The following is a 288,358-nucleotide window of genomic DNA, read 5'->3' as shown; positions in this document are numbered from 1 at the left end:
GTCCTTAACCTGAAGCACCACTTTAGCTAATGGGGCCTCCTGCTGCCGCCGCGCCGCCAGAGCCTGATTTCTGTTCTCATACTGAAGCAAAGTTCTTAACCCAAGGTTCTATTTCTGCATTAGCGGAGTCTGTAACCTGAAGTGTATGTAACCTGAAGTGTATGTAACCCGAGGTACCACTGTATAACACTTGATTGTAAATAAATAAATCTCTTAAGTTGTTTACAAAAATAAAAGCAATGGGCTGTAGAGTTTAGTGCTGTGCGGGCACACTGGCAGAGCCAATCTGGCACTCTTGCCAATGTGACCACACAGCACCAACTTCCCTGCCCCCTTGCTCCTCCTCCTCTGGGATGGCTAGGTGCACACTGGGATGCTGGATATACAGTGCCAACTCTCCTCACCAGTTATTTCTAGGTAGGATCAATGATGCTGGACCTGGACGTGATGCAAACACTCTGCCAAGGTTTATTTTCTAATCTAGGACTACTTTGCAAAGGGGTGTGTGTGTGTGTGTGTGTGTGTGTGTGTGTGTGTGAGAGAGAGAGAGAGAGAGAGAGAGAGAGAGAGAGAGAGAGAGAGAACTTAAACCAACAGCAAAAGGTAATGGGACCCTGTAGATCACAAAAAGCAACCTCACTAAGTTCAGGTACAACATCATCATCATCAATTTATTATTTATACCCTGCTCATCTGGCTGGGTTTCCTCAGCCACTCTGGGCAGCTCCCAACAGAATATTAAAAACACAATAAAACATCATGCACTAAAAACTTCCCTAAACGGGGTTGCCTTCAGCTGTCTTCTAAAAGTCAGATAGGGGTTTATTTCCTTGACAACTGATGGGAGGGTGTTCCACAGGGCTGGTGCTACTACCTAGAAGGCCCTCTGCCTGGTTTCCTGTAACCTCGCTTCTCGCAGTGAGGGAACCAGCAGAAGGCCCTCAGCGCTGGATCTCAGTGTCTGGGCTGAATGGTGCAGGTGGAGACGCTCCTTCAGGTATACTGGGAGTAATTTACCAATGAGGTACATATGGCAGAATCTCAGAAAATGAAGTGACAGAGGTAGACCGGGGGGGGGGGGGAATGCCCTCCTGAGGCTGGTGGGTTTACCGTATTTTTTGCACCATAACACTCACTTTTTTCCTCCTAGAAAGTAAGGGGAAATGTCTGTGTGTGTTATGGAGCGAATGCCTGCGGGTGGCGGGGGGGATCTGCTGCAGTCGTGAGCAGAGGATCCATGGTTCCCCTTCCTTCCCTCCTCTGTGGTTACAAAGCATGGATCCACATGGATCCTCAGGATTTTTGCACTGGGCTACTTCAAACTCACTGTCAGATCACGTCTGTGGCCACAGCATGGACCACAAAAATCATATATCCACTATTTCGTTTAGAATATTTTTTTTCTTGTTCTCCTCCTCTAAAAACTATGTGCGTGTTATGGTCTGGTGCGTGTTATAGAGCAAAAAATACGGTATCCCCCCCCCCAACATTGCAGATTTTACATGGCTCTTCTCACCTCCTCACAGGAGTCAAATTCAGGTCAGAATGACACAGGCTCCCAGTGTGGATTAAGCAACTGCAGCAGTCTGGAAAACCAGTAGGCCTGAGGGCAAATATAGCTAGGTGTCTCTCTCAGGGTAATTTCATACTTTGGAATGTCTGGATAATATAAACACTGCCCCTAACCAATTGTTGGGTCGAATGGTTGGGCAAGGTATACAGAAAACACCTTTCGCCCCATCGAATACAGATTGTGTTTGTGGTGTCTTGGCACGGGACATCCTATGAGGAGCTGTTAAGGTTGCCAACTTTTTTGCTGGCTTGACACTGTGCTTTTAGTAGCAGCCTGTCACGCATCACTATAGCAATTAAACTTTTTCCCTGACATTGTGATAAATAGTGGACAGGCTTTGCCTGCTACATTCCTACCTGAGAGCTGGTTGAGGGTCTTCAGAGAACTGGCATGCAGAGAAGTGGAAATAAGAATATTCTGAATTATGGATATTTCAGTTACAAGCAGCCTTTATTCCTCAGGATTTTACAACTCTGGGTGATTAACAGTGCAGTCCTCTGTATGTTTTCTGCCTTCAATGGGGCTAACGATCTAGGAAGTCTGTTTAGAACTGTAGCCTAAAGTATATTTTTAACTTGTATCACTGAGAAAATACAAAGAAACTTAAAAATTTGGATCCACATCATCGTGTCCAAATGGAATTACTAGACCAGAGAAAGAAAATGCAGTGGCGTAGCGTGGGTTATCAGCACCCAGGGCAAGGCAAGTAATTTGCGCCCCCTAACCCATGGATTTGCGCCCCCTAACCCGTGGATTTCCCTAACCCCCAGATGTTGTGCCCGGCCCCCCCGCACCCCCCACGCTACGCCACTGAGAAAATGGGAATTGTAAATTATCCCAAGGCACTCCAGAAGAAGCATTTATATCATCTACTGGTTATATCATCTACTGGTACCTCTGGTTGCGAACGGGATCCGTTCTGGAGGCCTGTTTGCAACATGAAAAGCCCGCAACCTGAAGCGCTATATCTGTGCAGGCGCACGATACGTTCTGGAGCTTGTGCACATGCATGAAGTGCGATCGATGAAACCCGAAAGTAACCCTTTCTGGTACTTCTGGGTTGCCGTGGGACACAACCTGAAAAAACATAACATGAAGCAAGCATAACATGAGGTATGACTGTATACATGATGGAATAATAATGACAGAATGAATGGTTCCCAAACTGTGGTCCACAAACTTCATTCAGGTGTGTATTTGGATTTGTCACATTAAATAGGCAGATTGATTTTAAATTGTACTTTTATTGCTACTTTTATTGCCTTTATTGTATTACAATTTGAATTCCATATAATACAATTAACTACCATCCAGCATCCAGCACAGCACAATGCAATTGCTACAACAGGCATAAAAATCATGACATGGTCTGCCAAGACCCTCAGCAATTTTCAAGTGTAACATGGGAGTGGGTGGAGTTTGGGAACCACTTATTTGGGGCAGGAGGAAGTTTTGTGCATGTTGAATCGACATTTTAGCAAAGCAAAAGACATGTGGTGCTTATTTGTACACATGCAAAACGCTTCATGTTCATTGTGACCATTTTTGCAGAAAAAATGTATAGTCATCAATCAGTCTTCTCTGTCATTACAACATATCTGATCATAGGCTTGTGTCAACAAGGACACATGCCGTTCAACAGGTTGACATTGCAATGATAACTGAGACAACACCATCAAGGAATGCTAACTTTTCTCAGTTCCTTTTAAAAGAAAAGGGGATTAGATAAATTCAGTGAGAATATGTCTGTGACTGTAACAATAGACACAACTATTGACTATTATAACTAAATGGAAGCTCTGAGGCTCTATTGTGTTAACAAACAGGGATCTTGATTGTCCAACCGCTGAAACAGCCCCATCGATGGATGGGAGGTTACCTGCTCTTGATGGGGTTACACTTCCTCTCAGTTCCTCCTGGAACTTGGGGTCTCAAATTTTAGTGGCACCAAAATCCAGCACCCCTGCCTCTTGCCCTGCATTTTAAATAATAGTTGTAGAATCCTGTGTGGCACCCCTGAGGTGCTCAATGCGACCAAACCTGTCACGCTCCCCTAAATCTTCCTCTGCCATTCTGAAAAAGTGGGTGCATAGCTTGGGAGTACTTTGAGATCTATTGCTGTTGCTTGACACTCTGGTGGCCTTTAGTGATGCAGAGTGCCTCCGATTAGCTTTGGCTGATGGCCTACCTACGCCCCTATCAGGACAGGGACAGCCTAACTTCTGCCGTCTATGCTCTAGTAATCTCTAGGTTAGATGAGTGCAATGTGTCATATGTGAGGTTGCCTCTGAAGATGGTTTGGAAACTTCAGGTGGAGCAAAATTTAGCAGTCAGGTTGTTCACTGAGGCAAGACGGTTTAAACATGTAACACCAATCCTGGCCTGACTGCACTGGCTGCAAATCAGTTTCCAGGCCCAATTCAAAGTGCTAGTTTTGACCACTAAAGCCTTAAAACAGCTCAGGACGCAATACCTCAAGAACCACCTCTCCTCATGTAAACCGACCTAGACCTTGTGATAATCATTTGAGGCCCTTCTTCATGTGTCTCCTCCATAAGAGGTCCTGAGGGTGGCAACACCAAAATGGGCCTTTTTTGCAGTGACTCCCAATTTGTGGAGTGCTCTCCCTAGAGAGGCTTGCTTTTATTACATATCTTAAGGCACCAGGTGGAAATGGTCCTCTTCAACCAGGCCTTAGGCTGATTCAAAAATCTAGGGCCTTTTACAAGTGCTTGTGGGAAGGGGCTTATTGCTTGGTTTGTGTATTTTGTGTTCTCATTTCTATTTTTATGTTTTGAACAGCCCTGTGATTTTGGGATGAAGGGCAGTGTACAAATTTAGTAAAACAAACAAACATTAGCATTCTCATGTAATTATTCTGAGGTAACCTCTATACTCACAAAAGAATGGGGTTGAGGGAAGGTTTATTTTAACATGAAAATAATATTAGCTGAATTAAATAACATACATATTTTATTTGTTGATACAATTATGAATGTACCTCAGTCTTATTTTGAAAATTAGGGGCAGGGGGAAATCTCTGATTTCTTACCACCTTTCTGAGGTGAAGTTTCAGTACTCTTCTACAGCTCCATACTGTTTTGGTTGTAAAATACTGAAATGCCTATTTTATTTTGTTTCTTAAATTACCTCAGAAGTTTCCAGACAACTTCAGCGATATTTAGTTATTTGGAAGGAGCGCAAAAGAGTTCCCTTTAGCCAGGGCTTTTTGTTTAGGGGGAACTCACTGGAACTCAGTTCCGGCACCTCTCAGGCCATTGCCATTTTAAGAGAAAGAGGAGGTGTTCATGATAAGTTTCGGCACCTATTTTTCTAGAAAAATAGCACTGCCTTTTACTTTTTCTAAGTTACCATCTCTCTCTCTCTCTCTCTCTCTCTCTCTCTCTCTCTCTCTCTCTCTCTCGTTCCTAAGAGGGAAATTACAGTACATCAGATTTTTTTTCCTTTCCTGGCAAGCAAGCCATTCATTGTTCACCTGAAGGGTACTGATAGAACACCAATTGCCTAAGGTACATTTTTTGCTTAGTAGGTTATTTAATCTGTACATTTTGTTCTTGTCGCTCTCCAAATGCAAACTGTCTGTCTGTCTTCCTTTAAAATGTAACCGACCCTGTGTCTTGACCTGGTGGGTGCCTGACATACTTTGTTTATTAGTTTTACAAGCTCAGGCTCGAAGAGGGCTATTTTTGGACAGGGTGGCTAAGAAGGCCTGTTTGTGCTGTAAGCCACTATAAAAAGGCAAGAAACCCACTGCAGCATTGCCCGGATTAATTTTGCCAGCTTCCAGGCAAACGGGCTTGTTTTGCTTTCTGTGTAAGGTGGGAGTTACTACCACTTGTGCTCCTGAAATTAATTAGGCCACATCTGCACTATTTGTTTAAAGCGGTATCATACCACTTTAAGAGTCATGGTTTTCACCAAAGAATGCTGGGAATTGCGGTTTGTTCAGAGTTCTGGGAGTTGGTCCTTATTTGCACCACAAAACTATAGCATTCCCAGGCACATATTGCACCCCTTAATTAAAAAAACCATCAAAACCCTAAATTTTTTTAAAAAGCAGTTAAAAACAATTTGAAAAAATTGGAACAATTAGGACAATATTAACAGCAGCAGAAGCCTGCAACACACACACACACACAAATGAGCCTGGTCAAGGGCCTCAGCTTTTGCAGCTGGAGTCAATCAGGGCCCCGCCCTTCCAGGCCAGAAGGAAAAAGCTCTGCAAGACAGGGAACAGGTCCTCCAAAACTCACAGACAAGACAGCATAAGGTAAGCAAAGCTCCAAATAAGTTAGGAATGAAATGACCCAGTTTCAGAGTTAGTCTATGGCAAATCATGATTCGTTCGGGTAGGTCTATTCATTGAAACCACTTCATCTTGCTTTATTACAAGGTGGTCATATGCTCAGTCATATGAAATTCAATTTCTTCAGCCATCAGAGCAGAGCTGGGAGTGGGGAGGAGAAGAAAAGCTGAAGCCGTGCTAGTTTGTGTTTGTGCACCAGCTATGCTGGTGCTTTTTCACTGCGCTGCACGTGAAAGAAGTACCCTAGCGTTTACAATTTATGGTTGTGTTCTTACGGCGCTAAATTGTCCAGTAAGGATCTCTCTCTTACAAGAAATACAGTAGTAAAATACTCGTTAAAGCATAGTCCAAATAATTAGTTTCATAAATGAGCTTGCAGAACAATTTAAAGTTACTAGCTTAGATCATTAGAACTGTGAGAAGGAGGAAGAGGAGGGGCAGTGCCACCATGCCCACCTTCGTGCTTCCACCTGGGCTCCTCCCAAGTCTTGGGTTTGGGAAGGGTCTGCGCTGCTGCTGCTAAAGAAAGGGAGAATCACACCAAATCAGGCAGAGTCATCTAGCACAAAGGGAACCCACCCATAGAAAGTGCCTCCTCCCTATTTCTGGTGATCGCCCCCCACCTCCAATTACCCCTTACCTATGCTGTTCAGAAGATTCTGTGCCATACTGTATTGTCATATTCTGTGATTTATTGCATAAAAAATGTGTGAGGAAGACAAAACCCGAAAGAAGCACAAAAGCTGGATTGCAACTCCCATCAGCCCAGGCAAGTATGGCCAACGGTTAGGGATGATGAGACTTTTAAGTCAAACAATATCTGGAGGGCACCCCATTGCCCACCCCTGCAGTGTATAGCCTGCACTGGTCCCACTGTCCCACAGGGCCTGTTTGTGGGACTGTGGGCAGGCGAGTGACAATCATGTATTGAATTGGCGCAAGTGTACAGATTCTGGGGGCCATACATACATTGTGTGCACAATATTTGTTACTGCTACTCAGGTGTAGACAATATTGAGCTATATGGACCAATGGCCTGACACAGTATAAGGTAGCTTCCCATGATCCTATGTAGCTTGGACCCTATCCTGCAACATGGCTGGCTGGGGCTCCTGGGCATAGCCAGGATTTATGGGGGGAGGGGACAGGACTGAACTACCTGCGATAACGATTGGTCAGTTGGCAGAAGCCACACCTATCACTTAGTTGGGTTGTCAGATGCGCTGCTAGAATGCACCACAACATCATCCAAGTGACCTCAGTGAGCAATTTCAATTTCAAATATTCTGATTATTTCAAATTTTAGTTAAGTATTTTTATTTATTTACCTGATGGGGGAGGGCAGCTGTCCCCCCTTACCCCCTGGTTGGATGATTTGTTAAATGAGGTAGAGTATCATCTGAAGTCCTCAAAAGTGATACTTCATAATTTTAGAATCATTCCCTGATCTGGGTGACTAATCAGTCCTGTTTTAGAAACTTTTAATTTGTGGGCATGACCTAAAGTCAGATGTTGGACCAGAGGAAGGCCTGAAACTGTTGTACAAACTGTTGACTGACTGTAGACTAAAGTGCTCTTGTATACCAACTGTCACTCTGCGATTTATACCCATGGGCTGAAAATTATTACATGAGGGAAGTTCTTGTTAAATCTTAGGACTTTTATAAAACTTATGACTTCTATCAATTGTATAACAAGTTTCATAGTTTCACAAAGTGCTGTGTGAAGAAGTGCTTTATTTTTTTCCAGTTTAAATTCAGTTTAATTGGCTGCCCACAAGTTATAGAGTTATGAGAGAGGGAGCAAAGCCCTTTTCTATCCACTTTCTCCATGTCATCCATAATTATATATATATTCTTTTTCCTTAGTCCTAGCCTTTCACGGCTTTTTGGAATCATGCATATTATCCAGGGGTGCTGACTTGCACCCAAGGTTGAGGGAACCTAGTGCGTGTCACATGTGTATGCTGTCGTATGCCCGTTACATGTGACATCGTGCACACAATGTGCAAAGTCACATCTTTGGTGAGGAGGCTGAGTGTGGAGCAGCTTCAATGGCTGGTGGCTCCTCTCTCACGCTCAGGATGAGCCAGCCATTGAAGCCATGCTGCATTTGGCTCTACTCTTGCCTCCTCTGCCCTGTCAACATTGAGGGAGCCCAGCCCCCTCTCTACATATATTGGGTGGGTGGGGGGAGCAAAGACACCTCAGCCCCATAGCGTTGGCACCCCTGCATATTTAGATATTCAAAATTATATAAATAGTGTGATCAATCCACTGCTGGTCCTCTTTAACACATTCTTCTGCTCTTATGTCGACTATTGGATGTATGGTGGCACCTTAGAAGGGGCAGTACAAAATGTGAATATTGTCAGTTACATGGAAATAGACGTACAAATGAGATACAGTCTTCTAGGTCATTGCTCATAACTGTTCTTCTCAGTGGAGAACAATATGTCAAGATATCATGAGTAATCAAGCATAATTCGGTGGGGAAGGTACCTCAAGGATTCTGGCCAGTGGAGGCTGGTCCACTAGAGTGAAAGGGGGCACTGTCATGTCAACCTTAGCCAGCTCCCTCCTGCCTGTCTTGCCTTCTTACTTAAATTCAGTCCAGAGAGTATCCCAGACTGTGAGCTTCATCCTCCTTAGTCTCACTGCTGCCCTTGAAGAACTCAGTTTGGCCCCATCCTCCTCCTGCTAATATGTTGGTTGGGCCTGCCGTTGGCTCTGGCCTCCCCTACGCTTGGGCCCTGTGCTTTCCACCCCAACAGGTCCCACGTTCCCCTTCCCTGCTCAACTAGCAGCTATTGTGGCTCACAGAGTGATAAGGCTGGTTGGTATTCTTTATACTTTCCATTCCCACACCTTGGAGCATTCCTTGTTTTCCCCAAACTGCCATTGAAAGCACTTGGGACTGTCAGAGGACAATGGCACAATTAAGCTGGGAAAGTGTTTCTAGTCTCTAGTGTAATTGCCAGTGTGACAGAGGACACAATTTTATTAACAAAATGTACCTGAGAACAGTTCTGCGCCTGAGAAATGATTTCAGTGTACTTCCAGATCAACAGGTTCATATTCAGATATACAATATCGGTACTTAGCATTTATTTTGTCCTTCTGGCTCCCCACTGTATCATAACATATTAGTGTAAAGATGGTATCTATTTTCCATAACTCTGGGTGCTCCCAGACAAGCTGTTTAGTGAGCATTAATTCTGATTTGTCTGAGGAGAAGCTAGATGATGTCAAGTATTATCCCACACTTTCCAGTGCGTTTTCCTCTCTGGTCATGGACAGAAATAGATTTCAGTCTCACAAGTCTCACATTCCCATGCCTTTCATTCTGGTAATTTACAAAACATGTCCATCTCTCAGCGAAGTGGACATTCCACCAACCGCCTTCTCTCCTTTGAATCAATTCAGTTCATTTATCCTTTACCACAAGTTCTAAACATTTTTAACAGCCACTCCTGGTCAGATGGAACATTGGCTTTGCCACTTTCTTGCCTGCACTGTCTTTGCTGCTTTTTAAGCAATTATTTCAAATCTATGGGCACATCCTCCTCAGTCACATTTAAAAGGATCAGCATGGGTTTATTTAAATAACCTTTTAGTTAAAAGGCAGATGGTTATCCAGCTTCACATTCTTTAATAGATTGGCAGTCCAAGTTGTTATTGGTTTTTTTATGCATAATATACTGGTCCTGGTATCCTAGGCACTTTACAGAGCAACATAATGCAAGAAAGCAAAAAAGGGAGGAAGGAGCAGCCTCGTTTCTTGTGTGATCCTCTAGTTGTTGCTGGACTACAACTCCCAACAGCCACAAGTCAGCATGGTCAGTGGTCAGGAATGATAGCAGTAAAAGTCCAACACCATCCGAAGGACTACAGGTTGGCAGTTTCTAGACTAGGGATTCTGTCAGCAAACCAGTTTCCTGGTGCATGCATGATAAAAATGTTTGTATTACATGTAAAATAGATTTAAATCCCAGACCCTGTCAGGAAAGCTAGTGGGTGAAAAGATTTGTGTCTCTCCACTACAGCTGAGAGTATTTGTTATGAAATGTTTGTCTAGATGCCAGAGGCTGTGTGGGTTCTCCTGAATAAAGTTTGGCAACTTGCAGCTTGGGTTTATCAGATGTTGAAGAGTGGCCAAGAACAAGCATATATACCCTCAAGAAGGTGCCAGCTTCTAGTGCCAGAGTAATCATTTGTTCCCATAGTTCTATCAAGATAAATGACAATAGTTTTTTAATAAGAACCTTTGTCTGGGAAAGACAATGTGTAGAAAATTGCATCATGTGGAAATCTAACTTAATATGTAATCTTTCCTTACATTGCTTTGAAACGGCCTTTCAGGACACTTTAAGGAGGAAAGCAGTTTATCTGGATTTTGATGACTTCACAGGCTGACTCCCAGTAATTTGGGAGAAGTGGAATCAAAATTGTCTAACTGCATATGCAATTCCTAGTGCAACTTTTATTTTCATTTAGTGTCTTTCCTAAGCTTAGAGTCTTGTCATACCTAGGTGGCTACTACCAGGGATGGAAAGGCTGTTTTGATGACCTGATCAGGGACCCCAAAACTTCATTGCAGTTTCTCTACAGACATACATAACTGACCCTTGTTTACTTACTAGTTATTATCTCAAATGCAGAATTTCAAAACAAGCTGGAAAATTGGCATTATTGGATTAAAATGGAAAGGGTTATCTCTAGGCCCTCTGGATATGAACTGAAAAGGTTTTTATGGTATGAATTAATGAACTGGGACAGTATGTGCTTTCTTAGCACGAAGAGTGTTATACAACAGTGAAGTCTGTTGCTTGGTGACAGCTCTTGTTGTTTGGCTAACAGCTCAGATTTAGTAGGTTTAGGATTGGATGCTTCAGCCTGGTACTATGAAACACATTCAATGTGGAAATACAGCAAGCTATTATCTTTATGACAGACTTAGTACTAGGATATCATGGCAGACCTCTCACATCTAAGGGGTCACAAAATCTGCTACTTGATATTTTCCTCCCTACACTCTAAAGTTCTGGTCACATGTAGATATCTATAACCAAGTCTTTCTTGGTTGCCCCAATCCAGTTCACAATGACTTTGCTAAGCTTCATGTTCACTTCCCATTATTAGGATCAAAAACTTCATCTCAAATTTGGACATTCTGGCTTGGTGGGGGTCAGGGGGGAGATTCTGCAGATCCTGAGTGATACTCATCCTTACAGCAGTTATGTGTCACAGCCTATGCCAACACCAAGCTTCTAGACCTTATTGTGAAAAGTTTACACTTCTTTGTCCCAAACTGAATCTCTTCCTTTATGTCTCTCCCTCTTTCACATCCTGTCTCTTCTTCTCCTGCCATGTTATTTCCAATCCTTGGAGCAAGTTTCTTTTCCTTGAGACGCTTCCTTTTCCTCTTTCAAGACTCACTTTCTTTTCTTTTCTTAGCAAACCCTCCTGGTCATTTGTTTCCTCTGCTTCGACTTGCTGCTCATTGACCTCTTCTCCCATTTGTGCCTTGTAAAGGTTAATTGAAGGTTTTCTGGGCAAGGATCAGGTCACTTCCGTGATCTGCACAATGCCCAGCAAACTTGGTCTGTTTGCTTTTCGGGTCCACTTTCCAGATGACTTTCCCAGGGAATTGTACCTCTGCCTTGTTAATGCTAACTCATGTTATGGGGTTATTTTTCAAATTCAAAAACGCACTGATAGAAATCTATGAGAGAATTTGGAGTGGGCTGTGGGGGAGAGATCAGAGAGATCTTCTCACATGAAATCCTATCTTTACTTTTAATAGCCTGTAATGAATGTAAATTAATCTTATAAACCATTATACTTTAACACTTCATCACGTGTTAAGAACATGTCTACTTTAGCATTTTAAGATAGGTGATGTCCACACATAGCAACTCTAACCCGCCCCTCTGTCCCCCGCCCAAGTAAAGCATTTTACTTTGGGGAGCAAGGTCATCCAGAAGCAACTTCTAATCATTGTCACTCTTTGCAGAGCTGGAAACCACTACAATATTTTTCACAGCCATCCAGAATGACATTTTCAAGGATCATTTCCCTTCAACCCCACCTGCAAAAGGCTGATAGCTCTGATTGAAAAGTTGTATTTTAACCAGCTTTGGCTGGATGGGACCAGTTTCCTTACAAACATAATTACTAATTTGAAAGCATGGTATGCTCTTGGGAGAAAGGGAGGAGGGACAGAGGGGTGGGCACAGCAGGGGGAAAGGATAGGGAAAAACTGAATTCTGTCCCAGAAGATCTAGGTCTGCATTTATGATTGGGTGTAAGCTGAAACAAACTAGCAGAAGCCTGGTGTGACGTTTTTGTTGGGTTGGTACCTTTTCAGGCTCCAGGCTGGGGATTAAATGTCTGCACATATGCAAAATTAGCATGTCACGTGTTATTCCAATCCTACTAACAATTTTAACTGTTTAACACAGAATGGGGGAAATTTATAATTTAAGTTTAGGCCACCAACAGATACACCATGTGGGACTTCTGTTCTTTTGCACACATGCTCCTGAGCATCATGCTCCTCTGCATGCTATGCTATACAGAGAATGCAAGGTTATGTCAAGGGCATAAAAAAAGGGCAGCACAGAACACTGCAACATCCCCATGGGAGGCAGATGGGAATGGGAGAACTGGCCTGAATATGTGGACAGGGTGCTTCAGTTCAGGAAATTAGCGTTCAAACCCATTCTCAGAAGCAATGAAGTTAGTAGCTCCCAGGCTCAGTTTCTTATTTGCAAAATGGGGATGTTAGTGTCCTATTTCAGAAGGTTATTGCAAAGATGAATGAGATAATGTTTGGGTGACCATGTGGCAGGCGCCCCACCTTGCCCCTGCGACAGTGGGTTCCCACAGCATGCTGACATCCCTCGCACATAGATGCTGCAGTGATACATGCTGAATAGATTTTTCCTGTTTATTTAATCTATAAGCATCTACAGCTTCAATGTTCATTTTTGGTTGGTGGGGTTTGGAACAAATAGGTGTAGGAGTTACTTTGGTCAAAAAAGATATTACCGTATTTTTTGCTCTATAAGACTCACTTTTTCCCTCCTAAAAAAGTAAGGGGAAATGTGTGTGCGTCTTATGGAGCGAATGCAGGCTGCGCAGCTATCCCAGAAGCCAGAACAACAAGAGGGATTGCTGCTTTCACTGTGCAGTGATCCCTCTTGCTGTTCTGGCTTCTGAGATTCAGAATATTTTTTTTCTTGTTTTCCTCCTCCAAAAACTTCTTGTGGTCTGGTGCGTCTTATGGAGCGAAAAATATGGGTAATTTATTAATTGCTCTTTACTTCCTGCAGTATCACATTGTGTAAACCTTTATTTTGTGAGTTCAAAGCTGCATATTAATCCTTCAGACATCTTAGCTGACTGAGGGATGTTGTAAAAAAAAAATGTACAGCCCAATTTAGAACCACACTAAAAGAGCTAGTTTACAATTGGCCATATTGGGTGGAGTGTGTGGAAAGAGGAAACCCCAACAAATCTACACAAAGGTTACTGCTGTCACATTCAATCTAAAACTATGCACCTCAGGGTATTGCAAAATCATGTGTGAGCAAAACCCTATTCAAGCATTCTTAAATTCTTCCATACAGGGGTTGGGGATTGGGGGAGAGATCTTAAGGGGGGTTGTGAGTGTATTTGACTAAATGCAACTACAATCTTTCTTGTGATCAGGAACCCAGTTAGAGTACAACTTTCTGGCTTCATATGCACTATACCTTTAAAGCACATGACTTCCCATCCCCCAAAGGATTCTGGGAATGGAAGTTTGCTGAGGATGCTGGGAATTGAAGCTCTGTGAGATGTAAGCTATAGTTCCCAGGATTCTTTGTGGGAAGTCATGTGCTTTAAATGTGCTCCAGGTGTATGATGTGTACACACAGCCACTTACTGGCCACTTTATACTAGTCCGATTCACTAGTGTGTACATGTAAGCAGGAATGGTGATTCGAAATTCAGGAACGGGTAGATAATTTTGCCCAATTGTTTCTTTTGGTTTATTAGAAGCCTCCCTTACCCTAAGGTAGAACCAACACATTGAAAAGTCTTGCTGCGGCATTTAGGCACCATTTCCTGCCTTCCATCTGTTGCCTCTTGATGATGCCACTAAAATGACAGTTCCCGCCCCCCCATACCCAAGTCTGAACATACAATTATTATTCCTAAAGAATATTTCTGTGGTATTCCAACGTTTGCATTCTTTCCCTCAAGTGAGTGAGTGTTGATTTTGCAAAGAGAGCCACACACCTAATTTACATGTACAAAATGATTAGCAGATAAAAACCACTCTTACGATTTCTAAGATCATCTGTTGTGTTTGGAAAAGTGCGTCACACAGGAAATACAGTGCATGCAGCTTGTAAATGTGGTCTCATAAAATTGTTTGATGAACTCCTAGAGAACAAGGAAGCATTAAGTCAACAATGCAAAAGCTGCCAAAATGATACGTATAAAATGGAATTACAGTCATACCTCGGGTTGAAGTAGCTTCGGGATAAGTATTTTCGGGTTGCATGCTGCAGTGAGTAATGGAGCGTGTTACTTCCGGGTTTCGCCGCTTGTGCATGCGCAGATGGTCAAAATGATGTGGACGTGGGTTGCGTTCGCTTCTGGATGCGAACGGGGCTCCAGAACGGATCCCGTTTGCATCCAGAGGTACCACTGTATGGCCATGGGAATTTTCACAGAATTTTGAAAACAGCTAGCACTTGGTTTGAAATCATTTCATCTTCTTCAAAACTTTATTGGTGATAGGTTGCCAGTGGATTTTTAGTTTAAAAAATGATTCATATAAAAATATCAGATGACATCTTTGTGCTGACTCAACTGTATTCTTTTTGTTGAATGTCAGACTCAAAACCTTGAACCATGTAATGAATATAAGTGAATTGCTGTCTTTTGAAGATTTTGAAGACAAATATTTATCTTCTCTGGAAAATCACTGACAATATTTATTTGTTGCAATACTTACTTGCTGCCTTTCAGAGTCACACCCTCCCAAGGCAGCTTACATAAAACACTTAAAACATAGGACAAGTCCTAAAAATATACATAGCAACAATCCAATATTAATAATAATAAATCAAGTAAAAACAATTTATAGCCCAGCTCGCATGATCTGCTATAGATTTTGGAGAGCTGTTTGTTCACTGTGCATTTGGGCACCTCTTAAGATGTTGTAACCAAAGGTTGAATGGTCGTTCCTGAGATAAAAGAGCAGGAACCATTTATGGTTTCAACTGGATGTCATATTGAATCAAGAACCTTTCAAAACTGCTCTGATTTTAACCAATGATTGCAAAACTGCACAGATTTTTGTTTGTTTGTTTCTTAGAATTCCTCAGCAATGCTGGGTATGAGGCTGGGAATACCTAATAAAAGACACCAGAAATTTAAATGTTTTAAAGTCTATTTGAAAACTAACTAACTAACTAACTAACTAACTAACTAACTAACTACAATTTAGTTGTACCCCACCCATCTAACTGGGTTGCCCCAGCCACTCTGGGCATCCCTTGTACATCCCCTTGGAAGGAGAGCCACAGGCATGGGGTCCATCACTGAGAAGGCCCTGCCCCTAGTGACCACCAGTTTAATGGCTCTTGACTGTGGAAAAGGACCTCTGAGTCTTAAGACCCAGGCAGGTTTGTATGGCTAGAGGTGGTTCTTCAAATAACCTGATCACAAACTTTTAGGGCTTTTAAGGTCAACACTAGCACCTTAATTTGGGTCCAAAATGAAAAGGCAGTACAGTATAGGTGTTATGTGCGCCAAATGTCCAAATGAACTGCTGTTTGGCACAATGGCCTACCACTTCTTGCCTTTCCCTTCTCTAATGATTAACTGTTTCCTCTTGTTTTGAATCTGGCTTCATATGAAATACCGTAAGGGAAATCTTCTGCTCACCAATGACCTTGTGACTTATTTCAGGAGAATCTTAAAAAGTGCAAGGCTGCCACCTGGCTGCTTGCTTATCCCACTTGGTTGCGGTAAACTGACTAGTACCGTAGTTATCCCCTCTTTTCTTCTGCTAAATGTTGCTTGAGCAAGATGGTGATCTGGTAACCCTGATGTTCTTGGTGGGGGAAATCAGTGTTTGCCAGTTTGGCATAAATGTTTCTGAAAGGAGTGACATACTGATGATTATATCTCAGTTTCACAATTCCAGAAGAAATGTGATGCTATTTTATTTGTTTTAAATTTACAAATGAGAAGGGAGGACAGCGGAGATTTACAGTGAAGAGAGAGAGAGAAGGATTTATAAGGAGGCATTGCAATTCAGCTTGCTTGGGAAGTGGATGTAGTCTGCCCAACTCCCTGTAATAAAGTCTCTCCTGTCCAAAATCAAGCTTCCTTCTCAGGTGCAGGCTACCACAGCAAAAACTGAGTTTAGGGATGCTTCCTAACATTCCCAGGGAAACATGCTAAGGTTACCAGATGTCCCCGTTTCCTGGGGACATTCCCCGGATTTACAAATCAGTCCCCTGACAAAATCCATTGAAGTTGAAAAGTGGCCCCGGATTCATTGAAAAAAATCTAGTAACCTTACATTATGCCCCACCAAGTAGAGAAAGTAGCTAATTTTTCAACCCCCAGCCTTATAATAAATGCTGCAAAGCCCCAGCACTTCCTACTAGGTTCAAATTAGAATTCAGGACAACATAGCACCCATGACATCTGCCTCTGGAGTTGTCTTCCGTAACCCTGAGTTACATATAACTGCAACACTCATTGTTCCTGGCCATGCTGGTTGGGAATTATGAAGTTCTAAGGTTGGAAAAAGAGTATTTAGAAGAACTGAGCACGTGCATAAGCAAAGTGATGAACAGAATGAATTCCAGGAAGCAAATGTTTCCAGGAATCTTTATACATTAGTGTGTTTCAGTCAAAGAACAAATACCATGAAAATTGTCCTCTGGAGGTGTTTTAAACTTTTATTTGCATTGGATATTGATTGCCAAGGCTCCTGCAGTGCTATTGCCTTGTGAAAAAAGGTTCCTGAACATTGTCTTCCAAGCTGAAGGCCATAAAAAATAAATAACCCATCAATCATGCTTAACCAAACTGCTTAGAGAACATGCAAAAGTTTACTTGAAAAGCACCTCCTTTTATGAGAATTTAATGCACCTTTAAACCTTTATATATACAGAAGTACATTGAAGCAGGTGATTTATATTTGCACCTGGCTGATCTACAGCTACCGTTAAACCAGTTCTCCTATAAAAAGTTGGTTATGCCCTATCATATCATCCATCACAGTGCTCAACTGGCCATGGTCCCACCATGGAAAGGAATAATCATTATTTTGGTTTTCATGCACAACTTTATCTTGGTGATATATCACACAGGGCCCATGCCTCGTGAGCGGAAATATGAGCCATGGCTTGCTGCCGGTGCCGGGGTGGGGTGGGGAAGATAAAGTGGCAGAGGAGAGAAGCAAATGGCAAATGGAGGACAGTTGAATTCCTTAGAGGGAAGAGAGATGCTTGACCAGACACTTCTTGGAGTGGGCATTGGGCAAGGCCTGTTGCATTCTATCTGTACCGTTCCTTCAAGGTGTATTCCTCCTTTGACTGGAGGTCAGCAGTGACATATATAGAGAAATGGATCATATATACTCTTATTACCTCTGGTTGCTGCTGAAAAGTTTTCAAGCTCAGGGGGACTCTTGGGCAAAGCACCTGCTGCTGGTGCCTTTCCATTAGTGGCCCTCACTGGCAGATTTACCTAGCAGCAGGCACACATGCGGTTTTAGCCGGCCAGTATCACCTGCCCCATGAACATACGTCAGTAACATGTGGGCAATATGTTTCACCTTCTAACCAGCCCTCATGATTGCAAGCAAAGCATGTGGGAGATATTTTGTTTCTTTCCTTTTCTACCTTTAGCAATTAATAAACAGCTTATCCTTATAAGCTGATAGTTATTTGCTTTTCATCCATGAAGAGATGAAATAAGGACAAGGAATCAACAGCTATGGCTGTGTCTCTAGGATGGAGAAGCACATCCCAAACAGCAGCAGTGGAGGAAGCTGCTTGGGCGCCTGGGGCAGCATACCTATAGGGGCGGGGCAATCCTCCCATAGGGGTGAGGGCGGGGCAAGCTGCTCATAGGGGCAGGGCACACCACGGGGCCACCGGAGTCTGCCTGCCTCCTCCCACTCAGCCGCCCTACAGCTGGGGGGGGGGGAGGCAGCGGGTGGGCCGTTTGGACAGTGTAGAGCAGAGCCTGCGCACACCCAAGCCATCGCATCTCTCCCAGGAGAAACGCATGGCTCGAGCGCGCTGCAGGCCCCGCGATGAGTGCCGTCCAGCATTTTGTCACCCCCCTCAGTGGTGACACCCGGGGAGGACCGCTCCCGCCGCACCCCTTCCTCTGCCCCTGCTAAACAGTCATGTCCATTTATGTGTTCCAAAACAAGTATGTGTGTGTTTTTTAAAGATGCCTCCTAAATCATGGGAATCTTTTTTGTTAACTACCCTGTTTGCACCCATAGCCCTGTTCAAAGATATCTATCCAGTGAATGGCATTCCTTTTCATGTGCCATTTCTTGGTTCAAGGAACCAAAATGTCCCCCAGGTGCCTCCTTGTAACTGGTTCTTTTGCATTCCAGGCCTAAATGAACTCTAGCATGTGCACACTGATTGGAAATCTTGGCAGGGTTGCAACCTCTTCCACATCAATCAGATAGTTATGTAGAAATGGGGGACCTTCCTGTGTGAGTTCTTCCCCATTCTAGTTGATAACCTTGCACATGGGGGGAAAATGCAGTCCTTTCTGAGACATAGATGTGTTTGATTGGAACCACACATTAATGAATACCAACACATTAGATGAGCTTGCTGTCTCCTATGCACCAATGACACAGTGAAAAGTTGTAATCCAAAACATCTAGAGGGCACCAGGTTGTCGAAGGCAGTTGAATTGGGATCTTAGATGAAATGAACTGTTTTAAAATGGTTTAAAACACAGGAAGAGGTTGTTGCATGGTGATTGCTGAGAAGGTGACCTTAGCGTGTATGGTGTGATCCTCCTATGGTATTTGAACTCAGGGGCAAACACTATCAAAAGTATCTTGATGACCTATAAAACTCAAGAGAGATCTATCGTCATATTAGTCGTGGTATGTACTAATTATATCTACTTTCCTTTCCCTTGCCTACAGCGGCCGAAAAGTTTGAGATCTGAAAAGAGAATGGTAGGATAGGCAATCTGACCGCAGGGTTTCTTTTCTTAAAATAGATCAGCACTTCAGGAAGCCATGCCCTCTCTTTGTCCCCCTCAGCAGGCCTTAGACTATATCTGCTCTCATCTAACATTACTCTTCAGAAAAGAAAAAAATATTGAGGAGGACGGGGGGGGGGGGTTGATCTCATGTATTCACCCCCAGTATTTTCCTCTGGCATTCATAACAAATAACTTCATGTTGCATCAGAAACACAGAGTTCTTAGCACAGTGAATTTCATAGCTCTTGGAAAAATGATGCACTTGGATCTAAATAATGGAGACCCAGCGTGGTGTAATGGTGAAAGGGTCAGACTAGGACTTGGGAGAACAGGGTTCAAGTCTCACTTGACCATGAAGCTCACTGGGTGACCTTGGACCACTCATAGTCTCTTAGGCTAACTCACATACCCGCAGGGTGCTTGCAAGGATAAAATGGATGGGAGAAGCTCTGTATGCCACCCTGAACTCTTTGGAGGAAAGGTGTGATGTAAACATAATAAATAAAATAAATTGGTCTATAGCTAGTGGTTCAGAATCCACTATGAGGCTACAGCCTCTAACCTACTCTAGTGCATTTCAAATTATTCTTCACTCAATTCTGTTATTATTTTGATACTCTAAAACTTAATCTGGTTCAGAGAAATATCTGGTGATGTGCTAAAATTACAAGATCAAAGTGGTATAAACAGAAAAAAATGATTAACTTCTCAATTATATAAGATAGTTCAGGACTAATGAAGGAATATGAGTATGAAGCTATACCGCTTGAATAAATAAATGCTAAACTTACATAAACAATACATTGGATTCTTCCTGACTTGAGTCATACACACTGAAATAATAGACATGACTAATTTAAATTTATTAATTTATGCGAGCCTTCTTTGTGTATAACAACTGGATCCGGCTTATTGTAAGCTTTTTAAAAATTGTAAAATGGTATTCTCTTTTGGGAGCCCGACTTGCTGAAAAGCAGGGTGTAAATATAATAACAACAGTAGTATAAATATTATTTGTGATTACTAAAATTGAGAAGAAATGATCAAACATTCATATAATTCACACAAAAGGTCATTTACTACTTCTTTGCAGTCTTTTTGCAGTCTTGTGTGGGGAAGAGTAGTTTTCCCTCCCACTTAGAGGTGCAATAGCTGCTTGTTATCACTCAACAAGCCAGGAAAAGGCTGCAGCGTGCTAAAGGTTGCAATGGGTGTTTGGTCCAGTCCTGACCCTGGCTTCTACCATCAGCATAACATCCCTAATCCCCTAGCAGTCATTATTTCACCTTCGTAGTTGACAACCCCATGGGGCTGATACGGCATTAGGAAAACAAAAATAATTGGAAACTTGGTGCAGCTAGATTCTTTCTGAAGTTAAGGTGGAATAAATTGACATGCAGCCTGAGCCTATTAAAGTGTTTGCAAAAGTCAGTCCCACTTTGCTCAGCGGGACTTGCTTCCAAGGGATCATTCACAGAATTGCAACCTGGTTATATCGGCTGACTTTAAACTACCTTAAATCATATGGCAACTGATTTGAGGATCCTGGCAGTCCTTGACTCAGGTTGACAGATCAGCTACTCTTTAGTGCTGCTGCTTCGCCAGAGCAGTGTCTGAAAACAAAACAAAATACAAGGATCTCTCCATGTGGAGTTAAGAGACCACATTTTGTACTATCATGCCCATGGGATGTCATTTACCACTTGCCATTTGTGTGTGTGTGTGAGGTCATAAGCTTTCATTCAGAGAAGAATGGTGGTTTATGTAGCATGGCAGCTAATGGCATTCCATCTACGGGGACTGCTGCTCCCCAGCCTGCACGCTTCACCTGTTGGCCCCTACTTTCAGGTGGGAGTTAAACTGTAACTCAAATAGTGTGCAGAGTTTAGTACAAGTGGGGCCTGCGGCTGTCTTTAGATTTCCCTGAGTTTTAAAAAAAGAAGCTCAAGCATTAAAAAAGAAAGAATAAACCCAGTTCTGGGAAAGTGCTGTATTGCCAGCATAAAAGCAACAATGAAGTGGGTCGTTGAATGACTTTGTAGCTAGAGCATCTGCTTTCCCCCCTAAAGGTGGGCTGCTTCCTCCCTCAAACCTCACATCATGATGTACTGTGTTCTTATTTATGCATTACTCAAGCCTCAAATAATTATGGTTGCCTCACACACCCTAATGGAAAACACACGTTCTGAAAACTTTTGGATCAGCGTAAACAACACTATGATTCTTAATAAGAGTCTTGTTTCCAAAACCTTTGCATCCAAAATGTTTCCGTTTAAAATATTTTGTGTACAAGGCTGGCACAACTTGAAAAGAATGAATGCCACCCCCATTCCATGGAGGATGGAGAAGTCACGTGAGTTCCTACTTGCTGTCTGAAGTGACCAACACAGCATGAACAGCAGCAGCTGAATTGGCCTTGTGGGCAGGTGAGAGAATCTCCAGAGTCTCTGGGGATGGAAGAAGACCTAGGAGATCATTCAGTTGGCTGACCTCCCTTCCCTTCAGTTGGCATTACCTATATGAGGTGTATAGCTCAAAACCAATGCTCAAGCCCAGAAGAGCGACCACAAAACATGTGTCTGTGGAACTAGAATGAACATGCTGCTCATGTATAAGGGGTCTCCTTATGAGTAAGCAATCCCTCTAACTGTTTTACTAACAGAAGCTGGGGGTTTAGGGTGTGGTCTAGGAAACCATGGTATATAAGGTCTCACAATTGAGCCTTCCAGGTGCTGGACATGGCATAGGCCTCTGGCCCCTTGTGGTCTTGTTCCCAGGCTTTGCTGTGGTGTTTCTTGTGGAACTTCCTGTGATACTGACCTTGGACCATTTCCTGACCTTGCTTCTGGATCATGTTTGAACCTAAATTGATTTGCTGTACTTCACCTTGGTTTGTTTGGTCTGCATTGCTTCAGAAGTCCTGCTTAAGTTGGTGAGTACTCTGGTGAGAGGCTTGTGGCTGGAACTTTAGCCCCTGAGTGCACCCACTGGAGTGTGGCAGCTGTGGAGAGTCCCAAGAGCCAGGAAATGAGGCCACATTTAGCCCCCGGCCACCCCAGGTTTATAGGAACATGGCTGTAGAGAAAGAAGAGAGATCCTCAAAATATGGCAGAGATGTGGAGTAAAGAAAACTTTGCCTTGCAACTTGTTCAAAAGAGGTTCCTAAGATCAGATTTTCAGAGCAAGGTGGCTCTTCTGAACTTGCAAGCTCCTGATGGAGGATTTCACTCTGAAGCGCGTAGAGCTAAAATAAAAGTCTTATACAAGTAAGCACCAGATCCCATTCTCCTTTCTGTTTTGATTCTCCATGGTGCTTCTTCCTACATGCTATCATCCCTCAGAATAGGCCATTGCAACAGGCTTCCATTACCAAATCAACAGAAAGATCAGCAGCAAGATGATGTGCAGTTGGGATGACCTTGCCATATATGGGTGTAAAGATGATGGTAGGGGTAGAGGAGACATGTGACTGGAAGAGAAAGAGAACTGAGCTGTTGTGTATTGCTTTGTAAGCAGCCATCACAGGCTCACCAAAAGTCAGTGTTGCAGTGAAAAGTATTTTGATGACTAAGGCCTGGGTTGTGTGGGTTAATCTGTGTGGTGTTAATTGTCCTTTACAACCCTGTCTTTATGTGATCTCTCCCCTTAGTGACATATATATGTATAATGCTTTTTAACTATATTTGGCTATGGCAGACAATTCTTACTCAGTCCATTTTAACTTTACTCTTTGAAAACAGATGTGGTTTAACAACATCTTGCCTTCCAGGGTCTCATCCTTACAATCCTTAGTCTGCAGCACCACCTACTGTTCCTGTCTTGATGTGTCTCAGAATCCTATTTAACACATTACTAATTTTACATTATTCTTCCTCGTCTCCATCCAACAACAGCACTACAGGGCAGCTGTTGGAAATGCAGACTTAAAAGAGGGAAAGAAAGCAGGGGAAGGAAGGGAGTCAATATTCATATCCTTCAACAAATTATGTGAGTTGGAGCCTCATTTGTATCTTTGGCAAGTGTGTATAACTTGCCAAAATAATTATTAAAATAATCCACAAGTGGTACTCACATTCCCTACAATTTGTGTAGGAAATCTACACGACTTGTTTTTCTTGACTGACATTTGGCATATTCTCCCTCTTCCCGTCTTATTTGTGTGTCTTATTACTGAGGAAGGGACATGTCTCCGTTAGCATTTGGATGGTGTCCAGTATAGTGTTAAGCATAGTACAACTAACTGATGATAATAGGACTCACATTTGCCCTCTACAAAGAGTAAAATGACTAAATAAGGAATGTTTGCAGAGATGTTACTTGCAACTGAGCTGATAGATCAGTCTAGGATCAATGCTCTTTTTGATTATTTTAATTTTGTCCCACTCAATGTTGTTGTGTCTTCAAGCCAGAATGTATTGTTTGTAAACAAATCAGTTCCATGCTATTGTTCAAAATCTGCATGGGAAGGATTCAAAAGTTTGCAAATTAAATCTTTGATTTATTTTAGTGATATTTCCACAGCATTTACAAGATGTTCCTTTATGGGGGAGGCATTCTGTTCAATGGTGTCCACCAGTTAAATGCTAACCCATGTCAATGTTATGCTGGAAGGAGAGACAAACACTTTCTACTGACTTTGAGAAGACTGGATCTTAATTTGCTGTCCTGTCTCATTTGTTGTGTGGCTGACAACTAGATGCTTTCAATCTTCTTGCCACCAGAGGGCCCTAAGGCAGAGCAGATTGCTCCTCTTTAAGCTGCCTATGTATTGCTCAGGTTAGCTCAGGGGTCTGCAACCTTTAAGACAAAAAGAGCCACTTGGACCCGTTTCCGAAGAAAAAACAACAACTGGGAGCCGCAAAACCATTGCGACATTTAAAACAAATATAACACTGTGAACGGCTTCCCGTGCTTGACTATTTCCTGAGCGGCTACAAAACTAGCATATGTTGTGGAATTTGCAGACTTCACCCAATTCTTGAAATTATTTTTGCTCCTATCAACCTTCCTCATAAGTTCTGCAATGGCTTTTCGTCTCTCATCTCCATCTGGATATTTTTCAGCAAAGGCTGCGTGTTTATTCTGGAAATGTCTTGCAATATTTGACTTTTTGTTGTTTGCAAATTTCTCACCACATATTAAGCATACTGGTAAACCAGTCTTGTCAGTAGAGAAGGCAAATGATTCTGTCCATTTCTGTTTTCTTCAGAAATTTTTCTTTTCTTGCCTTTATCCATGGCTGGCCTACCGGGGGTCCAAAAGAGGGACGTAATTAGAAATCAGAGGGCCCCATAGCAAAATTTGCTATGCCCAATAATCAATGCCCCAAAATGCCATAGAAAATTAATCAGGGCCCCAGTGTACCATAAATCATAATCAGTGCCTGATGTAAATAATAATTAATAATGAGGGCCCAATGTCATCCTCGTCATTTTAAAATAACTTTTTTGACACTTTTTTATTATTTTTTTGTTTGACCCCTCAGAATTACTCCTCCTCATAGAAATAAACGTTAAATTAACAAGTTACCTTTTTTTGAGTGTGTGTTCTTCACTCCCCTTCAAAACAGTGACCAGCTTACATGCCCCCTTTCAATGCAGCCTGCTTACAGCCCTCAACCAAAATGGCCGCTCCCGCGACTCCCACGTGCGCCCACAAAGATGGCGCCGATGATTTTCCCTTATCAGTGCCCTTTAAAGAAATGGACGCCGCAGCTTCAACCCACGCCTAGAGGAGGCTAGAGAGGGAGAAAAGCGGGGGGGGGGGGGAGGAAAGCAGCGAGGACGGCAGAGAAGGACTGCCGGGAGTGGAATCCCACACACCGCGAGGGGAAGGAAGGGAGAGGGTGCGAGCTGGAACGGGGCAAAGAGGGCGGTCCCCAGTCGTGCCTGGCCTTAAATGGGCTAGGCCACGCCTCCCCGGCCCCGCCGATTGGCGGGCAGGGTTGCAGGCACGCCCGGGGATTCCCCTGTTCTCGCGGGGGCAAAAGGCCAGCCCCCGCGAGTGGAGTGTGGGAGGGGTTAGCTCGCAACCCCCTCTCCTCTCTAGCTTGGAAATGGCTTTGCAGAAAATGCGCCTCCTCCCCTCGCCTCCGCCCCGGAGCCGCGGCAAAGGCGTTAAAGAGCCGCATGCGGCTCCGGAGCCGCAGGTTGCCGACCCCTGGGTTAGCTGTTGCCCACTCTCAGATCTTAACACCAACTCAGTTCCTAAAGCACCCTTGACCTCTGCAAAAGTCTCCTCCCAAAAGTCATGTTAAGTGTAAGTCATTGTCACCCTGAACAATATAAACCACTCTACAGAGTCCCTTTAGGAACTGAATTACTAGAAATACTAGCTTTATTATAGGGTAAAAATAATAATGTAGGTTTAATGCAGTAGTGGACAAACTGAAGTTCCAGATGCTGGGCCCCCACTCTTGCGCCCATTAGAGGCTGTCCTATTCGGTTGAGTGGGGCACTGCCCCACCAAACTCAGTCTGCCCTCAGCAAACCTGCCTGCCTTCCTCCTTATCAGTCTAGGGACAGAGTCCAAATGGAATCTAAATCCTCTGTAATGGTTCTAGGGGTTGCTCGTGCATAAGCCGGTGCCAACACCTACCTGGGTTGCCTGAGTGAACCTTTTCTGTCTGGACAGCCACTCACCCGTGGCTGTCTCAATCGCTGGAATCCGTCAGTGGGCATTTCTTAAACTTCTTCCAGCAAAGAAGCTCTTTGACGCCTAGTCTCCTCCTACTCTCCCTGCGCGGAAGCCTTCTGCGCAAGGAGGGCGTAGGCAGCGGAGGACCCTTACTCTCCCCGCTGGTCCCCAGCAAGGAGTCATAGGACCGCCTCGCCGATTCCCCCATCTGCCCCCCTTCTCCACTGGTGCTACGCTGATTCTCTTCCCCAGAAGATGGGCTGCCTCTCCCAATCCCGGGACGCTCTCTGGAATCCCTCTGGAGCCCACTCTCTCCCTCCGGCACTGATGGCAGTTCCCTGACATCCTCCAAATGTTTTCTATGGTTTTCTTAAAAACGGCACATGCTTGATGCAGTTATTTGTCTAAACTGTGGCCTTTATTGAGCTACATTTCCAAGCAATGCTCTCAGCTGTTCTGGACAGGTGGTATAGTAAGATCCCATCCGCAGATAGACTCTGTATTTGTGGGCAACCACAAGTAAAAGATATTCATCATGATTTGCTACATTGCCCACTATACACAGAGCCTAGGAGGTGCTTTCTAAATCCTTGTTTGTTCAGGAAAGCAGTCTCTCCTCGACGGAGAGTGTTCTATGGCTGCTGAGTGATTCTAACACCTCAGTAAAACTTTTTTTAAAATATAATTTTTATTATTTTCTTTAATCAAAAACAAAACCAAACCAAAAACATATAATATAGCAATATTACAAGAACAAATCAATTGCATTTGCTCCGCCGAGCTCGTGACTTCCTTCCCTCTCTTCAGCTTGTTTCTCATTTCCTAATAAATTACGTATATGTGCACTTCAGCTGCCAGTTTCTGTCCTTCATATATTTCAAGTCCTTTTATTAACCATGGTCACATACTATTTTACATTAAGTTGCAGGATTCATATCAATCCTGCTAGTGTCTTCACATTCTTACAATGATCTTTCAAATACTCAATAAATTTACTCCAAACTTTTTGGAATTTCTGGTCAGCTTGGTTCCGGATCCTCCCAGTCAGTTTGGCCAATTCTGCGTAGTCCACCATCTTCATCTGCCACTCCTCAATCATTGGTAAATCCTAGTATTTCCACCTTTGGGCTAACAAAGTTCTTGCTGCAGTTGTAGCATACATAAATAGTCTTTGATCTACTTTTGCTATCTCTTCTCCCTTCAATGCAAGCAAAAATGCTTCTGGTTTTTGGGGGGGAAAGTTTATCTTAACATCTTTTTTAGTTCATTGTAGATCAATTCCCAAAATGATTTTACCTTATCACAAGTCCACCACATATGGTAAAAATCTCCATCTTTTTCATTACACTTCCAACATAATTTATTTTTCATCCTGTACATTTTGGCCAGTTTCACCGGGGTCAAATACCACCTATACATCCTTTTCATTACATTTTCTTTTAAGGCCATACATGCTGTAAATTTTAAATTCCGGATCCATAATTTTAACCAAGAATTGTACTGAATATTATGCCCAAAATCCATAGCTCATAACACCTCAGTAATTCAATTGATTTATCTGCTGTCTTTCACCTTCCAGGGCGGTTAACAAAATCACCCCCTATAGGGGGGCAGAGCTAACCACACTACAGGGCTTGCCAGCCTACATATGTCTACAGTTGATTTTAGCTCCCTGCTAAGACAACAGCTTCCTACAGCTCACATTGGGAGAAAGCGTCAGGCAGGGCTACCTGGAACTATCCAAGGTTCTGATCTGTTCTCTCAGTTAGTAAGTTTCTGGCTTGTTTAGAATCGTAGAGTTGTAGAATTGGAAGGGACCACAAGGACCATGTAACCCAACATCCTGCAATGCAGGAATCTTTTGTCCATCTTTTAAACCCACAACCCTGAGATTAAGTCTCATGCTCTACCAACTGAGCTATTCCAGACCTTGCTTATTGTGACTTGAGCTTGTGTTTCTTGATTGGCCCTGACCTGCTTTAACTTGACTTCCTTGGATGCTACCTGTTTCCTCTGTGAGCCTAGCAGAGTTTTACAGCTATAGTGCAACAACAACAACAACAACAACAACAACAACAACAAGCCATCTCCCTGTTTACCATGGCCACCTGTCTTCCTACCAATGGTTTGGGCACTTGAAAGTCTTCCTCAACCAATGACTGGAAATACATGGGCAGATTAATATGGGAGAAGGCATTCTTTCAAAGGCATAAAAAGTGCCACATAGGTGGGGACCCAGGTAAGTGCCATCACTTTGAAAAGAGCTCAGAAATAGATTACAAACCAGTGCAGTAAATTGTATTTTGCAATTTGCCAGTTGTGCATGACCACTGTGTTTACCTGACTACTTTGAAAGCCACTTGTTTGTGCTATTATACCAAATGAACCTTACTGGTCTGTGTCTCCAGATTTCTAACCAGGTGAGGCACCGTGTGGCAAAATCCTCCTCAGCACTTGGTAGGATGATACAGCTGACCTAACAATTGCATGTTATACCATGGTAGGTTGGGTGCTGAGTAAATGGTTGTTTATGTTCCACCCATTGTAGCTGCCGGGGCCAAAAGCTGAGGAAGACAGAGGTTAACAGAAACAGTGGAGCACGGTCACGGTTCTCTGTTCTAGCCCTTCCATTTGCGATATAGAGGTTTAATAGTAAGTATAGAAGCCTAGCTCTCTCACAGAAGTTGTGCCTCTGTGTCACTTTTGACGCATCCCATGGAACTATTCAGCGAATCCCAAGCTTGTTGGCCTCACACCTCCACCAAGTCCTGAATGGTTTCATGTCAGGGAATGATTTGATTAATGAAGTCAAGCCATAGCAGAAATCTGTTCAGACGCAGCTTCTCTGTTGGCAAATGGCTCGAAAGGCCGCAGGAAAGAGTGGAGTTACAGCAGCTGGGAGGGAAAAGGAGCATATGCCCTGACATCTGTGGAAGCCACGATCAGGGGTTTGAGTGCCCTCTTTCCAATACAGGTTAACCCCCTGCTTTCTCGCAGGCTTCAGCAGAATGATGACTGTGTTATCCCCCTTTCATGCAGGGAAAGAGGGAGAAATAGTCCCAATCGTTTAGGAAAGCCACCTAGACCAGAATTTTTGTCTTGGACACTTTCCGTTCCAATCAAATAAACAAATCCTGCAACCTGAAAGAAGGTGAAGACCAAAAATAAAATTAAAAATGCTGTTCTTGGTTGCCCACCAGGTTTTGATTTGGGCATGGTTTAGTAATTAAGTGTCCCTACATGTAGTTGTTGAAGACAGATGTGGAAGGAAAATAGGTTGAAGGCACCTGCAAAGACTTACACAAAATGTTGCTGCTTTCCAGGGAGCTTGATATATTGTATGGGTGGGAGATCATGTAAGCTTTATGCCCAGCTAAGTTGACCGACAGCTCCTATGTTATTCAGTCATTGGGTACATCAGGGCTAAGTTGCTAAGTACAGTGCATGCACTATAAGCATTCAGACTGTTTATTCAGGGGTTGTTTTCTATTCGTTGCCATTTCTTATAAAAGGCTCCCTCAGGACTACTGTGCTTGCCGATACCACATATGGAGCCTGCCAAAGGTCTCAGTAAATATCTCCTCAAAAGTTAACAATACATTTGCTCTTCCTGCTCAGTTCCTTTATGCACTGACGTGACCTCTCGTACATTGAACATGTTGCCTTAAAACATTTCACTGTATGCCAGGATTGGATGCCCATTGTTTTTGTCTGGGAATGATTGTGGTGGTGGTTCATGTAGGTGCCCCCTTTTCATTCATGGTGTGTGTGTGTGGTGTTATGGTGCAGGCATGCCTGCATTACTTTGTCATCATGGCCCTCTTTCTGCTCTTTAGGATGTGGCAGCCATTTTGTGTTATGCCTTGCCTCCATGGCAGCCATTTTGTGACCGTTGTTTATGGCATTTTCTTTAAATTCCAAATGTGTCTGCTGCCTCAAAAAGGAGTGTATTTAATTATTTCTTAATTCTATCTTTTTTTTGGGGGGGGGTGATTTCTTTGTCATAAGAGGAACTGTTAAAGCAGCAAAGGGCAAAAATTTGGCACAATGAGGTAGTATATTGATGAAGTGACAGAGGATATACATTTTGCAAAAAATACAATGCAAATAAAAAATTAAAATCAGGAAATGTATCATACTGTGATTCAGACACACCAGAAGTACTCATTCCAGGCCTTCTTCAAGGGACCAAAAACCAATGGTAGGTTTTGCCTTTTGCTTTCCATGTAGAACATCAGAGCAAGGGGAAGGTGAGCCTGATCCCACCCATTGGCCTGGGAAGCAGCAGCTACAGGGACGCTGTCTCCCCTGCCCCAGCCTATCAGAAGTAATTATTGGCTCCAGTTGCCAGTTACCTGCAGACTGACTATCATATCACTTTCATTAAGTGTGTGGCATTATGAAGAATGGTTTTACTTTGTGGCATTGACTTGGACTACAGGCTTGCAAATTAATTTAACAAGCCATGAGCCCATAGCAAAGGAATCAAATACAATCAAATACAGATATAGTTAGATGGTTGGCTATACAAAATGCGTTCTGAAAGTTTACAACTATACAAATAAGAGAGTTAATAACTGTCCTTGACCACAGGTAAAACATATGAACGAGTGGGCTTTCTTTACTAGGCATTAAACGGGTTAGTCAGATGGTAGATCTAATTCTAATTGCCCCAGCTAATTTTTTTGCCATGTTTGCTGTCAACTGGTAATCTTGGTCTGCAAGAAGGGAGGACACTGTGGCAGTGAATGAACGACCTGGTATGGATGATAGAAGAGGGGTAATAACCTTGTTACGCAGATCTTTATAAGGAGAGCAAGCTAGGAGTACATGCGCTGCAGATTTGATACTGCCGTCTCCACGTGGACATAATTGTTTTTCAAGTGGAATTTGTCAGAAGTGACCCTTGAGTACTGATGATGGCAGAATGAGTTATTTATGGAACATTTATTGTACATCCGTAGAAATGGTGTTATGCTTTCTAGAATTTGTAGGAACAGTTTTAATGGCTTTTAGAACTTGCAGCTTTTTGTATCTCATTTCTGTCTTGTACATTGCTTCTGGGCTTTCAGGCAGTAAAGTAGTTTTATAAATTTATAAAATAAAATAAATAAAATATATTCTGCCTGCAAGCATAAGAATGTAAGAAGAGCCTGCTGGATCAAGCCAGTGGAAGCTTTGGATTGGTGTCTGAATGCAGTGATGGACTGGATGAGGGCCAATGAACTATGCTTGAATCCTGGGGACATTGAGCACTTCTAAGCCCCACTGATTTCAGTGTGAGAGATTTAAGCACACGATTCCCTCTCTCTTATTGAAATAATTGAGGCTCCCCAGGTACTTGACTTTGGGCTGGATCATGTCCCCCCCCCTTTTTTTAATGACATGGAAAAGCTAACCATTTTACATTTACAGAAATATGGGTTGCTGCTTCTTCAGTTTAAGAGTGCTCATTATGATGCAACCTGAGAACTCTGATACTGGGCCAGTGGCGTAGCGTGGGGGGTGCAGGGGGGGCCGGCCGCACCGGGCGCAACATCTGGGGCTTAGGGGGCGCAATTCCACGGGTTAGGGGGTGCAAATCCACGGGTTAGGGGGCGCAAATTACTTGCCTTGCCCCGGGTGCTGACAACCCACGCTACGCCACTGTACTGGGCTTTGTGTGTGTCTTCTCTGAGATGTTTGATCTGGTCCCCTGTGGTTTCGTCAAAGGAGACAAACGACAAAGCAGTGTTAGACCAGTCAGGTCTATGCGAATATGGTCAGCCTCCATAGCAATATTAGAAAAATGTGGTACCCTTTCAGAAACATTTTGTGAGTTTAGATGAAGTGACAAATTTTGGAACTACTGACTTTGGGCAATTGTCAACCTTTCAAGAGTCCGCTGAGAGGCTGTATTATTATTATCCCCTCCCCCCCAAAAGTGTTTGGAAACTTTCTTGATTAACTAAGATCTTAATGCCTTAATCATGAAAAACATAGGCTCATGTTGTATTGCTATGCTGTGTAAGCACCTTCCATAATTACCTGAGCCCTGACTTATTTTTAATTATATTAGAATTAGCATGCAAAGAATGCTATCTAAGATAGGTCTAAACAGTTATTTGAGCTCGTACTACTTTGATGTGTTGGGAAAGAGATTAGGGCTTGTTTGATAATTACTCAGTCACATGTGGCTAAAAAATTCATTATGAACACAGTTAATTAAGCTGTCAACAAAGCTTTGGTCTCCAACAAGCAGGGAATATTCTGTGGGGTTCCCCCCCCTCCTGTGGCTGATGTGGAGTCTGCCACTGAGAAATGGACATGTGGACACAGGCACACCTTACAAAAGACCAGTCCAATAGCCCTTCAGTGGTTATCAACTCTGAAGAAAAAGACAAGGCAATCACACTGAAATGCATTGGAAGATCAGATGAACTCCCTATCTGTAGACCCAGGCAACAAAACAGGGAGATTATGTATCAAATCCTTGATATGCATTTGTTTATTTATTAAATTTATATCCCACCCTTCCTTTCAAAGAAGCCCAGGCTGACAAACAAGTAATGAAACAATAAAAAATATATTTAAAACAAAATCCTAAAAACATTGTAAAAACAATTCTAATGTGGACGGGGGAAAGTATTTTCATTTAGGACATGCTTCCGGAAAGATCTTGCAAGAGTTCATGAGATCTCACTGGAAGCCACTGCTGTAAGATCCCAATAAATGAGGTATTTGGTTTGAGCAGGTGGCAGCAGGGGCCTGGCACCTTCCCATTTCACCTCAGGCAGAGAAACGGGCCGGCCCAGCCCTGCTTAAACCAATATGGCTGCTCCATCATTATTGCTGTTAAAGATGTGAGTAACAAAAGGAAATTTTGCATTTCAACTCATCCACCAATGCTATTGCTCTGCAGTCATTTTTTGTTTTTTAAAGAGGCAAAATTCCCTTTTCCTTGCAGTTTAATTTTAGAAAGCAACTTTATGGAGCCATATAGGTAAAGGTAAAGTTACCCCTGCCCATACGGGCCAGTCTTGACAGACTCTAGGATTGTGCGCTCATCTCACTCTAGAGGCCAGGAGCCAGCGCTGTCCACAGACACTTCCGGGTCACGTGGCCAGCGTGACAAGCTGCATCTGGTGAGCCAGTGCAGCACACGGAAACGCCGTTTACCTTCCCGCTAGTAAGTGGTCCCTATTTATCTACTTGCACCGGGGGTGCTTTCGAACTGCTAGGTTGGCAGGCGGTGGGACCGAGCAACGGGAGCGCACCCCGCCGCGGGGATTCGAACCGCTGACCATGCGATCGGCAAGTCCTAGGCGCTGAGGTTTTACCCACAGCGCCACTCGCATCCCTATGGAGCCATATACTTGGCAGTTAAAATAGGCCTGACTCCTGCAGAACATTTGGTAGGCATTTCCACCCCCACTGTTCAGCCCAGACGCTGAGGTCCAGCTCCAAAGGCCTCCTGATGGTTCCCTCACTGCCAGAAGTGAAGTTACAGAGAACCAGGCACAGGGCCTTCTCGGTAGTTGTGTCCTGTGGGATACTCTTCCATCAGATGCCAAACAGATACACAACTATATGATTTTAAGAAGACATTTGGAGGCAGCCCTGTACAGGGAAGTTTTTAATGTTTGAGATTTTATTGTGTTTTTAATATTTTGTTGGAAGCTGCCCAGAGTCTTTGGGACAACCCAGCCAGATGGGTAGGGTATAAATAAAATTATTATTATTTATTTATTATTAATACAGCCCCAATGGTACTTTTTTTTTTAGCAGGAAGAGTTTCTTTGGCAACTCCCAGGTGGACAGTGGGGAGAGAAGTGTAATAACTCTGGATCTTCCATTTAATACACAGCATCACGTACTTCACTTTGATTATCCACAACAACCTCAAAGCCTTTTTTCAATCAACTCCAGCTTTATCCCATACGTAACCACCCTCGTTGGTCTTTGCCCCCACTTTTTTGGAATACCTCCCAATAGTCTCAAACTCCATATGCATGTTTGTATTTGACTGCCTCCCACCGTTTGTCACTGTTTTTAAAACATATATTTTGCAGAGAGTCCCAGAGTGAGCATGGATTTAGACCATCAAAAAAGCAATACCTCCAGTGACTCGTTTACATTTCAAAGAGTCCTTTTTTTTGGTACCTGACAATTAGCATACACCCTCTGTAGAAAGCAAGTCCATTAAGGGAAGTGTGTGGGGGGAGAGGACTGGGCTCCAAGCCAATCTCCCTTTCTAAATATTTTTAAGTGCATGATTAATACACTTCCCTAGCTCCTGTCTGGGACTGCAGAGGGAGGTCAGGGAGCAGGTAAATGAAAGAAAATGGCTTCATTCGGCATTGACTAAGCTATTAATCATTGCCCATTTTCAATAAATCACAGCAGATGGCAGAAACAGGCAGGCACTCATGGGAAATGACACACCATGTGCATGATGGGAAGCATGGATTTTAGCAGACACCAGCAAAGGGAAGAGGTCACTTTTGCACACATGCCATGTCCTGCGGAGCAGTGGCTGTGTTTCGCACCTGTGCTATGCCTCAGCATGACAGCTATCTTCCACAAGGCAAATCTTCAGATGTTTATGGGAGCCCATGAAAATTCCCTGCATCGCGTCCCCCACTGTGCTGCTTCTCAGCACTGTTTCTCATCGCATCACAAATCCTGGCAGCCTGCCCCTGTAAAATGGAGCAGGCATCAGATGGAAAGGGTTGCAAATTGGTTTGGTATCTCCATTGCCTGCAGTAGACAGAACTAGACCTGTAAACGTGTGTAGGGCAGTATAAACATAAAGAAAATAGTTCTGTTCTGAGAGAAACACGCTGTACTCATTTCCCACTCAGTTGATACTATTGACCACTTCTCCCTGCTCCAGAGGTAGTGTCTTTACACTGAGGGGAATATCCCAACAACAAGGAAAGTATGCATTAACATCCATGACCAGATCCAGTTTTGGAGGTTTGAGGTGGGATAATTTTGAACTTTGCATTATTATTTTATGAGAATTGCCATCAGAGATCCTTTCCTCTTGTGCAGGTTGCAGATGAGGAGGCAATGCACTTTAGTAATTACAGTGGTACCTTAATCTGTTCTGGAAGTCCGTTCTGAAACCAAGGCGTACTTTCCCATAGCAGCAGGGGACTCAATTTACACTCAACAGGAAGCGGAACATGTTCTGCTTCCAAGGCAAAGTTCACAAACCAAAACACCTACTTCCGGGTTTGCAACGTTCTTAATCCAAATTGTTCATAAACTAAGCTGTTCTTAAACCAAGATACCATTGTACATGCACACACCTTTCTTTGCTCATGGAACCCAAGCTGGTGCGCATGAGGTTCACAGGCAGTCGCCCATGCAAACATTGACCAGACCTGGATTTGCTTAGCTGTAGCAAGCTGGTGCCCTCCTGTACCTCCAGACTATACCATGGTATGAGAAAGATTTGCATTATGTAAAATATTATTTGTTCATGTTATCCTTCTGTTTCTTGATTCATTTGGGAGAAGCTTGGTCTGTGTTTGTACATTTTCCATTGGTGGTGCTGAAACTATTGAGCTGTTTCCTAAAAAGAAGCCTACATCATCTCTGTTTTTTGATACCAGTTAGAGTGTTCAATGAAAAATTATGCTGAATGATGATGATGATGATTACGTGTGTTGGCCTGCTATGCTTATGTGTGATGATTAATCAGTTTACATTATATTTGCATCACAAGTTAAACAATTTCAGGTTTGTTAAGTATTTTTTTATCATGTTTTTAGATTCCACTTATTTTTGTTTACTATTTTGAGCTTTCTAGAAAAGTGATTGATGCATTTTAATATAAACAGAAGTGTGCACTGCTTTAAAAATTACTGGCTGCTTTTTAACTATTATCTAAATTTAGCATTTTTGATCATGTGGGGGGAAATGCTGGAGAATGTGTTTCTTCCAGGCTTCCTGTCATTTTCCATGTCCATGTTCTGGAGCATGTGTGTACCCCATTGGAAGTTGAAACCTATTCCTTAGTTACTCTGAGGACTCCTGTTTCTGCCACTAGACTTCAGAAACTACTTGCTTTCAGATTTGATGCTAGCTCTCTGTCCTACAACATGCTTCTTGTTCTCTAATCAAGACCTTTTTCATACACTTGGCGCATTGCCATTGCAGCCTTCTCTGTCTGATGTTTAATTGCCAGTTTCTGACTTGTGCTATACCTAGAGCAAGGGTCACTAACCTTTCCGGGCTGTGGGCATATTTAGAATTTTGAGCGAGCATCATAGCTGCCACCTAGGAATATAGGAGGACTCTGTCTCATCTGACAGCCACAAGAAACTGAACCTGTCATCAGCCCAGTCTTGTGAGATGCTCTGCCAATAGAGATTCAGCACATTCCTTCTTTTTTAACCTTTAAACGCCTGCTGGTGCCAAGTGTATATAGGTAATGAAGACATAAGCAATTCTTTTTCTCTAGCAAGTCCTTCTTATTTTTTTTTTAAAGTAAGTTATACAGGTTATACATATTATCCTATGTACATTTCTAAATAAAAGGCCATGTATATATTCCTGACCAGTTCTTTTCTCCCCTTTCCCCCTCCTTCTTGTCATCAGATACAGTCCATTGTCCTAGAATTTCAACTTTTTTGCTGTATCTTTTGTGAGCTTTGCAGGGCATCTTCTGCTTTTGGCAGGGTGCTGGGGACTGAATTTGGGACCTTCCACAAGGCAGATGCTCTACTGCTGAGCTACAGCCTTTCTCTAAAGTATCTTACATTTGTTTCGATACCCAGCCCTTCATTATTAATTTTTGATATGCAGCCATGATTTAAAATTTCAAATATAATTCCATGATTGCCTGTGTATGACATGGATACACACAACGTGCTCTCTCTCTCTCTCTCTCTCTCTCTCTCTCTCTCTCTCTCTCTCTCACACACACACACACACACACACACACACCTCTTGGCTTTTCATTTTTACTGGAGCATATGGTATTCATTACTCTCAACCTTCTTTTACTTCTATAATTATGCCATGATGGGAGTTCCTGTCAAAGCCATAAAGAAAATCCTATTTCCACCCCCTATAAAACTAACAACCACCAGTTTACAGGCATGCCAAGACTGCAAAGAGAATGCCTTGCAGTCCTATCATTAACCCTTTGGGTAAATGACCTCCAGCCGCTGCCTCTAGGTTTACAGTCTGGGGACGTTCAGTTATTGCTAGTGATAGGACATGACTGCTTGTAGAAGAGCTGCGCTGGCAGGTTACCAGGAACCCCTAAACAACTGTACAAAGTGAAGCAGACAGAATAATCCATACTGCATGCTTAGTGTATTTACTCATAAGTGCTATACAGAGTGAACGCAGACCTCACATTGACCTGCCTGAGCAATGGAGCTCTCTCTCTCTCAGGGGTGGCCGGCGGTAGTTGTTTAGCGGGGGGAAATGGCTGGCAATTCTGTGCCAGAGTTCAGGTCAGAAAATTAAGTTTGCTGTATCTTTCAGGAGGTGTCCCCACCCCCCTTAATGCAGGATTTTATGGCCTGGATGGGATTTGGGCCAGAACCCCAGAGGTCATGTAGGCACACCTCACAAAATAATTTTTGGAGAATTTTCTGCACCACAGTTTGCCCCCCCCCCCCGGCACATAGAGATTGGACTTTGACTCTGATCTGCAGTATTCCTCAGCAGTGCTTGAAGACCCCTCTGGGATCATGACCTAGCCTGCAGAAGGCTTAAGCCTGACAATTTTGGAATTGCGACATCTTCCTGTTGCCCAGGATTTCCAGACCCACCCAAAAACATTTTGCTGAACGAGTCCACATCCATGGCATACATTGAAAGCACATGGCACCCCCCAAAGAATCCTGTTAACTGCAGTTCACCCCTCCCAAGAGCTATGTTCCTCAGGATTCTTTGAAGGAAATCCTGCACTTTAAATGTATGGCATGACGTGATGTGGCTGAGTCAGAGCAGCAAATGGTGCCCCCACTCACAAAGTCATGGTGTCTAGTACATGAGCAGACTTGACTTGAAAGGAAAATTTTATTTCAGAGTATTAGGGGAAGCAAACATCACCATCATCTCCATTAAGCACTTACAAGGCACACTTTATACTAATATGCACCTTCCCTTCCTTCCTAAAATGTCCCTCCTTAAACCCAAACACTGAAATATAAAATACAGTATAATCCTCTATTTTATCCCGCATTCTTTTGCTGCATTTACACATGAGGAATTCGTTTTGGAGCCTGACCCTATACATGTTTGGAGGGAGGACAGATGGGGGGGCGGGGGGCCTCAATTCTTCCAGACCCTCAGCATCTGCCATGTAAGATAATTGCCTGACTGTTTGTAGAACCAGACCAGAGTGTTTTCTCTGAAGTATTTAGTCACTGGCTGAAAGCTCAGGGGATCTCCCTAAAGCGGCATGCTATACATGTATGTGAATTCGTTTGAAAATATGCACATTTAAAATGGTGCATTTTGTGCCACTGAAGCAGAGCTATTTTAAAAGTGGCAAGGTAGGAGACAGGAGGCGCTCCCACTGCGGGCCCCCTCAGCGCATTCAAAAACTTCAGTGGATTCAAAATGTCAAATACTTGAAGGCAGTGTCAGCAATTCCCTGGGTGCTAGGCACATTTTGCTACTGGCATGGGTCCAATTGCGGCTACGTGGAGAATTCTGGGCACCAGGCTGGTGATTGACATCTCCATCAAGCCAGTTTAAAAACCTCTGCCTTACTCCATTGTTAATACCATGTGTGTGTTTCTCCTTGCATGCTGGGGCAAGTGAATAGTAAAAGCAAGCTCCAGTCAAGCAATGTAGTTGAGATCACAGAATTGTAGTGTTGGAAAGGACTCTGAGGGTCATCTAGCCCAAGTCCCTGGCAAATAGACATTCTGCTGTGGTTACCGTAACCCAGGTTTGAGGTGCCATCTGGCTCCTAGTTTACGTATCTGAGTTTCTAACTTCTTGAAGGACTCAAACACCAGATGGAGGAGCTGTTTTCACTCCAGCCTGCCCATGCTTTAATAACTTCTGCTAAGGTACTTCTCCAATTGACTCTTTTTCCAGAGGTGTATAAGGCCAGCCCAAGTCATTCTGCTGCCTGAGTTGAAGAACAAAATGGCGCCCCATGCCCATTCCATGTACAAAAGCCAACCTGAGTGGCAGTTGAATCTTTCTTCAAAACTGGAGATAGCATCCTCCGCTGCACCTGAGGCAGTAGGGACCCAGGTTAGACCATGTGGCAGTTCTATTCTCCAAGAGAGGGGAACAGGTAGGGGGTTGCCACTGCCATGTCCTCATCCTTGCCGTCTGAGGTGGTCATCTCACCCTGTCTAATAGCAGGGCTGAATGAAATATAAGCATTCTGGCACCTTGAATTTATTAGCTGTGAAGATGAGATGGTTTTTTAAAAAAGTTTTCAGATGTTTTTAAATGTATGTTTTATTATTGTATAAACTGCATTGTTTGGCTGTTTCCTACCCTGGGTTCCTTTCGGAGTAGGATAGAAGGCTAATCAATTAATGGACTTAATATTATTAATAAAAAGTACTGCAGTCTTCTGAATATTTTAAATACTGGTTTTTAATATAATTTTAAAGTTTTGTTTTATATTTTTTGTAAGCCCTTAGAGGGTTTTTAAAAAAAGAATCCAGTGGTATATACATTTTGTTTACTAAATAATAATACCCGGTAATTTTTTGTGCCCCATCACTGGCTGAGATGAGGCCAGTGGCAACAAAGGTAAGGGCCTTTTCTATGGAAACACCCAAATTAAGGAGCTCAGTGCCCTGAGGGGTTTATATTACCCCTTCACTGATAATTTTTATCATCAGCTGAACACTTTTTCTTTGTAAGGCAAGCATTTGTTTCATCATCTTCTTTAGTATCCTTTTGTGTTTTCATGGGCATATAAATCCCTTTGTATCCTGTGCTTATAAATTCTTTTCTGTTTTGATAAGTTACCGAATAAATAAAATGCAGCTGCAAGGATTTTGACCAGGTCCTCTGCTCTTGTACCGACTTCACTAGGTCACAAGATTTTGATGAGCTCTGCTGTTGTGTGTTTCTGCTGGACCGTTGTGATTTTAGCTGTATTTGTTTTTGGTTGCATTGTTCTTCGATGTGGTAGCCTCAATGGAATGATAAGGCAGAGCCAGTGGAGACGTGTTATAAATGATGGCACAGCCAACTGCACAAACACTGTTTCACAGTGACCACGGTACGAATAGCAGTCAACTTACCGTACATTCCCAGAACTTTATGGGGCACTACTCTTAGGTACCTCTTTACGTGAGGAAAATCTCATCAGGACCAGCCGTACCATTAGGTAGACTGAAACGGCCTGTTTCAGTTAAGATGCCAGATTAGAGGGCTAAACACAAAAGGCAGCAAACTGTCAGATATTATTTTGTTCATTATGTGTAAAGGTAAAGGTAAAGGGATGCCTGACCATTAGGTCCAGTTGCAGACAACTCTGGGGTTATGGTGCTCATCTTGCTTCACTGGCTGAGGGAGCCAGTGTTTGTCCACAGACAGCTTCCGGCTCATGTAGCCAGCATGACTAAGCCGCTTCTGGCCAACCAGAGCAGCGCTCGGAAACACCGTTTACCTTCCTGCCAGAGTGGTACCTATTTAGCTACTTGTACTTTGACGTGCTTTCAAACTGCTAGGTTGGCAGGAGTTGGGACCGAACAACAGGAGCTCACCCCGTCGCAGGGATTCAAACCACCGACCTTCTAATCGGCAAGCCTAGGCTTTGTGGTTTAACCCACAGTGCCACCCGTGTCCCATTCTCATTATGTGTACCAGGCACTAAAGTGTCTGCTTCAGGCCCAGTTCAGATGGAGCAAAATCCTCCACACCAACCAAACTCTTGCAAATAACAATAGTGTAATATTAGAATAGACATCTTCACTCTTTCTAAGCCCAGAGAGGTGGACCTACTGCCATCTCAAGCAATTCACCTTCCTCAGTTCACCCATGCAGTCTGAACACTTCCACAATCAATGATTATTTGTGAGAGTTGAGCTGTCTCAGGATTGAACTGATATTCAGATATTACATGGCCAGGGGGAAACTTGGGCATGGTGGATGCAGCTCTTGGAGCTGTTTTGTAATATGAGTGCTATGTGACCTGTTCATTGCAAACTTTGGAAAGTAATGGAAGTTTTCTGTAGTTTTGGAATAAGGTTAAAAATGGCATGTCCCCACAAGGTGGCACTAAGAAGCTTATTTGAAGATAATTTTTCTCCTGCTGTTTTAGACACAAGTAAGGGAATAAAGGCAACACTACCCCATTCATTCTGGTCACTGTCCCTTCAGTCATACATAGGATGCCAGAGGCAGTTATGTCATGTTAAGCAAGCAAGCAGCTCAGGTTTGGGCAGCAAGGAAGTGAAAGGAGATGGTTGCTGTCCTGGAATATTTAATAGAACTCAATATTTAACTAGTGAAGCTGAGTATTGGAAGCTTCAGGACAGACAAAAGAAAGTACTTCACACAGCACACATTTAAACTATAGAATTTGTGTGCATGAGATGTAGTGATGGTCACCAACCTGGATGGCTTTAAAAGAGGATAAGACAAATTTGTGCAAGATACTACTACTACTACTACTTCTTTGGAGATCACTCGTAGCTGAGTAAGATTGTCATCCATAAACACGGTTTTAACAATGAGACCGTAGGTGACTGTGAAGGCCAATTCTGGATCCACACATCCTTCCAAAGTGGGGACATTGGTTTCCGGGCGGGAGTTGATCACAGTGTGGATTTGCCAAGCGTGCCTTCCTCTTAGCACATTTCTCTCTTGCATTCTGAGTTCGAGTGTCTTCAAAGCCCTTGGCACCTTTGGTAAAGGTTGTTCTCCAACTGGTGGCTGGGGGAACTCAGCCAGATGGGCGGGGTATAAATAATAAATTATTATTATTATTATTATTATTATTATTATTATTATTATTATTATTATTATGGTGCACTTGTAGTCCAGTGTTTCCTAGTTGTCAGTGTTTATACTATATTTTTTAAGATTTGCCTTGACACAGTCTTTAAACCTCTTTTGTTGACCACCAGCATTATGCTTCCCATTTTTAAGTTCGGAATAGAGTAGTTGCTTTGGAAGACGATCATCAGGCATCCACACAACACGATCAGTCCAACGAAATTGATGTTGAAGTATCACTCCTTCAACACTGGTGATATTTGCTTCTTCCAGTACACTGATATTAGTTTGCCTGTCTTCCCAAGTGATGTGTAGAATTTTTCGGAGATTACTACCCACGATGGCCATGTTCTGCTTCCACTGTTGGAGGAAGTATGCCTCTGAATACCAGTTGATGGGAAGCATAAGTGGGGTGGGGGGGGAGCGCTGCTATATGTAAGTCCTGCTTGTAGGTATCAGGTTGTCCACTGTAAGAAAAGGATGCTGGACTAGCTGGGCGATTGGCCTCACCCAGCAGGTCTTGTTGTGTTCTTAACATTTTCAGTACACACATTTGCCTGGAGATGAAAAAGGAGTGGTTAACCTGTGATCTTTCAGATATAGTTGGACTCCAGTTCCCATTAGCTACAGCCAGCATGACAAATATTCAGGGCTGATGGGAGTTGTAGTCCAATTGCATCTGGAGTCGATTACAGTGGTACCTCAGGTTAAGTACTTAATTTGTTTTGGAGCTCCGTTCTTAACCTGAAACTGTTCTTAACCTGAAGCACCACTTTAGCTAATGGGGCCTCCTGCTGCCGCTGCGCTGCCGCAGCACGATTTCTGTTCTTGTCCTGAAGCAAAGTTCTTAACCTGAAGCACTATTTCTAGGTTAGTGGAGTCTGTAACCTGAAGCGTATGTAACCTGAAGCGTATGTAACCTGAGGTACCACTGTATTCAATATTTAGATGGAATGTTCTTAGCGTAACATGTGTTTCGTAACATGTGTTTCCATAGGAAAGTGCCTTATACTGAATCAGGCCATCCAGCTCAATATTTTCTATACTGACTGGCAGTGGACCTCCAGGTTTTCAGAAGGAAGTCTTTAGCTGCCTTACCTGGAGATGCCAAGGATTGAAACTGGGACATGCAAAGTAGGAGCTCTCTGCCACTGAGTTACGGTTCCTCTTTGGTTGTTCAGAGTGTATGAACTTGAGACACCCACATGCAAAAATATATTGCTCCTGATCCTTTGACTGGAGGGCAAACCGCCCAGCACTGCACTCATTTTGACGTGCACAACATATGGCGGGGGAACCTTGTGCATATGGAAATGGAACGGCAGGTTCTGTTTGCCAGCCCAAATGGGTTGCCTTGAGTGGAATGCTTTGCGGATTTCATCAGCCTGCAGAAGGCAGAGCAATGCATCTACTCTTGTTTTCCACACGGGGAGCATTCTGGAGGAGATTCCATGGGGAACGGCTGTTTGTCATATGCATCATCCCTACTGCGGGGGGGGGGGTGCGATTGCAGGAATGTGGGCATCAGCATCTCGCTATCATGCAATTCTAATCTTCTTACTTGGCTAAACTGTCATGCCAGCAGCAGTTTCTGTCTGCAATATCAACTCTTTATGCAGCCATTAAAAGAGGCAGGTTGCTCATTTGTCTTGTCACCTGTGAGTTTTTTATGGCCTTTTCAGAGTCTTCTCAGTAAATGCTGTGGAACTAGGCTTTGCCTCTTAATTGCACATGCATTATAAATACTTTGCGCGTGCGCACACACACGCACACACACACACACTTTGCAAAGAGTGACTGCAAACTCAAACGGTTTCCAGATTCCTGAAGACGTAACACCTATGGCTTCACTCATGGTGCATAATGGCATTACATCCAACTTGCTCATTTCGCATGCTTCATTGCATTTATAATTTCCCCCTGAAATTAACTTCTTTCCCTCGACTGCCTCACTTCCATTTTCACTTTATAAAGCAATTTGCAGTTTCAAAATGGTTTTGATTGTTTTGCTTACAGAACGGTCATTGGGGGGCAGGCTGGGGTGATGATCAAAAGATGTATCAGACTTGCTGCATCTCTCCCAAACACTGCTCATTTATCCAGTCCTTTATTTCCTCACTGGCAAAACTGGCCCTTGTATAGCTGCCTGTACAATTTTCAAAAGGGTGGTACAATCAAATTGGCATTGGCATTCAGAGCTGTGAGCCCTATGATCCAGAATGGCACAGGGTTGGGGTGCCAGTTGCTTTCAGATGAGGACGTAGGGTGTGGAAGACCCCAGTGGTGGGAAACAACCTGAGAGGGAGGAAGAGACCTTGCTTCTTTGCCTTTAGATGCTGAGGAAGAGGGAGAAGTTCCACCAGCTCTTGGTCCTGCCTCTTCCATGGAGTGGGGAGATTCCCTAGCAACATGGGAGAGTGTCAACCATCCAGGAAGGGTGGTTGGACAGCTGGAGAGGGAGGAGCTGGGGGCTGACTTCTATCCTGTCACCAAGAACTCAGCACCTCTACCATTGGCAACAGACCCACATCTTCAAGTGCACCAGTCTTGTAGGGAGAGGTTCATGAGTGAATGTGCTATGTCTCACCTTTTAAAGCTGGGAAGAAGGGCATGGCCATTTGTTGGGACATATTTGCAGCTTTTGTCTGGTCTGTAATCCCCGATTCTGTTCTCAAATTCTCTCTAGCCATGCCATGGGCTAACCCATTTGGTTCTAAGCCTTGAATAAAGCTTTCTCTCTTGCTTGTAGATAAGAGCCTGTGTCATAGCATTTGGGACGGCAGCCCTGACATTCAGGGACATTGAGTGGATTTATATCAAAGCTGATGGCCTCACGGAAATGTGGTCATGTGATTTTGTCTGTGAGTCCAGATCATAACTCGGCCCTCATGCACTATAAATTTCTCAAAAGTAGGGTGTTGATGGAATGAAAAATACAGTTTGAACTACAGTCAATCATAAAAAACACAAGTCAAGGTTAGCTCAGAGAGGCTTATACTGTTTTACCATATGGCAAAACCCTCTTTGTTTAGGAGGCTTTTGGTTTCTCAGATATATATTTTTAAATCTGATGCCTTTGTTTTGTATGTTAACTCTGTTTATATTACAGGGTATCTTTGTATACATGCGTTACATCATATAGTTGGCTTTCATTGTTGTCTGTTGCCCTGAACGGGCTATAAACTTGAGAAAGGCAGGATAGAAATCTTCATATAAAACAGAGATGGGGAACTTGTGGCCCTTCAGCTCCCATCAGCCCCAACCAACATGTTCAATAATCAAGGATGATGGAAGTCATAGTCCAGCAACAGCAGGAGGGCTACAGGCTCTCCATCTCTGGTAATAAATAAATAAATAAATAAATAAATAAATAAATGACATACCAATCTGGTTGCATGGTTGGTCTTTAGTCAGCTGTTAGCAGATTTAGTCTGTATTAGCAGATTTCCTTATAACTCAGGGATCACCAACCTTTGGGGGTCAGTGGGCACATCTGGAATTGTGATAGAGCACGTGGGCACCAGTCACAAAATGGCTGCTGTGTTCAATATTAATAATCTGGATTGCTGTTACTCTAGGGTTTGACAAATCAGCTTCCTTGAAAAAAAACTATCATAAATTGAATGTTTCTGAAGGGCAGAGCTCAGCTAACCCCCCCTTTTTTTGCTTTATGGGATGATTTTATTTCTTACATGAATATTGAGGCACACGATTGCTCAGTGTCACCAAAATATGCAAACATCTGGCTCATCTAAGACCTTATAGAACCTTTATTTTCAATAATGATGGAACTCACCGTTGGTGAATACTTTTATATACCTTTATCATTTGTAAAGGAAATCTTTGCATGAGTCAATAATTTAGTATCCCTTTGGAGCTGCTCTGTATCTTTGTACTTTTGTCCTTTCAGACTGTGACGCTCTATGGGTTTACATTTTTATTCTTTTCTTTCTTTTTGTCATGTTCGCAAAATTGGTTAAAAAAACAAACAAAAGAGACTGCTATGGGGTGTGGCATAATGCAAAATGGCTGCCACCTCTGAAAAGCAGAAATAAGCAGAGATAAAATGCTCTCCCATGCTTTCCCATCAGCTACTCCATCAATGGGGGAAAAGGCACCACTTTTCACAGAGAAAAGCTCTTTACAGCTTTTCTCTCTTCAAAACGGATCGAAGGGTGGGTATCCAGTTCTGGCATCCAATGAAAAATAGGCATGTTTAAGGGTGTGAATTTCATGCAGGAAAGGCTTGAGGTAGTGCAAACAGGAACTAAACAGAAAGGTCAAACAGTCTCTTGAGTATTGTGGAATTTTGAGGGGATATTTACCAAGACTTTCACAGGCACCATAGGAGCCAGAAATGTACATGTGTTCTCTCATCAACAACTTAGCTTCTCATCTTGAACTTCATGATGAAACTTGGGTCATTTATGCAGAGCATTCTGACTAGAGTGGAGCCATGTGTTCAATAAGAAATGGCCATGTCTGGCCTTGGAAATGTCCAGCAGCTGCAGCATGGCTTTAGGCAAGCTTGCAAACATTTGGATTCATCTCTGACCCCTCCAGCTCTCTTGAGCCTGCTTCTGGAAAATAAACTTGGAAGGAAATTTGTGCTATGCTTCCCTCCTAGCCAGAAAGACCACAAGGACAGCTTCTTCAGGGGATGATCCCAGCTGCAAACAGGGGATGATCCCAGCAGTGCTAGAGCAGTGCTAGAATGAACAAGTATATTCCTATGAACATTCTGTCCACCCAGTGAAGTTCAATACCACAGTGTTGTGTGTGGAACGTCTAGAAACCAAAAGGTTTCCAAGTATCTTTCAACTGTAAATTCCCCATGTAAATTCCTTGCCCCACACAACTGGGAAATAACCATACTACAAAACCCATTTCCATCCATTTGTATCAGCACTGAATGTAACGACCCAGCGTAAAATATTTTCAGGATAGGAAAGTGTGTCAGAGTCTTTGAACTGGAACCCTGTTCTGAAACAATAGCAATAGCATACCCGGAAGTGTATTTTGCAATTCAAAAGCCACACACATTTGCATAAGCTTATTCCAAATGTCCCAATTTATTTCAGTTTACATTCTTTCATTTATTTTTCTTGTTGCAGTTTAAAAAAAAATGGTGCTGCTGAGGATTTTCCATGTAAAACCCCACCCCTCCTCTTTGGCCTGCTCATCTGACTGCAATCAGTTTAACCATATGCATTGATCGGATGTGGCATTCAGCCTGCCCTAGCTTACGCTAATTTAATCTATGCATTCTTTTGGTGTGTAAAAATCACATCTCACAGTCAAAATCTATCACTTTACTCTAAGCAGACGGTGAGCTTAAGTTATAGCCTTGAGCTACAAGTTAAAAGCAGAGACTCCCCCAGCTCCCCCATGGTACATCTCTCTTATATTTTACAGGCAACTGTGATAATTAAAACAGGAAAGTGAAAAGGTTGTTTGTTTGTTTGTTTGTTTGATCTTTGCTTTTGTATAGCATCATTTTGATTCTCTCTTTCTCTTTCTCTCCCTAGTCCATAATATGAGCCAAGCCTTCAGGGCCTTTTCTGAAGGAGGCAGATACAAGTCCAAAATGCTGCATGGACAAGCTTTAAAAGGTAAGTGTCCAGCTATCCAAGTTGCCGTCCAATATAGCATATGGTGGGAAAGAATGCTCTCTGGGTGGAGCAAAATACTGATTCCTACATTGCCATGCTGATTTGGGTTGGTCGAGGTCAGCCAAATGTCAGTTTGGTTGGGATTGCATTTTTCTTCTTGTTGACCTCAGATCCACCCATGTCAGGAATATGAGGAAATAACTAGGGATGGGGAAACATGTCAGTTTCAGTTTCTCTGTTTCTCATTTCCCCCATTTATCCAATCTTAAATTCAGTTCTGCAAATTTCCACATCAGTTTGCTATCTAAAAAAATAAAAGTCTTCATGAAAAATTGTAAGATTTCAGCGTGAATTTCTTCTAATACATGCACATTTATGTGTGCAGTTTTGCCTAAGTACACATTTGTGTGTTATATTATGAAATTTGGTGTGTTATTTCCACTAATATATATATTTATTATGCACATTTTACACTCATATGTGCAATTTTGCACATATAACTTCACTGGAGAATTTGCATTGCAAAACCTGGAGAGGTGCAAGTTTTGAAGGATGACTGTGGTTCAGTTCACATCTTGCTTAGGCAAATGTTAATTAGGGATGCTAGTCTCCTTAGCAATCTCCACAACAACCCTGTGAGGTAGAATAGGCTGAGAGGCAGTGACTTGCACAAGGCTTCATGGTTGAGTGGAGATTTGAACCCTGGTCTCCCAGGTCCTAGTCCAACACTAACCATGATAATGCAATGGCTCTTAGAATAGAGGTGATCTGCCTAAGGGCTATGTACTTCCTTGTAAAGTGGGTGGGGGGAATGTTTTACATCCATCAGCTTATTTTGAACTTCATTAAGGATGAATCTACCCAGTTCTCTTAAACCTATATGTGTAAAAAAGGGGAAGCTACTAGTTGCAATCTCCTCAGACATAACCATCTGCTTTTCACCTCTTTCCAAACTCCTGCCACATACATTAGGCAAAGCGGCCTTCAAAAAGTTCTTATTGTTGTTCTAATTAGGGGGTAAATAAGTAATGTTTCTGGGACGCGGGTGGCGCTGTGGGTAAAAACCTCGGCGCCTAGGACTTGCCGATCGCATGGTTGGCGGTTCGAAACCCCACGGTGGGGTGAGCTCCCGTCGTTCGGTCCCAGCTCCTGCCCACCTAGCAGTTTGAAAGCACCCTTAAGTGCAAGTAGATAAATAAGTACCGCTTTATAGCGGGAAGGTAAATGGCGTTTCCGTGTGCTGCTCTGGTGCCGGTTCGCCGGAGCAGCGTCGTCATGCTGGCCACGTGACCCGGAAGTGTCTGCGGACAGCGCTGGCTCCCGGCCTCTAGAGTGAGATGAGCGCACAACCCTAGAGTCTGTCAAGATTGGCCCGTACGGGCAGGGGTACCTTTACCTTTTTTAAGTAATGTTTCTTCCCCACTCAAGGCTGCCATGTGTAAAAGTGAATCTTACGATTGGGCTGGTAATGTTTTTAAATAAGGCATAGCCTTTGAGTCAACAGGGCAAATTGACAACAAATTTAGAGTGGGATCGGAAACTCTTTACCTTTACAAAATCCCCCCTTTTAACCTGAAATCATTGTTCTCACGCAAGTATTTCCCTTTCATATGTTCAGGGCAGCTGGGAGGTTAATGCATGTAAATTTCCATATGTTTTAGGCAGTTTACTTTTCAGATTTATAATAATAACAATTACAATTACAAAACCAAAGCTGTTCAGCCTAACCCCTTTCCCACCCAGCCCTTCGGTAATATGTAGCCAACTGGCTGTGAACCAGAATTGCTGTTTCCCTGTAGAGACTTTCAAACATTTATTCATAACATGGATCACTAGCAAACGCCTCCAATCCTCCAGTTGCCTGTGCGTTAATGAACATCTGCTAACGTTTCTTGCTAGTTCAAGGACTTTGTGGGTAGGCTGGAAACTGAGGACCTAATTTCCCTTTATGCTACCAGAGGGAGGAAGGGGGAAAGAGAAGGAGGTTTAAGAGGGGGCAGCCACAACATCATTCACCTTGGTTTGGGTCAGGGTCTGTAACATTTTCTTCCGTGTGAGTGTTTTTGATAATACTCACATTAACATAAATTTAAGAACATAAGAAGAGCTCTGCTGGATCAGGTTGGTCACCCCTTTGGTCCAGCATCCTGTTCTCACAGTGGCCAACCAGATGCCTATGCAAATCTCTCAAGCAGGATCTGAGCGCAACAGCACTCTGCCCACTTGTGGTTTCCAGCAACTGGTATTGCAAAGCATAGAAAATTGCCGTCTGGGTTAGTAGTCAATGATGGCCTTATCCTCCATTGGAAAATACACATTTGCAGAGCCAGTTGGATCTGGACTAAGAGTATAATCCTACACCCACATACCTGGGTGTGGGAAAATGATTGCTTGTACATGAGAGCATGAGCAAAGTTCTTATTGTTACAGGGTGATTTCATAGCTAGAAGCATCCTTGGAGCATGAACAGCTCGTGCTGTCCTATATGATTGGCTAACGTGGCATGGCCTGATGCTCGCATGGTCTAAGTGCGAAGGTTCTTATCTGCTTGCTAGAACAAATTGCTTGGCTTGTACTTTGTATCTTTCTGATTTCACACAATAAAAGCTGTGCTGCATGAGCCCTAGGGGCAGCCATATTTCGGAACCTACTATGGTGTGAGACTGATTTTTCCTTGAATGCCGAGCTGCAACTCGACACCTGGGAGTATGTCCCATGGAACTTGATAGTGTCTGGATGACACCACATTGGTTCCACTTGATATAGTGCTTCATAAGCGTTAATATCAGTAATCCTTACAACAGCTACTTCTTCTTAGCTATTTAATAATAATAATAATTCCACAGTAATATTTTTGAAATTGCATTGACTATTGTCAGAGAACTTTCTTACCTCCAGCTTATGCTCTCAAGGAATCTGTCTTTTAGATTCAAGAAGCCAGGTATCGCCAAACATTTACTTTTATTTTTTAAAAAGAATGTTTTGGGCAGCTGATATTTTTGCGATTCGTTTTCTGTGCTGACAATGCTTGTTTTAAGAAACGGGCGAAAAACGAGGCCTTTGAATGAAATAAAATTATATTGAGTCCTTTTCACTGTAATAACACGAAACGCGGGCTCCATATTTAGAAAGGGTGGACCCCTATCCACCCAGATGTTGGGAATAAATGGGAATTGCGACTGCTATTTTGCCTTGCTGGTGAACTTTCCTAGCCCAGGACATCAGATCAGTCATCCTCAGACTCCAAGACATGGGGATGCTTATGTGCTCTCACCTTTTGTGTAACAGTACAGCATCTATACTGATAAATCTGTACTGATAAATAGGTACCGCTCTGGCGGGAAGGTAAACAGCATTTTCGTGCACTGCTCTGGTTTCGCCAGAAGCGGCTTAGGCATGCTGGACACGTGACCTGGAAAAACTGTCTGCAGACAAACATAGGCTCCCTCGATCAGTAATGCGAGATGAGCGCTGCAACCCCAGAGTCGTTCACGACTGGACTTAACTGTCAGGGGTCCTTTACCCTTACCTTTTTACAGCATCTGTAATAGACCAAAACAAATTAGCCATGTTTCCCCACTAGTACAAAGTGCATGGGATCAGTGAAACAAGAGTTTGTATTAGAAACAGCCAGTGCCTGCCAGTAATATAATTACTGTATTTTTTGCTCTATAAGACTCACTTTTTCCCTTCTAAAAAGAAAGGGGAAATGTGTGTGCGTCTTATGGAGCGAATACAGGCTGTGCAGCTATCCCAGAAGCCAGAACAGCAAGAGGGATTGCTGCTTTCACTGCGCAGCGATCCCTCTTGCTGTTCTGGCTTCTGAGATTCAGAATATTTTTTTTCTTGTTTTCCTCCTCCAAAAACTAGGTGCGTCTTGTGGTCTGGTGCGTCTTATAGAGAGAAAAATACGGTATTTTATTATTTGTACCCCACCCATATGACTGGGTTTGCCCCAGCCACTCGGGACAACTGGAGTATAAGAACCTGTTTAGTATGCACTGGCCCACTTCAGCAATCCAGTTCAAGCAGCCAGCCTAGTTACATGTGCTTATGACCCAATGGCATAAATGGAGTTTAAGTATCCCTTACTTTGTGCTGGTCTGTGTGCTTACAACCGAACATGTCCCCACCCCCCAATTAGCCATTCTGCATCCTCATTATGACTGTGGTATAGCATTGCTTTCTTTTATGTGTTGTAAATTTAATATTGGTTAGGTTTTGTATCATATTAACAGAGTCATTCTTGGGACCCAGATAATTGATTCTAGTGGTGATGGGGAAAACTTTAATCTGTTTAATGTTGTACACAATCATGAACGCAACTCTAAGGGCTAGCAGAACATACAATAGTTTGGATTTTCAGCAAGAGCCCATTGTGGGTCTCCTTCAGAACCACAGGAATATGCTCTAGTCCATAAAAGTTATAGCACTGGCTCTTCAACAAGCCACAGGCACACAGTCCATGCATCATGGGGCTTTACTTGATATTATAAATGCATGAAACTTCTTTTGTTCATGTCTTCTCCCCATCCATCCTCTGTGCAATGTCTAGACAAGCACAACACAGGCCATGTCATTGCCTCACTCTGACTGCTGTCAGTCAGTAATCTGAGGTGGGCAGTGTTAGGAACTGAGATATGAAAGCTAGGAGCTTATCGGCACAACAACATAATGTCTAGGCACACGTTTTAATAACAAGAATTCAAAGCTGAAAATGAATGAACTGCAGCTAAAATATTAAGTTCATTTTTCACATGGTCTAGTCCTTCCCCTGCCCACCCCCTAATATTCTTAAGAGGGTCTCTTCTCCTGTCTTCAGAGAGTAGCTGGAAGTGGGGAGGCAGAAAAAGCTCCTCCTTTCCTTCCAGTTTTAATCTGAAATCTTAGGTGGAGTACTGTGCCCAGAGCACAGAAACTGCTTGCGCTAATGTAATTCCCTGTTGCAAAATGTGCCTAGAACAGTGGGAGTTTTGAACACTGGAGGTGGGACAATGCATAGCTGGCTTGACACCATGTCCTGCAACATATTTGCAAGTAAGAGCAGGGTGAGACACATGGAGCAGTGGCAGTTCTGCAGCTCATAAAGCAAGCCTTCAGTGCCAAGTTACAAACATGGAACATCATATGGTACAACCATATAGGTCAGAAAACCACATGTTTCTCTTACTCTTCTCTGTATGTCTTTGTCCTCTCTGCACCTAGAAAGCTGGCATATCAAAGAGAAGTCATGGCTAAAGCCCTCATTAATGGGCTTCTTACAAGCAGGGCACTTTCCAAACAAAGGAGAATTCAGCTTGCAATCCCTCACCTGTATACTTAAGGAGCTGGAAAGAAATGAAAGGCCACTGAGTCAAAGGTGGAACCAGTCTCTCATTAGTCCCACAGATCAGTCCATGTAATCCAGGCTCTATATCCCACAAACAGAAAGCCACTGGTACTCCAGGGAGGAATCTACCAAGGAGTTCCCTCCACAGGATTCGACTAAATAAGCTAAGCAAGGCCTCCTGGTCTAGCTGTTACCTACTCTGTACTCAGACTTTTTCTTTGTGGTGAGTTTCCATTCATGTGCTGCAATAGCAACAAATCTCGCCATGTGAAGCAAAAGTAATCACATTGTTTCCTTCCACTCACTGGCACCCACCATTAATCTTGAATGGGCATTGTGTAACTTGGAAAGTGAGTGTTTCTAAAAGTTGAAAATATGGGTGAAAACTCACCATGTGGTTAGGGTTATTATTTTATTTTACCACTGATTTATCATCAATTTCTAAACCACTATCAAGGCAATTTACACAGAAGATAATAAAAAACAAAAAATACATTTAAAACAAGACCAAAAGCCCAACATGCAGAGACACACATGGCAAAGGCCCATGGGAAAGCCAGCTGGGAAAGCCAGTCAGCTCTTGGTAGTTTGGATCTAGAACACTGGAAGGCTGGGCCTAAGGCATGGGTTACAGGGTAAGGTAATATCAAAGTGAATTGGTGAATCTTGGGCCTGGACATCAAATGTGACCCTCCAGACATTTCTGTCTGGCCCTTAGGACTTTCCCAAGTTTTCACCCTTTCCTCTCAGACCACACAGCCCATTGAGCTTGCTCTGCAACCCCTCAAGTATTTTTGCCAGGCTGAAATGTGTCCTTGAACAGTACAGTACTGTAAAAAGAACTCCCCCTCCCACGATATGGAGGACTGAGAGATATGTGTTTGTCTCTCTGTGTATGGAAGCTTTCAGCTTTTGCCTGGATGGAATGTGGCCTATCATACAACGGTAGGAGTCACATCTCTTGATCTACCCATTTTTGCCTCTGTCCCCACCCACCACTGTCATGTGGTCCCGGGGAGGCTGCCCATTGGTATGAAAATGTTACTCCACTCCTCCGTACACACTTTGTGTCAATCAGCCAATCAACATTCATTCAAGAAATGGGCTAGAGGTTGAATCTGAGAGCCATTCACACCATCTTAGCAACCCACTTGCGGTGCTTCCTCTGGAAGACCTACCTCCACCCCTTTGACAACAATACAGAAGGTGTGTTTAACTCAAAGAAGCAAGCTAACAGGAATGCCCTGACTTATAAGAGGAAAATGTGTTGGCCTCCGAACTGTCTTCGCAGGTTTCAGAATGCCAAAAGTTAAAAAAAATATATATTAGCCAGCAAATGGGAAAGAAAACAACCCTGCCCCAATTTCCTGGAGTGGGACAGGGAAACTTTCTGTCTGTGTCAACACCCAATGAAAACAAGCTGGGCATTTTATTTTATTTTTTAAAAAAATCAATGAATACCACACATTTTTCCTGACACTTTAAGATATGTTTTCTTTCTTATGTTGTTAAGACCCATGAAAACACACTTGCCATCAAAGTGGTGAGAGAATAGAATGGAGCTTTTCATAGGCCTCCTCTAATTGGAGTAGTAGTGAAGTTGATATATACTTTAGCTCTAAGAGACCAGTGAACTGGTTTCAGACTGAAGTGTGAGGAACACAAGATGGAAAATCTGATTTATCTTCTAGGGCAGGTGCAAACCTCTCACCATGCAAGGTAAACAAAACTTATTCCACTGAAGTTTCCTGATAGTGTTCCTATTCCTCCTCACTCTCCTGGTTCATAGGAACCCCTTTTGCTGACACCAGACCTCACACAACCTTTCCCTGGACCCAGACTAAACCAACTGCACATTCTCAAACATTTGAAAGGTCCTTAGTCCCAAGTTCTTTCCCCAGTACTGTCTACATGCGGCTTCCTACAACCTACGCACTTAATTTTCATAACATTCAGCTTCCAGAAAAAATAATACATGCCTTTTTTTATCCACAGGGGTGCGGAATGCAAACAGGATTGCTTGGAGGTTTCTCATGCCAGCCTCTTATGCATGGGTCTACAGGGACTTTGGAAGACACAAGTCTGCCAAGGTTCTTCATGAAGAACTCAAGGAAGGTATGATAACATAGTTCTGAAAAATCTCAGGTAGAGTCCACTGCACTTTCAGATCTAATGCAAGTTTAATGAAAGTGGTGACAACAAACAGAGAAACAAAAAGCACCCCAGTGCTTGGGGAAGACATCAAAATGTCTCACAGATGCCTGAATCTCTAAGTGCTCCAAGCCTCTCATCGCACTTCAAGGCACTTGGAAGTTTTTGTGTGTTCAAAGGCGAGGCTGTATCGGGTTTAAACAGGACTGGCTGGGAAGCAAATGACACTAGAGAAATCCAGGCTAGCATATGCAGGCCAGCTGAAGAGCTCAGGCTTCCTCTGCCTTTATTATAACCCCAATTACTTCTGCAATATTTATGAAATGTTTGGAGGAATGCCTTAGAAATGTTATGTGAGGAGGGGGGAAAACATTCAAGGATATATGAGGCAAAAGGCTTAGAGACTTTTTCGATGGTTTTTTTGTTATGTAAAAATTATGTAATTTCTCCCTTTAAACATGTTAATGCCAACCCCTTCCAATAGTGGGTCATTTCATCTCTTAAGTAATAGTTGTAACTTTGGTATGAATGATCACCACTTTTAAAAACAGTAGTACTATGAGCAACACTGCAAATGCAACCCTCACATTAATATTGGGTAAGATAACACATCTGCCTATCTATTGATTGATCGATCGATTGATCGATCAATCAATCAATCAATCAATCGATTGATTGATTGCTCTACCCTATACTGTTGTGGGTGGTGGGGTGGTGCAGCAGGTGTCACCTGATTTCTGGTTGCCTGTGTCACTGCTGCATCCAGGGACAGATGGGGTGGGTGGGAGCAAGATTGTGTTGACGTCCACATAGAACAGATGCACAGATGGGTTACATAAAATGCTAAATGAAACAGTACCTCAAAAAAACATTAAAAATGCTATAAAATCTATAAAGGCATGTTGCTTCTGACATATATGAGCTGAATCTGATTAAGGTCTTGTTCAGATTATGATACCACTTTAAACAGTCATGACAGAAGAATCCTGGGAACTGTAGTTTGCCGAGAGTATTCAGGAGACCTCCTATTTCCCTCCCAGAGCAACAGTTACTGCAGTGGTTTAGCAAGCAGCCCTTCTTCCCACGAAATATGTTTCTCCCAGCACAACTGTTGTATTGTGTTCTTCTGTTGTGCAGCAGTAGAACTGTCCCATCTGCTACCATAATAGCCCTTGGGCTGGCAGATTGAGAGTGCCCCTCCTCTCCTCTCCCCTTCCTTCCCTTCCTCTCTCTCCATTCCTGTGTGTGTGTGTGTGTGTGATCTGGGCACTGTACAAGACAGAGTTAAAAATATGGGTATTTGCTTTTAGGAGGTGTTTAAAGGTCTTTCCTGTCTCTGTCTTGCTTATTATTCATGGGAGGGCATTCTGGGAGGTGGGTGCTATCACTAAGAAACATACCATTCCACATTGTCGTCAAGTTGGCCATGGAACGGCCAGCAGGGTCTCAATGGAAGATCTTAAAGATTGATCTGTACTAAGGAAGGTGGTCTGCTAGTCCCGAGTTGATTCAGACTTTAAATGCCAGCAGTATAACCTTGCACTTGGCTTGATAGCTAGCAGGCAGAGATGACTATGATAAACCCCCTTTTTCCCATTCAACACAGTGCATGGTGTTCTATTAGAGTTCAAATAATGTATGGAATTTGGGCACCTTATTAATCACCTCCGGACTCTCTGGTCTAACCCCTGCAAATCTGAGTATAGTGCTCTTCTCTTACTTTCTGCCAGGGACTGGGAAACATTGTTTCATGCTCTAAATGAATACAAATCGCCATGGCCAGAAATGGCATCCAAACACGGCTGCCCTCTGATTAGTGCAGGTCAAGGGCAGGATGTCTCGCTGAAGGTGGATGCTTCCCAGTGTACCGTAACTTGGAACAAACCTAAAGCAGGTTTATGACACAGCTGAGAGAAGGCATTAATGCAATAGACTTGGTAATTCAATCATTTTATAGAAGTTGATCTGTCCTTTTTATTACAATTATTGTCAGCCGGGGTGTTTCATTCCATCACTGAAAATAAACATCATCTATCATACTTGCAAAGATTAGCCTGTGACAGATCTGTCTCTGCTTTGCATAAATGTGTATTAATGCCGGCTCTGTCTGAAGGGGAGAGAGAAGTCTATATTTCACAAGAATGATTAGACAGTGTCACTGCTGCTTTAAGTAATGTCTTTTCATGACTGATAATCAAACTGTGAAACATCACCACACATGCGCACACATGCAGACACGCACACAAAAGAAAAAGGAGCAATTTACTGCCTGCGACTTGACTTTGCTTAGTTTAAGTAGAGTTGGGCACAGCGGTGCAACTGGGATTGCTGTGGCTTGTCTACAATGCTTGGAGGACTGTGCGCTGTTAGTACTGTTTTTTCACATGTGTCCATGAGGAGTGTGCTATAAATAATATGAAATCTAGATTAATAAACCTTTAAAAACTCAGATTCCACCAATGCTCTTCTTTTCTGCATCTGTCTGTCTGGAATCTTGTGGATGCAGCATTATTCTGCCTCCCACTAAACCAAGCGCTCCTGGCTCTGCGCAGAACACACAGGTAGCAATAATGTTTCTGACCCAAGGCTTTACGGGTTTACAGTTGAGTCTATGCCTATGTGGACTTCCATCACTTGGTTAGAGCTCTGCTTTCACATGGAACACTGTACTTGAAAAGGAAATGCTTTACATCTCCAGATGGGCATGAGAACACACTTTAATAGCTGCATCACATTTAATCTGTGCTGATCTCAGACGGCTTTATACTCTGCTAGTGGTCTTCAGACTTTGATCTGACACTTTTTTCAGAAGGTGTCCTTCAGAGCTGCCAAACTTCTCTTTTAACGTACCTGAACATAAAATAAGCAGTTTGGAGACTTTAAAAGGAAACCTGGTGCAGGTGTTTGCATAGCTCTCTTTGCTCTTCTAAACATTTGTTTTTAAAAAATATTGTGATAATATATAATAAATTATATACAACTTGCTGTTGCAGCTAAAATCTCTCCTTGCTCTTGCTCCTGAACTTCAGACTGTATTTTGAGCTTTCGGGAACCTCAAGAGAGGTTTTGTGATTTAGGGGCCACGTTTTTTTGAAATAGGAATTTCCTTCCTTCCTTCCTTCCTTCCTTCCTTCCTTCCTTCCTTCCTTCCTTCCTTCCTTCCTTTCTTTCTTTCTTTCTTTCTTTCTGAACCCCTGACAGCTCTGACACTTTCTTTCTTTCTTTCTTGGTACAAAAAAAGGTGGACTGTGGCCATTGCTTGCAAACACACACAATCAAAATAAGCAACACTTACCCGTTGGCAGTCCCTTTGTGATTACTTGTGTTGTTTATAATCCAGTTTTATTTTCCACCCTACTTGTAAAACAACAAAAACATATTACACATGTCCCTTGCTTACTGGGGAACTAATAATAATAATAATAATAATAATAATAATAATAATAATAATAATTTATTATTTATATCCCACCCATCTGGATGGGCTTCCCTAGCCACTCTGGGCAGCTTCCAACAAAATATTAAAATACCGTAATGCATCAAGAGAGCCACGCATCACAAAAATCGCAGAGATGAGAGGTTGGTACAAGAGACCACTCCTAAGGGAAAATCAAATTATGTCTGGCCACTAGAGGGAGCAACAACTATATTGTTTAACCCTATGACGTGGTACATAAATGTGCCTTGTGCGATATTAGGGTCCCAGGCTTCTGAAACAGATGCTGTACTTCAGGAAGATGTTCAAAGATCACAGTTGAGCCTGAGCTAAATACAGTAAGGCTAAGAATCTAAAGCAGTCCTACACAACTGGTGGCACATCAAACCCAAACCAAATCAAACCTACTAGCCAGGTGTTTTGAGCTGCTGAGCACTTGAGAAATCCATTGTTTTGTGGGCTTTTACAATCATATTGGGGAGCAATGACCATCAAGGTGGGTTGCCATGCATGGCTGGTGGGCTGATTTTCAACGTGGCAAGTCTCAAGATGTGGAGGTCTGCCTCAAGCCTCCTACTTTGGAATTCATTCCATTGAAATACACAGGGCCCCTTCCAAGTGAATATTGTCAGAATGGGAATGCAGATCTGATTAGTAGCTGAATATAAGGTGTGCCTATGTTCTTGCCATCTCAAGATAACTGAAAAGCTGCCAAAGACCATTCTAACCAGTAATCCGCCGTGGTGGTGGTGGTGGTGGTGGTGGTGGGGAGAAGAGCTTTGATAATGGTTGAGCTTAAGTTTGCCTGAGCCTGTTTCATGCTCCCCTGCTGTGGCCTGCAGTCCATGTTATTCATGTCTCTTAATGGGCATCTTTCATTATCATTATCCCTAATAGAGCTTTATTGTATTAGTTACACTTAATTTAAATGTTACTGAAGCATTGAAAACAGATTGCAGATGTTTTCAAACAGATGTTATCTTAATGTTAAAACAAAATCATGAATATTTATAGGGTATTATTGTCTGGGCTGCATTAGTCTGCTTCAACAGGAATGTACGTGTTTCACTTCTTTTGAAGGAAATGCTCCAGAAAGGTGAATTAAAAACAACTTCTTGGCAACTTAGATGTGCTTCACGTGGCCTTCCTGAGGGAAGGGAGGCCCCATCATCCCCATTCTGCTTTTGCTGCCATTCATTGTCCCAAACCTGAGAAGTTCCAAGAGAGACATGAGCCAAGGGTAATGTGCTTTGGGTTGGTTTTTGTCTTACACATTAAGGAAAGGTATTTCAGGGTTTACTTCTGGCTTTCTTGGCATACTCCCATGAGTTATGAGGTGTTAGACCTCTTCTGTGCAAAGCTAAAATATCCTTTGGCGTTCCCAATAGATTGTTCCTTCCCTCCACTTTCCCGTCTTTTCAGTGACTCCCAACTACAAAACCGAGAGACATCACACACGCGCGTGCACGCGCGCACACACACTTATATAGGCAATGGTATTCTAAACACTTGAAGCAGGTAACAGTTACCACACCCCCCACACAAAAAAATTCTGAGGGATTAAAACCCTCAAGTAAAAATCTTTCCTTAAGCTTCGTAACATGGCCCAGGCTAATATTAGTAATTTGGACAATTACTCGAAGGAAGGGAATCCGCAGAGTCAGAATGTCCAGGGGCACAGATTACTGAAATGCTGACAGATTATTGAAAGAATCAGAGACCTTGGCCCATTACCATGAATGAGCTGAAACCCAGTGAGGGGCTAGGCCACCAAGGCCTCATGTGCCACCAGGGCTGCTCATCTCAGCTGGCAGTGTGCCCAGTGCGAGACTATGGTGTGCCAGGCTCCAAGTTCCAGGCCAGAGGACTACCACTTTAAAGATCTCCACTTTCCAGTAAGGAGGTGGGTTTGAGACCTGGCTAGGCTGAGGTCTCATAAGCAGGTTTGGGGAACCTGTGGCTCTCCAGATGTTGCTGGAATCCAGCCACCATCAGTCCCAGGCTTACAGTCAGAGATGATGGAGGGTTATAGTCCAGCAAACATTTGGAGGGCCAAAGTTTCCCCAGACCTTAAACATTTCTCTGGAACAAGTTGTCTCTTCCCTGGGTCCTGTCCAGGGTTCTGAAGAATCTGTCTCTGACCGCCTTTGCTTACAGATTCTACTTTTTGTTGTCATGCACAGTCCTTGCCAATTAGTCCTGTGCTCTTTATTCCTGTTCCAGATCACTGCCAGATCCCCAGATCCCATATCTGCTGTGACAGTACCCAATATTATTTTCACTGACTGTGCTAATAGAGATTCCCTCTCCCTCACTACCCCGCTGTTTCCTGTTTCTGTGCTTTCCACCAGACCTGGCTCCTCCTTCCCTCCCAACAGTTCTCTGCTCTGAGTAAGAGGGCGCTTCTCTCAAGTCTCCCTCCCTCCTCCTTCCCTATTTATATATGTGCAGTGCATGATAAGCTGGAACTGTGTCCCAGTGTGTTGAACTGGGTATCACTCCCTAATCAAATATGTGTAGGTTTGCAATCTTAGTTCATTTAAATTCCAACTTTCCTCCATCAAATTCAAGGTAATTCCCCAGATGTATTCCCATCTAGGACCAGATCAGATTCGGGCTTCCTTAGTTTCAGTCACGTGGCTGCTTCTTGTGACCTTAGACCAAGCTTCTTGGTTCCTTGAAAAGCTATTCCTTCACACCTTACCCTTTAACAGAGAATGTTAACCCTGTTATGTGCTTGCCATTCTGAAACCCCTTACAAACATCTTCAGAGCAACCAAAGCAATATGCCTTCTGCAGCAGCAGCCCCCAGATCCTGGGCTTCTCTGTCCCTCCCCCACTCTTCAGCAATGTGGATATTTTGAACACATTTACATTAAAGAAATTAGATTCAGGTAGGTAGCCATGTTGGTCTGATGCAGTCAATATATATATAAAAAATAAAAAATTGTCCAGTAGCACCTTAGAGACCAACTCTAAGGTCTCTAACTTAGTTGGTCTCTAAGGTGCTACTGGACAATTTTTTATTTTATATATATATATTAAAGAAATTAATCACTATTAATGATTTCTTTGTCCTCTATCATTTTGTGGAAATGCAGAAAAACTAATATTCCCCCACCCCCGTTTTTGTTTTTTTAGTGCCCAGCCTCTTCCACAGCAGATGCAAATCTTAATAACATCTGGGAAGCATTTTGCAAATCCATAATTCTGCAACATGTTGAATGAAAGCAAAATCGCCCCAGCCACCCTGTCATATCCTATTGATCTCTCCATATCCTTCAGCAGCCGGCATTCACTAATAAAGTGCAATTCGTAGCTCTGCAGTTTAGAGTTACATACCCGTAACTAAATAACTTTGTAATCAATGACAGGCCATTTTCAGTTGATGCCTTAAAGACTTTGCTTCATCTGCAAAGGAGATAAAATGGCACTTATTGAGACAGGCTGAGACTGGAATGAACAAGCCTCCTTGGTATTATTGCCAGCAAGAGAGAGTTGCTGGGTGAGTCTAAAACACCTTTTCCATATTAAAAGCTCTGGTATGGTTGTTCCCCTGCTGAGTTGCTCTCACACTCGTCTGGTAACATCTTCTGCCCACATGGTTTCAGTCTGGCCTTTTACCAAGGTAGCAACCCTGAGAATTGCTGTTATTATTGCTAGGGTAGTTCATAACTATGGAGGGGGATAATGGGGTTGCACCTGCCATTATCATGCATGTTGTCATGACATGCTCTACTTCCACCATTGGAAGCAGTATGTCTCTGAATTCCAGTTGCTGGGAATTATGAGTGGGGAGAGTGCTCTTGCACTCAGATTCTGCTTGTGGACTTTCTATGGGCATCTGGTTGGCTGCTGTGAGAATAGGATGCTAGAGTAGATGGGCCTTTGCTCTAGTCCAGCAGAGCTCTTCTTATGTTCTTATGCCCCCTGCTGACTGCGCATTTGATGAGCAGGAGAAAGGGCTCTATGCCAATGTATTCCCCACATGCAATGAGGGATTCTGGGCCAACAGCATCTGCATCACCCACATTTGCTCTTTGTGCATATCCTGGGATGTGGATAGGGTCTCTTCTTAAGCTTTCTGAACATGCAGCTGTTGTAGGATAACCAGCCTCATATAACCAACATGCTTAAGTCTAATTAGAACACGAAGGGGTTAATAGAGTAAGCTGTCCTACCAGGCTTGGCTATGTCACTTCCTTTTCTTTGGGAGGAAATAGGTCAATCAAACCTATGGTTTCCCCCCCAGTCCACCTGAAAAGCTCAGTATGTGAAGAGGTTTGAGCTGGTTTACCAGCTCAACTGCATGGTTCTCACAAGCCACACTTAAATTCTTGTACCAATAATCTAGAAACTTTTACCACATTCCACTTACAAAGCTATGCTCTACTGCCTATGCAACTTTTCTGAAGCACATGAATCTGACCTTTGGAGAATTTGTAAGTAAATCATTTTTAAACTTGCCAAACGTGTGGAAATGAACTTTTTAATGGAACATTTTGGAACTCACTTGGAGAAACATATTTTAAAGGTCTAACAATCTATATTTCCATGCTTTACTTTGTTGCATACTTTGTGATTATTATTATTTTTTTGCACCAACAGCTGTTACATTTGACTGGGGTGTACATGTGGGAAAACAGGACAAGGCTACACAGAATTGCTACCGTTCCACACATTGTTTTAGCCCATGAGGGTGTCCCCCCCAATCCTCTTTATATCATCTGCTTTCCCTCTATGGTAGGGAGCTCCAGAATCAAAGTGCCGTCCGAGAAAAGACTTTTTTCAAGTAGTTCAATCAGAAAACGCGAACACAAAAGTTGTTGTGTTCTTTTGGCAAAGTTATTGAGCTTCCCCCACAAAAAAATCTCTAAAAAAATCTCCAAAAAGTAAAATGAATTTTTGAGCTACTTTTAATGAAATTCGCCAAAATCTACATTTCTGACATATGTATGGGTTGCCATACGTCTGGATTTTCCAGGACACTTATGTGATTTCCACCCGGGCACTGTTTATATGGGCTGAATACCAGCTATGTATTTTTCTTCTCTGGCGATCATTCGTAGCTGAGTAAGATTGTCTTCCATAAACACTGTTTTAACAGTGAGTCTGTAAGTAACTGTGGAGGCCAATTCTGGATCCACAGGTCCTTCCACAGTGGGGACATAGGTTTCCGGGTGGGAGTTGATCATGGTGAGGGTTTGCCAAGTGTGCCTTCCTCTTAGCACATTTCACTCTTTCATCCTGAGTTTGAGCATCTTCAAAGCCCATGGCACCTTTGGTAAAGGCTGTTCTACAATTGGAGCGTTCACAGGCCAGTGTTTCCCAGTTGTTGGTGTATACCAGATGTATGGTAACCCTAAGTAAGCTTTTGTTTCTGTGTAGGTTATCACTGGCAATCTGCTGCATGTGTAATTAGCAATCTTTTGTTTGGGAACAAGGGATATGAGCATTAAACTATTTTCTTGCTTCTGGTGATTTTACTTTAGGTGCGTCATGTTTGTTGAATATTATAGGTAAATTTTGTTTGTTTATTAAATTTATACTTCCCTTCATCTGAGAATCACTGGGCAGTTATGTGGGAGAGAGTCGCAAGAATACATAAATTTGCATCCAAGAATTCTAATGTATATGATCTTAATTTCAGTTTTGTGCAATATTTGCAATATGGTTACCATTTGGATTTTTTACATTATAGTAATTCAATTTATTAATGACAACTTCATTAAGATCCAAATACTGAAATTTTGCTCAAATTCAAAATTGTACAAAAATTCACTGTAGCTTAGTGTCACCTCCTATGCAACTACATTGAAGGCTTTCCACTGTCATCTTCTGGGGCTAAATACGATGTTTTGAAACAGTAGTAAACATTGGGCAAAATGAAACTTTTGAAAACATCTCCATGCATTTACCAGCATGCTGAAAATCTGTTTGTTGGTGATGTTGTATGACATTGGTTTGCTTCCAGAATGTTACCTGCGATTGATCACTCAGTATATTGTTTTGAATGAAATGGGCAGAATAGACTATAACAGATGGACATATAGTTTAAGCTGACCAAAGGGACAGCATGTTACACATTGGAAAGCTACAGTTCTTGCCAGGAAAATCAGAATAGTTATTTATGCTTCTGCCTTTTGAATATAAAGAATGAAGCAGCATAATGAAATGAATGAAACTTTCAACAAACCTTTTAAGTGGAGATTCTTAATAATAATTGGTATCTGTGTTGAATCCAAAATGGTAGAATTTTGAGGAGACAATACATAGCATAAAGTGTGAGTGAGATTGTACGAAAGCATGGCGTGTCTCTTTGGCTACTATTCTACTTATGCATAGAATGTCACTAAATGTGCAAGTGGGAATCACATCTGGATTTACTTCCTTTCCTAGATTGTTCAAGAATGGAAGCCACATTGCTTGACTCTTTTGCAAAGTTAAATAAAGCACAGTAATTCAAACACTTTTTTTTAATTATAAAAAACCCACACATACTTCTCCTTTAAAAAAGCAAAATTCAGTACGTTCGAGCACATTTTGAAGGATGAAAGTTCTGCATCCGGTGAATGTCTTAAAGATCAGCCAAGAAAGAAAAAATGTTCACTGCTTTATAGAGAGTCACACCCTTGTTCAAGGACGGAATAGTCCTGTGACCTTTTCTCTAGCCTTTTTTATTGTTAATAGCTAAGGATATTTCTTCAATGCTTCCTCAGTGATTAGAAGATGCATGTTTGAGTGCAACGTTTTGACTAGTAGCTGCTGATCAAACCTCATCTGCTTGGATGGGGGTCTTAGAAAATGTTTGGCAGCCAGATGCTGTGAGTGAAGGGGACCCAAATCTGGCTTTTGCTGCTGATGGCCAAGGAACCTTGCGGGGCTTAATGGGTATACTATTGGGTAAAATGTAAGGGACGCAGATGGCACTGTGGGTTAAACCACAGAGCCTAAGACTTGTTGATCAGAAGGTCGGCGGTTCGAATCCCCACGACGGGGTGAGTTCCCGTTGCTCAGTCCCTGCTCCTGCCCACCTAGCAGTTCGAAAGCACATCAAAGTGCAAATAGATAAATAGGTACCGCTCCAGTGGGAAGGTAAACGGCATTTCCGTGCACTGCTCTGGTTTGCCAGAAGCGGCTTAGTCATGCTGGCCACATGACCCAGAAGCTGTACGCCGGCTCCCTCGGTCAATAAAGCGAGATGAGCGCCGCAACCCCAGAGTCAGTCACGACTGGATATAATGGTCAGGGGTCCCTTTACCTTTACCTTATTGGGTAAATTAGCACTGTTTGTCAAGTTGCCTTCCTCTTCCCCTGTGCTTAGGTCCATATTTATATGTGAATAAATGTTAGTGGAGGTGTGGGGAACTTTGGCCCTCCAGATGTTGCTGAACTATAACTCTCATCATCCCTGACCACTCATCATCTCATCATCCCTGACCACTGGCCATGTGATGTCTGGGGCTAATGTAGTTCTCTGCCTCTGTACTGCTGCTACTGCTCCACCACTGTCTCCATACAAGGACAACTGACCATGTAAATAGCTGCCCCTAGAACTGCCCCTGAGATGCACAAAACTATTAGGATTCTGTAGAAGATTGCCATATAAGATCATGCTGGGTTGCGTGTGTCCTTTGAAAAAGCTAGGGGATTCTTTTCAGTAACTCCCCTGTCACCAAAGAGCTTGTGCCAATTCACAATGGTTGCCAAAGAGCGATGATCAGTCTTGCACGCAGCTGCAGTTGTCAACGTCATGACTCTTCAAGACTTTCGCTCTATACCATCTTTCTGCCTTGACCTCCTTTTGCATTTCACATCTGTGAGCCTCTCGATTTCATCTTTCTCTTTGGAACATCATCATTATTGGACAGTTCCCATCTCTTTTGGGCTCAAAAAAAGAAAGTGCTTTCGTCCAGCGTTGATTTGCTCTTCATGCTGTGTGGTCTAATCCTTTTTCAAGTTTGTATGAGGCTAGGAAAAAGGCAACACTCCTCTGCTAATGCAAATGAAAAGTAATATTTGTGCTAATTTAAAAGGTAAAACACCTGACTTCACACACTGAAGCCTTTGTCCCTTCTGAGAACTTCTCTCTTTTCACAGGATGAAAAGATCTTCATTTAAATCAGGGGTGGCTCACTTGTGTCCTCCCAGACGCAACTCCCATCATCCCTGACCATTGGCTAGGATGGCTGGGACTGATAGGAACCGGAGACCAACAACGTTTGGAGGAGGGGCTCAGGTTAGCCACCCTGATTTAAATGCCTCTGTGCTACAAACACATGCTGCAAAATCCTTTGCACACCATATTGTACTCAAGTAGCTACCAGTTTGCTTAGTTTGGTGGCAGATTCATACTGATTTGCAAATTAATTTTGTCTCTTTGTATACCGAGGGTGTGCACAACTTATTTAATTTGTAATAAATGCAATTAGAGAAATGAATGAGCTATCAAGATTTTTAGAGTATGATCCATCAATGTTGGCATAACTTGTAATCCTGGTCATTATAAATAACAAGGGTCTTTTGCAATATGGAGTGCAATTTCCCCTGCAGTTTGTCTCATTACTTTATGACATATGGGTTAATATTAAATTACAATGCCTTAATTTTCAAATCAGAGCTTAATTTATAAGTAAAAGGTTAATAAATTGCCTCTGCAGAAGTAGGATTTGGTGTGCGTTTGTTTGGAACAGCCCCCTCCCTTTTGACATATTTTCTCTAGATTGATCTCCATCCTTACCAGTGTCGTTTTCTGCCTAGCAAACTGGAAGCAGAATGAGGTGTTCCAATTTTGGCTCTGTATGACTTTGCAGGGGAAATAGCGCAGTGACAGAGCAGCTGCTTGGCATGCAGAAGGTCTGAGGTTCAATACCATGGCATCTTCATGTGGGGCTGGGAGAAACTGCAGTCTGAAAACTTGGAAAGCCACTGTCAGTCAATACAGACCATACTGATCTATGTGAACCGGTGGTCAAGCTTCTATGTTTCTGAAAGACTTCTAATTCTGACAATGGTCTGAAAGCATTGGTTGTAATTACATTGTTGAGTTGAGACAGGTTTCAGCCTGGTTAATGCTTTGATAGGAGTCCGCTTAGGAACTTGTCTAACAGAGCAATCTTATGCATGTCTACTCAGAAGTAAGCCCTACTGAGTTGTATGAGTTTCTTTGAAAATTTTGTGGGGTATTGCATACACACACACACGCACACACACACACGTCTGACTCTTTGTGACCCAATGGACCAGAGCAGGCCAGGCACTCCTGTCTTCCACTGCCTCATGCAGTTTGGTCAAGCTCAAGTTAGTAGAATCGAGAACACTGTCCAACCATCTTGTCCTCTGTTGTCCCCTTCTCCTTGTGTCCTCAATCTTTCCCAACATCAGAATCTTTTCCAGGGAGTCTTCTCTTCTCATGAGGTGGCCAAAGTACTGGAGCCTCAGCTTCAGGATCTGTCCTTCCAGTGAGCACTCAGGGTTGATTTCCTTAAGAATGGATAGGTTTGATCTTCTTGCAGTCCATGAGACTCTCAAGAGTCTCCTCCAGCACCATAATTCAAAAGCATAAATTCTTCAGCGATCAGCCTTCTTTATGAGCCAGCTCTCACTTCCATACATCACTACTGGGAAAACCATAGCTTTTACTATACGGACCTTTGTCAGCAAGGTGATGTCTCTGCTTTTTAAGGTGCTGTCTAGGTTTGTCTTCGCTTTTCTCCCAAGAAGCAGGCGTCTTTTAATTTCGTGACTGCTGTCACCATCTGCAGTGATCATGGAGCCCAAGAAAGTAAAAACTCTCACTGCCTCCATTTCTTCACCTTCTACTTGCCAGGAGGTGATGGGACCAGTGGCCATGATCTTATTTTTTTTGATGTTGAGCTTCAGACCATATTTTGCGCTCTCCTCTTTCATTTATTAAATAATAAATAATAGGATTTCACCTCCGGCAAATGTGTAAAGCAGGGGTGGAGAACCTTTGGAGCTCCAGATTTTGGTGTTTTCAGTGTTAGTTGTAGCTCAATCATACAGACATATATTTATGGTGTGAAAGAAAACGATGTGACTGTTGTAAACTTTGATTTTTGTTTTTTGAGGGGTGTGAACTTTTTTTTTTTGAGTGGGGGAAATATTCAACATGGGTTGCACCCTGTAGATGTTAATATAGTCAGGCACTAGATAGCGGCCAATACACTGGGATTCACGTTGTACAGTGTGACAGTGGGCAGTAGAGAGAGATGGTTTGAATGAGTTTTGGAATTTCCCAGAAAAGGTTGTGAGGACACAGGGCCAGCTTAAGGCCTGGGGAAGCCCTTGGCAGAGTTGAGCCCTCCTACACCAGTGAAACCCCCCCAAGCTTAACCAATGGCTAGGGCCCTCTTCCAATCAGTGCCAGGAAACCACTGATTTAATTTCCTACAGTGCCTTCACAGTAGCACCAGTCTAGAAGCCACTTTTTCCATTTCTTGGTGGACCTAATTTTCTACTACTTTTACCATACCATCCAATATTTCATGGGTGAAAATCGGAACACTCTTGAGTAGAAAGAATTCTCTTGGGAGAGAATTTCATGTAGTCTACATTTTTTATGCAAACCTAATTTTAACCTCCCACACTAATACACAACTCAGATCTTTTGGACTGCTCACTTCTGTGAATTTTGCAATAACATCCTTGTTTCAAAAAAGCAAGCAAACAGACAAACCAAAAAACATACAAGAATGGTGATTAGAAGTGCAGACACTGAGATAAAGTATGTATTTTAAAACACTGGGCTGAATCTAGTGAAGTTGTCCCACTGGTACAACAACCTGTGCAATGGGACTTCCTCTCCATCTCCTTGTGTTCCCCCATGTCCCCCATCTGTTCTGGGTTTCCCCCCAATCCCCTGGAGTAGATGGGGGGAGCATGACAGCATGTGGGGAGAGGCAAGGGAGAGGTAGTCCAGTTGCACAGGTGCAAGTCCATGTGCTAATGGGATGACTTCCTTGGATAGTATTAAAATTTTGTAATAAAACCATGCATTTGAGTACAAAGTTTCATACTGATTTTTTTTAAAAAAAAAGAAAGCTCAATTAATGTGGATTCATGGATAGACTAGATTTATGAATACATGCAAAGTGACACACAATGGAAATAAACTGATACTCTATTCTCACACTAAGAATCACTATCTTCATCAGTTCCCCCCACTACACATTGCTGGAGGCACTTTGGTGCATCATGTGCACAGTATTCATTTACTCTACAATGCTTAGCTTGTCTTGGAGGAGTTCTAAAGGATGGACTGTTAGTAATTTACCATAATAGTAGTTCCCTTCAGAACACTTAAAGAAGTTTAATAGAATGCTTAATTGGTTAATCTCATAACTTATTAGATAGATAGATAGTTAGACAGATAGATGATAGATGATAGATAGATAGATAGATAGATAGATAGATAGATAGATAGATAGATGATAGATAGATATGCATGCTGTAATTGAAATATCACCCTTCTTATTTGCATTGGTTTTCTGGGTGCTAGTGGGGGAAGGTAAGCAGTGCACTTTGCAGAAGAGTGTTGCTGCTCCTTAGTAGGGCACATGCTCTTCTTGCAGAATGCCCCAGGCTCAGTCCCTGGCATCTCCAGATGCAGCTGCAAAAGTCCTTTATCTGCAAGCCACTGCAACTTTCAAAATGCTTCCACAGCATCTACCCAGAAGGCAAAACAAGGGACTGGAAGAGAGGGTATGTAAACAGGGGGAGTTGATGTGCCTTGCAGATGCAGCCCAAGGAGTCAAGATCAACCCCAAGTTTAAGAGCTTAACTTTGGTCTTGTTTGTTTTATCTTACATTTACAGCCATGTATTTAAAGTGGCAGTTTGCAGGTTTACATGAAACATAAATCTTGGAGGGAGAAATTACCATTACAGGGACAGGTTTGTTTTGTTAGGCCATTTTACTCAAACGTTAAATAGCTGTCAGCAAGAGGCCTTGGTTGGTCATAAATTGCCATCCCAATAATACAGACTGCTCTGTTGATTTATAATACAGCTTGTCTTCCAAATGGATCCAACAGTCCCTAAAGAACAAAAGCACTCCTGGTAGAAGATTGAGACCATTCAGGGGGGCACTGGAAAGGCTGCTCTTGGATAGAGCGTGACAAGGTCCCACTTTTAGGACAGCGGCTAGTGTTTTTGGCTAATGTGTTGTCCTGATTTTGAGTTTCAAATGAGAACCAGTAAACGAATGAGAAAGTATAACTTTAATAAAAAGAAGAGATTATTGTGTGGATGTTGGCTTATCAGCTTTCAATTTCCGGTAATGGTACATCCTGCAAGCCTTAACATCCTGGCAACATGCTTTGCAAGGATGTCTCTAAACTCTTCTATCATTGCAACGTGGGCTACATGTCAAATCTAAAATCTGAGATGGCAGTTGCTCTTTGGGGAGGAGCCTTAGCTCAGTGGTAGAGCATCTTCTTTGCATGAAGAAGGTATCGAGTGAAATCCTTGATACTTCCAATTAAACTTATCAATTAACCTCTGCTAGAAATTATGGAGAGCTGCTGCCAATCAGGAGAGGCAAAGGACACAGGACAAGATTGTGGACTAATGATTTTACTCAGTAGTAGGCAGCTTTGTATGCTCCTCAACTACCTCCTCCTCCATGCCTTGTGGTTGCTTTGGTTGCTAACTTGTTGAACTAGCTTAGTATCAGCAGTGCTCCCACCAATGGAGAGACAAGCAAGACTAGAGGCTTGGGCATTCAAGTCCAGTGTCCTCCTGCTGCTTCTGTCCAGATGAGTAAAATGCCTGCTGCCTAGGTCATTTGTTTCTGCTGACATCAAAAGGAACAAAGAAGAGCTGTGCATACACCATAATTCCACATTCATATTATGCAGATACAGAATTTGCTACTCTCAGGATGACAAGAGGCACAGGAGAAAAGGACTCCTGAACCTTTTAATAGTTTTGTAGAAGACCTTTTTTTTGCAACTGCAGCTTGTCATGCAGCAGTAAGATATTCTGCACCTGCTGAAATCCCCAGTGCAGCTGATCTTTCTTTCCCTTTCTTTGCATCTCGTCACTCCAGAAACAGGATGAATAATTCACCCTTCCCGAGGACTGAAAAATGGCTACAAACTTTCTGAGATCAAGGAGCAGGTTTTCATCTACGTTTGAACTGTGTGCCATCTGAATCCAAGGTAGTGGACAGAACCTTTACAATTATACGAATTTTAACCAAATGTGTATAGTGAAAGTATAATGTATGAGAGGGATCACTACTGGTGGTATAGCCGCTCTGAGAAACTGGTTTTTGCAGGTTTAAAAAACCAGGAGTCTGTTCCAGCAAGGAGCAACAATAGTCAGACAAAAGAAATATGCATGGAAAGTATGGTATGCAAAGCTATTTGTTTGCTATTCATTTGGACATCTCTTAAGAGAGTGTAATCAAATTTTGCATTGTGGTTCCTGAGATTAGGAGCAGGTTTTCATCTATGTTTGGATATAGTTGGATGCCATTTTGAATCAAGATGGAGGACTGAACCTTCCTAAACTGCACTGGCCCCCCCCCCCTTAGAATTCCCAAGCAACACTGAGGATGCTAGTGCTAAACCATTTGCACCATTCATAGAGGTTGCAAGCATATATTAGCCCATTTAAGGGTGCTGTGGCACCCTTTCTTCACTGAGCAACCATTCATTCATCAGAGAACAGGGAGTACAGTCTTCCTTGCATTGGCTGTAGCTTCTGACGGTCAGGATTTGACCCAGAAGAATCAAGGCCATGATCTCACACCTCATGCCAATTTCTCCAAGAGTCCACTCATTAGTAAGTTGCAGCTAATCACAGCCCCCTGCTCTGCAAAGATGTTTGTCATATTCACACTTTACATTTTTAACCTTTAACATCTTGCCTATGCACTTAACTCTATAGTGTGTGAAGTGGCCCATCAATGAATCTGCACTGTTTTAAGCAAGGCTTCTGCTGTGACTGCAGCCTGTATAGGAAAAAGTAATAACAAATGAAAATTATGAAAAAAATTACTTTTTTAATGTACAAAAACATTTATATACAGTTACAGCATGTGACTGCAATCCTTATGATGTAGAAAACAGCTAAAAAGGTCCTGAAGGTATAAAGACAGAACAATTCAGCTACAGTACTCTTATTAATATACAGAATATATATACAAAGCCAGTATTGTTGTTATAATACTATTACAGTAAAGGCAGGAAGACCACTTTGTAAAGCTGAAGAAAGCAATGAGTAAGTGGGTGACTCCCCCACCCCCATGTATCCATGGAAGATGGCAGCTTGCCACCAGGCAAAGTTCTGACCCATTAATTCAAGGGGCATCCAAAACGGACTTGGCCCACTAACACTCTTGATTATTGTAATTCCACGAAAAGTTCAGTGATCATGATTCACACAACCAAGCCTTTCTGCAAGCCTTTTATAGTTATCCCTTGAAGGTCATGCCCTGTGAGGAGGCTCACCAGTCTTGTCTAGGCCAACAGGTTACACTGCAGTTTGAAATAAAGGATGAACATCAAATTCACTTGATCAAAGTTCATTCACAATTTTTGATTACATTCTGGTTAGATAGGCAATGACAGAACACATGATACTGCAAAACCCAGAAAACCCAGTGGATTTTATTCTCTGCCTTCCCCCCAAGGTCTTGTATTTAGCCTTTGTGAATGAGAAAATAATAAAGAATGCAATTTTGAAATCTTTCACTAATTTCAGTGGGACTTCATGCCTAATTCTCATCTTAATTTTTTTGATGTGATTAATGTCACGACCAAAGTGATCTTTTCCTGACATTTTGGCATGCTGATTCTGCTCCTGTACGATTAGATTTAGCATTTAGGATGTATGGGAGTTCCACTATAATAAGGGGGAAGGGTAACCAATGCAAAACTGATGTGAAAATCTACCCCTTGAAAACTCTGCCACGCCAAAAACTTGTAAGGAGAACTGTGCTCCTTTCCAGTGGCACCATATACCAGACATGGAGAGACTAGTGAATGGAGGGCAAACACCTTCTGCCTATAACATAATCAAAAAGTACCCCAAAGTGATAAATGTGGCTCTGATGCGGCCATCCCCTTTGTGCTTTCAATTTCAATGTTTAGAAAGTGATTCGCAGTCTTTAATAACCATTTTGTGTTATGCATGGCAGGGAACTTTATCCTACTAGTGTAGAAATGATTTTAAATTAGTGGCATTTTCAAACCTCCACTAAATTCTCTGTGATATAAACCAACTTGTAAAAATTACCCTCTGATTAAAAAACAAACAATTCCACACAAGGCATCCATCTTTCACATCTCCTCCCCATCAATGTGTCCCTCTCAAATGTCTTATTATATAGACTGTAGTGCCTTACGTTAATGCATCTTTATTTTATATATGCTTTAAGATACACTTTAGTTGACGTTAATGGACAAGAGATGCCTTGACGACTCAGCAGCTAACGCACAGTAAGGCACTTTGCTGCAAAACTGTTCAGGAGCTGATGCTTCTTGGCTAAGCTGCAAGCTGCAAAGAGCTATATTGGCTGCATAAACAATGCTGTGTATGTGTGCATAAACACACACATGTGTGTGCACGCCTGCACCATCTGGTCACAAAGCAAAGCGTTAAGCATACACAGTATGGCTTTTGGGTTTGGGTCAAAACTGCACCCATCCATTTGTGACTGAAGTGGGCAAGAAACCGCATTTTTGCAGTGATAATTAAGGGGAAACCAAAAGGAGACGGCAAAACAGGTGCAGTTTCAAAGCAGAGCTTCATATGAAACAATGCTTTTCAGTATTTTTGCTCATACCTCTCTAGTGTTCCACATCCAGACAAGTCCCATCTTTTTTAGCTGAAGGGTTGAGAAACTACTGAAGCAAGCCTAATAGATACCTGCTCAGAAGTAAGCTGAGCTGAGTGTGGCTTGCTACATTGGATTGCAACCTATGAGACTTTCAGCCTATGACAAGGGAAAATAGTGGAAGTGATGGTCGGATTTTTAAAAAATGATGCCAAATGTGCCATTGTTTTACAAAGATGGACACTTTAGATAAATGTTTTTGAAAAACAAGCACAAAAATAATGCAAGAGGTGCACCTTTTCAGTACTTCTTTTATGAGGTTTATACATGTTTGTACAAAGACATTTTTTCCTGTGTTTGGAATCCCTTTAATGTATTTAATACTTGTAAAAAAAAAAAGGTCTACTCTATGGAAACTTGTTTTTTATTTTTTTAAAAAAGAATCATAAAATTGCTTAGCATGTAATCTCTTGGATACTTCTAGACAGTTATGCTTTAAGCGTTAAGACATCATGTTCAGAAATTTACTTTCTTCTGCTAGGGTTGTCAACATGGAGCTCATGTCCCCTATTGCCATATTACTAATTCCAGCTGGTATGGATGGCAGTGTCAGAGAGTTTCGGGGAGTTGTAAGGCGGGAAGAGTTCTGGGAGAGATTCTGTAGGATGCTAGGGCTCAGGGTCCCTGACATCAGACTTGAATGGTCCCCATCATCCATGATGGCATCAAAATCTATCTGAGGAGGCTCCAGAACCTGTGAGTCCACAGTGCTTGATACTTGATTAGCCCCAGGAGATGGCATTGTGCCTGGCTTGATGTTCAGTGCACACTGCTGTTGTCTTACACTACAGTCTGCATGGGTATTAAAATTCCCATTTTGTTCATACATGTGTATTTGGCCATAATAGTGCATCAAATGGTTTCCTCCCATGCTGTTATTGTATTGCTGTGGCTGCGATGATGCTACACCAGTTGTTCTCTTGGGGGTGAACTCTACCCTTTCCTGCCCTGGGCTCACATCATTGGCTGGGTGAGATATTCTCATGTAGCCCAAGTGTTGCATAGCACACATCCCTCGGTGCCTGTTTGCTGGACTGGGATTAGGTGGAGGATGAGGCTGAACTAGACCAGAAGGGAAGCTCTGTGCAACAGTACCTATCATATCCTGTTGTGGCTCAAAGTCTTGCTGACTGGAGGTCATTAATGCAGAAGGTTGATGGAAGACCTCCTGTGTCATGGGAAAGTTCATGTGGTTTGGCTGAGACGAAAAGCCCTGCTGATGTCCTGGTTCCTGTGTGACCTGACTGTGCATTATGCATTCTCTGCTACTGTCAACCATTGATGTGGGATCAGCCATAATATCTATCTGCTGAGGATGAGCATGGGATGCAGGCTTCAATATCATGTTGTTACAGGGAGGAGAAAGCTGGTTGAGGTCACCCCCCATTGTGTTTGGGCTCAGCATTTGATTAACCTGATGGTACGCTTCATGCGAGTTCAAATCTGGATTGTTACTGGGTCCCGGATTCACCTGTTGCTGCCTTAAGTGCATGCAGTTTAATCTTTGTCCATCTATGCTTGTGTTTTTCTGCACAAACTGTTGCAGGTTTCCATTCATATTGTTTTGACCCACCTGCATCTGCTGATGGCTAAAGTTCTGATACTGGCCAAAGTTGTGCTTTTGATGAACCACAGCTAAGTTACGTGGAGGGAACTGTTGCTTTGCTTGAGCAGAGGATGCGTCCACCGTACCTGAGCTGACTTCATTCCACTGGACAGGCATGTTGTTCTTGCTCAAGTCAGAATCTGCTCCAAAGTTCATGTGACACTCACTCATCACTGGAGCTGCATGATTCATACCCACATCTGGAGCAGGCACCCTGCTGAGTTGGCTTCCCAGGTTGCTGTGTTGCACTTTTGCATTCACTTGGAAGTTCTGCATTTCATTGCCATAGCCTGCGGAAGAGTTGTCTGCGGCCATGACACCGTTTTGCGATTTGATGTATTGCACTACGTCATCAGGTAGCACAATGTCATCATCTCCGACGGAGCCCTCGGCCTCGCCAGACATCGCTTCCATGGCAATGTTCTCGGTGATACTCGGAGGCCGTGGGGAATAGATGTGCCTGGCGAGGCTTCCGTCGGAACGTGCAAAGTTTGGAAGGCCAAAGTTCCTTCTGTCTGCAGGAGGGTGGAGTGGGTTCATACTGTTGGTGCTGTTGAAACGATGGACTCTAGGGAGGGAAACTGGCTCTCCAGCAGGTCTCCTCACCGGATCACTTGCGCGTCTTGCATTGTTGCCAGGTCCATCGTGAGCAAATCCCAGGGACGCACCATACCCATAAGCGTTGCTGTCACTGCAACGGCGTGGCCCAGGAGGAAGGCGAAAAGAAGGCAGAGCAGGCTCTGGCCCATCCAGAAGGGAAATTTTATTCCTCAGGCTCATCCTTTCCATGTTAGGCAGGGGGGTAGGTGGAGGGCCCCCTGTGGCAGCAGCATACTTGGCTTTCAGCCTGTAGTGCTGCACCGGTGTGAGGTTCAGAAGACCTGGGATTCCGCTGCACTGGCTGGCGTCGCTCGATCTGCGAGAGGCATCCGTGGAAATGGGGTCGTAGGAGTCAGCAGAGCTTGTGTTGTTTGGCCGGGTTCCAAACTGTGACGCTTCACTGGAACGGCGGCTGGAGAAGTAAGGGGATATCCCTGATGACCTGCGGCTGACGGTGTAGGCAGAGCTGATGGTGCTGGTTGAGCTGTCGCGACGTTCTGCTAGTTGGTTCAGCATTGTGACCTCATTGATGGACAGGTCTGTTATCCTTGGGTTAGGCAGCGCTGCAGAAGAACCACCACCACCACCCATGTTGTCCAGTAGACAGCCTGGTGGAGAGTGGTAGAGAAAAGAGGCTTGTTATTCAGTGTTGATAGCGGAGAGACAACTCGGTTGCAAGTACTTTGTTACTTGAACTCATCTTACCTCCCCGTTTCCCCATATTACCAAGCATCTACCACATGCAACATATTCAGGCTGTTATCAGGGTTGCTTACCATGTGCTGGGGACAGCAAATAGTATTGAAAACATCTGAAGATGGTGTGACAGAGCGACTGTTGCCCATTGCTGTACACACACATATCCTTTGCTTGGCTGCCAAGTTTGGTCAAACAGGTTTTGCAGGTTTTTGAAGTGCTAGCAAATAGGCTTGATCTGTGATAATGCACATAGGATGACTCTGTCATATCAGCTTTAGCTCTTGGAAAGGGGGTGGGGAGGGAAACAAGTGTCTCTCCCCAGCCAAAGGAAATGTAGTTTGCAAAGGAGAACAGGGACCTGGGCATCGAAAAGCAATACAGTGACTGTTGCAGAGTCACACATTAAATTACCACCGAAACAGCTATGAGAGAATGTCTTAGGGCTATACTGTGTCAGAATGAAAAATATGATGGGCACAGCTTCCTTTAAACAAGTACCATCAATCAGCTATGAAGAATGATTTCAAAGATTTACAAAGAGGAGTCACTTCCTACCCAGAGATGATTATAATGCAGTGCTATTCAACTGGACCTCCCACGTCCAGTATTTACTATTGACTTAGCATACTCCTGGGACTCCACACTTACCGAGTTTGTAAATATACGCCACAAAAATGTAACAATGCCATTTTCATGGTGAAAGAAACAGTTCCTCATAGATCATTTAGATTTCCCCTCTGAGCCCAGGGTACTCTAGGAGAAAAAACTGAGAGCAAGAGGAAGGAAATTTGCCTGGGAAGGCAAGAGCCTTCTTTTAGTATGGCAGTGTCAGGTTCAGCAGCAGTTTCTCAGGGAGACAAGGAAGTGCAGAACAACCACATTGCAATATGATATCTGAGTTGGAGAGTTCAGCAAACTAATGGAAGTCTGTTTGCATGTTCTATGTTTGGGTTTGGTTCCCAGCTCAACCCTTGTATTTGTTTTAAAGTGGGGAGGGAGGAAGTGCAGGGGATTATAATGGCAGGGCCTTGAAACACTAGCAAGGTAAGCTGTGAGATCTTAGAATTGTAGAGTTGGAAGGGGCCCTAAGGATCATCTAATCCAACCCCTTGCAATGCAGGAATATGCAGCTGTCCCATACAGGGATCGAACCTGCAACCTTGGCGTTATCAGTACCATGCTCTAACCCAGTGTTTCCCAACCTTGGGCCTCCAGCTGTTTTTGAACTACAATTCCCATCATCCCTGACCACTGGTCTTGCTAGCTAGGGATGATGGGAGTTGTAGGCCAAAAACATCTGGAGGCCCAAGGTTGGGAAACACTGCTCTAACCAACTCAGCTGAGTTAATGCTTATGGACAGATCTCAAACAGTGGCCAGACTTACCATTGCCTGGGATGGGAGGCAGCTTGGTATTTCTGACTTGTGGGGCCGGATTCACCCACGAGCAAGAATCCTTCACTGTCCTGAGTTTCTCTTTCTTGAGCTGCTCAAGGCGTTGCATGGTTGTCATTTGTTTCCTCAGCTGCAGACTGACGGTTGAATTACCAGATGAGACCGTCGAGTCTACAACAGGAGTGCCATCTTCCAACGCGGTCAGGTCCCCCAGACTTCCCCCACTGTGCATGTTCATTTCGACTCCACTGTCATTGTTGTTGGTGCTCCCAAGTGGTGATGGTTCACTGCTGCATGAGGATTGGCCACCAGGACTGGACTGATACATCTTAGAGAAAACAAAGAAAGAGGAGGAGGTTGGCATCAATAATAATAATAATATAATAATAATAATTTATTATTTATACCCCGCCCATCTGGCTGAGCTTCCCCAGCCACTCTGGGCGGCTCCCAATCAGTGTTAAAACAGTACAGCATGTGAACCATCAATGTGATGGTTCTTCCCCAGTATCAGCTTTGCTTTGCTAACATCTATTACGGCTGCACCAAATTTTCTCATTTCACAGTTCACATCCACAAAACTAGCAGGATCAAGGCAAGGCAAGCAAATTACTAGAAAAAAATGCATAAGCTTGCAGAAAACTTCCGTTGTTCCACCACCCTTTCCTTTCTGTGGTTGCTCCTTCTTCTCTGCACCATTGTAGCACTCTCTTCCTTTTCACCCCTGCCTTCTGCCATATTCTGCCCACATTGTTACTCCGATTAGCCATGGTGACCAGCATGGTTTTGTTTAGAGGTGTCCATGACATCATCGCATCAGATGTGATCTTGCAATGTTGCTGGCAAAAACCACAAGTGTTAACAAAACCTATTGGATTAGATCACAGAAAGGGCAAAAAATTTTTTATTTTAAAATATTTATATGGTGCTTTTGGGGGGCAGAGCCCATCCAAAGCAGCTTCTGATGATAATGATAATACAGTAGTACCTCGGGTTAAGTACTTAATTAGTTCTGGAGGTCCGTTCTTAACCTGAAGACCACTTTAGCTAATAGGGCTTCCCGCTGCCACTGCACCACCAGAGCACGATTTCTGTTCTCATCCTGAAGCAAAGTTCTTAACCCGAGATACTATTTCTGGGTTAGCGGAGTCTGTAACCTGAAGCGTATGTAACCTGAAGTGTATGTAACGTGAGGTACCACTGTAATAATGAATCAATATTACAGGAAGAAAGATAAAAGACCTTCATAACTTCCATAATGTAATATTCCAGTCTCCCTCCAGTGAGACAAAATTACTCAAATACGAATAAGAAAAATAGCATTGTAATGAACAGCATCAAAAAGTACTTAAAATAAGAGGCACTTGGGGGGATTTATGAAAACAAACCTTTTAAAAGGCAAACTTGTACAACTTAATCCTGCATTTATTTTATTTTTTAAAGAGCATAATTTCATTGTGAAAATTTGTTTTATTTTTGTTGTTGCTCAGGCTCCCCACGACTGAATGAATTGGGACTGGTTATTTTAGCTGGGTAACCTGTTTTCACCACTTGGCCTATACAAAGGGCTTTGTGGATTGGCATATACTTAAAATGTGTATTATTCATTCCAGTATCTTTTCAACTGTATTTATTTATACAACTAGTACTACAAAACGGGATGCTCATGGTAATGTTTAACTTAGCAATCATCAGTTTTGAAACAGTTGTAGAACTTTTTAGTGTCTATCTTGCATCACTGGAATTTTGTACATTAAAAGAATTAAAAGCCATACCAAGCAGTCACCCCAGCCCCAGGCTTCAATCAAACTTAACTAAGCCAGGTCTGTTTTCTGTGTAAACAAATCCTCATTAGGTGATAAAGCCAATGTGTTCATTATTGCCTGCAAGTGTGATGGCACTGTAGTGTGGACACAGGTTTTCCATAAGATAAGTGATTAAGCTAATTTGTATGCCTTTTTCAAGCACGGGTATGTAAACATCAGGGAGCTAAAAGGCCTGAGGGTGGATTTTCTTTTCTGTTAACTTGGAAGAACTGTATGTGCTCATTCAAGAAACTTAAGCTCTTGATGCTTTTCTGAGATAAACCTGGAACATTAGAAGATCTTCCCCGCTCCACAAACTCTACAGTGTGCCTGTTTGTCTGCAGCAGAATCAAGCCCCAAAAGCTTCAGGCACAGTGCACGACTCATGGTTCAAAGGACCCCTTACATGCTTGTCCGACAGTCTTTATAGACAGATAAGGGCATGATTTGCAGGCTTAGGTTTGGTAAATGTTTTTTTTATTAGGAGGTATATTTCACATTAAGTAATTTATTTGCAATAAAGGTTAAATGTTTTCTGCTGGCTCAAAGGAAAAGCTCTTTGCTGTCCAGGCTATGGAATGATGATTTACGATTGCTGATCCTAGATGGCTGTAGAGCTGGAATGCCAGATGACACTTGGTTTAAAGGTTTCCTTCTTTTTCACAACATCTCAGTTCTACAGAATACAGCAGGGTGAGTGGGTGGACAGTTCTTTCCATTGCCCACCTAAGAACAATATATTTGCTGTGAAAAGAGAAGGTCACAGGGCTCCATAGAGCCCCACATTTACTAGAGAAGTGGAGAGATGCTAACCAGGAGATGTTGGCAATGCTATCTGTAGCAAAGTAAACTCTGAAACAGGCACAACAGCATAGGACTGTCATCATGCATGAAATCTATGACCTGTAATGCCACAGCAGTACACTAGAACAGCTATGTTTGCAACACAGGCTAATGGTGCGACACAAGTCTTATTTAATAATTGCTGCCACTGCTTGGAATATTAAACGGATCAGCTTTGCCTTGTGCCTGGATAAATTTGACTCCAGCCTGAATTGAAAGTAAGCCATAAAAAGGAGTAATTATTGAAATGCCAGTATGGAAAGGATGAAGTAGAAAGAAATATGGACCATGGCTATTTCACCCACACATTCTACTTTGGCACCTGGACAGATATGCACATTTTATGTCTTTTGTACAGAGACTATGACAAAGACAGTGTATTTGCTCACCTTAGTACCGACTGTCCTTGTGAAGTAGAGTAGAGAAAGTTAAGAGAGGAGAAAGAACAGGTTGTTAGAACACAGACAGCACAAAAGGAAAGGGCCAAGGGTACGGATGGAGCAATGGAGAGAACCAAAAAATAATGGCAGATAAGCAACATCCACAACACAGGTAAATGAATGTTTGGCCTCTTAAAATACAATACGTAGACATGGTTAATTATTATTTCTATTGCATCATCAGTGTGCACACAGTGCAAGAGGTCATATCCCAAGGATGTTTTGGGCATGGTATATTTTGCTTGAATGCAAGGTATTGAGAGTGCCGTCTATTAAGAGCAAGCTCTGATTTATACAAAAAGGAAGTGTAGGCAAATCTTGAATGAATTCTGTTGTCAAAAGTTAAAACCCAGCTGGAGAGAGAGTGTGAGAGAATGCTTTTCTAAATGCTTATAGCAGTTAGCAGTTAATGCTGTAATTTACATTGCATCATTGCTGCAACCCTTTGGAATATTTCACATAGAGAAGAAAATATGCATAGGATCATAGGTGGGCCTTAGTGAAATCTGAGCTGGGAGATTTGAAAAGGTGGTGGTAGGGAAAAGTAGGCAACTTCATTTGCCACTTGGCACATTAATTGTCATCACCAGTATTTCAAAGCAAGTTCTTACCACAGAGTTCTCCGTCTTTATTGTTTTGACTTGTAAGCAGTCCTCCATGCCTCTGGTGGTGCTGTTTGCCTCAGCCCGCTCGTCTGAAGCCTTTCCACTCTGCTTGGCACTTGCTTCATTGTCGCTGTTTTCCTTCAGTGCAGGCGGTCTCAGGTGAACGTCATTGCGTTGTTTCTTGGTGACATGGGCCTCTGGCCCGTGCACAGTCTTCACGTGTTTCCTGAGGGAACTGGGGTCTGTGTATCTCTTTGTACAGCCCGGAATTTTACAGACGTAGGGTTTCTGCCAATGGGAACACATCTAAAGTTATACACCTGAAGCAGACAGAAATATACGAGACACAGTTCAATGACAATTTTGCTTGAATGACAATGTCGGTGTGAATTTGGAGCGGACCTGGGAGCGGCTTGAATTTCTCAATAGGCAGTGATTTTTGCAAGCACTGATCCAACATACAGCAGATTCTGTAATAGCTGTGTGCAGATCTCCCTCTGACAGACTAGTTTCATTGGTTTGGGCTTAGTCATGGTTAAAGCAGGCCACCAAAATCAATAATGAACTCAGTTGTGAGTGACTAACTTAAGTTCCATTAATCTCACTGGAGCTAGTTTTAGCATTACTTAGTCTGGGTCTGAAAAAAACCATTGAAAAAAATCAATTGAAATGCAGTTGTGCCGAAAAACTTTTCTCATACCCCAGATGTAGTGTCTTTCTCTGAGTTGCTTAGGACTGATATGCCCTGGGCTGCTGGTAAGGAAGGGTGTGTGTCTGTGTACAGATGGATAGATGAAATTGTCCTGGGGTGTCAACCCAAAATAGTCTAACACCTTGCCTAATAGTATTTTGCTTGATTTGCATTTGTTCCAGTTGCCGCAGGAATGTTAACAAGGATTAGCATGGGATATGGCTGAGATGTACAGGGAATCTCTTCAAGGAAACCTTTCTGCTGAAATATGGTAGCCTGGGAGGCCAGCAGGAGGGAAAGAGGCACCCTATTTTACAGAGAGCCAGAGAGACAAGCCAGACTGGATTTACAAGCCATCAGATCTCCCTCACATCTCCATCACCTGTCAGGAGGGTAAGCTGTTATTGCTGCACGGTGGAATCCACAGACGTGCAGTGCTTTTGAAGAGGATAATGCTGTAACTATTGGAGCTATGAGTCACCGATAACCACAACACAAACAAAGTTAAGGACTGCACAGCTGGAAAGAGAAGTAAGAAAACAGGAAGGTATCCTGCCCCTCACCTCCCTGCCAGCAATTTATCCATTCCCAAATCCAGAGTGCGTTTGCACAAATGCGGTTAGAGCAGGATAGCCCCTGAGATACTGTTTCTGAAGGGCTGAATTCATATTTTAAAATGCCATTTCAGGCTAACTAGCTGCTTAAAGTACTTTTCCACTGGGACCTTGGAAGCGGTCCATCCAAAGAATAAGCAGGTACAGTGGCGCCTCGCAAGACGAAATTAATTCGTTCCGCAAGTCTTTTCATCTTGCGAGTTTTTCGTCTTGCAAAGCACGGTTTCCCATAGGATTGCATTGAAAATCAATCAATGCGTTCCTATGGAAACCGCCTTCAGACCAGGTCTGGGGACAGTCTGTCCCCCGACCTCTTCTGAAGGCCGGCGGGGGGCGAAAGTCTTTGCTTCCCCCCCGCCTGCCTTCCCGGGACAGTGGAGACTTCTCCGCTGTCCCGGGCGATCTTAAAATGCTGGCGGGCGGCAGCGAAGGCTTCACTGCTGTCCCCCAGCATTTTAAAAGCCCCCGGGACAGCGGAGACTTCGCTGCCGCCCGCCAGCATTTTAAGATCGCCCGGGACAGCAGAGAAGTCTTCGCTATCCCGGGAAGGCAGGTGGAGGGGAGCAAAGACTTTTGCCCCCCGCCGGCCTTCAGAAGAGGTTCAGGACTTCTTCTGAAGGCCGGCAGTGGGCGAAAGTCTTTGCTCCCGACGGCCAGCATTTTAAAAGCGGTCCGGGATAGCGGGAAAGCGCAGCGCAATTCCCTGCTATCCCGGACCGCTTTTAAAATGCTGGCGGTGGGGAGCAAAGCCTTTCGGCCCCCGCTGGCCTTCCTGGACCTCTTCTGAAGGCCGGAGGGGAGCGAAAGGCTTTGCTCCCCACCGCCAGCATTTAAAAGAGGTCCCCGGAGATTTCCCTATGGACTTTCTTCTTGCGAAGCAAGCCCATAGGGAAATTCGTCTTGCGGAACAACTCAAAAACGAAAAACTCTTTCATCTTGCGAGTTTTTCGTTTTGCGAGGCGTTCGTCTTGCGGGGCACCACTGTATACATTCTTCCAATTTTAGCAAGAAGTGAGCATTTACTTTGTCCTATGTAGTATCTCTTTGCCTGGTAGATGCAGAGCATTGTGCTTTGCATTCAGAAGGTCCCAGGTTAAATCCTCACCATCTCCAGGTAGGGAATGTCCCCTGCCTGAAATCATGGACAGCTGCTGCCAGTCAGTGTAGACAATACTGAGACGGGTGAGTGGTCTGATTCTGTATAAGGCAGCTTCCTATTTCCCCCCCCCCCCAGAATAATTCATGTCCGCTATTATCTCCTCCTACGTTAGGTGGGCTGCTGCACAGTTTGGCTTGAACAGTGGAGGGGAAGATCAGTGGAGGGTAACAGATTCAAGCCTGAAGAATGGTTTGCATCGGAAGCAAGAAATAAAGGACTTCATTAGTCACTCATACTCCACATCATTAGGGCCAACCTTGGGAATTCTGCCAAAAACAATTCACCCCCACTCCTTCCAGAAAGTTACTGAACTTTCCCCTCTGCAGAGTCCTCCAGAGTCAGTTCTGGTCTTTTGGGGAACTGAGTATCGCAGTTCCCCTGATGAGTAACAGTTGCTGTCCAGCCAATTGTCAAGAGGGAGAATTTTACCTGGCACTCTTTTCTGGAGAATAGATGACGCTCTGGCCAGCCACTCTGTTTCTTCATCAGTGTGACTGACCATCTTGTAAAACCCAAGTGGGGAACCTGAAGGCTTCATTCCTTCATGCATTCCTTCATGGGCTCCAGAACCAAAAGGTAATGATGAGCAATGATGTGACTCTTACTTTTGTATAGTAGGTTGCGTTCCATTTATGGAAAACCCAGAGATTTCTACATGCCTCGCAATGCAGCTTTCTCTCCATCCAGACAAGTAAGAGGCATTATTGCAGCTCAAGGCCACATTCAAAGAGTGCATGGAGGAGGGTGGCTGAGAGGTATGGGATGGAGAGAGGAGGCATGGGGAAGGGGGCAGTGCCCTAGAGAGGCAGAGAGGACAGCATTGGGTTTGCAGCCTGGAGGTTCCCCACAACATTGCAAAAGTAGTTGTTTATCAGAAGTAATACACAATGGGTTTTGCGGTGTGTGTGCGCGCTGGTTTGACACACACGAAATGTGCTCACACAGAGCTCCCACTGCCTACCCTTGACTTCTAACCTGCAGCGCCTCTAATTCCCCTTCCACCCATTCAAACTTCTTGTATTTACATGAAAAACAATAAAAATTGTTTGGGTAGAAACTTCAAACAACATTTTTTGTTCCATGCCTGGAACAAATCCATTCCACACAAATGCAGCACTACTTAATGAAGCAAATTATATGTTCTGTTTCTGAAATGGCCATATCACTTTGCAACCTTAATTTTTCAAAATAAAGAAAGACCTCAGTTCCCCCTCCTATGCCACGTTTCTTACCAGTATCTTTGTAACCCTTTTCTTTCTCTAAACATCTCCCTCTACCTTGCCTCCAAGCCCTCCTGTGCAATGAAACAAGCACATTGCCATATTTGTACGAAAGGAAACTCTTGCGTTTGCAGAGGAGATTAAAAATAGATGAACAGGCATATTAGTCTGAGATCCCTAACATGATGCCACCCAAAGTTGGCTAGGCTAAGGTTGTCACTTTAAAAGTCCTGTACCCATACCAGTCTACTTACTCATAGTAATTCATATTAATCATTACAAATGAGGGTAGAGGCTAAACCTGGCCCGGTCACAGCTGTTTTCAGAACTTTGGAGCACCCCACCTTCCTGCCATTTTCTTAATTAGTGGTAATATAAATTTCAACCTCGGCATTAGCCTTTTGCAGTAGACCATCACATGCTTTACAATAAATGTGATTTCCTGCCCTCCCCCAGCTCCTAATAACGGATCTTCATTAGCAAGGCTTAACAAAGCATTTGCCTTGTGCTCTAGCCTTGCGTGTCCACAAGGCAGGAACTGCGTTAGGCTTGGATCCTAGCTCCGTGGGGCTTCATTCCAAAACAGCAAATACGAGGAGCTGCTCAGATTAGGAAGGGCTTGGCATGTGGCAAGAACCAGCCTGTGGGCTCAAAGCTAGGGAGGATGTCTGCTCAACGGCGTGGTGGTTTCTAGGCTGGCATTCATAAATATCTAAATATCAAACTAGCATAGTCTACATTTGCAGCTCAGCAAATATTAAAAAGAGTTGTGTATCATTATGGTAGGAATTTGCTCTGTATAGAAAATCCAAGTGTGTAAAGAATATATTATTAGCAGCATTTAAATAAAAATAAAACACCTTTACCTGTTTTGGTGAAGGCTTTCACCTACCTCATTGGAATGCGTCCTGTTCTGGTGTTTTGCTCGGTCAGAAGCATTAGAAAAGGCCTTATTGCAGCCCTCATGTTCACAGACGTAAGGTTTTTCACCGGTGTGAGACCTCAGGTGTGTCTTCAAGTTCTCTAGCCTCGAATAGGCTTTGGAGCAACCCTCAAACTAAAACAAAAGAGGAGTGTTAATCAGCTGGAGGCATTTTTCCATCTCATCTGGTTTCAATCTTCACCTCCTCCAAGAACATTATTTCCTAGGCAGATCTTTCCTGAGCAGGCTGTGGGGGTAAAGGGCTTCCCCACCCCCCTATGCACATAATCTGGGCAGCTGATTTAAAGCAGAGGGCCTGAATGTTTAGTCACAGCCCACTCTGTATGGCTATCTTAAGGCACTCTCTACACAGCAGGCATGACAGTTGTGGAGACACCAGGGTTTCCTATAGTAAACACACTTGTATCTTCGAACTGCCATGCACATGTGCCTGAAGGCCCTAATTTAGTGACACAAATATTTTATCTATGCTTCATGTGTTTGCAGTAAACACCAGTACATCCCTAGTGCAGCAATGGCAGCAGATCCTGCCACTTTAACTGTGGAGCTGCCCTGACATTCCATGTGCATTGAGGTACCATTTCTTTGCACTGAAAAATGTATGTTACTGGATAGAGATAACTAGTAGTTCAGCTATTTTGAAGCAGTACACAACGACTCTGGGCAGAAATATGGATTAAGGGCAGCTTTGATCTTAATCTAAGTACCAAAAATTTGAGATCTGAAAAGTTGTTAGGCATCTCCTTCACTCCATCACAAATTCTCTCAAAAAGGATGTGTCTAAAAAAACTGCACCCCAGCCTAGTCTCTGGTTCAGTTTGAATCAGGTTCCACATCTCAGTTTGCTTTCAAAGACCAAGCACACATTGAAAAATCACTACACAATGAACCTGGACAGCAAACTCTCCACCAGATGAGGTTTTAACTTACATTACGGCACTATATGGAATGAGTTCTTCACTCGGGAGTTAGGAGTAGTAGCCAAGTGATTATGAGGTGATAACCTGGCTAGACTGCAACTTTCCAGAATGCAGAAGGAGATTGCCTCCATCCCTAGATTAAATTACTCAGAGGGGCTTTCAAGGAAACCCTATACCTTGTGGGTGAAGTAAATCAGAGACAGAACTAGTTTGCTCATCCACCAGAACAGGAGAAGGGCAGTTTTGGAGTCCTGCTCATTGGGTGATGTTTGTGCTGCACACTCCTTTCACAATTCAATTTGCTCTCTGCTCGTGGAATCTGTGGTCTGAATTGTGTTATGTGGGTCTGCAGGAGTTCAGTGCCTGTTGTGTTGGATAAAGCACCATACGTCCTTGCTCAAGCCTGCACTACGCATGGGCATAGTGTAGGGTACATCCAATAACCAAAATCTTCACACACACACATCCTCTGTAGGGAAGACATTGGGCATGCATGTGTAGGAATCTACATGCTATGTATGCAAACATGGGGAAGGCAGGGTTTAGACCAGCGCACATAGGCTTTATACATTTTACCAAGCAGGTCTTAAGATTCCCACCTTAATTTCTACTCTGTGCTTAAATGGGCATGATGCGACCAATCCAACACATCAATCTGTGTGCATGTTGATGGTTTCAGTATCTTACCGTGCACTTGTGTGGCTTTTCCCCAGTGTGCCTTCGCATATGCACTACCAGCATGTACTGTGCTTTGAATGGCTTCTGCTCCCGCGTACACTCTTGCCAACGGCAGACAAACTCCTTCTTCTCCCCATGAATGTGATCATTATTGATATGCTGGAAGGAGAGGAAAGAAGAAGAAGAAGTCAGGCTGTTAAAAAAAGAAGAAGGAAGACAGTGCCACTTTCTTGGTGGACAAGGAGGCTATCAAAGGCTACATATTACTGCTAATATCCCAGGCAAAGAGGATACTGGCCTGATCCAGAAGAGCTCTTAGTTCTAACCTTCCATCAATAAGACCCATGGAATACATATTACTGGGAAAGGGCATTAAAGAACAGTGGTTCATCTCGCTTCATTTCAGCAAATACAGGGAATTCCAAGCAGTTCTGTGAGTGGACTGATGGATCTCTCTGTCTCTTCTCCGCCAGCCCAAAGGAGGACTGTTTCCATGCTAGCCACAAAGAAAGAAAAGTATCTTCCTCAGCAACCAAATGGAAACCAAGCAGACTGGTGGAGAAAAGGGGGCAAGTCTGCTTATTTTCTATTACCTAGCCTCCTAAAAGTGTTTAATGGACTGCTTTTCCATGATGGCTTCACATTTTCTATAGCAACCAGAATGGAAATGCAGGCTATTGTTATTTATTAAATTTCCACACCAGCCTTCATCTGCGGATCATGGAGCAGCTTACAATATAAAAACACAGAAATGCATACCATAGTAACAAAGAAAAACAATTGCCCTCCCTTGGTTTAAAAGGCCATAGATTGTTTCCACAGTGAGGTGGTGAATGGGGAAGCTGAATTTAAGTAGTGTGTGTGTGTGTGTGTGTGTGTGTGTGTGTAGAATAGATCCACCCTAAGCAGACTAGCTTTAATGCTGATTTATCTTGCCAGATTTAAAAAGAATAGAAAAGCCAGTCATGTTTGGGATGTGCATCCTATCCCTGCCCCCATTCCTCTTACCATTACACCCATTATTAAAATTGATGATAACTGTCAGTTTGCAAAGCTGACAAACCCAAAATCTCTGCTAAATGGAGAGAAGGAAAAATGGCAGTTTTATCTCACTTTGTTGTTTCCACAGAGAGTATTTTTGACATGAATATAACAGGGGGCCCAGGGCTTAAACCCTGTGGTCCAGGTCAGGGAAGGAAACCACAGTCTGTAGAAGCTGGGCAACCAATACTCTAGCCCAGAAATCATCCAGGTCCTGCATGATCTCAGAGAGCCAAAGCTATGCTGACAAAGCTCCCAGATCCAATGTACTTCCTCAGCCTGAGCATCATTTTGTAGGGAACAGACAAAACAAGACAAGTGTTTCCAAGTTAACAATAAGGGTTGGGAATGCCTCAACATCAGGCAACAGTTGTTTATAATTATCTAGGCAGGTTGTTTATCGTTACCGGGGTTTCTCAGTCTTAGCAGCTGGAATGCTGAGAAAAATACAAAATAATCCATCAAAAGCTAGTCAGTAGCTCGGTCCTTCTGGGAGTTTGACCTGATTTGGCAGGGTTTACATATGCTGTGCCCTGACCGGCCCCTTTCAGTAGCTCGCTGCATGACTTCTGGCTGCACAGCATCATGATATGAAGGGAGGACGACACCCCCTTCCCCTGAAATTTATGACTGGTGTCTCTTCCCTGACACCACTTACATGGACAAGCTGCTCCTGAGTATCATACTCCTTCGCACAACTTTCCCAGTGACAGTTGGTCTCATAAATAACTTCGGGCTCCTGTTTGCATTCGTCCTTATCAAGTTCCTCTTTCAAGTCTGTCAGATGCTCCTGCAAGATACAAAGCACTCTGCGTAAGATGGACTGGTTTTGCCTGAACTCCTCAGTCACCCATAGATTACACAGCAGGTGCTCGTGGAAGAAAGAAAAGCACCATCGCAGGGCGACAGCGACAGCATTGCTGGCGAGTCACAGAAGGGCCTGCCCAGAAATGGCATCTAAGCGAGGAGCCGAGCATTACGCGCAGACCAGGTGACTGAATATAGAAATCTGGGGTGCTTCCAGACAGGGGCTTTGTTTGCCAAGGGGTCACTGAGATACTGCAGTCAGGTCTCTGGGAATAGTTGTAGTCCCCCCCTCCCTGTTTTACTTATCAGGCTTCCCCTGTCTGGAAGAACTCTGAATCCGATGGGAGGTGGGAAATGCAGGTTGGCATTTTGTTGCCAACCACACTCTGTAGAAACGGCAAAAAATATTATTAATAATAAAATCCCTTCATTGTATGATGAGCACTGACCCCACAATAAAGCACCCCGGGTGTCTGACTTGTGCCGCAGACCACCTCTGCTCCCCTGCAGCCAAACAACTGGCCTTACTTATGTACCACGTTTCACTGATGACCTCAAGACACTTGCAGGATTTTTTGACTGGTGATTTTGACACAGTTTGCATAAATGAAAACAACAATAAATACATAGAAAACAACTAGCACAGTCCCCCCCTTTTTAAGGCAGAGAGTTTTTAAAAGTATTTCAGATGGTGGAAAAAAATGATTAAAAATGCCTATGTAAATAAGAACATTTTTGCCTGGCCAGAAAAATGAGGAAAGGACAGCACCAGCAGCTGGAACCTCTGGGAAGCTGGGGAAGAGGACTCACCATCATTGATCCCCCCCAAAAGATTTCCATTTTGCTGCTGTTAGCCTCCTGGGAGGAAGAGATGAGGAATCCAGCTGCAAATTGTCTATCCTGGTGGGAAGACCCCCTACCCCTCTAAACTGTATTTAAGCCACACTGTTGAGGCTCCTTGGAGTCCAGTATGGCCAGTACCTAGATCTTTTATTTATTGCTGTGTTAAGTTACTTTTTGCATTGTGCTTAATCAGTTCAGTTCAGATTATTCCTTTTGCAATACTGAATTTAATTGTGTGTTGGCTGAATGGTTGATTTTGTCCTGTTTTAAGTTTCTGATATGTTTTATAAACTGGTTTCTCCTCCAGTCCTCCCAATTGCCACCTCTATCGGACGGCTGATGGAAGCTGGAGTCTAATATCTGGATGGCCACCTGTTTCCTCTGCCATCGAGGCTAGAAGAGATCTGCATGATTTCCATGTTTTTACTGCAAAGAGTAGAGTCTGTATCAACTCACTCACAGCCCAGATACCCCTCCTCCCTACTTTCTTTCGCTCTCTGTGCCACACCTATCCACAAACACACCCAGCCTCAACTCAACTGGGACTTGGGACCGTTCCGCATGTCAAAAAGTGGCAAATCTGCTAAGTTTGCACTCAAACAGGGAACCTCAGACAATCACGTCTTACCAAAAAAATCTACCTGTGTGAAACATGCATTTGCAGTGTGTGCCATGGTCAGAAAATTACGTAGGTGTACATAAAGAATATTGTGAGTGTACAGCTGGAAGCATAATCTTACACCGTTTTTTTAATATTGTGGGCAGAATTCACCAAACCAACCCTGTCAATGGAAGGATGGCGTAAGGACTTCCACTTGTGCTACAGCGATTTCTCCCCCTCTCCTCCTCTTGCCTGTCTCCTGAAATTGGCTTGGGGGTGGAGAACCCCCAAAACAGCACACAGAGGGAGGAGCAGGGGGCAGGGAATCATTCCATTTGGCAAGCTGAAATGCTTGCACAGACAGAACATTTGGAAGAGGGAGAAATCCCTCTTGCACATTGACTTCTACCTGGTATTTTAACATTTCTGTGACCCACCCTGAGACCTCATGGTGAAGGGTGAGCTATAAACCAACAACAACAACAACCATAAGTGAAGAAGCCTTTACAATGAAATAAATTTTAACTCTTAAGTATGGGGTTTTAGGAGGGCAAAATTTAGAGATACATACGGAATTACCTAAACGACACTTGGATTAATCTTGCCCCATTCCTAACCTCAAGAAATCCCCCTTTGCACTCTCTCCATGTAAGAGACCACAATCCATGACCTGATTAAGCTGGGAGTAAAGCAGGCTGGTTATTCTACGTCATGTGCTGCTTCCTGCCATTGTGTGCTGAGGTGTTCCTAAACCCAAAGCTCTGGAGAGATGCCTCTTTGCCCTAATCGTGCTGACTACAGCATGTTTATCTTTCCCAGATATGCTATCTTCATCAATTTTACCAGCCCCCTGATGATTGCACATGTTGCTGTCCCCATGCATCATGCCAAAACCCGCTTCTGAACTGGAGCTGAAAGAGAAATTTGTCATAAACTCTTCTGTTGGCTTGACAATAGCATCGCCTCATATTTCATGAAAATGAAGTGCCCAGAGCACTCCCAATAGTTTACAGTTGTGATAAAGAACGGTCAGATAGATACTGCCAGCCATTAAACAGTTTGGAAGTGTGCGGCTCCGACAAGAGCACAGAAGCCGGTGGGCTCTTGTGGGTGTCAAATGTGGTGTCATTGAGGTAAAGGATGCTGCTGTGAGCAATTCCTCCCTGAATAGGGGCAGCTCCTTGCTGGAGAGCTTCCTAGCTGCGCACAAGATCTCCTTGTAATCTATGTTTGCTCTGAGACACCATTACTGCTTGCTTTGCAGTCTACAAGTGGCAAACATCATTTTTAAAGGCATCTGGCTGAAATACGGCATTTCTGCCTAAGCCAGCAGGAGGATTCCATGACCCAGGAACCCACAGCGTGTCTCAGTCCAATCACTCATGAAAAACCAGCACCTACCCATCATGCTGGGACTTAGAGTAGGCAATCTATAACCTCCAAACACTCCCGTTGATCTGCTTTGTCCAACAACCCACCCACCCCAAACCCATGCATCTTTCAAAGTGGAACCCAGCAGCCTTGTTTAAATCCCTCCCCATTATAATTTACAAATTGTGAACTGCAGATTTGGTCATGTGTTGGAGCTGTTCTAGGTGTACATGCTCCCATTTGATCTTCATGTGGCAGAGAAATGTGAGCATCCCCTTTCCCCCAGTGTTAGCATTCTTTCCTTGGTCGAAAGGGACCCCCAAATCTACTCTCATTTTCTCTCCCTCTCCCTTTGCATGGCAGAATAATCTGTTCACAGACCTCACTACAGATGAACCTGTCTGGGCAAATCAGACTACAGTTTCCTCACTTCCATTGGAGGGCAAGTGCAGCTGAAGCTATTGAGGGTGCAACTTTAACAAACGTTAACAGAGACAGCAAGTCCCATTGAACTTAGTTGGGCTTTTACCTGAGTACATAAATATAAGATAGCACCATAAGTTGTCTGATCAGCTTCAGGTGACTCAGGCAATGAAGCCAAACCACATGTTGCAGAGTTAAGCAAAACGTTTTGCCTAATGATCCAGGAGAAACCTCTTATGTCTAACTTACACCTTACTATCTTTATAGTGGGAGACGCGGGTGTCGCTGTGGGTTAAACCACAGAGCCTAGGACTTGCAGGTCAGAAGGTCAGCAGCTCGAATCCCTGCGACGGGGTGAGTTCCCGTTGCTCGATCTCTGCTCCTGCCAACCCAGCAGTTCGAAAGCACTCAAAGTGCAAGTAGATAAATAGGTACCACTATGGTGGGAAGGTAAACAGTGTTTCCGTGTGCTGCTCTGGTTTGCCAGAAGTGACTTAGTCATGCTGGCCACATGACCCAGAAGCTGTACACCGGCTCCCTCGGCCAATAAAGCAAGATGAGCGCAGCAACCCCAGAGTCGGTCACGACTGGACCTAATGGTCAGGGGTCTCTTTACCCTTTACCTTTATCTTTACAGTGTGGTTGTCATTCATTTTTATAGCATATTGCTACTTCCCAGGCAAAAATAGCCTTGTCTGATGTGTGGTTCTGGCAAAGGAAGAACCCATGTGATCCAAGCACTTCAGATATTATTGATGAGACATGGGAAACTGACCTCAGGGGAATGTACCAGGCCACAGAGATAATATGTAAGGGTACAGCTTAGAACCAGCAAAATCCCATTCACCAAATCTTCCCCAAATGAAATGTCCTTGGGGCACAAGCCACCTACTGCCCTAAAAGAAAAGCATCCAAATGGACACAAAAGTGAAGACACAGTTGTGGCCTTCCATGTTTCCAAAGCTAATAATAATAATAATAGCATTAGAAACTGCTGCCCTGTTACTCTCTGAAGAGTCTTCATAATTAGTTCTGTTCTTGTTGGTAAAAATTTGATCAGCTCAAGTGTTCAAGACAAGTTTGCACCAAGGAGTTACCTGAGTGGGCGGGGAAGCTGGTGGTAGAGTCTCCATTTCAGTCTTGACTTTGCTGCGCTTATTAATGACTGGGTTGACCGTGCTGCTAACAGCTGACTCACTGCTCTGCTTGCTCTGAGGAAACAAAAAGGGGCAGTGGGGAGGTGGGGAGGTTATATCAGTGTTTTAAAGGAAAGACAGCATTTTAATTTTTTTTTCTACTTACAATGCAGCAACTGAACAGCAGGAGACACAGTTTAGATCAGGGTAAGAATTAATTCAGAGAGAATGTTCAATTTTTGCCTTTGAAAAGGATGTCAGTTTTGCAAACTGGGCCATGCTGAAGAATGCAATCCACTTCGAGCCATGTTAGCAAAAGGTACATGTATGTTCATACGTGTATCACAATGGGGATAAACATTTGAAGGAGCCAGTGGTTCCTTATTCAGAAAGTGACATGGGGATGGAAAACTTCTTTTCTTTTTCTTTAAACCTGAGAAGCAAATTCACTCTTCGTGATTTAAAACTTGAGATCTTAGTTGGAACACATTTAATAAATATTTAAAGTATTAAAATGCAGTGCTTTTTGCCATTATTTGTTTACTTATGTGTTTCCATCCTTGTTTGTTCATCTGTATACTGTGGCGCTTCCCAAAAAGGAATCACTGTTCTGTCGGTGGACTGCTACTGATAGTTACTGAGGAGTGAATTTGCTTCCCTTAAAAAAACACAAAAAAACACACCCTGCAGATTCACACAATCATTTTCAAGGTTTATTTCCACATTATTCATTTGATAAATGTGCACATGGAAACCTCATCATTTGAACCAGCTGTTTCATGCACAAATTGCTGATTAGACTAAGCTCTGTGGATTTCCCCACCCAGTTCACGAAACTCAAGATGGCAATTTGAGCTCATAGTGTTTGAGCCATTTGTGCAATGGGTGCAAATATGCCTAGTTTCAAATACTTCTCACAAGTAAGAAAAAAGAAAGGGGGGAGAGGGCCCTGTTTTATCAGAATGCTATCTCATAGGCCAAATACGCAGATTATATTAATTTTCCTTGATAATCTGAATTATGTGGAAGACCAAGTTTCAGCTAAGCACACAATGAATTGCTACAGATCATATAGCTCTTGCTGCATGATGTGTGCGTGTCATGATCTTGGAGACATTGGCTTAAGAGGGATCAGTGCAATCAAATGAGCAGAGATGTGAAGACTGCTGTTTCACAGCTGTGGCCTTCTTTGTGTTTAGAGTGAACACCCAACCTTGCAATGAATCCTTAGAGTGAAACTGACTGGGTGAGTGAAACAGATTAGCTGCAATGGGCACTGTGGGTCTTTGTAAAGGTGTCTGCAACCAGCCCAGTTAAAATCCTGCCAGAAGCAGACGTGGGTGCTACCTGGTTGGAATCAGAGACACAGTTGCTGCTGATCTGAGCCGGAGTGGAATTGACAGAGATGACGGCCACATGCTGCCGCGAAGGAAACGTCGGCGATGGCTGGATGAAGGGAGGCGTATGTCCAAATGCTGAGCTCAAGCTTCTCTGCTGATTCAAAATTTGCTGGTAGGTTACTGGGTTGATTGGGTGAGGGAAGGTGAATGCTGGGCTGGAGAGAGAGAACATCAGAAGGAGAAAATAGTGAGAACATTTGGGATGCTCCAAATGGCTGGTTAAGGGCAAAGCAGCCTGATAATGAAGCAACCAAGACAAGGTCAACATTGCTTAGTTTCTTTCTCCAGTTAGAGATGTGTTCAAGGGATGCTGTTTCATGAGCATGCCTTCTGAAAACACAACAAAGCTGGGAGAGGGGGTTGTGGTTTTAAAAGATTGGGGGGAAACTTCCAAAGGGGCATCTCAACTCTAGATTATTACATTCCCCTCTTGCTGATTTTCCCATGAGGTCCATAGAGAGCAAGTGCCCCTCTTTTGCAGTTTCTTTTATTTTCTTATGAGACCCGACAGCTTCACTAGGCCTGGCCTTTCATTGTTGCTTGTGCTGCACTGGCAGAGTACGAATTACCCATTGGCAGATCCAGAACTCAGAGTGAACTACAGCTAACTGTTCATATACTGCTGAGGCATCTTGGGAGTCATGGGTTACTCAAGGTCGTTATGTATAACAAGGGACCCACATCTCTAGCATCTTTCAATGGCTGCAAACTTGTTTCATTACCACTCCTGGTAATGAATCCACCCCCCCCCCCCGAGGATTTCAGCATGAGCTGCTCTCCCTCCCTTACCTTATTGCCCCCGCTGATAAATGCCCATAAGAGCCACTTGCTGCAGAACTACTTCTGGAGTTATTTATATAAGCCACCAATGAATTTGGCGAGGTCCGGATCATTGTCTGAAGATCAATGCTGGCATCGGACAACGGAGATATAGAAAGCGCTCGCTTTCGACTTAGTCTTGGAGTCACTCGTGGACTGGAGAATCTTGACACTATATGAAAGGGAAATAAAGGGAAATGCTGTGGATCCAGCTGGAAATGTTTGTTTTATGTTGCTATTTTAGCATAATTAAAGGAAATTAAAACCATTTTGGCTGTAATTGGAAACACACAAGGAACATGTTGGGGGTTACGTCCAAGTACATAGGCACAGAAGTACACTGTAAGGGTGATATCCAATGTTAAGTCATACTCAGAACAGACCCACTTAACTCAATGGACTCTAGTCAACATACACACTGAATCTGGACTAGGTTGTATCTGTGTGTGCATGAGGGAGAGGGCATGCCTTCCTCTCTAGCAACTGCTTCTTCCTCCTTAGTGAAGCTAAACTGGCAATCTAAGTGGCATGGGAGTATGCTAGAGGAACCAAGCAGCCCAGGTGCTGAAGGAAACCAGATTTGTAGGGTCAGATGCCTGATTGTTAGGGGCAAACCCAAGATTTAAAAAAGCATCAAGGCTGGTAGCAGTCAGGGGCTATTTGTGCAGCAGGCAAGACTCTTTGCTTCCTGGCAGGTATGTGCAAATCCACCGTTCTCAAAGGGGCTGTTTAACGCTCTTCAAAGAATTTTCCTGTTTTGAAAATAAGCAAAGTCATAGGAGGCAGGTAGTGCAAAACCCTTCGTTTTGGGCTCGTCTTTCTCCGTTCACTCCATGCAGTAAGCATTTGGTATTTAATTAATAGTTGGGGTGTTTGCTTTGCTTATTAAAGAAAATGTTGAAGTCTAGCTAGACTGGTCATCCATTTTGCTGGACTGCATTTTGATCCTCAGGAAGGGATTCCCTTCAAGTAGGGGAAATTTCATGTTGTGGGGAAGGGGGTGGGGAAGGATATAATACTTGTTATTAAAGAAGAAAGATTATACCACTTTTTCAGAATAAATAGAGACATTCATTTGGCAGAGCTGTCGATCAGACTCTTTCATCACCTCTACAATTAAAAAAGGGGCCCTCTTACACAGAAATCAGTCCACAAAGGAGGCTCACAGGTTACCCACTGCTCAGACACCCTGCATTCTATGTGTTTCAAACATTTGAACCTAATACACTTATGTATATATACATAAGTACTATAAAAATTCAAAAAACTGGATTTACAATTATACACTCTGGCTGATTTAAAGCAGTAACAAATCATGATTTATTAGAAATGCCCTATAAGGCATCAGAACATTTGATATGATTATTACTTGTATCAATGGGGGTGCTATTTAAATGGGACTTCTGCCATGGAAGGGCTTGTAGAATAGCCAGCCTCATATAATCAACATGCTTAAGTCTAATTAATGCATGGATAAGTTAATACCATAGAGTAAGCTGTCCTGCCAGGCTTAGCAAGGTCACTTCCCCTTACCTTGGCAGGAAATGAGTAATCAATTCTCCAGTCTACCAGATAAACTCAGCATGTGAGGAAGCTAAGCTGGTTGGTTCAGTTTAGCCGCATGGCTCTCACAAGCCATTATTGTGCTCCTATACCAATAATTTAGGAACTTTCACCACTGCCTGTGCATTCTTACTAATGTACAGAAAAGCACATGAGCCTGACCTTTGAAAAGTTGGTCAGTAAACCATTTTTAACTTACCAAACGTGTGGCCTTTTTCTATGCTAGGGCAAATGGGAAACTTTGGAAGGAACTTCCAAATATCTATACCCATTTTCCCCCTTGAACCAACAGTACTAAAGCAGATATCTCCTTTTAAAAACTAGGCATTCATTTCCCCCCAATTTCCCATGCTAACAAATTTGATCAGTGTAGGCTGCCAATACCATTGTAGCAAATCCAGCAATCGCTTCCATCTGTGGCATGGTTCTGTGGGCCACAGCAGTACAGTGCAAGCATCTCAGGAAGCTGCAGAGGTTGGAGAGCTTCCAATGTATATCTGCCCCCCTCCTTCAAAGCTTTGGTGTGAATGTGCCCTTGGGTAACAGTGGTTATGAGCTAATGAGGCACTGTGAAGCGTCTTGCACCAAAGAGGCCTGATTTTGATTATAACTACACACACATACAGAGAGAGAGAGAGAGAGAGAGAGAGAGAGAATGAATGAGAGAGAGAGTTTTTTCTGTGTCCACTCGCCTATCTTGCTAAGAGGAGGAAGCAGACTGGGTTTGACAGTCATATTTGTCTCTGTTACTCCCACACCTCAAGGGAGATCTGTTTATTAATGTGCCACTTCCCTTGATAAATTACTAAATAGAAAGAAAAGCCTTGTACTCATTCCTCGTTGCTCTTTCCTGTGATTTATGCCCGCAGTGTCAGCTCTGCCATTGGTCGCCATTAATTTGATGAAGGAAGAAGTCTTGATGTCCAACAGCAGCCTGGTGCAGCCATCTAACACACCCCTTTGCTACACACACAAGTAATTCCCGTCCCCCCCGGTGTAAAACTCTGCTGGAAGCTGTCAGATTCTGCAGGTTGGCCTGGGACTCTTCCGGTACACATATAGTAATATGCATTTTATTACTGCCTGCTCTAATTTAAATCCTTCTGATATTTCTGCAGGGATGAGGGTTTCTGTTTTCAATGCAGCATCTCCACATGGGTCTCTCTGTTATGATGAGTTCATGTGTATACTGAAATCATAAGGCTGCCCTCAGATTATTCTACATATTAATTACTACTTCTTTCTTGGTTCTGTTTTTCTTGCAGGAAGGAAGAAGGGACGTTAATAGGAAGGTTGCTTTGTTTTACTTCACATAAAATCTGAACATAGTTCTGAGAACTTAAAGGTGGTTCCCCTGCCCCCTACACCACACATGAGGTTCTTGTATCATATCAACTTTCTAATATGGTACAAACCATGTTGGCCAAAATGCTAGTTTGGATTACAAATATTTATCACTTTATCTTCCACAGTACCATATAGAGAGCCTTTGAGAAAGGCTCAAAATGTGAATAAAGTCTCACAGCCTAAAACAGTCCAATCTTTGTATATTCTATTTACACTTTAAAAACTCTCCCAAAGCTAAATTCTTCTATGTTATGAAAAGTATGAAAATTAGAAAGTTTGGATAATTTTGCTTTGGGGGGATATCTGCTAGTGTTGTTTTTTTTTTTTTTAAAAAAAAATTCTTTTAGGTTTCTGCTCAGTGCTCTCATTCCTCATCCTCTGAAATCCAGATGATCCTCACACCCTTTCCAAGACAATCTTCATTTTGCACACACAGGCTTAATGACTAGTAAGTTGCTTCCAACCGCTTTAATGGAACATTCTAAGGTTTGCCTTGTGATGGCTGGACAGCTGAAGAGGCAACAAATAATGTCAGGCTGCTTGTCGTGGTGAGAGGTGAGCAAATAGAGGAAGTTTAAAAGCTTTCCTCTTGGGTCTTTCTGCATTTAAGGTGGCTTTAAAGGTTCCGTTCCCAGGTGAAAAAGCAGAGAGTGCCTGCTTCCTCATGCTTCCTGTCCCTCTGCAACAACATCAAGGCAGGAACGCAGCCTTTGCATTTCCCTCTCCTGAGAGATTTTCAGGTTCCTCAGAGAGAGATGTGGAGTGCAGGGAACGGTGGTATGGGAATGTGGGTTTGCAAAATGACATTGTGCAGAGGAGCAGGAAGTCGACCATGTTCAGCAGCAGAACACCTGAAGTTACAATAAGCTTAACATACATCTTGGAGGTATTCCTCTAATGGGGTTTCCACACATCACTTCCCCATTTGAATCCATGCTAAGTAAGGCTTCAGTACTCTGTGCTTTTGTTTTGATTTCAGATATACAAAAAGAAAGCAACCTTGTTCCAAACTGGCGGTGTTTGGTACTTAATCCCCCCCCTTTCATTAATAATATAAACAAAAAATTAAGTAGGTTTAAGCAACCTAGCCTACTTATATTACACCTTCTGCTGATTCAGACTGACTTATGCCTTTTCTTACACCCAACATTCCCTTCCCCTTATGCTCCCATCTCCAATTTCTGACCGTCCTGCTCCTAAAACACTTTACTTTCCATAGTGAGGAAATGAAATGAACCATGGAATTTTTCAAGGTAAGCACGTCAGCCACCTGCTGTTATTTAGCCCTTCCCCGGCTTTCCTGGTGATCGAATTGGAAAAGGAATCTAAAATAACCATAGAACCTATTCTATTTTCCACTCCACCCCACACCCCACCTTTATTTAAAAATATACAAAGGATGCAGAGCCAGAAGCGTATCTTTCTGACATCCACTCATATGCAAAAGTTGCAAATATATATCATCAAAAGAAGTTTTGTTGGGCACAAGACAGCCCCTTTATCTCTAAGCAGCAAATAGCTGCCACCAACCTCACTGGACTGTTTCCTTATTAGCATTTTTCTGTACTGTGACATCTCCTCATGTCTTGTTTACACTGCTGCAAATGCCAAGCATTTGTGCTGGCACCAGGTGATGTCCTAGACGCCTTATTTCTTACGGCACAGAGGGCCCCTTTAGCTTTGCATTTCAAGATATTTAAGATCCTTGCTGGGAGACAAGAAAGCTGCTTTCTGTTCCACAATCCACAAAAGTGGTTGTCTAGGAGTCCCTAAACCAGCATAAGTAAATGGGATGGTTTGGAACCTGGGATTCAGCACAAGTTTAGTCAAAAGATCTGAGGGAAGAGCTCTTGCAGACAGGGGCTATCTCTTCAGTTTGTAAATCTTGTTTTCAAATGAGCACAGAAAAAAATCCATTGAATTTGATAAGAACCAAGTTGTATTTTAAAATCACATGCATGAACAATGATGCCCATAATGTGTGTTTTTTATTTGCATCTTGGGACTACAATCCCCTTTGAGGGTTTATGTTGTCCCCAGCAAGTACAAGATAAAGCAGGAAAGATGAAAGTGAACTTTTTACTGAAAGCGAAACTTTAGCTGCCGAATTTTGTTGAGACTTGTGAAGTTTCTAAAGGGACGTCTGCACATCCCTGAAGGTTTAGCTTCAAATAAAATCTGAAGCAAAATTTTTGGTTCTTCCTCAGATGAAACATCTGAGGAATTTCAAGAAAAGGCAAATGAATTTTGGCAAGACTAGTGAAATCTCCCAAGGGGTTTTGCACATGCCAAGCTGAGATAAAACTTGCACAGGAGACTCTTTTTACAGACTGATCTCTCTCTCTCTCTCTCTCTCTCTCTCTCTCTCTCTCTCTCTCTCTCTCTCTCTCTCTCCTCTCTCCACATATGATGACATAGGGTAAGGATCTGCAACTTGTTGTGATTGGAGGCAATTTGACCCTTGAAGTGTGTCATCTGATTCCAGATACCAATCCAAGGGTATGTGTGTGTTGTTTTTTTGGCAGCTGTGGAAACAGGACTTGGTGACTGGCCACTTAAGCGTCCCATAGATCTCCAAATATACCTTTCCACCAACCCCCCCCCATAAAGGGTACTCTTTTAAGTCAGATTGGTTTATTGGTTAGTGAGCCTAGTACAGGCAGCTCACAACTTGCAAATATTTAAGTTGCATGCATTCAGCTTTATGCACTCAGCAAAAAATAAAATAAAAGGGGGCGGAATCAGGGTAGTTGTCTGGGAAGAAAGACTTTGGCAGTCGCACCTGCCACTGAACTCAGTGTGTTTTGACTATGTACGCTTTTGGCTTTATAGTACCTCTGGTTACGAACTTAATTCGTTCTGGAGGTCCGTTCTTAAGCTGAAACTGTTCTTAACCTGAGGTACCACTTTTGCTAATGGGGTCTCCGGCTACCGCCGTGCGATTTCTGCTCTCATCCTGAGGTAAAGCTCTTAACTCGAGGTACTACTTCCGGGTTAGCGGAGTCTGTAACCCGAAGTGTTTCTAACCTGAGGTACCACTGTACATGCTATTCCCCAGAACGTGACCCCTGCATAAATTGAGAGTCGTCTGTACAGGGAAGTCCATGGTACAAGTCTCCACTCAGGCATGAAGCTCACGGGGTGACTTTGGATCACTCAAACCTCGGTTCACCCACACACAGCATGACTGAGCCCACAGGGTGATGGCGAGCACAAAACTGAACGAGAGAACCATGTGTGCCACCATGAGCAACTTGAAGGGAAGGCAGGATCAAAACGAAATAATGTGTTTTTTCATGGAAGGACTCCCCCCCCTTCTTTGAATCACTCTTTCTTTTTCAGGTACTCTCTTCTAGGTCCTTTGCAAATAAACTTTAGTCCACTGGGAAAGAGACATAAATATACTTTTGTTTGCTTGTTTGCTTCAGATATGAAAATGTTTTAGGCCAGTGCTGTATGACAGCGACCCAACTGTTGCCCTTCTGGATGACTGACATGGGAGCTGAATGGAGTGAGAGCTGCAATTTGTTACAAGTGCTGCTATTTCCAGTGCCCTTCACAAACTACAGTTCCCAGGATTCTCAAGGATGATTGAATGTGGCAGAAGAGTGCTTTAAATGTATGGCGTGGAACTGAACAATTGAGAAAAGGGAGAATAGAAAGGCAGTGATCCTGGCAGCCTATTGTAGCTGCTAATAGTCCATGAAAGGTTACAGAAGAGCTTCCTCAGAGGAGCAGTCTTAAAAGCTGATCTCATTCTCCGGAGGTTGCCAAAGTTCTGTCCTTCTGCGTGACATTAACATAAATGCAGCTGTGAGGAACTGGAAATTTTACTCCAGAGCTGCCTCCTGAGAAGAGTCATGTTGAAGGCTGACTAGTTTATTGTGGGCATGAGCGTCAGTAGACAAGATCTGGCTTCAACAGATGTGCAATGTGAAATGAAGCGGTGGTGTGCACACAGATGCAGGAAGAAAACATAAGGTTGGCTATTCAACAATCTGGAACATCAAAAACAAAGTGTTGTGTTTTTCTCCTCTATTAAACATCATGTGCACTGAACCTGTATATGTGCATATATAGTCACTATCTTTCCAGTTCACTTCATGGAACTGATGAAGTGCCTACCAAAACACATGCCACAATATAGTCACTCTGCTACAATTTGCCCCTATGTACTGATAAATCCACAGAAAACATCTTGTTCAACGAATACTTTTTCCTAAAGGACTCCATCAAATGCACCACACAGCTATGGCAATGCAATGACTGCTGTGGTATTTTTACCCAGTTTGACTGGCTAATCTGTGGTAAACTTTCTTCCACCCAAGACCAAATATGGTAATCACTTAGCAACTCAGGATACAAGCTACTCAAGTTTCAGAGATGAACAGTTCCAGCCCCAAACATTTCTTTCTTTCTGTTTTCTCATTTTTCAGTCAGAACCACCTCTACTGCTTCTGTAAAAAAGCAGGAATACCAAGTGCCCAATCCAGCCAAGGTTAAGTACGTTTAAGTCCCATTTCTTTCATTGGAAGCATAAAGCATGTGCTGAAATCAACAGGACCCAGATTACAAGTGCTTCAACTTAGGCTATATTGTGTTCAAAGAAGCAAGCAGGCAAACAAAACCCCACTGACTTCAATAACTGGAGAAAACACTTATGACGAAACCGGCGAATTAATTCTTCACCCTCTTAACTGTTCTGAAGGGCCATCGCTGCTTCAAAGCAGGCAACCTAAATAGGCAAAGCAGGCAAAATGTTGGACTACAACTATTTCCACCCCCTCTCTCTGTGAGAGGAGGTTGTCCTGTGTTGGTTTGCATATTGTAAAGCCTGATGGGGGCCTTCCCTCATTAGCAGTACAAAGTTCTTACAACTCATACTCTGAAGCCTCACAGTACCTGACGAGTCTAATGAAGGGTGCTTTGTTAGCAACAGCACCGGAGTGTTTGCAATGTATGCTGTATGCTTTTGATAGACAATCTAAATAAAAAATGAGGGTGGGGCCCTTTGCTGCCCTGGTTTTACCGTCTGTGTCTGTCACAAAAAGGGACCTACAGTCAAGCATAAAAACTAGAGAGGCCTGGCTGGATAATCCATCACCCTGTACAAAGCTTCCTGTTACAAAAATATAAACACACACACACACACACACACACTTTTACAGCAAGGACACTATCGTGAAATCCACTACTGCTAAGTGTGCTCCCTATAGTCATCAGGAGCATGATGGCTGCCATCTGCTCTAGGAACAGTCCTTGGGACTAAAATGCCCTCAGGGTGTACACAACCAAGGGCTCGCCCAGACTTGCGCTTGTCCCATGCCTAGAAAGCATGGGTCTGGACGGTTTTCCACTTGCCCCACGCTTTCAAGTGGTTTTGTCCTTGCCCCGCTGATTTCCTTTGGAAAGCCCACTCTTTAGCAATAAATCGGAGCAAACATCAACCAGAAGAAAGCCCAATTGACGTCTGCTCCGATTCAAGGGTGAAGACCAAATTTCCTCGGGAGAAAGTGGCAGGGCAAGGGGATGTCTGGGTGAGCCCTCGGGAAGGCTTCTGCTTCCTTACTCACCATCTACAGGGCTGAGGTAATCATGGAGGTGCGTTGCACTGGCTGCTCCCGCACTCTGCATAAGGAGGTCCCCGTAAGGGTTTGGATGGCTGGCCATGAGCGTCATCTGGTGATAGTAGTCCGCAGGGTTGGCTCCTGGAGGAGGAGGGGGCAGGCCAAAGAGACCTCGTTCTTTCAGATGCTCATGAGCTACTGCACGGGAGAAAGAGCGAAGGGGAAGAGGAGGGAGAGGGAGAAAGAAACAACAAGAATAAAATATTTCCGGAGAGTAAAACCGCTGCCGTGACACTAGAATCTCCCCCTCTCCCTGCCAAAAGGTTGCAGTTACAACTCTGACGTATGCTTAGGACGTGTGTGCTCTCTGTGGACAAAAGACACCAGGCTGGGGCCCTCCACATTCCTCCATTTCCGCAAATTTATAAACAATCTCTCATTTCCACCCCCCTTCTAATAATCCCTCTGTATGAACACAGAGTTCACCAGCGAGAGCAAGAGAGAGAGAGAAAGAGAGAAATGGAGGAAAGGAGGGGAGGTGGTGAGGGATCCAAGCGCAGTAACGCTGTCAGAATTAACATCCCAGGCTATTATGAAAGAAAAAGACAAACATGGCCCAGTTAACGAGAAGCAGCATAAGAAAATTAAAGCAGGGTTCTAATACGCAGAGTGGGGGGGGGGGGTTGTGTGTTTAGTGCCTGGCAGTAGAAAACCATTTGGCTTGCCAGAACCAATTATCCTCACTTTTGCCCATTTGTGAATTTTCAAACCTGCTTCTCCGTCCGCTCTCCATTAACTTATTTATTGTGGCTTGAAGGAGAGGAGGAGGGAGAAAGAAAGAAAACCGAAAGCCAGCACAAAGGCCCCTTTCTAACGCCAAGTAATAAGAATTTTTCTTTTGCCGGCAGGAAGGAGGCTCGGGAGTAGCAAGAGGGAGAAAGACTACAAGAGCAATAAAATGCATCTGTAGTTTGCTTAGAGCAGAGACTTGGAATCTTAACACTTGCTAGAGGGAGAGGCCTCTGGGACCAGCAAAACCAAATCAGCAGCAACAGAATAGCCAGGCGTTACCAGATTGGCTAAGTCTGCCAGGCTGGATTCTAGTTCTGATTCTGCACAGCCTGGATGCTGGGCTTCATCAAATGTATAATACAAGTGGACAATTATTACAGACTAGGGGCCATACAGCTGTCATCTGAGCATTTGCATGTAGGTATTTGGGCAGGTGGCTGCTACCTACTGAACTTGGTTTTTGGTATGACTAACTAATAGTGTCTTTTCCTATTTACCATTGACATGAATAGATAATGAGGACCAAGAGCGCCCAGGAATATTAAGGCCAGCAGCGTTCCCAAGCATCATTTTCTTTTTCTTTTTAAAAATCAACCTTTCCTTTCAATCTGATCCTATTTCTATTCTCCTCCAACCTAGCACACAGCATGGGTGTTTTACATCTCCTCTCCTCTAATAACATAAGACACGTCCTTTTCAAATGCTTCAAATGGAGAGTTCTGCCCTTGCCTATTGGCAGCTCCCACCCTGGAGACTACCCTTGAGGTGCATCGATACACAGGAAAAGGTTTCAGCTGGCAGCTCAGCCAAGCCTGTGTTCCCACTTACCGTCAGCTGGGCTGAGGCCTCGAGCTGCTGAGATCATAGAGAGGGTCGGGCTGCCGTGCATGGAGCGGAGGTAGTGCTCCATATGGGGGTTCATGTACGCGTGAGGGTGGTTGAAAGGCGAATCTGCAGGCCCCGCAGGGTGTGGAGAAAGGCGGATGAGAGAGATGTCGGAGATGACAGGGCTACCACTCAGAGTAGGAGGTCTGCAAAGGAGTTAGAAAGAAGTCCCGTCAGTGGGGAGTTTCTTTCAGCATATTTTGGGTATATTAGCATACTGTGAAACACCAAAACAAATATTAGTTAAGACAGAACATTTAAGCCAGTTTAACCATTCTCAAATCTAGCCAACGCCGCCTTTTTTCATGGCCACAGGATCATTTGCTGAGGCAGAGAAAAATCGAGGTGTCTTATTTCTACACAGTACAGACCAAGGGCTGTAAATTGAATACATGTTATTTAAATGCCTTCAGCTGATTAGTTAGTTAAGTGGTTACATGCACATAGTTCTGCATATTAGCTACAGCGAGTGCTTTCCCCCCCCCTGGGGTATGCAGGGGTATGCATACCCCTAAACAATTTGTGAATCTATGTTTGGCCTCATTGAAGGGCAGTATTTCAATATGAGTAGGAAAATGAGAGTACCCCCTAAATGTTTTTTTAAAATAGGAAAAAAACACTGACTATAGCCATTCCTGGGCAGGAACAACATGGCCGCTGTGCTGCATGCTTGAGCAACCTCCTGTTTAAACTATTTCTCCTTCAGACAACTTGGGGATGACAATACACCTGGTGATGTCCGAGTGCCCACTAGAGAAAACAGTTATTGCTTTCAAGCATTGTTGTGGGTTCCCAGAAGGTATCTTTTTTATTACATTTATATCCCACTTTTCCTGCAAGTTGCTCAAGGTGGCATACCACTCCCCCCCCCCACCATTTATCTTTACAAAAACACGCTGAGGAAAGTTAAGCTGAGAGTAAGTGACAGGCCCAAGGTCACCCAGTGGGGATTTGAACCCTGATCTATTGGATCCTAGTCCAACACTCTAACCACTACACCACACTGCCTTTGATTAGGTCTCTGGTTAGCCACAGTGACAAGTAGGATGCTGGATCCAGCAGGCTACTTGTATGTTTCTACAGGGTCCTGCTAGGTCCAATAGGACAAATGGAGCCCTAATTCTAAAATAACATTTTTTGAGGCGGGGGACAGACATTATCATTATATAATGATTCCCAACCTCTACCTGCAAGACAATGTAATTTTTGTTACATGGGGAATAGAACAAGGCTTCCCTACTTGGGGCCTGCTTATGCCATGGTGTGGCACACAGCTTGCTAGCATCTCTGGGATTTTGGCTGTGAGGACATCACCCACCCCAGTGATCTGTGTGTGCAAAGCTCTATGAGGGTGCAAGCTTCCTGTCTCAGGAAAGGTTGGAGATAATGAGGCAACTGTGCAAAATGTACCAATTCAATTCATATTGGTAGAAAGGGCTGGCAGGGGAAGAGAAAAGCGAATCAAAGCCTGTGTTTCAGATTTGGCTTGAGATCGTTACAAATAATCTCTAGCCCCATCTGGAAAAAATGAAACAGGATTAAAAATAAAAGGAGTGATGTCATTAAGAAAACATCTGACATTTTAATGCTGAGGAAGCTAAATTCAAGTGTGTGTGACTACATTGGGGAGGTGGGAGTAGGAGGGGGAGGGATGTAAATTAAAAGCAGTCCCAGACTACCCTGACCCACGGAGCCTGCCTTCATGCATAAGCCTCGAAAGAAATTCTCTTACATACACAATAAGCTTCCCCTTTCATCAATACTCAGTTTCTCCCAACAGGATTGTGAATGCCTTTGATGCCGGCTTGGAACTATGTATTACTTGGTTTATGACTCTTTTGAGTCCATTCCGATCAAACTAGGAGGCCAGCATCTAAAGCCTATTAACAATACCCGGGGCTTGCTTTTCATTTTTGCCCAAAGCTTATATGGGGAAGTGGAGTCCTGAAACTTTTTTTGCATTGGCTAAAAATGGGGATGCATGATGACAGCATCAAGGTTTTAGCTGGAATGTGTGCTACATTAGGGAAAGTAATGGGTGTGTATAAGGGGAGGGGGTGTCATCACCTAAATATTTTGTTGTCACTTTGGAAGGTCATTGTTTACACTGAAATTGGAAGCACCTGCTCAACCATGCAAGCACCATGCAGCATAGATGGAGAATGCAACAACATCTGAAAAAACAAGATGACCCCACCAGCTAATTTATTTACAAAAAGGACTGTGGATACTCTGTCCTCAGAAGAGAGAGCACCACCAAGGATGTAATAAAACAATCTACCCTGGCGGTTACTGAACATAGGAAGCTGCCTTATATCAAATCAGACTGTCTAGCTCAGTACAGTGGTACCTCGGGTTACAAACACCTCAGGTTACAAACACTTCAGGTTACAAACTCCGCTAACTGGGAAGTAGTACCTCGGGTTAAGAACTTTACCTCAGGACGAGAACAGAAATTGTGCGGTGGCGGCGGGGCAGCAGCAGGAGGCCCCATTAGCTGAAGTGGCACCTCAGGTTAAGAATGGACCTCTGGAACGAATTAAGTTCGTAACCAGAGGTACCACTGTATTGTCTAAACTGACTGAAATCAGCTCTTCAGGTTTCAGACAGGGGTCTTTCCCAAACTTACCTGGAAAAACCAGATTGAACCTGGAACCTTCTGCTTGTAAGACAGATGTTCTACCACTGGGTTAAAGCCCTTCCCGCTAAGGCATTCCAACAAAATGAGCAGGAGGTGTGTGAACAGCACAAACTAATACAACTGAAAACCACTTTCATATAATTATTGCTTATAGTTTCATGTGAAAAGGAGAGGTGTACCATGGAGTTAATCTCTGTCTCTGCTGTCATAAGCAGACCCATTTTAATAGCATCAGTAAGTTTAATATGTAATTACTGCCTAAACCATTTCCACTGTTGAACCAAGTTGCTCCCAAGCCTAAGTATTTATGGATCATTTACCGGCTGCCACTTCATCTCCCACCTACAACACCTGGGGTCTTCTTAAGGGAAGGATGCCAGTGAAGAACAAACTATAGAACAACTGGAGAAAATTTAAGAGCACCTACTCTTTGGGTGTTTACTTCTTAAGTCTTTTCTTTTCCCAAAAAGGAAGTCTGGCTAAGCTCATATGGTACAACTAAATCTAATGAAGGATATACCTAACTGGTCATTCATGGTCCAGGCATAACGCTGAGAACTGTAGTTCTATGAAGATTTCTAACAGATAATACTTTGTACCTCACAAACTACAATTCCCATGATTCTTGGCAGGGGGAGCCATGACAATCTTACTGATATAAAACTCTTATTAAGCGTGAAGTATGTATTTGTAATGACAGAAAGAAATTGTTTTATGGCAAACAAATTGAACGATCACTTAAGGAATCAGAACCTTGTTTTAATTTTATATGGCTACGGCTGTGGTGCTGGATGCCTGTCTCTGATGACCAGTGATTCAAACTTGCAAATATTGGCTTGGATCCCAATAACAGTCTTTTCCAGAAAACTGCCTGTTACAATAAAATGCACTGAGTTCCGTCCAAAGGCAATTTTGTGCTAGAATAAATGCTTCTGCTTGTACAAACCAGAGTCCTAATTTCCACCAACCCCTTTCCCCCATCTACTTACTACAGCCCTCTGCGCCATATCTCATACATTTCCCAAGTTCCTACCTTCAGAAACAGCTTTTCAGGGGTACATGGGGATTGGAGTGCTTGAGTGGAAGTGCAAGGCCACCACTAGACACAACCTAATAACCAGATTTCACATTTTCACTAGGAAGTGAGGATCAGCACCAGTTATTTTTTGGCAAATTTTACCAATTCCCCCCACCCCCCCTCAATCACCAGTGCTTATTTTAGTCTCTCTTTGGAGCATCTATGATGGGGAGAGATGAGGTACCTGGGAACTGAAGAGCGGGAGAAGGATCACAAGGAGAAAGGAACAATCTTTCTTGGAGCATAATTTGCAGCCATGAAGAGATCTCAGATTATTTCACCAGCTGTCAATAGTTCCCCTTGCTGGTGCCATATTCTGAGCTACCTGTCAATGTTGAAAGCCACCCTGCTGTCTTAAGGTTTGATGTACATTCCTCCACAGACACAGGGAAGAGAGCGATCTCAGCAGTTGGGATGTGGTGGGGTGTAGGAACAGTGTACTACTGCCAGTAAGATATATTAGGACCTGACACCTGACACATATAATCAGCAGGACCTCAGGAATGTCAGTTGTTTCCAGGAGTGCAATCAATTCCCTGCATCCTTGTGGGCTAAGGCCAAGCTTAATTTTCTCAACAGCTGTGGATTCTTTGATGGGCACAATGAAAACCAGAGTAAATGTATGGGGTTGTGTCCATCCTTGCCTGCGCAAAAACTTTCACTTGTGTGACATCACTTCCCTCCCTCTCCTGTCCCTGCCCACCCCACGCTGTTCTGGAACTTCCAGAACAGATTTGGGGGATGCATACAGGGAGCAGAGGAAGTTCTGCTTGAGCAAACAGAATGTCTTTGCTGGATACAACCCATGTTTTAATCAATGTCAAATATGCTGAAGTAGAGCAGGTCAAAACTGCCTCCTGGGTCAGAAAATTAAATGCAGCAACACCAAGAGCAATATATGGAAGCACAGTTACTGGAAGAAAACCCCACTGCACATATAGATGTGGACGTAGTGATCCTCCTCAGCTTGCCTTGTGCCTTTTACAAAGGAAACTCTTTGAGAAAATGTAGAAAAGTGTCCTGGTGTCTGCTCCCAAAATATAGAACGCCCTTCACTGCACCAGAGCTCAACACAAAAATCATTGTAAAGCTTTTTAGTTTGGCAGGATTAAGTTTTTAACAGGCACGAGACTTTTAATGTGAATCTTGATTTTGTCCTTCTGCCGTTTGCAGTTTGAATTCCAGCTTGGTCTATACTTGTGCACCTAAGTATTATGGTGATAACAATCCTGAGATGGTTATAGTAGGCTGTACCTTTTTTTAGATGAGAAGTGGGGGACCACCAGTTCTGAATGGTCCTCCATCAAAACCCCCGAAAGAAAGAATTACACAATAGGGAAAGGTAGCCCCACTCATTCACTGCTGTGCTACTTTTTTGTTTGCAGGGAATTATTGTTTTTACATGAAGTAATATTTTAAAATATTGCACACCACCTGCAATCCAAAATGGGAAGATCCATTCTCCTAGCTCAGATCGCTACCATCTCATTCCCATTGCATTCTGCTGTTTGGGCAGACCATACCTAAGAGCCATTTTTTTCACATCACACGAAGTTAGGGTGATGAGTGCATGGTCTTATTTTGGCTTGGGGAAACTTGTGTTCCAACATGCTGATTGCAGCCCACCAGGCATGTATTATGACCAGATAGGTGCTTGAAAGCCCCTTTATTTTTGCTGTCAAAGGTAAGCAACAAAAGCAGATTCACTGAGGCCTTGTGGACCATGGGTGACAATTTGTGTGGTCTTATGTGTACCTATACTTGTAAACTCTTTCAAGATAGCAAATTTTGCTGCAATCCTATACCAGTGAGGAAGCCCCATGGAGCACAATGGGACTTACTTCTGGGTCGACATGTATAGGATACTGCTTTTTCCCTCATCAAACTTAACACATGAAATTCAACAGGCAGTGACAGGCCTAACTGCTATAGCCAATAGTGTATGGCTAAATCATTGAAATAAAGAAGGTGAACCTCAAATACGTAGCCCCTGCCCCTCCTAGGCAAACATCAAAGGCAGAAATTAGAATTGAGATGGGGACCTCTGAAACCAAATTAAATTAATGCGGTAAAGACAGAACTTTGATTCAAACTTAATAATGGTGATTTTTGTTGCTGTTTAACATGCCTCACAACCCACTTTTACAGGCATATGTTTCCATGCTACATCAAAGGAAGTAAACATTCTGCTTCAGGTCCTAATATCCTTTTTTTTATCTAATTATCGTACTTACATGTTCTTTCTATTTTAAGTCCAGCAAGCCCTAACTTTTTTGGGAACAAACCTTTCTGCAACAATGAGAGTTGAGCTGACGGCTCACAAGTTCCTCTTAGCAGAATGTTTTTCTTTTTTAATCCATAGAAGTTGTAAGTACATTTTAAAGCCAGCTCCCAACATTCTGTCACACGAGAATGATTAAGGCTGTACTCTTAACCCAGTGAGATTGTGGAGAAGTTGGCGCTTCTGGGACTGGGCCACCCCAAAAGAGGACAGGAAGACAGGTGACACAATATTATGACAGTGTCCCCAAATGAAGCACTTTATTTCTTCTCCAGAGGAATGAATGACCACCTTTTACTTATACAAAAGAACTCAAGTTGTATCTGTATCCATGCTCTAGTAATCTTGTTTAGATTACTGTATGTGTTCCCACCTCTGAAAATGGTAGTGATGGACTCTGTCCACCCCACCCCCCAACGTACAGAGAGCATGTGGTCCCCACCAAGGGGTGCTTGTGAATTCAGGACCTCCGCACTTTGGAAGGGCCAAAGCTCAGTAGTAGAACAGCTCGTTTGCATGCAGTATATTCCAAGTTCAATCCCCATCATCTCTAGGTAGGGCTGGGAGAGACTTCTGCCAGTGAATGCAGACAATACTGAGCTAGATGGGCTAATGGCAGTAAAATATCATTTGGACTTATAGGCTTTTGGCAAATGAATTTATAAAAGAATGTTTTGAGAAAGGTGCAGGAGGAAAGGGGGCAGTTAGACTAAGCATACATCATGTATCATGAAACATGACTTCAACCTAGGAGCAACAGCTCTGGGCCTGTCAAATACGTAAGTGACCATTGTAGTTGCAAATCATTAGAAGAAAAGACTAGGCAGCAGTGACTGGGTGCCAAGGCTGCCTAAAACTACCATGCAGAAATTAATGCACCCCCAGAGAGGCATACTTATAATTATGTGCTTCACTCTCTCATTGAAATCAACAGAACTTTTTTTAAAAAAAAATACTTATCTGTGGCTGGATTGTAGCAATCAATAGGAGGAAAGCAACCTACCTACCAGCCAATCACAGCTTTCCATTATAAAGGTAACAGCGTTCCATTGTCTAAGCAGAGGCTTCCGCCAGGCCTCATCTCTCATTCTCTCAGCACATGCCTCTGTTTCTTATGCAGACACATATCTGTACACAAATCCCATTCTGCTTGACCCCAAGATCACCCTGCTTCCATTACAACATTGTTGTAGGCTGAACCAGACTTGCTTCAGTGCCAGGCCTAGAATGCCATTCCCTTTGCGGAGCAGTAATAAAGAAATCGCTGTTTTAAGCTGACAAAGAACAGATTTCGTACTGAGTAAACACTGGTGTTTTGGTAGGGAAATTAAGTTATAGAATTGTTTCTAGAAAGAGAAACCGACTCATACAGATGGACTTTATTAAGACACTACAATCTGGTACCATCCACACAGGTGAATTGTGAGTTCTATAGGTGGGTAGTTAGTTAGTTGATTATAGATATAGACAGATATAGACAGATATAAGACAGACAGACAGACAGATAGATAGATGATAGATAGATAGATAGATAGATGATAGATGATAGATGATAGATGATAGATGATATAGATGATAGATAGATAGATAGATAGATAGATAGATAGATAGATGATAGATGATAGATAGATAAATAGACAGATGATAGATAGATGATAGATGATATAGATGATAGATAAATAGATAGATGATAGATAGATGTGTTGCTTATATAAGGCTAGATGGCCTGCTTTGGTCACAATATGAAATGCTTGGGTGCACCAGAGAAGGGAAGTGTATGAGCCAATACAGTGGACGCTTGGGTTGCAAATGTGATCCATGTGGGATGCACGTTCGCAACCCGCCTCTGTGCACACACGGGTTGCGATACGGCGCTTATGCGCATGCGTAACCTGAAAAAACACAACCTGAAGCGGATGTAACATGAGGTATGACTGTACGTCAAAAGATTTATTTTCTCTCAGTGTCCCTGTTTAACCATGACAATAAACCACAGGGTGATGTCCAATTGGTGTGCAATTTTCAGTGATTCCTCCTCTCCCCTGCAACCCCTTGCCTCTCTATCTGCTCTGGGGGATCTTCCAATCCTTCTGAGAAGATTCAGTGAGGGAGAGGAACTGTAAGAGAGAGGGAATATTGCTGAAAATGGTTTCATTAACCATTTCATGGATAGATGTAAGAGATCTTTTGCCATCTTGGAGGAGAACGAGTCTTTTGTGTTCATTCCTGAATCTGTGAGCTTAAGACTGTGTATGCTTGAAAGAGTAGTGGAAAACTGGCCAGATCTAGGGCTCTTTTTATGATCTGAGATTTCTGCAATGTATGGCATATGATTTTTACCATTTAGCAGTGGACAGAAGGCTTACTTATACACAGTATAATGTTTACAGTAGGCTGTCAGCATGTAGTATGACGTAAGTCCCAGTGCTAGCCAAATAGATATTATTTGTTCTATACATAAAGCATTCAGCAAGTTTTTTTTAAAGGCATGCTTAGTCTAGAGTGCAAAGAAAATACATTCATTTTTGTTAATTTAAAGTAAAATATGACTCATTTTAAAAAAAGACATTTGGCTGCAATCCTAACAGCTTAGCCATTTGCCAGTTACTGAAAACCATCCTATTTAAATTCTATATAAAGAATACTTATATAAATAAAGGACTTTATATGTATTACAGTTTTACAGAATGTAAGAGCCAGCCAGATTTCTGAGCAGCCAGCTCAGAGAGAGAGAGAGAGATGGAAACCGGAGTATAGAAAGAGTCCTCTTCAATCCTCTTGCTGGTATATTTCGGAACATGGGCACTTTGTGTGAGACTTCCCTTGCACTGGATTCAGAGGTTGCAACCACATACTTGCCAACTGTCTCAATTTAATCGGGACACCCTGAATTTTGGATGTTGGCAGATACCGCCAAACTCCACAGCACACTGCTGGGCACCTGGGTCCCCTTGCACCCTTGAGAGCGCAGTGTGCCAACCACCTCAGCATGGTGGTGGGGTGCATGCTGGGCGAGCAGAGAGGAGTGTGTGGCAGTGGTGCTTGGCTGGGATGTGTACCCTGTCCTGTCTGGGAGGTGAGCGGCCCAGTGGGTGCCCACAGTCCCTGAGTGGCAGTGGCAGAGGTGCCTAAAGAGCCACTACCTCTGTCCAATGTTAGAGGAGAAGAAGGCAAGCTCCATGCCTCCTCTCTGCCTCCTGATTGGCTGCTTTCCTCACTGGCAGCTGGCTTTAAGGAGAGAGTGTGCACTCTCAGTCTCCAGGAAACCTGCAACTTGGAGATTCTGGCCTTGCAGGGGGCAGACCCTCAGGAGACCTTCCAACTTTGCGGTTCTGTAAGTCTATGATTCTCTTAGCGAAAGACGCAAGCCACACACGTCCCAGTTTCCCCCTGCGGCGTGTTAGAGTGAGACCCTGTCAGCATACGACACCTCTGCTCAGAGATCTGTACTGGCTGCCACTCTGCCACAGCACCAAGTTCTACTATTAACCCAAAACCTTGACAGCCATTTACTGGCAGGGCCACCTTACGGCCACTTGGCCACTTCTATCTGTGGAGCTGGCGCTGTTCCTTTCCAACTAGCGCAGTCTGGTTGCCGGGCCGAATTGTAAAGGCATCCATGGCAACTAAGTAACTGGAGTTTTGCAAACCTGTTTATAATTACTTTTAACCCCTATGCATACCATTCTTATTCAATCATTCTCTCCAGCTTGGCTTTTTTTCTTTAAAAAATGAAAATAATAAGGCTGTGCTGGATTCCAAGAACCATAAAGTGGAATACCACTGCCATGGGAAACTCCCCCCCCCCCCAATGAACAAAAGCCTAACAAGGTGCCTGTCTGCCTTTAGGCAGATTGGTGAGGATCAGCCCTAAACCCACATTTACATACCAGGAAACAGGGCTAGGAGGCCAGCTGGAGCTCCCTAAATGAGGTTGTTGGAATGACGCCATTAACCCAATCAATGTTTATAAGGATTTGAGCGTTAAATACTAGTGGGTTGCTGGCTATTAAATTATAAAGAACAGGGGTCTCTTTATGGAATACACCAGAGTTCTGAATTTAACTGGGCAATCCTATAGATGTCAACCCAGGAGTAACCCTGGTTGAATACAATAGGTTGTATTCAATCTTAGTAATAATCTGAGGAGACCCATTTAAATGAATAGGCATGACTAACTTAGGCCCATTAAGTTCAGAGGGTATACTCTGTGTAAAATTTCACTGGATACAATTGACTTCAATCCAGGTAAGTGGGTATAGCTAAGGTGGGCAACCTTTTTTTTCTATTGAGGGCCGCATTCCCTTGGAGGAAATCTGCTGGAGGCCACATGTGAGTGGTTGGAGCCACTCCATTTTATTTTTCTTTCTGCCACCTCATTCTTTCTCTCTCTTTCTTCCCATCCAGTAGGCTGCTGGTGAGGGACAGATCCCTCTTGCCAGAGGTTGAGACTGATTTATGCAGTTGGTCTGAGGGCTGCATAAAGTTAGGTCTGGACCACTGGTTACTGGTATTGCACTGAAAAGACAGCAAATATTTTGCAGCCTTTGGTTCTTTTGTTTATTTTACACTTTTGCAGTCGGAGGAAATGCTGTTGTAGGCACCAAAAAAAGGTGGCACCTTTCACAGACAGGGACAATGCTCATGAAATGAACTCTTACATTTTAGTTCAGCACTAACTTGAAACTCTAATCCAATCAAAGAGTGTTTAGCACTCGATGAACCCCAGGAAGATTACTTTTTGTGTGTAGCTTATATCTAGCAAGAGTGATCATGGACGGGGGAAATTAAATTGGGGAACCTGAAACTCTTAAATGCAGGAAAACCTTGTACATAGCCCATAGTACACAAGCCCATAGCGAACCATGGAGATGGGAGCAACCTTTATGGCTTGGTGCACATGAGGATCACAACACTGTATGACCAAGGACAGGTGTGGGGAACCTGTGGCCCTCCAGATGTTGTTTGACTTCAGCTCCCATAATCTCTTACCATTGCCCACGCTAGCTAGAGTTGATGTGAGCTGGAGTCTAGCAACATCTGGAAAGCACCAGGTTTGTCACCCCTGGCATAGTATTAAAGTCCACACTGAATGAGAGATTTGGCTTTGGGTTGGGAGAAACCAGCCAAAATTAGAATCGTAGGGTGCATTCGTTGTACCATTTTCTTCTTCCACAGTACAATTTTCTGCAATCACCTTGGGAGTAGTTCTAAAAGAATGCTGAACTTGGATGCCCTTACATTTTTTTCCCTGTCTCGAGAGAAAACAAGCAAACATTTAGCATGATCAGATTATTTGCAAACTTATAGCTAGGAAGTTGAACTTAGCTCAGATTTTCCATGAATACTTGTATGAGAAGTCAAAGGATAAAGTTCAAAGGATCCTTAATGAATAATCAGATTGCACAAAGGCCTTGAGGAACATACAAGGGTGGAATACAGAGCCTTTAAATCAAAATGCAGTATTTTATTTTAGGGGGCCCCCTCTTTTTAACCTATAAAACTGAGGGGTGGTTAATGCATTCATGTGTGAGAGAGTGCATGAGTCCCAAGATTTGTCTTGTAACTGCATTTTTAAAATTTGTGTTCTGTTTCTGATTATTTCTATTCTCTTTCAACTTTGATCTGTGTTTTGGGTTCTGAGTTGCTCTGTATAAAAGGAAGCTCTGTGTTCCTGATTCCTGTTATCACGAGGGACTGAGAAATGGCTATAAACCTTTCCCTTTTTGGTCAAAGTGCATGAAATTTACAGGCACATAAGGCCCTTCAGAGTGGATAAAGCCTCCCAAATTAATTTCAAATAGATCAGGGGAAGTTAAATGGTTTCTCTTCCCTCCCTTATCTCTTTTCTTGGTAGTAGGAAACAAGGCCTTGTCTCATTCTTACCTTAGAAGAATTATGAGTACCTGAGTGATGCATATTTTTTTTTAAGGAAGGGGAGGGGAGACTTTGCAGCTTCATGCCAGCCTTCCTTTCCAGTGAAAGGTTGTTTGTGTCCTCCAAGAGAACCTACAATATGAGGCTGTTTGGAACACTGGCTGAAGAGTTTTGAAGAGTTCTGAATTTTGTTTTGTTACAGCAGAGCAACATAGGATTTTTTTTTGAAAAGTGAAGCTTTTAACTTGTAGAAAAATCCTCTGCTGCTGGGCTTCAAACAACAACAACAACCCACAGCTTTTCAGTGTTCTTCAAGCAACATTTGGGACAGCCTCACTTTTTACAAAGCCCAAAGACCTACAGAAACATAGCAGTGTATAGGAACTGTCACAGAAAAGCACAGAAACAGAGTGACACGAGGCTTCATGGCAGCCCTGATCTGAGCTGGAGGGGAGTGGCTATTGACAATTTATTTTTACACAGGGAGGAGGTGAGAGACCCCTGAATAACCCCAATTCACTTCATTGTTCAGCCCACACAGAGAACTGATGCACCCTCCTAGCATGTGCATAACCATTTTTCATCAGCGGATTTCCCCCCTCAACTCTCAGGGCTGCTTCTCCCACTGAGAACATGCTCTGCACTTAATTTAAACAATGAGTGGGAAACCTGTAGCCCTCCAGATGTTCCTGGACAGCAGTTCCCATCAAGCCCAGGCTGCATGGCCAATGGTCAGGAATGATAGGAGCTGCAATCCAGCAACATCTGGAGCCCCACAGGCTTCCCGCCTACAGTTTAAACCAATGGAACTTAAAATGCTTCACCAAGGCTGGATTGTGTCCAGTGAAAGAAAACGATAATAAAACCATATTATGATCCATCTCTCCTGTGCCTGGAGGGTAGAATGAAGGCAAGTAAGGAGGAATGAGATGATTAGCTTTTTTGCCCTACTCCATAATAACCTTCGCCTTCCTTAGTTATGATGCTTGTTGGGTGCATGTGCTGCTTCCTTGGCTGCATTTGGCAACTTGGTCCTAGGGTGAAATGGCTGCCTGTAGGGTCTGGGCCACTGGATTGCTCAGGGGAGGAGCACGCCCATCAAATGCCATGTATGAGCTGGGGGAAGAGGAAGTGGAGTAACTTAGGCAGCCAGGCTGGCCAATCAGCACCCCTCACATCCGTCTCTTCTCATTCATTCCTTGTTCTGCTGATTTCCTGCCCACTGTGCATGGAGTTCCTCTGCACTCCTCATCATTTGTGGAGGGGATTCATTGCAGACTATATACTGCAGGCCCAAATTGGCAGGATAAGCCAGCTAGGTCTTTTGAAACACCTTCTAATTTAATGTACCCGGTTCTTGCTACTGTCAGAGACAGACAGACAGACAGAGAGAGAATATGCTCGTCTGATGGGCATGGTTACTCTTATGGCCTTCTTTTGAAATGCAATTCTCTTATGATTGTCATGAGAAATATTCATGATGAGTTATTTTATGCCTCAAAGCAAACAGTGACAAAAGGATCCTTAAAGTTGTTAAATCTGAAATTTAACACATGGTAAAGTTCCATGAAGCTAAGAGGAGATGCAAGCACAATGATGAAGAAGCAAAGAGACAGATTTAAAAGTTTAGCCGTGAAGTAAAAAACTAACTTCAAAAGTGGCCCTTTTTATGTTATTTGTTTATTAACCACAAGTTTGCATCCCTTGCTCTACCAGCAATCATTTGGCACATGTGGTCACACTGTGGGATCTTATTAGAGGTTTTTTAAGTGAGGTACTTGGTCAGCCGCTCCCTAGCCCTCATTTGGCTTGTACAGAACAAGCATCTAAAGAACTTGAAGAAACCATATTGAGGAAGATTGTTTAAATGGATGCAGAAGCTGTTACAGGAGCATAGCTGTCAACTTTCAGATTTGAAAATAAGGGATCAGCAGCCTCAAAAATAAGGGATCAACAGCCTCACCTGTCCCGGGGACAGTCTACGGGATATGTAACAATCCGGGAAGCAGTGGGAAACGGCGCTGGAATAAGGGAATTTCCAGCAAAAAAAGGGAAGGTTGTCAGCTATGTACAGGAGACCATATCAGAAGAAATAGTCCGGCAGAGCAATCTCAGACCAATTATCAGAAGTTCTGCTGACTTCAATGAAATGTATTCCCAAGTAAGCATGCTTAGGAGTGCAGTCTAAATGTGCCATGTTTTGTGTTATTAGCCCATTTTCATATCAATTCTTAAAATAGCAATCTACTACCTAGTTCAAGGCACTATCTTGTGCCTAATCAGTATCTGTTGCATGGAATGTACAATGATGCACCTCTGGCTTGGCATCAAATTAGAGGCCTCCAGACACCCACTTGAAATCATTTGGAAGAGCCAAAACATAGTGCAGATATGGAGACGATTAGCCTGATGGGCACCCAACTCTGTTTTTAATTTTTTCCCCCAAGAGCATGTTTTGTTCAATTAAATTCTGGCAGAGCATTCAGATCCAGACCTCTGCCAAATCAGGCCTGCTTTTAACCACAACCACTTGGGTGGTCCAGCACTAGACTGCAGCCTGTAGGATCTTTCAAGCCACATAGTCTAATTGCATTGACTCATCTCTTCCTCCTTTCAGATGTTTTGCAGCATGGAACTGCATGGGGATCTTCTGGAGAAGACCACGTTCTTCTGTTTGTGACTGACTGCACACTTATTGACTGAACCATGGGCTCCAGTGACTTCACCATTTCTGTCGGTTCTCTTGGTATAACCCCACCAAATTCCAACACAGCATCTTTGCACATCTAAAACACAGACTAAATATTGTGTTTTAGTTTCACATTCTGTTTGTATATTTCTAATTGTCAAGCAACATCTCATTCTAAAACAATTTCGTTTTTAAAAAACCCAACTAAGTCATACTAAATCAAATTGTGAGCTTTCCCTCTCTCAAAACAAACTTTGTTCCGCAGAAATATGTGCAGAAGGCAAATAAGCTTCAGTTTTTGGCACACACAAAAATACAAATCAGCAATCTGTACACATACTTAGAAAACAGACACTGTACCTGTTAAAGAAGTATAATTGAAGGACACAGAACTTAATTCCACACGGGTCTACATGAGCTCTGATGTCACACAAATTAACATGTCTGCTTTGGTTTGTGGCCTGACATGAACCCCTCTTGGCACATTACTTGTGTACAGAGGGCAAGTGTGTTGGCTAGGGATGCCCAGTTACCCCTGCCCCTTCTAATACTATCACTGTGGTCAACCTAATGTTTGAAGTGGGGGATACTTTTCTGTGCTTCCCCGCACAGAATCTTGATTGCCTGAGATGAAAATCAAACTATTCAGACTCCCCTTCTATTTCTGCTACTGCCAGGATATGTAATGTTGCTGCATTTATAGTATGGGTATGGTGGGGTTTTTTTGTATGCTGTTACATTTGCTATATGTTGCTGCTTTGTTATTGCGGTTATTGTGAAATTATGATTGTGGTTTTGTGATTTATTAATGGTTGTAAGCTGTTTTGAGCATTATATTTTTGATCACAGATCAAAAAACATGGGCAGCTAGAATTATATTTGATTATACCATGAGAACCACAGCAACATCCCATGTAGGCAGTGGCCGTAACTATGAATGTTTTTTCTCCTATCACTGGAAGGATGGCTGCCATCTTTTCTCTTTCTCATATATATATACTTTGCAGCCATCAAATCAACCTGTACAATATCGCAAAAGGCTGTTATTTAGACTACGTTCTAGTGTACTGACATATGTTAAGGGTCATTTTAGCTGTATATTTATACATCTAGTATATTTTATCTTACTGTTTTACTTTTTGAAAAAAATGTAAGCCACTCTAAACTTGTGCTTTTAGAAAGAGCTATAAATGGAAAGAAATAATAAAAAAGATGTCCTCCAGTGGATTACCAAATAGCTACTAGCACTAAGTCAGAGATGGAAAGAGCTCAATAGAGATCACATAACAATGAAATACACATAAACAATTTATTTCCTTTTACTCCAACTCCCAATAAATGCAGTACATACAATGATATTTGTATGTAGGTCACAAGGTACTTCCCTGGTTTTATCGGTCATCTAACTTCTGTTCTCTATTACTGTTGCCCTTACTAAATGAATAACGTAAACAAAGATTAAACAACAGCGATAATGGGCCTATTTATCTATCATACAGACTTACAATACGCATGTCTACTCAGAAGTAGGTCTCTTGGCATTCAATAGGACTGACTTCCAGGTAAGTGTGAGGTGTGAAGCCTTAGATAACATTTATACCATTGTAATGGCTGAGGCTTCCCCTCAAAATGCTTAAGAATAGTAGTTTGACAACGAAAATTTACCTCTTAAAGACCCCTGCTCTCTCTCTAACAGGACTACAATTTCCAGGGGTTCCTAGGGAGACAAACTGGTAGCCGAACTAGTTTAAGTATACATTATCTAATGTCAGCTTCATAGAAAGCCCTAGTGAGTGGTGTAGATTTTACCAAATGTCATGAGGTTGACCAAACAGCTACAATAAAACAACTCTTTGCACATTCAATTGCTAACTTTGAGTTTGGATGAACTTCCAGCTCTAAAGAAGCAAAGAAACATCGATCAAAAAAGCCAAAGACTTAAAAGCAAATCCTGTAGAAAGGTACATAAGAGTGAACACTGTGGCATCGTCAAAATGTGCATTATGAAGTTAAACTGGCTTATAAATTTCATTTTATAAAAAGTGACTTTAAAGACAGGTGTGTTCCTTTTTTATCTGCCTGTGGATACTAGATAAGCCATATTTTTTTGACAGAAATATGTCCTTTTGATGTAATGGACTAGACACAAATAACTCCAAAGAGATTTTCCCCAAGGAAAGCCTGTGTGCACAAGGTTATGTGCTAACTGTAACCTAATTTGCAAAATATAAGGTTTGTCCCCACAGACCAAATCTGGGAGATCATAATAGGGAATGCTGCCCAATTAATTGTTATACCATTCGATAAACTGATAGCAGTAATGTACACCCAACATATGGAAGGGATAAGAGAAGAAGAGTTTGGATTTGATATCCCGCTTTATCACTCCCCTTCAGGAGTCTCAAAGCGGCTAACATTCTCCTTTCCCTTCCTCCCCCACAACAAACACTCTGTGAGGTGAGTGAGGCTGAGAGACTTCAGAGAAGTGTGACTGGCCCAAGGTCACCCAGCAGCTGCATGTGGAGGAGCGGAGACGCGAACCCGGTTCCCCAGATTACGAGACTACCGCTCTTAACCACTTCACCACACTGGCTCTATAAAAGAGGCCTATAAAATGAACAGAGGCAGCTAGAAAGGAAGACTGGTATAACATAAAGTTCCCACTAGAGGCGGAAAGTGATACGGTGATACAACAAACACAGTAAGGATAAGTGCCTGTCTAGTATGCTGGGGGAGGGACTTTTTCTGTCCTGGAAATTTATTTCAAAATACAAATTACCTGGCCAATTTAACATGCAGATGCAGATATAATTGTAGATAAGCAAAGATCATAAGGATCCTGTTACAGCAATTGATTTCAGCTTGGAGGAGTGTGCAAGGTTGCTGCTGAAATCAATAAGGTTGGAAAGTGCTTCACATCACGCCAGTTGTTTGGCTTTAAAAAGGGGAGGGTAGATGTCGTAGCCCTACTTGGGTGTCCAGCTTGTATGTGAGTTTTTGTTTTCACCAGTGAAAGTGCTGACAAGCCCTGTCTCCCAGTCTTCTTTTTCCTCATCCTCCATAAGGCTGAATGTATGCAGTAAGGAGCCTACTCTTTAATCCAGGGGTCGGCAACCTAAGGCAACAAGTGGCTCATGGGGGTTGTTTAACTGGCCCGTGGACCCCCGCTGCCTGCTCAGGGACCCCTTCCGCCCGCTTGGTTGGCTCCCGTGTGCAGCACTAAACCGGCACGGAGCAGAGCGGGGACCGCCTTCCGCGATGCTGGCTGGCTTCCCATTGGCTGCAGGAAGCTCCTGCAGCCAATGGGAAGCTGTGCACGACTCCTCCGTGCTGGAAATAGTATTTGCGCATGCGCCTGCCCACCATGGCATCTGTGGGACCATGAACTGGCCCAAGCCACAAAAACATTGCTGACCCCTGCTTTAATCCCTTCCTGCACAATAAGGCCCCTTGCTGTAGACCTTTGCTTTCCAATACATGGAGGACTGAGAAGAGAGGAGGAGGATATATGCTTGGGTGAGGTGGGGGGCGGGGCGGGGCAGGAGAGAGTCTTGGCAGCACACCTCCCACTATCCCCCACACAGTGGAAATCAAGTGTACAATTGGAACACCCATATAAGACAAAAAAAATCAGAATACGTAGGATATAATCTGGAAACTATTTGGACTGTTGTATCTGACTCAAAGTAGACTGGTTGGAAGTCTACTTGGACAAGATTAGTTTAAGTTCATTGATATCAATGAATCTACTCTGAGTATATATTAGTAGGGCAAAACACTGAATCAATATCAAGAAAAATAATTCAACAGTGAGTGCTTATAAATTAACTTTTGCTGATATAGATAATAAGAGGTGTCATAAGAGCCTATCCAATATCATTACCATAAGATACATACATATTAGTTGTGCTAATTCCATATTTTGGGGCATTTATTCAGAGAAGCCTGAAAAACAGCTTAAAATTTGAAGAGAGGTTTTTAAAGATGAATATGACAAAAATTAACATCAGAAGCTGCTCTGAATTATGTTCATTTTCCCTATGACAAATATCTTTTCCATCAAATATATTTAAACAACGTAATTGCAATCGGACATAACATTAAACCATAGTTTAGTGATTTGTGTGCAATACCATCTCCCTATTCTTTCTCTGCTCAAGGAGTAACAGATGGTTCGGATCATCCCCTCCTATGGAATAGTCATGAAGAGGAAGTTGAAAGCTAACCACAGTTTGTGATTTGACTGAATGGGAAAAGCTATGGTTAGTTTAAACAATAGTTTGTCCAAACAATCCAAGATCAAACTGTGGTTTATTAAAACTAACAGCAGCCTCACTTTGGTCAAAACAACATTCAGTGGTTAGTTGAATACAGAAGTGGTTGTTTCTGATCTCTTCCTTGCAGCCACCCTGGAGAAGAAGAAAGGGCGGGAGCATGAAAGCCTGAGGTTTGTTCATCTGCCACAAAACTATGGTTTAGAATTACATCTGAATCTGGTCACAGATTGCCACATTGGGACAAGACAACAATGGCAGGAGAGTTAACAGTATCTGGAGATGGCATTCACCCTGGATCACACTTTATATGGCACATTTTTACAGGTAGTCATATCTATCACCCATACAGCAAGAATTTTTGACTTCCCATCAGACATGAAAGGTAGCTGTGTATCTCTAAATTCTTGGGCACTCAAAGTAGTGTGTGCCCACTTCATGTTTACAGATCCATGTCTTTGTGTTAGGCAGTAAAATATTATTCACTTACAGTCTTCAGTGGAGCTTATTCCTTTAGTCAGTGCACAGTGCTGCATCTTAATCCTCCCTCAGATCAAAGTTCAGTAGGGAGCCTACTTGCTTGGGGCAATACACTGCTGTACTCTTATTGTAACTGCAGATAGAAACTAGAATTGCTCAGGTGTAAATCTGACACACAGAGTTCAACTATTCAGATCCTTCCCCCTTTCCTCAGCTACTCAGTTTTTAGAAACTGTGTACAGAAAAAACACCCAAAACTTATTTACGGAATGTAACGTTTAGAGAATAACCCACAATTCCCCCTCCCCAGCACTCTTCAGCAGTCTAACATTAGGGCTTGCTCACTCCAACTCATCTGCTCTGCTGTTCGCTCTTCTCTAGCACTGGGCTTACTATTAGGCAGAGTGAGGCAGCTGCCTCGGGTGGCTAATTTTGGATGTTGTGACATTGTAGTGAATTATTAGTAATTTTATTTATTACTATTATTCTTATTATTAAATATTGTCGCTTCCAGGGAAAGGAAGAGGTCTTTGTGGGAAGTGGCTGGCCTTGCATGCCAAACACCTTGACTTAGCTGGGAGAGAGCAGCCATTTGTGCTGCATCAGAGGCAGCAAAATGTCTCAGGTTACCTCAGGGCTGTCACTTTCTTTTGAAGAGAAATTTAGATTAAATGTTCTTTTGCACTTTAAAAAATAGATTTTTCTGTGGTTAGGAACTGGTGGCAAAATGCACTAAGATGTTTGAGATAATGATCAGTTGATGGGAAGATGTATGGCCTCTGTACAAACAAATCTAGATGAACACTCATTGTTGTACAACGTCCCTGCAATGCTCAATAAAGAGCAAACATCTCCTAAGCTCTGTGCAAGCTTTGGGCAGGTAAATCAGGGAGAATGCATAATGAACATGTTACCCTTGAGCTGGCTCTGCTCTTCTTTACAGCTGGTGTGTTGTGTGTGTGTGTGTGTAAAACATTGTCATGCAGAAGACACTGACCCCCCAAAGTCCCTGTTAAAAACATATAACCTCCCCATTTCCACTTTTCTCCTGCACAAAGCCAAGGTAACATGTTCAAAGATGAATCCCTGTTTTCTTTTTATATTAATTGACTTGCACAGCTGTTTTATTGACTGGGGTGGGGTGGCACAGAGGAAAAACTATGGGGAAATTTGAGGGACTCCCCACCACCACCACCACCACTGAATGAGGATTTCTACCAGGTATGTACCCCTGCAGCTTTGTAATTCTGTCTGAATAAAAACAACAGTGCTGAGGCTGCATCCTAAAACATGCCAGGGTATCAATTCCCACCTGCCCCCCCCCCAAAAAAAACAATGCTATCTTTCTTGTTACATTTCATAGTGTCTGACAACTTTTAACCACAGGAAAGAAGCTGCTTTGAAGAAGTCTCTTGCTAAGTCAAGCTCTAGCATGGAGCTTAGACGCCTGAGCCCTCAGGGCTCCAGGGTTGTCAGCAGCCTTTTTTATTTCTCTTTAAATAGCTGAGTTAGGGGGTTTTCTTCAGAAGTTTTTTTTGGGAGTGGGTGGGACAGGAGAACAAATGAAATTGAGTAAGAAATGCAAACTAAAAGTGAGGGACAGAACAGAGCTCCCAAGGCTACCTTGGCAGATCCTGATATAATTTCACGCTTTTTGGAGGCATTTAATTCTAAATTGCCTAGGATGAATTTTAGAGGGGCAGTCCCACAGAATTAAATGGGCATGATACTGTCAAGGGAGTATCTGTCAAGGGAGGAATCCTTGTGTTGGTTCTTCTATTAACATCCTCCACTAAGCCTACCGTTTTCAGCGGTCTCCTCTTTAGATGGGTCTGAAAAGCATTTGTGACACAGGAATTTACTTATAGCCAGCGGAGGAGTGTGCAAAACTTATTACACAGTGAAACGTATTACAATGCATTCAACTGGATGCATGAAGGAACTCTCCACAGCAGTTCCCCATGTGTGTTTACTTGCCTGCATAGAACAATGTCTGAAGAGAGACATTCATTTGTTTAGCTCATTGGGCACAGAAATAGTCACTTCATAGTTTTCTCCTGCTTAAGAGATGCTTTCTGGAAACACACTCACTCTCTCTCTCTCTCTCTCTCTCTCTCTCTCTCTCTCTCTCTCTCTCTCTCTCTCTCAGCTGAAGATACTGCTTTGCAAATCTGTTTACTTGATACCCCATACTGCACACTAAGAAATGTGTCCCACGTTGACTGTCCCAGTTTAGGGTCACTTTAGAGATACACAAAAGCCCAGACAGCAACTTTCTATGCTTATGCTCTGTCCCCGACCAGACTCGCTTGTTGGAACCCCGCTGCTCCTGTCCCCAACAGCTGTGATGAACTAACTCCTGTGCTCATTAGGTTATATGCAAACAGTGATGAAAGGGAATGTAGAGCCGTGTCACGTTGAGCAGTCAGAAAACAAACCTTTGACACAAAGCAGCAGGCAGATAATAAGACTCTGTGGTTGACAACAAATGAGACTACACTTAATTTGCTGTGCAGTGTTCATGTAATTAGATACATTTGGTACAGGCAAGGAAGTAGACAGCTAGAATATGGTCATGATGAATTGGGGGACCCTCTGTCAGGCTCTGATCATATTAATCATAAGGCCAAAGCTTGGTGACTCAATTTTTCTTCCGAGTATGCACTGTTACTTTCTTTTCCACAGGGAAAATATGCTACAGTTTTGAACTAGAATTCTTGTGTAAACACACACACACACACTTGTTGTGTTTAAAGTAGAATAATCATAAGAAATATTCCTTTTGTTTGAATAAGGAGATTTTCTTGTAGACGGTATAAACACAGGATAGCCCTATCAATTCTGCAGCAGAATTCTATTGTCTCTCATGGCACCAGGAAACAAGAATAGCCCCTACTATAGCATCCTTAAAATCTACATAGTGGTGGCCACTCTGTTTACCAATCTGATCTAGAGCACAGGATGGTATCAGTGTACAGTATAATAGATAGGAAGCCCTCTTTCCTTCCTGCACATACTGTAAGGAGGTTTCTCCTGCAGAGACAGTGACACAACACTGCAAAAACAGGCACAACCGTTAATTTATTTCACTGGTAGCCTATTTGAAATCGCTTACCTACAACTTTTCATCGGAAAATAAAATGATACAGTTGTAACAAATTAAAATTTAGAAAAAGATATCCAAAGGTTTAGTAAAATCTGATACTCAGGATTGACCGTCTGAGAATGCCTGAGTAAACGCATGTGCTTTTAGCCACTGGTGAAACAGCAAGGCAGCACTTGCCTACTGCACCTCCAAAAGGAGATAATTTCACAAGGGAATTGACACTAAAATTTGGTGCCCCGCCTCTCTTGCTCTGTTATACATCATTGTTGCGTTGCCTCCTGTGGTGCTGGCGCCCAGTTTGGTCGCACTACTCTTAAACCAACTCTGACCATGGAGAAGGCCTTCCAGATGAGTATGCAAGGCCTAATTCACCACCAGAGCCTTCTGCCTGTGCCATTTGTGGCTATGGAGGCTTGAGGAATTACATTTTAGTCAATTCTGATTCAGGCTGACCTGATCCACACACCCCAGACTAATGTGCATATTGGAATGTTAAAACTAGCCTGTTCTTGACTCACAAAACATACCACGGTGCATTAAAAAATTGGTGCTTCGGGATTTAGAAATGCACTTGTGGAGATATGTATTTCACAAGATTTATATAATGCTCGATCATAATAAACCCTCAAAGAAAAAAGAATATAATTATCAGTAAACCCACTATTTAAAGGAGCTGTAGTTCAACAACACTTGGAGGGCCACAAGATAGCCACCCTTGCCCATAAATCTGTTCTTCTTATTTTCAATGTGGAACCAGAAAGGCTACACCCCCTCACTTCCACAGAGGTTTCTGCCAAGGAAACAGAGAAGGCCTCTGACTTCAAACTCCGGAAGCAGTGCTTCTTGTTATGGATTGTCCAGTGGCAAAATAAACTGTAAACTTCTATGTCACGTAGGGAAGTATTAAGTTAGAAACAACATGTTGCTAAAAAAAGAAAAAAGGCTGCAATTTTAAGTCTGCAAAATAATAAACTTGTTTAAACAAACCCTTGTGTTTTGGTTTCTGAGAGCAAAGACTGATCTTACCCGACATTAATGCCTTTGATTGTTCTTTCAACCAAGTCAGTTACTACGAAAGAGTACAGTATAATCCTTTGGGGAGCTGGGTTAGGGTCAGAGGCTGGCAGCTGGTAGGATTATCACTGATGTAACCCAGGTAGATCTTGCTGCTGATTTCACAGAGTCTGAGGCAGTATGCCTCTGGACACAAATTGCTGGAATCGCAGGTGGGGAGAGTGCTGTTGTGCTCAGGTCCTGCTTATGTATGGGCTTCCCCTGGGTATCTGGCTGGCCACTGTGAGAACACAGTGCTGGACTAGATGGACCACTGGCCTGATCTAGCAGGCCCCAATGTTTTCGGTAGTAAAGAGTCCACACAGCTCAATAATCCAGCATGTGGAAAAACAACTGCTCAATTATAGGGTGATTTAGTCCAAGTGGTAATGCTGGAATAACATAACCCTCTAATCTAATTCATGAGTAGCACCCTTGTCCCCTGGGGTGCTGAGGGAAAGAGCAGCAAAAAGGAAACCAAAGTCTAAGATCCCAATCAGTTGAGGATACTGGAGGACAGCATCCATGTCTTTGCTTTAGATCACCTTGGTCTAAGACAGTCTTAGGTACAGAGGTTAATATGAGGGCATTTCTTGGCAGTAGGGCAAACTCCAGACAGGAGTTATTTATATTGAATACAAGACCCAAGGTTGATGCATGCACTCTTGTTTTTTAGTACGATGCATTGGCTCAGCTTGGGTTAGATATGCACGTGTTACCTTGCTCTTTTGAATGATCCAGAGGATGGGCAGATCCAAACTCAGAGTGGTTCCCAATCTAAAAGTACCTAGGTGGCAAGCCTATGCTTATTTACCTGGGAGTAAGTCCCATTTGACTCCATGAGGGGTTACGCCTGTTAATTCACCATCATGTTGTAGAACCTGCAATTCCCACTAGCAGAGAGCTATCCTAGAATGCTATGAGTGGTATTTGACTAAGATTTACTCAAAGCAGAGCCACTGAATGTAATGGACCAAACTTAGTCATGTTTCTTCATTTCAGTGGGGCCACTCTTAGTTGACTACCACCTTAGATGCTTCATTTTGCATGGAAGGAATGAAACTCCAGAGCAATGTATAGTTTTTGTTTTGTTTTAAACAATTAAAAGATCAGAGCATTTCCTGTTGCCGCTCCAAATCCATTACTATGAAACCCCTAGGTTTTAGTTTCAGAAGCCATGGATGTTGTTGTTATTGCCGGTTGCTTCCAAGGGAACTCAAAATGACTTACATTAAAAATGACTGACATGATAGAGGTGGCCATGTTTTATTATTGAACTGCTCCTCCCAGCTCCCCTTGATGGGAGCATTTCCCCACAGTGATCAGCATGCTGACCATGCAGTGATAAATCCAACGGGGGATATTCCAGGCCAGCTAGGGAGGCACATTTTGTCCCAGGCGCTGTGCCTGGTATTTTTTGGCAACAATGAAGCAGTTAATACCCTTTTCAAAGACCTCCGCAACTCCCCATTGCATGAAATTGCCCAGCTGTCAGACCTTCAGACTCGCCTTCATCCTCACAGCAGTTCTTCTCCTGCTTAAAAAGGGGGATATCCGGAAACAGGGCATTCCAGAAGAGGAAAGGGGGAGGAAACTGTCAGCTGTGCTGCTCTTCATCACGTCCTTAGGAGACGGCATATTTTTCTCCTCACTGGTTGCAGCTGGATTTGGAAACAGCCAGAGCAGGATTTTGACCCCTCTCTAGAGACATTTTCTCCTCGTTCTCCAAAGTCTTATTTTCATCTCTAGTGAGTAACTTGCTGTCTATCACTGGCTGCTGAGTACGTTTCAAAAGTATGAACACCTAAATGTGTAGCTGTGCCTCTGGGGTGCACACAGAGGAGGGCCTACTGAAAATACTTATGAAAGGCAGTGAGGCCCTGTATTTGACTGGAAGAGGAGGAACAAAGATGCCCGTGTTTGTGTGCCAAGATTCTGCAGCAGCAGTGCAGAAAAACATTTTATTACTAGCATTATCATTATATTTATTTATCTCCCACCTTTCTTCTGAGCTGGGATTAGAAAACATAGCAGAATATGGCACCAAAGCACAGGGCTCCGTTTCCTGAGAATTTCAGTTTTCTGCCTTTCTATGGCAAATTTCTTTCTTTCTTTTGCGGATTCCTAGTCTTTAGCAGCACCTCCTGGAATCTGAGAAGCTGGAAAGAAAGCCAACTAACAGCATTCTACACATGTCTACTAAGTAAGTCCTATTGAGACCAATGGGACATACTCCCAAGTAAGCGAGTAGAATGGTTGCATGTGCTGTAGCACACCATCTCACTGGCATATTTCTGTATGATTTATTCCATTTCTGTTGGAAAGTGGAAAGAGCAAAGTGAGGACCTTATAGAGCTGTGACGATCAGCAATGGAACTATTTACACAACTGAATGACAAACTATTAATAAAGATACACACCACTGTGATTTCTGCGATTGATAACACCTGTAGAGTAGTCAATATTCCAGTTAACAAATTTATACAGAGGACAAAAGAGATAGATTCTGAGGAAGCTAAGAATAGAATGCTTACCCTTGCAGAAAGGCCTTGCTATATATATGCTGTAGCATATTTCTTTCTTTTTCCTGTCATTAAAGTCCAGCATAGGAAGGAGGAGGCTACAGCACCAGAGCAAACTGGTAAAACTTACCCATGAATGGCATGGATAGAGTGAGGTTCATAATGGTATCTTCCTTCCTGGTGACGCATGTCAATTGGCAAAGGAGCATGGAAGGCTGGGAAAAGATGCTGTGGCACTGTGGAAGGAAAAAGAAGAAAATCGGCTTCAAAAAACTTCCTTCGTTTTATTAAAAAGAAGGGGGGGAAAGCCCCACAAAACAGTTTCAAAAGCACTAAAGCTCCATGCATTTCAGAGCAAGTGCAGAGGCAAACAAGGGGGTCTTCGAGATATCTGTACTATCGTACACCAGAGAAGGAGAATGAATAAATAATCAAAGCCATTTGGAGAAATCCTACATCTTCGACATAAAAGATCTCCAACAGGGTTTTTGACAAAGACAAGGAGCTAAGCGCTCTTTGAACTCAGGGAGATTATAGGAAGCACCAAGGAATACTCGGATCCCAGTGCAAATCAGAGTCGACAGAGCTTGGCGGAACCCAGACCAGAATTGCTTCCACTGTCAGCAGTAGCAGCACCTTTCCCTAAGGTATATACACAAACATCCCAACTTGGAAATATTTATCTAAGAGTGGAACAGGCAAGCAAAGCACCAATGTGAACTCTTCTTTTTTATTTTTTTTTAATTCAAAATTAAAATAAACATATTATCCAAAAACATAATCATCCTTATCCCCCCCATTTTTCCTTCCTCCCCCCACCCTCCCTCAAAAAGCCACCCACCCCCACCCGTCGGCTTCTCTCAGTTCCAGTCTTTGGTTTCTCTGAGAATGCTGTTTTCTGCATGTTACAAAGTTGTATAGATCCTCAAACTATTTAGCTGATTATTATCAATAAAAAGTTTGTGAATGTTTATTCAAAGCCAGCCAAGGAGTCCAGTTCGCTTTGTTGCGTCTTCAAATACTTTGTAAAGGGTTCCCATTCATCTTTAAAGTCACAGTTATCCTTGTCCCATAGCTTATATGTCAGTTTTGCCAGTTCTGCATAGTCCATCAATTTTTCTTGCCATGATTCTTTAGTTGGGGTTAGAACCAATGTGAACTCTTTAAGCAGTAAGAACTGGAAAGGAAATGTGGCTGTGGTCCCACTGAAAGAGACTTAATTGCCCTTACTTACCATCATTTGTGGCCCCACTGATGTGCATTTGTTTAAAGAGGTCTGCAAAGACCGCAGAACACCTACAGTGGCCGAAAGCTACAAGCCTTGGTATTTATTGCCAGTCCCCAAAGTTAACAGTGTGATTAGCTGAGAGCTGTAAAGCAGTTGGGAAATTCACTGCACAAAAATGATAAACTGACTAATGCATTTGTATGACCTCTCAACCCTACATTTCCTTCCACCATGAAACCCAAAGCAGCATATATGTGGTTCACAGACACTGAACTGACCTGACCCAGACCTGCTTAGCTTCAACAAGATGGTAGCCTAATGCCCTCAAACCATGCCCTAGAACACCAGTCTTCCATTGGGTTGGAACTCACTACAAGGTCACAGTCTGATCTAAGTTGGGTTGCAAGAGAAGCCATACCAACATATAAATATAAATATAAATACAAATAATACAAATATAAATAATATAAATATAAATATAATATGGTGCAAAAATTAGGAAATGGGTCCCTGAATGCATTTTTTATTATTATTAAAGGTGGGTCCAGGCAATGTAAATGAAAATGCAAGAGGTATTGGACACTCCCTGACCCTTTTTTCTTTATTTGGAGGAATAAAAACTTAGCTATAGAACATCCCCAACCCTTCTTTTCACTGTGGTCTTGTCAGCACAAGAGGAATATTTGGAAACTGCTTGAACTGCACAGTGAGCAAGAGTGAAAGAATACAGAAGATTATATCTCTATATCTATCTATCATCTATCTATAGATCTATCTATATCATCTATCTATCATCTATCTATCTATCTATCATCTATCTGTCATCTATCTATCTATCTATCTATCATCTATCTATCTATCTATCTATCATCTATCTATCTATCTATCATCTATCTATCTATCATCTATCTATCTATCTATCTATCTATCTATCATCTATCTATCTATCTATCTATCTATCTATCTATCTATCTATCATCTATATCTATCTATCTATCTATCTATCTATCTATCTATCTATCTATCTATATCTATCTATCTATCTATCTATCTATCTATCATCTATCTATATCTATCTATCATCTATCTATCTATCTATCATCTATCTATCTATCATCTATCTATCATCTATCTATCTATATCTATCATCTATATCTATCATCTCCATCCCTCTGAAAACCACCTGGCTGCCAGGGCTGTTGAGAGAGGAGTAAAATCAGAGATGATGGTGTAGAAAGAGTTCAAGGTTCCATAGCAGCCTTGTTCTAAGAGTCACAGGGGAATCCTGGCAGCTATATTGCAGCCTGGCCAATGTCAGCACACAGTAGAGTAACTGTTAAACCTCCAAAGAGAAAAACAACAACTATGGAGTTAATATGAATGAATTATGGGTCCACTACCACCTCCCCAACCCCCGCCATTCCAGGTTCTATGTAAACATTGATTTGACACTGCTCAAAGGGCCTGTGTAGTAGGAATCTTTTAAATAAAGATGCAGCTCGTGTCTACCCAAGTGGAAAGGGCATCATGACCCTGTTTGGTCTCAAATGAAAACAAAATCTCATTCACACTCCAGTTTTATAGCCGCTAGACTCTTCAGTGCCAACCTCTGTCCAACTCGATGCCAAGTCCACAAGCACTTAACAGTTTTCAGTGCCAAGGCTTAACCCTGAGAGAATCAACAATAGAGAACATGTGCAGAATGTCCTTCCTTTCCAACTGAAGTGAGCTGGGGAGTCCCTCGCTGGAAAGAGTTGTGCAAACAAGGCCTTTGTCTCATACTGGGTGACCACTTCAGTGGTACACCCAGCTTTGGAAAGCTAAACATTGATTTAGGGGACATTAACATGTGGCCAGCACCATGCCTAACTGAGTACTGGCCCCTAAAGAAACTGGCCCATCTTTTGTATCTGTCAAGGCAAACTTTGATGCTTAAGTCCCAATGGGGAAATGGAGTTAAGAGCTCGCTCACGCATTATGACGTATTGGCAAACACCTGTTACATACTCCATATACATGCTGAAAGAACCTTTATCACACATGTTTGCAAACATCCATTTGTTGCTTTAGTATGCATTTTAAAACATAACATGTGTTGTAGCCATTAGAACTCAGGTTGAATCCCTGACACCTCCAGTCAAAAGGATAAGAGGTAGGAGGTGATGAGAATGGCTTCAGGTGAAACCCTGGATAGATGCTGCTATGTGGATCATGTCATTAGTCATTAGTTGGATCAGGAAGGAGCCAGGAGTTTCTTGTCACTGTTCTGCTCTTGCTGGAGTGAAAGTGACAAGAATGTTCTTGTCTAGCTTCTTGACTGGCATTTTCACTAAGCCTTTCATGATAACTACTCAATGGACAAGTATTCTTACCGGGTGTGAGGCAGTTACATAGTTATACACACAGGGGTTAAAAGAGGTGGACATCCTTGGAATGTTTAATTATTAGTTATTAACGACATTTTTTGCTTGTCCTCTACCCAGTGTACATAAAGAACTAAAGACTTACATGGAAGCAAGCTCCCAAGAAATCTGTCTAGACTTACTTCCCCACAAGTGTATTTATGAAATGATGGGTCTGACCCTCTAGTATGGTTCTGCTATGGTCATTCACTGCCTAATAGGCAATCTGCCTATTAGTGTGATTGCTGATCTTTTGTTGATGTTGATGAACTGTGTATGAAATGATTTTATTGTGGTTTAGTATATAAATGGCCCTGGGATCATTTGAAGAGCAAGATTATATCTAAAACAATTAAATCTAAATTTAATTAAACTAACTACCTAACAAACAAACAAACAAATATGGGATATTATAATTAGAAAGCTGTGTTGGTGTGTGGGATGATGTATGAGGTCACGTGGATAAAGAGGACAAAATAAATTGTACTGTAGCATGGACATTGAGTTTACAGGAGCCCATAATAATTAAATGGGAAGACCCAACATTGTTCGCTCCAGATGTTGTTGGATGTCCACTCCCATCACCCTTGACCAATAGCCCTGTTAACTGGGGCTGATGGGAGTAGTTGTCCAACAACATCTGGCTACCTCTGCATTAAAGGGAGGAGAATACAGAGAGATTGTACTTAAGAAATCAAACAACAGAAGCACAGGATCTCATATTTTTCTTGAAAATGTGGACATTTTTTCTGACTGTAGAAAAGCCTCTTTTTCTTGACCTTGGTTGCCTGGGCAGATATATTTCATGTATTAGGAAGATTGCAACCTTGTTACCTGTAACTTTCCAGGGGGCATGTAAACACTAGCCTTAGGCAAAGAAGGGATATAGAACAAGGCAAATATAAAGATGATCTCCATGCACTACCAATCACAGAATGGGAATCCCTATCAGAATCAGCATTTTTATTTTTGTTTTCTGGAGACAGAAACAATTGCCTGATTTCTCGAAGGGTAAGCATACATTTCAAGAGAGAGAGAGAAATCTCTTTCAGCAGTCTAAACAGAAAATGCAATTTCTTAAGTTGCCCTTGTTGGTGTCTCTTCCTTGAATGTTGAATTCAAATAAATGAGGGAGAAGACAAGACTGAAGTGGAGAGCTTTAAACCAGTGGTTCCCAAACTCCGCACCCCCCCATTGACCACTTGAAAATGGCTAAGGGTCTTGGTAGACAGAGTAATGACTTTTCTGCCAGTTTTAGCAATTGTAATCTGCTGTGCTACGTGCTGTGTGCTTTTCAATTGTATTTTTACAGACATACTTACAGACTCCCCAAATGAAGCTCACTCACCACCAAGTGGTCCACAGAGCACCATTTGAGTAGTCCTGCTTTAAGCTTATTTACACATTTTGCCTTTTCCTATCTAGAATATTGTATAATACACATCATATTACTGCAATGCCGGACAACCGTGCTGGACATCTTACAACAAAATCCTTTACACGTCTGCTCCAAAGTAAGTCCCACTGAGTTCAATGGTCCTTACTCCCAGCTAGGTGGGCATAGGTTTGGAGACCCAGCACAATAATTTACAGGTTGCTAAGCAGGACATGCAGATTAATACTAAAAGTGCATGAACTCAAAAGCTCCATTAGATTAAAGGGGCAGTTGAACTACTATCCTGATATTGCCCCCTTGGTATTGGATAATTTCCACATTTCCCACATCCATGTGTTGAGTGTAGTGGTGTAAGCTGACACCAGTATATGTGTGGAAGCCATGGCAGCTGTAACTCTGTGCTAACAGGGTTTCAACATCAACAGAGTCTGTGTGTGCAGTCCTTCCCCACTGCAGATGATTATGCTCAGTACATGGCTGTTGGAGCTGCACAACACTGGGTTCATGGCCCCACTGCCGCTTTAACTGTGTGGAGCTCCTTTATGTAATTAATGCAAGAAGGGGGCTGTCCACTCTCCGTCCACATTACTGGCTGCTGGTAGTGTGGGTGGACAAACACAAAAGTCTAATGACATCAAATGCAAGGCGTGGGATAAACTTACAGACGTTATGGGGGGCGGGGAGGAGAAGAGACTTCACTTTATAACATCTAGTTTTGCTGTGAGGAACAAAATGGAAACACACCCCTTCCTCTTTAAGCAGTTATAACTGGTGGCACGGGCCTCATTTTCATTTGATGTCCCTTGGAGTTCAGGAACTTGTGATTCAATCAGAATCCTAGATAGCAAACTGCCCCCAGGTTATCAGTGTTTTTATGATGTCATCCGAATAATGATCTTGCTGTTTAAGGGAGTTGAATGGGCAGAAGAAAGATCTCTTGCCTGAAAGCGCCACAACCTCCAGCTTAATGCACCGTTAATAATAGACTGGGGTGAATTATCAGAGGAGAGAATAGGGAAGGGGTCAGAGAAGGTCTGAGACAAAAGAGCGGGGGGTGGGGGGAACTGGGTCACAGCAAGCATGACAGAGCATATCCTATGGGTACGCCGGTGGGATTCTCCGCAGATGAAGTCACAGCTACCACACAGAATTGGAACGTGCTGGGAAAGTCATCTGCAGGAGCCCCATCCAACTAAGGGGGTGGGTGAGAAGCAGAGCAGAAAGCCAAACTTACAGTAGCTCTGACTTAACCTGCAATCAAAACTCCATTAAGGGCTTACATTTAATAGCGCTTCAAGTAAGATGACTTATTTGAAGCAGTTTACAAAATACGCCCAGTGCGGAACGAATGCACTCCGTGCCAAAGAAGGTAATTATGTGGTTGCTAATTACACTTTGTCTGCACATTTTAAAGCCAGAGGTGAATGTGTAACTTGAGCTATAAAACAAAGCCTCATTCAAATTGCTGCTATAGTTCCCTCCCCCCTGCGCTGCTGCATCAGTGGCAGGAATTATCTCCCCCCTCATCCCCACCCCCACCCTCCTAGCAAAACAAAAGAGGATGCAGGTACACAGAGAACCATGTGTGATGCATTCCGCACTCTCAGCATTGCTTTCTAGAGATCATTCATGCTTTAATCACCCATGACAAAAAGATGTTGGAGAAAACTACTGTTGCTGGTTTTTTTTAACCATCTGGAGATTTGCATTGCCTCCTGTTGCATTATTTTTAAGCTACGGGTGGAATGCAGTTGGTTTCCTTGCATGCAGGGATGGGCTTTTGATCCAGTGAGGCAACATTAGTGGAAGAGGAGGAAATGGTTGTTGTTGTTTTTTTTAAAAAATACAAATTCCCACTTTCCATCGCTGTCTCCCATGCCACTTCCCACCCTGTTTCTGGAGCTGATTTTCAGGGAATGTTGAGGGTTGCAAGGAGGAGGGGAAATGAGGAGGGGAATCCCCTCCCTTCTTCTTCTCTTAGTGGGTGCTTCCAGTGGAACAAAAGCCCACCTGTGAGTGCAAGGGCACCTGCTGCATCCCATCTCTTATCATTTACCAAGGGTACTTCATTGAGATGGAGATGATATGGGCTACGTGGCAAGTTACTACCTGATAAATGTTCAGCTGCATAGACCCCAAAATTAAAATGGCACGGCAGGACAAGAAACTGGTGGTTGCTACTGTTAGCTTTTCACAAAGCTTTACAGCATTTTGACTTCTTTTCTCTCACAGCTGAAGATGCAATGCTTGCAGTAGTTCTTCCCCTTCTAGCCCTTCTAGGTGCCACCACGGACAGCGAAATTTAAAAGCCAAGAAGTGCCCAGGGAGGGCTTCAGGGGAAGAAGAGTAGAGAAGCAGTAGGAGGGTGTGAGTAGGTCTGAGGGAGCAAAAGGAAACAAATCCAGGATGACTACAGGTAATAATTTACCTAGTGGTAAGCTTACCAGAGTGTGCTTGTAAGAACTTAGTAAATAAGTGTTCAGCTGTATTTGCTTGCCAAGAGGAATGTTGAAATACACTACTTTCCCACTTCTTGGGTGATTATAGGCAACTATAAATGGTAACTTACTTGGATGTGAATCCAATCACTTGATAAGCCTGTCATCCAAGTAGAGAGGTTATTTAAATAAATAAATAAATAAATAAATAAATAGATAGGTTGTAAAATTCCCCTTGCACCTTGGGAGGATGCTACAGAGAATCAGTTTACCATAGGAGGACAGGGAGAGTGTGATAAAGTACCACTTTTGCATTCACCCACTGAGATAATGGAAGAATGGGTGCTGGAGGGAGGAAGTTAAGGACTGCCTTCAAATTCCTACTAAGTCCTCCAACAGTGGGGGTGTAACCTCAGTTGGAAAAAGTACTCTGGGCCACAGCAAATTTCTGGGAGCTCAGGATAAATGCTTGGCCCAGGCCTATTCCCAAACTGTAAACCTGATCCTTAAGGGGGCATGTGACCTTATCCAGAACAAGCCTGTTCCATTTTAATCTCAGCATCCATCACCATTTACCATCATTATCTCTATTTTCTTTGGATTGAGTTTCGGTTTAGTTTCCCTAATCCAGTTCATCACTGACTGCAAGCACTGACTCAGGGTGCTCAGCTGGATTTATATATATATATATATTAAAAGTATTTATATCTCACCCTCCCACAAACCATCAGAGCAGTGTAGAGCATCATTACAACAATTAAAAGCAACAGAAAGCCATCATGAAAATGGCTGGCTCCTCAAAGGATATTTTAGACAACCTGAAGGGTTCTGAAGGAAAGGATAAACAGGGGTGGATGTCACCCATATACTGATGTCATCATATTCCATAGTCTTAAGTCATATCCACACTGAACACTCAAAGCACTCTTATACCACTTTAACAGTCATGGCTTTCTCCCAAAGAATCCCAGAGACTGTAGTTTGTTAAGGGTGCTGAGAGCTGTGGGACTTCACTGCTGCTTAAGGGTGCATACATACGTATGCATGTGAGAGACAGACGCACTTCATGTATTTGCTCCAGGACACATCAGTGTTTACCCACAATAATTATAATATTTGGAGCTGCCCTAAGGATTCGCCTTATATGGGGCTGTAAATTAGATGTGAATACATAATCCATTCAGACATAATTCAACCATGCTGACCTTTTAGCTACCATTCTAAGGCTTGTGTCGGAACAGTTGAAGTTGCATCTGAGCAAGGGGACTCAGGTAGCTCCACACACCAGAATCTATGATCAAGTACAAAATAACCCCTCTTCAGCACCACAAATCCAACTCAATGGTGTAACGTTGGAAAATGTCTATCACTTCTCCTACCTTTCCACAAAGGCCAACATTGCTGCCAAAATCCAGCATCACCTGAGCTCTGCGAGTGCGGCTTTCTCCTGACTGAAGTGCAGAGTGTTTGAGGACTGGGACATTTGCAGGGAAACCAAAATGCTTGTTTACAAAGCTATTGTACTACCAAGCTTACTATATGCTTGTGAAACGTGGACCACTTATAAATGCCATCTCCAACTCCTCGAAAGATTTCATCAATGGTGTCTCCGAAAATTTTTACATATCACTTGGGAAGACAGGCGAACTAATATCACCAGTGCTGAAGCAATGATTCTTCAACATCAACTTTGTTGGACTGGTCATGTTGTGCAGATGCCTGATGATCGTCTTCCAAAGCAACTACTCTATTCTGAACTTAAAAATGGAAAGCATAATGCTGGTGGTCAACAAAAGAGGTTTAAAGACTGTCTCAAGGCAAATCTTAAAAAATGTAGTATAAACACAGACAACTGGGAAACACTGGCCTGCGAGCGCTCCAGTTGGAGAACAGCCTTTACCAAAGGTGTCATGGGCTTCAAAGACACTCAAACTCAGGACACAAGGGAGAAACATGCTAAGAGGAAGGCATGCTTGGCAAATCCACACCATGATCAACTCCCGCCCAGAAACTATTGTCTCCACTGTGGAAGGATGTGTGGATCCAGAATTGGCCTCAACAGTCACTTATGGACTCATTGTTAAAACTGTGTTTATGGAAGATAATCTTACTTGGCTATGAGTGATTGTCAAAGAAGAAGAAGACTGAAATTGTAAGCAAAGGATGTTTGTTCCTTAAGACATCACAGTGAGATAGCTTAAGCAGGCATCGTTCTGCTCTGGTAGGCAGTGCTTCTGATGGACACACAGGAAATGCCAGCATGAATAATGAGAGAATAATGTCCCCATTACAAAGTTTCCTAACATCCCCTGCGGTTGAGGGTCAGTGATACACTTTAATTCAGACCCACTTACTGCAAATTTGTGTTATTACTCTCTTTTAAAAATTGGATCTTTTCTGTTGAACCCCTAGGTTTTATTTCTCAACTGTGCCATTGACTCACTGTAAAACTAGCAGTCATAAAACCTTCACCGGAGGTGCGGTGAAATTTAGCTCTGGTCTATAATCTGCTTGAACACCCTCTGGTAAAAGTCTAGGCAGAAAGACTATTGTTCTACCAGATGTTCTGGATTCTTTCAGTTATGGGGAGGGCTAGGAAAGGATGCAAAGGTGTCCCTGAATTTGTTCTACCCCCATGAAGCTAAATAATTTATATTGGTGTAGTGTGGTATCACCACACTTCTTGAAGCATAGCGGAAGGTGAAGCCTTTGGAGAAGCAACAGCTCTTATGAATCATGATGGAGCCATGTGATGGAGCTTTGGTTTTCTTACATTATGTATCTATTGTTTATATAGTGCCATCAATGTGCACAAGGCTTTACAGAGCAAGAACTGACCCTTCTGTAAGGAGGTTACAATCTAGATCAGAAGTGGGGAAAGTGCTACCCTCCAGATGTTGCTGGACTCCAGCTCCCATCAGCCCCAACCAGCCTGGCCAATGGTCATGGATGATGGGAGTTATAGTCCAGCAACATCTAGAGGGCCACACCTTCCCCTGCCAGGCATTGTCTTTGAACTTCTTAGGCCACCCTTCTTCAACTGCTGTAGGGACAAGAAGTGAGTCCTGCTTATTGCAGCTGGCAAGAGGGGAATGTTGAAGATGGGATTTTGGAGGAGAAGCAGCTGTTTCATCCTCATGATGTGGTTGCCAGGTTATTAAAGAGACAGCATGAGTTCTGGCTGATGACCTGGAAATCCTATGCGTGTATGACCCTCTCTGGGTGTGGTTCCCTTCATAGCTCAGTGAGAACTAGTTTGAACCTTAGTCTTGCCTGGGTAAGAAGTCCTAGCTGCCATGTTGAGTTTCTTTTCTGTTGTTCATAAATATTGAATTTCTCTTGACTCCTCTGCTGCCTCCTAGGGCAGACTCACTGTGAGGTTTTCTCACACAGGGAGTACACTTCCCAAACCCATGGGATACCACAAGAACATCTTAAATTCACTTCTGGTTGTTGTACTGGATCCAAGGCTGCAATCCTGTGCACATGTACCTGGGAGTAAGCCCTACTGAATACCATGGGACTTAGCAAACATGCCTAGGATGGCTTCTTGAGCTGTTAAGGAACTGCAAACCCAGAGAAGCTGGAAAGTTGACCTGGAGGGTTTTAAATCAGCAGCTTGCTAATTGCACAAGTCCGGAGCTGCAGAGTGCTAAGGGCCTTGGAAATCACTTCCATTGCTTGGCTGTCATGCCAAGACGTATGTCTAAGCACCCCTCCAATCTGAAAGTTATTAAGGAACAATAAGGCCACAAGTCTTGACTGTACCACCATCCTTGTTAGGCTCCGCTCTTTTGCTTCTTCCCAAGAGGAAGTACTTAATAAGAATAAGAATATCCTGAAAGAGTAACCCACGGCAGTGTAATTAAAAAAGCTTTCCTCGGCTCACTTTGAAGGAGGGGAGGGGGAAAAAAATGAAAGCTGGGGGGTGGGTAGGATTAAAATCAGACAGGAAATTCCACTAGAACAAGTTGGCTGCTGTCCTAATAATACAGGCCCCTGCCAATTCCTCCAGAAAGCAATTGGAGGGGTGTTGCGGGAGGCCCTCTAGACTAGCTCAGATCTGAAAACATATTGTGAGCTTGACTGCTGAGGCAATTCTAAAAGAGAGAAGGGAGACACAATCGAATAAAAGGAAGTTTGCTTTGCTGGGAAGTCACTGTTATATAATGTGGCCATTGTGTAAAGAGAGGTTGCTGTCTTTTAGTGTAGAAAGCTAGTGTGGAAGACTATTGAACTTAAAGAACCAGATGGAATCCAGGGCTCATTCGTCCAACAGCTGCTTCGAAATAATAAGAAAGAAGTTCCAACTGGCTAGCAAAACTCCTGGAGTGAACCAAGGTAGAAGAGAAGATGAAAAGGGAAGGCAGGTGGTTGTCAAAAACACGCAAATGTTTGTGGAGGTTTAAGAGTGTGTGCTGGATAATGGGGGAAGTAGATCAAATCCCTTAATTGAAGAATCAAAAATATTGAAGGAAGAAGATTGATTTTATCCTCCCCAAAAAGAAAAAGAATAAAAAAGAAAGCGCTTCTTTCTTTTTCTTTTTTGTTTCCATCAGAGTTTGTAAAATCACTTTATATAGATTTACTATCAACCTTTTTTTTTGTTCACAGAATGGGTTGTTGTGGCAACATAAAATAGCTTGAATCTGTACTTTTAAAGCAGCCCTTCCTGAATTTAGGTTGACAGGAAAGGTTTCCATATGGAGTATTTCTGTGTGTGTGTGGGGGGTGCAATGTGAGAGGTAATATCTGCAATATAATATTTATATTTCCTCATGTTTTAAACTATCAAAACAAAGAGCCCCACTCTGTCCTCTACCATCGCAAGCATACAGCATCAAAACACAATTGGCCACCAGACAGGCAGAAGACATGTGCTATCATGGTTGGTGCTGCTTCTGAACATATTATTACATTCAATAAATATTGATCAAACATTAAGCTTATCAGGTCATAAGGCCAGTTTAAATGACCATTGGTATCTACCCATCACAACTGGTGATTCTTTAGAGCGCCATCTTATGGCACAGATCTGTATGGAACCTGATGAATGTTCCATACTTTGTTCCATTGTGTACATTCAATAAGCAAAATGAATTGTTTCACAGCACCATCCTCAATAGGTAGGTGAAGTGCAATTCTGGGGTCCCAGAATTACAAACATTTTGTGTGAGGCCTTAGTGCTTGCATTTCTGGCAGATGCTTCTAGGTCCATATTCACACCATATATTTAGAGCACTGCCACACCTCTTTACAGTGAAGGCGTCCTCTGAAGAATTCTGGATGTTGTAGTTATATGTGTTGAGAGTTGTTTTGAAACCCTCACAGTGCTACAGTTTCCAGAGTTGTTTAACAATGAATCCTTCTTCACGGGGAACTCTGGGACTTGTAGCTCTGCGAGGCAATAAGGGTTATAACAGTGCCTTAATGTACTGTATGAATATGGCCCAGATCAGCGGTACTGTTGAAATAAAACAACAACTGCTCAGTGAAGTCCAAAGGATCAAGGCCTTAACTGGCAGTCTCCTGGGGTTGCACAGCCAAGTGTTTTTCATGGTGGAAGCTGCATTCCTGGAATCCACTTGCAAATGGGCTGCATGTATGGATCAAAGCAAGAGTCGCACCTAGTCTGCATCCTGCAATGGGCCTCTTCAGATGGGCTAAGCCACAATCCCCTTCTTATTCTCATTTTGGTTGAAATCAATGACCTGCTTATAAAGGATTTAGCATGGCTTTTACAGTGGAGAAGCATGGGCAGCCAAGGAATACATTCTTGCAGAGATGCCCTAGAGCCAAGCATAACTTAATGAATAGAGGAGTGTAGAAATTTCACTCATTACCATGACTGGCTCACCCACTTTGAGGGCACCTTTTCAAACATTCCCTGCAAACTCCCCATTTTTGCCAGTACAGCCATTTGTCAATGCAATTTGTCAATGCAGGGAAATCATTCCACACTTCCTTGCAGAGCCACTGGTAAAACAGAAGAAAATACTTACCGGGCTGTTTCATGGACAAAATGACTGGAGTACAACCTGTGGCCTTCTCAGTAATGTTGGATTCTAACTTCCATTAGCCTCAGCCAGCATGGACAATGGCCAGGAATGATGGGAGTTATAGTCCAAAATCGTCTACCCTTGTAGTGGCACAGCTCTAGGAGTTCTGGGGTGTGATGGGTTTTTTGGACCCATGCCAGAAAAAAGATTGAAAACATATTATTCTACCGTGTCAGCAATCCACATGTAGAGATGGGCAGGGATAGTTTAACTATTCAGGTTCAATATGTGATGCATCCTACCATCAAATCCTTATAGAACTCCTGAGATGTGTTACAGCTGGGGAGGTCTCATTGGCAGTAGTGTTGCTTCCACATGATAGGCCTCAGCCCAAAGTTACTCTACTCCCTGCAGCCAGTATGGTGCCTTCAGGTACTATAGGTTTCAACACCCATTAGCCCCAGTCAGCAAGGCGGACAGTCAGGGATGATAGGAGTTGTAGTGCAGTCAACATCTGGAACCCTGTTGGCTACCACTCTTATATAAGGCACCACTTGTTTCTTTTTGGCTGCTGTTTCTTTTTAATATTTATACACAGCTGCTGTTGAGAGCTTTGGAATTCACCCCTGAGTGTTGTCAGTAATTGGAATGTTCAGACTCCCTAAGATTCTGACGTTTCACCAGATTTTTCCTTTATGTCTTAAACGTCTTTAAATCTATGTCTTGTTTGAAAAGCAAACTGAGGATGCTAAATTCCACAGGGCCATGTATTACATTTTATATTTCCATGGTGCATTTTATATTTCCATGGTGCAATTGTAGACATGTGGAATAAATTGATCCTTGTGCAGATGCCCTCTTTGTTTGCAAGGCCTGACTCTATAAAGTGCCAAGATCACCTGGAATGAGGTCTGCATTATAACGACCACAAGACAATGTCAAACCGAATGCCACAGAATACTACTTACAGCGCGGATAGGTTGTAGCTCTTTTCAGCTAGGGAATCACACCAGTGTTTGCCTAGAGCTGAAACAATCTGAACTGAACCAAAAGAAAAACATACTGACTCCCTGTATATTAAAAGTAAATGGTCCAGTTCTTTAGGTCTATGAAGGCATTTCACTCATTACCATCGATGAATCTATGAAGGAATTCACACACTCTGTGTCAATGGCACAACTTCAAGCAAGGTAGGATTTCAAGCATGTTTTCTCATCTTCTTTCATACTAAAGAAAATATAAAAGAGGTTTCTACTGTAGGAGAACATATGAAGGCCAACGTATATAGCAGAAACTTTGATTTGAGTTTGTTTTGGTATCATTTACTAGACTTGGTCTATATGCTGTAGTCATACAAAAAGCAAACTTACTTGTGTGGTTTGGCATATAGATATTACAAGTCCTAGAACCACTTTTGAAGTCAAATATGTCATGGAAGATGGAGAAAAAATTTATAATTCATGCTCATAATATCATTATCAATGGAAGGAATCCATTCTGTTCTGAATAACTGACAAGACGCTTGTTGTCTGTTTCTAGGGCAATTGGATCCCTAATACCTCAGTGAAGATCCTGCCACTCTGGCTGGCTGCTAAGGAACACCTCCACCCACTGCTGCCTTGGCTAGTTGACTATTGCCAAGAATGGAATCAACCTTTAAGTTACACATGGAATGATCTCTGCTATTGCTTATCTATAAACCTATTGCTTATATATATATAAACTTATAAACTTAAGTTTATAAAGTTTACCAAAAAAAAAGAAAAAAGAGAGAAAACTTTACTGTTGCATCAAGCAAGGTCCATTGGTCAATGGGAGAAGCCATCTCCCAGTCCCAAGAATGTCCCTGGGAACAATGTTAGACAAAGAAGTGACATCATCCCCCTGGGCAATCTGTCCCAAATTGCAAAGGGAATGCCACCATTCAAAGCAGCGGCGTAAGAGTGTTTGTGTGTGTGTGTGTGTGTGTGTGTGTGTGTGTGTATGCAACCCAACCTTTGTCCAGCTTAATAGGAGCACATGAAAGGTAAGAGCATATAAGGGGCATAGTTCAGTGAAAGAGCATCTGTTTTGTGGGCAAAGTACCCCAGTTTCAATCTCCAGGTAAGGCTGGGAGAGAATCTTGTCTAAAATCCAGGACAGCCACTGCCATACAGAGTGAGACAAACCCATAGGGTATATGACAGTTTCCCGTGTTATTGATACAATAAGAACAGCTCTGCTGGTTCAGATCAAGGCTCACCTAGTCCACAATCCTATTTCCACCAGTAGCCAAACAGATCCTTTCAGAAAGCCCAAAGCAGAACATGAAAGCAACAGTGCCTTTGCCCCCGCTCCCTACAATATTGTTTGCTGATCTCCCCTGGTATTCAAAGCTGCAATGGCTCTGCACATCATGACACCCCAAAGCTATTATAGCTAAGAGCTGTTAACAGACCATAAATGTTGAAGGGGCATAATTAATAAAAATTCAAAGGTGCAATAGATATAATACAGCATTTCCCAACAGATGGGAATTGGAGTTCAAAACATCTGGAGGGCACCAGGTTGGGAAAGGCTGATATCATATTCAGAGAGTTGCATGGGGCAATAGGATTTTTGGCATCCAGTTTTCCCTATGCACCACATCACTGACTCACATGTCCTGCTGTACTCAATAGAAAGGGCACGAGATTGGGCCTGGGATCACCCCACATAGGGAACCATTTCATTTTGCTGAAGCCACATGGTAAAGGCCATGTTGTTTCTCCCTACCACCCCACCCCCAGGAAGTACATGCAAATCTTAAGAACAGGGAGTTGTGGCCATTTTATAATGAGCATAAGACAGCCAGGATGGTCTTGGCGTAGAGGAGAGAATGAGGGAGTTATCAGTTGCACCCAGCTGTGGTTTTGGTGCTAGCTAATCACCCCCATGTATCATCCTGCCTTGGTAAGTAAATGTTCTGACTGGTATTAAAAATGGGCCTGGTGCCTTTTACAGCACATCCTCCTTGCAGCTCATGCAAAGTGCTGGTTGTTAGCATGCTGCCTGTGCAATGCAATTAGGGTGCTTAAGACTGCAAGGGGTCTTGAGAAGGTCCCGAAGAGTGATTGCAGTTCAGAATAATCACCCACCTGGTTGGGCGTTGATTTATGGCCTGCTCTGTTAATAGCCGTGCTTAACACAGGAGTTTGCTGAGATTAAGTAATTGCCTTAAACAAAAAAAAAATTATTATCTTTAAGTCTTTTGCTGATGAATGAATGGGTGCTGGAGAAATCATGTAATAGATCATCTGAGATTTCTCTCCCATCATGCACACACACACACACACAACAAAAACATTGTTGGAATGAGGTTTTAAAAACATGATAGAGTTAATTGCAAAAGGAGGCATATATTTCTTGAACAGCTAGTGGCAGCACAAACTGTTGCTTCTATTGTTACTATGGTTCCATATACTTTGCAAGCACTTTGTTGCGATTGAAACAGGGATAGAGAACCTGTGGCCCTCCACTTCCCATCAGCCCAAGCAAGCATGGCCAAGGATCAAGGATGGAGGAGTCCAGGAACATCAGGAAGGCCACAAATTCCCCACTTCTGAACTATGGTCAATTTGTGTTTCATATACGTGTATCATCACTTGTTGATACCATTTCGTGACATGCAGCTGACAACGGTGCAAAACACGCTGTGCAAAAATCACCTGCTAGATTCCTTTGTGAACGATATCGTTCCAGAAAACAAGCACAAAATTCTCTCTGCTTGTTGAAAATTAGCACATCAGGGTCACCTTTCTCCTAATGTTCCAGTTTTCTTAAGGAGCTTTGAAAACTGAAGAGCTATGAGAAATGAGTTTTGCAGTATGTGCACTCTAGGAAGGACTCCACCACGTGATTCTGCTGAGTGCGTAGCGCAGATCTGACTGTATGAACTGTCTCAAGGCACATCCACAGTTCCTTTTGTGCTGCGTTTTTAGGCACAGGCCTGGGCTTTCCAGGTCTGAGTCCAAGTGGGTTTGTTTGTTTATGTCCTAGCGCTTTCCCTGGAAAAACCCACATTTTACCGTTGAATCAGAGCAAACAGCAATTGGATTTTCTGCAGGTTGCAGTTTGCTTCAATTCAGTGGTGAAAGGCAGGTTTTCCCAGCATAAATGCTGGAAAAAACAACAGCAGCAACAACAACACTACTCAGAACTTGGAAAGCCCAGACCTATGCCTAAAAAGTGTGGAGAAAAAGTAAGAGTGGATGAACCCTCTGTTGAAAGGACTCATGTCTGAGATGATGTAAGGTGGAAATAGAGCTCCGTCTGGTACATTCAAAGAGTGGGGGGAGGTTCACACATTCAAGACATCTCCTGGTTGTCATCTGATGTTGCGTGTTTGGTTCAGTTTTAGTTTTTGTAGCTATGGCAAATGAATGAACCTCAGCAGCCCAGGCTGCCATCTCCTTCCACGTTGCCTCTCCAACCTTTACTAACTCCCCCTCCCGTCACACAGGCATACGTATACAATCCCATCTGCAATTTCTCACAGACTTCCACTTGTTTTCTCCTAAATGGCAACTTGAACAACACTTTTTAAAAAAAGAGATGCCTGGGAACTGTGCTGGAATCCACACACAACAGGCTGGATAGAGATCACATTACTTGGGCCACTGTAGAAGTTTGTGACTCCCTGCTGGTTTATTTATTTTGCCAAGTGCTAAATTCATATGCAAAAGGTTCAGTGATTGAAACCCTCTTTGAAAGGACTAATAAAGAAAGTCACAGAGAGCAGGAGCATATCAACTTAGCAAGTTTGTCGGTCCCCCCCCCTCCCTTCTGCTCCCCGCAAAAAGCTGAATTCCTGTAGCACTAATGCAGAAGGTGGTCTATTAGTTACAAATTGATCAATGTACAGAGATAGAAAAATGTCCTTTGTTATCCGTTTTTGCATGCAGAGCAAGAGTATTCCCGAAAGATGGAATCTACTGCACAGGCAAAGTCTGGAGAACCCTCTCTTCCAAACTGGACTACAAATGCCAGTTGGGGTTGCTTCAGCACAGTTCAAAAGCTGGTCATGCAACTTAGTCCTGAAGTAAACCAAGCTTTTATTCTAAGGCTGTATACACACAATACGTATAAAGTACATCCCCCTACCAAAGAAACCTGAGAACTGTAGCTTGTTAAGGGTGCTGGGAATTGTAGCTCTGTGAGGATTCCCAAGATTCGTGTGCGTGCGTGTGTCTCTCTGTGTGTGTGTCTGTGTCTGAAATGTATGGTGTGTATGCAGCCAAATACTGACATGCAAAATCACTTTATTGGCATTTGCCACTAGGCTGCTGTAACACATGCTCATATTACCCCTCAGCATATGCATAATATGGCAGAGGATAGTGCATGCTGAAGTTTTTAAGTGAAAGAATGTGTTCCGTGAAAGATTAGACAATTCTGAGAGCAGCCAACAAGGCCTGCAAGAGATTTATAAGAAGACTAGACTATTAAGTCAATTAAGAGCCTTGCTGACCTGGGTCAATTTTCCTACGACCCTCACAGCTACAGTTGCACAATATTTTATCTGTTTAACCCTTTGATTTATGTTCTACTAAAAAACTCAGCCCACAGGCCCTGAAAAGGTCCTACTGAGTTTCACAGCGGCCTTACCTGGCTCATTAATGTCTTCAGTTGTGCTGTTACAAGCTGACTGGCACAGCCTGTGTCTGCAGTTGATGCTGATCTGTTTGGAATTAGCCATTCTTTCAATTTCTCACAGTGCCTCTGGCCAAGTGTTGCTCTGGCCATTGTGAAAAAGAGTGTGGTCTGCTGTCAGAGCAGCCATGTAAGCTCACCTAGTGACAGAGGAGAGGGTTCATCAGAAGACAGAGCCCCCCCCCCTCAAATCTGGATTGGGGTACATTTCTCAGGTATCAACCCAGAGATTGTGCCTATCTCTTTAACAGGGAGGGGGCAGAATACAACCCCTGAAACAAAAATCCTGTTAGAGCCATCACGTCAGAAGAGCCACTAACCTATTGTTCTTATCCATTTATTACATTTGTATCCCACCTTTGTTTCCAAAGAAAGCAGCCATGGCTGCATAGGTGGTCTTCCAACCAGCCCCTACCCAGAACAAGACTTGCTTAGTTACTACATCAAGTGGTATCAGGCTGCTGGGGAGAAATGCAACCTGCTTTCAAGGTTGCCTGAATTGGTAGGGATATTTTGTTCCCATGAGAAAACTGCTGAAACTGTTTTCTGCGGCATATGACTCACGAATATTATTCTTTGTAAGGTGGATGTAATCTTTGGTGCCATGAGGCTAGACACCTAAGAGCCCCTTCTGAGGGAGGGAAGCAGGTTGGCACTTGTAGAGATGGATTGCTTTCCTGTCACTGAGATGTGATCAGATATACAAAATCTCTCTCAGGACTAATGTTTATGTGTGTGTGTGTGTGTCAATGTCAATGTTTACCCTACCAGAACCACATGCCCTCATAACGCATCAATAGAGTAGTCAGTTATGCATTGCCAAAGAAGAAGCCAAAAGAGGGCACAGATTTTCAGAAGATGGATGTATGGAAGTGAGAGCTGGACCATAAAGAAGGCTGATCGCCGAAGAATTGATGCTTTTGAATTATGGTGCTGGAGGAGACTCTTGAGAGTCCCATGGACTGCAAGAAGATCAAACCTATCCATTCTGAAGGAAATCAGCCCTGAATGCTCATTTGAACGACAGATCCTGAAGCTGAGGCTCCAATACTTTGGCCACCTCAGGAGAAGAGAAGACTCCCTGGAAAAGACCCTGATGTTGGGAAAGATTGAGGGCACAAGAAGAAGGGGACACACAGCTTGTAGGAACTCTAGTTAAGCAATTTTTTTTAATGTGCATACCATTGCCTTTAAAGTATGGATGGGGGAGCTGTGGCCCTCCAGATGTTGTTGGACTCCAACTCCCATCAGACCCAGCCAACATGGCCAATAATCAGGGATGATTGGTGCTGTAAACCAACTTCATTTGAATGCGCCCAAGTTCCCTATCCCTGAAAACAATCCATACCACGAAGCAGCAGAACTCTTCACTGGAAATAGGGAGACTAGGTGAATTACCCTGAACTGCAGGCGAAGAAGATTATCTGTTAATGGGGATTAGATACTTTATACTAAATAGGGCTAGTGGAGAGAGAGAGAGAGAGAGAGAGAGAGAGAGAGAGAGAGAGAGAGAGAGAGAGAGAGAGAGAGAGAGATATTATTTGTGCCGTTATTGTCTCAAAGTTCCTAAAGAGAAAATGAGGCTTGGGTCGCATTTGCTCAGCCCAACTGCAAGGAGTCTATTAAGCAATTATAGGGCTATGCTTTGAAGAATGTGTGGTTGCTTGTTTCGTCAGCATCCTAAAAAACAACTCCCAGATTCTTCCATCTTGCATCCTTTTGTAAACTTATAAACATCCACCCTTTTTTAAAGAAACAAACAAACATCCCATCGTCTTGGGCTGGGAGTTTGTTGCAACCAACATCACACATTTTGCCAGAAACCTTTTGACACCAAAGAGGCTTTTATGAGCTGAGTGCACACAGCACATTTCCTCACTTCCCAGCTCGGGCTCACAAAAAACTCCCCCCCCCAAACCCCCTATCTTCAGTTGTAACTGATAACGCCTCCTATCCTAGCACAGCTTGGTACCAAGCCCAGCCACAGACAGCAGATGATTCATGCAGCTCCTTCACCACATTCTCTGATATGCAGCTGAGGCTTCTCCTTGGGCCTTGACTCTTAGGGTGGATACAAATGCTCCCCCCCCTCTTTTTTAGCGTGGAGAGCGGGGTTTGAACCATGCAAAACCACATTCACCAAGTTAGGTCTGGAATGAGTTTGTTTGATCAGGCTAACAGCAAGCAGTTGGGATTTGTTGAGTGTACGTAAAGCAAAACACCAGACAAATCCTTTTAAGAATGTGTATACTACCATAGGAATTTGAGACCACTGATCTAATTGGCACAGTATCCTATCTTATTGATGATCCAGCCTCTGTTCCCAAATTCTGACAATCTCAAGAGGTATTGTTGTACAAAGGATAAGGCTGTGAATGGCTACTAGCCATGATGGCTGTGTTCTGCTTCCATATTCTGAACACCAGTTGCTAGAAACCAGGGGAAGGGAGAGGGCTCTTGTTTTCAGCTCCTGCTTGCAGATTTCCTATAGGGATCTGGATGGCCATTGTGAAAGCAAGATGCTGGATTAGATGGGGCACTGGCAGGCTTTTTTTATATTCTTATTTCATGAGTACCCTGTATACCATTTGTTTTATTACTATTTGTTTTATTGCATGGATATCCCACCTCTCTTCCACAATGGGATTCAAGGTAGCTTTTTAGAATCATAGCACATTGACATTTAGACTGCAGGTCTGTGAAAACTGCTTTGCTTTTTTCACTAGATCCCTGAGGATATGCAACAATCAAAGGCAGGTGCAAAATAGTGGCTCAGGGAACACAGAATTAAGGAACACATGCTCAGCCTGCACACTGGCGTTGCCTAGTTGAAGTCTGCACTGGCCTCCACCACGTCTGCAGACATTGCAGGACTAGTGTGGTCTGGCACAAGGTCATACCAGCCTATGCAACATCAGGAGATGCTGTGCAGACTGGCGTGGCCTAGCAGAAGGCTACACTGACCTGCACAACACCGGAAGACACAACAGGGACTGGCAGTGCCTGGTGTGAGGCTGTGTTGGCCTGTTCGGCATTGTGAGACGTTGCGCTGGCTTGCTGCTCCTCTTCCTCTGGCACTGCAGACATTTTGGGAGGGCAATTTAGGTCACACACACACACCGTGACGGATGAAAGAAAAAGAGTGGCAACGTGTGGGGTTTCCCTTCTATTTTTTTGGTCCTGTGCTCTGGTGTGAGCCCAGAGATTGACGCCAAAGTGCAGAATAAAAAAATGCTCGTCTTTTGGTCCTGCGCTCCATCACAGTGAGAGCATGGGAACCAAAATGGCACATCCAGGATTGGGATCAGTAGCCATGGCAGCTTCTGTGTCAATCCATGATGTCCCACTTAAATTGGGGCACTTGGAAGGTATCTATTTGCCAGCTGTAGCTCCTGCTTGAATTAAACAGAAAACGTTCTCCATATTTCGCTTTTTATCACAAGTTATCAGGAATCCATAACCTTGATCTGAGTTAAGGTACCTTTGGTTTGTCCTACTCCATGATCTTTCATAATAAATGATATCCAAGTTTAAAGAATGTTCCCATCAACAATAGAAGCACCAAAGGGTCCACAGGCATAGCCAGAATTTTTTTGGGGGGCAGGCTTTACGTTAGGGGGCAAGAACCGAGTTATCTGTGACTCGGTTGTTTAGTTAGTTAAGTATTTTTCTTTATTGACATGATGGGGGGGGCTGGCCCCCTCTGGCTACACCCACAAAAGGGTCCTTTCCCTCAAGAAAAAAGATGGCATTTTCCTGTAAAGACAGATTAAGGGAATTCCATGCAAATTTAATGCACTTCACACAAAAAACCCCACTGAACCATGACAGACCTGTTTCCCCTTTGAAGGGATCTCACTGGAACAAAACACCAGTTTGAGAATGAATGAATGTAGCTTTGGCCATTCCCCCCCCCCTCTCCCCCAGTGGCAAAGTGTGTTGTTTTTTTTGGATCATGGATGTTGGACAGGCCCGTGGCTTCAGCATGAGTGTGTAGCCTACAAGCAAGCTGGCTAAACAAACCAAATGTGCTATCAGATCATGGAGGTTAACACTCACACACAATGCTACTGAAATCATGAATCTCAAAACAAACAACTGTTGTTTGTTCAGCCTGTGTGGAACCTCTTTGCTTGATGGAAGGAGAGGATTTCCTACTTCACTGTTGTCCCAACTGTTCTTAATCCAGCACAGAATGAATGAGAAGCAACATTCTGCCCGTTTATGTGGGATTCCCTCTCTGGGATTGCCATCGGAGATCTTTAACTTTCTGCATATAGGAAAGATGCTGCAAGCCCTATAGTTTTAGCCAACAGAAAAGCCTTGCATGAATTTCAGCAGTGAAATTTAACTGTCATCATAACGTCTGGGTCTGCATAATAAACTATGGATTGTAAAGGGGGGACACACCTCCAGGCTATTCCTATAAATCAAGGGTAGCTAAAATGGCAACTTCTTAATGATGCTGTACCACATTTCCCATCTTCCCAGACCACTGGCCATGCTGAGGGGAGCTGAGGGGAGTTAAAGTCCACCAATATTGGTTTGTATGGAATGTTTCAAAGTTGGGCACCCCTGCTATAATTTCTACTTAGCCTTAGTTAGGAAAAGATACAGTGGATATTGGAGTGAGGGGAATGTGTCTTATGTTCTGTTGTGGACCTGTAGGTGCTGTTACCCTATTCAAAACAGCAGGTTAACTCTTTAAACTGATTCCAAACTATGAGGAAATGTGACAAACCATTAAGCCTGTTGGAAGTCAAAGAACAGGATGAAAACGCTAGGCACTATTCTAGAAGGTGCACAGGACATTTAGTGAACCAGGCTGAAATATCCATCTTTTTTAGGGCTAGAAATAAAAATTGCAACCTTTTATGGAAATGTGGTAAAGCGAATTTAAGATTGAAACTAAGAAAAACTGAAAGTGAAATTGACAGATTGACCTAGCCCAAGTGCAGGCCCAGAATTCCATGTGTGTCCATATGGAGACCACCTGAGAAAAAGAACCTAAGTGATATGTGATGACCTAAGCAAAGCCATGAAGACACTGTCTGTAAATAAACAATGGACCTAAGATGACGTCAGGAACTGGTAACCTTTCCAAGAGATTTTGCTCATCTGCTTAACACACCTGAACAACAACCCCCTCCCATGTGTCTAATGCCCAGTTCTAATAGGGAACAACAGCTATGATTCGCAAAGGAGCACAAAGGAAAACATTTCATGTGACCCTCAAAACCCGGGGTCAAATGCAGCTCTCCAGTCATTGCTATCTGGTCCTCAGGACTCTGCCCAGGCTACACTCCTTGTTGACCCTGCACTGCACCCACCTCTTGTGATTTTGCCTGGAATGCATCCTCAAACTGTGATAATCCTTCTCACTTGCCTTGATGGAGGATGGAGAGCAGCGTGGGACTGGCCACACCTACTTTGGCCACACCCACCATTGGAATGTGGCCCCGGAAGGATGTCCATGATGGAATGTGGCCTCTGGGCTAAGAAAGGTTCCCCACTTCTGCCCTGTATCAACAAGATCACAAAAATCACATTGATCCTGAACCCCTCCATTGTATTTTTTTTTGGGGGGGGGACAAAGGGTTTTCCTCACCAAAAAAATACAAATTCATATGAAATGAACTTACAATAAACCTGATGTCGTAATGACATGTCGTGGATCCCCCCCATTTGTGGAATATTCTCCTCAGGGAGGCTTGTCTGATGCCTGCGTTGCAGATCTTTAGGCTCCAGGTAAAAACATTCCTTTTCTCCCAGGCCTTTGGCTAATCCACGGCCTTTTAAACTGTGGGGGGTATTGTTTTTGTTAGTTACTATGCTATGTATTTTTGTGTTTTTATATTGTGAACTGCCCTGTGAGGGCAGCATAGAAATTTAATTTTTAAAAAATGATGATAATGACTTGGCAGAATACAAGGCGGTGTGTGTGTGTGTGTGGGGTATTTGTCTACTAGATGACTTTGTGGTACAAGACATAGGGTAAGTAGTCAGCACTGCAGGGAATGGGAACAGTTCTGAAGCTCTATGGTTGTATAGATATTTAATTTTGACTCTCCCCTCCTTATTATGACAGCCATGTGCACTTGCAGAGGACATTTTCTTCAGCTCACTGTGCACGTTCATTACTAACACTGGACTCCTCTAGAACGTCTGGAGAGCAATAGTGGGGAACCTCCAAATGTTGTTGGGACTTCAACTCCCAGCAGCCTCAGCCAGCATCGGCAATGGTCAAGGATGATGGGAGTTGCAGTCCATTAACATATGGACAGCCAAAAGTTCCCCCATCACTGCTTCAAAGCATGCCAATAACCCAGGACCTTGACATACACAACTGAACAGTTTGTGAGTACAGCTGCTAACAATTTCATCTGAGAAATCAGCAGCAGGTGCAAGTCACAGCATTCTAGCCATCTTTTAACCATTTTATTATGGCCACTTCTTGTCTTCCATATCCCGCCTGCACCTGTGGGGCAGAAAAGGGCATAAAGGTTACTGCCCCTTTAAATATTTGCACTCAAATTACTGCAAACATTTCAAAAATGAAAGAAGTAGGGGACATGCGAAGTTTGCATTCCCCCAAAAAGATTCCATTCTACTTGGGTTTTGCAACCTGATATTTGCAGTCTGGTGACCTGACTCTGGTTTATGGGTTCAAAAAGTTAATCCAGTATGAACCTAAAATGTCTGAAATAGTATGGCCGTTTAGACTAGAAGGCATTTCTTACTTTCACCCACTGCCAAGTGCATTTCTTCCCTTTTTCAGATTCCCCCCCCCCCAAAAAAAAGCAATAGGGTGTGATGCTTTTGACTGTGGACCAAGATTGGGGAGACTCAGGTTCAAATCCTCACTTGGCCCCAATATTGTTTAGTCTAATCTACCTCATGGGGTTGCTGTGTAGGTCAGATGGGGGAGTGCAATGTATGTCTTGCCTGAGCTCCTTGAACTCCTTGGATGAGACATCTCCAGCCTGTGAAAATCTGCCCCTATTGAATTTCTTGCTGCAATACACTAGTGTGTGACATAGAGCCAATATGCTCAAAACAGAGGAATGGACAATTCTATTTTTTAAAAAATTAATGACTTGGATGAAGGAATCAAGGGGATGCTCATCAAATTTGCACCAAATTGGGAGGGGTAGCTAATGCTGCAAAAGACAGAATCGGGATTCAAAATGACCTTAACAGGTTGGAGAATTGGGTGCAAGCTAACAAAATGAATTTCAATAGAGGTTCTGCACCTAGGCAGGAAGAACCAGATGCACAAATATAAGATGGATGGGGGACACCTGGCTTACTAGTGGTACATGTGAAAAGGATCTAGGCATCTTAGTAGACCACAAGCTTAACATAGTCAACCGTGTGATGTAACAGCAAAAAAAGCTAGTGCTATTCTAGGCCTATTCTAGGCTACATCAACAGAAGGATGGTGTCCTGATCAAGGGAAGTAATAGTCCCTTTCTATTCTACCTTGGTTAGATCACACCTGGAATACTGTGTCCAGATCTGGGTGCCACAGTTTAAGAAGGACATGGACAAGCTGGAGGTGTGCAGAGGCGGGTGACCAAGATGATAAAGGGTCTAGAAATGAAGCCTTACGAGGAACAGTAGAAGAAGTAGGGTATGTTTAGCTTGAAAAAGAGGAAGCTGAGAGGAGATATGATAGCCATCTTCAAATATCTAAAGGGCTGTCACATGAAAGATGGTGCAAGCTAGTTTTCACCTGTTCTGGAGGGTAGGACCCAAAATGTTGACGCGGTGGAATAATCACAAAATGTATTATTTTGTAGGGTTTTTAATGGTGAATTTATGAATGAGAAGATATTGCCATTCATCCCTTTATGGAACCTTGGTCATATGCAGACAACCTGTTTATTGAACATTTGTCTTGATTATTTTGCAGAGAAGTTAGCCGACGTATATTTATCAAGCATTCGTTTTGTTTTGTTTTGTTTGGAAGGTTGTTGCCGAATGTTGCATCAAGCAAATGTTATCCCACATTTTTCAGCGCGTCTCCCATTCACTTTCCTGGTTGCAAAAGTTTAATATTTGGGGCAAGCGGGCTTCTTGTACAAAACTTCAAAAGCAATTGTTCAGCCTGAATTTCCTGGCATGTGATTGAATCTCACCTGAAAACAGCAACAGTCTGGAAATGGAGCTTGTTAGAAAACTAGTTTTAATGAGGTTGTGCAATAAATTGAGATCCTGCCACATTTCAAAACATTCACTGGACTTGCCATGTCAAAATTGGAAAGGAAATGTCCAAGTTGCTGTGAGCTCGTTACAAATTTCCTCATAAATTAGCTCAAGATGGCTGAGATCTAAACAGCTTTGCCACACTGGACGGAGACTGAATGCTGATGGGAGAACAGGCGCAGGGGCCCTCAAAGAAAAGGAGTTCCACAACTGAATGCAACTATAATAAAGTATTTCTGAGCATGTGCAGAGTGCATTTCTCTTATAATGGAACAATTCTAGTTACTGCCACCTTCAAATTTAAGACCAGAAGGTTAGTTTCTTTGGGCAAGTTTGATCCATGTTTCATACTTTCAAAGCACCAGGATGCTTGTTCTGGTGTTTGCTAAATGCCCTCACAGGTCTGCTATAATTCTCCTTCCTCAGATATATCAAGAAGCTCTCCTGAGCTATGATTACAGTTAATATTCAGAAAGCGAGTGGCGGAGACAGTTGTACGATTACAGAACTAACACGATGCCACGCTTTGGGGGAAGGGGCAAAGCAGCATGAGCTTCCTCTAATTGGCACAATTCCCTTCAAAATCACTATGCTGATGCAGCAGCCCTCTTAAAAATGAAATGTTTTTTTCTAAAATGCTGCTTTCTGTGTGGGAAGGCATGACTTTACAAGAAAAATAAGTGTGTGTGTGTCTGTGTGTGTGTGTGTGCGCACACCCCCACGAGAAAACCCTACATTTGACATGAAGCAGCGGTTTTTAGCAGTAACTCAACCATGCATATGGAAATCTATATAATCATAATTAAAGGGGACACGAAGGCGCTCAAGAGACTTTCACCTACTGGAAAGCAGTGCATCAATAGGGGCACAGAGGCCCAGCAAAAGAAACTCGAGTGTCCAAAACTCAGCGTGAAGCCAGCACAAAACAGCAGGGACAGCCAGTTTTCTTTTCAAGACTTCGCCCTGTCTTGCAAACAATGGCCCTATTGCAATCTCCTTCCCACCCCCCTACCCCCGGCCCTCCTGCCTTTCTCCAAGTGATTAACATGCAGGCCATGTTTAGAGAAGAATGGGAATTTATTCTTCAGTTAAGGCTCCAAAAGGTGTCATCGGGTCAGGTGGCTAATCGTTAAATCAAACCGCTGTCCTCCACACTTGAGCTTCTTTTTCGCCCAAGGCTGGGTTATTACTTGGGCGGCTTATGCAAAACTAACAACTTGACCAAAGGGAAAAATAGATTCCAGTTGCAGGGGAATTGGGGTGTGTGTGTATGTGAAGAAGACAGGAAAATTGGAGCAAACCATCAGGACCCAGGAGACACTAGCCCTTTTCCCCAGCATAGTTTTCTGAACTGTAGCAATTCAATATTTCTGTGGGTTGTTTTTAATCAGCAAGGCCATATTCTCAGCCTCTCCGACCTCCTTTAGCCTGTACTTGCTCCTGCTAATTCAGTTTCCCCCTCAAACTACATTGGCTAGCAAGTTCTCTTTTCTACAGGTGAAGTCAGGCATAAGAAATCTCTTATAATGTATCTGCCTCCCACAGAAACACAAGCTCTCGGGGCCTCCCTCAAGACGTATGTACAGAGGTTTGGGGAGAGAGGGAAGAACAAGCTTCTTAGCACAGGAGGGAAAAAAGGTTAATTGCAGGAAGGTGCACGCATTAGCTGTGGGCATGTGGAAGTTCTTTGTGGCAGCTGCAACAGGTAAATCGAGGCCCTTAATAGCAGGGTCAGCTCCAGGTTTAAAGGGGCACTGGGCAAAATGACCTCTGGTGAGCATCCTCCTCCTTTGTCTATGGCCCTTAATGGGCTTACGTGGTTGCAGTGGCAGCACTCCAAACAGCACTGGGCAGCTGGATCAAGCCACCTTTTATATTTCCCACAGTGTCCATGGGTGTTGCTGGGTAAGGGGCATTGCAGGAAGTGAAAAGGGTGACTAGATCCAACTGCCTTGGTGCTGCATGGGGCGCCTCTCTAGAAAAATGAATTGTCTGTTTTTAATAGTTTAGATTTAAAACTCTCACACACACATCCATACTAAAATAAAACAGATTTTTTTTTTTTAGTCCTCTTTATGATTTCTTGCTCATCCAGAACAATATGAAAGACATGGATTAAATCCTTCAAGGAATGTCACTGGGATATTGTTAGCCTTGATTTTTCTTCCTTTCTGATGAAAAAAGAAAAGAAAAGAAAAAAGGACTCACTTTTAATTAATGCCATTTTGTCAAGTATGCTTCATGTGTCTCCTCTGACAGGCAAAGTGTAATGCAGGGGCTTTAAAATCATTTAAAAACTCTGCCCTGCCTGCCCAAATCTGGCCTTTCTGGACCCAACACCAAGCACTAATTCTGATGAATTGAAAAGTGGATCTCTGAAAATCACCTGGAATTAGATTGGGGTTTTGACCACAACTACCCACAGGTGGGAAATGAAATTCACTGATTTCAAGTAAGTCTTCCAGTCCCTTTGCTGACTTGAGTAACTGTGCTATCCTAATCAATTAATAGATTTGCCCATTTTTGGACAAAGTAGTAAATAATCTCAGCTATGGGAAGCGGTTGCTGTGTCTCTGGCCACGTAAGAAAGATTGCCTGCGGTTCCACATCCTAGGAATCCAGAATGTACAAGCTGGATCAGAAAATAGATATTTCCCGTATCCTTTAGTCTGATCATGAATACTGTAAAACTCAAAATGCTGAGACTAGTTTAATCTGATAAATATATTTGTCTTCAAAACTGAATGCTGAAGAATTCTGTTAAAAAAAAAAATCTCTTTGTAATTATATTTTGAAGGAAACGATAGGTGAGAGGGACTTACAGGACAAAATATTTTTCAGCTCAGCTCAGCTCATCTCTCTCTCTCTCTCTCTCTCTCTCTCTCTCTCTCTCTCTCTCTCTCTCTCTCTCACACACACACACACACACACTTAAGATACTGCTTCTTCATCCACAGTCTAGCTGCAAGTTCAAATGGAAAATGTGACAGTTTGCTAAAAGGCCCTGAAAGGTTAGGTGCAGAGAGTGTCTGGATACTTTTGAGCCTGACGGAGGGCATGGTCTGAGGGAAAATTACAGCAAACTAAAAAAAGGAGAAAAAACAACAACTGTAGAAGTTTGACCACAGCCCTGACCTCTGATTGAAAACGCCTCCTTGCGAACTCAGCCACAGGCAGGCAGCCATGATTTAAAACAACTTTTCAAATTCCTCCTGCCATATGGAAGGAGAGCTATTCTCCACAGCTGGTACCCTCCTCAGAGATATAAAACATTAAAAAAGCAAAAGCAAGCACATGTATGATAGCCAAGGTACATACACCGCAGCCACCACCTCAGAATTTATTCAACATGTGCTTAGACCTTGGCAGGGCTGATACAATGCGGAATGGTTTTTACGGTGCCCCCAAATATTTCATGCCAAATGCCCACAAAGTCACATAAATGCCGGAGTATTTGCTGAAGACCGTTAGGAATAGGAAAGAGGTAGCCTCTCTGTTGCTGGGCTAAGAAACACTGCTAGCATCTAAAAGAGCTATGTCTGATGAAGAGTTTTCGGTCTCTCTTTCTGTCTACGCACATACCCCCCCCCCACAACAGAGCTCAAAGCACTTTCCTTAATACTTAAGTATTAGCACATAAATGGTAAGAGAAAAAACTCCACCAAAAACCTTGAATGTAGATCAAGGCATAAGTTTAGTAGGACCCTGATCACATGCACCACACATTTAAAGCATAAGGCTCCCCTGAAAGAATTCTTGTTAAGGGTGCTGGAAATCTGGGGGCGGGGGGGGGGGACAGGATGGGATGACTACAGTTCCCAGGATTCTTTAATGGAGGCCACATGCTTTAAATGTATAGTGTGCATGTGACTGCTTATATGGTTGCAGAGGAAATGTTTCACTGGAGTTATTCAAAGTTTTAAATAAGATGTCGAAAACCAACTCCATGAGGATCCTTAGGTGGCGGCTTGCGACTTGTGTTAACGTAGTACTGTCACAATGCTTTTGTGGGCGCTTTTGAGCGAAATCACCATGAATTAGGGAAAAAAATTAGAGTATTTTCAAGGATCCTGAAGTTCCATCGAAGCTAACCTGCCACAGCTATATGGCCCCTACACCAGGGGTCAGCAAACTTTTTCAGCAGGGGGGCGGTCCACTGTCCCTCAGACCTTTTGGGGGCTGGGCTATATTTTGAAAATAAAAATAAAAATGAACAAATTCCTATGCCCCACAAATAACCCAGACATGCATTTTAAATAAAAACACACATTCTACTCATGTAAAAACACCAGGCAGGCCCCACAAATAACCCAGAGATACATTTTAAATAAAAGCACACATTCTACTCATGTAAAAACACACTGATTCCCGGACAGTCCGCAGGCCAGATTTAGAAGGCGATTGGGCCGTATCTGGCCCCCCGGCCTTAGTTTGCCTACCCATGCCCTACACTACCAGTTGGGAATAAGGATCCCAGGAGAAAGGATTGGAATCCTCCAACAATCATTGTCCAAGGAAATGCAGCCTCTAATAGCAAAAAAAAGCCCTCTCCCCACTTCTGTTTTAAATTGTGCTGTTTTAATTAGTTAGCATAAGGTCATCCAAGGTATTTCCCTGGTGCTCTGAAATGCTCTCTCAGTGGGTTTCCTATAAATAATTACAGAATGCCCATTGCCCGTTTTGTGTCCTCTCTCTTATGCGGCCACTGTAAATCTCTGAAGGCTTTTGATAACTAGCAGGCAATAGCTATATATATGGCCTTAGCGGCTCTGCAGGTGAATGAGCCCTTGGCAGTGGACGGCTGCCTTCTGAATCACACGTCAGGTAATCCAGCAGAGCGCGCTTATGGATGTGTGTCCAGGCTTCTTAGCAAACTGTCATATTGATCTAGCACAGCCTAAGAAGATTCAAGAGTTTGGGCAAAGGCTTGTATCAGTGTTCCCTTCCTCTTAAGAGTTTGCTGAGACGGCACTTCAGCATTTCCAAGCGCTGCACCTCCGACCCTGGCAATCCATCAAGTGAATGCAAATTGTGGACTAGACAAAACAAGGCAAACAGCGGTGCTGCTTAGGAATAATGTACTCCCAAGGAGAAGGACTTCCTCAATAATGATTGTTGTGTACACATTCAAACTTCTCCTTCAGTCTTGTTCTGGTGTGTGTGCTCCCTTTGAAATGCTCCAAAGTAAACGGTAAAAAGTTGACTCAGAGCTAGCCTCAAACAGCAGGCTTTTAAAAAAGGGAATAAAAGATATTCAGAGAGACCAACAATGTTTTTTTTATAAAAGCCCCTTTTTTTGCAGGGAGGAGGGACCACTGATGAAAGAAAAAAATTAAACCCTCTTGACATATTCATGTCCTAGAGTAAATGTAACCAAACGTTACCTACTCCACAATTACATAGCATAAAAATGTGGTACAGCAGACCTTGGTAATGAATGCAGCAATCGTCAGCTTCTTCTTCTTCTTTGTTGATCACTCGTAGCCGAGTAAGATTGTCTTCCATAAACACGGTTTTAACAATGAGTCTGTAAGTGACTGTGGAGGCCAGTTCTGGATCCGCAAGTCCTTCGACAGTGGGGACATTGGTTTCCAGGCGGGAGTTGATCACAGTGCGGATTTGCCAAGCGTGCCTTCCTCTTAGCACATTTCTCCCTTGCGTCCTGAGTTCAAGCGTCTTCAAAGCCCATGACACCTTTGGCAAAGGCTGACAAGACTCTCAGCCACATTCTGAGCCCTTTAGAGTGCAAAGGTAGTAGGAGAGGTGCAATGCCTACTGAAGCCCAAGAGCCAGTGATCCACCAAGTCTAAACCATTTGTAGCCCACTTTAGACTTGGCGGATCATGCTGGGAGCATTGCCTGCACATCTGTTTCCCACTCCAGGGGGCAGAGTCAACTCTGCACGTTCCCACAAAAGCTCTGTTCTGTGTTTTGCAGTGAACACCTGAAAGGGGCTTTTGACACATCCGCCTTTTTATTTTCTCTTTGGACGCAGAATCCTTTAACAACACCAGGATGGTGGCTGAGTATCAGGCAGCACGTTATATTGCCGAGTGCTTGGGCTCTTCAACCCAGGGATACATTGAGATGCTAACAAATGCAGTTGCTATAAATGATAACAATCACGAGGGCAATCAACCCAATTATAATAGTATACTAATAATTAGTTGCAGTAGTACCTAGGCAACTGCATCCCAATTTGAAACCCTTTCAAGGAGATATTCTAAAGGAGTCCAAGTTAAGAGCGGAGTTTAAAAAGAACACCCCCCCACCTTGGGCGTAGCCAGGATTTTTGTTGAGGGGGGAGACTTTTGTTAGGGGGGCAGAACTGACTTGATTGGTCAGTTAGTTAAGTATTTCTATTGTTTCGCTTGATCTGGGGGGGGCAGCTGCCCCCCTGGCTATGTTCATGTCTCCCGCCCACCAAAAAACATCTTGGAACCAGTTGCAGCCTGAAAGGAGGTTCAAATGATGAAGTGGAGTATTCAAGTACTTCATCTGTGTCATCTTTTCAACCATGTAGCTAATAAGGAGGCAATGCTTTCAGTGCTATGACTCTTGTGTCGCAGAGCTCCCCAGACAGAACCATTTTGATTTCATTATCACGTTGAGCAGGGAGACAAGAATTGGTGGTCTCAGATTCAGGAAACCTGGTGATCATTACAGTACATTTTACTGCTGTGGGAAAGTGTGCAAACTGCAGATGAATAGAGAATGCGGAGATAAAATAAAACATTTTTAGGGAGGAAGAATTTAATACTATTTCCTTTTTTCTTCTTCAAAAAGCCCTCTTTGGGGACTTTTCTATATTTTAATAGTAGGTATAATGTTCCATGCCGAAGAGTAGCAGAACTTCAGTCATGACCTAGGAAGCAGGAGGCATTGTTAAGAAAGCATACTGAATCAAGAACTAAATAGCTGAAGTGATGGCTAAGTTCTGCTAAGCAATAAAGAGAAATTCAAGAGTGTGGAACTGAATAGTCAAACAGGGTTTGGAGGCAGGTACGCTGAGACAGAATCAGAACACAGGAAATCACTGATTTGCGATAGTTCTTTTCTGTGTCATGAAAAACAAGGAAGTCACTGGGAATACAGGAAGTAGCCTTATACTTTGCCATTGATCCATCATATTTAGTAATGACTACACAGACAGACAGCTGCTCTCCTGGATTTCAGAATAGGTTCTCTCCCTGAAGATGCTGGGACCTACTGCATGCAAAACAGATGCTCAGCCACTGAGCTACAGCCAATTCCCATGGAAGTTTCACCTCTTCTTGGCTTCTTGAGTAAACTTATCATTCAAGATGGAGTGAGGCATTATAAAGTGTTGCATGTCTTCCCCTAAAAACAGACAAAGCAGGGCTGGTAAGAGATGCAACCTGGAGAGGGTTGTGTGGCATAAGGGGAGTCCCTAGTGCCAGATAGAGTCCAGGAGCGTCACTTTTGGCCCCGGGCCTGAGGTTACTCATCCCTGATCTAAAGCACTGCTGCCTACACTGGGGTGAGGAAGGCATGAGCCTCCAGATGTTGCTAGATTGTAGTTTAACAACATCTGGATGGCCACTGGTTCTCCAGCCCTGGTCTACCCTGACTGGCAGTGACTCTCCAGGGTCTTCAACCTCCAGGGTCCTTCCCAGCCCTACTTAGAAACGCCAGAGTCTTCTTGCACGAAAAGCATGTGCTCTATTATTAAACTATGGTCCTTGTACTTTGCTAATCAAATGTGCACTATGTGTGTGTCTCTGTGTGCAAAACACAGGATCATTTAATGTGACATTTCCCATTAAAACTGTTTTTGCAGATCTATTAACCCTGGTTGCATATAGGAATTTTTGAACCCCACAACACCTCCGCTATGATGCACTGCTTTTAAGTGCTCTGCACACGATGCCACTTTCAAAAGGACAAAAAAACCTGGCGCCATTTTCCTGTAACAGAAAGATCTCCTTTCCCTTGCTTTGCTTTCCCAGCATCACATGTCTGAGGAATATGAGAATAATTGCAACACCCCCCCCCCCGAAGTAAATCACGAAACCAAAGCCATAAACTGAACTGAAGGAGGGGTGAGCAGATGAAACGCAGAAATGAAATTAGGCTTTGTTTTAATTTGGGCTTTAAGAGAGGAGGAGGGGGGGATTCTTGTTTATGTGGGAGATGGATCTTAATTAAAAGGATGCTTTTGGAATGAGAGCTAAGTCTCTGGGTGAAAGCCACAAAGATCTGAACAAAGTGGAAGGGAGCTTTCAAAGTCAAAGGAGATTGTGAAATTAGCCACACACACCCCTTAAACCTCAACGCAATTAAGTTCTTTTATTCTCCAAAGCGATGGGGGTAGAGGGAATTTCATCTTGTTTGCATGTGGTGCGCGGAGAGGTCCTGGAGAAAATGAATCACCAAGCACTTCCCATTGACTAAAGTATTCTGTCTGCTAACGGTGCTCTCAGATGGAGTCCCCCCCCCCAAGTGGGCTAGTCATGCAAATTCTGCATGCCCAACACCCACAGTGGGACCAGAACAACCTCTGCTAGTCCAAATGGCAAGTCCCTTCAGTTATTGTTGGGACACCAACTTCCATCAGAACCACCCGCCAGTGTGGACAATGGTCAGGGATGATGGGAGTTGGAGTCCAACAATAACTGGAAGATTCTAGCTTGGAGAATGATCAGTATGACTGTCACACTGGCATTTCCTTCAGCAAACATGTAGAGGGTGCACACACCAACCTCTTCACACACCCATGTATAATATATTCACCTGAGAATCTTCACAGGGTTTTGGCTCTCTACTCTGTGTACACAAGTACTGAAAGACACACCAGTGTCACCCAGACTATGTTTCCAGTGAATACTTGAAAATAGCCAACAGGAAGACCCCTGCAAGATCAAGCCAGTGGCCCATCTAGCCCAGCATCCTGTTCTCCCAGTGACCAACCAAACGCTTATGGGAACCCCTAAGGAGGACCCAAGCTGAAGAGCACTCTCCTCTCTTCTGGTTTCCAGCAACTGGTATTCAGAAACTGCAAACTGCCTCCAACAGTGAAGGCATCCCTCTCTGTTGGGCATGTAGAACTTGTGATCCAGGAAATCAAATGCAGGTTAATAAGCAGGTATGATTACCTCCCCATTCCCCAAACTGGGAAGGAACATGGGTGTCCATGCTTGACTAATGTGCTCCATAACATATTTTATCACGGTCATTTATATTTTAAAGTTCTACCGGGGTTGTTTAAGTGTGTATTTTAATTTTGGCTTATTTTTTCAACACTTCTGTATTTTAACTATGTTGTGGAACTGGTTTATATGTTTTGTAAACCACATAGAAGCCATCTGGGCATTAAGTGATATAGCAATAAATACTACTACTACTACTAATGATTTTACTAGATGGGTTGTAAAGGTCTGTCTAGATATGTAAGGGTGACAAAAATGAATAAACAGTCCTCCACAATCCAAATTAAATGCCACTTGAGATCTACAGGGCCACAACTTTCTGAAGTTCAGAAAAAATGGACAGTAAATTAATTTCCTGTTTCTTTTCTGTTTCCAGCAAACTTGCTATGACAAGAGAATCATTACTAGGTCTGGCTAACAAATGTTCCAGAAAATAGCATTAGGCCTTGGGGTGTGATTGCACAAGGCAACTTGTAGTGAGAAGAGGGTGTGATTAAAAGCAAGAATGCATATTCCACATGCCAGTCAGTAAAATCCATGCCCAGGGGCATAACCTTCGTGAAAGCAGACTAGACAGCCTGGATCTGGTCCAAAGAAAATGGAATATATATGACCTATTGAAGCTCTCTCTCTCATAGGGTGAAAAAGCTCCCAAAATCTCTATTTGCTGCCTTCTGAAGAGACAGAAAGGTAAAGGGATAATCTGAAACACGAAAATGATACAGCAATTTCCATGTTGAAAGGGAATTTATATTATTAATATTGTAAGAACTAAAAAAGAAGCAGCAGCTTATCCTCACAACATTGAGTGAAGTACGTTGCTATAACTGCTGTTTCTCAGACCGAAAACTGAGGCTGAGAGCAGCCAGCTAAGCCTCAAAAGTAAGGCCAGACACTTACACATATGGGTATCCACCACTCCCTTTGAGAGACTGAGGGGGACCGTACCACCAAAAATAGGAGAGTAAATGACAGAGCTTTGCAAAACATTTCCACATGCTGATTTATATGCATAGATGCCAACTGAGATTTTTTTTTTTGAAAAGAACAGAAATACATTTCATCATAGCGAGGAAGACTGTTACAAGGTGTGTTTCATACTTGCTCAGTCTGCTGCCCAGGTGGTTCTTTACCTTTAACGCAGACCTAGACCAGACCTGTTGGCCCTTCAAGTAGAGGATTCCCTCAAATAGAGGACTGTCCTCTGACAGCTGTTCAAATACTGGGCTCTATCCTGCAAAGTAAGACATGTGGCCACCCTACTTCAGATGTTGCCCAGTGCAGCAGCCCACCCAAAAGCCCAACCTTCCAGCTGTTACACTACTTACTTTTGCTGGATGGGCATCTAAAGCTTTGGAATCCATGACAATTCCCCTTTGAAGATATTTGGTACAACCAGAAGCACAGGGTTTTTCTGGGGGGCTGTGCTTCCACATTTAAGCATGGCTCTCTGGCCTGGGGATGAGGAACCTATGGCCCTTGAGATTAAGTTGAACTCTAACTTCCATCAGCCTCAAGCAGCATGGGTTTTGGATAATGGGTCCAGGGATGATGGGGCTTGTAGTCCAACAACAACTGCATAGCCACAGCTTCCCGATTCATGCTCTACCCACTGAACCACACTAACTTGCCTTATAAACAAGACGCCAGTAATTTGAGCTCTAAACATTTTAAGCCAGTAATAACCCCAAACCTAGATGCAGATGTATAATATTAATATTAATGTATATAACATATTTTTAGTCCTCCTATATAAATGTGAATATACAGGAACTTTAGAGTTATTTTTAAGCCAACAGTTTCTGTATTCTGAGAACTGATTATATATTAAATCATGTTCACTACACTAGAAACCAAATATTCATGATCCTACACTTCCTATTATCTGCCTTCCTGAAACCATAAATAGGACACATTTCTATTTGGTCATCTTGGTGATGATAGTGGGGATACTTTATTTGTAGTTGGGGATGATCCTTTATTGTACAATAACATTTGTTTTGAGCAATTCACATCAAACTGCAAAGTGTTTTCACAGGGATGAATATTCCCTTTGTTCAGAAAGCTAAGTGGACTTCAGAGTGACAAACTGATTATGGGGCAACATTCCTTGCTGCTAATTATAAGCAGAGTATCAGATTTCTCTGGAAAGTCAGGAACCTGAATGAAAAGCCATTTATGTCTAAAGGACCACTCTATTATTTCAGGTGCTTCCCAGCAACATATTGGGTTGACTGAAGGCCGCTCTTCATGTTTTGTCCATTACAAAGGATGAAATAACAGACTGGGATAATATAGAATACTGGGAGTTCTAATACTTTCACAATAACCACAGGAATTAAATTGTTACTGCATATTTTACAAATTATGACATTTGGTAAAGAAATTACAATATGGTATTTCAGTTTTTTTTATCCTCCACTTACTTTGCTATATAGAGTAATTCATTTAAGATCAATAATATCACAACTTCCACAGTAAGAAGTATGAACAAGTTAAAATAAATTAAGAAAATGTAATTATTTAAGGGCAAAGTATATATCCACAAAGTGGATTTCAGAATGGGGGGAAGTGGCTACATAGAGCCTATTGTATAATATGTGACAGGATTTGTTTGATCTACTGACAAAAAGATAGGTTCAACATTGCAAAATGAGTTGCCATAAATGAAGAGCAAAACCTTTTAATTACAACTGACTGATAAATTACTTACAGAACTGAACAACATTGGCCTTTACACAGTCTAGAGAAATACTTGAGAGTATTTGAGAGCAGTAATTACATGAGAGTCAGTCAGTCCCTTCAACTTAAAGATCAATGTTTTGAATGAGCTGTGCTCTTTTGTGATTGCTTAACCCACAACCTTCAAATTATCTAGCAATAACTTATATGCAACAGATTATTTTTTCCAGTAAAAGAGTCAGCAAAATGGTTGGGCTTAGATGTATGAGAAAACAAGGGTTGAATCCCCATTCAGCTATAGAAGTTACAGTCAAACCTCAGATCCCTAAAAATCCTGTTTTGGAATGTTTAGGGTCCCGAAGGCCGAAAACCCGGAAGTAAATGCTCCGGTTTCTGAATGTTCTGAACGTGGCTTCCACTTGAGTGCAGGAAGCTTCTGCAACCAATCGGAAGCTGTGCCTTGGTTGTCGAACATTTCGGAAGCTGAATGGGCTTCCGGAACGGATTACGTTTGACAACAGAGGTTTGACTGTACTATGTGAGGATTAAGGCTAGGGTGGGCAACCTCACAGTGTGAGCCTAAATTCCTTGGGGGAACAAATATACTTTCCCTGCCTTTCACACTATGAAAATAATTTTTAAAAACCCTGGGCCCAAATGACCATTCTTAAAAAGAAGTGTCTTTGAGAAAGTTTCCTGTTTAAATGTTGAGTCTATGGCAGTGGTGGCCAAACTTGGCCCTCCAACTGTTTTTGGACTACAACTCATCATCCCTAGCTAACAGGACCAGTGGTCAGGGATGATGGGAACTGTAGCCCCAAAACAGCTGGAGGGCCAAGTTTGGCCACCAATGGTCTAAGGGAAGGGAAGGAATGAGAAGTAGAATAATTACTTGACAGCGCAAGAATAACTTTGCTTGGTGAAACCAAAGGACATCTAGTCCACCATCCTCTGGAAAGCCCATTATCCAGAAGAAGCCAGCACAGTGGGATGGCGCCAAGCTGCTTACCTCTCAACAGGGGTGTGGCAGCGTAAAGTGGTGCGGGTGCAACAACAGAGACAACCCTCTTTGAAAAAAATTGCCTAGCTGGAAAGTGTCCTTGAACTGTGGCAATGCCTCTTTCTTGCCTGGTTGGAGGGTGAAGCGAGGTTTACGTGCATGGGCGTCAACTCCTGGGGGCCCAACCCTTTTTGGAGGGGCTAATAAATTTTTTTTCTTGGGGGCTGGGGGCTGGTCATCCAATGTTAAAAAAAATCAGGGCCTGTTGCAGAAGGAGGCAGTAACAGCCTCTGACTGGTGGCAGCAGCAGAAGGACGACAACAAGGAGCCACTGGCCATTGAAGCTGTGTTGCTGTTGTGTCCCACTCCCTGGCTCCTCCAACGCCATGACGCCACGTGTGCAATGTCAGCCCCCCAATCTCCCTCACAAGTTGGCACCTCTGTGTGCGCGCGTATGTGTGTGTGCACAACCCCCTGACTTTGGTGTGGTTAAAATGTAGGCTACACAGAAAGGTGAAATGTCACATCCACTGCTCTGCCCATTTCCCCCTCTGGCCTCAACCAGAGGGAATGCAGCCTCTCGGCTGAGAGGGGTTCTATATAACTGCTGCTTCTGTGCCACAAAATGCCCCCTCTCGTCCTGGAGGCGCCTTGCAACAGAGAAGCAGCAACTGAGGTAACACTGTCGGCAGCTGCAGTCTTAGGCCCTGTGTACTGCGCAGTTTAGTCCCTACCCAACTGGGAAATAAAAGCCGCAGAGGTGTTTCACATGCTAGTACTGGGAGGTTGACAGACTGTACAAACTCACTCTCTTTCTCTGGGCCTGTGAGCCTTTGCCTTCTTAAGATCTCAGCTGAAACAATACTGAAACAATACTATAGAGCCGTCTTTCAAGGCTGTTCGCTGCCCTTTCATTTTTCTTCCTGGCTGCTGCTCTTTGAAGCTCCTCTTACTGAACATATCAATCCTGTCACTTCAGCATCAACTGCTTTATTCAGCTATGCCGTATCCATCATCTCGTGTCAATAGAAGAATGTGACAAATGCAGCTTCCTTATCCCTCTCCCCATCTTCAGAACGGCACTGCCCTAAAAGGGGAAAAGCAACCCGAGTGGTAATGCAGCCAAAGGAAGAGACCTTTGGACGAGTATGGTATAATTTATGGAACGTTACATTGCTCCCTCACTGGAAATAATGGCTTAATAAAGAGTGGGATTTGACTCTAATGGCAAAATAAAAAATAAAAATCTTATTTCAGAGCAAGAATGGCAAATGCATAGAGAAATAAATTCTGGGGAAATTGGTTGCCCTTTGTGCAATACTGCCATGAAAATAATTTCCTCCTGCAAAAGCCAATTTTGAATATTTTCAGAAGAAATATTGTAATGTGCTAATTTGCATTTATTTGCCTAATATTGTGATATGGAGTGAATTTGTATTGGAGTTTTGTTGGTTATTGATAATAATTGTTTAAAGAATGAACAAAATGTAGAAAAACAACAACAAATGAATGATGATGGTGATGTCACCCTTCCTCCAAGAGGAGCCTATGGCACTGCACGATTCAGTGAAAAACATTTACAACAATTAAAAGATTTGAAGCTACACAACTTAAATGACCAATATAGTACAACAGCACAATATTGACACTGCTGGATTCAGATCCATCTCCCAAATTCCTAGGAGACGAGACATGCCTTCACCTGACATCTGAAAGCGGACAATATAGGGGACAGACATACTACCTCTAGGATGGAATTCCACAATCAAGCACAGTCACAGGGTCCTGTCCCATGTCTCCACATGCTAGTCAGGCCAGGTGGTATTACTGTTATTATGCTATATATATATATATATATATATATATATATATATATATATATATTCAGATGATGCACAGTATAGAAATTAAATAAAGATAAATGCCTGCTGAGAAGTAGAATCCCCTCTGCTGATCTTAGAACATGAGGTGGCACGTGCTGTTTTATGTACCTGAGTCCTAAACATCAGCTTCTGGGCAGTCTTCAGAAGTAACAGTTCCATGGAAATCAGTGGACCTCAGAAGTGCACGGCTCTGGCTAGTTTGTGTCCCACAACTGTGCAAAATGAAATCAATCCCCAAATCCAAAACAAACCAGCAGGCTATGTTTTCTATTTCTTGCTCCTTTAACTGAAATAAAGACATACTAATTTTAGGTGCAGCTGAAATTACAAACATTGCAGCTCAAATTCATCATGTTTGGAACAGACACGCTAACAGAGCCATCCTATGCATGCTTATTCAGAAGACAGTGCTCAGTAGGGCTGGAAGAGCAATCTAACACCTCTGCTTCCCGCCAAACTGGATGAGGTTTGGATGAGGTGGGGTGTCCCTATTTCCTGCCAGCCTCCATTGTAAGGAAGCTGTGACCAGCAGGCAAGTCTCACCAGCAAAGAGAATACCAGTGCACCCATCCAAGGGGTGGCCAGGCAGAAGCCACTAGTGTCAGTGTTCATGCTGGCATTAGTCAGGAGAAACCGAGAAGGGACCCTCTACTACATGTGTTTAGAGCAGCCTAAGTTTTGCAAAAGTTGTGTTCTTTGGCTACAAAAAGGTAGATTTGTATTTGTGTGTGTGTGTGTGTGTGTGTGTGTGTGTTTAATGTAGTCCTTGTAGAACAAGACCTGACAAAACGCTGGCTTTTTAAAACAAACTAGTCCAAGGCTTACAGAAGCATCTTTCATGAACTGATTGACTATATCTGAAGAGATAGCTACCTCATTACATGCACTATATTTCAACGCTGAGAAAACAATGCACGTCAGGAGACAATAAAAAACAAGTACAAATGATACAGGTCATCTATGATAAATGTAAGTAGTGTTACATGAAATATGAGATACGATACCCAGGCTTTAAAAAAGGAAAAGTAAAAGGAGGAGGAGGAGAATGAAATAGACAAGAAGAAGTGGGCTTTTCCAATGAATCAGTCTATTGCTTGAGAGACCCAACAGATTTCAGTTCACTAAATGCCTTCTCCCATGCAAAATATTAATCAGTTTTTATATTTAATGGTGAGGAAGTGGACTGAATAAGAAGATATGTATTTCAAAAGAGATGGATAAAATGCAGAGTTCTGAAAGATGGATGTAATTGAGGAATAAGAGCAAGAGGGAAATCTTGATACACTCCAGATTTTTGTCAGATAGCAATATACCACCTGAAACAAGGGGATGTTATTGTGGCTAGCTCAAAACCAGCTCAAGGACTCCTAGAATATCAGAAAACAATTAGTAAAGGGTTGTATCCAACATAGTGCTACCTCAACGTTCTGTCAGTGCAAGGATTTTTACTTGCGAAACAGAGTATTATCCTCCACTCCTTCATGCACTGATGGGATGTGGTAGTTGAATACTGCCCAAATAATCAGTGGTGCTTAGGGCTAGTTTACATATGCACATGCATCACATGCTTTTCCATCATTTGATTTGTCACAACTAAGTGTTTTAACTGATTTGACTGAAAGGCATTGGGTGGAATCCAATTAGTGCTCTTTTGGTCTAGTGAAGATGTCCACTAATAGAAGACACAGAGAAGTAATTTTTGTCAGTTCCCCTTTCTTCTTTCCCTGAAAACCAGCTCCTGATTATTGGGGAACTCTACAGAACAGGATGAAAAGGTAGTTCGGGGTGGAGGCTAGAAGGAAAATCAACAAAAACCACTTCTCCTGTTCTATCTGCAGATGTTTCCACTGGATCAAAAGCCCTTACCTGAGTGCAAGACCACAAACTGGATTCCAGTCATTGTGTACGAGGCGATGTAGAAGTAGATTATTGTCTTTTCCGTTCGATCCATGATGGTTCCTTCACACATGCATAGTATCACCTGATGCCAGAGTCATGAAGTGATGAGTTCAGGGATGAACTAATGTTATTACTGAATGCACTGGTGGAAACAAATTTTTCCAGCTGACTGGTTTAAATACTGTAGGTTGCCTTCATCACTGCCAACACTAGATAATGGTTACCCTTTTAACTACCTGGAACTGGCAACTGTCCTCTTGTACTTAAAACAATAATGCTGAAAAAGGTAAGAGGAATACAGACCACTTGAAGAAAGAAAGAAAATAATCATGACAATTAAGAGTGGATCAGCTGGAGAAGGTGCAAAGCAGAAAAGAATTAATAAAACCATGATGATAAGACAGCATGTTGTACATTAGTGTACTCTCACTGACCAAGATTAAAAAGGGTCTGGAAATGAAGCCTTATGAGGAAAAGTTGAGTATGTTTAGTTTGGAAAAGAGAAGACTGAGAGGAGACATGATAGCCAACTTCAAATATCTAAAGGGCTGTCACACAGGGGATGGAACAAGCTTGTTTTCTCCTGCTCCGGAAGCCAGCACCCAAACCAAAGGATTCAATTTACAAGAAAGGAGATTCTGACTACACATCAGGAAGAACTTTCTGATAGTAAGTGCTGTTCAACAGTGGAACAGACTCCCACAAGAAGTGTTAGACTCTCCTTCCTTGGAGCTTTTTAAACAGAGGTTGGATAGCCATCTGTCATGTATGATTTAGTTGATATTCCCGCATTACCGGGGGTTGGGCTAGATAACTCTTGGTTTCCCTTCCAACTCTACAATTCTGTGATTCTATAAACCCTGTTCCTCCCCTATTTGGAGCTCTGACAGGTTTAAAAATGAACACCGCTCCACAGATACCTGCATAGTTTCTGAGGAAGGGACCTACACTGCTCACAACGGCTGATTTTTGAGCGACTATGCAAGCTGTGTATGTCTAGAGACATAACAAATGCGTGCAGCTCAGTTTGTAGCACCTAATTTGCAATAATATTGAAGTCCCCCCATGATAACTCATTTACTCTTATAATAAATATATAAAAAAGACAAATTGCTACATTGAACATGCATTTTCTTCACTGCATGGAGCTGCTACCCCAGGGAGAAAGCCCCGTGCCGCTAACTAATAGTAAATCCTTTGGAAAATCATGTGTCATAATGATGGACAACCACGGAAAGAGTATTAAATAGATTTAGAGGTTAGATACTCAACGAGAACAAAAGGGGCCCTTTGCAAACTCCCACCAATCAGGGCTGGCTTGACGGTGTGAAGATTAGCACCAAATCCAGGCCAGGAAGAAAAAGGTTCATTATAAGACAAGACAACAAAGGGTTTGCCCAACAAATCTCACTTTGAATTGCAAGTAGAGGGGGTATCGCATTACCCTGGTGATTGACTAACTACAGGATCGCCAAGGAATGCTTAGCACCTGGGGACTAGCCCTGCAATCTCTTACACATTTCAAGCCAATTGGCCCATTGGGCTACTGAAATAAACACGACTCAATGGTCTTTATGGTATTATTGATGGCACCACTTGAATAAGGAATTACCACTTGTATCAGGAATTAATAAAACTAGATCTTGTCTACCCTGCTTTGGGCAATTCAGATGGTCAGCATCAGAGTCGTGGGTGGTTGCACCATATTGCATCTTAGTAGCTTGCAAGACGACTGCTTTTGGAATTTGTAATAAGTGCTATCATCACAATAGACAGATGATCATCTGGACCAGCCATTACTCTCTTGGTTTTTTTGTATGGTGCCAGAGTACCCTCATGGTGCTATATAAATAACAAATTCAAAGTTTTCACTAACAAAATGAAGTGTCAGGCACATCAGACTTCAAATTCTGGTTCTCTGAATTTTTGTCCCCATTTTTGTAAGGGGAGGTAAAGTGCATGTGCCACAATACTCCTCTTCTACAGTTGTATTTTGTTTGTGAAAATCCCACACAGAGAAACACATGAGGCTTCTGGAAGGGGCGGAGGGGTGGGACGGGGAGACCACCAAATGTTAACGGACAGAAGCAAGATACAGACTTATTTTATAACTCACCTGAGGCAAAAGAAGGGATGAGAAACCCATGACTGTGTTAGACTACAACTCCCATTATCCCAAGCCATTGACCATTCTGTCTGAGGCTAATGGGAGTTGGAGTCCAACAGCCTCTGGAGGGCCACAGGTTCCCCATCCAAGTGCCACAAGGAAGGCTGAATAATATATTTTAAAAAGTGAAGTAAAATTGAAAGGTTTGAAAGGTAGGCTCCAAACTTGCAAGATGAATATTTAATTATGCACAAAAATAAAGGTTCAATGTTCAATTAACTTTAACAAGGATTTTATAGAATCTTCACTATTTTTGGATGTCACACCCGATCAGTTGCAAACCTTTCCCCTCCTGGTTTTTTGTTTTTGTTTTACCGCTTAAGACACATCATCCCAGAGTGACTTATTTGATCGCTACTTCACAATCACTATTGGTTTACTTTTCAAAACCAATACGCCATCAGTCAGTAAGAAGAATGTTAGGTGGGACTGCAAAGGATGGCTTTCATGCAATACTTGCAAAATATTATAGCCATTTCAGAAAAAGACAGTATCAGGGGGAAGAATCTTATTGCCAAGGGCCAGTGAAAATCATTTCATGCTTCAAAAGTTTGTGATTGGTCTTGCAAGGAAGAAAAAAATTATATATACTTTCCGTAGTTGAAAATTGTTTTTGGTTTTAAACTGGAAGCACCTAAGTCTGAGCTATGCCTCTTATGCATGGCAGTCTCTAATGACTTTTCTATACCTGTCCTTGTAAAACTATATTATGCTTACAATTCATGAATGAATAAATAGACGGAGAAAAGCAACAGAGGAGCATTTTAGAATTCAGCCCTCTAACCTCGCTGCCCTGAATGTGCTGGCAAAAGTTCTCTCACATGCCCTTCAAAAATGCTGTGGGAAAATGTGTCCCTGTGCATTGACACAGCTGACAATCCTACACCCACTTAACTGGAAGTAAACCCCACTGAACTCAGTGGGACTTCTGAGTCACCCTCTATGGGATTGCACTGTAAGCCAAAATCCTGTGTACACTTGCCTAGAGGACGTTTCGTTCAGGAAATGATCACGGGGCTGGGCTTTGTCTGGTCAAATTGTAGAACAGCATTCCCCAAACTGGTGCTCTCCATGCTATTATTGACTATTAGCTATGCTGGTTGGGGCTGATGGGAATTGTAGTCCAAAACACCCAGTGTTGGTGGAATATGCATTTTCCTTATTCATCTCCCAGTGATATCAGGAGGATTCATTAACAACCAGGATTGTCTCATATTTCCTGCCATGGGTATACCTACAGATTTCTTGTTTCATCTCTGTTGTATTTGCTCATTGTGGGTTATAAAACAGCTCCCGTGTTTTGTACAGATCCCAAAACACTTTGCCTATTAGATGACCGTAATGGCAGCAGTCGAGGAGGGGAATGAAACGGACAGTTGGAGTTTGGCAATAGCCTTATCTGGCAAATCTATCTGCTGAAAATCCTGTCATGTGCTTTTCAAGGCAGTAGGGGAAACAGAAGGGTTATTTTCCATAACTTTTAGAATTCTCCGTGGATAAGCTGAGCTGTCGCCTCCCCTCCAAAATCCCAATTCTCATGAGCTTGCATCTTGCTCTGGCTATACAGAAAGTACAAAGGAACATTGCTAATTTGCACTTTTAAGAGGCAGGAGAGAAACCTTTTCTCTGACTTCTCATTCGTTACCCCAACGCCTCTCACTCTGTTACAGTTACTGGGAAGATGTGGCTGAACTGGAACTGTAGAGCACATGCACACGCCTTCTTGATGTAGCAGGATGGACTGAACATCAAGTGGATGTCTGTGCACAAAGGTGTGGCTATTATGAATCATTTATTAGGCTAGCTAAAGCTTTAGGAACAGCACACTCACTAAGGAGACCTTGACTTCGGGAATATTGTGTTGTTGTGCTTACTGCATATTTTTACAAGGGGCGACAAGATTGCTTTATAGCTGTCTGTTTCAAGACTTTCAACACCACTTTTTTTGTCATCAGAAGTTACCACTTTCTCATAAGGGAGCAGACTTCAAAACAACAGCCAGAAAGATCACAGAACCAGGCATTCAGAGATAACCTTCTGGTCTAATGGAGATTTTTGGTGATCATTACGGGGTGCACATTACAAGTCATTTGGACAAAACAGGCAACACAGAGCAAACCAAACATTACAGAAAATAGCTTATAGCTCTGAAGATACCCCACTGCTTGATAAATTACTGGTTATATTAATATGGGGCATGCTTAAACTTTGTATTGCTTGAATTGGAGACCTATTGACAAACTTGTATACTACCCAGGACTGTTTGTCAATAACACCAACTTAAATGTTGCACAAGGCTTCCACAGCTGTGGCTGCTTGCCTCTCCACCTGGGTCACCCTGGCTTGTAGAATCTGGAAGAAAAGCTAATACCAAACCATTCTGGTTTTATTCCTTGATACCTAAAGAGAGTCGATCCCTCCTTCTGATGCTCCCTACCTCATTATCCATCTTTGAGGGACTCCTCCAGATGACCTAGTTATTGAGCGCTCATTCCGATCTGCTTGCAGGGAGCTTATACGACAATGAGAATTCATTCTCATTTGCTAGTGGGGGTTCTTATACATCTTCTCATTAATCATTTGTTCATTCTACACTTTTCCATGCATTTCCCCATCACATTCCTAACTGCAAAAAGCCCATAAAAATGAATTTGTAGCGTTAGGTCGACAGAGGGCTTTAATCTACTTGTGCAAACCTATATTTCTCAGTATACCCTTGAATCCCTCCCACAAAATAGTGACAGCCTGGCAGTGCCCTTAACGGCTCTTGCTCCTGATGGTTTCCCATGCCAGCTTCCATTTATGGAGAATTTTTTGCAGGCCTGGTACAGCTGTGCCACCGAAGCCTTCCCTGGAATGGAAACACATTTCAACTTTGTGTCTGGACCATCTCAGAGGCCAACAGCAGGACAAAGTCCTAATCCCTCTTTGTATTCCAAGTTCCTATGACCCTGGTTTACCCATCTGCTAGTGATTTCTGAATCCTTCCCATGGCTCACAGGGGAGAAAACAGCTCCAAGCTTCAGACTTTTGGACATTAAATTGACAGCCAGAGAGCTGGATAATAACATCTATGATTCTGTTTTGCTTCTAGGTATTTGTGAATTGTATGTGGTATGCACTGCTGATCTAGTCAGAAGGAAACAAGGACTTCTGTTCATACTTAGTTGTCCCCTCTTCTGTGTCAAAGAGTATGTCTTCTAAGAGAAATCGTTAAAACATTAAGATGGGAAAGAGGGGGGGAAGAAAGGGGTCTTTTCAACAACAGATGCAGTCCCCGTTGTTACTGCTTGAGCTTGACCCACAGATCTATATTGAATTAGGTAATGTTCATCAGTAAAAATTGACAAAATATTATTGTGATGAAATAGCTCATGCCAGAATAACTGCCTCTCAAAAAACACCCTATCCCGTCCAGTCCCTCACTCCTTTTCCTCCTCCTCTTTCTCTCCCTCCCTCCCTCCCTCCCTCCACTCCCCCCCCCCCAATTCCTCTGTGGTCAGGCAAATAATGAAGCTTCTACATAGAGAGGACAAAAGGAAGAGTGAATAGAGCTTAACTTGCATGAGGAGGAAATAACCTTTTCATTACAGTTATATGACTTTAATTTTAATGACTTCCCCGACCGCATTAACAAAGAACAGGGATCAGAGGCCTTAGCGGGGGTACCGTCAGGGTCACCAAGTCATAAGAATGCCCCAGGAAACAAAAGTTGCTTCAGCATGCCATAGCAATGAGCTCTATGGGCCATCACATTCCCAACTCGTCATGCCACCTAAGACCATTTCAGAAATACAGAATGTCTGAATATTTAAGGGAAATTAAAAGGAGAGGGAAAGCTGCAGAGGTGGTGGGGGCAGAGGGGGTTCCCCCAGAGCTTTTCCACCAGGAGCCGGCTAGCCAGGGCAATAAATGTTTGGCAATGATCTGTCTAAACTGCTTCTCACTGCTATAGACTGGACAGATATCTACAATACTCACAATGCAATTAATCAGGCATTCCATATCACCAGGGAGATAGAGAAGTAATAAAGAGGGATTGACAAGGGGAACTCATAAAAAAACAAATTGCAGTGTCTACTTGATATTAATAATTCTGCTAGGCAACATGCCTTCCTTATCTGAATAAATCTTGGGAGTTTTACGGCAAAGGAAATACAAATTACAGACCACAATGTCACATATACGACACAAACTTTATTTGGCAAGTGTTTCCTCCATGCAAACTGAAGACTAAAATGCTTCACACAATTAAGAGAATAAATGACAACATGCAGAGGAGGTATATGAAAGAGAGAGAGAGAGTATGGTAAAAGGACAATATTTTGGCTGAAAAGAAAAATGAGACTTGAAAGCTGACAAGATGGGCCAAACAGCAGAAGGAGCTCAGGTAAATACTTTGGAATCAACCAATTAGATCAGTGTTTCCCATCACAGGAACTTTCTCCTTTAGGTTTTCTTGCAAGGTTTCAGTGCTGTTAGTGCCCACTGCTACTGCAAATGTAAGAAGCATTTAGCTATCCAGTAACTGCTTACACTCTGTGAAGAAGCCATTATAGCTAGCGGCTTGCACTGAGCTTGCAGCTGCTCCCTGTTTTCGCAACTTGGATGCATTACAACTTGGGAATTGATATCCCGAAGGAAGGTGGCAAATATCGCAATGAATGAGGTGGAAAATCTGGAGGTCCAGGTGCTGTGGTCCAGTCATAGGTGAATCACGACAAAGGTTGGAGCTTCACTAACATGTAAGAGAAGTCTGCAAGTTGCTCTAGAACCTGAATTATAACAAGCTGCAAACAGGAAGAAATTCAAAGCCTCTTCTTTTATTCCTTAAATGGACTGATGGGAGTTGCCTAGACATTGTCAATAAATATACAGAGAATACTGCATTATTCATATTACTTTCCTCTGGTTAGTAAAACCTGCTGCTCTTTGGATCTTATGCGCAAAAGCTATGGTGACCTGCCCTGTATAAATATCTCCAGGAAATACGAGATAAACAACACCTACTGATTCTTTCACTTCCTCCTTTTTTACACTAAAAAGAGGACCTACAAGGCAATGGAGTTGCAAGCCAAACAGATCTTGCTAGTTTCTGGCCAGAGCTGCTTTAAATAAAATTAGCTGAAGGAGACAGACACATCCCAGCACTGAAGAACATTTGGAAAATTGGATTGCGGTGATGTGCATCTGGAGGTTTGAGCTAGAAGTATTACTTCAGATGTTCATTGCAATTGTGATTTTTGTTGTAACAGCATAAAAAACCATTTTCTTTCCTCTCTCCACCTCCAGCATAGATGTGCAATCTTGGCCAAACAGTACAAGGCCAAATCAGCCTCAGGCCGGTCCTACCTGGGAACTTATTTTCTGCCAAGCATATTTTTTAAGCACTCAGCAAACCAGTCTCAGGAGCAGATGACTGTGAGCCATGGTTCCACAATCCAGAGTAGATGATTCCTTTGGCTTCTCACTACATTAATTTTCTTGTTTATAAGAATATTTGCCATCAGTAGTATCTTTGACAGTATAAAAGAATTCTTAATATGAAAACTATTGGGTCAAAAAACCTTGACTCCAGAATGTGCAGGAGAACAACTCTGTTAGGTTGGCTAGCTTACCTGCTGTAAGTGGTATTGCAAGTGCACAAGCTTTTGCAATGCCCAGCAGCTAGATATCTCATTAAGACTACTAAGAATAATCCCAAGCCAGTGTAAGCAAGTCTAAATAAGGAACTTCCACATCTAAACTTCTTGTTATGAACAAGATAATTGAATTCAACGTGTACTCCAAGTATAATTCATGGCTGAACTGATATACTTGGGGTACATGTTGAAATTCAGTTGTCATATATTGATACATTAACTGTTGGTTCACCTCCTCCTTTTTACTCAGCTTTCGCCTATCAGGATACATGTAGTCAAGTCCAAGACCACAGAGACCAAAAAGGGTCAAAACACCACAAGTGAAGTCAGAAAGCTTATCATGGAGGATAAGGCTATTTTGCGGAGGATAAAGCTATTAATGGCTACTACTTATTATGGCTATGCTCTGCCAGAGACAGTGACAGTGATGCTTCTGAATATGAGTTGTTGGAAATTATGAGAGTCGGGGGAGAGTGCTCTTGTGTTCATGTCCTATTTGCTGGTTTCACACAGGCATCTGGTTGGCAACTGTGAGATGATGCTGGACTAGATGGGCCATTGACTTGATCCAGAAACTCTTATGCCCCATGAGGCAACTGTCATCAATGGTGCTGAAAAGGTTTATGAAGTTCAACTTTCCTTTTCCTTTTCCTTTTCCATTCCATTCCAACACTCATCTTCCTAAACCTGCCAGGATGAACTGATAAATATTGATTGTCAGAGGAAGGTTACAGTTTGCTGAAAAAGGGTTCTTGGCCAATATCAGCTCTGACTCTGAGCTACCAGCTGACCTATAGTAGTTATATTATAAAGTAGTCCTGATTGGCTGGCCATTCTTCATCCCTTTGTACTTCAGCTCAAAGTAGCAATATAAGTAGCCTAGTCCTCATTGTGAGAATAAATACCACACCCAAAAGTTCACAGGTATGGCTTCTTGGCATACAGTAACATTTAGTAAGGACAATTGACTCCCAGATCAGTAGATACTCTGAGAATGGATGACATGCTGCCAGAAATCTATGCCAATACGGCAATAGAAAACGTAACCTCAGACTGCAAGTATGCAGTGTAAAAGGTCATAATAGGCAAGCTGACAGCAAAGCAAAATTCAAATTACATTATGCTTTAGTTTTTAGCTATAATCTGCATATTTTTTTTACAGTCCCACTTGGATCACGTTGAAAGGAAACAACAACCGAGTGTTCTCGTAACACTGCTCTTGCTTTTGAGTCTGGGAGGCCTTGTGGCTTAAGCTGTGGTGGTGGTGGGGAGAGAGGTTTCTTACAGAGGGATTTGCCAAGTCAGGTCAGAGGGTGGTTTTCCCCACTTGCAGCCTCTAGCTCTTTATTTTGTTTAGGTTGCAGTACTTCTCCAGTTCCAGCATCACCAGGCCAACAGCTCTGCTGCTTTGATGATGAGTCAGACTAGGCAGAAATAGGTACCTAGTATTTCAGCTCTGGTCTACATTAAATTGCCGTGTGCTTCAGAGGTGGGTAGAACAAATCTGCAGCATTGGAGACGGGGGCTGTGTGGAAGGGCTGCTGTTTGTTGCATTCATTCATGGCATGAATGGTACATGTCAGAGCTATGGAAAGCTCTAGACCTCAGTTGTTCTTTTATTGGCTATTGGATTTTCTTGTTGTTTGTAGCTCTATAAACCTTGTAAAAGCTGAAAGGCTTTATTTTTTTAAAAAAAAAAAGATGAAGAGATTCAGGCATGGTGCAAATAGTTATGGAGAGGGGTGTTTTTATCCTACTACAACATTTTATTTTCCAACACCTCCACTTACACTGTTTTGCACTCAGAGGTGAGGTCCTCACAGGTGGTAATAAGGTTCCCCCCCTTTATGCTAACTTTAACGATGAATTCTTATCCACTCCGAGGAAAGATGGAAGTCTGCATGAATAGCTTCTGAAGAGGCTGGTGTTGATTTCCAATTTTATGTGGATCGTAATCCTGACAAATGAGTCCCTTTGGTGAGTTCTAAAGTATTACGCCCTGGAATGATATATTCTGGAATATATATTTGATTCCCAGTTCCCCACCCTCCTCCACCTAAAGAAGAAAAGGAAGTATGAACTTTATAGGAGTGACTTCGTGCTAGAAAACAACTAATAAAACCACTAAGCTGACTTTTCATGGATAGCCTAAAGTCGTCTTCATAAGGATTTGCTTTCAATGATCCCGCAGCAATCGATGAGCAAGATGTGCAACTGCAAGTGAAACAAATCTTGTATAGAACAAATAGCAGGTTGCATTCTGTCGTTTTTACCATGTAAGGGGTGGGATTCTGCTCTGCAAAATTCAGAATTCTGTGAACCTGAATGCCATCTAGCCAAGCGGGTTCTCCAGATGAAAGAACCAGCCATATAAACCATGTACTGTGGGAATAAGATGGATTCTGTGGAAGCATATTAAATGCAAATGGCTACTATGCAGCCTTCTGTGCAAATCAAGTCCTTAATATAAGAAAAAAAACATACATAGGAATGTGAGCAATGTGGTACACAGATGCTCTTCAAAAGAACCATGACATGTTTTTACAGTGCGTGCACAAGCAATGCTGCTCATTTTATTTTCTGAAAACATTCCAACATTTAAGGGAAGTTTCTAAAGGCTCCATAGCAGCAGGATGCTCTAGTTTCAAAGCATGGTGCCAGCACATCTCCAGCTGAAATGTGTGAGGTGTGGGTCAGCAGAATCCAGTTGAAACTGACAGCATAATTCAGGGTAATTCCAGGTGCAGGTCACCAATGGAAGAGTCTTCAGGGCAGGGAACTTAACACAGGCCCACGGCACAAATTTGCATAAAATATGCATATGCTAATTTATATGTTAAAAATGACAATTTTCTTTCAGAGGGAAAATAAAATCTGGCTTTCAATTTGCCAGTGCTTAATTTGTCTTGGTTGGAAGCAGAACTTTGTTATAGGCTCTCTGAGGAAAAAAGATTGATCCATGCAACTGTTTATTTAAATACATAACAATTCAACAGCCCAAAGTGTGATGTGATATTGGTGGGGTTGTATTGGTTTATACAACCAATAAAGGCTGGTTGTATAAACCAATAAGCTGACAATATTATTTTCTGAAAAGTAGAGACAGTTGGGAAATATGCCTCAAGGATCATCTCATCCCACATGAACCAACCAGGACCCCAAGATCATCATCTGAGGCCCTTCTCCGTGTGCCCCCTCCATGGATGTTTTGGAGGGTGGCAAAATGAGAATGGGCCTTTTCAGTGGTGGCCCCCCTGCTTATGGAATGATCTTCCCAGGAAACATGCATACTAAGAATATTTTAATAAAGAATCAGACAGATAAAATTGGTTTGGGGCTATTTCTGCATTGGGTTTACCATATCCGTAAGTTATGCCTTTCTAAAACAAGTCAGCATCCAGTTAACCCTCAGGTTTAAACTGATTTGCTCCCACTGAAGTAAGTGGGACCATAACCAATTTAAATCTAAGCATTCCAGTCTAATTGGGTTAAGCATTGGATTTCCATGGTGGTACAGCTGGGGTTGCGCAGCTGTTGCAAAGGCTTTTAATACTGCAGACTGCAAAATTGCAGAACACAAACTGACAGACATTTCTACCACCTGCAGGCAGCCCGAATTATCTGGGGTAATAAAGATAAGAGTGACAAGGATTAAATAGATTTGTAACTATTGTATATGTAACTGTTGGCTGCGATCATTCGTTTTTACTCTGTTTGTATGGTCTTTACTAGGCAGGACTCTGTCACCTGCTTGCTTTTCTCTCTCTCTCACACACACCCCACTTCCCACCTCATGAACCCCCTTGCCAAATTTCCAATTCTGTTTTTTTGAAGCTACTTCTCTGTTCTATTCTGCAATCCCCTTTGCGCCCATTTTCACCTTCACCTTTGTACCCAATACCCATGTCTCTTCCTCACCCTCCTTTATCACAACCGCACCCGGACATACAGGCCACACACATCCCAGTTACCTCCTCCCACACATTATACCTACTCAACACCCTTTTCACCTTCTGCAGCCGCCACCACCTCCTATTCTGCATTCCCCTTTGCACCCACACTTTCCTCTTCTTCCTTACTCGCACCCCCAGCTTCATCTTCACCCTTTTTCTCAAGGCTCCTTTTTTCTCAACTCCCCCTTGTACAAACACCTCCATTTCTATGCTGACTCCTTTCCCTTATTCTGCAGCCCTCCCTTTATGACACACATCATTATCACCAACACCCACTTTTTCCTACTTCCTCCTCCTTTCAACTCTCCTTTGCACAAAGGTAAAGGTAAAGTGACCCCTGACCATTAGGTCCAGTCGTGACAGACTCTGGGGTTGCGGCTCACTTTACTGGCTGAGGGAGCCGGCGTACAGCTTCCGGGTCATGTGGCCAGCATGACTAAGCCGCTTCTGGCAAACCAGAGCAGTGCACGGAAACGGCGTTTACCTTCCTGCCAGAGTGGTACCTGTTTATCTACTTGCACTTTGACATGGTTTCGAACTGCTAGGTTGGCAGGAGCAGGGACTGAGCAACGGGAGCTCACCCCGTTGCGGGGATTCGAACAGCCAACCTTCTGATCGCAAGTCCTAGGCTCTGTGGTTTAACCCACAGCGCCACCCGCGTCCCTCCTTTGCACATAGACCAGCCCTATTCCCAGGCCTCCTTCTCTCTCCTATTGTGCAGGCCCCTGTGTACACACACCCTATGTTACTGTATGTTTAAGATGAATAGAATCTGTACTCTTAGAGAACATCAATTTCAGCTGTTGGATGGTGTACATACATGGATGTTTACTTGTTAATGAAATAGCCACTGTAAGCTACTACATAGAATTTGGAACTTCATTTTGAAGACAACACACAGTACCAGGAGTGAATACATTGTGAAAGTATTATGGAATATTTGAAGGCTCTGCGCCCTTTATTACTCTCATATGAGGCAGCTGAGAGGGAGAAAGGAGGGACACTGATATTCTGGCCTATTCCTGTTGATTTCTCCCAATGGCCCCTCTTTTCCTTCATAGCACTACAAGTGCCCCATTTAACCCCATCCATTTCCACCTCCCCCCCCCAATTCCAGCTCCTCTCCAGATTTCTTCTCCCCCATCACATGTCCTAAAACTCTCTCTCTCTCTCTCTCTCTCTCTCTCTCTCTCTCTCTCTCTCTCTCTCTCACACACACACACACTCTCTCACACACAAACCTATCTTCCTCCCTACTTCCCATATTCCCACACATATTTCGCCTGCCCCTTCACCAATTCCATCTGCCTTTCCCCCTGTCATTGGAGGATTAACACAGAGAGAAACCCATCTTTCCCAACACCAAAATCATCATACTACAGTCATTTGCTACAGACAAGTCTCCCCATTTTTTCTTCCCCCCTCCCACCTTTAGAACCTTGGGAAACAGTCAATGAAAACCGTGTGATAGAAGACTAGTGCAAATATAGTCTAGAGGGAAACCAGTCCTCATATTCTGCTTGAGATTCCATTTGGACCACCAACTTGGGGTGGGTGGATAGACTGAACATCTCAAGAAACCACTTTCCATTAAAAGATGGTAGGAAAGGCCTCAACATTAAGAGGAGGCTTACATATTTGTCTGCAGGCAATATAATTGGAGTCTGCATCCAAACAGAACAAAAGCAGACTTAAAGTGAAATCACTATGTAATCCTTATTGTGGGTGTTATTGTATTTATGGCTTGCTATGTGTTGATTTTATTCAGATTTTATTCTAGTGTTTGTGAAGTGCCTGGAATTTTTTTTTCTTAATGTAAGGTCATATAGAAATGTTTTAAATAAATAAATGTCTACTGATCCCAATGCGGCTATAAGATTTGGCAAGCAAATCACACCATGTTTTTCTTTTTAAAAAAATCATTTGTGAGAAGTTAGACGGTCAGAGGGGAGTCAAGAGGGCAAGAGAAGTTAGTTGGCCCTTCAGTCTCCCCCTGCTCTCGCTGGCTCAGTAAACAGTGTATAAGAAATATTTTTTAAAGCTCTCTGCCACTTACTGTTCAACTCTTTGTGTACTGTGTATGCATAGCTCTTTTGTGGCAGACACCGCTAGCCTCATCATGGAGTTGTGACACTGCTGAACTGCTTCATAAAACGCCACTCTCCTGTCATTGATTTTCGTTCATTGAGTGTCACACAGAACAGGAACTAGTTGAGAACAGCACACATAATAGCTCCTTAGAGACACTCTAACTGGGTTCGACAGATGTGCAGGGGGGTGAGAGAAGTGCACTGCAGCACCAGTGGACTCCCCCCCATACCTATTCACATTCATTAGAGCATCTATTGAGAGCCCCTGTACATAAAGGTGTACAGGGAGAGACCTCTCTCTGCACAACTGGGAAGGTAGGGTCACTGATTGTGCGGAGACAGGCTTGGCCTTACCATTAGGTAGCATGAGGAGCAGATGTTGTTAGAGGAGAGAACCATGTGTGCTGCATTAACACTGAAAGAGCCTGCTGGATCAGACCAATGGCCCATCTAAACTAAGATATTTAAGTACATATCCAACGTTTCAGTTCATAGAACTGTAGAGTTGGAAGGGACCATGAGGGTCATCTGGTCCAACCCCCTGGAATCTTCCACCCAATGTGGGGTTCGAACATCCAAATGGAACACAACAGAAGAAAATTATGATACTGATTCTTAAAACAATTAAAACCATTCTTTAGATGTGCGATTAATATTTCACTCAACCCCGAGATTAAGAGTCTTATGCTACCAGAAAACTGGGGCTACCAGTTTTGAAATTAATAGATAGCTTACACTAACATGATATAGATTTTTTTGGAAACTACAACATCCCTTTAAAGATATCTCCGATCTCTTTTTTTAAAAAAAAGTATAAAGAGAATGGGGAACCTGTGCATGTCCCCATTCAACCTGTTGGCTGACAGTTTGTGGTCAGTGAGTTGCAGTATAAACACTTTAGAAAGCAAAATGTTTTGTGCTTGTCCATTTGCAATGCAAATTACCATGGGACGGCCACATCAGTGTTGCAATGGTTAAGGAGGATGACTTGCTCCCATAGTATCTGAGAAGGGATTGATAAGGTTAAAGTAACATAGCAGGGGCTGGAATTAGGTCAAGATAGCTTAGTTGGTAGAGCATGAGACTCTTAATCTTAGGGTCCTGTGTTTCAGCCCCCCGCTGGGGGAAAGATTCCTGCATTGCCGGGGACTGGACTAGATGACCCTTGGAGTACCTTCCGACTCTATAATTCTGTAATTCTATGATCTGCAAATCTAAATCAACAGCATTTTCAACAATGAATATTAGATTGCGGTGGGGGAGACAGTACTATTAGCAGTGTAACCAGATCAGCTCCATCTGATATTTCAGGGGCTGTGACCAAACTGAAATATAAGCAATGTTGAGTTTGCAAACTCTATTGAAGGACACTCAACAGTTTATCTTAATCACTTTTCAAGGCACAAAAGCAGATCTCAATATGAATCTGTTTCCCACATTGTTTCCTCCCAACAGGGTTAGATTTCAGATTTGCCTGGATTAGGCTAAACCCTTGGAATTCCCCATCTGGACGTTAAGGAAGCAAGGCAGGCTTCATTTCAAAGGCTGGCGGCATGCAGTAATTTCTGCCTGGTTCGAGAGGAATGGGACTTTCATTTTTTAAAATCAGTGAATCACTTTTGGTCTTTTACTAAATCCTGTCTCCTGAACCCCACCCCCCCCATCACCAGTTTTATTACATTTTTCAGCATTCTGGCATACACAATTAAAAAATAATAATGAACCTTTTATTCTAAATGTTGGTGGATCAGAAGATATAGCACTTACAGGTTAAAAGAATATGAAAACCAAAATGAATGAACCTAGTTTTCATTCTCACTAATAACTCCATGCCATTGCTTCTGAATAAACTATTTGGTCATTGTTAATAGTTCAGCGAGCTGCAGGTTATTTTCAGTGATCCTTTATAAAAATTGCAGACTTGCATTCTCTGACTCTCATTATTGCTTATGCACTTCTAGTTTAAGCATAACTTTAAGCATAACTTGCAGCGATGCAATAGAGCCATTAGAAAGTATGGGTAGTCTTCACGCATTGCCTGCGCTTTTGGCTTTGGAGTTTGCTGTCACACATGGCTACTGAGATGTACAGATTGCCTCAGAGCCTTTTTCTGAAGTCCTGCACTTCGTATTCAGGTCAGAACAAAAAAGTTTGTCTGAAAAGAAGTGTGCATGCACACGAAAGCTCATACCAATAACTAACTTAGTTGGTCTCTAAGGTGATACTGGAAGGATTTTTATTATTATTTCATTTCATTATTTCATTTCATTTATTTTGTCTGAAAAGAGTACCTTTAAAACAAACAAACAAACAAACAAACAAACAAACAAACAAACCCTAACATATGATAATTCAAAGGACTAGGTATAATTGGTAAATACAATTCAGAGGTGTTGCTAGATACTTAAAGGACTAGGGGCACAAAAAAATGAAAATTAAGATGATTGTCTGGGGTTCTGACACCATTGTACTTTGCAGTATACCCTAATGCCCCATATGCACCCGTTTAACGCTCCATCACCAAAAAAGGGGGGCAGGAGAATTGATACACAGGGGAAGTTCTGCACAAGGGGGTCAGATTTAAGAGGTTGCACAGACCAGACCACTGATCAGTGCCCTAGTTAGTATCACTGGCAGTGGCTGTTGTTACTACAGAAGTAACCCTAAACCAGCACAAGACCCTGGTTTGCTCTAGATTTCTTAACAATAGTTATGAAATTGGCAACACTAAATCTGTATCACAACCAAATGGTAATATACCGCTGAACATCTCCACATTTTGTCCATCTAAAGCAGCCGTCCTTCTGGTTTTGGATTATAACTCTCATCATCTCTGACTCTAGGCCGTGCTGGTCAAGGTTGATGGAAGTTGGGAGTCTAAAACATCTGTAGAACATCAGCTTGGGAAAGGCTAATATAAATCCTGCTTCATCACATTAAAGGTCTCATTAGTTTAACAGGTCTCTCATTATTAGTACAAATGACAACACCTGGGTAAAAATGCTACTTCTCTCAAAAAGCAGAAGTGGACTTGACAAACCTCACCCATGCTGCTGAGGCACTTAAGACTGGGAGAGGATTTAATTGGTATTTGTAGATATGCCCTCATGAGCTCATGCTAGAGCATAATCCTTCTCAAATACAACAAAGTGATTTCGTTTCAAAACAATGAAATCATGGGTGTAGCTGTGGTTGAAAGGAAAAATAAATGCTGTTGAGTTTTAAGGTGGGCACGGCTTTTGAAAAACTAAAAAATGTACACTGAAGCGCAGTTCCTTCCTGTGAGATGAATAGAGGGTAACAAAAACAAGGAAGAGATGTAACAAATGAAGGGACGGCATATAAGTGTGTTTGAATTATTTGGCCTCTCGCTTGTCCTGAAAGATGTAACAGTTTCACCAGTGTGTCTTTTGTTAGAATTCCAAAGAGGGTTGATGCAAAGGTTCACAGGATTCCCCCCCCCCCCCCGGAGCACCAATCCTATTGCAAATTTTGTTAAGCGCCTGTTAAGAACTGTAGCAGTTTCACTAAATTCTCCAGATTCCAAGAAATGCAGAAACCAGCATCAGCATTCTGTACAGAGAGCGAGGGATCTGTGGCCCTCCCAGTCAGCATGGCCAATGCTCAGAGATTATGGAGCATGTACGCAGGGGAGTAAAGAGGCAAGTATGTTTACACTTTTCATACAGGGAGTGAAGGCAATCCGCTCTCCAAAAAACCTACAAATTTCCAAGATTCTTTAGGAAAATCATGAGAATTAAACTAGTACGTATAATGCTAGTATAAGTGTGAATGATCTCAAGCATCATTTTATCCCAGCCTTTCTCAAAGTAGCCACATCAGTGTACGTTGTTCTCCCTTTCATATTATCGTCACAACCAGGGCCGGCTCTACCATTTGGCAGAGTGAGACAACCTTCTCAGGCTGCATATGCTGAATGGTGTGGAACAGTGGTGAGGTATTGGTGGACAGGGATAGTATGACCTACACTCTCCTAGATATCCTCCTATGGTGCAGTGGAGGATGCTGTCCTGTTGCCAGTGTTGAAATAAGATTCAGCTACCAACTGAGTCAGCTTTTGCACATGGAATAGGAGAGCCATTTTGCCCCAGGCAGCAAATTAATTAACTTTGAGATGGAGATTTGAACTTGGATCTGCCCATTCCTAATGCAATATTTTAAACACTACATCACACTGGCTTTTGTTGTCTCTTGTAGAAAGCTTCTCTTTTTTGGAATTTGCCAACACTTAGTACAGTCTTCTGCAAAAACAGAGGACCCCTCCTCCCCAGCCAACCAGACCTTTATTGGCAGACTGTATCAAATTCTAATAAAAGACATCTCCCTTTTAGGTATAAGGTGGGAGAAGTTCAACAGGTGCAGCACATTCAGCAAACGAACTGAAGTGATGGGGGAAAGCAGCACCATATTAACTTATTCGTGGTCCAGGTACATCATTCAGGGCCAGGAGTTGGCGACTCTGCCAAGTAACAGTGGGGGAGTAGAAACAAATGTTCTACCAAAGTATCATCAAGCAAGAAAAACATCAACAGAAGTCCAAGTCTCTATTTAACAAGGGATCAGGCTTCAAAATTCCAGGATGAGTGAGGTTTGTGGCATCTCCAACACTGGTCTCTTGTTGTAAAGAGCTGAATAAGGAACAGATGCCAAAGAGTCATCAGCAGCCAGTGTTGGCTGTATAGCTTTGCTTCTCTAGACATACCGGAAAAGGCACAGCCTGCTTTGGCCACATTCATTAAACCTTTTTTGCTGCCCTAGGCAACTGCCTGCTGTGCTTTGGTGTAGGAACGTGCCCTTGTTGTACTCTGCAGAGCCACAAGATTAGCTTCTTTCATTTGCCTTTACATCTAAGAAAGCTCAAAGCTGAATGACAAATCAAAAAGGCAACATAGTGAATTCATCCAAGGTCTTCCTTAATAGCTGCAAGGGGGACCTGGAAAATATTAGAGGGTATCCTCACCTCCTAACAGGAGTGCTGCTCTTTGGGGTTTCAACTAGTTTCCACTCCAAGCAGAGAAGGCCACCCCATACTGGTTTTTTGCCCCCCCCCATGCAACATTATGTGGCTAGTGAGTGTGCTCAAACATCCGTAGATTGTGTGCATGCAGGTACATATATAGGTGTGCGTAATCTGCCTCTTCTGGGTCTTTTTAAAAGAAGTTTTCGGTATTCAGAGTTTGCTTCATCATGCCAATTCTTCCTGTTTCCCAGTGCCCCAGTTTGACCTCATTTGTTGGCACGTACTACCTGTGCTTAGTATTAGAACGTGCAATTAAACATTTCTGTTGCCGTCATGATCTTTCTTGTTCACAAGCGATAGCCACAAAGTCTTGTCTTCGTAGGAGCAGGCGGCAATGCCAGTCCTTCCTAAAGCAGCCAGAGAATGCATTGTTCACTTGTGTGGGCACTCATGGCTCAATTCCTGCTCAGATGAAATTGCCATCAGGCATCAGGCACTGCTGAGCTGCCATACCTTCATTCTATGCATTTCATTTCAGACATGTTACTTTCAAGGGAGGGAGTCTACAAGCACATGCCTATGGTATTTTTTTTTTTTAGTTCCTCTTGGCACCATGAGTTAAGTAAGCATGATGTGCAGTGATAACATTTTAGGAAACTGCTTACCCGCCCTCCACTAAGCTCTAGGTCCTGACATGAGATCATTGGCATACACCAGAGCCTTTGTGGAGACCTAGCATGGTGCGCCAGGATGTATATGTGAAGTTTGTCTGATTTGTGCAATTCTAGAAACAGATCTACCGTGGGTGAATGCCCAGTGAGTTTGTCATAGGTAGCATCTACATCGTCATTCCCACACTACTCAACAGCCACTGCTACTATTCCTCTTGTAGAATGGCTTTTGATCTGGTAGAGAAGTCCACTAATGTAACAGATGGGGGTGCAGTTCTTGACTTCCAGCTTCCCCCTGCACCACCCTTCACACTGTTTAAGAGTTCCCCACCCATTTCTGGACCTTGACCCATTCATTGCTATAATTTCTGTGTATTACCTCAATATGGATGTGTAGATTGAGTTCTTTGCAACATTTGTTTCTTTGCATTGTCAGCCACACTGCAAAAGCTCTTTGGCTGCTGGGAATGATTTATTACGCAGGATTTCTAAAGGAATGCCTCTCCATCCCTCCTACTGCCCTCACTTTATTGTCAAGTTCTTGGAACATCAACCTCAGAATGTGATATAATTTAATAAAGGGGGATTTTTTCACCCTCCTCCACTGCCCCATTATGACTAAATTTATAGATTCAGGATTGCTGTAAATTATATTATAATTATACTGCTGCACAAGTGACTTCACATTCTAGAAATTAAAAAGCAATTCAGGTAAATGATCTTTAGCCACCGTGGTGCATCCCTGCAGAACTCATTAACTCTGGGGATTACATGGCATACCGAAAAGATTACACAGGCAAAACTACAGCTTTTGAAAAAGTGATACACCTGGAATATAAATAACTTGAGTCATTTGGGAAGAATATGGGATGGGACATCCATTTGCAAACCTTGTCATATTAAGGATACTAGTTTGGTTGGTTTGTTCTTTGTGGACCAGCCCATTTTCTTAGCTTTCAATAACTGTGAACATAAGAACCTAAGAAGAGCCTGACAGATTAGGCCAATGGCCCATCTAGTCCAGCATTCCGTTATCACAGTGGCCAACCAGATGCCTGTGGGAAACCTGCAAGCAGGATTCAAGCACAAGAGGACTCTCCCGTCCTGTGGGCACAGCCATCATGTCTAGTAGTCATTGATAGCCCTCTCCTTATCCTCTAATCTAGGCTGATGACCATCACTGCCTCCTGTGGGAGCGAATATGTGGGAAGATATTAGAAAAGCTTCCAGATTAAAAGATTTCCATATTCCTCCCTGTCATAAAAGTATATGTTCTGCTTACAATGAAACAGAGCTGGATCGCATAAAGTTTTAGTGACAGATACTTTGTATTTGTTATTAATGTTCTAAATCAGGGAAATTCCTGAACAAGAAAACTCTTACTCCCTCCCCCTCCCCCCCCAAACCCCCTATTGCAACCTTCAAATACCCCCGGGTATAGGGCGGTATTGAAACTCAATTGAAATGGATGAGCTTCCACCAATGAAGCTACTGGAGGAGACAAGTTGTCTAGATTTGCAAGCAGAACCAACCTCCAGATTAAGGAAGTGAAGAGACTGTAATATAAGGGATCTGGTAGCTGTAAAGCAAGTGCTGTTACAGTTAATGTCACTTGTTAGTGCTAGTGATACCAGAACTATGTAAAATGTCCCAAAGTAAAGCATTCTTTGTTCCTCAGCAATCTCAGAGTGTGTCTGTTCCTTGCTGTGCAGCACCCAAAACAGAACATTACAAAGATCTCATAACTAGGTTCTGAGAAAAGACAATATTCTGAGGAGGAATTTATTTACTAAAATATTTAGAATCAAAGGTCCAGATAGCAATCAGAGCCTGCTAGCTGCTGTGATTTTTATAATATGAAATTAGGAATATATAACAAGTACCTAAATGTGCTAGTCAACTTAAACAAGATGTATAAACTTGTTGGTATGAAGGCAGATTAGGCATTAAGCAGGGATGGGGAAGCTGTGGCCCTCCAGATGTGGTTGGACCAGTCCCTATCAACCCCAGCCAGCATGGCAAATGACCAAGGATGATGGAAGTCCAACAACACCTGTAGGGCCACAGGTTCCCCATCCCTGCATCAAAGCTTTACACTGGAAATCTGCCTTACTATCATAAATTTCAATTTTATCTTTATGTTCATTCCTTTTAGAAAGTTTGCTCCATTCTGTTATTTTTCTGATGTGAAATATTATGGGGTTTTTTGGGTTGTTTTTTACAAGCACCCTGTTACGTTCCAAAACATAACATATATCTGGACATTTTCTTCCATTAGCACTTTGGGGGGAAACAAACTGGTGAAGTCTATATTTTATCTGAGCTAAGTGCAAATCATAACATCATGGTTCTAGAATGCTATCCAAGAGACACACCACAGCTCTGCAAGGTCTACAAGAAGAAAAAAACAACAACAGTGCCATGATCATGCAAGAGAACAGGGCAGGGAGAACAAATGTCATTTCAATCTGAGACTCTTTGCAACATGAGCATACTTTTAAATTTTCCTTGAGGAGAGATTACTTGGTTTTGGCTAAGAATCTGAAACCACTTGCAGGCCACACAGAAGTTACAGCGTAAGCAGATGACATCCTCTTTAAAAATCCTTTTAGTCACAAACAGATTTTGAAAACATATACTTAGAAACCACGCCAGTAAATTGGCTTTTCCGTGTTATTGCTCTGTAGCCTTTCCTATGAGCAGGATCCGGTGGTAGCTTCTGCCTCTCTTTTGTTCCCTTTCTGTTTTCTCTGCATGTTTCTGGTTCTAACCAAACAGGGGCATGAGCTCTGGAATGAACCCACTTGAGTCCTTTCAGACATGTTTAGATGGTATGATCTGACCATGAGCACAGACTGCAGTTTTATGGGTATGATTTACAGTGGGCGTGAGGAACCTCTGGCTGCCAGCTGCCTCCATCCAGCTGCCAGCACTTCCCTGAAGTCACACACTGAGACCAAATGAGAATGTTCATTGTTTTTTCCCCCAGTAAAAGTGGGCACCCAGGGAGGCTGCAGAGTACAGACCACTGAAGAGATGATTTGAAGAATGAAAGAAAAGTTATCAGAACAAATAAACAATAATCAGGGAGTTAAACTCCAAAACACAAAGTTATTCTAAGGTATTTACTAGACAGTAAATCCTATAGTGTAAGATGACTGCCTACTATCAATGCTGCAACTTTCATAAGGACTGGGCTAAAGATACTACAGAAGTTGCCACCCTTATAACTCTTTAAGGAGTGATATTGTCCTGATCCTGCAAGTATATGAATAACCGATCCTGCAAATACTTGCATTTAAGCAAATAATTAAACTCTATTTTTTCAGTGGGTCCACTGGGTTGAAGAGAGTTTAATATAAACAGCTGGAAAGATTTCCTCTGTAACAGTATATACAGCTCATATCTTTTGATAGTCTGTTTTTAGGGTGATCTTTCTTCCTCTTCAATTTGTGTGTTCACATTTCCTATTTCGGTGGATATAGCTCTCTTTTGCTCCAATGTGGCTCCCCCCTCCATTCTCTGGCTTGTTTGTTGGATACATAAGACCATGGAGGAATGGATCATTGTCTATGATCAGATTGTAATATTATTTCCCCCAGCGTCCTCTTCATGAAGGGAAAATGACACAGGCAGAAATCAATAGATATGTTACTGCTCTTTGCTAACAATATACAGTGGTACCTCTGGTTATCGACGGGATCCATTCAGGAGGCCCGGCCATATCCTGAAAAGTCTGTAACCAGAAGCGCCCTTCTGTGTGCACACGCATGACAAAACCTGGAAGTATACACTTCCAGGTTTGCCACATTTGCAACCTGAAGATTACGTATCCAGAGGGAAACGTAACCTGAGGTACCACTGTAATTAAGCTGAGCATAGCAGCTACGTTTCCCAAAGTAGAGATATTAATACTGATCTATTTTGCAGGGCTCTTGTAAAGATTAAAGCTGAGATAATACATGAGATAACCTTTGTGCACTTGAAATATGTCCTTATGCATGCTTATTGCTTTTTCACACAAATATTCAAATACATCACATGCACACACCTTTTCTAATAATCAACCGAAATACTTAGTGATTCAAGACTTCATACCCTGTAAGCAAAATAACACGTTTTGGTTATATCAAAGCATAATGTACAGAAAAGCATCTTAGTAACTGACTTTGTAGTTTTGCTATGATGGAAACAAGAGACATGGGGCCTTCTGGAAAACTCTAATGCCCAGGCTAGCTTGTTGGAGTGATACATAGGTTAAAGAGCTGTTACTGCCTATCATAAAAGGAAACCCATCCTCACTTTAATAAGAACAATATTTTCCCCACTCCGTCCATCTCAAATATATATTTATGACCCAAACATTTCTGCATTAAAACTTGCTCCCTTCAAAGACCTCTTTCATGTCCCAAAGGGAATTTTTTAAAGTGATCTTATAGCAGCCGTTACTTATCTTTACAATGCACATAGTTAATGCTTGGAACTTTTACTTTCCTCTATATATTTTTAGCAACCAGCAATAAATTTGGTTTGATTCAGATGTTAGTGACTCTGTGACAATCTGTTGCCTTCCAGATGTTGCTTAGGCACTGTTTTAGTAGCTGGTTCTATAAAAGGCAGCAATCAAATTGGCCTTAGCACACTTCGTCCTGCTCCATTCAAACAGTTCGTTATAAATATTGTTTATCTGTGGAACTGAATGCAATCATTCAGACAACTGTCCTAATTAATGCATTAACTGAGTATTTTAAAATGAGGCTTTAAACTGGAGCACTCTCCTATGGAAGAATTTGTGGTGCTCATTACAAACAACCTTCCATCTCTTGATTCTGGTAATAAGTGACTTGAGAGAAGCTCGCCCTGGAAAATCTGATGCCCAGACGTGCTTCCCAGGATACTTCCATCCTGGGCCACTTACACATTTATTACTTATGTGACTGATACACTGCCTTTTTGGACACAATTGCTCCTTCAAGGTCATGTACAAAATTTCATAAAGTAGAATAATGGTGCTAAAACATTATGAAATAACCATCAAATGAAAACCACATTATCATCCCTTAAAACTGAACCGTAGCAGAAATTAATAAATGCAACAGCAATTAGTAAGAGGCTGACTGAAATAAAAATGCTTTAAAAAGTGCTTGAAAGTTTCTTTTAAAAAATCCAAACACCCCTGTGTTCCTCAGTCATATTTCCTGAGGAAGCGTGAGCCTTAAATGCGGGGCCATCACTGAAAAGGTCCTGTCCTTGGTACTTGTTAGCCTAATACAGGATCAGAGGGCAGTGCATAAAGCTAAGGCAGGTATGTATGGATGCAGGTAGTCTTTCATAATTATGTGTTAGCAATTATTAACAATATTTGTAATAGGGGCAGTACTAGTAGTGGCAGCATTGCAGCATGCCATTTCTTCCAGGATCCTAAAATATGGATTAAGGCCTACTTAAAGCTTGGCATTGTTTAAATGATGAAATCTGTCAGATGTCTTCTGGGGAGACGGGAGGATAATACTGTCAGGTCCTTGTCCTTATGGAAAGATAAAGTATCAGGTGCTGCTGTTCATACTTGGCTTTGAAAAGAGTTGGCAAAAGGTGAACATGGTCTGACCTTCTGAACATCTCTCCCTCAAAGTAACATGCTCACCTTAATGCATTTGCTCAGACTGTCTAACCACTAAAAACTCACGTTCAACCACTAAATGCTGCCTCATTTAAAAGCTAAAGTCATGGAGTCATATGTGGTTTTGACCCCAAAACCATATGCTCATCCGGGTTTGCCTATATTCAGGAACCTCAGCAAATCATTTGGTGAACCTAGCTTTAATGTCAGGTATATAATTAAACCACCAAAGCAAAACCTGGGAGCTGAGCTTCTCTACAGAAAAAGTTCTTAGGCGTCAAGTACAACTCCATACAGGGACCTTATGTGCTGCCTTTAGTTCTGGTCATCTGCTGTTGTTGAGGTCAACAGATCTTTCTTGTTCTTATATTGTACATATTAATGATACAACTGGAAACAAACTGGTGCTAAGAGAGCTACACGTTCCACTGTTCTGATCCCACGATTGGCCTTTGGAAACTTATTCCCCATGTGATTTGTCCGGAAAGTCAGACAGGAAGTGTTGTTATTGTTAGCCACCTTCTGTATCATTTTGTGGAAAGGTGGATCACAACTAACTAACTAACTAACTAACTAACTAACTAACTAACAAAAAACATATTTTGTTAACGCAGCACAGTGCTTTTGATTTCACTCAGCTTGGTGAATTGTGAGCCTGACTGAACAACCAAGAGTCTGTCAGGGAGCCAACAGCACTTTTTTGTACTTTTCTTTTTTATATATAAAAAGCCATTTTCATGTGCATACAGATGACACAGGAAAATTCACAGGCTTCACATCCTGCAGCTGCAAAAAGTAACACAACAAGTATCACCAATGTTTGATCCAAATGCAGTTTGATTCCTTTCCCAAAGCAAACTTCTGGAAAGGAGGAAAGTTTACTAGAGAGAGTACGTCATAATACTTTCACGAAAGCCCACATACACACACACACCAATAAAAAACAACACTTAGCAAAATCATCACCTTTGTGTTGTTTTGTTTTGCTACTTTCTCCAGCTGCTAACACTTTGGAAAGAGCACCAGTGGCTCTAATTACAGGCCAGCATTAGAGAGGTAAGTTCCTGTGCCAAGTACTGTTCTAGCAAGCAAGCTGTCTCAGTGTATTCCTACTTGTATGCGAAAGGAAGCAAAGATGAATAGCAGCGCCAAGATGCAACATGTTACCTGAATAAACAGTGGGAGGAATCAAGTCCCCATTGGCAAAAACAGGATACCGACCAATTTGTATTATGTTGCTCACTTTGATTTAAACAGGTAAAGCCTACGTAAAATATGAGGACACACAAATTCACTCCAGTTATCTGTGAATGAAACTAGCAGTACAAAGTAACTAAGGGCAAAATCGTTCTCAGAACCATTGTAATTTTTTGATAATTGCCTAATCTAAGGAAGCAACTCAAGGAACAGCAGGGCTGAATGCAGTGGCACTGCCAAGCACTGCCATTTGCACTACCCAGGATAGAAGATGGTGGTGTGGCTGGGGAGACAGTATTTGATTTTTGATGAACCAGTTCCAGGCTGATGCAGCAGAGGCAGACTGAGATCAGGCTCCTTTCCAGGAGCTGGGCAAACTGAGGATCTAAAGAAGGGTTTCCCAAACTTCAGTCCTGAGCTGTTTTGGACTACAATTCCCATCATCCCTGAACACTGGTCCTGCTAACTAGGGATGATGGGAGTTGTAGTCCAAAAACAGCTGGAGACCCAAGTTTGGGAAGCCCTAATCTAAATGATCCTTGGTTGGCCCACCTCTACACTGTCTACCTACCATCTGTAGGTAGCACCAGGCTGCCAACAGCTCACACCACTCTAGTGAAATGGGAGCCTGCACAGTAGTATTGACCCTGACCAGCAAAGGTCTTCCATTGCATTCTCAGCCTTCCCCAGTTGCATGGATTATGGGTGTCAGGGCTGTTCTGCTGAATATTTAAACCCAACCTTTGCATTTTACATTGAAAAATTAGTTCCGAGAAGCTGGGACTCATGGACACTCAACAGATCTAGTTTAAACTTCACATTCAAAAGATCAAGTAAAGCCCTGCCTACCTCAGAATGCTGTACCTGACTGTAGCTAGAGGCACACTGTAGAAGGAATATAAAGGCAAGTAGAAATGCAGTCTGTTCCCTTTATTCACTCCTCCAGAACACACAGATTAATAGAGAATCTGGCCAAATGCCAAAACAGAATTAAAGGCGCTTAAATCCCATTGGTTTCAGTTGGGCTTAAAACGTATTTCTGCATTCGGTTGGGGCCCTGATTCTAAGCTTGCTTACTGGTTGTTTGCAGCACATTGTTATCTAAGGAGCCTGATCCAGAGCTCTGTGGATCTATGGTTTCAGTGGTGGCGCGTATGTTTTGGATTACATGACTTTTGACCTCTTTCATCGTTATGATTTGACATTTCCTTTATGTCTACAAACCGATCTGAAACTACGAAGCCACTTACAGCATTGGGCCTTTTAGACATAAGCTAGGCTCGGATAATTTAATTATGTGCAGAAATATCTAACGTCTGGTTTTAACTTTCTATGACCTTTTAGTCCATTTAGTCTTCAGCACAACAGAAAGAGGGTGAAAGCTTCAAGGGAAGGGGAGAGGGAGAAAAAAAAGCCCTTTACTGCCCCCCCCCCCAGTACGGCATGCTTTGTTTTTAAACTCTACATTGGGACTTCTATAGTGATACAAAGGAAGTTATCAAAATCTTGACTTTAGCTGTTTATTTAGAAACGCATCTGCTCTGAGCAGAATTTCTTGGATCTGTTTCAGAGCAGAGAGTAAATTCATGTGGCAGAAAGCTTCTTTTGGAATAAATGTTGTGGATCCCCGACTGAAAAGCTCTTTTACAAACAGCATTCTGATCTCCTCAGGATGTTACTTGGAGAATGCCTGCTCAGAATTCCCCTCGGAACTCTGTGAAAACAGAAAGATGCTAAAAAGTTTTGAAGCTGTTTACATAAATAAGCAGACCGCCAATCAGACAGCCACGAGGCGCCTCAGAGCCTCCACTGAACCAGATCACGGGATGCCTCCTGCCAGTTTTCTAAAACTTTCAGGATCATTCAGCCTTTACATATATCAAGCCTTCACCAATCTCCAGAACATGGATAGGCAAACTAAGGCCTGGGGGCCGGATCCAGCCCAATTAGCCTTCTCAATCCGGCCCACAGACGGTCCAGGAATCAGTGTGTTTTACATGAGTAGAATGTGCCCATTTATTTAAAATGCATCTCTGGGTTATTTGTGGAGCCTGCCTGGAGTTTTTGTATGAGTAGAATGTGTGCTTTTATTTAAAATGCATCTCTGGGTTATTTGTGGGGCATAGGAATTCGTTAATATATATTTTTCAAAATATAGTCCGGCCCCCCACAAGGTCTGAGGGACAGTGGACCGGCCCCCTGCTGAAAAAGTTTGCTGACCCCTGCTCCAGATGTTCTGGACCACAACTCTCAACAGCCCCAGGAAGTGCATCTGGAGGGCACAAGGCTGGCAAAGGTTGGTCTACCAAATTCTTCTCCACCCTCCCCATTTTGAGAAAATGTTATGCACTGAAGTGTCAATCATTCCACCCACCCTTAGGAAATTATTACAGTGGTACCTTGGGTTAAGTACTTAATTTGTTCCGGAGGTCCGTTCTTAACCTGAAACTGTTCTTAACCTGAAGCACCACTTTAGCTAATGGAGCCTCCTGCTGCCGCCACGCTGCTGGAGCCCGATTTCTGTTCTTACCCTGAAGGAAAGTTCTTAACCTGAAGCACTATTTCTGGGTTAGCGGAGTGTGTAACCTGAAGCGTATGTAACCCGAGGTACCACTGTACTGGGGCAAGGGGCTCTTCAGTCAACCTGGTTCTTTGCAGAAAGAGTATTTAATATCACATTGCTCACAGCATCACCTTATTTGTAAAATGAGGTTACTGAGGCATTCCTGGCCTGTGTGCCTTTCCCCATAACCTCAGATGTGTGAAGGATGGGGTTGTAGTTACTAAGTGGAGAGAGAAAGGCGGACTCTGCCAGTGGTCAGAGCTGGAATTTTCTTTTATTTCTTCTCCCACTTGTCCCAGGAACAGGGTCTGCCACAAAAATTCCAGAGCTGCTTTCTGACTCTGATGCAGGAAGGCCACAATACCTTCTGTCTTACAGGAAACACTTGCCATCAGTTGTAGGCAACAATGCTTAGGTTTTGCTTAGAGGACAAACAAGACCATCTGGTGTTTTGAGAAACAGTTACCTAAAGCTGAAATGAATGTTTGTTGGGGGAAGCAGGGTGTATACTGATTACCATTTTACTTTCCATTCTGCCACTCATTTTACAACACATTTGCACCCGATGGGAGGTAAAAATAAATAAATCCCCAGTGTAGCTCAGTTTTCTGTGTAGGCTTCTAACCAGAGAAGACAGAAAGCAGGACCTGGGAAAGAATGAGAATTATCTGGGCCTAGAGATGGTATGAGAAACTTTTGGCCCCATAGATGTTGCTGAACTACAACTTCCATCAGTGCCAGCAAGCATGTCAATGGCCAGGGATGGTGAGAGACGTAGTTCAACAACACCTAGAGGGCCAAAGGCCTAGACAGATCCATGCAAACTGCTTTCTGCCACACTTTGGCAACTGGTGTGTCGCTTGAGAGCACTCACTTTGGAATAGTTGACTGCAAGGGGTCAAAGTTACAGAGCTGTGTAGCAGCTGTACGAGTTTTTGTTGTGTCAAAAAAGCACCCTTTATTGGGACTTGTTGCTCAGTTATTTGTTTCCACACTGCTGTGATGAAGACAGTGGTAGCAAAAGCCGCCGAGTGAGAAAGCAGTGGCAGTGGAAGGAGTGTGGCTTGTGTAATGGTTAATGCTGGCCACTTTTGAAACTGGAAAGTGCCGGCGGGTGGGAGGGGCTTACTTGCATTTATTCTCAATAAATCCTCTCAAGTGTTCTGACCTTGAAGTGAGGGTCCCACAAGTCCTTGTCTAGAGCCACATTAAGCATTAAGCGAGGGAGAGGGAGAGAGAGAGAGAGAGAGAGAGAGAGAGAGAGAGAGAGAGAGAGATCACATGGTACGACATTAATAGAAACGAAATACAAAATCTATGCAAGGTGTTACACTGTGCTTAATTAAACTCACACACTGGGTAAAAAGAACCACACCAAATCCACCTCAGGCTTTGCCGTTAGGTGTCAAGGAAGTAACACATTCCATCCCTTTGCTCCGTTGGCGCTCCACTATCTTTTCAAGGCACGGCGGCCATTCTTTAAGGAGGGTGGGGAATTCAAGCCCCATTTCTAGGTGTCAGTAGTGGAAGTGCAGCGTTTCTTAAGAGCATTCTTCTTTGCCACTTGCCTGACCCCGAGAGCAGTCCCACTGCTCTGCAAAGGCAGCTGTGGAACGCTCTGCCAAACCCTATCAATTATTTAGCGTCAAAGGGAAAAGACTTAATCTGTGTGATAAAAGAATGGATTTTATCTGGAGCTTGTTCTCGTTTAAAAGTGATTTACACAAGCAATCTCCCCAGGCCTTTTCCATAATGTAATTATTTATTTTGTGTTAGCGGCCTTCCTTCAGCTCGGGTTATTTTTATCTGCTGCAGCCTTTAAATAGGAGAAGGGGAAACCCACTAAGTCCCTATTGATCCCCCCCCCAAATAAAGCTTCACTCTTTGAAGAAGAAAAAATACAAGTCTTACAGCTCATTCAAACTTTGCCTTAAAATATTTATTCCATGCATGGGAGTTATCCATCTATAGATAGGGTGGTGGATGTTAAGGTCTGCATCACATGGAACAAAAACCCGCAGATAAGACATTTCATTTACCTACAGTGTTGACTGTAGCACTTGAGAGCCATGCTGATACTTGACAGCAGGTAAAAAGGGATGCCAAACACATCTTGGAAACTGGCACTTGGTCCTGGGCCTCCATACCCAATAAATACATGTATGCCTTTCACATGCTATGGAGAACACAGTGTATGGGCAGGCACCCATAATTTCCTTAAACTGTGGCAACTTCCACAGTCAATCTTCTTTATACACGTTTAATCTCAAAGAGGCCCCGAGTTGTCCTGCTGCATAACATCAACTTCAGAGTTCTGGAGACTGAAGAAATTCTGAACATCTGGAGCAGTCCTTAAGTAACATTATGGTACAGCTGGAGAAAATCCAAGGGAGTAATCAGTGACTATACTCTACCGGTACAGAAATAACAGAATTGCCCTTCCAAAAGAATAGCAAGCCATATTCTTGCTCAAATCCCAACCCTGAAATTGTGGTTTCAGAGAGTTTATTCTACTTAACTTGCAAAGGACCTGTGGTCTTACAAGGAGCTGTACTTTATCCAGGAGCTCAGGTTTTGCAAGACTTGTAGCTTGTAGAAGGGCTCCCTCTGAAAATGCTTTAAACCATTAAGTTCCGCTCTTAGAAACAAACTGAACTTTGAACTTAACATACAGTGCGAATCCTAACCATGGGTGGAAGTGGGACTTGTTGCGATGACCTCCTGCCAGTGCAACTGGTTTTGTTGAATCTGCCCCGTTTCTACTAAGAAGTAAGTCCTACTGCATTCAGGTAAATGGGTTTAGGATTGCAGACTAAGAAACGTAGTAAATTTCAGTGAAGCAAAACTGACTAAAACAAAAGCATCTGTTTTCTTTAAAGGTGGGGGCGGGATATCCAGGACATGGTAACCTGCGATTTTTTAAGATGAAGATGTTTTAACAGGACCAACTTGCCATATAAGATTCTTTCACCGGTCCTCAATAAAATTGCCTCCAGCTCATATGTTCAGCCAGGGGTATTGCTGAAATAGTGTGGATGAGGGTTGGTGAGAGCTCTTCCTATTTTGATTTTTGTCATAATTAATATAATTGTGCGAGCTGTCTTAACTTATGTTCAGTTTCCCCCCACGTGGTGTGTGTCAGATGTTTTGCACTGAAACTCTCTTCATCCTTGACCATGCTGGCTAGGGCTGATGGGAGTTGCAGTCCAATACCTGAAGGGTACCATGCTGGTGAAGAACAACCTAGTTCATGAGTAGGCAAACTAAGGCCCAGGGGCCAGATTCGGCCCAATCGCCTTTTAAATCTGGCCTGAGGACGGCCCGGGAATCAGCGTGTTTTTACATGAGTAGAATGTGTGCTTTTATTTAAAATGCATCTCTGTGGGGCATAGGAATTCGTTCATCCCCCCCAATATAGTCCGGCCCCCCACAAGGTCTGAGGGACAGTGGACCGGCCACCTGCTGAAAAAGTTTGCTGACCCCTGACCTAGTTCAATACTGCATAGTCCATCTGATGGAAGGTTTCCCCAGCTCTGCTACCTAACATCCAATAACTGGAGATGGCAGGGACTGAACCTAGGACCTTACATGTGACAAGTATGTGCTCTATCAAGAAAGACTCACAAGGTCTAGAAGCCCTCAGATTAACTGCAAAGGAAAAGGAACAGGAACCGCCCAAGTCTATACTGTAGTTATGAGGATTGATCTACAGCAAAATTCACTGCCCACTCATTCTTATTACACTCTTCCCTCTTCTACATTACCTGATAATGGAATTCTCCTGGCAGCAAAAAAAAAAAAAAAAAAAATATCAGAAGAAACCTGCTGAATCAGGCCAAAGGCCAACCTAGTTCACCATCTTGTTCTCCCAATGGACAAGCAGATGCGGGACCCAAGCACATCAGCAATCTCCTCACTTGCTTTTCCTAGCATCTGGTACTCAGAGTCATACTGCCTCTGATGATGGAGGTAAAACTTCCCTCTGCTTTTCTGGGATCTTCCAACATTCGGTTTCATCACATGTCCCCATTTCTAGTCTTAAAGGAGAAGGAGAAAAACTTCTGTCTATCCTAGGGTTGCCATATTTCAAAAACTGAAATTCTGGACAGAAAAGAAGTTGTTGACCTTTTTTTTTTTTGCTTGCGGCTGCAGTATTCCCGACATATGGCAGCCATAGCACTTCTCCACACCACGCTTTTCTAATTTATTTCTGTAACTTACAACATTTCTGTAACTTACAACATTTTATGAATCATCTACAATCTCTAACAAACTAAAATACATGACAACATCATAGGTACAACAAGAAAGTATTATGTGCAATCAAATAAAATTAATGCCCCCCCCCCATTCATGCTGAAATAAAAATGTCTTCACACCCAGCCAAGATCCATAGAGTGCTGGCATCTGCTTCTCCTCCACTGGGAGGCTGAACGCTTCATCATGTCTATGGCAATCCAGTACACGTCAATGCACAGTTGCAGATTATAAACCCTTAGAGTGGAAATCATACATTTTGAATGTCTCTAGGCCATGGAACAAGACTTCACACACCGTTTTTTTAGGAGTGTCCATTTCCAAATTGCCTAGGGCATGTTTTGCAATATGCGTCATACAGAATGAACTTCACTTTAGGATGTTGCTGCTGATGGACATACTAAAAGCAACAGAGATGATGGATGGAAAAGGCATTTAGTAAGGCCATGGAAATTTCTGTTCAGCCTTCAGAGATGCACCTAGGATGGGTATCGGTTAAGCCACTTTACAGCCAGATAGATAGCTTCAAACAACATTTCAGCTGCCTGCCAATAATTCACAAAGTATCTCCTTATCCTGCATTCTTACTACAGTCTGTTTCCATGACTCCAACACCAGAGGAATTGGTCTAAATTTGTAGCCATTTCCTCTGTTCTACAGTGTGCCATGATTAGCTACATCTGTTATGCAGTTAATTGGGGGAAGAACTGGTGCTGATGTTAACTCTGGGGTTCCCTTAACTACGTTTAAGAGTTTAGGAACAAGCCACGAGACTGAGTGCTCCTTTGCTAGAATGAATTTCCTTCTGATCTGCAGTGCAGTTAAGGGATTCATTGTTAAAACCAATCAAGTGCTGCAATTAAAGCAGATACTTAGTTTGCACTGACACCTTGACTGAGGTAGAAGGAATAAATTTTCTCAGGGGAGATGCAGGGCAGGAGGTAGAGAGCACCTGATTCAATGCTTTGTCCCAGTCCCTGGTCCTCTGGGCTGTTCCATCATAAGAAAAAATAAGAGAAAAATGAACTTAGATGGCATAGACTCCTTATTAGAGGTCGCAGGAGCCAAAAGATGGTCGGGGGAAGGGCCAGAAGGTGGCCTGAACAATGTTAGTCAATGTGAACCCTGTGGAGAGATCTGAACACTTTATTCACACAGTTTTCTCAGGCTAAGACATTCCAATCTACTCCAACAGAAAACAGCTTAAGGAGAAAAGAACTTTAGAGGCCTAGAATTTGAATTAATTTGCAATATATAAGTATCTCTTCTGCTGCTCTTTTCTGGTGAAACTAGGCAAACAAGTCTCTAGAGCTGTCACTGGCTTGCCAAGGAGGATAGGTTAGGCGACTTTAAGTGGCAGTTTCTATTTTCTTATTCCTTTAATTCTAAGGAACACACACACAGTTGACATTTTTATTGGTTTGTTTATATGAGGTCTGCTGGGATTCTCCTTTCCTTCTACCTTCTCTTTCCCATGCTCATGGCTGACCCACCTATCTATCTTGTCAATCCTCATGACTTTTGGGGGGACGATTCAATCTGTGTTGCTTACATAGACTGCTTGGGAATCAGAGTGGAAAAAGCTGCTTCCTTCTAGTCCCAACTGTATCACTGAGGCTGAACAGGTGATTCTAAGTGTCTCTTTTGGTCCGTTTATCATTAGATATAATTTTAAAGCTCTTTGAGAGTTTACTGCAGCCATTTTGCAACTGTGTGTCCCACAAGAAGCACATTAGGGGTTCAGTGATGAGAAGCTTGGTAATGGTGGGCAAGGTTTTCTGAAATAAAGCTTGTCTGTCCCCCTGAAATGTACAGCCTCCCCTTAGGGGATGTTAGTGTTCAGAGTCTCCTAGGGTACCCACTCCGTTTCTGTGGGCTGATAGTTCAGCCCAGCAAAGGGAAAGGTTTGGACAATAATTTTGGCAGATCAGACCCACTATATGCAGCTGAGTTAGGATGTGCCTGTTCCCACTGCCCAGCTGGCATGCTGGTCATCCAGTCCACTCAAGTGATGGTGCATCTGAAGTCAGCCTATGCATGTAATATCCAGCACACAATCTCCATCAACTTTGGGAGGGCCCAGCCCCCTCAAATATTTTATTGGGGGCGTTGGCATGACATTGGATATCAACTCAATTGGGATATCAAATCAATTGGACAGGGGAGAAAATGCTTTCTTGACCTCATCTACAACAGCCTTTTAGACCCTTGATCTGAAGAAGTAGTCTATTGGAGCCTCAAATTAAAAAAACCCACACAGAATATTCTTCGTTCTGCAGCATTAATGTACCCTGTACAATATTCCATTCCAACAGTTCTGTACTTAAAAGCACATGTGCAAGGTGACGGGTTTTTATTTAATCAACCAAGGCATTAATTTCTGAGAAATATTACCTAGGGTAAAGAGTACATCTTGGTTTTCACTGGCTCCAACCTTGGCTTTCCCATGTTTACACCAAATGACTTGTTGGACTTCATTATACACGAAGTATTTCCATAGATCAGAGGCAGTGAGACCTATGCAACTAACATAAAATAAATTACCACCCCATGATAAATGGTTCTATTAGCAATCCAGATTGTTAAACTCCGATAGAACAGAATGGAGGGAGCACCAGCCCATTCATTCTCCCTCCGGCAGATACCAAGTTGTAAATAGGTTATTTTGTGTGTAAATAACACATTAAAACTCAGCATTAGCTGTGTCTTTTGATAGAGAGGAAATTGTTCCAAATAAATAATCCCGGACAGGAATGTAAAATAAGCCAGATTTAATAGTGCATGCCTCCTGTAGCCGTGTTAAACATGACTAAAATGATAAACCCCAGAATATACTAATAGTAAACCATGCTCTGACATCAAAGTAATGAGGCCATATTTTTACCCAGCTTTAGAAATGCTAAAATTAGTCTTGACAGAGCTAGACATCAGGGGGGAAATGCTGCCAACGTAAACACCATCAATTCTCCAAGCTGGTATTTGTGTCATGAGGGGTGTGCATTATTGTGGGGTTCGGGGGGGGGGCATACAGTTAACGATAAGGCACTTGACACTTTCAATTAAGAGCTGAAACAAATATTTACAAACGTTCAACATTCATTAAATTTTCTAATTTGACCAGCCAGTTTTTAAAACAAGGTATTTCAATTTCAATTTTATATTTTGAATGTGATTCTTCTTTTACTTCAAAATATAAATGCTTTTAATATGGTATCTCTTGATTGTTTTGAGCTTGACAGAATTCACATATGAACTGTCAAATACTGATTACTACTACATATTAGCCATCAAATACTACTAAATACCAACCAGATACTGGTGAGTATGACATAGTGATCCTATTCAAATGGCTTTCAAAGTAAGTTTGAAGCCTAGAACCATATTGGCAGTGCTAGCAATGCCTTCTGCATGTCACCTACTTGGTTGGAGGTAGGTGATGGAGTATGCTTGCCCCAATTACTCATTTTTCAGCTGTATTAGACAATAAGGTTCCATGGATAAGCCAGCTAGAATATCAGATGAAATACCTCTTGACTTCTTTTGGTGGGAGTCTCTCAGGCATATTACAGCCCTCAACCAAGATCTGGGAAATGTTGCTGACTGACTACCATCACAATGTGGTGTTTGGACGCTACTGTTTCTAAACTTCCAATTACCTGAAATTTCAAGCTGTCATTTTATAATCCACACTAAACATTTCAGTGCATTTATACCAATACAAAGCATCATGAGCTGGGCCTGGCTTTCCCTTAGGGTAGTGGGTGGTAAGCACAGCACTGTTGTACCATAGCAGTATTATGCGGTTGTTCAAAAATATGGGGCGGTATTATGGAAATATTTTGTGCTAGTGCAAGGTGATTTCCTTCCTTCTCCCACCCCTGCTTGTCCCCTGCGCTGTCCACAAATCTGCTCCAGAGGACGGAGGGAAAGCCAGAACAGATTCAGGGGACAGGTAACGTAGGGGGAAAACTTTCTGCTACACAAGGAGAAATCCTTGCATTGATGGAGCATTCACCTTAGAACTATGTTGAGTACAACCCATGGTGTACAGTTGTGTGGCTGGTTTTAATGGTTTTATCTTGTATTTGAGACATCTCTCAATAATGTTCTTTCCAGAGCTAGTAACATTTGTTGTTGTTCTGTTTCGACAGTGATCTCTAAAAGGTTTTCCCCACTGCTCACCCCTTAACCATTGTCCTGCATATTTGATGCTTTTACAGAAGAACAACAACTGGGAGGTTTCTTTTTGAACAGGTGAAATATAGACTTACACCTTTTGAAATTGTAAGTAGTTATAAAGAAAGAGATGGGAATCTTTCTCACTTCCCCTGGCAAGCCCATGTTATCTACCAAATAGCCAAGAAAACAAAGAAAGCTGATGGCAAGGGGTGGGGTGGGGAACTTTTCCTACATTCTTCTGTTCAGGGGACTATATAGTGTCAAAAGAATGAGGCAAAGATATATTCTGAAACACAGTCTTGTCCAGCAATGAGAAATATTTTTGAAAGGCCAAAAATCAGCTGAAAAAGTTTATGCAGCTGAAAATGCCACTTGTCACATTCCACCGGTCAAGTCTCAGCTAATTTGTTCCTTCATTTCCTGCTGTGAGAGGTCATTCTGTCCCATGCAAGGAAAACAAGGAGTGGTTGGTGTCTAACCAGAGCAAGCAACAGTTCTCTGATTTTGCTGTGTGTGATTCCCTCTTACAACAGCAAATACCAACAAGTTCCCAGTCAGTTGTACACAAATGTAGGGTTCAGCGAGCAATCCACAGCATACTCCCAGGCAGTTCTGGTTTGCAAATCCCCATTTTTACTAGAGTTAGGTTTCTCTGGGAGATACCCAATTAATGAGGCCCACAGGCCAAATACAGCCCCCAGACCTCTCAGACTGGCCCTCTGTACTCTGCCCAGGCTATGCCCTCTTTTTGGAGCCAGAACCATTACTGGCCCTGCTTTGCATTCGCCTCAAGTCGCTTTACCTGGCTGGAATGTATCCTCCAACTGTCGTAGTATCTTTTGCTTGCCAGGATAGAAGGTGGAGAGTTGTGTGTCTGGCTACACTCACTTTTGCTACGACAACTATTTCTATGCAGCCTGTGGAAAATTGCTCCTGAGGCAATGTGAGCCCCTTGAAGTAAGTCATACTCAGAGTTGAGCCATTTAAATCAATGGATCTTTTGGATATAATCCTCTGTTAATAAGAGTCTTTAGTTTTTTCAGGCTAGCCACTTTTCCCATATTCTTTCTGATTCACGTTAGTCACTATGGGGCCATCATGATCTGAATTCCTTTTATGCTTTTATATTAACGTTAAAAACACACACATACACACACACACACAAACCCTAAATTAAACAACAATCAGCTGTTTGGGTAAATAGTTCGATTTTTGCTGCAGGACAGGACAGGACAGGACAGGACAATAGCAAAATAAACCACAAAACCTGTAAATTATGGTGTTCTCTGCTGGAAGACAGAACACTTTGCATTCCCCTCCTGAAGATGAATTACTCTGTTCATTCCACACAGGCATCCAGGAAACAGCAACAACTGACAATCAGTACTATCTCTGGAGTTAATTTGAATGCAAAAGCCACATGCGTCTCAAAACAGGTCCAGGTTACTCTCTGTGAAGGCATGGGATCTGCAGTCTGTCAATTTCCAGTTGCTTTAACTTTCTAAGACCAAGAGCCCCAATAAACTCAGCATATTCACACATGAACATATGCCTCTGTTCATATTAAAACCTAACAGTCTAATGAAAAAGAGCCCCTGTTGCTTTCAAAGTGTGGGAAACAAAACAACAACGAAAAAAGTACCTCCTTGTGTCACTGCTGCTGCTGCGGCTGCTGCTAAAGGAGTTGTTTTCTTCGTTGTTTCATTAAAACCACTGCCTTCCAGAAGGGCATTTTTCCCTTCTTTCTTTCCAGCAGCAGTTGAAGTGGATGTTTCCATCTTAGACATACATATTCCAGCTCCCCAGTCCTTAAAAACAAAGAAAAAAATAGCAGTTCAGACATTTCTTCTGTGAAAGATGCAAAAAAAAAAAAAAATCTGGATTCATGGAGGACGATTGATCCCATTCCAAAAAATAATTAAAAACACAAACATTCATAGATCTGTTTAATTGCTCACCAAGTCTTCGTTAAGCTATTGTAATTATTACCAGAAAGAGCACGAATCCCCAAAAGTGCCAAGCTTTCAACTTTAAAATAATAATAATAATTTAGAGTTGACTTCCTGCCAACAGTAAAATTATTTTTACTTTTGTAAATCTAAAGTTGCCTTGCGTGCCAGCAGCCAAGGTAAAAAGAAAAAGCTTTTGGTCTGGACTACTTATTAAAAATTGCATAGGTAACATCACTTAAGAATCTTAAAACATTTTATATCCTTCAATGGGGATTCTTTGAAAATTGTCCATTCTCAAAGCTTTCCGCAGCCATAGCAATTGCATAAAATTGCAGGAATTAATGATATTAGTAAAGAAAATACACTTCTGGGAAACCACGTCTACGGATTTTGAGCTTAAATAAAATTTACTGTCGGTTTGTTTTGTTATTTTTATTTTACTTTAAAGGGAGATCAACAATGCACATGATTCTGCCAACTTTAAGCATTTTAGATCTTATAATTAAACTAAGGCTGTACTTTAACTTTCCCACTGAATGAACAGGACACAGCCTAGGACGTTTTACCACACTAGGCAAAACTAAAAATGCCGCTGTATATATGCACACATGAGGCAGCCAGGGGAGTGAAATGAGACAGACAGTGCTGAGTGGGGATGCAGTGGTGTAGCAAATCCATTGCAGCTGGGCAGATCTGCCACCTGAAGCAATGGCCTCACCCTGCTTCATGGGCTGGCCAACCCTGACAGGACAAATTTGCTTAACTTTGGCTGGATCCTCACGCCTTATACATTTCAGCATATGAGAGAGATGGCAGTACTAAATTATTATACAGTGTGAAAAAAAATTCCGCATCTCAACATGGGGTGGAATTCAGTGTCACGCTATTACAAATGTTTCATCTGCACAAGAATTCCAGCTTGGTCCTGCCTCTCCCCCCACTGTGTGCTGTTCTGGGAATTTCCCCAAACCCCTCAGAGTCAATTTCGAGAGACGTGAGGGGGTGGAGAGTGGGCAGGGTGAAGTCCCCCTGCACAGGTGGAATGGGAGTCCTCCGGTGAATCCTGCCCAGAAAACACAACCTTACACACACACAACAGAAATGGCAATTTAACTTCTTGAGTATACTCATGGGTGTCTCAGGTGGGGGATACTGCCTCCCTGGAATCCTCAAAGTATTTCTTTATTTTAACAGACACATGCACATCCACCAAGTAAATAAGAGGCTTAGAGTGATCTCTGAGGCCACTTATTGAGAGTGGCTGCCAGACTTGGACTCTCTGCACTTTTCTGAAGGAGAACCTTCCTGGGCCAGATGAAAGCTTCTTCTTCTTGCTTAATGATGCTGCTTCTGCAAATGTTAAAATAGCAACCATGATGTAAACCTCAAAAGAGACAGTATCCAGGTTCAAGCAGGGACAGGGCATGGGAATATCCCCACTGACAATACCGAGGCAGCTACCAGCACTGTACAATTTGAAAGACAGAAAAAGACTAGCTATAAGGAACTACACTTCGAAAGAACTTATACAGTGGTACCTCGGGTTACAGACTCTTCAGGTTACAGAAACTTCAGGTTATAGACTCCGCTAACCCAGAAATAGTACCTCAGGTTAAAAACCTTGCTTCAGGATGAGAACAGAAATCGCGTGGTGGCAGCGCGGCAGCAGCAGCAGGAGGCCCCATTAGCTAAAGTGGTACCTCAGATTAAGAACAGTTTCAGGTTAAGAATGGACCTCCAGAACGAATTCAGTTCTTAACCCGAGGTAGAATTGTACAATGCTGGGCTCCTACAGAAAGTTATGACTTCAGGCATGATAGTATGAGTCCAAAAGCATTTTGCTATGCATTGCTTTCTAAATATTCTCCTTGGTTAACATACTCTGCTGTCATTACCTTTTATTCCCCCAATCAATAGTATGAGGAGCACAGGACATATTCATTACCAAAGTTTGTACCAACTACAAAGACTTCAATGAAGGTGCAAGAGTGCTCACAAAGTGGATGCCATAGAGGTTCTAACTTCCTTTCTGGCATGAACAGGAAAAAAAGCTACCAACTGAGCAGCAACAAACACACCATTCAAAGTAATTCACTATAAAATGAAGGATCAACATAGGAAATGTTTTATTTGGGCTATTTGCACTAATTAAGAAATGCAGTATGAGATTAGATCATCACCCCCCCGAACTTCAGAGCATGGGAAGTCACCCAAAAGATATATAATTTGGCATTGAATATTTGACTTTTTTGATTGTGTTATAATTTGGAATGTTTTAATGTGGTTTTTATTGGATTGTTAAAATGGAAAAATTAATAAATATTGTATTAAAAAAAAGCAAAGTAATTCACTACATACTAAGCAAGGCGGAGTTGTCCTGATTTCCTTAATCAAAAACTCATGATTACAAAGGAACCATGCATGTCTTCAAATTTGTTAAACACTTCACTCTTTCTTATATTGAAGAGATAAAGAAGAAAGAGTCTTTTTCTTATTAAAAATGGATCATGCACCCCCCCCCCTTTTTCACACACAACTCTTAAGAGTCACATTTTAGCCAAGGACATCAGTAGTACATTAGACATCCTTAGGACTGGAGCTCATTATGCTTCCTGGAAAGCACACAAAGTAACTCGGAATAAGTGAGACTTTCACTGTCAAGAGATGCAAAACTTGAGAGCACAATAAAAAGATGACACGGCTTTGCAATCTTCTGTGGTTTCTGGTATACCCACAACAAACAAACCCTAAAAAGATCCAAAGAGTTAACACCTGGATATTAGTTCCTAAACAATTAGCAAGCCTTCATAGAGGCCATTCTAACCTCCATATGAAAAGATATCAGCTCTTCTAAACAAGCCGTAAGATGTTGGTGCAGAAATATGATTGCACAAGCTTCTCAGCTGAATATTTGTCTAAATGACATCCTTCTTCTATATTTGTGGTTAGTAGGTTGAACATACAAGATACGGTTCTTGAGAAATTTATTCACCTCCTACTCCCATTTCTTTGTTTTTTGTTGTAGGAGGAAATTGAAAAGAAGTGAGAGAGCTGTTACGGGATAGGTGAATCCTTGCATAATGATCTCAAGCCCCAGAGCATGAGAAGCTGCCTTATACTGAATCAGACCATTTATCCACCTAGTCCAGTATTGTCTACCCTGCAGGTTCCAGGCTGCTGTCATGACTAGTCCTACCTGAAGATGCTGCAGATGCAACCTGGGACCTTTAGAAGGCAAAGCAGATGCTCTACCACTGAGCTGCAGCCCCAATTGTGTTTCTTCAAGTCCTTCACCATCAAGTGATTGCCAGGATTCACCCCCGACTGCTGCTGTAGGGGATGCAAAATTGCCTTAGAGCAGCATCTTTCAGTTTGGTTCTAAATGTGTTTATTTCAAGTAATGCTGAATAAGAAGAAAACCAAACCATCAAGGTTGGGCCATAAAGAATTGATTGTTCAGAGCTACTAACACACAGGCAGAATTATTTGTTAGTGCTATTGTTAATTTATTAATTGGAGTATATACTTCTGGTTTTTCTGGTGTTATAAAACAAACAGAACAATTTTAATCTGTTTGCATTGTCCTTTGTTAGCCCTCTTGAGTCTCTTCTGAGAAAGAGGTGAGGTAGTTTTTTAAAAAACAAAAATAAATAAATGTATTCAGAACTATGTCCCACTGACTTTAGCAAGTGTGCGCAGGGTATGTGAATCAAGAAATAATAAAGTGATTATTAAATATTTGCATTTAACAGTTAAATCCTTCTCAAGTGCTAGACTGAAAGGAAATATATATATAAAGAATGTAGTCGCCTAATCTTTGGGATTTAAGCGACTTAGTATACATAAGTCTATAATTATTTGCTGATTTAAGGGTACTGGCTGACTGAGCGAATTAGAAAGGGAATACACGGTCTTTCACCTCTAGGTCATGGGGTCAGCAAGTCAATAATGACCAAAAGTTCTTCCCAACTGACAGCCAAGCCCCACTGAAGAAGCAATAACTGAAAGTAATTAGAGCGATGGGCCAAGGAGTGACCCAGCTGCAATGAGGCTCAAACTCAGCCACTCTGCAATCTGAAGGAAAGCAGCCAGTCATTGAGGACTTCCACATACCTGTTTGTGTCGCTGAAATTATCCTTGATATTTCACTCATCACAAAACCATATCAAGAATGGGAGCTTCAGAAATTACTTTTGGAAATATCAAAATCAGTCAAGATGTTTGTTCCCTGCTTATGCTGTCAATTTTTTAAACAGTCCATTTTTAGCATCCTGACCAAAGCTATAATTATTTATTATAGTTTATAATACTGGCCTGAAAGAGAAAGAGGAGGTGCAGTTGATATATTTGTGAGAGATTATTTTTTGCTAAACAATACTATCAAATCCATGTCAGAGTCTCTTAAGGAATAGAATGGGAGTTCATATTTCAGATAATCATATACAGTGCTACCTCGGGTTATATACGCTTCAGGTTAAATAAGCTTCAGGTTACAGACTCCACTCACCCAGAAATATCACCTCGGGTTAAGAACTTTGCTTCAGGATGAGAACAGAAATCATGCTCCGGCGGTGCGGCAGCAGCAGGAGGCCCCATTAGCTAAAGTGGTACCTCAGGTAAAGAACAGTTTCAGGTTAAAAACGGACCTCTGGAATGAATTAAGTACTTAACCCGAGGTACCACTGTAATTCTGCTCACTGAAACTTCCATAGGCTTCCCTGACCACCTGATTGAAACAAAGTCCACCTGCCGGCAGAATGCTACCCAGGACAACAAGCCTGCACACAACCAGGTTCCCTCCCCCAAATTCTGGACACATGTCTTGCTTTGCTTTTTTTATACTGGGAGAAGGAATACATGCCAGCTGTTTGATGAAGCCTCCCAACCCCACGATTGGTGGCACCATGACAAGCATGCAGATTTCGATGAGACACTGCTTTTGAGCAGCCAGCTGACATGTCACGGATTTTCCATTTCTCCTTTTCATGGCAGGATGCATCAAATGACTTTAAAATTGTTCATCTCGCCTGACATCTTGACGCTAACTTTGTGGTGGCTTTATTAATAAAAATACTAAGGCAGCTTTATTATCAATCATTACAGTGGCTAAAATTCTCTGTTACTGAAGAATGTGTAAAGTTGTCTTTTGCAAAATCAGACCACAGTCTACATTTCTGAGGATGCCAAATGTATCTTTTTAATGAGGAATAAAGTTAGTTTTATTTAAAACAAAAACAAAACCTTTCTAACATCCCTCCTCCTCCTACCCACACATTGCTTTTTATGCACTCAGTCCTCAGGTTTTTCCACTGCTATATGTAAAACAGAATTTATAAACCCACTGATGGATTATCCCTACAGAGAGCCATTTAGCATGGGGGGGAAATCCAAAAGGAAGCTTCATTTTATTTACTAGTAAAGGTAATTCAGAAGTAGCTACCTAGCAGAAGACCTTGTGTGGTATTCAGACACGACCCTTTCCTCAGTCAATACTCAAAATTTAAAAAAAAATCTTAACCACATCTCTGCAGGAAGAAAGCTAGGCACTTGATCTTGACACCAAGAGTGATTGTGGCATTTTGGAGCTGCAGTATATAAATCTGTTGTGATGCTAAAATATTCAGAAATGCCCGAGATCTCAACAAGGAAACTGCTTTATGATTTGCCCTGGATGACCCCAGCTATTTTAACAGCTGCATTATATTTAATGAAAGAGAGATATCCCAACGGGATTTCAAAGAAAACAACTCAGAATCACGTTCTGAGGAAAACAAAAGAGTGTTAAGCACAGCCCACTTGGTCTGCGTATAATGGCCAGAACTGTTTTCTGAGCACGGAAACAAATCACAAGTTTAGGGAGCAACAAGCATCCTAGGAAGAATGCATGTCATTTGGATTTGTCCAAAACAGCATGTGCTGTCTGCTAAAGGAGTCTTTTATTTGTTTACAACATTCTCATACTGCCCATTCATGAAAAATATTCTAAGCAGTGTACAGAACCATGATATCTGAAACACAGCATAGACACAAAATCAGAACCAATTTAATTATTGCTGAAGTACAGCTAGTCTGACACTGCCCATCCCTCAGTAACAGTCCCTTTTTCGTAGAGACACAGTTTTAACAAAGCTATGCTTAAGCATGGATGAATCCAGGAGTTTCCATTTCAACCAGCATACACTGGCTGCATCCATATAATTCTCCAAACTATGGAGGGCTTGTTCTTTAGACCATGGTTTGGGGTATTATATTCCTACATTAGGTCATGTTGCCAATACTTTCATGTGAATTTTGGAAAATATGACATATTCCAGGCCAACTTTATCTAGCTTTTTCAAGACACTTGAACATTCTGTGATTTTTTTAGTTCATCGTGCTAGACATGTTCCTTCCTCCAATGTGGATTTATTAAAAAGTATAATAAATAGGCCATGGGACGCGGGTGGCGCTGTGGGTTAAATCACAGAGCCTAGGACTTGCTGTTCGAAAGGTTGGCGGTTCGAATCCCTGCGGTGGGGTGAGCTCCCATCATTCGGTCCCAGCTCCTGCCCACCTAGCAGTCCAAAAGCACCCCTAAGTGCAAGTAGATAAAAAGGGACCGCTTTCTAGCGGGAAGGTAAACGGCGTTTCCGTGTGCGGCACTGGTGCTGGCTCGCCAGATGCCGCTTAGTCACGCTGGCCACGTGACCCGGAAGTGTCTTCGGACAGCGCCGGCTCCCGGTATCTTGAGTGAGATGAGTGCGCAACCCTAGAGTTGGTCACGACTGCCCCTGACGGGCAGGGGTACCTTTACCTTTTATAATAAATAGGGGGGTGGACTTTTTAACTATAACTCTCAGTGATGCCAAAACAAAATTTTCATTGAAAAATTAAATGAAAGGATGTGGCGTCTCTATTTCATTTGTTCTCTTCCAGGGGCTATTTATAAGAGGAAATGGCCTTGCCATACTTCTCTAACTTCCTATGAATAAAACAAAGTTCCAGCCAAGTGTTTTAACACTGACTCAACACAGTGACTGCTGTGCTATCTTTTGCAACTTGTAAGATCCTGTTCCAGAATGAAATCCGTTTCTTCATCTCACTCTTCTCTGCAATGCCAGCTACACTGCAGAAGTAAAAACAAATCTAACTTGGTACAATGTAACAGAATCGTACCTCACAGATTTCTCTTAGCAGTGTCTACTGGGTTCCTCAAAACAGGACACTTCTTTCTATTTACATATTAACAGCAAAGTGTACTTGCAATGTTGAGATGGAGAAAGGATCAGCCTAAGGTGACCAGCACAATAGTCATATATGAAGAATGACAACCTCCAGCAGGGTATTTTCCTCATGCAAAATAAAACAAATACTGTAAGGCATTGTGCTGGAGTATGTATGACTGGCAAGGAGATTAGTATGGAAAATGCTGCGATTTGGGATTGGTTTTCTAATCCCTAATCCCAGAAATACTGTGTTATTAAATTTGATTAGGTGGGAGAGTGGCTAGCCACGTGGGCTTCAGTGGTCATTGCTTATTTCCACATTGCTGATTTTGAAACTCATAGAAAACTGTTCTTAACTTGGGAAATTTAGGTATTAAATTAAAATTTAGAGATTGAGATGGTGGGACTGACCACATGGCTTCAGGTAAATCTGTCAGTGTTTATTTCCAAACACCTTATTAGTGAAGCTTATAGATGGCTAAACTAACTTAGAAAATTTAGGTACCCTTTTAAAATAAAAAACAACAACAGCCCTGAACCCTCACCATACTTATGTGTGCTGAAGGTTCTCATTGACTTCTTTGGGATTTGTTTGAAGGCTACAGCCTTTGTTTTTTAAGAAGGTAAAATATTCAATGCTCGTTGACTCATCTGTCCCCCACAACAGTAAACAAGGTGAGTCAGTGGATGTATGATGTTGCAAAGGGTTCTCCAATATGGCACCCACAGCCACACATGTGCCCACAGAGGCTTCCTGTGATGCCCACAGGATCACCCCCATTGCCTCTCCCTCTGATGAAATTAGGCTTGAAAGAAGCATTCTACATAGCTTATATGTGTGTAGAATGTCCAAAACAGAGACTTAAAGTGGAAACCATATGTGGAGTCCATTGTGGACATTTGTATGGACACACAAACTGATTCCCACAATCCATCTGCCCTCTACTTTGAGGAGTAAGGCTGCTGGATGATTGGCCCAGAGAGGGAAGATTCATCAAGAAATTCAAAGGTATACAATGGCAGTCTCCTCCAGGAAGCAATACAGCAACTGTAACTGAGGAGGATGTAAGCTTTTGCATGTATAAAGAATACAAATATTGAATAATGGGGTGAAAGTCATGATGTCTAGAAAGTAGAGGAGTTCTTACGTAAATATCAGAGCCATATGTTGATCTGCAAGTTTATGTGAATAAGCAACCAAGAACAAATGAAAAATCGTCTTAAGCTTGAGTCAGCAACTACCATTGAGAAGCTGGCATTAAGCTGTGATCTTAAATTATATTTCACATGCTGATTTGAACCTATAGCAATAAATCCTCTCAACCTATGAGCAGACATAAAAAGGCTCAAGAGACAGACACAGATTAGGCCAAGGTCCTTGCCTAGACATGCAGGCTTGGAAGGTGGGAGGGGGGACAACTTTTGCTTCTCTTTTTGGAGCTTCTTTGTTCCCTTCTTGGGAAGAGGTGAGAGGTTGTTGGGGAGGAGGGAGAACAGGGAAGCAGGAAAGGGCTTTTTTGTGATGGAACACGGGGAAAAACAAAGTCACACTTGTACTTTTAGAAGTATGCCTTAATCATAAAAGATTCTTCCCCTGCAAAATTCTTTCAAGCTGAACAACTGTCAAAGCAGAGATAGCCAAGGTTGCTGGTGTGTTTCTTGGAACTGAGGTCAAGATGCCTTGAAGAGATACAGCAGTGTGTTGCCTAGGACACATCAAAAATGATGTATCAAAGACCACTGGCATGCCACATAAAGAAAATGTTCCCTGCAATAGATCCCAGGTATGAAATTCCTTCCTCTCTGGTGCCTACAGGAAGCCAAGCTTGAGTGTATTCTGAAGACATTTGGATATTGCTATTTGGGAGATATAAGTCCTTTCCTGATGCATCTCCCAGTCTTATGCAATGGTACCTTGTGAGCAACTTTCACTGTTGGTTTGGAATGGTGAAGTGGACCATATATTTGTCACACTTTCTGGAGAACCTTGGCTTTCATTTCCAAAATACAGCAGGAATCTAGCTTTCCTCATTTTAGAGGGATGCATAGAAAACAGCAAAGGCACCATATGCTAACACCTCTGAAACTTGAGGGGATTGCGTAAAGTCTGGGAAAACCACGGAAATGAGGAACTTGCATGATCCTGCTCTCTTTCAACAGATGTAAAACTTTTCAGCTCTCTGAGGGAAAGGGCAGCAATCTGTGGTACAACTAAAGGAGGAAGTCAGCAATTCACTTAGTGGTGGTGAATATACTCTGCCTGTAACCCACGGTGGTTGGTGCTTCCCCACCCCACCCCACCCCAGAAGCCACAGCTTTCCCCCCCCCCCTGCTTTCCATGTTCTGGGTGTAGCAGTGGGTGAATGGCAACCACACTATGTTACTGTTTGAGGGAGCAGAGCAGCAGGGATTCCTGGGGAGGGCAGGCTCTTTGGTGTTTGTTCATTTATTTATATGGTTAATATAATGTGTGCTTTTAAGAGGATTCCTACCATCAAGCTGTGCAAGCTAGCCTCTGAAACCATGCATCATTATCACCAACCTCCCATTAAGCTCTACATTATTATGACAAGAGGCAACGGAGGATTCTCTCTTATTGCTCAGCTTGTGCAAAACTGCCTAGAATACCTGCTCAGGGCTATGGACTGAAGGATTTCCCTGCATCTGGGAAATGGAACCATTTGCCCCAGAGGAGTTCTACTGACACTAATAGGATTCCCACGACAAGGGGCTGCATAATAGCAACTTTGTCAACCTAAGTGAACACCCATCAGGTATAAAACGTGTGTGTGTGTGTGTGTGTGTGTGTGTTTCCTCAAACCAAGGCGCTGACATTACCGGTATTTTAACTGCTGTGCAATTGTCAACATGTGCCGAATGTGTGCGCACATGCACACATTCATAGGGGGCTTATTGATTTCATTCTGAATGAGCTTAAGATTTCAGACAGTGAAATGCTGTCAGATCGCCATACACCCTGCTCATCAGGAATTGGGACAGGAATAAAGCACTGTTTTTAAAAGCATGGGCAAATGGGTTGCACCTTTTCCACTTCCCAATGGCAAATTGTGCTTATGAAAGAAAGAAAGAAAAAGTTTGCTCATTGCCTCCAGACAGTAAGCAGAAGTCACCATTCCCATCCATTTCCCATCCAAAATACTACACTTAATTTGTTATAGAAAACTTTTCACTGCACTACGTTTATAAATGTGCCCTTTCCCACATGTACCAATACAAACTTTATTTGACATCAGAGATGTTGGACCAATGGCCTCAAGAGAAATTGGGCAATCATAGAAGACACATGAATGAGGAAGGTTGTTCAGGGCCATCAGAAGTCATGGCTCATCATAGCAGTGGACTGTAAGCTAGTTTTTAATATAGCTTATGTATTAGTTTAAAAATGCTTCAACAGGGTTTCTTCTTAAATAAATCTTATAATCTTTCAGCACTTAGGCCTCGATCCTGCTCTCCCCCAGAGAACATAGTGCAGAGTATTTGCTATAGGACCAGCATGCAGCTGTACCCAGTGACCAGGCCTTTTACTTCCTGTAGAGGATTCTCCCAAGACCTCTGAGTCACCTTCCATCACCCAGCAAACCACATTCCTGTGTCCTCATGAATGGCTCTACTTCTGCTTGAAAGCCCTAACTGCAAGAAGACTGACCTGGATGAGAAGATTACTGGGGAGCCACAATCAGTATGGGATCTTGTGATGGATGAATCTGACAATTATTACAGCAATGGGAGGAAGAAGAAGAAGAAGAAGAAGAAGAAGAAGAAGAAGAAGAAGAAGAAGAAGAAGAAGAAGAAGAAGAAGAAGAAGAAGAAGAAGAGTAGTAGTAGTAGTAGTAGTAGTAGTAGTAGTAGTAGTAGTTTGGATTTCATATCCCGCTTTATCACTACCCGAAGGAGTCTCAAAGCGGCTAACATTCTCCTTTCCCTTCCTCTCCCACAACAAACACTCTGTGAGGTGAGTGGGGCTGAGAGACTTCAGAGAAGTGTGACTGGCCCAAGGTCACCCAGCAGCTGCATGTGGAGGAGCGGAGACGCGAACCCAGTTCACCAGATTACGAGTCTACCACTCTTAACCACTATACCACACTGGAGGAAAAGGTGATTTTATCACAGCTGTTCTGGGGCATCAAGTGATGGGGGAAGAGCGGACTGGAAGGAAAGCCAATGAAGAGGAGGGTTCAGTATTCTTAATAAGAGATGACTTTTGCTTGAACAAAAGTTTTAACATAGGAAAAAGAGAAGAGGATGTAGCAGCAGTTGTCTAGAAGTGGGAGGAAGAAGAGAAGGAGAAGGAGAGGTCCATTACACTGTATTTCATAAGCTCAAAAAGCTTATTTTTCAGTAGAATTGTTCAATAAGCAAACGCACACAGGTGCCTTCACTTACTTGCACATAAAAGGAGAGTATTGGGCCAGAGAATTATCCCTCATAAAAGATCTCAATTTGGCCCATTATGTAATTGGATCTGTTCACCTCATGAGCTGTTCTGTTCTGAGGCTAGGAGTTCTGTCAGTATTTCCATTACACCCCTCACACATAAATACATACCCCTATTCAAACAAAAACCCAGAACAACAGCCCTGGAGGGCATTTTTCCAACTTAAAGCAAAGTTGGCTAGAAGCCATTTGGCATCTGATCCCAAGTCATTATAACAGTATTGCAAACTAGCTGAGCCCCCTCCCTCCTTCCTCATTTAGTCTTCATTTTGCCTCATACCAGTCAAATACCCAGGGAGCCTCTTTGGCCTATGAGAAATTTCATCCTGCATTCTAGAGGGGACAATAAGAATAGTAAAAACAGATATTTCACAGTTGGCAGGGACTGTGTCCCTTCTGCGACGTCTCCTTAACAAGCTGTTGGAATTACAGCCAGTGCCACATATTTGCTGCAGCATTATTTGTAACTAATTAGGGAACAGTTTTAGGATGGGATTGTGCAACCTGTGAACTCCCAGGTCAAGTGCAGCCTTCCAGTTATGTTACCAGTTTGACAAGCTCCCTTATTTGCAGTCTCAGGCAGGAAGAAAACCGAAGGGACTTACCAAAGTTCTAGTGGGCTAATGCACATCGCTAGTGGGCTGCATTCCCCTGGGGGAAGTACGAGTCAGAACTTCTGCACCACATTCCTACTTTAGGCCAGGGGCAGAGGAAGTGGGGCAGGGGACAGTCTGCCCCATGTGTCATTACTGAGGGGCATTCGGCACATCTGCCCGCAACTCCCAAGCCTACCCCGAGCCATCAGGAGAAGGGGCGGAGCTGCGCTTGCTGGCAACCTCCCCCCCTTCATTTTGACAGCTAGGTTATTTTAAAAGCTTACTCTTTGGGGTGGGAGATTAAAGGCAGACTTTCTGGAAATAAATCCACTGCTGACACCTTTTTGCTCCGCCACTAGTTATTTGTATAAGAAGCTACCTTCTACCGAGTCAGACCAATGGTCCATCTAGCTAAGTACTGTCTATGCTGACCAGCAGTAGCCCTCCAGGCTTTTCCAGCCCTATTGGAGATGTCAGAGATTGAACCTGGAACCTTCCACACAGAAGACACTCTGCCACTGAACCACATCCCAAGATGGCAGCAGATGCCTACAACGCCTGTTGTGAATGCTTTAGAGTGGCAGCCGTTTGTCCATGGTGTCCAGCTAGGCCATGAAGCCCTCCTTGGATGACCCTGGGCCCATCACTATTTCCCAGGTGAACTCGAGTTCTAGATGTGACCCTGGTCTGCTTGGAGGAAGGATGAGATAAAAATGGGATTTTAGATGTGTGGGAGATGGAAAGGAGGCCTTTTCCTGACCCCAGCCAAGTTGCAACTGGGATGAGGGAAGGTCAGAAGGAAGGCCAGGTAGTGTAGTGCAGCAAAGTGTAAGTGTCGAGTTATCCTCCACCTCCAAAAAGATGATCAGGTTCCAGGGATGGGGAACCAGTGAGCCCTCCAGATGTTGGATTACAGCTTCCATCATCCTTGGCTATTAAGCAGTGCTAACTGGCGCCTGATGGGCCATAGGTTCCCCATCCCTGATTGAATCAAATGTAGCACACTAACATCCTGGGCCAGTTTGTGAACCACTGATTTAATACAAGTTGGCTCACACAAAACTAGCACAAGCTAATCACCAGGAATAGGTGGGCCAGTCTTTGACTGACAGGGCAGGAATCAAGAGCATTCTTTTAAAAAAACATTGTTAAAATGCCAAGGAAGAAATTCTAAGCTTTATTAGAGGAAGGAAGAAGGAATTTTAAGAAACTCTGTGATAGGTGAAGCAAAAACCAATTAAGCTCCCCACCATGAAACCCATTTCTGGTATTCACTGCATTCCCCCCAGGAGGGAAACAACTGACCATAAGCCTTTGGCATTTTTGAGTCAACAATACTAATATTCCTCCCTCCCAAACACTGAAAAGAAGCTTCTTCTCTGCCAGAATAAATCCAGTTACTGTTGTCCAAGCCAACATCTCAGCATACACTTCCTTCAGTCTTCGTCAGTATAGGAGAGCAGGCATACCAAGAGAGAGAAGAGCTAGAAAAGATGGTGCCATGGGCTGCATACACCCCCATATGATTAAAGCACCTTCCCACAAGAATTGTAGGGACTGTAATTTGTTAAGAGTGGTGGGAATTGTAGTTATGTGAGGGGTAAACTACAGTTCCCATAATTCTATGTTGTGGGGGGGGGGTATGTGTGTACTGTGTAGATGCAGTCACATGGGCACCCAGAAGCTAAATATTTGAGAATCATCAAAGAGAAGGAAATTTACCCCTAGTGTTCCAGGTAAATGCTGATGTTGAAAATTGAAAATTGGTATTAGCTTCCTTTAAAGTGTGTGCAGTCCTCTTATGTCTATAAATACAGCCTTCAGGAAAATATACAGCTGTTTGCTTTGAGCTTGTATACAGAATAAATATCAAAGAATAAGAAAATTCCACAATAGCCAAACAGGAAGGGAATGTTTTTAAAAGTTATGTGTACGAACTTTGATGAGTCTCCCCACACATCTTACACAACACAAACACACACACACACACACACACACACACACTTGTTTGCAGGTGATCTATAACGGGTGAGCCCCATCCCCTCAGGAACAGTCGAAAGGGTGTGATTGTGGAGTCATTAACTCACCCACACGCCAGTCCATTTCCTGGATTTAGTGATGGGTCTTTGTTGAAGAGCTGCAGCTGGGCTGGAGGATACAAGTTCACCAGGGGTTATTCTGCTCCAGACATCATTATTAACAGGACAAATAAGTCAGACCAGACTTCTCCTTCTTCTCTCCTCCGCCCCCCTCGCCCCACAAACTGCACAACCAGTGAACTTCTGAACCCTCGCACAATAGTAAGAAGGTAAAACAGCACCATGAAGCTACTGTAACTTACATGTTGCTGAGCCCCACAGCCTGTAATTCATTCCTACACATGACATAGCATGTTTCTCCCAGGTCTCAATGAAATGTTAATAACAGAGGACTTTGCTGACAGCTCATCTGGCTAAGCCTGTAACTTTCCCTAAACGCACAATAGACCATTTTCTAACTCTACTGTAAAATATTTAAGCATATGGCAAAGGGCACAAATGGGAATGCAGCGGTTCCTTGTAAAAATTGTGGTTTCTGCTGTTCCCATGTTGTGCGATACTACAGTTTCCAGTGTGATGTGAAATATGTTGGGTTGGATCCAGGCTGAGGGGGCTTCCAGACTGTTGTTATTTTGCCGGTGGGATTCAATCACACCCTGGCAAATTGAGCTTGCAAAGAACTGGCACTCTGATGCCCTTACACAATTCTCTACCCAACGGCCAAGGATGTTATTCACTGAATGATTCTACAAATGTAACATTCCTTCCCATGGTTTAAGCAGTATCATAGCACTTTAAACTGTCATGGCTTCCCCCTAAGAATCCTGGGAACTGTGGTTTCTTAAGGGCGCTGAGAATTCTTAGGATACTGCTCTATTCTCACAGAGTTATGTTTCACAGAGCATTCTAATGATCAGTCTATCTGGAAACTGAAGTTCTGTGTGGAGAATTAGACCTTCCTGGTGCCTCTCAACACCCTTAACAAACTTTAGGGGACGGCATGACTGTTTAGAGGGCTATCATACTGCTTTAAAAGTATAGTGCAGATGGAGCCTAAGTCAAGAAAGACTAGTTTTTATGATCACTGATAAAACCTCATGACTCTGCAGCATTTTCTTTTTATTTTGGATGTGCAAATCAAACTATAAAGAAGAATTAATAATAATTGTTTATTTAAAAAAATTATGCCACTGAAAAACTGAATGAATCATCTTAAAATGCCTGATTCGTGACTATTTGTAATATTTGGGGTTGGCCGCCATGATACAAAAGGCAACCATGTTCTAATCTAATCTGTTTGGGAGACACACAAAGTCCTTGAACAGATCCCAAAGACTTTAGCCAAAAGAGAGGAGCTTTGAAGCAGGGAAGGATCCTGTGTGATAACGGGCCAGTGTTAAAGCAGTGAGTCACAATTCCAAAAGGGGAAATTGCAAGAAGCTGATCCCAGCTGTTGAGGGGAATGCATCAAAACTGACAAAGAGCTAAGAGACCAGGTTTCCATTTTGTAGAGATATTCAGCAGGAGAGGGAGAACTCTTCTTAGCCTGCCAAATTGCAGCCCTGGCTTGGAATGCATGCTGTTGTTTTGACAAACTGCAGCTTACAAGAGAAAACTTAATTTTCACATCATAAAGTTTGGCTTAAACTGGTTTCAGGCTTCATAATGTCTAAACCACAGGAAGAAGGGGGAGAAGGAAAAAAATTATCTTACTCAGAACAAGGGAGGTCTGGATACACATCATACTTGGACATCTGAATAGTTTCATGAATATTTTACTCAGGGGGCGGAACTTACTAACATGAATAACACTGCCAAATAAGGAATCATGTCAGTGTTAAATAGATAATAATCTGATGTGAGCCAGGATATGGTATCTGTGCTGAATTCTTTAGCGTTTTATTCTCAAGAGCATCCCATTAATCACACATCTGAGTTGTTGGTAGGAGCTCCAGCCCAGCTAAAAGGTTATCTGTGGACTGAAATTGTTGGAACAAGATGACCATGACTAAATTAAGGCCCATGGTTTTCAACACAACCTACAGAACAACCCTAATACATGTCTGCTCAGAGGTAAGTTCCTAGGAGCTGAATTGTGCTTACTCCCAGCTGTTACTGGATTGTGGTTCACCTGGTGGGGTAGAGTTGCAATAGCCTTCTTGCAGTAGCATCACTGCTGTTTATGAGGAGGAGGAATGTGGCAGCACTGAGATCAGGGCTGCATGGATGCACCAGTAGGAGCACCAGACTTGTTCCACCAGGGCATCCATGTCTTGCCATTCCTGCCCACCCTCCTCCTCCTGGTAAGCAGAAATGGTCTTCTGATGGGAGGGTATTGCTGCAATTCCACCCCACCAGGTGAGCTGTTCCTGGAAGTCTCCTCAACTCACAAGTCACTTTAGCTGGCATTTCAATGCCATGGGAGTTTGCAACTAGGAAACTCAATGGGGGTAAGTGAATCTTTGCTTCTACTTTCAAACCTTGACGGTGATTTCTCAAATGTGCTAACCAGGGACATTTCATGCAAGTGTCAAACCTTTCCCCCTGATATTCAGAGGACTTCATTTGGTCTATTGACTCACAGGCAAAAGAATTAGCTACAACTGGGAAATACCCTTGCGGGGAACACCCTGGCACCACCCCGTATTCAGTGTATTCCCCTGTTCTCCCATCTCATCCAAATTAATGGAGTGAAGAGGATGGGTTGTAGTTCCAGAAGGAGTTAACTTGCTGCCCCTCCCTCTTGTTCTCTTAATGGCCCATCACCCAGACGGTTACCTCATCAGGACGCTAGCCTGGCTTTGAATAGCTTTTAACACTTGCTAGGATTGTGCCGGCACCCACAAACTCATAATGTTATTATTAGGATTTATATACAACCTTTCATTTAGGGAAGAAATACCAAGGCAATTCCCAAACAAGTAACAGCTAACATCAAAAAATAAACCAAAAGTATAAAACCAATTATAAAAATATAGCTACCCATAATTAAAATATATAGTAAAACGATTTCATCACATCAGTAAAACATCCATAATTAAAAGGCATAATAAACAAGCCCATTAAAACGGCATAACAGTTAAAACAACAATTAAAACAGGCACTTCATGTCAGGAGATCAGGCGGATGCTTGTGTAAGCAGGTGTGTACCCTCAGGAGCCAGGGGAATGTCAATACCAACAGGGCTCTCGTATTTCAGCAGGGAGAGGATTCCAAAACACTGGTGCCGCCCGTGAAAAAGCCAGCCCTTTACTACAAGCTGATAGTTATCAGGTTGCGGCAAAATCCACAAGCTTCCAAACGCCAAAAACGTCCCATTACAGGTATACAGAAAACACATCATCTTTCAGAATTGTGGCCACCATGATCTTACTTTGACTATACTTGTGGCCACGAGGCTACAACCACTCTGAGAACTGCTGACTTAGCTATACCTTATAAAATCCTATTATTAGACTTCCCCCAAAACAAAACAAAGCAAAGTGTGGCGAATACAAGTGGGACAACCACACTCCATTCCCCACGTAGTTTTATGGCAAGGCACAGGCTGATGTGTTCGCCATTTTGAGCTGAGCCAGATAGGCAATTTGATTTAATATTTACATGCCACTTTTCCAGAAACCAAGTAACGGCCCATTTAAAAATAACAAACAACATTTCCATCAATATTGTTATATTTTCTTTAAAAACCACAGAAGCAGTTGAGGAAAGCAAAACATAAAACAAATCAATAAACCATTTATAATTGGCTGTAATTTTTGGAGGTCAGACATGTTCTTTCAGTCCTGCCAATCTCTGTGGGTCAAATGTGTGCACTGTTTCACCTCTGCTAACACACATGGCCCTCCAATTGGTCAAAGCACTGAGAAATTAGAGGTGACCAACTTCTGCCCAGCCAAGAGTCACTCAGTTCTTTGGACAGTGGTCCAGCGGCTAAGAGAGTCTTTGCTACACAATGCAGCCTTTAAATGAGAAGTCAAGCTCCACCGTAAAGTCAGCCTTGCACACAAAACCACAGGGAGATGTAGGATTAGTGCATGAACTTGAATCTCTCACAAACTTTTTAAAATGATTTTCTTCTTTTCTTTTCTTTGGGGGAGTGAAAATGCAGACGACACTTTTCACATCTTGATTAAAACTTGAGCTTCATTAGGAGCCAGACAAAATTGCTTCCCAGGCTGGATCTGGCCTGTGGGCTGTGCATTCCCCATCCCTTACTTAAAGCTTGCCTGCCAGATGCTTCTCCAGATGCTGCTTAAGTCCCTCCCAGAGCACATGATTCCATTGTACACCAGAGTGTTCCCTAAACAGAGGCATGCTGCTGCTTGGAATTAAAATTGGAGGCACACTTGACTCACACAAAAAACGGGAAAGAGGCATACCCCGAGCAGTGACTCATGCACAGAGACAATGGGTAGGTAGTCTTGCCTGTAGGGCACCTCATTCTTAATTGCCTCTGCATCAGCCATTCTTTCTACACGGAGCTCACTGGAAAAGGGAGATACCAAGAGCTTTTAATGGATGGATTTCTCAAGGTTCCCTCAAATTAGGGTGCCCAGTTATGTACCACAAAAAGAGGCCAAAAAAATGGAAACAAACTGCATAAAATTTGCATATTATTTTTATGTATAGATGCAAATTTAGAAATAATTTAAATAGAAATAGAAATACAATGTGTCATATCACAGTGAAGAAGTCACCAGATGACTTCTGTACTTGCTCTATCTGCTGACTTCAAGGTTCCTGCTCACTCTCCCTTCATAGGCTCCTTATGTTTATACCAGACTTGGACTGAACAGTCCTCAAATAGAAGGCACCTGCAAATAGAGGACCATCCTCTGTAAAACAGGACATATGACCACCCTATCTCAACTTCAAAGCACATTTATTCTACAGCACCCAGTTGGAAAACCACTGCTCTACACATGGTCTTAGTGGTCAAATACTCTTCTGGCTCACTCAGGCTTTTTCTAGCCAACTTCCATTGAAGTTGTGGTTAGTTTAGTGGTTAGAGTGTTTGGACTAGGGCATGGGAGACCAGGCTTCAAACTCCCGCTTAGCCATGAAGCTCACTGGGTGGCCTTGGGTCAGTCACAATCTCTCAACCTAGCCTACCTCATTGGGTTGTTGTGAGGACAAAGCAGGATAGGGAAGCACTATGTATGCCACTTTGAGCTGCTTGGAGTAAAGGTGGGATAAAAATGTAATCATAAATGGCAATCAATACCTTTCCTCAGTTTAAGCTTGGCGCCTCTTTTCTTCATTTGGCCTGAGATAGTCAGGAGAACAAAGGTAGTAAACTACAATCGCTAATAAAAAGAGGATTTCATGACACTGGAGAAAAAGAGAAGAACTTGGTGGTAAAAGTTTTTTTTAAAAAAAGAATCCAAGAGTTTGCTCTTTCCCCTCCTCACCTTTATAAAAAGTTTCAGCCACATAGTGGGAAGCCATAATGATCTGGGCCTTTCAAGGTTTCAGATCTTGCACTTCTGGCCACTGGGGTATTCTACCGTTGCCATTTTGAGTTTAGTTCAGTTGGCACTTTTGGAGCAAAGAGGAATCAAAGTGGACCATTCTGCTCTTTGTTCAGACTAAGGAATCTTCCACTTTGCTTCAAAGAAATGGGGACAAACAAGCCCCACGTCTTTTATGAAACCTACAATGCAGTACCTTCACTTTTGCTTCAGAAACCCCCATTGCTTCAATATCCTTTCGCTCCACTTGAAATGCAAACGGAGGTCAAAGGCTCACTCTCTTACAGGCTGCCCATAACCCCTTGCCAGTCCTTTTAAAACATCCTTTGTGCAGGCCAAAGGGAAGAGCTGCTTTCTTGGATTCCAGGAAGCCCCAAAGTGTGCCTCCTAGATCGCACCTTGCTTTTCCGTATCTTGAAAACCTCAATTGAGGAAATGAGGCAAAAAGAGGGATCTAAATCAAGCTACAGCATCTCTGGCAAAATGGTAGTTTATCTTCTGCACAAGCTGGATGGTGGAGATTCATGTAATTAGAGAAACAAATGCAGCCGTAGCTCTTAACATCCACACCAGTAATTCAGGCTCTTCCATGAAAAGGAAGGTGGGGGGAGACAGGCAAACAAACATGAAAGTGTCGGCTGGCTTAGATCACAAATTAGATCCACAGCTAAAACTGTCTTCCATAATGGGTTTTAAATACGTTGTCTACTTCAGTGCTTTGCCTGTGCTTTACCACACATGCTGTCTCCCCCCATTCACTGAGAAATCTGTGTTACTTGTTCTGCTGAGGTCACTTCATATGTTACTTTCAGCTCCACCGAGGAAAAGATGTGAACCATATTGTCTGAAGCAAAGGGCAAAGGAAACATGCAGGGGTTTCCATTGGGAAAACCTGGTAAGGAAGTGCACCCGTTTCCATTCCTGTGTATTTACAGGATGAACACGCACACACACATTTGCACAACATATCAATCAACATCTGTTATTTCCCCTACTCAAAGAGAATCTTTTTATTAGGAGGGAGCAGGGAAGCCACTGTTAAATGCCATATTTAGTAGCTCTGTTGGCACTGTAAATAATGAGTGGTCATATATGGTCAAAGTCACTGCATTATGTACTGCATGAGGGGGTAACAGCCCATTACAATGACTGTCAGGTGGCACATTTTCAGGAAGGTTACATATGCAAGGTTACATAGAGGTCAAATGGGGACTTTTTAGCAGTGGGTAGACTAGAGAATGGTAGACATGCCCAGTCTTAGGACTCTGGACACGCTTTGTAATGCAAGCATGGCATTACTATAGCTTTGTGCTGTTCATAGTAGCTTCTCAGCCCATTCTTTGCCTATGCATGAAATCCTGAATGGCTGCTGATGGACGCAGGGTAACGGATGCTGCTTGCAGGCTTCTCATAAACATGTGGTTGGCCACCATGAGAACAAGTTGCTGGACTAGGTGGGCCTAGGGAAGCTTCTCTTATGGTCTATTCCAGTGGGAAGTTCTCACCAGCTTATGTAGAGCCAGTGTAAGGAAGCCAGTAATGTACAATATTTGACATGCCCTTTCATATATCTACGTTAAGACAAAAAGTCCCACTGCACAATGCCGCCGATTATTTTAAGTCTCAACAGTGCATAATATTGATAGCAATACATTAGCCTTTGGCAGGAAATCTGCTCTGAAGTGTCAACAGCAAGAGCGCTTAGGTCTGCCTGTGTCTCTGCAGACTTTTGATGGGGAAAATAATCCTGGATTCTAACCAAAGTCCCTAAAGTCAAATAATATTTTAAAGTGGATTCCTGATAAGACATGTGCTATCTTGCTTTGAGCAAGTGCAAAGAAAAGAAAAATCCTGTTTCTGAGTGCAAATGGATCCAGATTTTTTGAACTTCTCTCAGATTTTAGGGTGTTGGCTTATTACTTGTCTCTTATTAATTACAGTGATGATTTCTTTATAGTTATTAATATGAAATGGCTCCAAACTAGCTGAAAGAAGATGTCTGGTCTTCAAAAAGTCATCCAGAAGCAGAATTTGGAAAGATATTTGTGTGCTTAACAAAAAAATAAATGTCTAGTAGTGTTGCAAGTTTTGTCACGCAACTAATTATCATTCTCACTAAAACATTTTGGCTTTGATTCCAAGAAAGTTAGTCACATTTAGGGCACATTGAAATTAGGAAGACTACAGCTACAGATGCCTGAGGATTGTTTTCAGTCTGCATAGTTAAGTGAATGAACCTGATCCACGTCTCCTAGAGCGGAACACAATTATCCCTTGATTTTTGCAGTTCTCAGCTCAAAAAAGTACTGAAAAAGCATATAAAATGTGAAATTTGTGGGGGAGGCATTGCTTGCAAATGTGTACAAAACTCATGTGAATTTTCGTGCATTAAGGAGACAGAATGCATTCATGAAGGAACACACGTGAAGTTGCTGCTGACTGGAAATTGACAACTTAAAACAGGTAGCAAGGGATGGGAAAGAACCTCTGCTGGAAATTCTGGAGAGCTGCTTACTAGTCAAAGTTGATAATACTGGGCTAGATGGACCAATGGTCTGATATAGTACAAGGCAGTTTCATATATCCAACTAAATAGGGCTTAAGTTGATTGTTACTAACCTGCCCCATTGATACTGATAAGGCTGAAGCACAACCAACTTTTCATGCACTCCTAGTCATTCCTGAGTACTGATTTGCCCTAAGGAAAATTCTGATTAATGCCCCAAATGTGTAAAGTGGACCAAGAGAGCCATGAAACCCCCAGGTGCAGGTTTCGATCCACACACAGTTCATTACATTACTTACCTGCTTATTAAGCAACTGCTTAATGGCCATATAAAAATAAAAAGAACAGCACATAACGTAAGCTCATAACCTGACCTGGAATATGTCCAACACCTGGCCTGTCATAAATCTCTAGCTGCTTTTTCCATCATGTAAAAATAATAATTAAAAAGAAAAGTCCTGCTACATGTTAGCTTTAATTAAGTGATCTGAACAAATATTACCGGGACGGTCCTTAAAATAGTTCATGAGTTGTAAAACCACAATTTAAACAATTGCTCGCTGTGCGAAAGTGGTTGCACCAGACTGACATTGCTAAGGAATGAGATCATCTACTATGGATGCCCAGCAGGTTCAGCCTGGACGGCCAACAGAGTGAAATTCCACCAAGAGTGCTCAGCCTTGGGGTCTACTGCATCTCCCACCATTTTTTTCACAGTACATTGGTAAATTTCCCCTCGTCTCTCGTCACCACAATCTTTTTGCGCTCCTGTTGTTTCCCTGAGAACATGTGGCATTTGCCCTTTGTGCCCAAACTACATATTGTGTGTGTGGGGCCCCCACAGGCCTATAATTATTTTCTAACATGAAGCAGGCACTGTTGCCCACTGTCTGATGCCCAACACTAGTAAGGTGTGATAGACAAAAGTTCTTAGCCACTGGTCTCTAAGCTACAGCGAAATCAGTGAAAGCTAAGCCAAAACTACTCAGTTTTCAGGAACGTCATTGGGAATACTAAAAAGCATTTTACTTGCATGGGGATTTTTTTAACACCCCCCCTCCTTTAGCTTATTAATTTACTTGGCCTCATTCTGACTTGCCCCCACTTGCCAACAGTGACATCATCATGTAAACAAACCTGATTGGTTACATAACTGTGTGATGTCATCTTATGTACTGCATGACCTCTTCTAGGTAGAATCACTTATGTGACTAACTCACAAGGAAGCCGCAATTGCACAGAAGGGGGAGTAATGGAAGTAAACTGGATTGAGAAAAATTTAAGTTTTTGTTCCCCTCAGGAACAAAAGTATTTGTTTCTCCCACCAAAATTTCCAGTTTATGCCCTAAAATGAGAATATTCAGCATGGGTTTAATGCTGGCACAAAAATATAAAGCTTTTGCCTTGTTGTACATGTTAGGCAGAAGCATTTTGCAACCACACTGCTTCAGGATAATTTTGGGGTCTGGAGATATTCAAGGATTTCTGAGTATTTAGGGTCTTTTTGCATTATTTCACAACAGATGGAGTAACAGGGGTGGGTGGGTAGAGAAGTATCTCAAGACACAACCTGCACCTTTTATGAACACCTCAGAGACTGTTACTGCAAGCCTAGACAAGCCTGTTCAGAAGTAATCCCCATTGAGTGAAATGGGCAGAGCAATCCTCTACTTGCCTACTCAGAAGGAAGCCCCACTGGGTGCAAAGGGCCCGTACTCCCAGGTCAGTGTGTATAGGATTCCAGCTTCAAGAGCTACAATATAGTCGTTCCAACTGCAACATTCACATGGAACTTAGAAAACAATAGTACAGATCTAAAGCCAAACTGGAACAAATTATATCCCATAAGAGAAAATTATAATATGTGTTTAGTTCTCTGGGAGTTCTTGATCTTAAATCACAATATGGGCTCCCACATGAATCTGACGCCATTCTGATTAATAGCAGAAGAGGCTCCGTCCTGCTCAAGGCAGATTGAAAACCCAACAGAGAGTTTTCATCTTTACCTGAGCAATTGATGGGATATCATACAATCAGGCTAACAGTCTCTTGCATGTAGGCTGCTTTGCCATTGCAGCTCAGGAGTGGGTTGCTAAAAATCATCAATGCTTTCACTGAAGCTAATCTGTTGGATTAGCAGGGGATGGGATTATGCAGCTGGGAGGAGGGAAGGGGGAGGGTTAAAAATAACACATGTTCCGCTTTCAAATCATACCAAAACATGTGGTGCTTGTCTCCCAAGTCTGGCGCTAAGGAGCCTGTGGTCTGGCAAAAGTTCGGATTTCTGGTTTTGATTTGAGAAATCATCACAAACGCTGGAGCCGAAAAGCTCCAAATAACATTTGAAGGGAAGGGCTATAAAATCCAAGTTTATGTACCATGTATGATATTAGTCATTGTTCTCATTTGAGTTTATGCTCCAGTTCCTTTTTTCACATAATTAAAATGAAACGGGCTCTTTAAAACGAGAAGAAAAGAAGACACAGGGACTATGTTAGATCTTGTCGTAAGAAGCCTTTTGGCACCACAGCCATTGAAACGCAGAGCTTAATTCTCTACTTGAGAAGGTGATTAAAGAAAGACTCTTTGATCCCTCTCTAGTCTGCAAGTACCAACATGGAGACCTGCCTGCCTGGTATCTCCAAAGGCATGTTGATCTGATGGCTTTATCAAAAAGCATCTGTCACTACCAGATGTCATCAGAACTTGAGGAAGTGGTGAGGGGAGGGGGGGGGAGGAGCACTGCTCAGGTGGCTTTGATATACGCAGAGTGCCCAGCATGATAAAGTTACAAAAGGTATAATGGGACAGTTTAATGGTACCCTATTTTCCGACATGCACATTTAAAACCTCAGTTGTCCCATTTGGTTCTCCCAGGTATGCAAGTTCATTCATTGTGTGCTTCCACAGATTCAAGAGTCTCACCCACATGACAGTTTCCCACCCACATGACCCCACCAGGCCTCTCCCGAGTTCCAGTTCCAATCAACACTTCCTCACTCTGCATTAGAGACCACTCTCAAATTATCCTGGAGTTCTGGGAATAGCTTGTTGTCTAGCTGGAATAAAAACCTCATTTTCACATCTACAGAACTCCAGTTTATCCAAATCAGAAGTCAATACTGTGTCAAGTTGTGGATGTGTCAGAGGCAACTGACGTTGACCGACATACTATATACATAATCCACAACGGCCTTTGCCATCCTGGAGGAATGTTCTACAAGGGCATTCTGAGAAATGGGCAGGGCATTCTGAGAAATGACGAGGAGTTAATCAAAAGCACAACCTGAACATGTGCTGCTTCTGCCACATGAGTCCTTAACAATAGGCTGCAGGACTGAGGGTCTTGGCTGATTTGAAGGCTGGCAGGTTCATTTGAAAAGACAATGCTGTACAGGCAGGTCTAAAGAAGTTAGTGAGGACTGGGGAGCTCACTGTGAGAACTGTGAGAAACCAAGAGGCATAATGTAGGCAGTAAGCAAATGAAGGGAAGCTGGGTGAAGACTTTCTGAATCAGCAACACTTGGAAGCTATGAGCACTTTTCAAGTCCGGGGCTTTTCGAATGAGGTTTTTATTTACCCATTAATAAACATGTAATTCAATACAGAATACTGTGAATTTTGACAGAAGATAAAAACCTCATGTAGTCAAAAAGAGGGGAGAGGGGGGCTAAATTTAGGGTCTGTTATGGGGCACATCTGAGAAATGTACATAGATATGCTTAAAATTTCTGATTTCATCTAATGAGTTTTTTTCTAAAGGATTTAGATGTGGACTTGGTGTCAGGACATCCTCATGGGAGCTTTCCATCCTGCTAAACAAGTTCATTCCCATGATTGTGTTGATGAAGACAGTATCCCTACGGAGGCACAGGTGCCCTTTCTCACGAATGGCACCTCTAAATTTACTTGTGGTTGCAAGACCAGCAGTTGCCCCTGAAGTAACTTGTATTTTAAGTCACTAAGTCTTAACAGGGTCTGAAAATCAATTATCTCTTATTAGCGTTTATATGCCCTCCGCAATTGTGCTCAGACTTTGAGCTGTTTCAATCACACATACAGATAGCATCTTGAAAGAAGGGCAGGTTCTTCTTACAAATGGCGTCAATGCAAATGCTGGACAAAAGGAGCACAGGCATCAGATCAGAAGAGAGAAGCTCATAAGTGCACTAAAAATATGGTTTATCCAGCTTCCCTGCTTCTCTTTAAAATAAGATCAGTTTCCAGCTGAGTATATAGAAATCTAGGGATCCGGTGGCCCTGATGACAAGTGTATGGCGGGATGGTATTTTACTGCACCAGAGAGCTTCTCTCGTTGCTCTTTGGATGGTGCCAGTCTAAGCTCAGCAATGATCCCACATGAATCCCAGATGCCTCCATCTCGGCAGTTGTTCGAACTCTTTCAAGTGATTACTGGGATGCATCTGTAATGATGCACCTAAGACCTACCTGGGCATATTGACTCTAGAAAGTATTATCAGTTGATAATGAATTAAGTTCCCCGGGACCCTCAATTACCTGTAAGTGCAGGAAATTGTACATTCATTCCTTAGATCATGAGCCCTTTAGGAATCATTTGTTGCCTAGAATAAACATAATGCTAAAGCAGAACTCAATGGAGGACAAAGAATGCGATAACATGACACCCCTAATTTGTCATGCAGTTAGCCGGTGAGAAGATGGAGATGCCATACGCTGCAGTTTTGCAACCTAAAAATGCCAACTTGTGTCTTTGATGCAAATATGCTTAGGAGAGAGTAATTGCCAGGAGGAAATAGATGGCGAAGCAGCACAGGGTGCCCACCACGTCCCTGTGTGATGGTAACATGCAACTGATATAAACAGGAACAAAGAAGGTGTGACATTGAGCATAAGCTGGCCAATAAAAGCAGCGGCCCCTGCAGCAATGCACTTTGTTTGAACTTCTCCACCAGGGGTTGAGCGCTCCTCCAGCCCATACACAGCAAGAGTTACACAACCGTTCTTAAGGATGGGTGGTTTTAGTACACCCAGAAGGTATAGGAAACACAGCTTTTAATTTAGCAAGTAATGACACGCAGCGGAAGAAAATAAGGCACTACATCTACTCTAGGGTAGTCACCTCGGAGGTGAAGGGCAAAACAAGTTGCAATAGAAATCCCCAATGTCCTTGGGGTGTGTGAGGGAGAGGGAGAGAGCGGGGAGAACATGAAGTTTGTCTGCTGCAACGGGATGTCCAAAAGAGGGTTCATAAAGCAGGACAGTTTGTAGTGAAGTGTGTCCATAAAGAACAAGGAAGTGTTTGGATTAGACGGCACCGGATAAGCAATATTTTGCTGTATTTAAGAACTGCCAGTTTTCCTATAATCTCCCTTTCACACACAAATAGCCAGTTTCCAATGGTGCAACTCCCTCCCCATCAGATGTTTTGCATGTTCTTTTGCTTATTGTTTGATTAAATCTATTGTATAACTTGTAAGGCTATTTAGTGATCACCCATCCTGCCTTATTACAGTATCCTGCTCTACAAGTATCCCCCCAGCATCCAATTTGCATTTGCCTGTTCCAGGTCCAGATAAGCCTCCAGCATCTGGGTGATAGGTATGATTCATAATCACATGAACCCAATGTTGATGTGTTAACAGCAGACAAAATGCATGGGGATCCATTTCTGTTCAAATCCCCTGGAACAAATGCTGCATTCAAAAGCAGAGCACATGGTAAGATGTGTTGTTAGACAACCCTCAGTCATTTTCCTTGGGCTTCTGTTGGTCAAGCTGCTGACTGATTTGGACCCTTGTCCTGAATTTTATAAACTGTCCACTTTATTTGTATTCTTAACTTTATTGCAAGTTTTAGAAACTGTCACAGACTTAATACTAGATGGACAGGGAAAACCAGACTTAAAACCTTGAGTCTGAGGCCACTGAAATATCAAGACCAGAATATATTGTCACAAGCCCAAACACGACCAATGTATCAAGCCAAGGTGCCTTGTGTCTGTATATCGGGAGAAGGAAAATGACAGACTGAAAGACTGTCAATCATTGGATTTGCAAGACCTCAATTTTTTGAAAGCAAAGCTAAAAAATTATTCTCATCTTCAGCAATCTGAGATGTATTTATGTGTCAGGTGTCACTCTCCACTGTCCTTAACCTTGAGTAAGAACAGGTGGGGGTATGATCAGTTGGAAGATCTGCAATAATATAGACACCCACCCTTGGACTGAGATTCTTAGAGCTCTTGCAGATTTTTCAAAGCATTCTGAATATATGGCACTTCCATAGATTGTCTTAGGGTAGCCTTCATAGTGAGTATAGGAAAAATAAAAAACTGCTGTTTACCTAAGTGACCTACAAGAAAAGCTTCAAATGATATAGAATGGATGCCTCTTCATAATGTTACCTAAAATAATCATGGGTGCCATTTTTCTCTCAAACCCACACACCGTATTTGAATATTCTCTTTGAAATGCCTTGGTAGGCAAAGCATGTTACAACCATGATTCACAACCATCAATATGTGCTTACACTACACAGCAAACACACACAAATCTCACATTTGAAAAAGTAATTATGTACCTGTGTGCAAACACACACAGGCACACACGCATACAACCTATAAACCTTCAAAACAAAATGAATGAGCCTAAATATTGGAACTTGTTATTAAGTAAATCATGGTACCTGTAAAGCTTCCATTTGCATAACATTAATTCACGATGGCATGTAAAACAAATTCATCACACCCGGCTATATAATGGCTTGATTTATGCTGGAAAGCGGGTGAAATATCAAGAGGACAAAATTAAATTGACAAGATGTACATGCTCCTTGAAGCCAATGTTGTTGTTGTTTTTTACAAAAAAAACACCCCAACAAACCATCAAAACAACTAAATTATGAAAAAGGAGGGTGGGCGAAAGCATCTCTATAAGTAAATCATGCAGTTGGTTCATGCACATATACAAGTCCACCAGTTATTAATGTCAAGCACACTGAAGACACTCAAGAAAATCATTACCATTCATAGCCACTAACGGCCATTAAATCTCAATCAATTCAACTTAACACAAGTGTACTTCAGGGGCCCTTACAGTTCCTTACAGATGCAGCTCAAAAAGTCCCGTCTGACTTATTGCATTGTCCTCCGCACACAAAAAGGGCTCACTAAGGGTCCCTCTGAAAAGGAACCGCAGTCTTTTAAAACTGATGTTCTTTTAACAGATATGTCCTTAATCAACAGGGTTTTCTTTTTTCTCAGCTACCAAGAAAAAGAAGAGGAGGGCTATAATAAAGCCCCACAGATTACGCGTGTGTGTGTGTGTGTGTGTGTGTGTGTGTGAATTAATGTGGTTTCTTTTCATGTAGAGTGGGGGTAAGTGGAATGGCTATTTGAATGTTTTTTTCATTTGTGACATCAAACTACTTTTCAGCATAAAAGCCTAATAAAATTAGTAGGGTTTTTTTTTTAGTGTTATGCAATATTTGCAATCAATCTAAAGAGAATATGGTCTGTGAGCATATGAGACCAATCATTAGGGCTGTCTACATGAATGCTTCCCATGCACTCAGTGAATCCAGCAGAATCGTGCCCACTTGCCATTGTGTCAATGCACCACAGCCTAGCAGCTGTACACTTATCACTGAGAAAATTAATGCCAAGACTACAGGGAGGAATGACTAGTGAATTTAATCCTGCTCCCCTTTATACTTTAACTTGCTACACCAGAGGCTCTCTGTGGCCTTTGTGTGTGTGTGTGTGTGTGTGTGTGCTTGCATGCATGCAAGAGTATGCATAGGAAAGTGCCTTGTGGCCTTACCCTCTTTTGGTTGCGCCCATGCACCTTGCCAAAGGTGAATGATGCCCAAGAAACATGGTCATCTACCGGCAGTGTTATTTTTTTAGAAAAAGAGCTGCCAGAACTCACCATGTACGCCTCTCTTGCTCTTATAATGGCAATGGCGCCCACCTGAAAGGTTCCAGAACTGAGTTCCGACTGGAAAAAAGCCCTGCCTACTGATGCTTTAGCTGAACACATGGCTGTCTCTGAACACTCCTTTTGTTTCAGCATCAAAGGTCTCTGGATGGGATTGGGAGATGGCCTCTCCACATAAAATGCCCTGAGCTTCAGAAATAAACATCAGTCAATCAAATCACTCATTACCGGTTCTGATGACTTTCATGTACAGCATTACAAAAGCACAACAAAGGTCACACTTAAGTAAGTTTTAGTCAGAGTACAGTGGTACCTCGGCTTACATACACTTCAGGTTACAGACTCCGCTAACCCAGAAATAGTACCTCGGGTTAAGAACTCTGCTTCGGGATAAGAACAGAAATCGCCCTGCAGCGGCAGCAGGAGGCCCCATTAGCTAAAGTGGTGCTTCAGGTTAAGAACAGTTTCAGGTTAAGAACGGACCTCTGGAACGAATTAAGTTCTTAACCTGAGGTACCACTGTATATCCATTCAAAGTAATAAGTGCAACTAGGTTATGTCTATTAATTTCAATGCATCTACTCTGAGTAAAACTTACTTGACTACCCCCACATTTTTTGTCATCAGTCTATGTGGTGAAAAAATAATCCAAATAGGTCATTAGTGAAGACTGACCACATCTCTGAATGCCTCGAACTGCCATGCAGGAGGTACAAAGAACCATTTGCTAGAAGGCCATATCTTCATTCGTGCAGAAGATGAATACTGAGAGAGCAAGATCATGCCGGCTGGCACCACTTGAGTGTTCACCTAAACCTCTAAGGAGAGCCAACATTCACATAGCTTGTCCTTAGGCTCTGCTTGCGTTTGGGTAAAAGTTTGGCAAATGAGGGGTGAGGCCTGTGGGCTTGATCCCACCCCTCCTTTCACAGATGAATGCAGAAAAATAAATATTAAGGGCAGATGCAGGATGATGAAAGAGGCATTTACATTCATCTATAGAATCCAATGCCCCCATCTCCACTTTACATTTAAAGCAGTATCATACCACTTTAAAAAAATTGCTCAGGATGCTGAGTGTTGTTAAGGACCCCAGCCCCTAGTGACAAAAAGCAGCAATTCCCAGAGTCTCTGGGAAGGAGGACTGACTAATTAAACCACTCTGAGAATTGTAGCTCTATGAGAAGGAGAGGCGTCTCCTAAAAAGCCATCATTAATAGCCTAATTAATCTAGGTAAATAATGCCTTCTAGCATCTGATATGGTGATCAGTGGTCTACTCTATCTAGCCATGGCGTTGCAGGGACTGCTCATTCTCTTTTTCCTGGATTCTCCTCAGAACCTTCTGCATACAAAGTGTCTGCTCTACTCCTTGAGCTGTAGCCTCTTTTCCTTTCCACACATGCAGGCAAAAGAGTATTTTCTTTTCATTTTCAACTTCAGCACTTGTCTAGCCCTGTAGAACATTCAGTCTCTTTTGACAGCCACCTTTTGAGGCCTCGGGGGAAGGAGGGAAATACTGAAATGCTGAAGAAAGTGATTATGAAATTAACATCTTTGTTCTTTCCCCAGCATCATTTATATAGTGGTTAGGGAGTGAGGTAACTGTGAATTGATCAGGAAATTTGAGCTTCTGGTACAGTAAATTGGGCCAGCTTCCTAGCTTCTCTTTCCCACCACAGTCCATGTTTAAAAGTTTACTAGATGTTTGAACTTCAGGCTTGGTTCAGGTGCTCAATTAAATAAATTCCCAGCAGACAACATGGCCAATGGCCAGGGAAAATGGGAATTGTCCATTCACATCTGGATACTGCCATGTCGGCTATCCTGGTCTTGATATATCCTGGACCATTCACAAGACAGGTTAGTTAACCAATGTTCCCTGGGGGAGGGTGTTCAATTTGCCATACAATATCAATGCAAATAACACACAAACACTCATAAAATGGTGGTGTGATTCCACCATCCTTAGTCTGATCTGTGGTGAAAGCTTTGTTTGCTAGTACCAGTTCTCTTGCTATGCATTTGTTCCAGGGAAGAATCCTAGCCCCACTCATGAATAAATTGAAAGTAACTGTTACCAGTGATGTAGGTTTCAAAGTTGAACCTCTGAAGCCTCTGGAATCAAACCCTTATCTTAAGAAGTCATGATCCATAGTAATTATTCCCTTTTTAGACCAGACCAAAGAGTAACCTATTGGCCCATCACGGTAATTCCAACCATAGCCAACCAGATGCTCCTGGGAAGCTAAAAAGTGGGGCCATTGTAAAGAGAGTTATATCCTTTGTCCGTCCCCAACATATGCTCATCAATGAATACAGTGGTACCTCGGGTTAAGAACTTAATTCGTTCTGGAGGTCCGTTCTTAACCGGAAACTGTTCTTAACCTGAGGTACCACTTTAGCTAATGGGGCCTCCCGCTGCCGCCGCCACACGATTTCTGTTCTCATCCTGAAGCAAAGTTCTTAACCTGAGGTACTATTTCTGGGTTAGCAGAGTCTGTAACCTGAAGCGTCTGTAACCCGAGGTACCACTGTAGTATATTCCTCCATTCCATTCTTAGCTACCTGTTTCACAGTCAGTCTCTAGTTTAATCCCCAGCCTCTCCAGGCAGAGCTCGAAATGTCTCCTGCCTGAAACCTTGGAAAACTGCTGGCCTAATTGTTCTGACTCTGTATAAGTCAGCTTCCTGTGCTCCTGTGTTCTCCCTTTGTTTCATTTTTTTTAAAAAATCCAGCTGGAAAACTGAGTAATATGAGAGCGGATGTAAAAAAAACTGGTAACATGTGAATGTGGACCAAGGATGAAGAAATCTGTGGCCCTTCAAATCTCGCTCCAATCATCCGAACAGGGACCATGTTAGCTGAGGTTGTTGAGAGTTGGGGTCCAATAACATCTGGAGGGCCACAGGTTACCTGTCCCTTATGTAGGCAACCCCATGTGCATTTTGTGAATGCTTTAAAAGACTTCTCAGAGAGGCAGAAGCAAATGTTGACAGATAGCTGCACTCACTAGCTTAGATCTATAACAGTAGGAGTATGTGTGCTTGTATGCAAGTGGAATATATACATTCACATTTGGGGAGTCAGTGTATAAGACCAAGCACAGTAAGAAGTTAAACAAGAATTCAGAAGTTATTGTGAAAAAAGCAAGATAACAGCTCCAAGAGAACTACTGTAGTCTACAGTTTATCCAGGTGAATGCATCTTAATGTGGTTTGTCACAAATATGCTCAGTTCCATTTCCTCGCTATTCTGGTACTCATGCAATCAAGAGAAAAGGCAGTAGGGTGGAGAAGGAGGGCTAAGAATTGCTATTGTCCAAAGCCTTTCAGATTAACCACAAGCGCATCCTAATGAGCCGAAAGTTCAACTGGTTTCCTAAAGGGAAATTGCTCCGAAAGGGTACTGGAACCAAATATATAATCGCCCTGGAAGCCCCGCTTAATTACAGGGTTTGAGTCCAACTGGGAGAAAAGAAGCTGCTTTTCAGCTACGCCACCTGAGATCATCCAGATACTGAAACTATTTGTAAAGCAACAAAAAAACATTTGCATCATAAAACACGCCAAGACAGCACAGAGGCAGGGCAGATGTGGGCCGAGCAAAGAGCAGGCCACTAAAACAATTGAGGGAGCTGTAAATAAGGACTGGTAATCCGCAATCATTGCGACTTGGGTTGAAATGCCAGGCAACTAATGGGCTTCATTCTCCCCTCAAAGGAAATACTTTATCAGATGCAGTCCTGTGAGCAGGAGCAGTGTCTAGCATCTGACCCTCACAAAGGTATCAAAGGAGAGAGAAAGGCATTTATAATTGGGCTTTCTGTCAGGTCACACGCATTATACAAACTTTCCCCCCCAATGAACAGTTACCAGTGCAGCTGTTTCCCCCCAGTTTCTACTGTATGTTCCTACAGTAACTACACAATGAGGAGGAGAGGCAGAATTCTAGCTGAAATGTGGAGAGAGAGAGAGAGAGAGAGAGAGAGAGAGAGAGAGAGAGAGAGAGAGAGAGAGAGAGAGAGAGAGAGAATTCAGCCCTGGCGCTAAAAGTTCCTTTTATGTCACTGTTGTTTTTGGTTCATTAAATTTTCCACAGATTTGCGGAGAAGAAAAAAACGTGATCAATAAACCTTGACAAAAGTGAACGTGTGAAAAAGGCAAAAGAAAAGGGAAAGTGGAGGGGGGAGATAAAAGTGAGATCCCCGATCCCCCGATCTCGAAGGCAGATGACCGGAGCTGGGGAGGAGGGGGGCTTGCTGAATAATCTGAATAGCCCATCATTTCTTTGCAGCTTTTCACTTTCTTTCTCCTCCTGACTGTTGGAACTCTTCACTCAATACAATAGTAAATGCACTAAAACTGGTTTTCTTATGCTAATGAATGAATGGGATTGGGTACTCAGTTAAAACCCACTCCCCACCAATGTGTCCACCCCCCTCTTTTTTTAAACATTAACCTATTCAAGTTAACCCAAAAACGCCAGAGCCTGCTTTAAAAGCTTATCCTCCCAGATGCACAAAATTAATGTGGGTTCTCTATTTCTCCCCCTTTCTAGCAGGGAACAGGGAGAAAAGTCTCGAGCTGGGCTCAGGCTTCTTTTAAATGCCCTTTCAGACCTTGAAAGTGGGAAGGGAACAGAAATGATACATAGCAGCAAGTGTCTAGTACTCTGGCCTGTATTATTTTGCTTCACCTAGTCTTAAGAACTTAAATAGTAATGGCCAGTTTAAAAAAATATGTAATAAATCGAGAAGGAAAGGAGTGGGGCGCGGTGTGTGGAAACAAAGCCTCTAACCATCATTAGTAGACTCTGGATTGAGATCCAGATGCCTAGTATGTACAGATCCTGGTGACCAACTAAGGTTGAAGAAAAGTCCTATCAAATTCAATAGGACCTTTTCTGAGTAGACATGCATAGGATTGTATTACCAGGCACCTCTTTTTCAGCTGCAATTTGGGCTTATTGTTTTTCAGTTCCTAGCACTTTTTCATTTATTTAAGGAAAGCCCTAACAACTGCACCAGGATTAACAGATTCAGGGACATTTTTCTGCCATTCCTTCAGGTTCCAATAAAGCTTTTAACTCTGGTATACTTCAAGTGGATTTCTGGACAAAGCACAGAGTTTTTGTTAATTATCCAAACTGTTATTATTGTTGGCTCCCCATTCATTGGGTATTCCAAATAAAGTGAAGAGATCATCTCCAGCAATTTACCCTTGAGTTCTACATATGCAGCCATATGTTCCGAGCTTTCATGATTGCCCTATATAAGATCTGTAAGTGTCCAATGGGAATTCACAAAGTGTGCAGGTATCTAACCAAAGACCATTAAATAAGATGTTTTTGCACTGTGGCAGTGTGGGTAAAGGAAGTAATTAACTCTCAAGATTCAATTTTGGGTTGCTGCTTTTCCTTCGAAATGCTAACAAAATAAACCCCAGTTCTTTTCTATATTTACCCTGCTTTCAAGTGTATGTCAAACACTGCTCAAGTAAATTAACACACTGCAGTGCAGTCAACTTCATTCATAGAAATTCAGATAACAGAACAAGTAGCTCAAGTGCAAACAGTCCAAAGAAGTGTTAGAGAAGCTGTATTTAGGGAATAAGAGTATTTTAAAAAAGCACAAAAAAATCCAAACCATTCAAAATCACCTCTTTCTCCTTTTAACCCTCTACTTCAACTTGAGTAAGACTGTTAAGTGTACTCATTCTAAGGACAGCAATGGATGGGTGTTTGCTACACAAATAAATATAGAGTTTTGTGTGATTGCTGGCTGAATTTGCTTTCTTCGCTAATCCGTACTGGAAACTCCACTGTGAACAAGGCACTTCTGAGAGCACAAAAAGCTTGAAGGATTTGTGTATCTTTCAGGATGCAGTGCAAACAACTGGCTTACAGTAGGCCACCAGGAGTTGAGGGAGCAAGGAGTAGCAATGTCTATTCACTTTTCTACAAAACTCTTATGTGCTTGGGGAAAAGACTGTCCGTGTAAAAGATGCACCTTGGAATGCGTGAAGGGTGATTCTATGATCCTAACAAACCCCAAATTAATCTAAAATTAGAATGCCTTGGAACAGCCTTTCCCCTAACATCCTGATCCTAAATAGCAATGGTAACAATGTGGCAATGCAGTATGCCGGGCCAGAAATTGAGTATTTGAAAATAAAGTACTGTAAAAGCACAACATTATTTTATTTATGAGTGATTTCCTTTGATTGCAGCTGTATACACTCTCTATTGGGAGCAAAACCCCTCACAGTAGGATGTCTGAGTAAAGTAGTATAGGATTGGGCTGTAAGGCTGCAGTCCTATCCATGACTTCTTGGGACTAAGCCACATTGAATTCAGATTACTTACTTTCAAACAGACATGCATAGATTGGGCTGCACATCTCAGGTTTTAAAAGACAGGACTGAACCCGCTATGCATCTCCATCTCTGCTGCCGTCACCTTTACCTTTCCTTCCAGTGGCTTAAAACCTACTTCTTTATTTTGGCTCTTCTTTTCAGGATAAATGTCTTCTTCCATTTACCTGTGCCATGTCAGCGGACAGATCTCTGAGTTCACCCACAAACGGCACCCAACCCATCGTCAGGTGCTTTTTAAACAAGTAACTAAATAATTTTAAGAAATCTGAATTAAGTGTGTGGGGGGGGAATACTGTCAAGTATCTCAAAGATTTCATTCTAATTTATATTGACAAAAAGTATCTTCTATACTGTTTGTTGCTATTCAAATTTTGCTTAGCATAAACAAAAGGCAATTGATTTCTGCAATCATTTAGGATAGCATTTCAAACTTTGTCACATTAAAGGCAGATATAAATTCTAGAATGGTTTATTTTAAACATTTACACCCCACCCTTTCTAAAATGGTTCCAGTTGGCTCAAATAAGGATGCTTCTCAAGATTCTTCCCACATAAAACAAGCTAAGAATTTGACACCAGTTGCTTAGCATATTCCCGCACAGCTTTTCATAATAAGAGGGGAAATATCCTCCAAGTTGCCTCTAGATTTAAATCAGAATGATGACTTTTAAATCAGCATCATCGGATTTAAATAAGTGTTATGTCTCAGCCTTCAGTGCACATACCATATACACAAATGTCCAGCTGCAACTATTTTTTATCCATATGAATCCACCCAAACCTACAACCCTTTTGACGCATGAAGAAATAAAAACATTAAAAGGAAGTTGGAAAGAGTCCCCAGGATATGTTTTCCTATGCAGTACAGTGGTTACATTTCTGGGCACTTCAAAGTTATGTGCTTAAGGCAACAACAGGATTCAGCATCAAGTGAATCTTCCCCCACACCTTGCTTTAAAGATTATCTCTTTTACAAACACACCCCAGAGGATTGAAAAGTTCACCAAAGAGAAACAGTTCAGTATAAGTTGATTTTCTGTCTTTTCAAAATTGTGGGAGGGTTGTCAAATTGGAAACTTGCCTTATTTTTTAATTGCCCCACAAAAAGTTCCACTGTGGGTAATTTGTTAGATTATATATAGCCAGATGTGAAGTTATACTCAATATGCCATTTATGTTGAGGGCAAGTCAAAGTTTGACAGGTGTCAAAGTTTCCTGGCACTCTGAAGAAAATATAAATAACTCCAGGCAAATATCAAGATATATATAGATATATTAATACAAAACCCCAACGACTACTGCTTGAGCAATATGCAACAATCAACATGAATTTTATAAAGCTGTAAATGATGTGCTATATATCTAAAAGATTTCCTTTTCCAGGTGAAAGTAGGCAGCACAATTTGTTTTCCTTGCAGCAAAATGTACGTAAATTTGTTTTTAAGCCCCCCCCCAATAAGGTTCTATCTTAAATCTAAGGTAGCTAGAACAAACAGATCAAATCAGTAAGTCTTTGCAAGAAATCAGTCTTTTCCACGTCTGTATATTTTGGATTTCACCGTTTATTTACTCTACTCTTTTGGCACTGGGTTCGTGGGACATGCCAATACAATATTTGTTTAAATGCTATTTTATGCAGCATGCGAGTGCAACGTTTACTTTCAAATTCTTGGACATCCCCAGAGACCTCTATTGCATAAAAAGGAGAGAAAGTTTTACAACTGCTCTTTTTATCTGTAACAGTCAATAATACATAAACTTCAAAACGCTTCAGCTGTGGAAAGGGTACCCCAATATGTGCAGGTTTTGAAAAAATACATAAAATAAGAGATCATAACAGACTATGTGCATTGTCGATTTTTTTTTTTAAAGAGTAAGGAACCAATGTATTACTTTAAGCATTTGCATTTTACTTTTATTTAATGGGCACAATCCAGCCAAAGCTCTCATCGGATACAACTTCATTTACTTCCGAGTAAAAATGCATAGGATTGTGCTGCTAAGCTGCTGTTCTACACATACATTTATCTGGAAGTAAAACTAACTGAACACAGCGGGACTTAACTTTCAAGTAAACATGTATTGGGGTTGCACCACACCTCTCATTACAAGGCAAATGCCCTATGCATTTAGAGTGCTTCTCTTTGTGAGGATCTTGGCCACAGGGATCTCCCTCTCATACACCCACACACAAAGCTAAAGTCCCCCTACAACTGAAGACTTATCTTGCCAGTCTCTACACCCCTTAAGAGTGGTGTTTTGATGGGCCAGTGCAATGTTATTTTTGTGGCACTTGCAATGAAAGGTGACCAACTGTCTTTTAAAAGTCGTCTTGTGCTCTCAGTGAGTTACATTGAGGAATATCCTAACAACTTTACACTCTCATGGACCATAAGCAGCAAGAACATTGCAGATCCTCAGCACCTATCTGGTTGAGTGCTACAGCTCCAAAGGGGCCCTGTAATCCCCCCCCCACTCCAGGGATAGCCTATGTGAAACTTCTGCATTTTTTCCACCCTTTCCAAAGTTGTTATTGGCTATATTCTTTATCATGCTGCCTGAAAACCTCTACATTGACTCCCCGTGCAACTTGGATGGAAAGTGTTCAACAGGCCAAACAACACATCTTTAATGCCAGAATCTGAACACACACAAGCATAATAGTTTGAAACTCAGGTAACTATTTTAGGCAAAGGTGCACCTGGAAAATCTCAACAAATGACAGCAATTTAGTGTGTGTGGAGAGTTTCTTGGGGGGGGGTTAACAAGAAAAACAAGAAGAAACGATTCCCTCCCTCCTTCCACAATTGTCTTCAAGCCTTTGAGTTCTTGAAGGGGGGGGGTAAGCACCCCTTCAGCTCTCCAAATCCTTAATAGGATTGGCGCCCAGCTCACTCCATGCCGCTCCCCATCACACAGGGATCAAGTTGCAGGGTGGATTTTTGAAATTCCTTCGCAAATATACTTGCCGAAAGATTGCTTTGGGAAAAGGGGGGGGGGTGGATAAGTGGCCAGAGGCAGACAATTGCGAGGAGTTAAGTCAAACCCAAGAGCCTCTCCATCTTTCCCTGTAAAAGATTTTAGGGAATGGCGCGCGCAACAAAAGTTGCGAATAAGTGATCACTCACTCCCCGTTATAATCGCAGGCTCACAGCCCCCGCCAGGTTACCGTCTTGTTTCTGGAAAATGCCTATACACGCATCCCTGCGGGATTGGTATACACACACACAGAGAGAGAGAGGGAGATGCACGTAGGATATCTGGCTTATGCGTAAGATACCGCTATGAAATATCCGCGCCACGCTTTGCAGTCCAAAAGGTGTGCAGCGGGGAAAAGCAACCAACACCGCCCGTCACATGTTCGCAAAACTCCTGGAAAGTTGGGGCGCGTGGGTGGGAGCTGCAGGGAGTGGAGCAGCGCAAGGAAAGCCGCTTCTTGTGGAAGGAACTGACTCCCACCCAGGCACCCCCGCGCCCGTCTTCCGCGGAGATGGGAGATTTCAAATCAACAGATACACACAGGTTGGGGGGGGGGTAGGCGGAGAGAAAGCAGGACGGATCTCCCCAGAAGGAGCGGCAGCCTCACTAGTATTGGGGCAGCCCCCACCTTTCCCACCACCCACGCACCCCGGGGGGGGGGAGGAATTCTCCCAACATTCCAAGCCGAACGTTGGTCAATCTCTCATCTGCTGCTGCTCCTCCCCTGCTGCCTAGTTGTAGCAGGAAAGTCAAGGCACCGCCACAGTTCCTGAAAATGCATCTCTCTCTCTCTCTCTCTCTCTCTCTCTCTCTCTCTCTCTCTCTCTCTCTCTCTCTCTCTCTCTCTCACACACACACACACAGAGAGAGAGAGAGAGAGAGAGAGAGAGAGAGAGAGAGAGAGAGGACACACACGTGCGCAGGTTCCCTGCTTCAGATCAATCAATCCACAGCAGCACCGACCCGCCTGTTACCAACTTTTGCCGTCACACCCACCAAGGGTGGGGGAGCGGCGGCGGCGGCGGCGGGAAAGAGTGCGCGGACCCCCCTCGTCTGCTCCAACACGCAAACAAACACACTTTAACGGCTGTGGGGGGGAGGCAATCGACACTTGAAGGACTCGCTTTAGAATCCCAAAGCATTCCCAAATGTGGGGGTGGGGAGGGGGAGGGAAACGGAGGGAAGCAACTTTACCCAAAGAGAAGTTTGTTTGCTTTTTCACAGGGCCAGCGGCTGCTCCGGCTCCAGGAGAGGGCTGCGAATCCAGCGCCCCATCGTCCACTTCAGGGTTTGGGGAGAGGGAGGGAGGGAGGGAGGGTTGTTGCCGCTTGCAGTCCTTTTGTGCGTCGTTTTTCTACCCCTTCTTGAAAAGCGGGAGTTGCTGCTGTTGATGGTGCTGCTGCTGCCGCTACCAAAAATCCCGGCTGGAGCGCAAGCTTCCCCTTTCTCCTCCTCCTCCTCCTTCTCGAAGGCTCATTGAGGATCGTCCGGGAAAGGGAGAGAGGGAGAGTTCAAAAAAGTGCTGGGCGCTTCTTCGGCTGCCGCCGCGTTTCTGCCCTCCTGCCATCCATCATCCCAACGTAGGACATCCCCGGACGCGCACGCTCGGGGAGAAATTAAGGAACGCAGCAGGGGGAGGAGAGCGCGCGAGAGGGAGGGTTCTGCTTTTCCCCCCACCACCACTACCGCTGCCGCCGCCGCCGCCAGTGGAGGAAAGTTAAAAAAGAAAGAGGAGGTGGAGGGGGAAAAGAAACTTTTCCTCTCTCTCTCCCACACTTCGAAATCCAGTTGGGGTTTGTTAACTCAAGTCAGATGATCTCCGGAGTCCAAATCCATTGACTGATCTGTTTTCATTCTAATCCACGCCTGCGCCTCCTGTTTCTCCCCGCCCTTCGTCAATTGCACCACGAGCTGTTCCAGATAGGCTGGGATCTCTCTCTTTCTCTCTCCTTCCGCTTTTCCTTTTTCCTTTTCCACATAACCGAAGTTGGAAGCGGGACGCAGCTAGTGGGGTTGGATTGGAAGGAGCAGAGAGGTGATCACAGCTGGGCAGGTTGATCTCTCCTAAGGGATGCAGGTGATGAGTGTTAAGCACACACAGCTGGAGACTTCGTGTGCACACAACCCATAAACAGGCACACCTTTTAGCTCCTGTGTCAGGAAGGGTCCTACCCAAGTAGGTATTAGCTCTGGCTACTTGGGAGCCCACCATGGAGTAACATGTGAAAGGCAGCACACTGACCAAGTGGCGCATGCCTGTAGTGGCACGGTGGCTGCTGAAATGAATTTTGTTCAGGGCAGGCCCTCCCCTTAGGCAGAGTGGGGCAGCTGGCTCAGTCAGAGAATGCTGGTTTAGGACGGGGGAGTCTGTTTGCCACTGTTTCTCAACACTACCATCACCTGCCCAGCCATTCCTTCTGACTCCCATGTACTCCCTTCTGTTGGATGGCACTTCCATGTGTGCCACATTGCTTGCCCTGCACCTGCAGTTATGGTGGAGGATACTGCACCATCAGATGAAAGTAAGCCCTGCTGGATCAGGCCAATGGCCCATCTACTTCAGCATCCTGACCTTACAGATGGCCTATGGGGAGCCTGAAAGGAGATCCCACTTATGATACCCAGCAATTGGCATTCAGAATGATACTGCCTCTGGCACCTGAAGGAGGACATAGCTATCATGGCTAGTAGCCATTTATAGGCTTATCCTCTATGCTTTTGTCTAAAACCCTTTTAAAGTCATCCAATGTGGTGGCCAGTCTGTCTTGGGCAGTGGCAGCAGGGGGAATTTGTCCAGAATCTTCCAACATTTGGTTTCAGCTAATGGCGCCAGGTTCAAGTGTTATGACACAGGGAGAAAAACTCTACCCACTTTCTCCAAACTGAATAGTCTTGTATACCATTATCATGCCCTCTGCTTTACTCTTCTTCTCCTAAAAAGCCCACACATTTTGTATCATTTCCTCATAGCAGAGTTGCTCTAGCCCATATCATTTTTGTACTCCTCTTCTGAAGCTTCCCCCGCTCTACAATTCAAGAGTCAAATACCAATCCATTCAGTTTCTGTACAAGGAATGAAGGGTGTGTGTGTGTTATCTTGACCTTTGGTAGTAAAATGTCTGTGTTGCTGGAACACCACGCGGAATGTGTGAATTGGCCTTCCATGAGGAGTGGCTGATCCCACTATTCCATACTCTCATCAAAGCAGAATTTCCCAGTCATGAGCCAGTGGTGTTGGCATGGGTAAATAACACGCAATCCAGGGATGGGGAACCTCACGTTTGCAGCCAAATGTGTCCCTTCTGGTGTCTCTGTCTCTCCTCATCCCCAAGCCACACCCTGAACAGTCCTTCCTTACATGCTTTTGCCTGGCTTGACCTGTGATAAATGCATTTTTCTTGCTAGCTGGAGGATGTGTGTGTGTGTGTGTGTGGTGGGTGTATTTAAACCCAGTGCTTTTTTGGGGGGTACACAGGGGTACACAGACCCCTAAGCATTTTGTGAATCTAAGTTTGGCCTCATTGAGGGGCAGCATTTCAGTATGAGTAGTGAAATGAGAGTACCTCTAAACTTTATATATATAGAAAAAAGCACTGTATAAACCTTTGACTTGTGTAGCTGGAAGGTGTCCTAGTGTACAAAAGGAAGTCGGAAAGAGTGGTCCTCCCACTTTTTGCCTTTGCCCCACTCACTTTTTGCTTCTGGTCCCACCATCTACTGGCATGTGCTCCCACCCCGAGATTGCCCAGGAGCTGATGTGGCCTGTGGACTGAAAGAGATGTCTCATCCCCCTGATGCAATCCAAGGCCAGTCCATATGGAAAGCTCACCCCAAAGGTTCTCAAAGTTGTGCAGCACCCAAACCATATCAAACTGATTCATGGAGATTTCTGCCACTAGTGGGAAATGGTAGGCAACTGACCAATAAAGTGGCCTTTGATTTGAATGCACAGACACATCACAGCCCAGTTGGAGATGGTCCATCGATGTCACTGGTGGAAGCATGGCTATTCTGGCACATGCCACAGTTGTGCAAAGCTTTAACCAGTTTGTTGTGTGCCTGTGCAGCTTCACCTACGTAGCTATGTGAGATAGTGAAATGAGTCAGATGACAGAGCAAATTTGTTTTCCAACAGCGGAGTAGACTGCCTTAGAAAGGGGTGGACTGTCCTTCATTATATTTTGAACTGAGGCTTGAGGGCTTCCTATCAGGGATACTGAGGCAGCAAATGTCTTGTGCAGGTAGGCGGTTAGACTGGAAGATCCTTGTGGTCGCCTCCAGCTCTGTGATTTTATTATTCTAATTCAATGTGAGTTCAACATGGGCTAAACTAATTATCCTACATCAAGTAGTGCAATGGATCAGTGTGTCTGGCTGTTAACCAGAAGGTTGGTGGTTTGAGCCCATCTAGGGTCAGATGTGGGCAGGATTCCTGCATTGCAGGGGGCAGACTAGATGATGCCTGGGATCCCTTCCAAACTCTACAATTCTATGCTTCTATAGAGGCTGCAGATGGTGACGATTTGCTGTGCCATTTCTGCTGCAGTTTCGCTGTGTGGAATTTCTTTATGATGCACTGTCACAGCATAGCATGGGAAACCCAAGCCATATTTCATACTGAGGATGGAAAGCACACATATAAAGGCCACTTTTCTATAGTTAACCCACTTTCCCAAGCTACCATACTTACTGAACTGAAGTGGCCATAGGAACTGACTCTTACATAATTACTTTGAAGACAGAAGTATGTAAGGCAGAAGCAGATCAAAGAAGATGGATCAAATCAACTCACTATCTTCTATCTGATCTCAGGCACTTAGAGCCTGGTTATCGTGTGGAGGGGAAACGATGCCATACATGTTCAAAGTTCCCTTCAGTGGACTTCATTCATTTTTGCAGTAGTGCTGACCACTGAAGGCATTTGTACTGAGCCTGATTATATAAAATGAGTTTACCTATGATCACCTGGGACCAGTTTTAGATTACACCTCCCCCCAAAGGTAGCACACATGTAAGTCTCCCACTGGATTTTGTTGTTGTTGTTGAAAATATACATTGCCATGCAACTATTAAAATCAAGCTTCATTAAATTGTCAGGCTGACCTGGCACCATTCTAGGGATTATTTAAAAGCTTCACAGTTGTTGTGGTGGTTGCTTTTCTATTGCAAGAATCCTAGGCCATAGTTTAGTGCCATGGGAATGAGGCTGGGCAAGCCCTGAGCTGCCATGTTTCCCCTCCCTCTAGTCTAATGCTGCTGCAAAGAGCATTAGACCTGAAGCATTTGCAGATAAAGTTTCGAGGACTAGAGACAAGCAGGCATCAGAGAAAGAGTGTCAGAACTGAAAAAGAAGTGAGCAACAGATCTTGCCATTTCGATCAACCATTCATCACTCACTCTGGTTTTTTTTTAGAAGAAAGAAGTTATTGATAGGAGGAAAATGATTTTATTGACACATAAATCCACCTCCCTTCAGATTTTAAATTTCTCACTTTTAACTTCTATCTTATTTTTTGTAAACATGGGTCAAACTGTTTTAAGCCTAAGTGCTGTGCCTTCTGAGTTGGATGTGAACTATTGAATTAGAAATGTTAGTGTTGAGATCAAAGCTGAAAGTACTGATTCCCATCCAGGTAACACATTATTGTTAGTTATTTTCAAAATCTGCAATTTATAATAGGATTTTATATCATGTTGTCTTTTCCTAAACAGTGAGAAAGCTTGGGGTTGTTTTACAGCATCAGTGCCTAGTGGGAGATCAATGGATGTTTATGGTGTTTTATATTTTTTTGTTTATTTACAACTGTACAGGTTGAGCAAGTAAGAAGCATGAGTGACAAGTAGTCCCAAAGCAGTTTTTGCTCCAAATCAACAGCAGCACCCAAAATTGCAGTTGTCAAAATAGAGAACCACTTTCTTCTTCCAAGATTCTGATTAACTATTGCCCCTCATTAACCATTACTGGTTAATTGGGATTCTATTATTTATCATTCAGTGCCAGGTTAAAACAAAGATGGAAAGGGGACACATCAGGTTAGCATTGCTATAATATTATTATATAATTGAATTCAACCCACTCCATTGTTTTTAAAGTTTGTTAGGTTGTTTTTAATACAGATAAATAATACCAATCAAGGTCCCCAACCCACCAGCTCCTTCCTAAAATCACCCGCTCTCAGCAAATTTCCCTACCTGTTAATCTCTGAAGCCAACATCTTCAACGTATAGTTCAACCACAGCATATTGACATTTCAGTCTGGAGAAGTGAATACCAAGAAGTGATATGATAGTCATCTTCAAATATTTGAATGGGAACACAGTTATTTCCTCTTGTTCTCAAGGGTATGACTTGAACCACTGAGTCAAATTACAAGAAAGAGGGGTTTTGGCTCCATAGGAAGAAGAATTTACTACCTGAGAGAAGGAACTGTCGAACAGTGGAACAGACTTCTTTGTTAGATGTTTCTAAGATGGTCACCTAGGAGGGATGCTGAAGTTGCAGTGGATTTCCTGCCTCAGCAGGGATTGGACTAGATGTCATTTATGACTGCGGATACCTGTAAAGCATATTCAAAGTACATTCTTTCCCTCAAAGAATACTGGGCACTATAGTTTCCCTCTTACAGAGTTACAACTCCCAGAAACCCGTAACAAACGACAGTGCACATATTTTTTTTGGGGGGAGGATAAATGTGCTTTGAATGTGCTTTAAAGGTATATAATGTACACACCCTGTGATTTGATGAAATAAATTCAATTGGAGTGCAAATGTGGATATTAGAGTCTGAAGGGAATCACACATTCACTGTTTTCAAATACGGCAAAATTCATAACCTTTTATTTATTTCATTTAGACCCTGTCTATTTCCCCCAATCATGTTGCTCAAAGCAGTTTTTTGTCCAGGCATTGACCGGGCTCTGAACTGTTTATCTTTTAGGATAAAAGAGGGGAGGGGTGCTGCTACAGACCTGACCCCCAGCACTGGGGTCACAGCCTCATACTGTGATGTTGGAGCAGATTGGCTTTGCTAATGCACCCAATCTGGTGCTTCTGACAGTGAGACCAAACCTCACCATTGCCCCGCCCCTGTTGCATTGCCAGTTCCTGAGGGCCACCCCTCCTCACCAGCCATTGACTTCAGCAAAATTGCTGCATCATGTGCCTTCAGGGGATGCTTTGAGACCAACATGTAAATATGTTCCAGGTCTCCTGTTTTCAGCCCCCAGATCACCATACCCCCTGTTAACTGTTACCTTCTTTTCTGCAAAATTCTGATTTTCCTATTGCTGTGGATGTCTCTCAAGCCAGAGAAAGTAAATTAAGCTGAACTGCAGACATGATGCTTCATACTCAGAACCATTAAAAAAATATTCAGTTTAGCTTCTACTATGAATGAGGCCTGATGATGTGTTGTGTTTTAAAGACCATTTCAGCACATTAATGCTCCCAAGTGGGTCTTCAGTTTTTGAAATATACTGTAGATTAACTGTTCAACCTCCTGCCAACCTAGCAGTTCGAAAGCACATGAAAGTGCAAGTAGATAAATAGGTACCACTCTGGCGGGAAGGTAAACGGTGTTTCCGTGTGCTGCTCTGGTTCACCAGAAGCGGCTTAGTCATACTGGCCACATGACCCGGAAGCTGTACCTTGGCCAATAAAGCGAGATGAGCGCCACAACCCCAGAGTTGGCCATGGCTGGACCTAATGGTCAGGGGTCCCTTTACCTTTACCCGTTCAACAGATGCATGGTCTGCTAGTGCGAGACCCTGTTTCACATCCCTGTAGCCTAGGGATGGGAAATCTGTGGCCCTCCAGATGTTTTTGGGCTACAATTCTGTCATCCCTGACTACTGACCATGCTGGCTGGGTCTACATGTAGATGGAGTCCAACAACATCTGGATGGTCACAGGTCCTCAATCCTTAATTTAACTCCATTAGTAACTCACACTGGCTAATAAACAAACATATTGGGGAGTTTGACCTTTCCAACTATGGGGCATGTCTTCCTAAAGAAGGACAAGCGCTGGCCAAGCTGGTTTAGAACCCTTACAAGCCAATGAATATGCATGCTTTTTTTTGTTTTTAAGAACAGCTTATTAAGACTTTTCATATCAACAAAAAACAAGCAAACAAACACTATAAACTCAGAGCATATACACATATACATTTGGTTACAGCAGACATAAGAGCTAAACAAGCAGACATCAGAAAATCTCCCACAAATATACAATCTGTAACACTCAAACAAATAAATACTGTGTGAAGCCATCAGGGAACCATCACATAAATAATCAGCTAGCCAAGCAATAAAAAGACGACAGAATTAACTCAGTCAGCCTATTATAATATCACTCCATAAAGCCGCATCAGTTGATGGAGGAAGCCAATCATGCTCTTTGACTGAATTATATTTAATAAAACAACACAATTTCACATAAAACATATTTTTCTTCTCCTTGGATTCTTCCTTTCCCTCAGTTGAAAAGTAAGTTTTCCCATAAGGCCACCAATCAAATCTGAGAATACCACTCCTTCACCAAATTAACTGTTACTGTACTAATTCCCAGTTTGATGCTACCACCAAATGAACCATTTTTTTTAAAAGGAAGCTGATGAACTCTTATAAAGCATCTATTTGCCTCCATCATCCAAAATGGGCAACAGTGCCATAAGTGTATATGTTGTCAACAGCTGCCCTGTAATTAATTGGAGCTCCTGAAAAAACTTCTACCAAAACTTGTCAGTCATTGGGTAGGTCCATTACATGTGGTGAAATGTACTACCTAGACCTCCACACACCCTCCAACAATTTGGGCTGGTAGTGTGAGTTATCTTGACCAAAGAGTGCTGGTCAACATTCTTTGACAAAGGCATCATACTGGAAATGTGTATACACACACACACACACACACACACACACACACACACACACACACACTTCTGCCTGGATCTATGAATATGCTAAGCAAATCAGTCTCTTAAGCTTAAGCTAAGAAAGAGTATTCTCTATAAGACTGAATATTAATATACGTATCAAGACTGAGATTAGACCACTGAAGAAGCCCGGAAAACTATCTTGGGAGTGTGCTACCTGCAAGCCCCAGTTAAAGGGCGCAATTGGGGGCGAACAGCGGCGTTTTGATTACTTGGATTGCCAGGGCAAAACAGGTGGAAAACGCCAGCACCCTGTTGTGTACAACTTCATTAACATCTATCTACAACTCCACTAGCATCTCTCGGTATTGTGAATAACACCAAACCTACCTTTTGTTGGTATCTTCATGAACTTATCTAAAAGACTGAGTTAAGCATTTGAAAAATTTATTGAAACCAGACATTATAAGTTCATCTTAGGTTGGGTAGTTCGCAAGTCTCTGTGGCTTTGTTTAATGTTTTGTATTTTTCTCAGAAGGTTGATAAAGAATGTATAACTTATTATTCTGTGTATATTAATTGCCAACGTATTGCATGAGTCGCACTGGATCTATGAATATGCCTAGTGATTTGGTCTAGTGATTTTTTTTTATCCCTCTCTCATAATGCTAGAATCCATTGTCCTCCAATGAAGCTGAATGGTGAGACATTCAAAACAAATGAAATGCAGTACTTCTTCACACAGCGATCGTTAAAACTATGGAAATAACCATTGGAAATGGAGCGATAGCTGCCAACTCTAAAATGAATTTAAAGTGGAATGACAGAAACTCATGGAGGCCTATAAGTGACTACTAGCCAGGATAGCTATGTTCTACCTCTAGTGTTGGAAGGCAGTGTGCATATGAATAATGCCAGCTGCTGGGGTTCACAAGTGAGGAGAGAGTTCTGGTACTCTGGCCTTGTTTGTGGGCTTCCCATTGGCATCTGGATCGCTGAACTAGGTGGGCCTTTGATCTGATCCAGCTGGGCTCTTCTTTTACTCTTATGACAAAACGCAGATAAACAGAGGCCCCCAAAAGTGGTAATAGGGACCATTTGTACCTCCACTTGCTCCATTGACTGAGGACACAGTTCTGGGGACAAATGAAGCATTTCCATAATGTGCAATGGCATATTTGCTTCCAGGAGAACATTGTTCCCCCCTCAACCTTTTTCTTAAAATTTGTATTTTCATAGGATTGGAAAGGAAATAAACAGCAGCTTAATTCTCTGGCCAGAAGTTTGTGTTTGTGAGTGTTACACACACACGCGCGCATTTACAAATTAACCATGACTAAGCCATTGCCAGACTAGAGACATCATTTCCAGGGTATTTAAAATAAAATTGAAAATTGAAAATGAAATATTTATCGGATTGCAAACAACACAAGGGAGAAAATAAAAGTATATACAATCATTATGCCATTATTCCATGGCTCAAGAGATTATCAAATGTTTTAGAAGGCTAAAATGAAGAAAATAAAAAACAACCACTTACATAATCCCTGCCATATAGTATTCAATTTAACAAACAAATTAAAACTGCTTTTGTCTTACCTGTAGTGTTAAGGGTTTCCCACATTCGTTCAAGTTCCAAAATGCTGGGAAATTGCAGCTGTTAAGTTCCCACCCCTCACAACAGATGTACTGTTTGGGCAATATGGATGTGGTATAGTATCCCATACAGAGGTTAGTTTCAGCTTCACCACTTTCTTGGAGCTGGATGGCTGTCGGTGGCAGAATGCTGGCCCTAAGCCCCGGAGCTGCCTGTTCATTTGGGCAGACCCTCAGACCCAATGAAACTAAAGCTGTCACATAAATGAAGCTCCCATTCCACATTACAAATACGCAACCGGCAACCAATACTGTCCATGTGGAATGCTAGAGTCGGAAGGGATGCGTGTACATTCACAGCCAAGAACAATATCTGACCACGGTTGTTTCCTCTTTATGTTTACTTCATTCCAATGGGGCTTGTTTCTATTTTATTTATTTTTTCACGCATGCATATCCCACCCTTCTGTGTAGGAAAAAGCAGGGAGCCTGTTTAACTCAGACCTTTTGGGTGTTTTTGTTTTTTTAATGAGTAGTTTCTTTAGCCTTCTCCTCTGCCAGGGTGGCAGCTGTGGGCACACATGTTCCTGCAGAGACCTTCCTTGGTACCCAAAGGAACCCCTCACCCCAAAATAAATTACTGTATTTTTCGCTCTATAAGACACACCAGACCACAAGACGGACCTAGTTTTTGGAGGAAGAAAACAAGAAAAAAAAATTCTGAATCTCAGAAGCCAGAACAACAAGAGGGATTGCTGCGCAGTGAAAGCAGCAATCCCTCTTGCTGTTCTGGCTTCTGTGATAGCTGTGCAGCCGGCATTCGCCCCATAAGACGCACACACATTTCCCCTTACTTTTTAGGAGGGAAAAAGTGAGTCTTCTGGAGCCAAAAATACGGTAGGTTTGAAAGAAGCATTAGCTCATATCCCTTAGAATAGGATGTGGTTTGTGCCTGATTGAGGAAGGCTGTTATACTTCCACTTGAGCAATGGGGCTTTTCTCCTTCTTCTCTGTGCCCCCCCTCAAAATTGGTTTGGGGACAGTCAGAAGAACCCCAGTGGAGGGAAGAGCAAGCCCCAATGCTTGCGCTGGGTGAACAACCAGAAGTGTGTGATGTTGAATTCCTCCCCTAATACTAGGGATGATGCATCATGTACAGAAGGAATGTGGCCTTGGGCGGGAAGGTTTGATATCTATCTGTATAATTTAAATATTGGAAAGAGAAAAACAACATTTTCCTTTGGTAGACTAATCTGAACCACCACATGGAACATACTTTGCTACTGTAGTTGGAATATGACCGAGATAAGGAAGCTGTTAAGAGAACAAATATACCCCGCCCTTTTAGGTAGACTTAAAGCAGGCTTGTCACAGGGATATTGGCATAGGAGGATCAGACAGAATGATGGAGCAGGCATACGTACTGTGATATTCTGAAGAAAAATCTATTTTGCTACAAGTACAGTTTCTGCTAGTGGTGGGGAGCCTTTCACAAACCTTTTCTTTAACCCCCCAAAAAATAATTCAATATAATAATAATTTTACATAATTTCTAAAATGTTCCTGCTGGGTGTGTGTGTGTGTGTGTGTGTGTGTGTGTGTAGAAGTTTATCTGACTTGGGAACCATATTTAGTCTTATAAGCATTTAAAACCCACCTCTTAATTTTTTTAACCATATATTTGTATGGTGATAGTGTGATATTGTGAACTGCAATAGACTGCAAAAGGGTTATTGTAGAGTGGAAAAGGGCAGAAAAGGGCAACTCAAATTATCAGGAGGTTGGAGCAACTCCCCTGTGAAGAAAGGCTGCAACGTTCGGAAACACATGACTGAGGTGAATGAAATGGATAAAATAAATTAAGGATTTGTTTTTTAAAACTCTCTTCCATAGTATTAGAACCCCAAATCATCCCATAAAGCTGAATGGTGACAGATTCAGCAAAGACAAGAGGAAGTACTTATTCACCCAGAGTTTACTTGAGCTGTGGAATTCAGTCCCAAAAGATGTACTGGTTGTGGCCATCTTGGGTGGTTTTAAAATGGAATTAGACAAATTCATGGAGGATCTAGCTATCCATGGCTACCAGTCACAATGGCTGTATAGTAGCTCCAGAATTGGCAGAAGATCTCCAAATGCCAGATACTAGAGAATAAAAGTGGGAGGGGGCTATTGTGCTCAGGTCCCTCCTGTGAACTTTCCAGAGGACTCTAGTTGGCTTTGGTCTGACCCTGCAGGGCTCTACTTCTGCTCTTTTGGGTCCAGACACACCAGCTGAAGACAAAACTTTAAAGAGATGCAGAACCTGCTTTGTCATTTAGTTATGCAATGTTTAACTGAGGACATATATTACCCTTTATGCTAATGATACACGTTTGGTAGAAATTATTCCTGTAGGGTCTTCCATTTTCATCACCACCACCACCACCATTTTCTTTGTATGATGCCTTTCTATAGTTAAAACCATGGTCAACATGTGGATCTTCCACCAGTGCCATACTTCTCTGAGGGCCAGCAATGCTTGGAAATGCCCCAAACAATTCTGTGTGCATCATGTGAATCCAGTCCTAGAGACAAGGCAATCATGGCATAAGTCAGCCTTTAGCCAGTATATTTTTGCATATTCGGTTCAAACAGTACTCTGAAGCTCAGCATCCTCTACACTAATAACAAACTCAATTCTCTGAGTGTAGATCATTGTGTACCCCAAATGGCACCATCCGCTCACAAAAGGAATGCATTCGCAAGATACAGGAAATCCCTAGGTTTCCAAAAATGCCAAAAGTTGAAGTAAAGGGATGGGGTAGACTAAAAGGTTAGGCCCCAAACACTCAAAGGACAGTGATCATGGGATACTGGCTGGTGGTTGGAGCAGGGGGATGGGAACCAGGGATGAGGGGTAATGGGATAGAATGCCCTGGAGAGGGTGTGAACAGGAGCACTCCACACTGCAACATTGTGTTGCAGGTTCCAGTTGTATGAAATGATCTTTGTATGCAATTCTTCACTTTACTTGCATACTAATCCAAAGATTCTAACAGACTAATTTGCCATGTGGGGGGTGGGAAGTGGGATTCCCTTTCCTGACTGCTGTTGTAAAACAATTGGAATTCAGAAACTCTTGCTGATTTATTGCAGGGTGTCTAGTGATCGTCTAGTGAACCCAGTCTATCTTCTACCCACCTCTGCTTTAGAGCGTTTCTTTCGCAGACGTTCCTTACAACAACTCTTAAAGGAAAATTATTGTTATCTCATTATTATTATTATCATCTATCTATCTATCATCTATATCTATATCTATGTCTATCTATCATCTATCTATCATCTATCTATCTATCATACTGGAGGTAGAAGAGAATGAGAATGAGAATGCCATCATTCCTACACCCATTTTCTAGAAGATGGAGTAAGCATTATTGAACTCAGTGGTTCAACATCTATAGCCCAGTGGTTACATCTGAACAGACATGTAAATAATTGCAATGTTATAACAACAACAACAACAACAACAACAACAACAACAACAATTTTATTATTTACACCCTGCCCATCTGATTGTTAGTAGCATGCCTAAGACAACCTATAGAATTCACAACAGAAGATATGAACCAGGCCTTCCTAGCTCTTCACCACTGCATTACACTAGCTCTCATTGAGGAACTGCTGTGCTTACAGAGAGGATAAGAAGCTCCCTTCAGCCCAATAATCCATCTCCCAGTTCTCCTTGAAGGAACAAGGATCAATGCCCAGTAAACATGAGGAAGCCCCTTGTCACTTACTTATTTTTGCCCTTAACGCACCTCCGCCAATCAGAGTTCCGCTTGTCTCTGCCAAGGAGACAAATAATGTTTGCAATCATGCCTAATATATTTCAGATTGGTTATATTGTTTATAGATTGCTTCTGTCACAACATGGGAATTCTCTGGTGTGCTGGAGGATTTACGCATCTTTGCTGTTCATGAGCGTTTGTTCTTATTTGTTGCTCCCTGCAAGAATATATCTCTCTCTTGGCCCCAATACACAGTGGAACATGGCTAGGTCATTATTCCTTGAATTGTTAGGCAGTAAAGAAGCCATTTCTCACCAACTTGTGATACAGAAGACTGGGATTGTGGTGTCAGGTCATTTCTGGAGTTCCTTTTATGATAACCCATTTTTCCATCAGCAAATGACATTTTGGGTTATTGTCAGGAAGGAGAAGCTGTAATGTGTTGGCTGTGCATGTCAAATATTTCTCTCTTGGTTTTTGTTCTTATTCCATTGTCTTGAGTTTAATAGATGCTCCTGTGGGTACCTAAATATTTTTGATGACAGTTCAAGTGCCTGCTTGTTGCTTTCAAACTAGTACTGCTTTACAGAAAACTTTCATTTCCTGCCAGAGTTTTGTCCAATATTCCTTTTATGAAGCACTACCCTAAGGGATTCATGTTTGGCTGTCCCTTGCCTGCCCTGTTTTTGCTCAATTTTGTGTCTATGTATGAGGCTGAACTCACCTTTGAAACCCCTTCTCACTGCTGGTTATTTATTAAAGCATTATTGTAACCTTCCAATCATTGTTGATGTGGCAAGAGTGGTGCTTTGTAATGTGAATCAGTGTTCTGCCAACAGAAGACTTCCCAAGCTGATTGAAGCATGAGCTGATTTAAGTTTCACGTGTGAAAACATCCTTAGACTGCTGTTCCCAAATAAACCTCAACCACAGCTGCCAGTCTAACCTAAATTTCAATTATGTAAAACAGAATTGTATGTCATGGCCCTTTGTGTTTTTCTTTTTCCTATAATTATGTTACATAAATGCATTTCATGAATTTTTGGAAGCCAACTTAAAAACACACACACCCTCACACACTATAATTTCGCCCACTCATTCTCTACGTCAACTTAAGAATAATTAAACTCTGTATCCAAGAAAGCCAAATCCTCACTTTTCTCACATCCATATTATATGTTTAAAGCATATTTAAAGTGCATGGCTTCCCTCAAAGAATCCTGGGAACTGTAGTTTGTTAAAAGTTCTTGGAATTGTAGACTTCTGAAAGGTAAACTACAGTTTCCATGGTTATTTTTTTTTTAATTTAAAGCACATGTATGGTGTGGATGTCACCCTAGAAAACATAAAAGCAACAAGCATAAAAAACCAATAAGGTAACTGTAGGTGCATATTTCCATTGCTATGTTCTGTGTGTCAGCATTTAATCCTCTTAAATGAGGCTCCCTTCAGACACGCCCATGTGGCATAGAGACCGTTACCATGTGACAAGGTCCCCATCCTGTGGGATGAATACCTCAGCCGATGTGATTACATTATTCACATGTGAATGTACTCTAGGGTTATTATTCTTAAAAGTTGCATTTTGAAGTCATTCCTTCCTGTAAGAACCACTATAACTGATAAGGGAAATGGCATGCTGGCGTAACTGCTATGCTTTACCATGTGTGTGTGTTTCATGTGACTCTCCCTTAAGTGAAAGTGAAACTGGGAGAAATACGTGTTCTCCTGATTACTGCTGTCTATGCTTCTATCCTGTTCCTCTGTGGTCTCCTTTGTGTCTATTTTGGAACCTTTCCTTCATAAAGTTTGTATGTTGGTGATATATGTATGTGTGTATGTATATACACACAAACACAATTTTTTAAAAATATTTTATATACCAGTCTTTGAGAACACTTTCTGGGATGGTTCACAACTGTGCAACACATAAAAAACTGAGAGTTTCCCAATTCTGACACAAGAGCTGCTCTCCATTCAGCTGAGGGTGTTGGTCTGTTACGTTACATCTTCTGTCCCGAAAGACTTTGTTACAGCCTCCATAGCATATTAATAGCAATGGAGATCAATTAAGCTGTAAAGAGATTCTAATTAGCATCCTTGCAAACTGTTAAATTCATTACCCGGCCATCAAAAGACGAGAGGAATTCTATCCTGTCATGGGAGTGATGATAAATCACTGCCAATTAACCCACAAAGCTATAAGGGACATGACTTTAGCGAGGGAAAGCCTGTGGATGCCACACTTGGGAAACATATGATTCCCTCTGAAGAATGGAATTAATCCTACAGGCAGGAGCAGCAAAGGAATGATCCAAGTTATTGCTCTCATTTGCTTAGTTCGCTACATGGCCAAATACCACTAGTAGTATATTCTGAAACATACTCTGATTGCTACAGTGTGGTCCTATGTGTAAAACAAATGTTGGAACTATTCCATGACCACTGGTGAAACATAAATATGTTGTTGTTGTTACTATTATTATTTCATTTATACCACAACTTCTTACAAAAGGTACACAAGACTTACATAAAATATGCATGATAAAACATGATCTGATCCAGGCACTCTTGGAGGAAATGGATTTTCTAGATGCATTTCAATCAGGGTTTAGGGACAGAAACTGTTTAGGCCCCTTATATGATGACCTCTGTTGTGAGAGAGAAATAGGGGAAATGTGTCCCTGTTAATTCTCCTCAACCTCTCAGCACCTTTCGATACCATCAACCGTGGCATCCTTTAGGAGCAGCTGTCCAAGTTGGGGTGGTAGTGGTACCACTTTGTAATGGTACTGGTCCTACTTGGATGGTTATTCCCAGACAGGGTGGAAAGTGAGAGGGGCATCAAGGAATAATAATAAAAAAACCTTTGGCAATCCCACCCACCATTGCACCCACTGTGTTTTGATTTTACACCATTTTGGCTTTATGCACTATCTCCAAAATGTAACTCCAGCATAAGCAGAGAGTCACTTGTACTGTATATATTTCAGTATTTCCTAGGTAAATGGAAGTGTGTGTGTGAGAGAGAGAGAGGGGGGGGGGATGAATACTGACATAAATGCAGTGATGCTTAGTTCTCAATTAACTTGAGCCTGGGAACTTGATTTACTTGGATTAAAATGTTGTTTGCTAAGCCATTCCACTTTTGTTTTTACTTTCTTACCTTTACACTCGTGAAATGGTTGTATTAATTGGACGTTTCAGAGTCTAATAATCAAGGTACTATGATAATCTGCCACCTAGTGGAGAAGACAAAATATTCCAAAAGTGTACTGTGTTTTGAAAAATAAATGAAATGTTGTTTGCAGAAATCTTATAAGTGTTACAGCAACAAACAAACAACATGCATCTTTCCCTGTGTCAAAAGAAAAGTATGACTTCAGAGGCAGCAATTAGCACATGAAGATATTCTTGTAAGTTTCATTGACATGGACATCTCAGATTGAAGGCCTGAACATGAAGTTGGTCACTCAGAAAGGATGAAAGAGGACACAGATTTTCACAAAATCATCTTATATGTATTGATGTAAAATTAGAAATTACTATAATTAAACAGAAATGCAATACATCTTGCCAAGACAGACCACCTCAGTCTGATGTTCCTGGTGCTAGCTGTTGATGAACAACTTCACTGCCCCTCCTGTGTCATCTCATAGTTCTTCATCTTTAAACCAAACCTGGACTGGACAGTTCTTTAAGGAAAGGACCTGCCCTCTGCCTGGCAGCCCTTCAAAGAAAGAGCTGTCCACAGTAAAGCAGGACTTGTGGCCACCCTCAATCTATGTATCAATGTGAGATTTGCTGGAGCCAATAAGAAGCCATGTTAATAGTGGAACATTCTGAGCATCCTGACCTGCTGGCCTGGACCCTCCCCTAAGATGCACCTTTACAGCTACGTGTATCTGTTAGAGAAAGAAATATTGTCGATGAAGGATGCAAAAGCTAAAAAACTCTGACTGCTTACCTATCTGGAGGGCTGACAAGATTGAGTCCTCCCCCATTCCATTCACAAAAGCTAACCGGGCTGCCAGTTTAATTCTCTGCCAGCACTGGTAATGGGACCTGTTTCACCACTGCACCTGAAAACTAGCTTATGGGGCATGGAGCACACAGTGAGATGGGGCATAAACTCAGTGTGGTTCACATTTTACTATAAACTCACCAAAACTGAACTTCCTGAATAGGCAAAATGAAATGCAGTTCTCTGTCACACTTTTCTGAAATCCGCAATGCAGTCTTCCAACCAAATAACGTGTGTGAAAATGCACTTGTTAGTGGCAATGTGCATAAAAACCCACATACTAGTGAAGGAACACACAACAAATGTATTAGGGGGGAAATACATGCCCAAAATGTATGTGTTAGACATATACAGATTAATATTAATTAGCACTAGAAGGCTGACAATTTTTCACAATAACTTAATTCTCCACACCCCAAAAAATGATTTAGAAATGTGTAGAACTGAACTTATGATAGGAAAATGAGAAACCAAGAGAAATCAAAACTGATAGATTCTTCCATCCCTGCCAACATTGCTCCCTGCCTATGTAAATCTGCCACCCGAGGCAACTGCCTCAGTCTGCCTAATGATAGGACTGGTCCAGTCCATATGAACAGAAGCTTTACCAGATAGCTAATGAGTCGTCTGCCCTGATCCAAGGTGAGTCTCGACAGCAGCACTACCACCATGCAAATAAATGGTAAAAGGTTAAGAAATGCATGTTTGGGTTACATGTGGGTTCTGGGTCTGAAAAGATTGAAGGCTTAGAGACAGGTAGTTAGTTTTTCCAAGGCTTTCCTTCCACACAATTATTGCACCTGCTTCACTGTGCAGGACTTGGCTCCCCTCTCCACCCTTTTAATTGTGCTGGTGACCTCTGCGTACTTGGCAAAAGGGAAAGAGGGTTGCCTTTCTGGCTACTGGCAAGTGGGCTTGTGCACTTGGTGCACAGGAGAAGGGGGTCGGGCAGAATGGACCTCTGGGATGTGTCCCAAGACAGGGACCGGGTTGAGGGAAGGGGTCTAGGCTTGATGGTTTTGTTTTATGACATGACTGTGATTGTTTTGCAATGTGCTTCATAAATATATTGTTTGCAATACACAGGTGGGTTTGCAACACTTGGATTCCCATTAGGGTCATTAGCAGTTCAGCCAGATGTTAACAGCTCAGTTCAGTCACAGCCCAATTCTTTGAATGGATGTCATGTGCTGGGGGAATGTATTATTTATATACCTCCACCCCCCACCAGCAGATATCCACAGATATCCAATGTTGCTTTTGTCCAGATGCAGCAGTTCTTCCCCGGCTTGTGATATAGCTCATAAAACTCAGAACATGAAAAGTGGGCTTGGAATTTACTGCATCTGGCGAGTCAGATCCACACACTGCCAATTTATACAATTTCATTTCCTCACTCTGCTATTCCATGGGTAACTCTCTTTGCTGAATAAAGATTCTATGATTCTAAGAGATTAATGTCACCCTCCCTTTTAGTTTTGCAACTACAGCGGCAGTCATTAAAAAGAAATAAATGATTCCACTCTGCCCCCTAGTGGATCCGTTTGGATATGGCTAATCAACTTATCACTCCCAATATTTTGCTGTTGTTCTGCACGATCCAAAACTATTTATTAAAGACACACAGTGCTATTTTTCTAGGAAAAGAGGTGCCAGAACTCCATAGTGAGAACACCTCCCTCATCCTCTTAGAATGGCAATGGTGCTCACCTGAAAGGTGCCAGAACTGAGTTCCAGCAAGTTCTGGATGGAAAAAAGCCCTGAGGCCACGGACATGTATTTAAGGCACTTAAAAGGTGGTAGCAACCTCAGGTGAAAGTGAGTAGTTGAGGATATAGGTCTGGGATGTGAGATCCAACAAATACGATTCTATGATTCTATGAAATGTGTTTTATACGCACAGGAAGAAGGATGGCGCTCCTGGCTGCTCCTTATTATTATGCAGTCCTAGAATGCCAAAGTCAGCATCCTGCTCACAGTATTCAGAAAAAGCAGAACTATTAGCAGATAACACACCTGCATTACCCCAGAGAACATGCATAACAGGTCAAGAAGAGGCTATTGTTGCCAGCTTCCATTCCTGACAAGGGCGCCTCCTCTGCCTTCAGCAGCTGTGTGACAACTGGAAATGCAGTACATGATTTGCTCTGGCACACAGCATGCAAGTGCAATGATAGGGACAGCTTCACCTTCTGTTTGTTTTGCAGCTATCAGATGCCTATGAATACCTTCCCTGGAGGTGAGGTGATGGTGGTGAGAGGATAGCTGGTTTTCTTACTAGGAAGAACATGCTTGAGGATGATGGAGTGAAGAGAGAAGACTTGATACCACATAGCCTGTGTTTCACATAATTATGGGACTGCATCCTCCCTCTCTCCTTAGGAAAAAAAATGTCTTCAGAGAGTGGGCTGGACTGGGAACAACAGTATCACTTGGCACCAAAGACATCTAGGTTGGGGGGTGTTTTTCCAAAGGCATTATTCTCCCCGTGTAAGAGTTCTGTTGCATTCCAAATGTTGCATTTGGAATGCTCTTTGGCCCAAGAGGAAAGGACCATCTAGACATGCTCTGTGTCTCTTTTTTTCCAGGAACTGGAATGGCTAAGGAAGACTTTGGTGCACCAGAAGCATCTCTCCTGGTCGTTGCTTCTGAGCTGTTTTCAGATTAATAATGTGCAAAGCTCCAGAGAGTCGCAGCCTGAGCCTGGGTTCTCTGATCGAACAGCGCCTTGGATGTAGAAAGGCAGGTGGGAGTCTCACAAGCACAGGTGTTTCATTCTTCCCTTCAAAGCTATGTATTGGGAGAGGGAAGCTACAGGAGGGAGTGGAAGGGAAAAGGGGAGCCTTAGTGTCAGGATTTCACTACAGTCTAACGCATGCACACAAGCATATCTCCTGGCAGAATTAGCTTGTTTTTCTCTGGCTCTCTCTTTCATGGCTCCTTGTATATCTCTAAAGATTCAGCAGTAGCATCTCACTGTCAAGACACTCTCTCTCTCTCTCTCTCTCTCTCTCTCTCTCTCTCTCTCTCTCTCTCTCTCAGCTTTGCACTTGGGTGCAGATGAGAATTTGTTGTTGGTCCTCAGGTGGCCCTAGAGAAACCAGCTGAGTTTCTTTATGTCCCCTCAGAGAATAAACTTCCAATGAGTCACCCAGCACGGAAAAGAGAATCTGTAAATCCCACAACTAACAGCCAAGAATTCCCCGGTGTTAAACCAAACTTGAAATCCAAGGTACACTTATTTGGAAATAAGTGGCACTGAATTCTGTGGAGCTTACATCTGAGTAAATGCAAATAGAATCAAGCTTCTAGTCCAATTTACCTAAGAGGCACAGAAATATTGCTCATTTTGATCCTCCATTACTTTGCTAATCCACACACAGCAGTCACATTTGTTTCATGTGTTGTTGCCTGGCTGCCTGGTTTTTGTTGCAGCTGTTTTTCTGGCAGCTACCTCACTGCCTGCAAAGTGATGCAACATCCTGGGGATCAGGTGGAATGGAGTATCATGGGGGAGGTGTGCCAGCCTGCTTGGAACAGTATACAGAAGCATTCCACACTGCAACACTTTGTTGCAGATCCTACTTGCTCAGTCCAACTTTTTATTCATTCTGAAACAGAAACACGCTCTATCTCCAGCATGGATTCCTGCATTGCAGGGGGCTGGACTAGATGAGCCTCAAGATCCTTTCCAACTCTTCATGATTCTATCTCAGTGCAGAATGCGAATTGCAGCGGAGAAGCATTCCTGACTCTGCAAAACCAGTTTGATCCAAGAAAGTCCCTTCCTCTCCCAAGCAAAACCTCTGACCTCGCTTAGATCTAGGCACTCTGCAGAGCACATGGCTGATTTGGCCATCATTTCCAGGTGCCCGATCTAAACTCCTCCTTGATATCAACACCTATATTTCCTATTGATTTCTGAGCAAATAAAACCAGCATAACATTACACCTGACCTTTCACTGTTTACATAGATTATATAGATGTTTATTGGGAAATCAGTGCAGTGCAATGCTGTGATGTTCTTCCTAGCAGTGAATATAAAGAAGGGAGGGAGGAATGGAAATTAAATGAGTATCTTTTCTGGAAGTTCATGCCAGCTCCTGAATGTTGAAGCTATTCTCTTCTTACATACCACAGAACCTGAAGTGGGGGAACTTTGCTCATTATTCTTTTGAAAAATCCTTGCAATGACCATGAGGTGGCACTAAAGTATAGCTATAAAGGAATATGGAAACATTCCAGGAAAAGAAGCAGAAATTTAAGTGTGTAGAACAGGTATGGGGAAGCTAAGGATGTTTTTGGACCACAACTCCCATTGTTCCTGATCATTGACTATGTCAATCAGAGCTGAAGGGAATTGAAGTTCAACAACATCTGGAGAGCCACAGCTTCCCTATTTTAGCCGAGAAGAGGTCACCACAGTTGTCTTAAAAAGTCACACAGTGTGATTCTAAGCATGTTTATTCATTCCCTTACCTAGACGTTATGGAAACATGAGCAGCCACTGTTCCAAATCTCTTTTCTTCTTACTTTTATGCAAGTCATACAGTGATGTAATGTCATTTTTTTGGAAGCCACCCAGAGTAGCTGGGGAAGCCCAGCCAGATGGGCGGGGTATAAATAAATTATTATTATTATTATTATTATTATTATTATTATTATTATTATTATCACTGCAAGTGCCCTTGACACCAGTAGCTAATTACCTGAGGTAGGAACAGGGAAATACACAGTCCAGTTTCTTTTAAAGCCATCTGAGCTAGGTGTTAAGGGGTCCTGGGCGAGAACTCAGAGAAAGCCCAGAAGCAGAGAATGCACAGGGGTTCATAAAGGGAGGGAGGGAGGGAGGGAGGGAGGGAGGCAGTGGCAGTCTCAGTTTCTAAGTCCCAAACCAGGAAGGACTTTAAACATAAAGGTTAGCACCCTGAATTCATTTTTAAAAATACACTTTGCGATATAGATTGCTGGCTAGTTTACCTCTACTGTGGCTTTTATAAGAACCTAAGACAACAGTTTTATTTTGTACTCCATGATACTTATTTTGGTGAATGTGTGTGCTGGTGCTGAGATAAAATGGCAGAGTGTGAAATGTATTTTCCCTTTTTGGTGATTCCCCCCCCCCCCCTTTTGCATCCCGTTGTGAAAGTATATGAAACTGCTTGCAGGGAGGTTTTTTTTTTTTTATAATGGAGGAAATATTGAGGCAACTGGGCTGAAACTCCCTCACCCCAATCCAGATGTGAACAATTGATTAGGTGGGGCAATATAAAGCTGGAAACGTATGCATCCCAATGCACACCCAATTGAAAAGAAGGGAGATGGATGATCTTGTCAGCTGGGTGAAAGAGCAGTGCTGGCAGGCCATGCAACTGTCAGCACAACAGAACATGACATCAGTCGGATTGCCTGACCAATGGGAATGGACCCTATCTCAACAGCTTTGTTCAGCCCTCAGTGACATCACAGCCACATTTGATGGCTACACCTCATCATGATGCCTGTGTTCCCTACGTGATCCATGATTGGCTGGGCTCTCTCATCCAATGAGCCATTTGAAGTATTTATTGGGAAATGGAAGATCTGGAAGACAGTGGCTAAAAAGTCAAAACCTGTGCACAAGTGTAGAAAGGAAAACTTCTTTTATTTCCCCCCATTCTCCAAGGCAACTTCTGCATGGAAGAAAACTGGTGCAGCGCTAGTTAATTTCATGGGACTATATGGTGTTCTTGTTTTCTTGTTGGCTCACACGAATGTTTACAACCCTGAGCACCTTGGCGGGGGGACGGGACTATAAAATGAAGATGAATTATTCATTGTAATTATATTGCTACTCCAAACAGCTCACTTTCTGCTTCTGTTGGGAGTTAAAGGAAAGTGGGCTTTTTCAACCACTGGGTAAAGTGCATTCGAGTCAGGATAGTTCCTTCCCTTAAATCCATGAAAACAGTTGCCTTTAGACCCAATGACCTTGAGATTCACCTAGTAGCTTATGGGGACTGACACACATGCAGCCTACAGTACAGATCTAATCAAGGCAAGCCCTGGAATGCCACTTAGTGACTGGCACCAGTCACACCACTGCAGGCCACTCTCAAGACCTAATACACTTTCACATGCATTTAACTCCAGCTGTATTAGAAATGGGTGGCGTTCCCTCCTGCCTCTGATGGAATTGGGTTTGGAAAACAGATATTCTTTTGGCGGGGGGAAATGGGAAACCAGCAAATTACTCATAGTTTATTCTAAGCCCAACTCCTTTCAAAAGGAGGCCCAACCCCAGCCAGCAGTAGAGGATGGCAACAAGGGAATGGGCCTTCTCCTTGGTGGCCCCCACTTATAGAATGCTCTCCCCGGGGAGACTCTCCTGGGACCAACACCGATATCATTTCAGAATAAGGTGAAGATATGTCTCTTATTCGAAGCTTCTGAGTGTTAATTTCCTTTACAGTAGGCAAATGGTGGTATCTGATGGTGGGAGAAAGGGTAGAAGGATTGTTTTTATGGTTTGGTTTACCACTGTGTATAGGTTTTAAGCAGTGCTTCTTTTCTGGGGGCACGCAGGGGTACGCATACCCCTAAACATTTTGTGAATCTGAACTTTTGTCAATTTACGGTATTTATTTTTCCTGATTTGAACTATAAAATGGTGGTTTTCTTGAGTCAAAATGAGAGTATCCCTAAACATTTTTTTAAGAAAAAAAAGCACTGGTTTTAAATATTTTTATACTGCCTATTGTATTATTATTTTGTAAGTTGTGTGAAGTGACAAACAAGCTAAGCAGATAAATAACTCTAATCCCCCTGTTCTCCCAATTACATCACTGTGAAGGTGTGACCAGGACAGTGTATAAGCAGCTCACACAGCTGTTTGTGAGCCCCAGCCCACAAGCCCCCTATCCATGGGCATAGCCAAGGGGGAGTGGGCACGGGGCAGCTGCCTCCATGATCAAGTAAAACAACAGAAATACTTAACTAACTGACCAATTGCGTCGGTTCTGTGCCCCCCAACAAAAGTCCTGCCCCCCCCAACAAAAATCTTGGCTGCACCCATGCCCCTATCCCCTGCCCTTGCCAGGCCATGCCCTTCTCACATATCTGGCGTGGTGCCTGTTGGAACACCACTATGGCAATTTCCCAGATGCCAGGGACTTTGGGAAGTGTCATTTTCCTATGGCTTCTGAGCTCTCTGTATGGTTATTAGGCACCCTGGAAACCAGAGGTCTCCAATCAGGCTGTCAGACAGACAAAGGATTCAGTCATCCTGGGAAAGCTGCATTTCAGCCCCTGGAATGTTGTAGCAGCACCATTTAAAGTTCCAGGGAGGAAGGAATGGAAGTCTCCAGTGCCAGGTAAGAAGGCATTGCCAGCTGGAATTACAATCCTGTCATGGGGCTGTAATTCTTGCCGACAGGTGGAAGTGAACAGCAGGAGCTAGTGACGATTGTCTTCTGAATCAGGAAATTGTGTATTTTGGCAACATCACTAACCTACCCCTGTTATGTACAGAGGGTGGAGTTCAGCATCACATTGTGGCAAATGTTTCATCTGTGCAAGCATTGCAGTTTGCCAGATGGGAATAATTCCCCCTCTCCTCCCCCAGCATGCAGGGAGTGAGGGTGTGTGGGGAGAGGAGAGGGAGCAAAACCCCACCACTGATGGGGCTTGTTAGGTGAATCCCACCCAGAAAATAGAACTGACATAGTTATTGCCCCAGAGGGCTTCTAATCCAAGTATGGTGGGCAAGCAGAGGGAATGAATTATTTCACAAACCTTTTTCCTGGACACACCATAGTTTAACTTTGTCTGCAGTTTGAACTGTAACCTTCTCCTGACCAGACCTTCTCTGCTCTCTCCCTTGATGTTTGTGAGGAATCTAAGGGGAAGTTATTGGGTTAATTCAATGGCAACCTCATCTACGGAAGTCCAGAAGGGTTTCAAGATGTCCCAGCAGACCTCAGGAACATGGAGACACCTGCCCACAGGTCAAAGGGTCTAAAAGGCTATTGATCTTTCAAGAGCAGGAAGTCTCCTTACTTGAACAGTAAGGTCTAATGTGATGTGGAGATACGATCTAGGCCTCACCATGCATGTATGCTCCACTTGGAGTCCAAGCCAGACCACTGAATTAGTTCCAGATTCTGCATACGTTTCTATACAGCAGAATTGGCTTTTCCTCAAGGTCTGCTAAAAATGTGTCTAGTGGATGTTTTACCGATCACTTTTTTTAAAAAAAAAAGGTTACCAGGGGTTGCTTTCAGGTCAGGTTCATTCAAAAATAAACGTGTGCAAATATGAATGCAATGCATTTAATTTGTTTGTGCTTTCATGGGTTGAATTCATTCACATTTTGGAAGGATTGCATTGGTGTGCTAAAATCTTATTTCAGCCCATAGCCGTGCATGCAGACAAATGGTGTGCTGTGGATTGAAGAAGCTTTTCCAGGGGGAAAAAACCCTAGAAGATAATTATGAAGCTTAGTGAAGAGGTAACTAATCTTACAGGCTTGCTGCAAATAGTGGCAGAAACGAAAACAGGAATAAATGTTAATGAGAAAGGTGAAGTGGGAGGGCAGGGCATGAGCAAGATTAGAATGGCAGTGTTGCCCTATCCTTTGGATTTGGGTCAAGGGTGCTCTGTTTTAAAACTTGCATATGAAAGAGCACTCACAGAAGCTCTTTCTCCAAGTAGTCCAGTGTGCACTGGGAGTATGTGTGGAAGACATTTAAGTTTGCTCAGGCTATGGGTATGCTTATACTTCCCAATCACCTATTGAATAATAGGAAGCACATTAGAAAGTTTGTTTGGGCTCAACCCCAGAACCAAACCCTGCACCATCACAGGTGTTATCACGGAAGCGGGACGGGTAGTGGGGTGGAGCTTGAAGGACAACAAAGCTATTTACATTTGCAAGGCATTCCTTAAAACAGCAGGCTGTTTTTGCTGTTCAAAATGGTATCTCTCTCTCTCTTTTAGTTGAGTTTCTGAGATCCGAAGTGAAAGAATCAGATCTTTCCCTCCCTCTCGCAAATACCTCACCTGAGCTTTGTAACTTAATAGGGAAGAAAAGGAAGTCACACAGCTTTGAAGGTGAGAACAGAATGGCCTGCAGGAACTTTTGTTTTAGCAATGACTAGCCTAACACAAGTAGAGCGAAACGTGTGAAGAATTAGGAGTTACCCAGCAACTTTAGGAGCTAGGAGAAGTGTGAGATGATTTTTTTTTTTTTAAGGTTTGCAAGTACATTAGGAACTCTGTGATTTGCATGGCTATTTCAAAGTTTTGGGGGCATAGGCAGCAAATGAGCCGGTAGGGAACAGAGAAAAACCATTCAGTCATGCCAAAAAGGATTCTAAATATGCAGAGAGAAAGTCAGGGTATTCAGGCCATTTGCTAGAATCTACCCAAGCATCATGTTGCCCCCAATTTCACTTCCTTCCAGTTAACTGATTTGTAAACACACCAGCTATAATACTATTTTTATAAAATATTATTACATTATTACTGTGTGGAAGAAAGAATCATATAATTGTAGAGTTGGAAGGGACTTTGAGGATCATCAAGGCAGGAATAGGCAGCTGTCCCATATGGGGATCAAACCCGCAACCTTGATGTTATCAGCACCACACTCTAAACAACTAAGGTATCCAGAGATGTGCTTATGGGAGGATATTCTGCCGCAGGTGCCAAAGGTACTATACTGGGGGGGGGGTGTACGGATTAGCTTCAGGCAGTAAAAATCCAGATGCTGTTGAACGTGAATACCTATTAGCCCCTTCCAGTATCAGGATGATGGGAGATTTGTTGTTTAGTCGTTTAGTCGTGTCCGACTCTTCATGACCCCATGGACCAGAGCACTCCCGGTACTCCTGTCTTCCACTGCCTCCCGCAGTTTGGTCAAACTCATGTTGGTAGCTTCGAGAACACTGTCCAAAACATCTTGTCTTCTGTCGTCCCCTTCTCCTTGTGCCCTCCATCTTTCCCAACATCAGGGTCTTTTCCAGGGAGCCTTCTCTTCTCATGAGGAGCCTCAGCTTCAGGATCTGTCCTTCCAGTAAGCACTAGGGGCTGATTTCCTTTAGAATGAATAAGTTTGATCTTCTTGCAGTCCATGGGACTCTCAAGAGTCTCCTCCAGCACCATAATTCAAAAGCATCAATTCTTTGGTGATCAGCCTTTGTCCATGGAGTTTTCTTGGCAGGGATACTGGAATGGCTTGCTGGTTCCTGCTCCAGGTGGATCATGTTTAGTCAAAACTCTCCACTATGACCTGTCTGTCTTGGGTGGCCCTGCACAGCATAGCTCATAGCTTCTCTGAGTTATTCAAGCCCCTTTGCCATGACAAGGCAGTGATCCATGAAGGAGATGATGGGAGATGTAGTTCAACATCTGGAGGGTGCTACATTTCTGGAGTGTGCTACATTGGCTGCCCTGCTTTAGTCAATGATCCACCCTTGTCAGCCCTCCATCTGTGGACATCCTTGCCCTTTCATAGGTCCTGAATATTCTGGGCATTGTAGCAGAGATATGAGAGGTGCACTTTTTATTTTATTTTTTAAAAAAGCTTCTTTTATTTTTGCAGCTGCTCCACAGACTGCCAAAATGAATCACCATTTCCCAGCCTGGCTCCTGACCCTCGGATTCTCTCAAGACTCCCTCTGTCTACAAAAACTGTAGATATTCACAACCACCGCACACACATGCACACAGAGAAACAGACACTCACTTGTCTCAGTGTTTCACGGAACGTAACACAAGAGTTTATGACGCCCAATGGTAACAATAGGAGAGGGTTATTAGGGAAGTTATGAGGAAGTGAAATGAGTGCTCCTAAGAGAAATTTCAAGCAGCAGATGGACAGAATAGTACAGCACTCAGTTGCTCCCCAAGGAAGAACCTTAGTTCAAGCAAGCAGAGGCTGAAAGACACACAAATGTAAGCCCTTGGTATTTGTGAAGCTGCTGGTAGATCAGTTTTGTCAGACCCTGGGGACTCCATGAATATATTCCTTCAGTATCATTGAAAGCCTGTGTTGTTTTAATATAAAGAAGTACATGTGTTTCATACATATTTTTACATCCAGAAAGGTTATACAGTGGTACCTCTGGTTAAGAACTTAATTCATTCCGGAGGTCCGTTCTTAACCTGAAACTGTTCTTAACCTGAGGTACCACTTTAGCTAATGGGGCCTCCTGATGCTGCTGCAGCACCGTGGCACAATTTCTGTTCTTATCCTGAAGTATAGTTCTTAACCTGAGGTACTACTTCCAGGTTAGCGGAGTTTGTAACCAGAAGCGTTTGTAACCCGAAGCATTTGTAACCCAAGGTACCACTGTATTAACACTTGACTCTGAGTAGAAAGATTCTGCAACCATGTCAAGCCTCCATCAGACAGGTACCCTGCTCAGATATTTGGTCTTTCTTTAAACGCCAAAAAATTAAATGTCCCAACGTTTCCACAGTGTGTAATAGCTGCTTGTCCCAAGGATGTAGGCAGTGGCAGAGAAGGTGGAACTTGAGGAACATATTTTTTCCCTCTTTAACACAGCATTGTTGTGGTTAAACAATGTTAAAGAAACAGAAGTGTAAAACATGGAGGAAAGGAACTGGGTATCATGTAAGAGTGATCTTGGGCTACCTGATTAAGGTTGCCAACAATTTTAAGTTCTTTTACCTGATGTTTGTGCAACCATTTACTGTTGAAGTTTCCTTTTAGCTGCTCCGGTTCTAACTGATCGGTACATTACATAGCAGGCCTATGCATGTTTAAAGGTAAAGGTACCCCTGCCCGTACGGGCCAGTCTTGCCAGACTCTAGGGTTGTGCGCTCATCTCACTCTATAGGCCGGGAGCCAGCGCTGTCCGCAGACACTTCTGGGTCATGTGGCCAGCGTGACAAGCTGCATCTGGCGAGCCAGCACAGCACACAGAACGCTGTTTACCTTCCCGCTAGTAAGTGGTCCCTATTTATCTACTTGCACCCAGAGGTGCTTTCGAACTGCTAGGTTGGCAGGCGCTGGGACTGAACGACGGGAGCGCACCCCGCCGCAGGGATTCGAACCGCCGACCATGCGATCGGCAAGTCCTAGGCACTGAGGTTTTACCCACAGCGCCACCCGCGTCCCTCTATGCATGTTTACTCAGATGTATATCCTACTGAGTTCAATAGGCTTACTCCCAGATAAATGTATATTGGATTGCAGCTTTAATCCAACAGCTGAGAATGGTGAAAGGAGGCTAAAGGTAAAGGTAAAGGGACCCCTGACCATTAGGTCCAGTTGCGGACAACTCTGGGGTTGTGGCGCTCATCTCATTTTATTGGCCAAGGAAGCCGGCGTACAGCATACATGTGGCCAGCATGACTAAGCCACTCCTGGCAAACCAGTTCAGTGCATGGAAATGCTGTTTACCTTCCTGCCAGAGTGGTACCTATTTATCTACTTGCACTTCATGCTTTCAAACTGCTAGGTTGGCAGGAGCAGGGACTGAGTGACGGGAGCTCATGCCATCATGGGGATTCGAACCGCCGACCTTCAGATCGGCAAGCCCTAGGCTCTGAGGCTAGACTGCTGGGAAAAAAGTTAATATTTATACGGAGCTTCACTACTTCTTTCTGCTGGTTGGCTTACCATGGGGGGGGGGTATCTTGTAGGGTCATGCTAGGCCAAAGCAGCCTGCAGGGTGCAGTTTGCACACTTCTGAACAAGAGGTAGAAAACAAGGACATGTGTCTTGGAGACTATGCATATTGCCCAGAGAATGAAAAGAAGTAGTCAAGATGTAGCTCAGCCGGTAGAGAATGAGACCTCTTAATCCCAGGTTCATGGTTTCGAGCCCCATGTTGGGTGGAAGATTCCTGCATTGCAGGGGGTTGGACTAGATGACCCTCGTGGTCCCTTCCAACTCTACAATTCTATTATGATACACACATTTCCTGAGGCTGCTTGAAGAGGTTGCATAACAGCTGAAAATGCACAAAACGTAGTTGGGATATGTGTATGTGTGTGTTAAATTTATGAATGGCCTTCCACATGACTCCCAAGGCAATTTACACAGTAACCAAAAAGTAGAAGGGAAAAAAAGAGCAGCTTTAAAAACTACCAAAAATGACAACTAAAGACAGGTGATTATTCTGTAGTGTTTAAAAACCTAAGGTAGAGAGACCTTTTTCACCCAGCTGGAAAAGCCTGTCAAAACAAAAAGTGCATGGAAATAACCCTGTTAAGACCAGTGCCACATACTTCTGTACTTTTCCTTCTGTACTTTTAATTGCTTCTGTCATCCCCCTAAGAACCAAGCTGCTGCAGGGAAAGCCTTAAAGGGCACATAAGAGCATGCAGACAATGTAAGAAGAGAGCCCTGGTGGATCTAGTCCAGCATCCTCACCAAGCACTTCTCTTTGACAACATTTTCTTGTTCTTGCTTACGCTATTTAACCCATGCAATACCAGAGAGAGGTGGTGGTGGTGGGAGAAGAATGAATGACCCATAGCAAAAGGCTTTCAAAAGGCCCCAAAGACAGTTTGGAAAGTCATCTGTTTCCATGCCCACCCTCAGCTTCATTTCATTCTGAAGCAACGCTGGAAAAAGTTGGAAGAATGTATGGCAGGTGAGTGAGAAGGAAATATTCACCCAATGAGTGAGAAGGAAATATTCACCCAATGATCTTCGAGCGAACTGCTGTTTTGTTATTGTTTTTTCACTTAGCACAATTTCAGGTCAGCACTTGCATTGCAGAAGACGATTTATTTCTGAGATAAAGTACAGTTAGAGTCCATTCCTGGAACTCACTCACTGCATTTAAGACAGTCTTTTAACCTCACATTCATGTGTTTTTGAACAGTGACCGCTGGTAACCGCTCACATGAGTCCACCTCATACAAACTCAGTTTTCTAGACAGGGGCATATTTCCCAATGAGCCATGACAAAATGTTTGGATAAAAATCAGGCGATATCGACAACATATGTGCTTTCTGTCAACATAACAATTCTTATGTTCAGATGCACTTTTCAGCACCTGATAGTAAAAGGGGAAAAGGGTAAGAAAAGGGGCCTCACTTATGCAGTGTCATGCTTAATTTTTATTCTAACTGAAATGTTATTAAGCTTTTCAGTGGATTAAAGATAAAACAAAAACGGGGTTCTGTGTATGGTCAGTGCAGGTGCCAAGCTATTTTGTGCCCTAGGCAAAGAACCCTACCTGACCCCATACCAAAACAAATTGCTAACTTCAATGTTTAAAAACAGATGTAGAAAAAATGAAAAGCACAAAACTTGGAACTGCTAAATTTATTTTAAATTGCCAAAATGAGTAATACAACAATCTTTGACTATCTTTCTCAAGTACAAAA

The 288,358-nt window shown here is 42.7% G+C and overlaps 1 protein-coding gene and 2 long non-coding RNA genes across 3 annotated transcripts; 1 reads left to right on the top strand and 2 right to left on the bottom strand.

Moving 5' to 3' along the window:
• Positions 1-24,075: 24,075 nt before the first annotated feature.
• LOC309357293 lies at positions 24,076-25,042 on the bottom strand. Its single transcript, XR_014163056.1, has 2 exons — positions 24,698-25,042; positions 24,076-24,412 (listed from the first exon to the last, which is right to left on the bottom strand). It is a non-coding gene; the product is annotated as an uncharacterized lncRNA (long non-coding RNA).
• Positions 25,043-47,263: 22,221 nt separating this feature from the next.
• Positions 47,264-83,567, top strand: LOC309355369. The gene is made up of 4 exons (XR_014162520.1): positions 47,264-47,349; positions 54,674-54,793; positions 71,337-71,448; positions 82,998-83,567. It is a non-coding gene; the product is annotated as an uncharacterized lncRNA (long non-coding RNA).
• On the bottom strand, positions 72,277-257,432 carry GLI2 (GLI family zinc finger 2). Its single transcript, XM_081885514.1, has 14 exons — positions 256,936-257,432; positions 215,883-216,048; positions 133,076-133,181; positions 106,888-107,090; positions 105,274-105,465; positions 96,761-96,962; positions 95,919-96,126; positions 94,533-94,646; positions 90,049-90,180; positions 88,359-88,508; positions 86,701-86,865; positions 82,131-82,412; positions 78,423-78,759; positions 72,277-76,946 (listed from the first exon to the last, which is right to left on the bottom strand). The coding sequence occupies exons 2-14, from the start codon at positions 216,025-216,027 to the stop codon at positions 74,575-74,577; spliced, it is 4,608 nt and encodes a 1,535-aa protein (XP_081741640.1). The 5' UTR covers positions 216,028-216,048; positions 256,936-257,432; the 3' UTR covers positions 72,277-74,574.
• Positions 257,433-288,358: the final 30,926 nt, after the last annotated feature.

The sequence above is a fragment of the Podarcis melisellensis genome (assembly GCF_964234715.1).
Source record: "Podarcis melisellensis genome assembly, chromosome: 1".
Lineage (NCBI taxonomy): Eukaryota > Metazoa > Chordata > Lepidosauria > Squamata > Lacertidae > Podarcis > Podarcis melisellensis.
Note: the sequence above shows the minus strand (reverse complement) of the source record. Positions and strands in the feature narration are given on the sequence as shown.

Coding starts and splice junctions, on each gene's coding strand:
- GLI2 (XM_081885514.1), bottom strand. CDS start 216,027: ATGTCTAAGATGGAAACATCCACTTCAACTGCTGCTGGAAAGAAAGAA. Junction 133,182..215,882: donor AGCAGCAGTGACACAAGGAG/GTACTTTTTTCG, acceptor TTCCTTCCACAG/TGCCACAGCATCTTTTCCCA. Junction 90,181..94,532: donor CAGCTTCCCCGCCCACTCAG/GTAACTCCTTGG, acceptor TGTATCTTGCAG/GAGCATCTGACAGACTTGAA.